Source organism: Opisthocomus hoazin, chromosome 5, assembly GCF_030867145.1.
Source record: "Opisthocomus hoazin isolate bOpiHoa1 chromosome 5, bOpiHoa1.hap1, whole genome shotgun sequence".
Lineage (NCBI taxonomy): Eukaryota > Metazoa > Chordata > Aves > Opisthocomiformes > Opisthocomidae > Opisthocomus > Opisthocomus hoazin.
Window position 1 is genome coordinate 18,519,130 of NC_134418.1, and position 288,358 is coordinate 18,807,487.

Genomic DNA, 288,358 nt, shown 5'->3' on the forward strand with positions numbered 1-288,358 from the left:
CTAGACTGGTTTGACAGGACATAAAAATTCCCCCCTACACCTCTGCAACCAGTAAAACAAAAAGAGAAAAGGGACAGTCATGCCAAAAGGCAATCATGCAGCCATATGACCATGTTAAAATCCACGTGGGCACATGCAAGCTTTTCCTAGTGGGAAGAAGGGAAAGGTTGCCTGACACTATCTTGAAGTTTAAAAAAAAGTGCATAGAGAAAACATATATACAGCTTTGCATATTCAACTGTTTTCAAGATGTTCCAAAAAAGCTGACAGTACCGGTTCTGTGTAAGTCTATGCTCAGAAGAGGCAATACTTTCAAACTGTATCTCCACGTAATACAGCCGGACTAAAGAAAACCTTTGCTCCAGCTGCAGGCCTGCCTCTAGGCATGGCTAGTAGCTCTTTAGCACCTATCCCACAGAAACGTACCTTGCGCACCATGATCAGAAGGAAATAAGTACAAAATGACGTCCTTTGCCATAACTGAAATGCAGGTTCAGTTAAACTGATTAAAATGTCATCCAGATATTTGGATTACAGTGATGGAGACAGCCCAGTACATAAAACAACATACATTTATTTACCACAAAAAGGTCCGTATTCAAATAGAAGTGTTTGTCTGCTTTTTCTAGTACTTCCTTACAGCACTTTGCTTCTTGAAAAAGTAAAGAACCATCATGACTAACACAACGACATACTAATCATTTTGCAAAATGATTGTTTTATCCTATAATTGTAGGCCTGATAGCAGCTTATAAACTGTAAGGCAAATCACGAACTTCTTCTCAAGTGAGTAATCTCTATACAGTTCCATTAACACAAGTGGAACATTCACAAGAGAAATGTTACAAGACTAGGACATTATATACGACTGCAGTGTTTACTATAATTACATCCAACATAATACGCAGGGCCAGGGTTATATTCTCAGACAGAAAGAGACAGACAGACCACCGAAAGACTAAGCTGCCAGAAACACTTATTGACTGAGGAAAGAAATCCAACCATTTTGCATGTGACTGCATGACATAATTAAGCACAAGACCCATTTCAGAGAAAACAGTAAGCTGACATACAATGCTCAGAATTAGGACATTATGGACTTCAAAGCCTGCCACTTTCTTTTAGAGACAAATACTCGATACTTGTTGGTAAACAAATGCTGATCGCTCACAACTGACAGCACAGAAATTTTACTTGAAACCTGGTTCCATTAATGACATAGCCACAATCACGGGATACAGAAGACCATCCAAATCATACTGCAGATAGACTTTCCATAGCTTCTCCTTTGCTGAAGTTCCACTGCCTTAAGTGACTGACATCAAAGATGCGCTGCAACTAGTTCAGTCTTCCCTCCTGTAGTTATCACCTGGATTAGACTCCCCGAGTTTGGCCGATTCATTCCTGTTATCCAGTTGTAAAAGGTTCTGTTTTAAAGTAAATGGATAAAACAGAGTGAAGAGGAGGAAAGAAAATAAATGCCACTATCAGGTATATTGACAGGAGGCACAAAATAAAAGCTTATTACTTTTCTTTCTTTTCCTGTTGCCCCCTCTAGTGATCTCTGTGCACGCTGTAAACGGGCAATGCGATCGCTGGATTCAGACCCTCAGAGCTGGACTGAGGCCCAGAGAAATCAGTAGGGCTTCAGTGCACACACAAGATTTTCAGAACATCTCAAAGGAAAAGGCCAGGAGCTGAAAATGTGCCAAAGCAGCAAGTTTTTTCCAAGTTAAAAAAAAAAAATTTGAAAACAGGAAGGAGAGGCTACTTAGGTTGCCTTTACAGTATGTATCAGAAACACGAACTTCTGGCTAAAATAGAGTTGCTAAACCCATTACTCTGCCAAGAAGCCATTATAACAATTGCGATAGTTAACTGTCAAAGTGATCTCCACGGAAGCACAGAAAGCCTTAAGACATCCAAAACAGCCCTGAGTAAGATGCGCTCATTTTAGGCAACACACCAGGACACTCCTTATCCAAAATGTAATACTAACTCCTTACTCAAAACACATTACAGAAAGCGCAGTATATTTTTCAGGTCCATCAACCTTTCCAATACTGCAGATATAGCAACTGCCATGTGGGAACATCCTGCTATCCAACACAATGGCTTCCAGGGCACAAAATTCAAGTGCCATACGGGGTAAGATTTCCCGAACCCTTCCCAAGATGCAGATGTTACCAACACTTAACAACATCGGATGCTTTTCTTCCACAGTCAGTGAGATTTCCAGTTTTCAAAGCTGGATTTAAAGTTTAGGGAATTAGAACCCAAGAACCAAAACAAACCAATCAACCTAATTCTCCCATAAAGAAAAAATACTTAAAATTTCAAGAATGAATTTGTAAACCCACAACGTCTGGCTAACCAGTCTCTGGAGTACAATAAATTAAAGATTTTTTTTGAACATTTTTAGGCTAACTAAGTTCAATTGACTGGGTCCTTTTAAAGAGCCACATCAAACAGCTACATAGGCTTCTTGCAACAAAATCCATTTCTCACTCTGATGTCCAACTTAAAAGAAGGAAAAAAAAAAAAATCACAAAAAAGGAAATCTAAGATCAGTACTAAACTACTCTCTGAACAAACACCAATAGGTAAATGCAATTCCAGTGTCAGTTCTAAAAGACTCTAAAAACGTGTACGGGCAATGCCCTTTACAATGTATGAACGTAGATTCGTCTTTGTTTTCTCCTCAGAGAGGCAATACAGTTGCGTCCTTATTTTCTTCCTTTTGACAGCTCACCCTCAGCAGAACCTTTGCTACTCTCCTGCCTCCGCAATGTAACATGACCACAAGCTTTATGAGATTCTCTGGCTTCCAACCGCTTAAGGCTATCTCCCTTGTTGGAATAACTGGTGTAGAGATGCTGGAGTTGGGGTAATTTTTTCCAGTTAAGAAGCCTGTGCAATAAATCCAACATGATTTAGAAACATACACAATGAGAGGGCGACACAGGAAAAAAACAACTCAAATTCAAGACAGCAGTAAGATGCAGCAGCAAGAGGGACAGTGAGGAACTGCTTAGTTATCACATGGATACTCACTCAGCAATGAATTCTAAGGGTGTCCAGGAGCTGAAATCTGCATCAGGCATTGATTTCCTGTTTGCTGGTGTATCTAAGGTAACCCTGTGATTAAAAAAGATAAGTCTGTTATTTATACATCATATTTCTGATGAGCGCCACCTGCTTCTATTCATTGCTGTAACATATGCTTACTTTTGTACCACATGGTATGGATTCCTCTTGCATCCTCTACATGTGTTAACAGCACATAGCCAGCAGTTTCAGTGCATATCAAAGGCTCCAACCTGTAAGCCCTCACCTTCCTTGCTCACTGATGAAATGCAGCCCATCAGGGCAACCACTTAGCCCACAGCTGCCTTCCAGTCTCTCTTGTGCAGACAGGGAATGGCAGCAATATGCTGGTTCACATGCACTGCACAGCACAGACGCACTACGTCCACGCTTTCAGATAGCCGCATGCCAGCTGCAAATGCAGAGATTAAGTGCACAAGCACAGGAAGTTTTGCCTTTGACAATACATATTTTCGCTACACACAATGACATTAAGGGATGAATTTATCTCCCTCACTGAGATGCTGTTGTCAGTCCAAGGTATAATTTCTCAAAAACTCACTCATGAACAGAGCTTTGCATGAGACCTACACCAAGTGCAGAATGCCCAGAAGTCCAGCAATCTTGGTGTCTGCCTGTCTGTAAAGCTCTGTAGAAGGTGGTGTCAATTACCCAAACACTTCTAAGGCCGCTGAAGAAGTGTGCAAAAGAAAGTGTATGTGAGGAAAACAAAGCAGGGAGAACTCAGGTAGTGTTCCAAATCCCTATACAGAACTCTTTAGTCTGATGTTTGGGGTCCTAAACTAGATAAGGACCTGGCAAGAAAGATACTTCTAATTTTTGCAGCAGAATTTATAGATTTAGACATAGTGAAGACCTACTAGGCCATCCACTTTTTATCAACTTTCCTCATCAAACAGAAAGCTGTGGCAGGCAAATACAAGCTAAACTTTTTCTTTCACAGATCCTCAAAGTGACCTAATTTTACTGATCAAGCATAGATATCCAGCCCCTTATGAAGGAACACCTTTAACCAAGTCAAAACTTGTCAAGTAATACTTTGCTTTACTATTATCACACAGCTAAGTAAAACTGTGCTGAATAGCTCATCTCATTTTCAGAGTTCTGTCTACACTGAAAAAAAAAAATTCACACTTTAATGCATGGCTACGGTTAAACAGGAATCAAATTTTAATCCTAACATCCACTATTTTTTGCAAAAGCAAGCAAAAGAATTTAATAATTTTTAGGGTGATTGCATATCATTATGTTCATATGTTCAAGATACCCCCTTTCTCTGTAAAACTAAGTAGGTCTGAGAAACTGTTTGTGTACTGTGAACAGGACATTGCAAACACATCCACGTGACTCTAGGTTACAGCAGTAATTAAATAAAACAACGCAGGCAGAGGCAACTATGCAACCACTTACGGTAGAATGGCAACAGCAGCAGAACCAGATGGCAAGCCACTATTGGCACCAGCTAGACTCTGACAAAGCTGGTGCACCGCTCCTTTGGCCATGCCATAGCCAATCATCCCTAACAATTGAGAACAGGCAGATTAGAGCACATTCAAAACAGCTCTCAGTATCATCAGCAGTGAGAGAGAAATTCAGATTGTTTGATGAATATTAAGACCACTTACCCCAGCCAGAACAGAATCAGACTTTTAAAACATATCAAAACATAAACATTAAAAGAAAAAAGAAAAAACAGAAAGCTCTTACTAGACATCCAGGAACTATCATAAAATTCAGTTTACTCAGCATTGCAGAAATAAGCAGCTTACTAAGTATGCTTAGTTAATGTATCCAAATGTACCCTGAAGGATGGGACCTACAGGGCTAACCTTACAAATCTAACAAAGTAAGTGTGAAGATGCTCACAGACTTTAACAAGGCAATCATCCATTCATCTTAGTCATATGACTAAGGTATTTGCAGGTTTGGACCCAAACAGACACAGCTCACTTCCCTCCAGAACTGTAATTCACTGGGTCAGCATCCCAAGTCTGACAGGCCCTTTGGAGAAACTACAAAAAAACCCCTCATAGTAGACAATCACTCAGTAACCTGCAGGTAAAGCAAACATCTTCCTAAACACTGTTGCTTTCCAGGCAGACAGTAATTAGCAGCCCAAGAGCAACAGGAGTGAGAGCGTAAGGCACGCTGGTCAGGTACAAGATGCGGACAATCAGGGTGCTATAGGTCTGAGATGTCTCACGGTATGTATCTGCCAAGCAGCCTAGACACATATTAAGCACATAAGAAAAAAATTAATGTATTTTGTCTACTACAACTAGACGCCTTTTTACCCATCTGTGTCACTACACAACCCCTTTTCCATGTTCCTGAGGAAGTATTTTGTATCAAAGTTACAAAGGTAATTTTGCATTATAGAAGTGTTTCCATTATACTAAATTAGATATATTGTATAACATCCATTTTTATTAGGAGGAAAAGTAGCTAACTTATTCTACTGTTGCGATAAAAATATTTGCATCCCTATCACATTCCCCTTGTCTCATCTAAATCAAAAATTCCAAGTCCTCTTAAACCTTTTCATGCTTCTACATTTCTTAGTCATCACTGTCAGACTGCTTCTATAACTGTTTATATTCAGAATTCTTCCATTTGCATTATGCGAGCCAACATTTTCACTCAAAAAAGGAAAAAACACACTAACAGCAGACAAGAAAAAGATGATTCCTTCCATAACGGCTGGTAGTAACAAGCCTAACAAGTCAAATTTGCCAAAGTTGAGTAACAACTCTTTCCCAATTCTTCCTGATGTTAATAAGTTGCATGTGTTTGCCCAAAGCACTGCTGTGTTCTTTAGAAAAATCCCGACTCAAACCAGCTAGTTCAAAACATGAAAGCAAATCACTGATTCCTGTGTTGTGGTCCCTACCTCCCAAAACTACCCAAACAAAAACCAGGAAAATGTGCCAGCATTCACATTTTTCCATTCGTATATGGTCAGTCAGCAATATCCAGTCAATCATTCATCTGCTTGTTCTCATAAAACAAGCCTTTTATCTTCGGACTGTGCCAAATGCAGCTGTAAACGCAGAAGACAAATCATTACCTAGAAAAATCTTCCTGAACAGTTTTCGACACAGCTATCAGCAATATTCATGAATTTTATGTTTTAAAACTTTAGTATCTATGTCACATCAAAATATTCTTGAAGTCACACTAATAAAAGACTGAGAAATAAGAGTATTTGTCTCAAAAACTTCCCTCTCCCTGCCTGTAGGCTTGTGTCTCAGTGTTTTGTTTGTTTGTTTTTTTTAATTTTAAATTGCTCCCAGATTTCATCCCCCATGCAGATCAACATGGCAAAAAGCGAGATGAAAAAACTCAATAAAATTCATATTAAATAGCTAGTGGAGGGCAAAGCCGAAAGTCAATAAGCTTATCTATGTCTGTAGCAAAGGTAGGCTGGAATCAGAACATCAACAGTACAAGCACAGTAGACAGAATCAGATGAGTCATCACCAATGGAAAAATTGAGCAATTAAGGACTCTGCCTTTCAGAACACAAATAGGAGATTTAACATTATTTAAGCACTGTACTTTCAGCTTGCTGTGTGCTTCTATTCTTCATTATTTTCCAGACTTTTTTTACAGTATCATATATTAGCCAAGTACATTTCACCAATGCACGTCAAATATTATGTAAATACTGATTCCATCTGTTTGCACTCCAGCTTCAAGAGATTCAGTATTGCTACATGTAAAATTACACTTTCCTTAAGTGTTTCAGCAGCAATGTTCCATTTGTACTAGACGCCAAGAAACTGGGCAGTGAAACTGTTGCTCTGACGAACAGACAGCTGTACCTGCTGACAACCCAGCAGTTACACACTGCATTTTACCTGGGGTTCCAGACAAAGCAGCTTGAGCTCCTGTCAAAGTCAAAAGGCCACCTTCTTTCAGATGTTTTGTGGCTAGGTGGCTGGAAATAGTGGATGTCCAAACGCTCTGCTTCCACATCAGATCACAGTTTTTGTATAATGCTGATTAGGAAGAGAATTAGTGAAATTAACTAAAAGACAGAAGACTTCTCGTTTCCTCACTGTCACATAGAGTGCAATAGCACTATGCAACAGGACAACAAAAACATGCTTTCTACCGTTTTCTGCTTCAACATGGAGTAAAATACCAATTTATGCGTTTAGTATCTCACTTCTCTTTGGGGTCCAGGTCCCAGCTCTACAGCCTATATTTAAGGCAAATATCTGTTTTCTCACTACCAGAAATAAAAAAAAAATAAACCAAACAAGACAGTCCCATCAGCTGTCCATTAACAATTCAAAGATATCCAAGTTCTTGTAACTCCTGAAGGGGTTGCTTCAATCAATGTCAAAACTCTCACGTGAGTCTCACCCCACCTTGCAGTAGCATGATCTGTCTCTTTCCGTAACTTCCTCACTGGCTGCAAATGAGCTACACTTGAGTAGCATGTAGATAGAAGACTCCAAGAGACAAAGGAGCTGAACACAGAAACGTCTCCTATCACCAGATTACTTCATAAACCAAGAAGCCATCTGTCTGTCTCCCTGACAGCAGCACACTAGTATGGAATACCGACGAGGCATGCATCTGCACTGTGCTAAGCGTCTATTCCAGTGCTCCCACATACTGAAGTGCCACCTATGGTAAGGCAGCCTACCAGGGGAGGTACACTAGTAACTTCAAATGAAAGCAGAATTTGTACTGTCGTCACTAAGATATTTAGATATTACTTTATTACTAATATCTGCATAGGAAAAGAAGAAAAACAATAACTAGCCATGTCAAAGATTTTATTATTCAGAAAGAACTATTTCCATAAGAGAATACGGAATAATCATAACTCACTCTGTGACGTAAGCCGAGCACCTATCCCAAGATATCCTGCTATCCTACTAATAACATTACTATAAATTACGGTTATGATAAATTACCTTCTTTAAAATACAGTGCACACTAATAACAATCTAACATAATGTAACTCTACAAATGTATTCACTGTGGTCTAAGTGTATATGCCTCTCCATATTGTCTCTCTTGAAATCTTTGCCTGTAATGTCCAAACTGGAAGCGGGGAAGAGAAGGACACATTTTACCAGATTTACTGCAGACAGAAAACAAGGCTATTTTTTTTTCTTGCACCTCTACACTAGTGGGTAAAGTATAAAATTCCATTCTGAATATTACTTTTTTTAAACTGGAGGCTTTTTTTCTGTAGCATAATCTCAGGTCATTAGACAGCTCCTTCCCATACTGTATTGCACAGAAATAGCTCAGAGAGCTGCAGGAGGCAACTGAGGTTTTATGCATAAAGCAGTGACTTGGGAAACAACATCAATGTTTCTACCCAGCCACTGGCTTACGTAGCTTGCCCAACACACGTAACCTCAGCAAAAGTTAGTACATAGGTAATAATACTGAACTCCTTCATAAAGTGCATCGAGATTTTTCCGATAAAAACTAGTGCATCAAAAAGTATTACTGAGAATAGTAAGCACTGTGCAAATTTAACAGAGAGCAAAAATTCAGAGAAGCACTAAGAAGCACTGTGACTGAGCTATTTTGTACTTTTAGGCTCACGTCCTCTTCCGGACTCTGGAAGAAAGATGATCTCAAATACCTGTATTACCATAATCTTGAAAGACTCCTCCCAGATTTCATTCACGTGTTCACTGACATGCATGTACCAAAAGCTTACACTTAGCTTTGGCGCTGCCTCCAGCCCATCCTCCTGCTACACACAGGATCGCATCCACCTTTTCTTCACCAAGAAGTTTTCCAACCTCTGTTGTCACCTTCAATACACAGAACAAAAACATACTGAAAACACTGGACTGATAAAGGAGCAAGTATCAAGACTGCCTTAAAGTTACTTTTTTCAAGTTATATAGCTGAGTACCACAAAACACAGCAATTTAAACAGCTGCAGAAAATCAACATTTATAATTTATGTATTCAAAATAACTGTGTTGAAAGATAAGCATAGATGAAAGTCAGACCATATAGCGTGCGGTGTCATTGGGAATAACCGATTGAGCAGGACTGGAAGATCTGACCCTTATCTATATCTTTAACAAAAATTTTTATTTGTGACTTACTTTTCGACAGGTTTTTCTCTGGGCATGGTGCTGTTTAATATGGGAAATGAAACTCCAGGTGTGACCAGGACTACTGGTGTCGCTTTTGGTGACAGTGCAAGAAACGAACAACTGAAAATTAGCCTTCTTACTGCTTCTAGCTAGACCACAACCATCAGTTTGAGCCCAGCCCCTAAATTTGAGTATCTTTTTCTCTTTCAAATACAAGACTTCACAGTTGGTAATGAATTTGTTGCCTACAAATTTTCTCTGTCAAAGTGAAAAACAAACAATCCATCCCTCAGAAAAATCAACTGGTTTTCGCAAAGGCTCAGCACTGAGAAATACATTGCAAACATTTTATATTACTGTTTAAAAGCCTTAAGAGCTGTGTAGATATAAAGAAAACATATCGGCTAGTGATTCAGTTTATTAACAAGAGAAATCGGTGCAAAAGTTTAAGTTCAAAAAACCAAATCCTATCTCTTGAGAATAAAGCACAACAGTTTTTAGGCTAGCTTAGATTCTGCCGTGTCCATCTTTGTAGAAACCAGTGCATTCTCTGGGGATCCCACTGGGCTCAGGGTTTGCATGCTTTCACCTACCTACGCACAACACATTTAGGAGTTACGACATTAGAAGCGCTGCATTTTAAGACGTCCTAATCCATCTTCACTGTACTCACACAATTCAGCCTGCGACTTTTAAGTCGCCGAGAGAGAAATAATGCAAAAACTGCCTTAGTGTGGAACCTCCACAACCCCAGATGAAGCTCCTTCTGCGCGCTGACGCCCGCATGCCGTTAACAGGATATCCCAGGGAAACGAGCAGCAGCAGCGAGCAGCAGCAGCTGGGGTGCTCGGCTTCGCGGCGCGGCGGCAGGACGGCCACCGGCCGGGCTCCTCCGCCCCGCAGCCAGCCCGAGCCCAGGCCCCTCCCCGCGACGGCGGCGGGCGAACGGGGGGAAACCCGGGGGGAGAGGCCCGGCGCATCCCTTCCGCGGCCTCGGCCGGAGAGGCGCCCCGCGCCCCGCCGCGGACCCACCTGCTCGGCCTGCTCGGGGAAGGAGCCGGCCGCCGCCACCACCACGCTGGCACTGGCGTCCTCGTTCTCCGCCAGGTCGATGCTGGCCACCCACTGCCGCGGCGAGAGGAACAGCGCGTTAGCGGCCCGCTCGCCCGGCGCAGCCCCGCCGTCCCCCGGCTCCCCGCCCCCGTCCCGGCGCTTACCCAGTTCCGGGACCTGAAGTACCGCACGCACTGGGACCCGAGGGCCCCTCTGCCCCCATACACGAGCACCCTGCCCGCTGCCGCCATGCCCGCTGTCCCGCTCCGCTCCGCTCCGGCCGGCCCCCCGCCAGGGGCGGGCTCGGGGCGGCACCGCCCGCCCGCGGATGGCGGCGGGAGGAGCAGAGGTCCCGGTGCTGCCGCCGAGCCCCCGCCGGGCCCCGGGGGTGGAGGCCGTGCCGCCGCCAGGCTTTTACCTCAGGAAATCGCCGCCCGCGGCTCCGCCGGGCCCACGGGCCTGGCTCGGGGCGGAAGCCGGCGGCGTTAGCCGGGCGCCCGCCCGCCCGGGGCACTGCCAGCATTAATTAATTAATTAGTGGTTATCAAGGTCCCTGTGGGTCTCGCGTGGCGGTAACCGTAGAGGCGCGGGCAGCTGCCGCCCGTTCTCCGTAGCGCTGCTGGATTGCCCCTGCAGCTGGCGTGAGGCCGCCGATGCCGTCCCCGCCCTCCCCCCGGGCTGCAGGGAGCCGCGGCCGCCCCGCCGCACCTCGGGGGTCCCCACGGGACCCCGCGGCGCCTCCGGCCCGGCTGGCGGGCCCGGAGCGGAGGGCAGGGCTGCGGGGCCGGGAGCAGGCGGCGGAGCGGTGAGGGTCCTGGTGCCGGTGGCGCGGGTTGGGCGCTCTGTCCCTTGCGCACGGCTGCGTAGCCGTGGTGTCAGTCATCTAAAAAACTGGATCCTGCTCCTGATTTTCTTCCCGTGGTCACGGTAAGGAACTTGATCTCACCCGAGCAGGGCAATTAAACCTCCGCTGAAACATCAGCCGGGCAACAGATATAGGATTACTCGCTGCAGAAACAAGCACCGCCACGTTGCAGCTCAATGAAGCTGTTACTTGCAACCCTTTCAGGACCTTGTCGCAGCAAAATATATTTTTTGGACTTGATTTCTAACCGTACACATTAACTTCTGGAGCTTCAAAATACAATGAGATGTGCTTTGAAATGCCTGCTATTCACTTGTGGATCTCGGAGCATGAGGGAAAATGGGAAACGTGCCTGACTGCTGCAGAGAGGCCTTGGAGACCATTCCCTGAAACCACGAGGATGCCTGGCTGCTTTAAACAGACTTTATTTGCCTTGGCTTCTCTCGTCAGTTTTGTGTCTTTCATCCTGATTGCTGTTGCAATGGGCACCCCGAGGTGGATGACTGGCAAGACCCTTTGCAAAACGGGAGCCGATTTGGTCAATGCCACAGATCCAGAGCTGGTCAAGTTCATTGGAGAAATTCACTATGGGCTCTTCCGGGGCGGCAAAATCCGCCAGTGTGGGTTGGGCGGGCGCCGCTCCACGTTCACGGGTAAGTGCAGTTGTGGTTGAATCTTTTAGCTTAGTTCAACTTTAAAAGCACTCTATGCTTTTTGTTTACGGAACTTAGAGAATGCATATCATTATCATTAAATTAGTATTTGTGGCTGACGTGTGGTCTTTATGGTTTGGGATCTGAGCGTGAATGTAAAATCTCTGTCACTTCAGGCTAGCTTTTTTCTTCCAGTTATGTTCCATAATCCTGGAATCACGACAGGAAAAAAGTCCCTAGGGCTAGATTGAGGGTTTCCCTTTAGTGTTGAGAAGGGGGTAAAAGTAATTTGGAGATGACCCTGTAAGTCGTACTTTCCCCTTGACTGACTCTGTCCTATGCCAAGTGTTGCTCTGCAATCTCTCTGGGCCTGTGTCCTTGCCTGCTTTGTCAAACTTTTCCATTTTTTTTCTCCTTTAAGAAGTAGAGATTTATTCAGCTGGCCACATTTCTGTAATTCTCTAGATGTCCTAACACAGATGTCTGCCATAGCAGATACTCTTAACTTTCTTAACACGTCGAAGAATTTTTTACCGTCTTTTCTGGTAACTTTGGAGAGAAAAAATTGCTGAACTCTTAAAAAATGCAGAAACTCTTATAAATGTATTCCTTTCAACTTAAGCGATTTTCTTGAGGTCTCAAAAGCACTCAGATGCTGATCTGTCCTTTGGATTTCCAGTTTTCACACATGCTGTGCTGCAGTGAAAATGATATTTTGCACTGAAGATTTCCAGTTCAGTGTCCAGATCCACTGCAACTTAACCAATATGAGTTGAAGCTGCCATGGTCTCACCCTCCCCCTGGCCCGCAGCAACGCTGTCCTGCCCCATCCTTCGCAACAGCTCTGGTAGTTGTTGTGATGAGGTAGTTAAGGAAGTTAAGGTGGCCAGAAAATTAACCTACAAAAAAATATAAACGAGTTTCCCACAGGATCGTGGCTGACTACACAACTGCACAAGCACCGCTAGAAAAACTCAAAGGAAGGCAGCACTGTGGGACTTCCAAGGGAATAGAGAAGAGAACCAGAGCAACCTCAGCTTATATCAGCGCGACCAGTTGTTAAACTGTGATGAATTTGGACTTGTTGCTTTTACAACAACCAGGTCTTGCTCAAGCTCTGACTGCAGCTGCAACTTCACGGACACAGCAGTCATGCTCAAGTGCTTTGTCTAGTGGCTGGCAGACAGGCCATCAGGTCAAAGCTCTTCCAGCTCTGCTCTGCTCCTCTTCAGGGCATTCAGAAATACTGTCCCAGTTCTTTCACACTATCCCGTCAGAGAGAATGAGGAAGAAAGGAGCCAATCTCCTTTAAATCTCCGTACAACTTTCTGGACTCTTTTATAAACTTCCTAATGACTGTAACCTGAGAGGAAGGCCTAATGTTCCACCATCACTCTGGACTGCATCGATGCCTATTTGGGGGACCTGATCCTATGCTCCTTGGACAAACAAAGCTCTCACTGAAGCTGGTAGGAGTTCTCCCTGTTAGAACAGTAAAATTGGGTCATTAAGTGCAGTGGGCACAACCATGCGTTTAGGTAAACAAGTGTCCCAGAGATTTTCCCCTTTACATATTTTAATAGCTCTGTTGGGTTTAATACTTTCACAATATTGGTTTCAGAAAGGTACCACGATAGTATACAAAACTATTAAATACTTTTGCACAATGGTCAGAAGCACTTCTGGCGATTCTGGGTCCGACTTGACTTTTTTTGCTTTGAATGTCCCCCTTAATCTCCAAGCATTCTGAACTGACTGGGGAGCAAGACATGGGAGACTTTTCTTGGGGAATGTGTTAGCATAAACAGACTGCACAGGCAGCACAGAGCAAGAGAGAACGCTGGCACCTCACACTCCGCAGTACTGCAGTAGCTCTGACACTTTGGAGTTGCCAGTCGCAGTAATACGTGGTTATTAGAACACCGCCTTTCACTGTGCTAACATCCACTGGAGCAGGCTTACAGCTGGCACCCTCCCGTTCGCTGGGACAGCAACGGCGCGATTCCATTGCCGTAACAGGCGTGCGGTGCTAGTTTAGACTCCTCAAGGTGCATCGTGTGGCCTCCAGCTGCCGCTTCTGGAGGTGCCCCATACGTAGTGTGGCATGTATGTTCGACCCACACGGTTGTCAGGGTAGTCCTAAGGCATCTAAAGTGGTGCAAGATGGTTATGTTCCGACAACCACGTCAAGCCCCAAGAACGAGCTGGGGAAGCCAGGCATTTTCCCTGCACATAGCAAACACAGCTGGAACGTGTCAGGAGCCTCCATGGCAACATCCTTCCTGAGGATTCTTATTTCTGCGCACTAAGCCAGGCTCACTGGTCGTGTCTTTGGGACTTGGCTGAGAGTCTTGGAAAAAAGGCAAGAGAATCCTTACAACCATTCTAAAAACTCTGCTGGTTTGTAAGAGGGCTAAATTCCATGTGCCTTGTTGTTACACTGCCAGTTATTTTCCAGTAAGAAAGCAAGCCAGTTTCCAGCTTCCCATTTCTTACGCATACTTCTGATTCTCATTTACTTCCCTCCTTTCTTCTTGTTGTCAGAGTCTCTTCTGTAGCTCCCATGTACACCAGGCCCAACTATAATGCCAGAATGAGCTACTGAAAAGGTAGAACTGCGAATCATGAATTTTTTGTATGGAATTTGTATGGTATGAGGTTTTCTACATAATCTACTAGAATCCTGTCATGTCACGATGACCGAATTGTACGCTTCGTATTCTCTCTGACATCTACCAATTATTGCTGCCTACTTTTTATGTGGCTTGTTTGGATTTTTTTCCAGTTACGCAGCATAGGAAGCAATCTATTTATTTGTTTATAATATAATGTACCTTCTTTTTAGTAACTTTTTAGTAATTAGGCAGTTAGTTCTTCAAAACATGTACGAGTGCGCAGTGCTATGCTACCTGAAGGGCTTTCCTTGATCAGCTTGTATTTTAGGGTTCTTCTGGATCAGCTTCTCTCTTCCCTGTCACTCAGCATGTCACCTACAATTCCCTACTCACATTTCTGCTGATTCTGTTACTGAAGAGCTGCAGGATAAACCGAGTACTCGGGTGCTCCACACTTCCCTGCTGCTGGCCCATCTGGCCCTCCAATGAAGTAACTCCATCTGTGAAGACAAAACCAAGAAAGTTACCGGTCTTTATACAGGCAAGCAGCTGGCTGCTGAGGAAGAGCTCGTGCCTGTAGCAAGAGCTATGAGCGCTTCACCGAAAGCCACCCACCTGCAATGGTGCACAAGCTTCCTACAGCTGTAACTAAACCACTGCCAGATACCCAGAAGAGTATAAAGGGGCCATAACCGCTAGAAGAGAAACCAAGAAGGGAATCTGAAAGGGGAAGCCTGTGGGATGGGGAAGTATGAAATCAGAGCAGATCTCACTGGAGATGGCATTAAAGAGAGAAGGAAGACTAACGTGAGAAAATACAGAAAGGAGCGATACTGTCTTACGCAGCAAGGGGCTGCACAAGGAAACTGGGACTATCAGACTTCAAAGGGATGAGACTAAAAGAATGGGACAGGAATGGGAAGCTCAAAAAAAGGAGTTTGGGAATGGAGAGCAGAGGTGAGAGAGACAGAAAAGAATGCAGCAGGTGATACAGCAGCATAGGTGAAGACATTAACACAACTACATAAGTAAAACAGGACTTAAGCCTGAGTCTTTATTCACAGACCTTGCCTAACTAGGATTATTCCTGTAGTAGAATATCCCAGGTTTGTCTGACGTAGCACCATGAACTAAGGTGCGTGTAACTACCTGAATTGATCACCTCTGTGAAAAAAATAGTGTTGTTGAAGTGTAATGTAAGTTTGTAGCACCAGCACAGTGTGATGTTTACTGTTGTCAAGAAAAGATACACACTGACTAGATGACTTTTTTCTTGACAGTTTTCCCACACATGGTGAAAAAGCTGAATACAGGCCTGCACGTAATGATTATCATGTTCCTCTGTGTGGCCATTTCCTTTTCTCTGGTCAGTTTTGGATTCTGCATTCTTAACGCAATAAAAGTTCCTTACCGGGCTATTAAAGGTCCAGCAGGAGTATGCCTTTGGAACTTCCTTGCAGGTAACATCATTTACCAGTATTTTTCACCAGTCATATTCATACCAAATGTTAAAAGTTCCTTCTCGTGCCTTTTTAAGTATCTCCTCGACTGAAATACCCGTGAATAAAATGAAGTTAGCAAGCAGTGAATTCTCGTCCACCAAACCCGAACTGTCAGGTGGCGTCTCGGCTTACTGTGTCTTGTCAGCTTTGTACAGGAGCTATGAATGCCAGCCTTTAGGCTCTGTATCACTGATAAAAGGGCTTTATTACAAACACTGGTATGATGTTTGGCCATACCATAGAGACTAAGCATTTTGAAGGTGTTTAAGCCGTGCCTAAGCCTATCCCTACTCTGTGTAATGCTCACTGTTGTGTTCAATAAGCCTTCTTTCTGAAGCACAGCCAAAACGTCTGTCTTGTTTTGACAACAACGGTGAATGCTTCTTTCATTTTGTTGCAGGTGGATTTATAGTACTTGCAGTCACCAGCTTTATGGCTGCTGTGAAACTTCATCACCTCACAGAAAGAATTGCCAATTTTCGGGAAAATGTCTTTCAATTCGTTATCTTAGAAGAACGGTTTGAAGACTGTTTTTGGCTTTGTGTGGCAAGTGCCACAGCACATGCAGTAAATTTGCTTCTAATAGCTATTAGTGTGATTCATTTCCCTAAAATTAAGACTAAAACAGAAGAAGTAAATGTTACAGCAGATGATATCATGTACTAGTAAATCTACACAAAATTACTTCGGTGAAGTGAACTGTCATGATAGAAACAGCTCCTTGGCTCTTCGGCTTTTGATTTGGATGGATGATGTCAGTATAAACATAAGTAAATGTGTGAGTCTACAAAACCAGCAATTAACACGTGTGGGAAAGTGGGAAAACCAAATGCTACAAATATCATTATTCTCAAAACGGACCAGTAACTGCAGTGAATATATGCTGTGCACAGTTTTTAGAAAATTAGCATTTTGAGAAATTTTAGAAAACTAAGGCGAAGTATGATCTCATCAAAACCAAGTGTCTTCTTTGTTCAGAAAGAAAATATGTCTATCACAAATCTTTGATACTATAAGGTTATCTCAGAACAGAAAGAATGGATGTTTGCCAATTACCTTCACAGAATTACCTGGAAAATGTTGGGAGGGCCACATAAGATATGTTTGATGAGGTTACACTGTGCCGAAAACTTCATCATCTCTGAGGCTAAAGCTAAGGGGAAGCACAGGCTATGTGTGACATGCTTTTAAAACAGAAAGTATCAAACCCCACAAAGTAAAGAACTGAGAAAAGTCAAGTTTATAGGATGCTAGTAGACTATGAAAAAAAAATATTATCTGTAAGATGAAGGCAGAGGGGGGACCTTATTGCTCTCTACAACTAGCTGAAAGGAGGTTGTAGTGAGACAGGTGTTGGACTCTTCTCCCAAGTAACTAGCAACAAGACAAGAGACAATGGCCTCAAGTTGCATCAGGGAAGGTTTAGATCAGATATTAGGAAAAGTTTCTTTACTGAAAGAGTGGTCAGACATTGGAATAGACTGCCCAGGGAGGTGGTGGAGTCGTCATCCCTGAGGTGTTTAAAAAACATGTAGATGTGGCACTTCAGGACATGGCTTAGTAGGGATGGTGGTGTTGGGTGGATGGTTGGACTTGATGATCTTAGAGGTCTTTTCCAACCTATGATTCTGTGATTCTAAGGTTTCATTACAGCTTTTGGAGGTAAACAGAATTTAAGTAATAGTGCTTTTAGATAACCTGGAAAAATAATAATCTGACAGATTGTCTTCAGAACCCTGTCAATTCTTATGTCTATCTGAAATCAGGTAAAAATGATGTATGATGAAACAGTATTAAAATGAATAAAAACAGTTAAATGGATGGAAAAGTTACTTTGTTAGGAAGTACCATAATTTTGACAGGCATTCAGCCAGTCCTTGGGTCAGGAGCAATGAATATTTCAGAGAAAAGAATATGCCATTAAGCATATAATTTTTAGAATTTGACTACTGTAGTGAACACATACTAACCTTTTAGGAGTAGAACCTACAAAGAACTGAAGAATGACTTTGAATGAATGAAGGAAGTTATCATTTAAATTAAAGAAATTATTTTGCCGTCAGTTACTCTTCATCAGACCACTAGGTTGTGCAACTCCTCTTTGTGAAAAGCTCTTTGAAAAAATAGTAACTTTTTTTCAGGAAAGGAATTGAAAGTGTTTTAAGAACATGTCAGGATATATAAAAATTCCTTATTTTTTATTTGAAAATACTTCTTCACAAAAATATTATTGTAAGGGTCAAGTATTTTCAGAAGTGCTTAAAACCATATTTTATGTACACAGATTACTATTTTTAACACTGAAGTGTGCAGAACGCTCCTAGAATAAGCTGGTATTCCACATGTTTGCTGATTAGGCCACTTATTTAGTTATTTAAATAAGGAATTATAACTCAGCTTAAGCCTATGAGTTTAATATCTTTGGCCCAAATACTTATTTTCCATGCTGTCTTTACTTTGTTTTCATCTAGAGACCAATGAAAACAGATGTTTTACAGAGTAAATTCTACTTTGAATTGGAATTCTTATAAAATCAGTTTTGATGTTGTGAAACTTTATTCAAAGTACTTTTAATTTACACAGCAGACTCAAATCACTGTGTTCACTAAATGCTTCAGCAGTGGATGTGCAAGCTCTGTGTGAGGTAAGAAATTAAAATTACTTATGTCCTTTTCAGCACATAAGCAGTAAGACCAGCAGATATTTGGCAGGCAGTGGCCTAGTTTCAGAGGAAATGTTTTTCGCCAAACTCAACTACAGACGTGAGGAGCAGTGTTTTGTCACTGTGGCCTGTACCATCGCTGGTTTGGGCCCTCCAAGTTTAGCAGGATTATGAATGAAGCAGAAATTTGTGAGGGTGCTTCTGCAACAGGCCCTAATAGTCTGTCTTCTTCAAGACAGTGTTAGCCACTTTTTTTTTAGGAGCGCTGAAATTTTTTTTTAAAGTCCCATAAAAACTTCTGAGACAGCTGGAAAGTTTTGGTGAGTCTAGAGCACTGTTACAATTTTAGCGTAAAGGAGACTCGACAAGGCAGAAAAGGTGATACCTAGCCACTTGCCACACACTTAACTTCACTGTTCTTCGAATTTTCCTGGTGCTTTCACTCAGTCTCCACCCTGGGCCACAACTCCAGGAAGCCGGTGCGATACCCAGTATGTGGACAGGCAGCAAACCAACCCAGTCTACGAAGGTGCACAGTACTGTCCAGAAAACTGTCCACAGAGCCCTCTGTGGTACCACCACCTTCGCCTCCTGGAAAATTCTCAGTGGCTCTGAAATAGAAGACTTGAAACTGCAGTATAATTACACAAGTAGAAAATGAAATATTTGTCATTTGTAATTGTTCTATGAACATATAATTTAGAAGTAGTTGCTGTACAGAAAGAATTATGTTGTAACACCTAACTTAGCCTTTACTAAATATAATTCTCTTTAGAAAGTGAAAAGGAAGCAGATTTTAAAATCCTCCATGTAGAACAATTGCTTCAGAACTGCTTTTCAGTAGTACTAGTATGCATGTGTTACAACACATTTTTCATACTGCTAACGAACTGCTTAATGCCCCCCAAACTTCCCCCCAAACAAGTTACTGAGTAAGAGCCGTGGGACTACTTAGGTAAGGACAAGATTAAGGATTTGTTGGACTGGATTCCTAGGCAGGTCACAGTAACTCTGAAAGAACCGTTAGAGTACAATGTACAAATAAAGTTAAAGAGGGATAGCTGGGCTGATTAGCTTTTTAATTTCTTGATTTGAATCTATTCCACAATGACGCATACTGTGCAGTAACAGTCCAAAAGCCGATTTCTCACAGCAGATGTATGCAGTATTATTGTGGGATCTTGCAGCTGCGTGAGTTAAATGACTGAATAATATTATCACCCAATGACTGTTTTGTGACTTGTGAGAAATCAGTGTTTTCAGTTCGCTTTGGAGTGAACAGAAGTATTACCATGCATGAATTAAACAGAACAAAATGGATGTAAGGCTCAACTAACCTTTCAGCTGCCCAGGTTGTCTCAGTTTGAGTACTGCTAAGACGCACCAATGGGATAATGCATTGAATATTTGCCCTGGGAAATTTTGTCTGGGGAAAAAAAAGGCTAAATGCAATCACACATAGTGAAGCTGTACAATTACAAAGCACACCTTAAGGTTAACAATATTTAAGTCTATCCCTTAGACCTTTTCAGCTTTCCCTCGTACATCGTAAAATACTTCAGAAAATATGGAACTTGGTATAAGTGTGATCTACTTTATTTAGACATTTTCATTTTAGTTATACCTCATATAGTGTATCCGATCATATGCATGCTCAACATGTGGAAATGAAGACTTCTTTGGGGGTACTTTTAACTTTGGAAGATTTGCAATCCCCAGTGAGAAAATTTATGAGCAGTATCTGCCCAGAACTTTGACAAGATAATGGGTCAAATCCTATCTTTCCATAAAATTAAAGACAGCTTCATATACCCTGAATATACCCACTTAATTTGTACATGCAGAACTTGTAGAAGCTCCACACAGGACGCAGAGAAGCTATGGAGCCTTTCTTCAAAGAACGAAGAAGCCATTCATTGTATCTAAGAGCCTCTCCAAAATAAATGAAGCTAAAACCTAATTACCACTTTGATTCTTTAAATCATGTTATGATTTGATCTTAAGAAGCGGATGCGATTTCCCTCAGTCATTGTCTCCGAGCGCTGCTGTCCTTACTAAGACGTGTGATTTCTCTCCGTACCACTGCACGGAAGAAGCGGTTTGGTGGGCACTGCCATGCGCTGTTAGAGGAGAACAGGCCCAGCTGCCCTGCTGCATCGTGCTCTGCTGACGTCACCGCGCGAGTTCAGCTACAGGTGTATGGGAGAGCAACTCGTTGGTACACAGAGGGTCGTCAGGTGTCAGATCCTCACGTGTAAACGTGAATTACTGATCTATGTTTCATGTTCGGGGGGTGGGGGGGGGGAAGAAAGCAAAAAAAACCCGGGATCACTTGACACTACAACCCAGTGCGTGCCCAGTGCCGCTGGAACTCCAGCTCTTCACGCCAACGGTACAACAAACGTCAGCCAACACCAAACAGCTCCTCTCCACGCGGTGCTTTTGCAAGAGGAGCACAAACCTGCGTCTGACAGTTCACTGCTGAGCAGGTATTCTGGTGTTCTCACGGGTCTTTTATTTTCACTTACCGCAGTGGGTTGTTTAATCTCACTCTGGGACTGTTGCTGCTTCCTTTTAGGACCTCGCCGACTCTTCCTGGACAGACATGCTGATGTTACACAAGTCAACCGCCAGCCTACGGGGAAAACAATGTGAATTTGTTGTCTTTGCGTTGGCAATAAAGCTTGGACTATTTTTTCATAAACCACTTGCATTTTAATCTCCAATATGCAACTTAAACATTCCGTACCCGTACCGAGACGCCCCTAGCGAGCCCCCGGCAGCGGCGCTCCCAGCCCCAGCGCGCCCTGGGAAGCCCCGCCCCCCGCGATGGCCCCGCCCCCCGCGGCGCGTGCTGATGAGGGCAGCGGCGCGGCGGGCGGGGCCGGCCATGCTGCTGCCCTGCGTGCGGCGGGTGGCCGCGCGCTGCCCCGGGCGCCACCTGCCCCTGGCCGGCAGCGGCTGGGCGCGGGGGCCCTGGGCGCGGGGCTGCGGCCGCGGGGCGGGCGGGAAGGTGAGGCGGCGGCGTGAGGGGCGTCCCTGCCTCCCGCGGGGTTCCGCGGTCCCCGTGTGCCCGCCGGGCCCAGCCCTGGCTTCAGCTGGCGGGCCGGAGGCAGCTCCGCGGCGGCGGGGCAGGGCAGGGCAGGGCAGGGCAGAGCCGCCTGCGTGCCCCGGCCCCTCGCTGCCCGGCCGGTGGGCTGAGGGCGGCTCTCCGCGCCGCTCCCGGGTGCGCCTGGCTGGAGGGCTGCCTTCCCCGGGGCGGGAGGGGGGGGGAACAAAGCTTTTCTGTACTTAAAATTTTAAAATTACAGTTCGAAAGAGTTTTTGTCTCAGCGTGCTAGGCAAAGTGATCATAACTGCAGTTATAGTGCACCCGGTTGCTTCTTGGCGCTTAGGAGTAGCTGTGGCGGTTTGTCCCGGTTGACCGGAGCGTGGCTATGCGTGTGGTGCTGGGTGGGTGCAGACACCGAGGTGCGTGGGTGCAGCAGGAGCTCCAGCTGGAGTGGCTGCGCGTCGTTCTGGCGGGTCTCCGAATTCCGTGCGGTTCACACTACGCGCGCCCTGTTCTAGGGCCTTGTTCTGGGTGTCTACTCCAGTGAAAAGGACGAAGCTGCTGCCCAGTTCACCAGTGCAGGAGACGCTTTCGACAGACTCGTGGCTGGAAAACTGAGAGAGCTACTCTCCGTGTAAGTGTGTGGTAAGCTTCTGAAACGGATTAAAGTACCTACAAACACCAGTAAGAATGATCTTCTCCATTATTTTTAGCGTTTGTATCCATACGCCTTCTTTGGCCGGTATTTGCTTCTACCGGGCCAAGCAGTCTGGGGGCAGCTCCTGGGGAAGAACCAAGCGCTGAGGAAGCAGATGGAAAATGTTGGTGGGAACTGTCCTTTTCTGTGCGCCGGCACCGAGCCCGCTGTCCCAGCACAGTGCTGAGGAGCACTGTGGGGTGAATGTAGTACCATAAGGTTTATCACCGATAAAGGCTTATTTATTGAAATAATTTTTTTGTGTCCTAGATGTGGGCCACCTTTGAAGAAAGGCAAAACACGCATATTCCATGGTTTGCATCAGGTATGAACTTTGCATTTTTTTGTGCACATTGATTAATGTGTGAGGTTTGCCCTTACATCTTCTTTTAAGCCAGGTTCGCTGCTGCGCGTGTATAAATGCTCTGCTCTTCTTTCCCCCCTCCCCCTTCTCGACGAAAGATGTGGTTCTCACTGCACTCCCGTCCCGCACTCCCCATGTTTGCACGGCCTTTTGCTCAGTCCTGTACTCCCTCTGCTGTGCTGCAGATTGAGATGTAAACAAGTCTGCGCCAAAGGTGCTGTGCTCCGAGTAACTGCTTACTGCGTGAGCTGAAGCACAGCGCTTTTGGATCGGACTTCTGCTGCATCTCCTGTGTTCAGGAGGAGTGAGTGTGCGAGTGGGCACCGATATGTGCAAAGGCCTTCCGACGTGACAGTTCTAACACAAGGTAGTCCTATCAAGGCTTTCATCAGAGGTGTTGAAGTCATGTGTTTGAGACCTCCGAGAACAAGACGTGGGACTGTTCTTCAAGCAGGACTTTTCTCTGCACAGACATGATATATCGCGAGGATGTGAGATGGGGATTCATCTGCTTAAAGTTAGGCTTTTGGTGCCATTTGAGAAGCCCTCATACATCTGATACACCCACATGGAGCTGGCAAATATGGTACGATCTGTGCCTTTTTGGAGTGGTAGCTGGAGGCTAGGCAGACATGTAATACGACACTAGGTGTCCCTGTATACCGGACTGGATCTTGCATTACGGCGATTTAAGTGATTTTAAACAAGTCTGTTTGTAGTGAATATTGCCTACCATATATAAATCCCTGTGCAGAGACCCCAGACAGGTGACACTGCACTCAGTAGAAAGGCTTTCAGAAATTTTATGGAAGTTGAATCCACTGAAGGTCCCAGTGTCCCAGTTCTGCATACAGGATGGCCTCTAAAGTGAGCAGCAAATCTCTGCAAGAGAATGCAGTAGAATTCAGCCTTATGTGCTCTTCTAAGTGTGTAAAATAATAACTGAAAAAATGTTCAATTGAATTACTGATCTTCTGGAAAGCTAATACTAGTTTCAGCATCTTGTGGACTAAATGACTTCACTACGGTGTAGCAGTTTGAAAGCTGGTTGTTAGAATCTGACAGAGCAGCTGTTTGTGATGGAAGGGAAGGCCCAACATTAACTTCATTTTTCTTCAGGGTGAGAAGTCTGTTCACATATGTGACCTTGAGTTTTATACAAATTTGACGTAATTCTTAAAAGGCTCCTTTAATTTTTGTCATTTCTTCCTTTTTGCCTTCCACTTGCAGCTTATAAGGGAAGCATTTCATCTGCTGTGCTACACTGCTTTGCGCAGTTCTGGAGCTGTGTACCTCTGTGCAGCTTTGGTTTGTTACCGGGCAAATCACACCAGCTCAGCTCCTGAGTCGAGCTTACAGGCTCAGCCTTTGAAGTGATTTTATTTCCTTGAACATAGTACTGTGCCAAAAAAGTTTACACATCTCCAGCTCAGTTCTAGCCTTTGCTGCAGCTGGATCTCCTTTTAAAGGACTCTTGGACTTACCCTTAGAAGTGCCAAGTTTGCTAAGTGTTGAGCATAAAGCCCTGCCTGCTTCAGTGCACACAATTAACTATTAGCTGGACAACAGAACAACTGGTTGCGTGCTTGTGGCAAGCGATTGGGAGTGCAAGACAGTGGCACCATCCTGGCACTCTTCACATAGAAATGTGCATAACGTAGAGAAATTGCTGAACGTATTCTAGTGCTGTGCTTGGTTTGATTTGGAAAGTAAGGTCTTGTTAACAACTCTGCTGTGGCTGTAACAATGAGGAGAGTGAATCCATCTGTGTGTTGGCTTCATCTAGGACTTTCCAAGTGTGGTTGTAGTTGGCTTGGGTAAGAAGAATGCTGGAATAAATGACCAAGAAAACTGGAATGAAGACAAAGAAAATATTCGTGCAGCTGTTGCAGGTTAACTGTTTTTAAATTTTCTTAAACATTTTGTCTATAAAACTACAGTGGTGCAGCATGTTCCACTTTTGAAGAGTAAGTCTAAGTATGATTTTGTTTTGATATGCAAAACCTACTGCACAGTTTGGTAACTGCATTTACTTGTCACTATGTTAATGAAGTTTTTCCTTGGCAAGGAAGGAGTTATAGAGCATGTAAATCAATCTGAAGACGGGTAACTCCAGTTATTTATACCAAATATCTTTCCTAAACAGTGTGATATTGAAAAGGCACTTATTTCATTACTGCTATTTTGAAGCTTGAGAGCATCACTTGTGAACTTTGTAGTCACGCTGTACTTAAGTATGCACATGTATTTACTTTTGCCACTTAGTTTGTAACGGAGATGTTTGTGTTTATAAACTGGTATCTTTCACAACATCAGTAGTGTGATTCAGAATGTTACCTGTCATAGGCAGGGAGGGCCCTTCTGTCTTAATCAAGGATGACTGCTTCATCTAAGTGTGTATAAAACAAGAATAAAAAGAGTTCTCACCACAGTTTATAATCTGAGACTGGAGGTCAGTCACACATGTATGACTGACCTCCGGCGCAAGCCTATGTTGTCTCACCAGCTGCCAAAACATTGTTAAATCATTTGGGTACAAAACAGAATTTATGGAATATCTAAATTTTGTTTGTGTATAAATAAAAGTGTGTATAAACTGATTTGGAAGAAAAGAGTTGTCATATGTTTGTAGCAAAAAACTAAATTACAGCAAATATCTGATACCTGTGGATAGTCATAACCCGTAGCACTCCAGAATGATCAGTAGTGGAGTGAGAAGTAGCGGAGGCCGCATCCCTGGAAACATTCGATGATTCTGTGATAGTGCTTTTCTTTGATATAGAGCGCGCTTAAAGGAATTGGAACAACTGTGGATTGTCCTTTTTATTCTTTTGAAATGTCTTAATCTTTACAATTCATCAAGTGATTTTTTTTTTTAGTCAAAATTTGTCAGTATATGGTCATTAAGCATTTTTAATTACTGCATGATCTTTTTAATTTATTTACTTATAAACTCGGATATCTTGAGTTAAAATTATTTTTTCCTTGAAATGTCAGATTGATCACCTCAGATACCTGTGTTGCTGTTCTGTGCAATGCTCAGCCTGCCAGTTCTGTACTGTATTTTTCAGTTGGTTGTAGGCAGATCCAAGATCTGGAGATCCCTTGTGTTGAGGTAGACCCCTGTGGAGATGCTCAGGCGGCTGCAGAAGGCGCTGTCCTTGGATTGCATGAATATAATGAGCTGAAGAAAAAAAAGAAACCTGTAGTTACTCCTCAGCTTCATGGAAGGTGATGGCAAAAGGAAAGCTTACCTATTTACTTATCTGTTTGTTTGTTTATAAAACTGTGTGCATGCTTGTGCATGAGAAAAACATAAAACTGAAAGAATAGAGCTAGCAGCAATATCCCTCTTAACTCCTCCTCCTCCTTTGAATTTCCTAAAGTATTTTACATCTCAAGCATATTTATAGTGTTCACTTCGTGTTGTTAGTATACCATGTTCTGAAGGTCAGGGGTAAATGTGCTTCATAGAAAAGAAGGCCCAGGGTAAAAATAAAAGTAAAAAATTACTTGAAGCATAGTTCTGACATGAAAGGACTTTTGTTGGTATTGTGTGCCAAAATTGTGGAGCAGAGGCATTTCAGACTCCATAAATGCATAAATCTTTTTGAGAGTCAGGAAATGCTCATTGACACCAGACCATGCCACGATTGATACATTTTATATAGTTCATTTGTTATATTTTCATTCACAGAATGTAATGCAAGAAGAGAAGCTTGGGTTCTTTTTGCCTCTGAGTAGACATCACTGTTACTTGAGAGCAGAAAGTAATATCAAAGCTTTTGGTTCCAGAAAAAAGTTTTATTAATCCCCTTTTACTCTATCAGAGTGGGCTTTGGACCTTCCATGTAGGATATTCTGTCACGCGAAGGAGAAGTATTTCCCATATGCACTTTATACAGGAACAAGTCCTTCCTCCTGAGGAAGTTAGTGAAACAAAATAAAAACCTCTCAATTTAAGCATGTCTTGATAAGCTACATGCAACACTTCCCATTTGTAATACAGCTGATAGTTTGGGAGCCGATTATATTTGGATTAAATAAACATTCCTTGAAAACATACATGGTCCTATGACCACTTATGATGCTGGAAGTAATTTTTATATATATCATTTAGGTTGGAAGGGACCTCTGGAGGTCACCTAGTCCAGCTCTGACTTGGATTAAGGATAACTTGGAAGTTACATACAACTTTAAAGCTTGATCAGGTTGATTGGGACTTTGGCTAGTCCAGTTTTGAGTATCTCCTGAGGTGGAAATTCCGTCACCTCATTGGGCCATCTGTTCTAGTGCTTGACTATGCTCATGGTGAATGTGTTTGGTTTTTTTTTTTCCTTTGTGTCCTATTGAAGTTTCCTTTGCTGATCTTGACCCCATTGTCTCTTACACTCTTACTGTGCAGCTCTCAGATGTGTCTGTCTTCATCTTCTCTATAAACCCTATTTAAGGGTAGAGGAAAGACTGCAATTAGATCTTTCTGAAATTTTTCTTCTCTAGGTGAAACAAACCCAATTCTCTTAGCTTCTTCTCGTACGCCATGTGCTCCAGCTCCCTACCCCTCTTAGGGGCCCTCCTTTGGACTTTCTCCAGTTTATCAGTATTTGTTTTGTATCCAGGAACTCAAAAGTGGATGTAGTTAGATGTAGCCAGATGCAGTCTCACAAATGCTGAGGAGGTAGATAATTAACACACTGGGTGTACTGTAACCCAGCCCAGTACATGGGCGGCCTTTGTTACTGCACTGATGCGCTGCTTACTTCTGTTCAGCTGGTCCACCAGGATCCTCAGGTTCTCTCTGCCTAGTCTGTGTCCAGCCTGACTGTTGCCTAGAGCTGTTCTGCCTCAGGTACAGGACTTAATGCCAGTCTTTGTTAAAATTCACCTTGTTCCCTCTGGTGCATTCCTCCAGCTTGTCAAGGCCCCTATGAATGGTGGCCCTGCTCTCCCCATTTTAGCTGCTCCCTGCAATGTGATGCTGTCCATGAGCTTCAGAGATCAAATTGCATAGTCCAAGTTGTTGAACTTGTAAACACCTGTGCAAATACTATGAAGGTATCAACCTTTGAGGAACACCATGCATAACCAACTGCCAGCTAGACTGTTTAACTGTTGTCTGCTATCTTTGGAACCCAACATTTCTTCTAGTTTTTCACCCATTTTGTAGTGTACTCTACCTCTAGTTCATGTTTTCTCAACTTGTCTGCAAGGGTTCTATGTGAAAACCTTGCTAAAGCCAAGATAAATGACACTGTGGGCCTCTGTGCAAGCCCCCTCATCATAAAAGTAAGGCATGATTTGCCCCAAATAGATCTATAATGATGGTTCCCATTGACCATCTTGTTTTTCGTGTACCTGGAAATGGCTTCCAAGATGACTTTCTCCATAAACTTTTAGGGGATTACTTTAGGATATCTGGTTTGTAGTTCCCTATATCATTCTTGCCATTCTTAAAGATGGGGACTTTGCTTTTCCAATCATCAGGAACCACATTCAGTTACCATGACCTTTCAAACCGAAGGAGACCAGGCTTACCATGATGCCAGCCAGCTCCCTCAGCACCCTCAGATATATCCTGCCTGCTAGCAAGGACTTGGGTATGTCTGGCTTCCTTAAGCAGTCCTAACTCCATCTCCCTCTGCCTTGGGTAGCACCTTTCTTCCCCAAACTCCGTTACTAAGCACAAACAACTGGGGAATCTGGAAGCAGACCTTAATAATTATTAAGACTGATGCAAAGCAGGCATTGAGAACTTCAGTATTCTCAGTGTTCACTAGATTGCCTGCCCCCTTTAGCAGTGGGACAGCATTGCTCCTGTCCTTCCTTTTGCTGATGATGTACCTGTTGAGGTCCTCTTGTTCCCTTTCCCACTTGTTGCTAGTTTGTGTCAGCTGAAATTTGGTTTCTTAATTCCATCCCTCCATATCCAGGCAGTTTCTATATTCCTCCTGGATTCCTTCCTTACTGTATTGCTCTTTTGAGAGGTGGAATCCAGTTTAATGCCTTCCTTTGTGTTATCTTTTAAAGCAAATAAGTTTTGCTGTTCTGCCTCAGTAAAATGAAAGGTTTTGTACTGGTAGTGTTGCAAAGTGACCAGAGAGACATCCCCATTTCCTATACAGGTAGGTCTTCCAGCGTTTGCTCTGTCATTCATTACTGAAATGCCTTGAGTGCACTGTGAAATAAGATCTAAATTCCACTCTTATCACATCATCATATTTCAGTAAAGTGAAAAATGGAGTTGGAGGCTTTGTATGGTAAATAAAAACTTTCAGGGCTGTTATAATTAATGTGATTACAAATTTTGGAAGGGATATTAAACCTTGTGCTTGAGGATTTAAGCTAATCTCTGACTAGTAAAGATTAGGACAAGACCTAATGTATTAGACAGATAATTTTACATCTGTCTGCCGTAGGATTCTTGTAGCTTTCTGTGAAGCATTTAGCACCAACTAGAACCACAGATGAGCTACTAAACTAGACGCACCTTGGATATCACCCTAAATTCCTTGTAGTAGGATTACTGTGACACTCAATTGCCCCAAATTAATGATACTGGATTTTCAAACAGAAGACAACAGATGAATGTTGACTATTGTAAATGTGTATTTGCTGATTATTTTATGGTGATATTTAGTGCTGAAAGTGAAGCCTGGCAAAAAGGTGTTATCTACGCAGAGGGTCAGAACCTTGCTCGGTACCTTATGGAGGCTCCAGCTAATTATATAACTCCAATCAAATTTGCTGAACATATTGAACAGAAGCTCAGAAGTTTCAGCAATGTGAAGGTCCATATAAGGTAAATTCCACTGAAATTATTCCTCCACAGGGTAAGATGCCTTCCAGGCTATTCAAATACGCAGTGTGCTCTCATTTTCACTCTGCCACTTCAAACGACAGAAGCAGGGGAAGTGTTTGTCAGAAAGGTCTGAGAGGTGCTCGGACTTCAAGCTGCTCTCAGTATTAGAAGGGGAGCTTCTAGTTAGCAGAGTATGCAAGATACTGTGACACAGTAAAATGATTAACTGTCAATTACTCATGCAGTCAATTACTGCTTAATTGACACATGTACTGTGGAAGAGAAAGCCTGGTGAAGACTCCTGAATAGAGGGCAAATGCTAGGTACCTTTTTTCTAATAGCTTTTGTTTTTTTCCCAAGTGGATTTTATACATACCCTTGATTTTTTGTTTGGATGTGGTAATTAAACATCCTCTATTTATTGCTGTTATTGTTGGGGCTGCTTTTTAACTTTTAAAAATGTTGAGATGCAGTCGTAAAAGCGCTTGCAGGTGAATTCGCACAGCTAATGCTTCTTGCCTTGGCATTTCTAGTTACTGCACTTTGGTGGAAATGGGCTAACTGGTTGTGCAAATGTTGGAGGCTGTTTTGTTGAAAAGCAAAAGACTGAGGAAAATCAACTTTGCCTGTAGTTAACCATCTTGGTAGCAGAAAGCTAAACTGTAACCTGCTGCAATATTGTTACTCCATGTGCGTTCAGAGAATACAGCCTGATGGGCAAGTGGAAGTTTAATGTTTCTGATGCAGATTGTGGTTGGGGGGGTGGTGGTTGTTTTGGTGGTGGTGGTTGTTTTTGTTTTTTTTTAAATAAGGCAAAACAAAAACCAAACAGCAACTTTTAGGCACTATTTTTCTGTTTCACAAAAAAAGTAATAACGGATGGATTTAAATGACAGTTTCCAAAATAAGTAACTAAAATGGGCTTAATAGTTTGTATGCAAACCTTCAAGAATTGTGATCTCTTAAACAAGATCACCTTAGTCAGTGTTCGATTTTTATATATAGATATATATGTATATATTTCTATTCCAGACCAGAGTCTTGGATAGCAACACAACAGATGGGAGCGTTCCTGAGTGTAGCTAAGGGTTCGGCTGAACCTCCCATCTTTCTGGAGATTCACTATTTAGGTGGTGCTAATACAGATGACTCCCCACTGGTACTTGTAGGAAAAGGAGTTACATTTGACAGGTATGTATGCTGATATTTTAATGACTAAGGGGGGAAAGTGCTTTCCTGCTCTTCATGTTCAACAGGGAGATGTTTTTTCTTTGCTCAGCTTATCTTTCAATGCCATTCCAGTGAACTTGCCTTATATAGTAGACTGTGCTGCCTTTTCTGGGGAGAAGACAAGCTTGAGTGGTTGGACAAAGCACGAATTCATATGCCCTTGTTTTCTAAGGGGAAAATGGAAATTCAGGAGGGGAAAAAAAACGAAAGTACTTGCTATTTTGTTTTTTTTTGGCCTGAGCAAACCTCTGGATGAAGAATTCATGTGTTTGGAATTGCAGTCTGTCAGTGGACATCTAGATCATGCTTGAAGAATGAGAAAATAGTTCATTCTTTGCAGCAGTTCCTTACAATTACTTTTCATGTCATGTAACTACTGAAGAATTTATGTCTGTTCCCCTTCCATACGATGATTTTACCAAGTGTACTCTTTTGGTTTGGTTTTGTGCTCTTTTGTTATTGTGAAGACCATTGAGTTAGTCTGCTGCAGATTACCTAGATTTTTGTGGCATCCTAATTATGAGGAAATAATTCAGGGATATATTTTATGTGAATGAAAACCAGATACCTTGCTTTCAGAATGCTTGTTAGGGTGCTACAGGAATATTTGAAAACACGTTTATTGATACTTGGTGCTAAAACATACTGATGGATAGAATATTATCAATGTATGCAACTTCGCACTCCTGCATGTTGGATGATGCGTGTTCTGTTTATTCCAGTGGAGGCATTTCACTGAAGCCGTCATCGGGTATGGATGCAATGAGAGCAGATATGGGGGGGGCAGCAACTGTCTGTTCAGCCATTGTGACAGCAGCAGCTTTAAATCTACCTCTTAACATAATTGGTAAGTGTGTTTGTGTGAGAAAAAAAAATTAAAAGATCTTAATTTTACAAGATTTCTTTTTGACAAAGTCACTTTCTAGTATCAGCACTGGTAACGGTCTTACAGAAATGCCATGGACTCTTGCAGATGTATTTGTTTCAGATTCTCTTCCATTTTTACTTATCAAAAATTACTAGTTTTGCTTCAATAAGATACTTCAACATTGAATAAGAATTTTGAAGGCATGACTTTTAGATCTCGGGTGAGAAATGATTGTCAATTAACTTATTTTCAAGAATTTTTTCAGAAGTTCTGATCCTTCATTACAAGAAAGAATGCAGGTATCTGTAAAAGCAATGAAAAATAAAAAGGAGTTAGCTGAGCTACCTCTGTGAGTGTTTGCCACAGCTGAACAGGAAGAGGGATCAGCTTTTGTGTCTGTACGTGAATATCTCTGCAGAAATCTAAAACAAACAAAAGTCTGCCAATACTATTTTTAAGTATGAGAAGTGCTTATATTTTTCTGCAAAAACATCACACAGCTAAAATTAAATGAGCTGATTCAGGAACGGCGGAAAAACGAGTTGCTGATGACATGTAATCCATTCCAGGGTAAGTTCTATGTTTGAGAACCTTCACTTTCAGGAAAACCAACCCTTCAATCGCTTTTCTGGGTGAACCGGCAGAAGGCAGCACACCGTGCACCCTGACGGCATTTCCCCTGCCTCAGTGTGCCGTGGGGAAAAAGTCCCTGCACGAAATTCCGCTGAAAAGTGGTTGTCCACAAGTCGCCTATTCCTTGTGCCAGGAGTGGCTTTTCCCTAGGAATGGCGGAGTGCCTTTCATTCCCTTATCCCATTTATAGTTGGAGTTTTGGCGCTGACCCTCCTTTTGCTCATCTCTGTTTGCTCTTCTTACGGTTTGAGTTCTGTGGTGAGTCCTTGGACCCCTCTTGACATTAAACAATGTTTGTTTACAATGAGCAGAGCTGGAATGGCTCAGAGTGTTAACTTGAGAAGTTTTTAATTTCAGAAAGAAATCCCTTCACATGTGACTGACTATTCGTATATGCAAGACATAAGATGGTATTTGTTGCTCCTTTGGGCATAAAGTAGAAGTAAACCCTGGTGGTGAAATGGTGTAGGTGAGAGAATGTGGTGGTGCAACGTGCAGAGAAATTTCCCTGATTGAAAACTGGATCATGTGTCTTACAATAACTAGGAAAATTTGGATTTTGAGCATACATTCAAGATGAGAATTGTACTGTTTTCTTAAGGAGGTGCTTGGGGTTTTTTTAAGTGTTTTTTCTACATCTTTTCTGAGAAAGAAGCTAGTAATGCACTTTTCTTTTTCTCTCTGAGGTTTGGCACCCCTCTGTGAAAACATGCCCAGTGGTAAGGCAAACAAGCCTGGGGATGTAGTTAGAGCCAAGAATGGAAAGACAATACAGGTATGCATGTGAAATTTGGATTTTTTGAATACTTTTAGTGAATTGGTTTAATCAATCTTAAGTTATATGACTGCAGTCAGAGTATGTGTTTGAAAAGACCCTTTAGAAAGACAAGCAGTGCAAATGTACTGTTCTTAAAAATGCAAGAAGCATGTTATTAATTAGAAATCTCTATCATAGGATTCTTTCAAATATCTCTTCAGTTGATATTTATATGTTTTATAAATTACTAGGAAAAGCTGAAAAGTATGGTCATTTACTGAACAGGCTGGAAGTCTTGTTTTAGCACAAGAGATTGTTACAACGCTCATAAATACAGGTTCTCAGTTAGAATGAATAACATATTAATTGCTTCCAGCAGACCCTTTGGTACACTTCCCTGCTCTGTGGAGTGAGACAGAAGAGTATTAATTTCCTGCTGATGTAACCAAGGTCTTTACACTGCCAAGCTGCTCTGTACAATCAGAACTCTGAGTCATAGGGGCTGTTGGTTCAAAGGAGCTTGCCAAATCTGTACCCAAAATACATATTTCATATTTAATCCAAACTCTTCCATACTCATCTAATAGATTAAATGGTACTGAAAGTCGTTGTGCTGTAGACCGCTGATTTTGTGCCAAAGTAGATGGCTCAATCAGTATTTCTCTCTGTTTGGATTTCTGTGATGCTGCCACCTTTGACTTGCTGAACCTTCCAGTTCCTTGAGGTTCTTCTCCCAGAACTGAGTTCAGTCACCCTCTGCTTTGAAGGAAAAGACTGGGCACATATTCCCCCACCAAGAAGGTATTTGCAAGAAAGTGCTAGTAGCTCAGAGCACATCATGCAATTAATCTTGCAGAATTCATCATGAATTCTCCCTGAAAGAGGAAAGGAGCAAAGGGGCTATTGATTATTTTTTTGAGGGAAACGTTTCAAGATCCAAAGGGAAAGCAGTATAACAAGGAACTGTTTCCAGACACGCATCTGTGCTGCTTTGTGGTATCCTCTGTGTGCAGTTTCCATTGGCCGGGTCTCTGTGCTTGCCCAGAAGCAGCCCCTGGGATTGCTGGGGCTTTGCTGGGAACGCTAACCAGCCCCCTGCACTCCTCTGGGGCTCCTCTCCAGCCTCCCGGCTCCCCTGAGGAGCCAGCAGCACAGCAGCCCAGCACGCAGAGGAGGTTGCAGTGCTCAAAGATGACTTGACCTCAGCTACAGATACGCTTCTATTTTATAAACGTAACTGTATATCAATGTTATCTTTTTTCTTTCTTTTTTTTTGAGTAAATTTTGATTACCTGAAGTTCCTAGGGCCTGCGACAGTGCATTCACAATCTGACAGCTATTTAAGATAATACATAAGAAATAAGTCAGTGAAAGGGAAGTTTTCAGGAGTTAATCTCTTTTTACTAATTTTGCACCTGAAGGTAGACAACACAGACGCGGAAGGAAGACTGCTATTAGCTGATGCTCTCTGTTATGCCCACAATTTTAATGCAAGGGCTATTGTGAATGCTGCAACATTGACAGGTAAGCAATCTCCCTGCCCTGCTCAGTTTGCAAGTCAGTTCTTTGTTAACTCTCATCAGCTGGGCTGTGGATTAGTTGCACTACGTCTATAAAGCCAGCCTTCATTCAGAAGCAACTGATATGATTTTACATGTTGTAGGACAAGAGCTAGCACCGTTTATGCTGTAACAACTTGTACAGTTGCACCATGTCTCTGGTACTGGGGCGGGTATTGGCATGCAGGGTACATGCTCAGTGATGTAGATGAAGTTGTGCTGGCCCAGCTGAGCTGGAATTAAGCAGGAAAACCTACCCAGACTTCGATGTTTCTACACAGTGTTTCCCAGTGCTTCCAGTTCTGAGCTAAGCCCTCCCAGCTCCCAGAGCTGTGTGATCAGAGACACTGGTGTGGTTGTGGAAGAATCCCGCCAGGTTTATATGGCACTGGCCATGCCGGAGCCAAAACAGCTTCTTTGTGAACAGCTTCCCGAGAGCCTGAGCTCTGACCTGGCCAGCACCAGTTCTTCCATTGTGGGAGCTAGCTCAGGTCTCCGTGATTCTGGATAATAGAGTAGGAGAGTCGTTATCATCTTCCCAAGAATTGATTTAGTTGAAGCATCTCTTATTTTATGTGCAGTTTGCATACTTTCAGGCATAATAAAATGTTCTTTAATTGTTTTGTCTCTACGGTTTTATATGAATGAGGTTTGAATTTTACATTTAAAACCAGCATTGTGTATGCGTCTCATGAACTGCAGTAACAAGCTGTCATGGGTGAAGTGACTGTAGCTGAAATGAAGAGCATGGAAGAGCAGTTCAGACAGGAGTCCGCTGTGTTGCTTAATGAATATGCTAAGCAAAATAATTATCTTTCTATACATTCTCTGCTAGTGCCTTAAATTAAGTTCCATTAGTTTTACCAGTTCAAATGCTGTGGAAAATTTCAGTAGACAGAAGGGAAGCCGATTTTAAGATCATTGGCTTGTATAAAAGTATTCCCATATAAAGGGCATAACAGAAGGAGTTTACTCCCACTATAGATTATTCTGTGTTTGGGATCCTTGGGCATCAAGCAGGAAGAAGGAGAGCTCTTGTAGAAACTTTTGACATACGATTTTGTTAAACTGCTTTTTTTCCTTGCTTTTTTTTTGTTTGTTTGTTTAATCTTACTGAGGATTGAGTGTTGGTATTAGAGGAGCAGTTTTGTGGCATCGAATAAATAATATGAATGTAATCCCTCTGGTTTAGGCATGGTTTAGTATTTTGATAAGGATTATTTTCATTTAAAGTAAATTCACATATGCTGTGCAAAAATCTGTGCAAGTGAAATTCACAGAAGGGAAAGTATCAGCTTGAAAATTGTAGAGGTCTATACATTTGAAAAAGTCCAGTCATTTATATTTTCTATATGGAAACAATAAAATTCAGAATTTTTTTTGAGAAGACACTGTTGTTGCCAAATATATTATATTAGAAGTATTGGTAAGAAACATAAAACAAAATCTAGTTTCATGAGATACAGAATATGTTTTACAAATTCTTGCCCTGTTAGATTATATAAATGTTTTAACAGCATTTAAACTTCTAAAAACTCAAGTGTACTAGTATCTTTAGTTTTTGCAGACTTCAGAAATTACTTATAATGGGAATTAAAAATGGAAAGCTCTATGAGGTGACAGGATGCAGAGGAATAGCTCAGGTCCTCCTTTGCCCTTGTTGTATAACCTTGAAGGTGTGTTTCTGTAGGTGCCATGGATGTTGCGTTGGGGTCTGCTGCGACTGGAGTGTTCACAAACTCATCTTGGCTTTGGACTCACCTTTATGAGGTAGGTCATCTGCATTATTATTAGATCATAATAATAATTCAGTAATAGCTGTTAATGGAAAGTTAGTGCATTACTTGAAAGTCTTTATGCAAATCTAAAAGGTATGTTACTACAATTTGAAATCTCATAGGAATAGTTAGTACTATTTAATTGAAAATAATTAATTTGTAATATTAATTACTAGCTCTTTAATTGTACAGCAAACAGTATGCACATTATCTCAAGGATCTGCATCTTCTGGTAACTTACTGTATATGCATACACTCTGGACTACTGACAGTAATTAGTTTATGTTGAAAAGATAATTGATCGTGCTTAACAACACAGACAAATTCAGAGAGGCCTCATGGGTGGCTGAAGCGTGATAGCTAAAGGAGGGGTCTCTGAAGGGAAGGATTTGTGCTGTCAGGAAAAAAACGGGGGGGAACAGTCTTTAGATTTTGCCTTTTGACTAACACTAAAGTACCTAAAAAGCAGCATTCACCGTTTTGTTTTGCAGTGTATTTCCAAGTACCTAATATTATATTGGGCTGAAGATTTTTAGACTGATCAAAGCTAAACAAAAATAAGCATGCACGATACCAGGGCTTCTAAATGCAGTTTAAAAAAAATTGCCAAAACTATCACTCTTTGTTTCAGGCCAGCATTTTGACAGGAGACAGAGTTTGGAGAATGCCTCTCTTTGAACATTACACAAAACAAGTAACAGACTGTCCTCTCGCAGATTTGAGTAACATTGGAAAGTACAGCAGGTAAGATCTGCCAATATCCTTCACCCGCCCCTTTCCTTCAGTGTATTCGTTTAATGTTTGTGCTGTTGGTGTTGCTTTAGAAACAGTACAATTTTTCTGCTTCCTGCAGAGCTGGAGGAGCGTGCACAGCTGCCGCATTCCTGAAGGAATTTGTGACTGCCTCTCACTGGGCTCATTTAGATATAGCTGGTGTGATGTCCAACAAAGATGAGGTGCCCTATCTTCGAAAAGGCATGGCAGGACGCCCTACAAGAACGCTGGTAGAGTTTGCGGCTCGATTAAGTCGAGACAGTCACAGTACTAAATAAAATACTCTAAAATCATCCACTCTGCCTTAAGAAAAAAAAAGTCTTAAAGAGTATTATTCATAAATGCCCCAAGCATATTTTCCCTATGCCAATGAACTACACGTGCATTTTGGAAATCATTACCTGGGTACAACTTTCCACCTTTGTGATTTGCCATCCCATATTATGCAGTTTAAAATAAAAAATACTGTTTGAACTGTTGTGATATTTAGTACAAAAACCCAATGACAGAAAACATCTGAACTCCTATTTTATACGTAAGTAAGCATAATTATTCCAAACAATAAATCTCTTATTTGGGTGTGTGTTTTGAGTGAGAATTAACAATAGCTGGAGGTCATAGCTGTGCCTCGATGTTGGGAGAAGCGTAGGTGGTGTGAGAGGTGTAACTCTGCAAAGTTGTTTATAAAGATGCCCTTCTAACATTTTTTCTTCGAAAAACTAGAACTGCTGTTTTGATGTGCACTCAGGTAGAAATGATGCACTGTCAGTCTCTTTAGGCTGTTGCAATTAGTGCTGTTAGCATGGCTTTAGCACTAAATTATGTACCGAGCCTTAACGGAGCGCCAACAAGAGCATATCTTTTGGCTGTGTTATGAAAACCCATGACCGCAGCTAAGCGTTTGGTGGGCTTCTGGGGGGGGAACCCGCCGCCGTCTCGCACCATTTCTGTCATCCTGCTGCTTCCCCCCTGTCCCGGTGTCAGGGGGACGCTGCTCCCAGGCTCCGCTCAGACGTCGCACAGCGTGGGGCGGGGGCTCTCCGGAGAGGGCGGGGGTCTGGTTCGGTTTTAGGGTGAGGGTTTTTGTTAAACGCTTACCCGGTGCTTACCCCGGCGGCAGCCTGGGGGCGCGGGAGGTCCCGCTGGGAAGGACGGCTTCGCTGTCTCTGCTGCTCGTCTCCTCCGCTGCAGGCGGGGCCGTACCCGCGCCGAGGTACCGGCCCGCCGGCTGAGGCGCCTGCGCCCGCCCTCGCCTCCCGCCCCTCGGCGCATGCGCGGCCGCCGCTTCGCCCGCCGCGGCGCGCCATGGCGGGCGCGCTGAGCGGAATGTTCGGCAGCCAGCCGCCGGGGCCGCCGCCGCCGCCGGGGCCTCCCGGCGGGCCCGGCCCGGCCGGCCTTATCCCGCCTCCGCCGGGGCCGCGCAATCCCAACAACACGCTGGTGGACGAGCTGGAAGCGTCCTTTGAGGTTTGCGGGCCGGGGAGGCGGAGGGCCGCGGGTGGGCGCTGCCCTGGCGGCGCCGCCTCCCCGCGTCGCTCTCAGCTGCGGGCTCCCCTCTCTCGCAGGCCTGCTTCGCCTCGCTGGTGAGCCAGGACTACGTGAACGGCACCGACCAGGAGGAGATCCGCACCGGTGAGGCCCGGCGGGGGCAGGGGGGCCGGCGCGGCGGTGCTCAGCGCCTCACGCCCGCCGGGCCGGGCCGATCCCCGGGCGGTGCCGGGGCGCTGCGGCTCGGCGGGGCTGCGCGCCCCTCGCCAGCTTCCCCTCGGGCTTCCCGTAGAGTGCTGCGGGCGCCTTCGGGCCGCGCCGCGGGCGCCGGCTGCGAGGCCAGAGGAGGTTTAAAGACGGTTTCAGGGCCTTCGGAGGATGGCCCTGGGGTACGCCGGGGTTGATCGCCCTTCGCCGCAGGTGGAACGCTGCTCGCAGCAGCGGGAGGCTGGCACGGAGAGAAACCCGCCCGGGAGCGGTGGGGTCTGGTGGGCTGCGCGGGGCGGCCTGATGAGGCGCTGCGGGTGCGAGGCCTGGAACACGGTGGGGAAGGGAGACCGAGACTGCTCGGCGGCAGCGGTGTAAGCCTTGGGCGGGAGGCTTACCGACACCGAACCGATACGAGCAGCACGGTGAAAAACGGCTCTTGACTCCTTTTTACAAGTGTCGTTTTCCTGAAAATTTTCCGAAGCCAGACTCTCAAGCTCCCTTTGGAAAACAGCATAAATGCTTTTGAAGACTGCTTGCTGGATATTGGGTCGCGTTCATACGCTGGAATGGGACGGCTTTCCTTACCAAGACAGTAGTGCCCAGTATGGGGGGGCAGAATGTTCTAAACATGCCCGTATTTTAGAACCTTACATTGAGCTTGTTGCTTGGGCAGGCGGTGAAATATTTTCTTTATTCAGCCAAGTTCCACAAATTCTTTTATTGCTCTTTCTCATTGTCAAAAACACCATAAAACTTGGGAAAAGGAGTTGTTGCCTTGCACCTTTAAAAGAAATTCAGAAAGTTTGCAAAGCATTGTTTTATACAGAGACTTAATGCACATCCTGGTTATATATATATATATGTGTATGTCATTTTGGTAAGCCTGAAGATTCTCTTTCTAGAAAGTACTGTGAAAAGCGTTGTTAACAGTGTGCAGTCAACTACCAGTATCAGCCTGATAACTTCTTTTCTGGCATCTGTTCTTTCCATTTTGTTATTTATGTTTAGGTGTTGATCAGTGCATCCAGAAGTTTCTGGATGTCGCGAGACAAACTGAATGCTTTTTTCTGCAAAAACGACTGCAGCTATCAGTCCAGAAACCAGAGCAAGTCATTAAAGAGGTACATTTAAATTAATTGACCTGTGTTGTGCTAGAGCAGCTAAGCTGTGTACCAGTACAGTTAATCACCTTGTTCACAGTAATTGGGGGTTTCTCAGCATGGTGCTGTATCCTAAGTTGGTAGAACTCGACTGTAAACATCGCTCTCTCACCGTGAGCCTGGAGAGGCTGGATGCCCGCTGCTCTGCAGAGTACTGGAACACAGATGAGAGTGTCATCGGAAGAAACAAGCTAGGCAGTCAAATTTTGCTGGAAGTAATGACCTCTGAAACACGTGACTCCAGGGAACGGAACTAGTGCATTCCCAGTGCTTTCCATCTTGTTTCATTAGACACTTTTCCATTATTAGAATCCCTGTAAAATCAGCTTCAAAACTCAGCTAAAAAAATTACGTGCTCCTTATGCGAGGTGGTTGTTCTTATGAATACTGTCTGTTTACTAATACATATTTTTTCATCCGTAGGATGTTTCAGAATTAAGAAATGAATTGCAGAGAAAAGAAGCATTAATTCAGAAGCATTTGGGTAAACTGCGGCACTGGCAACAGGTCCTGGAAGATATCAGTGTACAGCACAAAAAGCCTGCAGAAATGCCTCAAGGTCCATTAGCTTACCTAGAGCAAGCATCTGCTAATATTCCTGCTCCAATGAAGCAAACGTGATCCATGGTTTTACATATCTGAACGCTTTCAACCATGCAAAGCAGTGGTGGTCTCTTCACTTTGTATGCTTTTTGTATAATGTAATTTGTAATACAAATATAAATAGTGAAGACAATTAAGTGAAATAAATTCCTTTTTTTTTCCCAACAATATGGATTGGTTTTATATTTCAATGGAAACTATGCAGAGTTGCTAGTCAAGATGCTTTCTGTTAGAAGTGTGTTAGAAGCAGCCTGTTCCTTCTAGAAAGGGTGGCCCTAGCTTTCCCCTAACTGTATCTTTGCAGGTATGATTAAAATACTTGCAAAGATTACTGTTTGGTTTTACTGGAAGATTTAAATGTTTTGTGATCCAGTAATTATCCATAAGTCCCACTGCAGAAACACCCTTAGAATTGTCCGTATATAGCTCACATCAAGAGTGTACTTTTTTGGAAGTGAATTGTCCCTCTCCACTGGACTTTTGCTCACCTCATGAAGGGGTCTTGAGATGTGCAAATGCTTACAGGATGAAATGAAACTGCAAAATGCATGCCCCTGGCGGGTGTGTAGTGGAGGCCCAGTGTTACTGGTGGTCTGGCTGTCAGGCTAGTGTAGAGATCGTCCAAAATACCCCCAAAATAAAGACCACTCATTGTGGATGTCATGTGGGTCATCAGCACTGCCCAGTCTACAGAATTAGCTGCTGCTGTGGTGTGCTATTTGGTAATCTTAAATGTAGCCAGAAAAAACAGGAGGTAGAAATAGCAAAGGAGTCCTGTCTCTGTATTACTGGGCGGCAAGCTTAATTCATCCGCATAGCCAGGAAAGCCACTTTCTAGGGACACCATTTTGAGGACAAAGTTAATTAAAATAACATAACCCTGGAAATTAGTAATTGTGTAGTGAGCTTCCTGGCATGCTTTAAAAATTTTTGGGGCAGAGCGGATGAAAACTAACGAAAAACTTGGCCCTGTGCTTTTCTGATCTTCTCACAGGTGCCAAGGCACTCCTCAGTGTTACTTACTGTACACCATTTTATCCCCTTGATTGCGTGTATAAAAAGTGTCTTTTTGCCAAATCTGATCCTAAAGTCTTCTTCCAAACCAAGCAGTTCATCATGGAAAAAATACTAAACAGCTGGGATGAAACTATTGGCCTGTAGAAGCTTTCTGCCCCTTCTGCCACCTTTTTACTATGAGTGAGGTGCAGTGGCTGCTTTGTGGTAAGTGCTTGCATCTGTTGGTACAGTTCTTGCTGGCTGTTTGATGGAAGAAGAGGTTAGGCTGGAGGTACGCCTCTTCGCACACATAAAATTTGTTACATAGGTGGGCCCTGCTGGCTGAAATTAAATGGGGATTCAAATCATACAGCAGTTGAACATCATATCTTAAACGCTAGGCTGCTGGTTGCAAAATTCCCTGCTTTTCACATTTGTTGATGAATTACCTGAGGGTTAATTTCTTCCTGGGTGTCTTTCCTCCCAGTAATGAGTTACCTAGCATGATCTGATAAATATTGTCACTGGCCCACTTCGCATTTAGCTGGGCATAAGGGCAATACTGAGATAAAATGTACAAGTACGCAGTTCCCTTAAACCTGGAACTTGGAGTGTATCAGTGTGACTCACGCTTCAGCATAACATAGCGCTATTTTGCAAAACATGGAAATGGGTGATTTACAAGCAAGTTTTAATGTTCATACTTACATATTATCCTAATTTATCAGGCTGATTGTTACATGTATTGAAGTGCAACAGGAATATATTGCAATGCTGTCTAGACAAAACAGTTTATTAAGCAAACCAGAAAGTATTTCTAAACCAGCCTGCTATAAACATGCTGTTCTTGGAGGTATACTGCATGCTGTACAGCTTAAAATAAGTTTAACAAAAACCTATTAAAAACTTTAAAAATTACATTATATGCAGAAATTATTTTAAACAGATGATGAAGTAGATGTATAAACCTACAGAAGTCACCTACAAAAGTAAGATCTTTTCAGCTGAAGCCAGACTGACGGGATGTATCAGAGACCAAACTGCATATTTAATATCATTGTGGAGTGGTACAGTCTCTTGATTAAAAAGTCTCTTCACATAACAGTATCTGGAATTTTGGTTTTTATTCATTTTTGAAGAAGTTGTTCAAAAAAATGCATTTTTCTGAAATTCATGCCTATAACTCCATAGTAATTAGACGTAAGAGATTGCAGTTGCTCCTAATTATTTACTTGGAAATTACACCTCTTTTTTTTTTTTTCTCAATCCCATATTAGATTATCATTCCCTAAAAGAAAACAGGAACAGCTTTTCTAGTATTTCTGAGAAGTATGCACATAGTTTACTTTAAAATGAAAAATATTTAGTAAACCATTCTTGATGCTTAGTGTCTTGTTTTTGGTCATCTTTGGTTTGTGGCGGTTCATTGTCATGTGTCCTGTGCAAACAAATAAGCATTAGCATCACTTACTTACAATCTTACCAATATTTAATACTTTTTTCCTGGGAAGACACGTGATCCTGTGAATGGGTCTGTGCACACAGGAACTGGATAAGGCCAGAAGGTGCCACCTACAATTTCTAGTGGGATCCGTGCTAACAGCACTGGTAGTAACACAAAGGGAAGCCTGAAGGAGAGCTGAACAGCGATGGAGAAATGTTTGAATGTAATTCTTGGCTTGACATCTCAAAAAATAAAGATGCTTCAAGAATAGGAAGTCTTGAAAAGCAGAAAATAGCAGCTGCAATTAACTGTTAAAAATACGAAATAATACAATTATGCATTAAAAATGTTGGGTAAAAGATTTATTTGGAACTGAAAGATTTAGCTGTATTTAGCTTTTATAATCCTATTACACAGTCCCTGATTTTTCAGCATTCAGGATGATTTTTAACATTTATATTAATTTTGGCTAGCTTATAGTAGCAAACACGACTTCACTTTTGATTGATTTAAAAGACTAAGTAGCAGCCAAACTACCCTCAGTCTCCCTGTCCCTTTAAAATAAAAGCTGATTTGCCTTGCCAGCCGTGTGGCATGACACAGAATGCTTTTATCTTTAAGATGTAGGAATTGCCAAACTGGATCCAAGCCCGTGTCCTGGGTTATTGTCTTTGGCAGCAGTCAACACCATCTGCTTTCAAGAAAGAACTCTGTAGCACACAATTTACAGGATAACTAATCTCCTCTAGGAGATAGGTGAGAAAGCTGGCTTTTGTCCTGAAGTATAGTGAGAGAGTTTTATTTTAGATATCTATCATTATAACTCTGTATAATATTAGCTACATACACTTTTAACTGTTTCTAGAAGAGAGAGTTCAGTCATGTTTATAGAACACTAAACATAGTTTAAATAATAACTAATAAATGTGAAGAAATATTCAAGGTTTTCAGAGAAAAAACATCAGACTAAGAATTTTCTAGTTAAATATTTGTTAATCAACTTTTAAGTCTATAAACTCTTGCCAAATGATTAGCCTAGATTAATTCAAGTATCTCCTCAAATAAAAATATGCCATCTACATCTACCAAGTGCAAAGTGAGGAAACAAAAATAAGAAGGGAAACACATCCTTAAGAGAACCACTGATACGTGCCCGTGTTCACTATTCACTACATCCTTAGCTAAATACTTCCAGTGCTCCTCTTTTTTGTATCAGGATGGGTTGCAAGCATAAGCTCTGCTGGGCAGTGATTATAGCCTACTCCTGCAGTCAAGTTCTGGGTCTGTCCACAGAGAACTGAACACATGGAGTGCACTGCAAGACGGGAACCTTACGTCATCGTTTATTTCTGAATTTCTAATGTCTTTGACTTGCATACAGGATTCTGAGTATCAATTCATTTAACATCGTACAAGTAATTGCAAAATGGACACATACCTTGTTGCAGCACTGATGTCTGAGGACTGTGCTGCTGGAGAGCCCACCCTGAGGCAGCCAGGACTCCGGTCTAAGCTTGTAGATTTTGTTATCTGAGGAGCACTTCTTTTTGATCTCAAGTCACAGCTCAGAAAGCTCTTTGCGTAGGAAGCTAGATTCGGAACACTAACAACACGACTGGGCACCTCAACCATTTTCTTCTGCTGCTTTTCATCGTAACAGAAAACTTCATTACACACACTTTTTTATTTTACACATTATACTATAAAGATCTCAGTAATACCTCATTCCTAGTATCTTGTGAGGAGCACTCAAAAATTAAGATTCTCATCTTTTTCTGTAGGTATTTAAAATAAATTCTCAGGGTATACTGTGAGGATCCATGGATTAGGCAATCCAGCTAAAACAACTTGTGTATTTGACCTTGAGGTTTCAGGTACATCAAAGCCGATAACTTTGCAGGGATACTCAAAGCTCAGTTAGGTGCTTTCCACCAACTCAAGCTCCCTTCTTTCTATGACTATTTGTAGACAGTATCATATGGAGGGGCTGGAATGACAAAGGGCAAATCCTGAGCAGCCTAAAGGCAATTCATAATTTTGCTTGATGCATGCAATATCCCTAATAGCAACTCCCAAATCTGCAAGCAACGGCTGTGTTTATCCCAGTGAAAGACTTGAGTTCTTTGGGGCTCTAGCTTTATATTTGCTTAAACAGCTGTATTTATGTGCATTTCTGCTGAATATATGTTACACTCAGCACCTAGCTGGCTTACTGGAAAGAATTCTATGAATAACATTGTCATAAAAAATTAATAGGACCTTTATTGTCCTGATCATCTGTATGATTCAAGTAGCAATAAAATACGATGATTTGCTATTTTAATTGCTTTGTCCACCATCTTACCTTCATGGAAGGAGTCAAGCATCCTGTATTAGGGTTGAAAGAAAATGATCGATTCCTATAAGATTCAGTGTTAGCTAAAACTGAATGCTGAAATTTTCTTCCTTCCTAAGGGGAAAGAAAGTTATGTGTATGAAAACATTTGTTTGTTGGAAGTTGGTATGGAAACATGTATTTGTCAAAGTATTCCAGAACAGAAAAAAAATATCAGTCTGAAGCAATGTATGAAACACTCAACAGAGCCTTCCAACAGATTCCAAAATATGTATGTACATATAAAAGGAAATCTTACCACCAGCTGCTTTATAATCTCTTCTCTCTCACTTAATTTGTCTTGCAGGCAGCTTATAAGGTGTGTATCTTCTGATCTGGACTCCCACTTTCTTGACTTTTCTTCTAATTCTTTAAGTCTGTGTCAAAGAAAGAATGCAGATCAGAAAAAAATTTCCTCAGACCAGGTTCAAGAGATACCTGGGCTGTACTCTGCCCTAAATTCAAAGCCTGAAAGACAGGGACGTAGTCAGGCCTCTCTGATAAAACAGCATTTTTTAAAAATGGCCATATGTACATAGATTACATGTAAGTATAGCATGCTGTGGAGTTCCAAAATAAATCGCCACTGGGGTTAACCCACAACATCTGTCCAGTGTAAAATACTAACAAGCTAGCACATCACATTGCTAGTCTCATTTCCTAAATAAAAAAGTCTGCTTCACAGTATCTACGCGTGTCTATATTAATCTATTTGTTCTCTTTTCTGACCCTGTAACTTCAGAATCCACAGGCTAATTCCAACCATACTTGATAGAAGCCTCAGAAATACTCAATTCCTACAACTTTCATGAAAAGAAAGGCTTGGATATACATGCTGCTTTAGTGAACCCTCTAAGTCCAAACCTGTAGTGTAAGTTCAGCTCCTCAAATGCCTTAATCAAGGGAAAAGATTCACATGAGAACTTACACCTTCTTAGAGACGGGGTGGAAACATACATTTGATTGATCCATAAGAAAACAAGTCATTATTTCATCAATCAAATTCATTAATTTTGCTGCTTGAGAAACTGAGCGATATGAAGTTCACCTGCCATACTGAGAAACGTGTTACAGAATACAAACCACCACTTTGTGGGTTTTTTTTGGTGAGGGTAAATATTTTTGAGAGGATTTCACCTCCCATCTCAATACTCTCAATTTAGTGTATCTCAGAGCTTTGATAGAATGGTTTGAGACCTGCTTATGTGCAAGCAGGTCTCTCTTTTGGACCTATGCTGCACAGCTGAGTAAGAGAAAAGGATCAGGGATATATATAATCACAGGGATTATTTCTGAGGGGCCTCTCTGTACAGTTTGAAGCACCACAGAACTACTTAACTCCACAGGAGGCTGCAAAGTTCATTTATTTATTTATGTGAGTTAGTGGGGTTTGTCCTGGGAAATTTGCAAGGAAGTAAGAACGAGCAAGACCTTAGCCTCAAACACGCTGCTCTGCCGAACACAAGATCATGGATCAAGGCCTCTGGTATCAGCTGTGATAAAGACGATTTTGCACTCCATAGAATTAGCATAGGATAGCAAGATGCTAAGTACAGGTTTTAATTTAGCATTGTAAAACTATGTATAGTGCCTTATATTAAACAATATTCAGAGTTTATTACAAAATATCTGGGTCTTTTTGTGTTTGCAAAGGAAATACCTATACAATTCTAATTCGCTGCTTATAATAGTCTACCTGTGAGTAACAAAAAAAATATACATACTAAGAATAAGAATTTCAAACAGAACTCATTGCCAGTATGAGCCAGTTTCTTTAAACGACTTACTCAGTTTCTAAGGAGAAAATCTTTGCTTGGAGATGTACCCGAGTACTGCTGAAATCAGATAGTATGTTTTCAATTTCCTTCCCGTGATCTTGTTTCAGTATGTCCAGTCCTTTTCTATGCTTGATATTAAGGTCTTCTACCAGCAGCCTTTCACTGGTATTAAAATATGTCTGAATTCTCATGTTTCAATACTAGTTTGTTATCATTGATCAAAGCATGCAGTTTTGAGGTCTTTTGTGGACTACAAAAGCAGTTAACTGCATGCAGCTCTGGGCTTCTGCTTACTGATTAGACTTTGACACTTCAATTGCAATCTGAAGCAGAACCACACTAACACTGAGGAAGAGGAAAATTATTTGGAGACCTTCAGCCTTCAGGAAATGGAGGGTCTGTTCTATATAATGATGCTATTGATATTCTGTCTATGGTTAGTTTGTACATCAATCTGAATGGTCAAATATGACAATAAAGTACCATAGGAATTCACTTGTATCAAGCAAAATTATTTTGAAATCGCTGAGATTTTAACATAAGGCTCCGATGCTTTATTTCATCACATCATGGCACCAGAAACATTTAATGCTGCCTACCACCATCCTAAAAATATATTTTTTTAAAAAAATGAAGGTAAGAAATGTTATAACAATGCCTTTAACTTCTGCATTTGTCTTTAACAAACATTGCATTTTGAAAGATACTGCTATTTGATTAAGACTGTCAACTGAAAACTAAAAGATGCCTAACATTTTTTCAAGCCTAGCCATAACATTGCTTTCTGATACAAACCCCAAAACCAACAGACATCTACTGAGGAACCATTGTTAGCTTGTTGCCTTTTGTTTGCTAATGTTTTTTTAAACCTTGGAGAAACTTTTTCATTAAGTCAACGCAGAGCCCGTGTTCTGTAGTTTACTGATTAAAATAGGACTCTAAACTCAGGAGAGTCACACTCAGGAGATTAACAATTGTAAGTTTCACAAAAGGTATTCAGTTCATCTTTTTTTTTCTTTCTTTCTTTTTAATGTATTTCTAAGCCCCTTTCACTTGTTTCTGAAATGCTTCTGGAAAGGCCAGAAGGCCCACAAAAGGTTTCTGCCCTTGAAGTTCGAGCACAGCCATGGGAGTGATTGATATGGCACAAAATAAGAAGCAGAAGAGTAAGACTAAAAATGGGAGCAGAATCTCTGAAATAGATCTTCAGGAGCAGAATAAAAGCCTTCCTTCAGAATAGGCATTTTGAGACTTGTTCTCTCTTCCCATAAAAAAACCTTTAGTCTAATCTCATTCTAGTCCTTGCAAAAGGTTCCTGTACCGGAGGTGGAATTCACACAATTCAAGAGAATGGAACTGGGAAGGCATCTCTGCCCATGGCAGGGGAGTTGGAACTGGACGATCTCTAAGGTCCCTTCCAACCCAAACCATTCCATGATTCTCTGATTCTGTGATTACTTCAAGCAGATTACTGGTTTCACTTACCTAGCAACAGAAGGAATAGTAATTTTAAATAATTTGTTATAAAAATTTGGCACATGCAAATAACAAGCCACTATCAGCTTTCCAATCAGAAACAACTACATAGCATAAGAGAAGGTCACTGTTGTTAACGTAACAGTAAAAAAGCTGTATGTATGCACTCACCAATTTAACCATAGCCCTACCCAAATTATTGGTCCTGCAAAAGCAAAACAAGAGCTGCAAGTTAATGTTCCAGATCTTCCATGGGTTAATATCAGCATAGCCTGCATCAGGTGCCCGGGACCATTTGAGCTTTTTGGTTCTATCTCCTGCTATTTGAAGGATTTCTCCTTACATAATTTCCATTAGTGCTTCCTTCTCAAATGCTTACTGTTGTAGAGCTACAGCTACACCATCTATCCCCTGTAAAGATTATCCTCCAGCCCAGCAGCTTTAGCATTTGAGGCCATTTAGACCTCATCGCTGACATATGAATAATTCTTCTCTTCATGAACAGAGGCTTTAAAATCCTTCAAGGCAGCTTGAGGGCACTGATGAAACTCTCTGGTTTGCAATTCTTTCTGTTGATCTTGCTTCAAAAGCTTGAAATGAAAGACACTTTCAAGTAACCCTCGCAAGAGTGCAAAGGAAAAAGAAAAAAGTTTCTTTCTCATTCTTTAAATATCTACTGACTAGTATATGCAACAAAATTACTGTGGCCACTCTGACAGTCTGCCAAGAAACAGTGTATCCCTTGAGTGCTTTTCTCCAGACTACAAAGGACACAATTTTACAGATTCCTTTAAGGGTGTACCCTTCAGAAATACTTTTATAGATACAGCTTGAGCAGTTAGGAGCATACATTCTACATCACTGCAGAAATTAATTGAAAGGTACCCATGCACCAGATCCCTCAATCTCTCTGCAAAGAGAATGTGTTAAGTACAATCATCCAGAAATTTTGAAGGATTCAGCAGCCATACAAATGCACTGGACAGTGAACCCCAGTCTTTTCTCCCACGTAAAAGGCAAGTAAGTCCTGCACTTTGTACACAAATATGAAGACTGCCATTACTGCAGTGCAACACATGCTCCAAACCTGTGGCTAACTAAGAGGATGTAGTTCACCTTCTACAAAGACAACCAAGACTGCAAGTCACCTTGCCCTTCCTGTGCCCTGACAGCATATTACAGCTCCAGGCTTCCATCAGCCCAGAGGCGCTGTCAGTGTCTGCTGTCACTGCCCCTACTCCCCCAGCGCAAAGTTGGCTGTTGCAGCCAAAGCAGAGTCTCACGCAGTACATACGGCCTTCTCAGGTGTCCCCTTTAGGGTTAACAACCCATTGGTTTCAGCTACACAGAGTACGTATAAAAAACCTGGTATTTATTCTCAGAGACTTCTACATTTTTTCAATAGCTCTGGGTGAGTTTGGGATTTGTTTATGTCTTCTAGTGCCTTTCAAAGGCTGATGTTACACAGATTTTCTCAGGTCACTCCTGTAGAGCTACACTGGACATATTTCTCTGTGACACATAATGCAACAGTTAGTTCAAATGCTTTTATTATGGCTGGAAAGAAATGTGAAATTAACTACTGCTTTTCCAAAACTTCATAACCTCTAAAATTAGTACTTTAGAAAGGAGAGATTAGGACACTCTTGACATTTAGAACACCTCTGATTCTGGCATTATTATTGACTCTGAAGACTGAAATGTGAAGCGTGAATTTAAGGCAAACCTTCTGTGCAGTTTCTCCCTATCCTGAAGCTGTGCAGCTTCTTGCTTCTGTGACTCCAACTCGGCGCTGAGTAGCTCCATTGTGTCCTTCAAAAGTAAATTCTCTTTCCTGAGTTCAGAAATTTCACTCTGACATTTTTCCAATTCATCATGAAGAGATCTGATCTGGCTCTGGCTACTTCCTTCCTAAGAAAAAGGTCAAATTTAGTTATTCACAGCCTCTAATTGTTTAACATGAAGAGCTCATCGGAAATGTGTGCATTGAATTTTTTGTGAACTGATTTTTCAATTCTATGTACATTTCAATGTGCAAGACAAAATCTGTGTTCAAAAATTTTTCCTGAACATATTTTATTGTCCCCATAAAAATTATTTTATTGTAACATTCATTCATTTACTTGTGGTTTCTAATCTTTAAATGGAAAAAAAAGCCTGCTCATAGGGAAAAGATAATGACCAATACTAGCATTTTAAAGTGTGACATAAGAAAATGAAATTCAGTCCATTTCTGTAAGAGATTCTGTACACTTTTATTATCTCCGGAGAGAGAAATTTGATACTATTGCTTTTGCAAAACACAACATGGCAACAAAGTAGGAACTGGATTCTTGCCTGTTGCTTCTTCAGTGTCCTCACACTCCTCAGCTCCATTTGGAGTTCTTCTATCTGTTTCTTGAGATTAGTGCACGATGTCTGTTGCTCAGAGAGTTCCATCCTTAGAGATCCTAGTAACAATCAGACAGACAATCATTAACGCAATCAGAGGCCAGCTGGATGGGGAAGGTGGATATAGACAGTGTAGATGAAAACATTAATACATTACATTTTGCTTTGTTCCTCAACTCCTTCACCATTAAGTATAATAAACACTCTGGTAAAAGACAGGCCTCCTGTTACTAGAGAAGTAACTCAGCTGAGCAATAGTAAGAAGATACAGAGCTACAACAGCAGTGATTCAACATCGGAATCAGAGAGCTAATTCTGTGGCAGTTGTTTTGCAGACTAAATCACTACAATTGTTTCTTCTAACCTTGAACTTTACTGGAGGACCCCTGAGCTTCCCTGTTAAGTCCACTGGTGTTTATAGAGAGCTATAAGGCAGACTGAGGGCGGCTCTGGTTGTGTTAGAGAAGTATAACACCAATGTAAGGTGATCTGTCATACACTGCAACTTCTGTGTATACTGGGTACAAGTTTTGGGATGGATCAAGTATAAGGAGAAAGAAATTTTTTCTCTCTTTCTACTGTCTCTCTACAACTTTTCTTGAAAAGGACAGAATTTACCTATTGAATATATAAACTTTGGAGTGCAACAAATCTTTCTAGCAAATTTGAATTACTGAAAAAAGCCCCAAGCAAAGAATCCAGTTTATACTCAAAATACTTTCAAATTATTCTTTCTTGAATTTGTAGATGAGCTCTAATAACCTGAGTTCAAACCCGGAGATATTACAGGTCCTCCTAATGCAGTGTTCTGTTTAGTTCTGAACAGTTTAGGGAACTTTCTAAACTGACTAAACAATACACATGGAGCAACTGATCTCCACTGCTGAACTCAATACAACAGACTTGAACCACATACAATAATTCTTTATATCACAGAAAAAAAGAGGAAAATCATAAACACTAACTACCATATTCCAATTTAATATACCTGATAACGCATACTTGAATGTTGTACACCAGACTACTCTCCCTGCAACATTCTGCTGCTGACAGTCGAGAGTTAGGTTAACAAAGAACATTAAGTCTATATTGCTGAAATTGCAGGGTATGGAAGAGGAGATTCACAAAGACCTGAGTTCCCAGAGATGGGAAAGAAAATGACTGAGAGAAAAGTCAGTGCTTCTCAGCATATAATCAAGCAGTAGGAACTGTGCATGACATGAGACATTATACCTAGCAACAGGGTTTGCTGCTTCTGTATCTGCTCAAGTTCATCATGTAATTCTTTCTTTGCTTTCTCTTCCAAGGTTTGTATTTCCAGCCTATGAGACTGATGTTGCATCTTGAAAGTCTCATCAAATTCCTTTTTCAAACGTTCTTCTGTCTCCTGTAAGCAAAAGCCCCCCCCAAAAAATACCAAAGTAGTTGGAGCCTATTTATCACCTTGTTTTACCTGTAACGCCAGGATGAATCTGGTCTTTCAATGTAGAACTTTTATGTTCATCATCACTTTACATGACACTTCATCAACACAGGAATAAAAATGAACTGAAGTTAAAAAAAAAAACTTAATAGGCACAAGAGAAATTATCAAGATATCATGTTAGATTTGTTGTACATCTTGAAATAATAACACTGACATCTTTGCAGTATTTGGCATTAGAAAGATGTTTTATTATTCAACATACAAAGCCCCCCAGATTTGACCTGTACATCATTACTTATGCATCGTTGTTAGAAGTGCTGCTGGTACACTGGAAGCAACAGAGGAGTTGCTCTGCAATGGCTCTGAAAGCAAACTCCTATCCTCAGTTTCATTTTTACCAGCTTACTGCCTTCAGCTTGGTTTTATTAAAGCTGTGATTTTATTCTGAATATCTAAACAAGATATTAAATTCCACTTAGGGTGGTTTTACTACGTATGTTTTATCAGGAGGTTTTCCCTAAAGTGCATGATATCAACAGGGACATCTGAACGCCGTGGCACAATCACATGTAGATTTTTTTAAGTTAATTTTTTTTCTCAGCTCAAACAGCAGTATTCTTTAGAACCTCAATATACTGCATTAACATTTTGTTACTGACATGAATCCACTCGACCCTTTAAAAGCTTTGGTTATCCACTTACAGAATTGATTTCTTGAAGGTATCTAAGGCAACACACATCATTATACATTTCTATTATATTTCTTTTAATGTATTTATGTATAAATTAATAATAGATGAAAAAGAATAAAACTGTGTCCTGTTAACAATACACTTAGGAATTCCCTTGCATTTCTTAAGCAAGAGCACAGCTAGAGGAGCTTGTATTCATCGCAGTCTAACTGTAGAAGGTAGGCTATATTATTTTACGAAACTATTTCATTCACACTGTGGTCTAAGTTCAAATGTTAAAATGAAAAAAAAACCAAGGTGAAGGTGAGGAGATTTCAAAAATCACAGAATAATTCATTACGTGCAACAACAGCAACCCATCATTAAGATAACTTCAGATAAGCTAGTTTTGATAATTGGCTCTAGCTAATATGGTTTATACCACAAATAAGATTTTTTTTTTTTTAAACTAGTTCATTGTAAACTGACCTTGAGTTCCTGAATTTTGCTTTTCTCCAACATTTTTAAGACTTTTTGATGTGATGCCTCCAGCTGTAGTTTAACATTCTGGTTTTCTTTAATAGTGTTTTGAAGATCCTGCAAAAGCTTCTCTTTTTCTTTGCTGGACTGTAGATTATGTTTCTTCAGTGACTCCTTGAAATTATTTGCTTGTTGGTCTAATATTTGCTTCAGCTGAGCCACCTTCCAGAAAAATAAGTCAGCAGGATAGGATTAATGGCTGCATTCACAATGGAGAGGAATTATATAAATTTGAGTACATTTTATGAACTTGTGTTGCTTTATGAAAAATACGAAGATGTGTTTCATGCAAGGAACCCCTTCTTCAGTGAAGAATTACATCTCTTTTGCATATACTGACTGTTGTCCATCAAGTACTTTTCTTAAACTATTTCTTTTCAAATCACCTCCATCTCATAGGTACAATCCATAGTTCAACTTGCACAATAATTATGGCACAAACTAGGAGGCAGGCCTAAGTCTGTGCTTATTGTTATCCTGAAGGTGTACCACTACAAAGTCCATTTATATAAAGCAGTAGATTAAAACCAATGGAAACCAGAATTTGGCACATCACGCTTCAGATTTGATTTTCTCCCCTCTCAATTGAATTATTAGAGTAGACATGTCTATAATGGCTGACACACAAGCAACAAACAATACCTGTTTGTAAGGATAAATTTGTGGGGATTTTTTTGGTGGGAAAGGAAGAAGGAGTCTTTTCTATTTGGTAGGTTTTCTGAACTTTCAGCAAAAACTTGTATTTGCCCTTCTCAAATTTGCTATTGGAAGCATCATAGCTGTGAAATTCTGAAAAACTGCCTTCTGCACAGAAGGAGCATACATAATTAGTAAGGTAAATTAGTATTTTTGCTGCTGTATCTGACTTCCAAGTGTGCTTTATTGCTGAGCCATGCCTCCTGAAAAACGTTTATGTCTCTTGCCTTTTCTTTTTGGGAGCATGTGAAAAAGGATGGTCTGTTTTCCATTTTTTATATACTTCTACTTTCCAGCCTTACAGAAACCAAATTCAAACTATGAAAGGAAGAAGCTGGCTTCCTTAGAATTTCATGTGACTTGAAATGATTCAAATGATGTTATATGCCCCTGCAAATTGGATATGATACAGATTATAACCTGTGACTGCATCCTATTCTTTCCTCTACACTAATCTATGTTCTTTTTCTCTTCTTCAGTGTTGCTTTCATTTTTTTTCCATGCATACTGCAGGCAATTTGTTAGTTGAGGAAGCACTGTAGCTTTAGCTAGCTAAAGAGTTGCTTGTAACTTCAGCTGCACACTGGTGGTTCTTTCTGATGCAGCACCACAAAAGCTGGATGAAGATTTACTAAGCGGGCTAAGGTGTCTATATCCTTCCACAATTCATTCTCATAGCATTTCTGGTATATTTTGTGTTACATAAGAGAAAAGGAGACACGCTGTGCAAAGCCCTTATTTCTCACTAACTTCATGGCCACAGTCAGGATTGCACTGTCCAAAGGGAGACACTAATGAGCTATCCCAGATCTCTCCAAATTGTAGGAATCCTTTTTCATGATGGCTAAACGTACTCCTGTGAGCTCATGGTTCTGTTCTTTCTCACGTTGGTTGAGCATGCAGGCTTCTCTCCTTCAAAGGATGCCTTTTCTCCTTTCCCTTTCCTGAGGCCCTTCTCCATTCCCAGATGGATCATAGCTCTTATTCAAGTACTCTCTAAGCCTCTACAGAACTGTGCTCTGAAGGCTTAAAATGATGCAAACCACAGAGCCTCTATCAATTCCCAGAATTTCAACTCCTTTCAGAGAAAGGACATGCTGTACCCCTACTTTATGACCACTACCTTCAACTACATTGTACCTTGACTTGTCTTCACTTCAAGTCCAAATTTCTGCTTTTACCATTTCTTGTGCTGCCTTCTCTCTAGAATTTATACAAGTCTTTATGTCCCAGAAATGAATCCTGATACTAAAGAAGAAAAATGAATGCGAACCTTTTGTTTGGAGACACTCGCAGCTTAGAAAGAATTATTTCTACTTGACCAATTTGTCCTATTTTAATTTTTTTTTCTACAGAGCAACTAAGTAAGGGCCTGAAAACATTGTAAAAACTTTCTCTGTTCGGTCTGTTGGTAGCTTATTATTTTGAGTAAAAAGTTTCTGTTCACAGCATATCAGATGAAGACGATTTATTGCTGTGTAAGCACTATTCATGTGAAACACAGATGTTCATAGACTTCATGTGCTCTGGAGACAACTCAAAACCTGTAACTTGAACAGACACATGTATTATGAGAACTACATAGCTTCCTTTACTAAATCTGGTTTCTGTACCTCTGTAAGCAGCTACAAGAAAGAATTACTGTTCCATTTTTGAGTAGGTTTATGGATGGAGAACTGCTGCTCCTATACACAAGACAGTATACTGTCTTCCTTCTATTCAAACAGAGTTTGCTCTTCACTTCAAATCCACAAATCAGGTTCCTTTTCTCCAATTAATTGGTGATGATCGTTACTGATCATCACTGATCTTATACTTCAGCTTCCCTCTGAACCCCTTCCAACAGCTTGCTGACAAAAGGCCATACTACTATTATAATTAACGTGAATTTCCTTTGCCAGATGGGTTAGTGTGCTGTATTCGAACTTCAAAGTTTCTCAGCTTTGTTAGTGATGTTTCACATGTTCTGAGATCTACAACAGTATCTGTAATTTAGACGTGACAGAAATTTGCAAGCTAAGATGAACCTTTTTTAAAAACTCCTTAACGAAGCTATCAGCTTGGGCAGTTGTCTTCCTTCTATTTGGTGGCCAAACCAGGCAATCAGTAAAACTTCTAGTCAAATAATCCAAAGAAAACATTTTTGGATGTATGCATCAAAATGAAATATTATAATATCTCCTCCAGACTGAATTCAATTTTTTAAAACTTAAATTATTTCATCATTTGCAAGGAGACAAATGGCTTCATTCCTAGAACACAGGGGAAGCAGAGACGGCAGCAGTTGTTCTGCTTTGTGAGTGAGAGGGAGAAAGGAAGCATGGAGGCACAGAAAAACCGGCAGAACAAGACAGTACGGGCATGTGCATATGAAGGTAACTGAGACACTCACTCAGGTGATGAAGGCCTAGGTTGTTCGATGATAACTTAATACAGAAGTGAAGAAGTGGTAACAGGTGACACACTGTAGCTCACCCTGATTTATCCTATAACCCTGTGACAACAGGACTCTTTAAATGGTAAGAAAGCTGACAGAAGCGGGGGGGGGGGGGGGAAAAGCCCAGGTCTCCCACACATTATGGGAATGCTAGGTTCGTAGATAAGAAGAATAAAAACATTCCTTCACCCAGTATTTTGTGATTGAAGTTTTTTATTTTGTTCTCTTTTAAGTGCCAGAAAATGAAAGATTAGTTTTACCGCTTCTTAAGCAATTTCAAACCAACATGGTACATTTGAATTTCACTGAAGCTATCCAACCAAATTGATCTGAGTTAGCAAATTCGAAAGAACACCTAGCTTCAGCTGCCCCAAACTGAGTTTGTTAACTAATCATCCAGTCTTCTCTTGGCTTCTTCCCGTTGTGTAATCTGATTAAACACATAGAAAACTATCTGTCTGAACAAACTAGTGAAGAACAATTGCTAAACATTTTTCTTAATGAAAAACATTAATTTTCTTTAATGTGTCTGTGTGATGGGAGCTATCTGTGGCCTGGATACACTCCAAGAACAGGCAGATGCCAGAGCCACTTGCTAACCATACCTTTATTTACAGAGCTGCTGGGATTTTTTGGTTTTTTGGGGTTTTTTTTTAAAAATTAGTGGTAAATCATAAGATTTAACCAAAGGGGCACTTTGGCTTCTGGTTACAGGTAAAACATTTACTTTGTCTTAATACCTATTTGACTCAAGCCAATGTTTTTCTATATAAAGAAAGGAAAAACTGAAGTTTTTAGGTACTGTAGTTCCTTAGAAAACTGACTTCTGATGTGAAACACTTAATGCTGTACGGTCCCCTGTACCAGCTGATGTAATATTCATTAGCATTACTACACTCAAGCATGCATTTTTATTCTGGGCTTCCTGAAAGTAAGCCAGTGAGTAAAAAGGATGTGCCAGAAGAGTAGGCTGCATATTTTCTAATAGAAAAATTGTAAACAAGAAAAACATCACTTGGAATATTTCTTTTGTAAATTAAATATTCATCCAGGAGGGGAAGATGAAGAGGCAAATATAAACTTCAGATGTAGTCACAACATTATTAACCTTCCAGACTCTATTCATAGGCAATTATTGGTTCAAAGCACTACTAACATGAAACATAAGATCATACTAACTAGAAATAGGCTATGCAGTAAATTGGTAGCAACAGAGAACATAATGTAGTAAGAAATCAGATGGAAAAGTATTTCTAAAATCACTATTTTTCAGTGATCTACAGAAAAAGACCTACATATATATCAGGCAAACAAATACACTCTTTCTCACGAATCCTCCTACTTCTAACATACTAGAGGTTAAGAACAAACATTTCCATCCCATCAGGTTTCTTCCTCCTGTCTTTTAATCAAAAGGGCTTTCAGATCATAGAATCATAGGTTGGAAAAGACCTCTAAGATCATCAAGTCTAACCATCCGCACAACACCACCATCCCTATTAAACCATGTCCTGAAGTGCCACATCTACATGTTTTTTAAACACCTCCAGGGATGGTGACTCCACCACCTCCCTGGGCAGCCTATTCCAATGTCTGACCACTCTTTCAGCAAAGAAATTTTTCCTAATATCTAATCTAAACCTCCCCTGACAGAACTTGAGGCCATTGCCTCTCATCTTATCGCTAGTTACCTGGGAGACCAACACCTGCCTCACTCCAACCTCCTTTCAGGTAGTTGTAGAGAGCAATAAGGTCCCCCCTCAGACTCGTCTTCTCCAGACTAAACAGCCCCAGCTCTCTCAACCGCTCCTCGCAAGACTTGTTCTCTAGACCCCTCACCAGCTTCATTGCCCTTCTCTGGACACACTCCAGCAACTCAATGTCTTTCTTGTAGTGAGGGGCCCAAAACTGAACACAGCACTCCAGGTGCGGCTTCACCAGTGCCGAGTACAGGGGCACGATCACCTCCCTACTCCTGCTGGCCACACTATTCCTGACACAAGCCAGGATGCTGTTAGCCTTCTTGGCCACCTGGGCACACTGCTGGCTCATGTTCAGCTGGCTGTCAACCAACACCCCATCCACCATTGCAAATCCTTCTCTGGAACATTTTGCAGTGTCCAGGCATTTTACTGTGTTTCATTACTTCAAAACAGATAGCCAGACCCTCAATTTGTTTAAATTGGTAAAGCAACATTTAAGCCAATGAAACTATGCCAACTTACATCAGTCCAGAATCTGTCTGGCTCCTTTTACTGTTAACAAACCAGGAAAATTGTGTGAATTTGTGTTTTATAATGTCTTTCTGCTGCAAAACTAAACCTCTTGAAAAAACTGTACCCCTAATATCCTTATTCATTCACTTTTATCCATCAGAATTGCATAAAGTGGTCTTCAAGATGCAACTGATACCTATCCATAGCATAAAGTCTAGGCAACAGTATTTTTCTAGGCTCTGCTGAATTCTTTTCACATTTCAGGCTTATGTTTGCACTTGCCCTTTCTTATGACAGCTGGTTTTGCCTCCCACTGTATTCCAAGTAAAGAAAAAAAGAACAACTATTACTAAAAGATGACAGATCAGTTCTGAAATATTTCAAAAGTCTTTGAAGTTTCATTCTTTTCTAACCATAATTATTGTCCTTCACCTAAGAAGGATGGCTTGATTCTCCTGAAGATGTACCTCTCAGACTTTGATAACCCATGGGTAAAAATACTGGGCAAGTATAAAGCTGTGCATGCCATCACAGTCAGCTCCCCTGTTTAACTTCTGCTTTGATTATTTTAATTCGCTGTGCTTGCAAGAACTATGAATACTTGAAGTCTATCTTATGTCTGCTCTCCCCTTCTTTTATTTATTGTACGTAAGAAGTGTGAAATCGCAAAGGCACGATCTAAAGTTGGAATCAGAGAGAATATTTTGACTTCCCATATCTTTTAAGTAGAAAGATCAGAGTTTCTCAATGCATTGCTAGCGGATGAATTTATATAAAAGACTTAAAACTGCCTTTTGATGTATTATAGAAGAGTCACCACAATTGAGTATTTGTTCAGAGACAAAATAAAGCACTCAAATGCTACAGGGTTTTACTTGTACTGTGATGCTACTACATCAAAATGGGAACATTGTGTAAGAAGTAACAACGAAATAATTACATTATATTTTAGTGTTGTCTTTAGGCTTATTTCAGAGTTACTTCAGTTAAATTCACAGTTAACTGCCTTTCTAAACTTATGGCAAATCGTGACCGGAGGGACAGGTGTGAACACACTAGGCACACCTCTACTGCTGATATATCGTGGTACCTACAAGGTCTCTGTCAAGGCTCTGGGCATTGCTATACTAGCATTGTTCAAAGATGTATCACGACTAGGTGCTGCCTGCATTTCCATTTTACATACCTTATAATTCCAGAATAGCCCCTCTAACACATGTTGAAGAGATCCTGTAGTGCAAAAGCAAAGAACTGGAGGACATCAATGAATTAGCACTCAACTCACACAGAATCTCACACAGGTCCTTCCAGTGGACCAAACAGGTGCGAATCTGATTTCTTTACCCAGAAAAATCTCAGTAATACAGAATACTGTTACTCTGAAGTGCATCCCCAGAGAGGTGAAATGATCATGATTCTGCCTACTCTGCATAGTGCTCTAGCTATGTCAGCCCAACCAAAAACCAAACCTTATGCAGCCAAGGAAGCTATTTTTAGATCCAAAATTGTATCCAGGTTAGAACTGGATTAGTAACAGCACATTGGCTAACTTCTGAGGCGGAAGCTCTGGGCTGAGCCATTGCAAAGGTTCCCAGCTGGGAATCATGCCCTTAGTGAAACATAATGTTGTATAATAAATGGTGGTTTCTTGGTTGTGAATATTCACATATTTATAGAAGGAAATATATAACCTGAAATTACTTCACCTCCCTGGCAACACTACCAAGTAATTTGTTCAGAAAGTAACTTATAGACTGCCGAGAAAAATGCAAATTTTCTCTTTAGAGGGAGCATTTCCTCCCTTTTGGGAGCGTTGTTAGAGTCTAAGATACGCTAAAATGTTTCTCAGTGTATCTGTTCATACTTACTATGGTGTTGTGCACATAACATATAACATGATATATACTATTTTATATTATTTATTTATGTTTATGCTTATAGTGGCAATAATTTCCCACTGCCCCTTGCATTTACGATGATCTCACGATATGAGCGGACTAGCAGTTAGGAAACACAGGTTTCTTTCTTATGTTTCTGTCCCACGCGCGTGACTTCAAGAAAAGTAATCTGGTGACTCATTGCCTCACTTTTTCCATCTGCAAAACCTGAAGAATAATTGCTTCATGTCATAAGCCTTTTGATTTCTTTGAGACCTTTCAGTGGAATACACCACCAGCATGCACATACACAATACTACGAGATCAGATACTGTGCCACTGTTCCTCCCTTCCATCTCTTCTCCTCACACCTCAAACCACAATAACTTTCAGACATTACCCAGGGATGCCAGAATATCATGGTAAGTTTTCAGCTTTGAATGGACTAAGATATTTTGGTAGAAAAATGTACATTTAGGGGAATTTGGAAAAGAGTAAAGACAATTTCTGAGAACCGAAGTTTTGCATTAGGTGCAAAGAAGTCACTCTGGAAACGTCAGCACAGGTTGGATTGACCTTACACTGTCTCAGAGAAGAACCTGTAGAAAACTATAGCATGCACAAATACTTAATGAAACCTAAAAATGGGATTTAGCCAGAACTTTAACAGCAACACTTAAATTCTGTATTTCGAAGACTGGGAAATGGGGATAGAATGTCAGAATGCAACTGTTTGATACCAGAATGCACAAATCTGTTTCAAAGGAGAAATGAAAGTGAAAAGACCACGCCGCACTCAAAACTAGTACAGCTAGTACAGCATGAATGGGAGAAAAAGCAGGTGTTACACAGTAAATGACCACAACATGTGCCCCAATTGCTGGAACATGCCGCACCAAGCAGTAGCAATGGCATGTGGGAAAGTGGAAGCAGGTACGGGAGGGAGGCCAACATCTTGCTTACCCCCCTGATGAGCCTATCCGTCTTTTTTCTGTGTTTGAACAGTCAAAAGGAGCTTATTCTGGCCACTCAGAGTCTACAAATGCCAGTTGAGAAAGATCTAGGTCTTCAATTTTTGCAGAGCTGTTGCCATGCAAGCTCCCACCGAACTTGCTGGAAGTGAAACTTCTTAGAATCAGTGAAGATGCAAATCAATGGAAATTGCAGGCAGCCACTTAGAACAGTGGCTATCTGTAATTTAATAGTTTCATAGTGTGAGCTACCTAATTCCTGTTGTTCATTACATTTGCTTGAACTAGACTGAAGAATTTTTTTATATTTGGGAATATACTCATTTTGCTTAATAAAATCTTGGAGCCTCAAAACCTAGATTGGTAGGAAAAAACTGAAAAAATGGATGACAGATCCTCATGGTGAAAACATGTGTATTCACTCATCATCACCCTGAATACACAATCTCAAATCATTTCATTGTTCTTTGGAAAAACGTACCAACTGTAATGATATACTTTAGGTAGAAAAATAAATGCATCAGAACTTTTCACTAGAGCACTGATATCAGTTCTCCTAAAGCAGTTGTTTTATACCTTATCCAGGAGGTAAAAGTTTCAAAACGTTCATAGGCAAAAACTTCACATAATCACACTGAAGAGAAGGAAATATCCCATACATAGAATTTTAAAGCAGATAGATTGCATTTGCCAAAAAGAACTGAACAACACAAAAGGGGAACTCCTGAGAGGGAGAAAATGTGTATTCACAGTTGTCAGAAACTTTAAAGGTGCACTATTTACCTGGGTAAATAATTGCCTTGTAGGGGTTCTGCTTTTATTTTGGCAGAAAATTATTTATCCAACCTGTTAGGCTTTTCAAATGACACTTTCCTGTATAAATATTTTGGTAGATGTACTAATGTGGAAAATTTTGTGGATAATCTAATACCAATGCATCTCAGGTGTTTATTTCCAGATTAATCCATGTCCACAGATTTGCATCATGACTGAGTGGGGAACAGTACATAAGCTATGACATCCTCAAAGCTACTTCGGGGTCACACTGCTATCTCCATTTGTTTTCTGATATTGAGAGCACAGAGGGAGGCATACCTAACTACTCGTACTCACTAAATGATTGCACATGCCAATCTGCTTCAGTTACGACCCTTACAATTAAGCAGGCAGAACAGAAACAATAATCTATTCAACCTTTTTTCCATTCAATTCTCTTGCTCAAGGGAGCAAGCAAGCAAGCAAGCAGGCCCTTTTACATGTCCACACACACAAACACACACACTAAAAAATCAGAAAGTCAAGAAGAGCTGCAAGGAAGATTCTAATCTCACTTAGCCCTGCATACAGATGAACAGAGTCACCATCCAACCGTGATACAGTCAAACTCCTCACCAAAAAGCCTTAGTATACATCCAAAGAGTGATATATGAAATTTATCAAAATAAATTCGCTTGTTAAAAACTTCATAGATGTTCAGGATCAGTAATTTCTGTTATTTCTATCTAGAGTCCTTGTACATTTCTTGAATGATAGTCACAGCAAATATGACTAAAATTTAATCAAGAATCTTGCAGATGAGAGGAAAAATGAAGAGCCCTTTTATTACTGGGTCACATTTATGCCCAGTTTACCTCAAGTGAAGAGTTTTGAAGTTTCCCTGTTAGGACTTCTTTCTCTTTCTCTAGTTGCTTTAGTTCACACTCAGACTTTCTTTTAAATTCCTCTAGCTGTGTCTGGAGCTCCTGAAGGAAAAAAAAAAAAAAAGAAAAAAACATGCAATAGCTACAACAACACATGCAGCATGAAAGACATTTCTTCTACATTAACCTAGACAATAGAGAAGTTTACACAGTAATACATGCTACTGTCTATTAATGCCACTCATGTATTATTCAATCAAAGAAGTGTTAATAGTTTGGTTTGGGTCTTTCTAACACTAGTGTTAGACAATACAGCTCACATAATCCTAATCTTCTACTGAAAGCTCCCCTGAGGTGGAAAACTGTACAGCATGAAGAGTCAGACTATATTGCCTTGAGTGGTGTTCGTGTTCAGAAACAATTTAGTATGCAAGAGTCACCCACAAGATCTGAAAAACCATAAATATACATTGACCATACAAATAACCAGATGATTAACCAACAGGCAGTTAGTGGAAAAGGGAATCAAAGGATGTTTATATGCTCTTCTAGCATCCATAAAGAAAATCCCAGTGAGGAAGTAAAAACAATATAAAATTAAAAATTCAAGACTATATTATCACCTTATTGCTGGAAATAGTTTCTGAAAAATCAATGATAATACTGCTTGCAAGACAGTGATCAAGAGCTTCTAGATATTGTTTGTAGCAAATGTGAGAAATCGTTTATTGTAGAAAGACTGAATGTGAAACTTCTAGAAATGTTCTGAAGTGATATATATTACAAGCTGCTTGTTCTTCCTATTTGTGACAATTTGCTGACTCAAAAAAAAATTCTACCTTATTTTCAGACACCACAAACAGAGGAAACAGTGAAAAAACCCCAATTTAACACCTCCTCCATCCTGTACAGCCTCTTCTTACAACCCTCCTGCCCCCATTTTTATAGCAGAATGACTTAAGAATTGAAAATAACAGAAAAAGTACCTAAAAACTAAGAAAGCATTAATCACTGGGAGGATGGCATGATATTAGGAAACAGAAGCACAGTCAATAGCGATGTATTCCTTGCAACTCATAATTAAATACAGGAGAACACATTAGCATTTCACAGTCTAAAAACAGGATAACAGTTAGGTAGCAGTTAAAGGATGGAATCAAACACAGAGACATATTGCAAGGGAGAAATTAGCTTTAGTTCTATTTGTAAGAAAAGGACAGGACATAATGGTCTTTTTGATCAAAACGTGTAGATCAGGTGTTTGCAGCATTCCCACTGCAACTCTGCCAATTGACTTCCTTCTCTGGATCTGAATTTTTCTACCTGGAAAGTTGATATAATACTCTCAAACAGCTGTTACAGGCCTTAATTGCCTCAGAGGATACCAACAGCACTAGCAATGAAAAACACTGTAATTTGTAGTTTTAGTAACTCAATATTTTTCTGATTTAATTAATTAATCTATAAGAACAGATGGTTATAAGCAATAATATGTCTTGCCTATAAGAAATAAATGCCTACTATTATGCCTTTTTTACCAAAGTATAACGTGTTTGATATTTAAATTTAATCTGACTCACATGAAGAGCTTCAGCCTGGTGTCATTTTAAGTATACCTGTACAAATTTATTCACATAAAAGAACATACAATATAAAAGGTAAATTCCTCTTGATAAAGTTATACCTGATAGTGTAACTGTGTACCCTGAAGTGCTGCATCTTCACGTACTGATCAAACGTGAGCACTTAAACAATCAGATAAAATAATTTACTCACACAGGTTCCTTTTTGAGAAATGAGATTGCACAAATGTATAAACTTCGGGAGTTTCATACGCAGAAAAGAATTCTTCTGACGAGCACTTAAACCAACTCCTAGTCTCCAAAATGTAGCATGTACTATGAAGCTCAACATTTAGTGATAGGAGCTGCGTGCTTTTTATGACTTCACAACTTGCCAGCAAGCGACTTGATTATTCTCAAGTCAATGTTGAACTTGGAAAGGTATAGCAGCATAAACACTAGGAAAAATGGGCAGGAGTACATTCTTAGCACCAAGAAGGGTCTAAAGAACACTTCACCAGTAGTCTGGTTGTCCAATTGTACAAACTGCTCTAATAATCTTTTTTTTTTTTGTCTAGAAGGTGTCTGACAAACTCATAAGTATATTAGGAGATAGAAACTAAATTCCTCCTTAGTTTATGCTCAAATCTGGCAAACCACTTGAGCATGCACTGAGTTGTAAGCTTCACTAAGCATTAAAGCATGTGCTTAAAACTAAACATGTGTTTCAAGATTTTCCTCCATTTTAATAGATTTTGGCTCACATTCAGGTTCCTATCACACAGTAACGTTACAGATTGCAGATTTCCTGAAGCCAAAGGATTCAGCCACAGACAGCAGTTCTCGTGAAAGCGAAATTCTGTGAAGAATCTCTTCAGCCAATGCTTACGCTGCTAATACAGACCAAGAACAAAAATCACAGCTCAGCCTGTCTGGATCCACAAGAAGATGGCATTCCTTCTGACTAAAGTTAAATAAGGACATATATATGCATGTATTTGTTTGTGACCAGTTGTCATTTCATTGGTAACACCTGCACTCTGAATCCATTTACCAGCACTTTGCAGAACTAGATTCTCTGACTAAACAATGCAAAATTTTTATTAAATCAATGTATTTGGGTATTTCAAAGCAGCAATCCACGGAAATTGAAGTCAGAAATTGGAACACACCTATAATACATTTTTCTTCAGGAGGGACCTTGTATTAATCACACCCAACTGTCACATGCAAAGCATGCAAGGGTAAGTGTTGCTAAGGAGGCAGTTTATCACATCAAGGATAAATTCACCTTCCTGACTGTGGAGCTTTTCACAGAAATACATCAGTTTTACTTGTTTTTTCCTTTTTTTTTTTTTTTCCAGTAAGACTGTAGCGAGAAAATCCTTGCGTTTTATGTTAATTCAAAGTGCCTCCAGTGAGGATAATTTAAATGATGTCACTGTGACCAATAAGATTAAAACCGGATGAATTAGAGCATCTATAAATAGAAGAACATTCTTACCTTCTGCATTTTCTTCTTTCAGCTTCCATAAAGTTTTAGACTGGCTTGATTTCCTCTGTATGCTTCATTACAAGATCTTCCAGCCCTTTTAAAAGCTGTTCCTTCAGACAAATCTTTTCCTTATGGGACTGAAGCTTGCCTTTACAAAGCAAGTTCTCTGTGTCTTTTATTCATGCTCTCTTTTTAAATAGCTAGTTTCCATAGTCTGTAAAACACTAGCTATATAATATGACAAAACCAGGGTAGAATTCTGGGGTGGCAGTAGTCTGTTTTGTAGTGAATATGATATTTAGGTGGATATAGTCCACTGAAAAACACTGGCTTTATTTTAGCTAACAGTGTAGAACCGTAGTGACTCAGGGCTGTCTGCCTCTTCTGCAGTCTAGGGATGGGGTTTTTTTGCTGTTGTGGTTTGGGTTTGGGTGTCTGACTCACTTTAAACCACGCAAGTCTTCCTCAAGGACAACCTTAGTTCTGTGAAAAAGTACAAAGGACAATTTGTCTTTTGTTACGTCTCTGATACGAGGTCTAATATTCCAGAATGCTAGTATAACAATATTCTAGGAGAACTAAAAAATATAGAAAAGATTTGGGGCTGGATAATTGTTTAAGGGGAGACATTGTACACAGGAAACTCTCGGCAGACATACATCCCTCATTGTACCGAGTTTATTCCTGGTACTATTTCTGCATAGCTTTTCATACAAACTGTTTTCTGTTTTTAAAAAAATAAATCAGTATGCCATCTTGACCTCAACAGAGAAAGTCTACCTGGGACCTTGCTCTCTTTGAAGTTCTGGTTACAGCAGAAGTTGAACACTTTGTCCTGGTCTAGCTCAAGGATGTCAGTAGTTTCTTTGCTGTCATTGCAGCAACTCACGTACTTCAGGTTATGAACATGAGTCAGAGTTGCACTGGATGAGGTCAGAGATCTGGGAATCTTACAGGATGGACTGCCGTAGAATAACCCAAAAGCCGTTAATCTTCAAAGAAAAACAACGCTGTACTTTTGGTGTGCCATGCCTTTGCATATTTGAAAGTAAACCACCTGTTTAAGCTCTTGGACATCTTCAGAGCCACTCTTGTGCTAGCTCTGGTAGAAGTTATTTGCTGCAGCTGTGTTATTTGATGTTTCAGTTCATCTACTTCATTAATAGCTTTGGTTTGGGAATTCAATATAGTTTCCATATGTTCTGTGGTATCAAAATTTACATTTAAAATAGCATAAATAACTTGTGGAATTCCCAATGTGAGTGACTACTAACAAGGGAAATACTTCAGAATGACATTAGTGAGCATCTTACCTGCTTTTTCCAGGATCTCCTTCTCTTGAAGTATATTTCTCTGCTTGACTACACTTAGATCTTCCTCCACATTTTTCATTGTAACTTTTAAACCCAGGATTTCTTGTTGTGTTCCCGTAAGCTACACTTACAAATCCTAAAATATCTATGACATTACTTCTATGTTTACCACATATGTTCTTTTTTTGTCACCTGAAATAAATGCTCATTTTCTCTTTTGTCACAGTTCCATGATAAATCTTTCAACTGCAGAGCTGATTTAAATGCATTTTTTGCTGTTCCACATCTTTAAACTGTTTCTGCTGCCAGCATATTTGTAATGTGGAGCTATTCCCTCAGATGTAGGCATCATTGTAAAGTGAATACTCATCAAGAGTTACCATCTAAAAGATGTCTGAGATTATGCTCAACTTGAAACAGGACATACTTCCATTAATTTCATGACAACTTGTGCTAAAAATTAATGAATATCAGCTCAGTTTTTTTTCCAGTTGCTGAAGTATAAGAGTTTGTAACATAACCCATAATACAGATGCTTAAAAGCAGAAAAATGAGCTCCTACAGACTTTGCTGGGAATTGTCTGTCCATAACTAAAGGTAAAAATTTGAATCGTATTTAATGTTCTGTTTTTGGAGTTTCTAGTCTCAGTTTCCAACACAATACTGCAGTATTCACTCAAGACAAAATTGCTTGTTCCTACATGAACGTTGAGTAAAACCTCACGGGTTAAAACTAATATGTATGTAACACTCTGTAGTTGAAAACTTCAAAGTAAGCTTGTTCCTTTTAGCTCTGACATATGCCGAGATTCCTCCAAAACTAGACCGAGCAGATCAGGCTTAATGACTAGTCATCCTTTGTATTCTCTCTTTCACAGTAATAATAATAAACGTGAAATTGTAATGTAAAGTAAGTAAATATGATACCTTTCATCTAAAGGTCTCTCACCTCTTGGCATACACTAAGGAGAAAACAGAAAATTTACCTTGCTTAAGCACAAGTTATTTTATCTTTCAAGCCTTATAATAGCTTTTCTTGTTAGTATTTACTAATGAACAGAGGTATTACTGATCAAAGAAATGTTCCTGTTTCCCAGTCTGCCATTGTCCACAGGATTCTGAAGAAAAGGTAGCATTTAATGGTGGCATCAGAAATAGCCAATTTAGACAGGAGAAACCTCTACGTTTTATTTAAACTGGAAAGAAACAGAAAACGACGTTGTATCTAACAGTTTTCCTTCTTCCAGATTTATCCTAATCTGAGGCTATCTCTTTAAAGATTCACAGCAATGTTCTCTGGTGGTATGTAAATTGGCCTCATTCCACAGACTTAGAGGATTTGAAATGTACAAGTTGACCATATGCCCCTCAGAAAATATTTGACGTTTATCCAGCTGATACTGAATTTAGAAATTAAATTGCTAATGACGCCACCTTCTTATTTCTAGTTCCTATCATGTTTTACATTATTTATTACCAAAGGACTGCATTTTTCATACAATAAATCACAGCAGTAAACCATGTGCATAAATTTTCATGTCTTCATTCTTCATTTCTCCAGAATGTTTCTTCAAGTACCCACAAGAAATCCGGATCTTACTTTCCCTCTTCTCCTCTATCCCTTCAAACTTCTACAGAGTACAGAGACAGGACACTCTTCCTTATTGAAATAGATATTACGGATTTCCCTGACTCAATGTTAAAAAAATGAATGCTTAACTGCATCTCTGCCATTCATTATATTCTCTCCACTCTTCTGCAGAAGATAGAGGCTGCTCTGCTGTAGATCGACACACAGAGAATGGAGTCTGAATAATGTTGGGGAAGGCATATTCAATTCACCCTTTGATCCTGTGAAACAAAAACAGAGCAACTGTATTGAAGGCTGAACTCCCTCAAAGAACATCCTCCAAGAAGAGGCCCAGAACTCTGCACAATCAGCAAAATGATGCTGACAGGCAAGATGCGAGGGCAGATGGTGAAAAGGGTCAGAACTGTCTTGGAACACAGCTGACTGGGGTGACCCTGCTCTCTACAGGATTCTGGGGTTCTCTGACTCTAAAGGAGATAAATCTGATTTCCCATCAAGAAACAATTCTGAAATTCTCCAAGTCTAGACCTTCAAGGTGTTTTCTTATCTAGTATGCGAGATTGCTGTCATAGGCCTGGGGACAGGTCTGGTAGGTGAGTTTACGTGATGGGAAAGACCAATAGTATTAGAAGGAAGTGGAACTGTGGGGCACAGAGCATGGCTGGGTGCTTTGGCTTCAGCATAGTTCATGTGTCTCTCTCTCACACCCTGACCTTATGTACCAAATGCAGCTGACTGGCAGATTGCCCACGATGTGCCAACCACTGAAACAGCATCTGACACAATGCAACTAAGCAGAAAGAGCCTGCAGAGCTGTGCTGCAAATGTATGAGATATACACCAGCTAGGGTAGACAGGCAAAGTGAGAGGTGAGAACTAATGGCAAAAGTCTCATGGCTAAGCACATAAAACTTCACAGGTGTAACAGACACTTCATTAAATGCCACTTGGTACAAGCCACTGTTGCAAGAGTCATACAATATAAAGTAATTGATTCCTAACCTGCCAGCTCAGGTATCTTATCTAACCCTGTTCATATCCATGCAATGAGCTGTTGGCAACCACATGGGAAAAGGAGAATGTACTCTGTAAACACTCATTGCTAGCATTAGTGCCTGCTTGCTGTTCTCTCCACATTTCTGGGCAGGAAAGGTAAAGCTCTGTTCAGTCAACAGACAAATTTTACTTCAACCCTCCCTCAGAGAATACAAAGTCTAGTGCTCAAAGAGTTCTCCTAATGAGTTAGTAATCATCTTAACTCTTTCTTTAAAAGTCTCTCTCATATCCCTCCTACTTCTCTTCTAAGCCTCTAAAACTGCTTTAGCCCTTATAAAGCATTTGACTCAATATGATATTCAAAAGACCCCTCCTCTCCTGAAATTCAAAGAATTTATAATTTGCACTTTTCTAGGCAGAGATAGGGATCACAGTCTCATACTCTACCTGTATTCTCTCCTTCAGCTTCTGGGAATGCTTCTTCCTCTCATTTATCTTCTGTCTTTTCTCCTCCAGGTCTGCCTCCAGCTTCTTTACCTGCTGCAGTAAAAGACCGTCCTCAGCCTCTGAGCTCTTTCTCTGCTCCACTTCTCTTTGCTCACAACTGTTCGTTTCAGCTATCATGGGTTGCTGCATAGCCTTTTTCAAATTCTCTTTTTCTCTCTCATAAGAGGCTTGAAGTTTGCTTGTTTTCTGAGCATATTCTTCAGTTGCTCTCTGGTTCTCACTCTTCAGGCTTTCCATCTCATTTGTTAGATCTTGTCCTTTCACACTGTATTTTTCATCTAAAATTACTTTTTTATCTACATTTTCTCTCCTAGATGCTTTGTATTCATTCAGCAGTCCATCAGACTCCTGATTTAAATGTAGAAGCTTGTTTTGAAAGTCTGCATTGGCATCTACTGTGTCCATAGAAAGGACCTTCAGTGCCTTTTTCGCTTCTGTTGTCGGCTCCCTCTCTTCCGCCTGCTGCTTGCACAATGCTAACTCTGCCAAGGCTTCTTCCTTTAGTCTCTTGTGTTGTTCTACTGCAATTTCAAGGGCCTGAATACGTTTTCTCAGCAATTGTTCTTCTTCAACCTTGCTTTTGCATTGGAAAATTGTTTCCCTTGTCTCAGCAAGAATATGCTGAATTTCTTCTACATGAGCCTCTCTCAGAGCCTGTATACTAGCCTCATGTTCATCATTCTTAATGTTCAGGGCATATATCACCTACAGAACAAGAAAAATAATAGGAAATTGAAATATATGGTAAATGGTAGTCACGAATTCAGTTACTATATTTATCAAGGTGTTAAATGCTAAAAGAGAATTACCGCTGCAGTTTAATTTTTTTGTTGTTTCTTTGTGGTGTTGTTTTTTTCACTAGAACAGAAGGGACAGTTATAAACTGCAAAACCTTATAGGAATGAAAGACAATACTGTGGGAAGCAATTTTTTTTTTTTTCACTTTTCGTCAGCAATTACCTTCTTTACTCTTGGCAAGTTGTCACTTCATGCCCCTAGTTTGATCTCTGATACAAGGAATGAAATAGGGCCCCTTCTCTAACTAACTCACTCCGTATTTGTAGTCCAGTTCACCTGGCCTCCAGGGCAGAAGGACTACCTGCCATGTTGCCTTTAGCATCAGCAAATGCTGGGGACCCGCAGTAGCAGATCTGAGAGTGAAAACTGGAGTCCTGACATCCAGTTGATGTGGACCAAAATCACTCTGGGATGTAAATGAAAGTTTGTAAGGAGGACTAAATTTCACACTCCTGACTCAAACCAAAACATCACTGAAAATGTGCTTCAGGAAGCCATATGCCTGGCAAGTTAGCTTGGTCAGCATTTCAAGATGGGTATTACTCGACTGCAAGCACCTTTTGCCTTGATTCTGAGAAGTGTTCAGGCAATGGTTTTTTTTCCTCACTTCAGTAACAGCTATAAACCTCAGAAAATAGGTTTTAGCAGATTTGAGTGACCCTCTGATGACAGTAAGCATTTTTTTCAACAAAATTGATTTAAACCTTTTGATGTTTTATCTCCTTCTACAAAATGCAGAATAACAATTCTCATAACCCTAAGACGAATTATTACCCCAAGCAGGCTTCGCCCATTACCCATGATAAAGACCTCTCACAGAAGCTGTTGTACAAGCACACTACTGTTGTTTTGAAAAGAAAATGTTATTAGAAGCCCACATTTCAGCAGACTGAAATGAAGAGTTCAGAGTCAAAACTGGTAAATGTGCATGTTAAGCTTACAAGACAGTTACACATAACTGCAAAACATAGTAACTGCCTTGAAAAGACATCTGCTTGTCTTTTCAGGCCCCTGTTAGGATACATGAAGCCTAATCCAGTTTCTACTGGGCATAGGTATCTAACTCAAGGGGAACAACACAACGTGTATTAACTTGTTTGGCTGGCTGGGGTTTTTTTCAGAGAGAAGTTACTGCTCTACAAAACTAGACTTGGAATTTCTGCACAACGTATGACAGATACTTTCAGTCTGGCCTGAGCCCACAGAGGTTAATCAAAAGATTCCTAGGCAATGTTTGAGAAAATAATAGTCTTCAGTACACACATAAATACAGAAGGAAGGTCACAACTAATTCTGTGAATATACTAGAATTTTGGCCCTGTAATCATCAATATTTCTTCAGGGAAAGCCTCAACTGAGAGACCGGCAGGCATCTTGACAACAATAAGTGTCACAAGTCTGTAGTCTGTGTTGTATAAGCCCTGAGGATGTCTCCAGAATTACTGAATTTGCTTAGCTACATCTAACCATTCTTTGTGCTATCTGTACATGAACAACATACTCAATTTCAGAATTTAAATTTTCACACATACACCTTGTGTGTATTCAGCTTTCTCCCCGTCAGTAATGAATTAAGTACAGAAATCTTAAAAAGTCACAAATGCTAAACATCGTCTGAACACATTTCTGGATAAATATGTGACAAAAGACAGTAACAGCATCATATTTCAGAAGACAAGCAGACATGAACTCATTGTCTACATTTAGATATGTATATTTTTGGGCCTTAGGTTACATGCTGCTAATTCTTCTCTGTTATTTTTAAAACATTTTTCCTTTGAAACAGAAATAATTGCAGGATACCAAGCAGATTCCTTCTCCCCACTAACTAAAATCATTCTATGAACCTTTCTTAACTGTTCAGGAGACAGACATACAAACTGCAAGGAGAAGATCAATTTTGTCCACAAGTTTAGAATGACCAGTAATTAGTCTGGGCAACTCTTCAGTTAACTAGGTCAGCTGTTGATGATCACATTTCTATGTTTCATTCCCCCAGAGATGAACATCCAGCCTTCGTGACTCAAAGACTTCCACTCCTAATGATTAATCTGTCTAGTAAATCAGCGCTGCCTGTCTCATATTATGTTGTGTTCAGGCTGATGGTGGAATATGGGTTCCTCTAAAGTCTGACTCTATCACAGAAATTTCCCGGATTCCACTGAGCATTAGATGATCATCAACTTCTTAAGGGAGTTATCTAAAAGAATGGAAGAAACTGGCCTCCCTGCTCTATTATTCCTACAATTCTGTTCTATAGTGGCTGGCGCCACAATGAGTAATTTTGACTTGAAAATGCATGCCCTTAAATTTAATCTTCGAGTACTGAAACTGATTCCTCAGTATCTCTAAACTTCTTAACAGATTTAATTTTTAGAGGGCTGCTGCTCTGTACTTTATGAAATTTAATCCCCTCACACATGCCTTTCACTCCTTACTGAATATAGCTAATATATTCCTATTCCAGATACCTCATTTAAAAGACTGGAGTTATGTGAGATGAATCTGGGACTTTATGTGCTGGAAGGAAAAATACTGAAAAATTATTTCAGCATCTGTACTTTGTGAGTGTACATACTGCTGGCTAATGTGGTATGAACCTCTTAACAGTTGGGTTGATAAACAGATTTTTAAAAGCAGCTCTAAAATTGATCAGTTTGACAATACAGACAGAACTGCTTTCAAATGAAGAGCGTGCTACTTTACTGAGTTACTAGTACAATACCAATGGTTGCTGCCTCCTTACAGTTCTCCAAAATTGAATGTATTGGGAAACATTGTACTAATTTTACAGCAACTGCAAGTAATACCACAGGTTGGTGAAAACACCATTACACAAATACACTTGAACATTAACATTGCAGTGAATATGAACACATTGTATTAGTCCTATTTTATCCTCCAAATACTTTAAATCTAGATGGCATTCCCCTTCTCATTTTCCTTATAGTGACATAAAATAACAAAAAAGAAAACATTCAACTGCACCTCATCAGTGAAGACAAAGCTAAAGCATTCAAACCAAAAAAATACTGTTCTATCTTCCTACAGTAGTGTTAAACTCTTGTGGGAACCTATCATAACGAAAAAATGGTTCTAGTAGGTTGCTTTACTAGCTGAATAAGAAGTGAGACAGTTTGGTATGGAAGGTGAGGAGTGAGGATGATAAGAAGAATCAAAGAAAGGCAAAAGATCATAAGTGTTCTTCCTTCAAGTCCAAGCTAGTGGGCACAAATCTTTCCTGACGGAGAAAGGGCTAAAAGAAAAAAAAAAAAACAAAACACAAGAATGAGAAAAGGCCCTGGAGGGGGGGGCCAAACGGGGTACTCCTGGCAGCACCCTAAACAAAGCAGAGAACGAGACAAGTTTCGATTGCTATTTAGCTTTCTAGAGGCTCACTGAGGCCAGGTGACCACATGGTCTCCTTTTCACTAGTAGCAGTAGTATCTTCTCTTCACTAGCAGGTGAATTTGTTTCTATGAATTCTGTCTTGTTTACTTCCTAAGCAGACCAGAGCAGAGTGAGGTATCTAAACATGTCAGCCTTATAAGCACCTCTTTTAAAGCAAAGGACAGAGAATTTATTAAAAGTAAGTTTAGTTACTGAAAGAAATGGCTCTATATCCCTTAGCCTCCTCTGTCACTGTAACTACACAGATTAGAAAATAAAACCAACTCCCACAATTTATTAATTAATGATTTAATAAGTATCTTTTGTTCTTTCTAACACTGAATATGGAAGAATGTCTTTCAATTAAAGTACAGGCCTAGGCTATGATTAGCTACAGTGCTGATCCAATATTACACCTATGCTGATTTCAACTACATGATACCCTTGTAACATACGATCAGGGACCTCATGAACTAAGTCTCATATCTCTCCTTGTGTCCTCTGTGGCTTTGTGAAGGCACAAGAGTAATTTTATTCATCCAAATAGTTGCAGCAACTGCTGATAACATTACCCATTTATGTGTTTATATAAGAAGCCTGAAAAAACTGGCACTCCAAACATCCAGAAGTGTTTCAGAACCTAAAATTACAAAAATATCTTTAAAATCACAAGGAATTTTTTTTATATTTTTAAGCTTTTTGTTTTAAATTTGCCTTCTGTTTTTTTAGTCTTCCAGGTGTGCCTTCAGCACCTTGCAAAAACACATGCTAAAGTAATTTATTTTCCTCTGAAATGAAAGCTCAGCTCCAGCTGAAAATAGCTGTTTTCAAAACATGAAGTTGTGGGAAGAAATACCAGAAGTTTCTTTTGTGAGCTTTCAGATTACATAGCCTATTACCATTCCATTCATTAGAAAAAAATGCTATAAAGTACAAGAAGTATGTACAGTTCATGGATCATTTATCGAGTCACTCTGACAGTATATTAAAATTACCTTGAATCAGCACAGACCAACACAGTATTGACTGTCATGTATAAAAAAATAAAAATAGATTATTTCAAGACTTTCACTGTCAGCAAGTTACTAAAAATATTTTTCCAAAATTTCTCAGCCCTCATACTTCTATCTGTCCCTGTGTAGTGGGCATAGATAACAAATTAACAAAATCAGAAATGCAAATAGTTCAGGTCCAACTTATGTTCAATGGCATTCATGCACTCAAAGTCAGAGCTGAGAACCCAGCTACAGCTCAGGGCCAGCTTCTTGCTGAAAACAGTACATCTGCTTTTAGCTCTGGAAACTATAACCAGAAACTAATAAGCTTTGAGGACGCAAGTTCTACAAAAAGGCAGATCAGAAGTCCCAGGATCATGCTGTAAACACATGCAACTGGCTTGACATAGCCTTAGCTCAAGTTCAGGAACCTCCATCAGCTCTCACTTGTGTTGGCCACAACAACGCAAGCTGGTTTCCATAGCTCCTCAGGCTTCAGAAAAGCTGCATCCCTTGTGTCCTGCACTAGAATGAATACCAATTACTGTACCTAAAAATGATTTTGCTTCAGGAGATTCTCATTTAGTGCAGGGTCAATCTAAATCCTTTCATCCATTGCTCCAACCACTTTAATAAAGCCTTTCAGATCCTGGAGGGGTGGGAGGGGAGCGCAGCACAGAGCTTGCTGATGACTCTGCATGAAATCAACTTGTGTTTAGATGATCTCCTGTTTCTTGGGCAGAAGTTCACCATGCAGTGTGTCACCCTCCTGAAAGTCCCACAGATCCATAGTATTCATGGTTTTCCTTATCTAGAGATTCAGATTACAAGAGGGAAAGCTGTTCTTACATTCTTAAAATTTAACATATTGCCCTTTTCACTACCAGTACCATGTATTACAGTCAGTCCAAAAATACACTGAGATACTAAAACGTGTCAAGAAACTATAAGCATAAAATGTCTACAGGTTTCTAATCCCTTTTGGCATTTTTTTTGCCTCTTTCTGCCTCTCCCTTTGTTTTTTTCCTCTTTTAGTTTCAGTTTTATAAAAGGAAATTCCACAGGCACATTTCTTCATTCCCATTTTTTACTTTTTTTTTTTCTGCCTAGTGCGGTGCAATATGGAACACAGAAAACCTTAGTTTAGTGGCATGTGTATTGCACTCGATCTCTCAAGTGCAGTCAAACATAAAATTAGCCCTGGCCTAAATTTTACTGAAGAGACATCCAGCTGTCCCTCATTTGTATTTTATAGTTTCTAATAAACTAAGCAGAATAACTGCCAGGCAACTTAAGAATCAGGAAAGTAAAACTATATTGCAATAATGTTTCCACAAGCAGAGCAGGTGCTAAAAAAGGCACCAATACTGCATCCCAAAAATTTCAGCAAAGCAAATATATACTGTAGAATCACAAATGTTAATTCTAGACAGAGACTCATCTGCTGGGAAACTCATACGCAGTTTATTACTGAAATTTCTTCTGAAACTGTTCTGTAAAATCTACTCAGCTTTGATCCCTTCTCTCTACACTGGTCACAAATCCACCTGCTATGACTCTGGTTTAAGCAGTGTCTCCTCAGCATCTCAAGAAATAGCTCTTCCTAGACAGTCATGGAAATATTAAAGATTCCTCCAGTCCTGACACGGAAATTTTGAGAGAAACTGGTTGTTCTGAAACACAGCTATCATAGAAGGAGGTCAGAGGAGGCCACTAGTAATTGTTGCAAGGAAAGGATGAGAAAAACCCTACACGTTTAATTTTCAGAAGGATGTTTCCTGCATATAAGAGACAGGATTGATCTCACCTAACATCATCCATTTCATCATCACACATCTGATCTCGGTTAGTTAATGGAGAAAGACAGGTGCCTCCAAAGGACAATGTTTCCCTTTCCAATACAGGTGTCTAAATCACATAATGGAAGCAAATTGCTTCAGATGTTTGGTTGTTTTGTTATTGTTTCTTCTGCATACCCAACTTCCTAGCTCCTCCCTCTTCTGTAGAGCTGAGACAGAGTCCCATACAGAGGGAAGAGACAAGTTTTAAATCTCAGAGGCTGAAACTGAATCATTTTCCTGTTCCTCTGTTCTCTGAGGTTTCTCTCTATCCTGCACTAATGTCTCACTTCATATTGTCTTTCTTTCTGTATGTCCACTTCATGTTGTTTTCCCAGCGCTTTACAAACTAAAACAGATATTGGGCATTCAGACACTATGCACATCTGCTTTTACACAGGATTTTGGGACAACAAACGTTTTTCCAAAGAGAATGCAGTTCATTATGTCTTCCATCTACATTCCTTTTTTCTTTCCTTCTTGTTTAGGTGTTTATGATTCCCTTTGAATTAGTATAATCTGTTAATTTTAATATGTTATTTATTTTTACTTCTGGATCATTAATTAATATGTGAAATATTGCAAGCTTTAAACCAGATCTTTGTAGCATCTGCCTCCCTACAACATGTAATAAACCTTTTGTTTACAGTTTCTAAGTCATGTTCTATCTTCTCTGTCAAAACCCTTTTCTACATAACTTTGAAATAATTCTGCAAAAGTTATGTCTCAAAAAGCACTATTATTTTTTGTAGATTTTGTATGCAACTAAAAACTAGAATAAATAAAATCAGTCAGCATGACATTTACATTAAATATATTTCTGTCTCTTTGTTCTCCCTGAGATGAATCAAATTCATCCTAAGCATCTTTATCAAGTTAACCCGTACTCAAATGCTGTCAGAGAAGACCACATCATTTTTCAGTATAAGTTAAATTAGGCAAAATTTCTGTCTATTTAAAACAACAGAACTAGATGAAAACACTAAAAGATTATGCTAAATCACTGACAAAGTAAATCAACGCACACACACATATGCAGACAAGCAGAAGGGCCAAACTGTTTCATATGAGAGCCCTTCCTGTTTACCTTTTGTAATCTGTGTCTCGGTGCAACTCTTGCATAACTCCTTAAGATCTCAAAAACCAATAAATTTTTGGCTTTTACAATCTTGGATGAGTTCAAATCCATCTTACGAAGCTCTTTCAGACAGACAACATGCAAGAAAGAGAAGATTAGTTTGATGCTAGCCGCATTTATATCTATGCTCTCTGTCTGTCCATTTTAAGGTCACTGTAGTCCAGGTGAATTTTTAGTGCAGAAATGAAGTCAACAATTCTGTGTAAATAGAAGGAATAAAAAGGCCTTATTTCCATGCAATTCACTGATAATTTAGCTGTCTGTTTTTCGTTACATATCTAGAACTTATAGCAGAGATTGATAGGTTTATATCCCAGAAGTTTGATCTCTACTGTGCTTCAAAAATATGTAATGCATCTCATTAACCAGATCTAAATACAGTGGTGACAGAATTCAATTGCCAAATTAACACACAATTTTGTGAAAATGTTTCATTAAATCCCAGGTTTCTGAAGATCTTTAATGAGTCTAAAATTGCAGACATACTTTCAGTGCTTTCAAATGGTTGGGGTTTTTTTTGAGGAGTCCAGATACTTATTTGAAACTTTATCCTTATAAAATATCTTTTAAATTCTTGTTACAGATTATGATAAGGCAGTATTGTCCAATTTTACAATACATGCAGTAAACAAATTCATCAAGTAAGTTCTCACTTGATTCCTGTTTTTCAAAGTATTTCCTTACTTTAAATACAGTAGAATTTGGAAATCTTGCAAATATAAACTGTAGAATCATTGATTTAATTACAGCCAAGGGTGAAACAGATTTTCCCAATCAAATACACCTTTTTGTGGAGATAAATATTATAATTTACTTAAAACACACTGTTTATTGAAGGTTTTGCCTTTGATGTAGATCTGTGACAAGCACAGATAAAATAAGGCCTGTTTCTTCCTAATTCAGAATAAAGCATTACACAGATTCAAACCAAATTCTTACTCTAGTGTAGTCTGCAGGTGAAATTCTGATAGAGCAATTTTTAAAATTTAAAAAGATTTCTTTATATGTTCTACATACTTTGCTAATTAAGAAAAGAAACCATCAAAACCCTCGGGTATCCATGAATTAATAATACCAGTTTCTGCTACTGCAGGCACCAAAATTTGAGTTCTTTGCTCCTGTAAGCAAATTCAACCATGGGAACACATGTAAAAGTGTGTTAAAGGGTTGACGCTTTTTTCTTCCCAGTTTATTATGCATACACTTTTAAAACAGAAAAGCACAGTATTTCAGGGGCTGTGGAGATTTCAATTGCCTTGCAGTTTTCTCATCCTAATAATGTGCAGTCCGTACTCTTATTTTGTTATGGCTAAATATATTCTCTACTCAGAGAGAATAGTCAGTTTCAGAATACAGATCATGAGTAGAGTCTCTAGAGCGCTGTACAAGCAGCTATCCTACTGAATACATTCATTAAAATTTTGAAAATAAATTACTATCAAAAGTGATAGTTGACTACAGGAGTTGCAGAAGGACCTCACAAACACAGTAGTAAAAAGACAGATAAAGTTCTACACAGATAAATGTGATATAATGTACTTTAAAGGAGAAAATCTAAATTTTTCATACACACTGACAGAATCTGAAATTGCTTACGAAAGAAATGTTGGAACTATAAAATATGCAATGAATACAGCAGTCAGCCAGTTGGATAACGGGACTCCTAAGCAACAAATGCAGAACAAATGAAAAAAACTTTCTATATCACAATCAGAAGTCTATGATTCACCCACATCTTGCATACAGTATGCAGTTACGCCCCCCTCGCCTTAAGCAGAGTCTAATTGAACTGAACAAAAGGTATATTAAAAAGCAACAAAAAAAAAAAATTAATCATGATAAAAGCTTCCACTCAAGAAGTAACACAATAAAGCATGCCTCCAACTCTGAAAGAGACACGGCTAAGGAGCAAACACAAGATAACTTTGTTAGAGATTAAAATACTGGAATTTAGGTGTTCACTGGTATGACGTTTGTGTAAACTCCCATTATAGTCTATCACCAGAGATCCAGTCAGTGAAGATAACAGAGACCTGAGAGCAATTCAGCCCACCGAGGCGGACACCAATGTCCCGACTCGCTTGCCTAATCTCAGAGATCTGGTGCCATTTAAGATGCCACAGGCAACAGAAACATCCACACAGGAGTTGACAAATATGTCACAGGCTTTGCAGGATAACTATGGTTTTCTGGAACTAGGCAGATTATGCTCAAATCTCAAATGACATTAGTTTTAGACAGTTCATGAAATTTAGTTCAGTCCCTAATGGTTGGTCTACTGAATTACTCTCTAGGTTTCACTGATTTCATTGGCAGCTTGGATGTACAGTACAGATGAAGAATGCTAAATTAAAGTATCCTAATCTCAAACAGAACCTCATCCTTGCCATCTCTACAGTCAAAAGTATAATGGAGAAGGTAAATGCCAAATGATTGCTCATCATCTTTTTTAATATACAAACTACAAAACAGCTAGAAGGTGGCAGGTTAAAATAAATCGAAGATAGTATATCATGTTATATTCAACTAAGTCCAGACGTCCTGTCACAGTAGTCTGTAACAATAAAAGGTCATATGGATTCAAAAAATGATTGGACAAATTTATTGAAGAAAAATCCAGTCAGGGCTATTAAGTACAAAGATACTTTGGCAGTCTCTGGAAACTCGCAGGAGGCAGGGAGAATACTTTACGCAAGTGCACTAGAAGAATGCCATATTCCTATAACTCTCTGGGCACCATCAGAGACAAGCTACTGGCTCAGATGGACCTCAGCATACAGTGTTTTTTAAAAGATATTTTTCTTTCAGTTTCTCTCCTCCCTTTCAAAGTAGTATCATACAAGTCAGAATCAACATATTATTGTGCAGTTAAAGGGCTACATAATAATGCACAACATAATACTACACTATTACTCATGCACCCATGTAATTTTTACCCAAATACTCGTAATAGTAAAATGGAGCTACACTGAATACAGCCACCATTCACATTCTCATTTCAGGAAGACATTATTATTAAGCATATGCATACTAAGCATATGCTGGACACCTCCTGGGATTGCATTGATGATCACAAACCCAAGAAAAATGTAACCACCACTTCTCATCAGAAAAAGTGGAAACTGGGAAATTTAAATTGGTTTGAATAAACAGAACAGGTCTCTGAGTGACCTGATCTAGTTGAAGATGTCTCCGCTCATTGCAGGAAGGTTGGACTAGATTAGATGATCTTTAAGGGTCCCTTCCAACCCAAACCATTCTGTGATTTTATGATTATATGATAATAGGCTAGCCCAAATATTAATGCTTACACTAACTTTTAATTATGCTTTAATTTTTAATTTTTAAGCATTAAAATTTAAAGCCTTAAGCCCCACAAGTCTCTGACAGCATCATGTTTCTATTGTGAACAATGACTGCACTGGACAACCAAGAGGCACTTGTCACTACTCCCACTTGACTATACTCCCCAGCCACACCCTGACTGCACTGACACATCTGGGTGCACAAGTGGGCAGGGCGCTGTACCGCTCTACAATACACACTCCTCATCTCAAAAATCAGGGGACAAGGACTGTAAGGTGACTTGCCAAGAGTGTAGTGGCAATGCGCTGTAGTTGCATTGCAATGTCCTGTAGTTTTGAGACAATTCATTATGTTTATGAAATACTAAGGTATATCAGCATCTTAGTAAAAACATTTAAACACTGTGAAAAAATTTTAAAGTACTAGCTATAGTTCTTAACAGTCTGGTTATCAAATTCCAGTAGTTCTCTGCTCCTGAATGAAACCAGCAAAATATTTAACTGTAATCTCACATTTACATCTAGAGTTAGCTCTTACATAACCCTCTAAATGTCAGTGCATAGTCACAACCAAATGCAGTGCTTCCAAAGATGATTAAAACAGAAGACTTCTCAGGTAGTAACCCGTTTTAAGTTAAAACAGTGTTTAAGTGCCTAAAGGTCAAGTCATGCAAAGTTCTGAATGACAACTACGTTAAAAAGGTACAGTCTTACTTCAGATGAATTTCACCAAGGTCATTAACTAAAGAAAAAAATCCCTCTTTGAAAACAGTCAGTTCATAGTTTTTTTATGAAATAAAGGCAGTATTTCCTCAGTAAAGGGTTATTTGTGTTCTGCTGTCTCCAAGTCCTTTGGAAGACAAGTGAATATACATTAAGTAAAATCCCAAGTCTTAACTGGCACACCCAAGCCCGAGTTACTGTGCCCCACTGGGAGGCAGGATAAATTAACCCAGTCTTTATACTGGACTAATTACATTCACACACTCCCCGATGGCTTTAAGCACAAGCAAGAAAACCTCACATGCCTATCTGTTCCTGCTAAAAGCACAGCTTAAGTGGTGTTCAGCACCACATAGAGACAGTCCAGTTGTGTATGGGCAGGAAAAACAAGTGAACTGTTACAGTGAGATAGCTAATGTGTTTAAGATCTGTCTGTGGAGGTGGCAACAAAGGTAGTTCTACCTCAGTGTAACAGCTGTTTTAATAAAACATAAATACTATTTTACCTAATGAAGACGTGACATTGGGGAAAAACAAACAAGATACTTTATGGAAAAAAGTATTTTACATACCATACACAAAGCTGAAGTGCTCAAAAGCCTAAATACACAGCTTGAGATACTTAAGTGAGAATGTCTTAAGCTAAATTGGCATTGACTTCTAACTTGGGTGTAATTTTCTCAGTTGTAAAATACTGGCATCTACATACTGGTTAAAGAAAATGATAAGGGTACAGTTATAATGTCACTGAAAAGGGTACTTTTATACACTACCCATGAAGAAAAGACAGAACATGAAAAAAATTATAAGCTTGAAATTTTATTTTGTGCAATTAATGAATCACTAGATATCTTATTACCTATTGCCTGTAATGCGCATATTAATAAAATGCACATTTTGTATACAAATATTAACTACAGTTCCTTGAAAAAGTGATTTGAATTTAGTATGTAGTTTCCATTATAAAGTAGCTTTGAATTGTCTATTAGCAAGGCTGTCAGATTTTCTGCAAATTTGGTATAATCAGTGACAAATTTGTATGGTAAGCAGGTAATTCCAATATCTACATGTCATTCTTATACCTTGAATTAATTTAAATGACAATTTCTAGATTGTGGGTTTCTTCCTAATAGAAATAGTGGCTTTAATACTGCTTTTGACTAGGCAATCAACATATTTATATGAGATTGCACATGGATTTTATGATCCAGGATTTCCCTTTTAGTTCTGTAAGAAAGAAAGTTAAGAAATCTTAGTCTGCATATTTTTGTCAGATGGTAGGCAAAAACAATGCTAGCTTTGAAATCCTGATAGAAAATTGTACATAAAAATAATGAAAACAAATGGGGATATTGCCAGCTGGCTTTGTTAGTCTTGTTAGTACATAATTTAAGCAGCTTTATAAAAAGATTCTCTCTTTTTGCCTACATGGAAACCAGTTTTCAAATTCCTTGCCTAAAGGAAAAATATTGTCGCTCCAAAAGCGTGATCCTAGTTTTTATGCTGTTCCATTTTGCTTCATTTCTGTAGAATACTGAATACCTCTCTAGAGAACTGAGATCAAAAAGCCTCAAGCACTCAGGAGAGCTCTGGTAGCATAACAACTAACTGCACATCAGCTGAGCCACTGTAAGCAGTGGTTATTGAGTACTGTCAACACATCACAGTAAATAAGGTCAATAAACTTAGCTTAAACTATGTGAAAAAGGCAACATATTTCAACTAGAAACATGAGTAGACAACAGGAGTGCCATTACAGTTGCTCAGCTGATAGGTGCTTCCAGAGTAAGCCATTAGAATTTAATTGTATTACATTCCTAAACCTATTAGCCATTTTTTAAAATATCAAATAAAACAGGAAAGGTTAAAAGATCTAACATACAGCCATGCTGCAAAACACTGGCTCACATACATACCAGGGCACTTGCTAATCCTTCAGTAAATTTGCACCCACAGAGAGAAACTAACAGAACTGAATAGGAGCATATCTCTCATACGATTCAGTGCAGAAGTCAGACATCCGTCCTTAAATAAGTCATGAAAGAGGGTTTTGCTTATCTGGTTGATTTTCCACTTAAGCTTATTAAATAATGTTCATATTTTCTATCCTGCTGACTGAGCCGAGGGGCAATAAACCTCCTGGTGACTGGTGGTGATAAGCAGTCGGAGTGTGTAACATTTTCAGCTGCTTCACATAAGAGTCATTAAGGAACATCTGCCTATGCTGCTGCTTCTAGAATAGGAACACACTTGCTCCCTTTTGACATTTCTTTCCCCTGAAGGGAAAAAAAAGGTTCTTGATTGTGTTTTACCAGTAATTAACTTCTGCCTGCACTGGCACTCTCTTACTCTAAGACTCACAGTATCCAACATACATACACAAAATTCTTTGCAGACTGATTTTTTGACTAACAATCTACTTGACCAGAAATACTGCAATTTAAAACATGCTTCTTACAACAAGGTTCCCAAATTCCCAATATTGAGTCAGATGAACCCCTAAGGAAAATGAGTTTGAGGGTAACTATCTACTCTAATTAAAACCATTCCTCCACTGATATCCAGGATTTTGTCTCTAAGAAGGACATAGAACTGTTTCATGGCCTAGGTAGCTCTCTGATCACCAGGTAACATCACTAATCTAGTTATTTGCATGAGGTTTGGTTCCAGAACTGCAGGTTTGGTTTGAGCCCCACTGGCAGAGGTCTGAAAAGAAGCCTAAATAACATGGATATTTGCAGTGTATCTAGTTATTGACAGCCCTGCCAGAACTGCCTTTTCAGTGAAAGCTGATCCACTCTCCTCAGCACTCCTGTTCAAGAGTTCATTTGCATTTCTCATCCTATCTCAAGTAAAAAGGATTGTCCTGGGAATCCATAAGCACATGAAAATCCTGTAATAGCCAACGGATGTTAGAAATCCGTTGCTTGAGGCAGCAGGGAGTGACATCCGAAATGTCATAAGTGTCACCGTGCATTTTAAAGCCCATGATACTGCTAAACAGAAATACAAAGAACTGGCAAGCACAAACCAGCATGTCAAGGGTCTGACATCTGATAGGGAAGTCTAAACTTAATTACTGCTACAAAGCCGTGCATTCTACTATGCACTAACTTCAAGTCCCTATTAATCTGAATGCACTAGTGTTGCAGAAAGGTACCTACCGACTAAATGTGTGATTTGTATATGTCAATGACAACTACAGATGGACATTCCCATTTGCAAGCAGAATGTTTCTGTTTTAATTCCTTTAAGTTCATAAATCAAAGCACAGCTCATCTGGAAATAGCTGCAATGTTACCTGATTTTAAGGTCAAAATTCAGGAGGGCTAGACAGCTCATTGAAACTCACTAAACTTACCAGGGCTTTTGAAACTTCTGTCTTCATCCACGGGAACAAAAAATTTCAGCTTGCACTTTTTAATACACCCTTTTACTTTTTATTTTTCCCCACACAAAACCTGGTTGTCTCACATATTCATTTAGCAGTGTGAGCTGAGGCTGTAAAAGCAAAGCCTAAACTGTACAATTAATAATAAAACCCTGCCATGTTTTCATTAGTGTACTTCACATGTGAGCAGACAGATGTCCAGTGGTAAACAAGGATCTATAGCCACTTCTGCCTTGAAACACAAAGGCCACCTTACTTTGGGGGGAGAGGGAGGGCAGAGCAGAACAGGGAGCCTGATTTGGCTTACAAATATGCTCATCGCTTTCGCTCATTGTGATAGCTCAGTGTGGAAAAACAATCTATGTTCTACATGTCAACAGTGGAAAAAGCCAATCTGCATGAGAAGGGCCAGTCACCTAAAAATACTGATAAATGAGCTACAAAAAGCAGCAGTTTGCTGCCCAAAGCAAACTAAACGTTTCTAAAGGTTTGCATTTTTGCTGCTACATCCAAAAAGGTGCAGAACAGAAAAATGCATGACTGAACGAAAGAAAACTTATTATATTCCACCTCTCCAAAAGCAGAAATAGCAGGGCAGTAGAATGGGACCTGTTTTCAGGATCTCTGTGTCCCAGTTACCTACGGGGATTCTCTGTACCAGCCCATGTCTTATAATGTCATCAACACTTCATGCAACCATAGAAACTCGATCACCTCACCCAGTTTGGTTTTGCTGTTGATGCCTTTGCACACTCCTCCTTTGCCGTTGAGAGTAGGAAGTGGCCACTACTGACATGTAACAAAGAAACAGAATGTAAGTCAAGCTCTGTATCCTACACCTAATTTAAACATTTTGTATTCATTTTTCTTGGCACCATGTGGAGTGGATCACGAATTAGATCATTATCTCCCCAGCAATGAAAATCTAACATCACTGGGACAGAAGTTGCAGCTGTATAACAGACAGCAGTATTGCATACGAGGTTAGCAAGAGGAAAAGAAAGCACTACAGACAACCTAAAGCCAGGAGGGATTTTCTTATAATTATCCCGACCGTAATGTAGCCAAGCAAACAGTGATTCGAAAGGGAGCTCTCAAAGTTCCTGGGCCAAAAATGATTATAACAGATTTTCCATATAGCCACTTTTCAGCTAATCTGGTCTCAGATTTTGCTTCTCAGATGTTTGCTGTTTGTACAGCATTAGTCTACCCAGAATTCAGAAGGGAAAGCGTATGATTAAAATTCCAATTCTGCCATGAGTTCTCTACAAGTGTAGTGCTATTGCAGAGAAAATTGGTTCTTAAAGGCCACATTCCATACCAGAATTACTTGCTTTTCAGAAGTACTTTTTTGAATTTCAGGTATAAATCATCTTTATTTCAGATGATGGAAAAGTATCCAGAGGGGACATTCTACTAAAAGTAATCACCTCACCCACATTTTAATAGTAGAAATTTAGAAAAAGCATCTGAAAAAAACACTGTAATAAAATTTTGCCATGATCCTTTGCACTGGGGTGACTTTTTTCCCCCTTTTGCTGCTAACATAGCAGAACTTCCTTCCCCAACCCAAAGACAAGCTTTATAATGTAATTTAAGAGTTTTCAGAAATTAAGATATTTTTTCCTCAAAATTTAGTTGACATTAAGAGAGACTGTGAAAAGAATCACTTCATATAAAAGGGCACAGAAATCTCTACAGAAAATGAGTTTAACTTGAGAGTTGAAAATTTTGAACAAGTGTTTCTTTGCACAGATCTTATCAATATGCTCTAAGTCTGCTGCTGAGAAATGGATCACCCAGAAAGAGGGAGCTGGTGATTCCTCAACTGTTGTTACTGTGAAGTATAAGCTATCAATTAAGAGACCCAGCTATCGCTTTTCTATTACACAAGGTAATACTGTGATTTTGTTGAGTGATACTTATGGACAAATTTTACTTAGTGTGCAAAATCAAACAAAGATGGCAAGCGAGTACCAGACAGAAAACAAGGGAACAACTCAGGTCATCTTAATCTAATTTACAGTCACCTTTCATGTACATTTCACTGTGGTTGAGGAATCAGGAATGTTACCAATAAACAGAAACTGTTTAGCAATTTTTACAGACTTCATTGCTCAAACCTATCTGTGTTCAAAAAAAAAGATTTATTTCAATTACAACAGAATTAAAATGTACCTTGAAGAGTAACGTGTGCATTCATGGGCAACAAGTAAGGATTGTGTACAAATCCTATTATACAAACATACAATCAAAGCACTGGTAAACTAAGTATTGGTATCTCACAGTAAGTATAACACAGCAAGTATATATGTAAATACAGGCAGCACTTGTGTATGTATTCAAACACAAGATATGTATTATCACGTACAGTCATCATTAGATGGGAATAATAGCACTGTAACTAATAAGCCATTCTAACTTGAACATCTTCTTCATTTCTTATTGTTTGACCTGTATTTGTAGTCAGTGTTTTTTTATTGCTAAAATGTCTTTACCAACTGCAGTGAGGTTACAGAACACGTAAAATCTGGATTAGCAAATCACGGTAGGAAATAGCTTTTTTCTCATTAACCTGGGTGGCAGCATAAAAATAGCTTAAAAGATAACCGCCACCTCCTACTGATTTTCTCTTATTTCTTAATATGGTGTGGAAAATGTTCAAAATATTTAGTAGTATAGCTTGGTATTGACTAAAAGTTCTACTACAATATACTACGTAATTTAGTCCTGCCTCTCTTCCAAGTCCTGTCTTTTAGGAAGGTCATTTAAGTATTTCTGTTTACGTACATCAGGAACAATTATGTACAAAACAACAAGTAATATTGTACTTTAGTACCACAGTTCGGCTGCAACTTTGCAACAATATTACTCGAGAACCTATAACACGCAAATGAATTGCTGTCTTTGTAATTCAGGAAAAAAAGCAAACACCACCAATCCCTTCGAGCAGCACGCAGACAAACCCTGTGCCTTCGCAGAGCTTGAGCTCTTGTCGCTATTGTTGCCCGCTAATTAGAGCTGTTAAGTGCGAGACGTCGATCGGCAGCCACGAAGGCAACTCGCCCAGGTCGGTCTGCAGCACCCGCGGGGGAACTGTTTGAAAGGAAGTTTGTGCACACCGATGTTCTCAGGAGTAGCCTCGTAAGAGAGGGCCGGTTTCCCTTCCCTCCTCTCAGACAGGGGCCATCCCCCGGCCAGGGCAGCCTCAACCTCCCTGGGAAGGCTGCAACGGCGAGACTTACCTTAGTCAGCTGGGCAATCTTCTTGCACATTTTCATGTGCATTTCCTGGCTGCATTCCTTCGCTGAGCTGTTGCCAGCGGCTTTAGATCCATTGCAAGTCCCGGACTGATGAATCTTGTTTATGCCAGAGGCCATTAGGCTTGAAATATTTTAATCGAGTCTGCCTGCGTACGCTCCGGGTAGCGCAATCCCGTCCCTGCCGCTGGCCTCCCCTGCGCGCTTTCACCCCCCCCCAGCGCTGACGGAACTTCAGCCCCAGGCAGAGCAAGCTCTCCCTGCCACCCAGATGTCCCAGTCCTTCAGCAGAACACCTAGGCGAGGAGCCAGAGAACAGCATGCACAAACACCCTGACTGGGATTTTTTTTTCCCCTCCCCTCCTCTTCAAATGGTTGAGCTTCCGCCAGAAGATGCCAGCGGCTGGATGCTACAAATTCCCCACAGGAGACGCCGAGCCAGACACACAGGCAGCAGCACAGGCGTTGTTGAGGTTCTGTCATAGAGATCGTCCGCAGATTAAATCATGTTACCCTCTTGGGCTGGCAAAGGATTGCAGGGGTCATCAGAAAGGACGGTGTTGGCACCTTTCATAAACTCCGTTATTTTGTCAATCCTCTCTAAATCCAGACGGACCAATAAAGCGAGGAAGAAAGCGTTGTTCAATTTTTGCTGTTGTGCTGAGAGCAGAACGGAGCAGTGCTTCCAGCTGAGGGGCACACGACCACAGCTGAGCCCGGGAGCGGTGCCCAGGATCCGGTCCACCCACCTCACCCACACTAGTCAGCTCCCCTCAGTTACACTTAAAGGCATTGCAAAGGGGCCAGAAGAAAACTCACAAGATTACAGGTCATTTTTTTTCATCTGCAAGCTGTTCCCTCTCTTCAAAAGAGACCAGGCTTCTGCATGTAAAATTAAATAAAAGGACAGAAAAGGCAGAAAAAAGGGCACAAAAAAGGCAAGCTACTAAGATAATGGGATTTTTAAAGAAGAATGGTTCAGTAAAGTGTTACGCAAGAAGAAAATGGCTAGCGGACAGGTTTAAACAAATCCGGAAGGGGAAGGAGCAGAAGGCAAAGTAGGGTGAAGTCAGAGAGGTGTAGAAGAGGAAAAGGGAGGAAGAACAGGTAAGAGGAGCTGCGAGCTGCTCAACACCCCTTTGATGTGTCACTGCAGCCAGTAGAAGAGACCCCACGGAGCAGGCTGAGGGTCCATCTCAGGTCGCACGGCTGGCAGCCTGCCAGAGGGGACAAGAGGCTGCCTCCTTCCCACTGCAGGTACAGTAGCTTTCCCATCTCATCTCCTGGCAGTACTTTTCGTGCTTCTCATGCAAGAAGCTTCCACTTCACTAGTGGTGCGTTTGAAAAAGGGTTCCCACGGGACTATCGGAATTGGGAACCAGGATTATCTGGTGTCAGCTAAGGGCAGAGCAAAAGGAAAAAAGGAAAATCTTGAGGGTAAAAGGGAAATCCTCGGCGAGGGACAAAAAGAAATAAAACACTGTTAAGAATAAACACTCCAAGAGAAAAACCATAAGGGCAGAAGAAGAAGGCCTGCAGGCAGTCTGGAGAAGGAGGAGTGAGAATATGTAAGAAGAGAAGACCTTGGGACAGAGAACCCAAACCCTTTAATTGCTGGAAGAAAAGAAGAGACTCTAAATCTCTGGAGGCAGAAAAAAATCTTCACTCCAGGAGTGAGAGGAAATGAAAACTGACCAAGAAACCCAGCGTAGAAGGAAAAGGCCAGGAAGGAAAAGGAAGATGGTCACAGTTGCTGGGAGATGCTAAGCAGGGAAGAGAAGTTTACCCCAGGGAGAACATTAATAAGAAAAGGTAACAAACAGAGCCTTGTACACAGGAATGACTAAGTATTATTTCTTCATTCACTGTCATTAGTGTCCAAGATGCTGCTGCTTGTGACCGAAACTTTCTGTGACTAGGGCGTAAGGACGTGCCTTTGTCAATTGTCTGGTATCTGATAAGACATGTACTCACACTTAAGTTTAACTCAGTTAATATGGTTATAGTGTCTCCTCTACATGGTGATCAACTTGAGAAAAAAGTGTAGGAACTTAATTACATGTAAAATTTTGATAAAATTGACAAGCTTATTAGGATAACCAAGAGAACACAAAGGGCTAGAGCAATTTCCTAGCACTTTGTTTCCTCAGAAAAAGAAGAAAACTGACTGAAAATAGAAATCAAATTAAGAAAAATGCAAAAGGTTTTAAAAGTACTTACAATACATTATCTGTCTTATCGCTCTACTATACAGATAGTATAGTATAATTGTATAGTTGTATAAAATATACAAGAATACTATACAGATAGTATACTCAAAAAAGTAATTTTTGAGCTCTTCTCCATCTTCTGTGGTACCAAAGCATTTTGTCATTGCTTGGTTAACATAAAAGCACTTTGTCCTGTCACATCTGTAATTTATAACAGTGACTCAGATGTCAAAAACATTCTTTGATAGCTGATCAGTCAATGTCAGTAAATCTTTAAAAGTGCCTCTAAGTCAACATCATCAGAACTGTTAAATGGGAAAAGGTGCAGTTCTGGATATGGTTATTACCAAATCTTTGCCACCATTTAAGGCAAATTAGCTTTAAATGGCTGAAACAAATTTCAGGTAGGCTTTCATAACACATATAAAATTCTTAACACCCTGCATGATTTAAACACGAGTATAATTTAAGTAAGGTGTGACCCATATGGATCAAACTCACTCCATTTATCTCATGATCTCAACTGAAACCTAAGTCCGTCTATCCACCATTATCTATACCTACACATAAAAATCTTTGGGTCATATACAAAGTAAGATTAGCGATTATTAGAAGATCCACACATCCCAGATTCCAAGATATAAAGAAGATGTTTCTGTCGCACATGTTTAATACTAGGTTTGCACCTGTTTAACATATTACAAATAGCTTTCCCAAATCACAGTTAAAAGAGAGCCCAGTTCAACTATTTTTCTGGTCAGTGGGATTTTTTTTTAAAATACATGAGGGCACAGTTAAACTGATCATCCAGATTACATTCTTCTGCTGCTCTGCAGTCAAATATAATTTATATTTGAAAATGGTAGAACAATACGATTAGTAATTAACTGTCATGTTATGTTTCATATGACAAAGATGTATCAATAAAACGATTTAAAACTTTTCAAGTTAGCACCTCAACATAGGAAGATGCATCCCTAAGTGAGATTCTAATTTAATTCATAAATCACTATCCTCATTATTGATCTCCATTTAAATTCATTTTGGTCCCGGAATAGCTTTTTGACCCCAGAATACAAAATGCTGTTTTTTACTTCTTCCAGGAAAACAAAAACCGGAAATAGGTATAAAAAGTAGTCAGAAGACTCGTACGAGCAGCTATGCTGCTCACCTAATTCACTATCCTGCTTCCAAGAAGGCCTGTTTTGGGTTGAATGTATGAAAAAGGAAACTAAAAAGTGGTTCTGCCACCGGTACATCTTGGGTAATTACATATATTATGTATAATTTTATATATATATATAAAATTTCATAACTACTTTATAATTTTCATTTCTTCACACCTCACAAAGCAAACATGATTTGAGAGTCCAATTCAAAAACCACCAGAAGCACTCCTGATTTTCTCACTGACTGACAACAGTAACTATTCAAAAACTTATATACAATTTTATAGCTGACTTACATACACACAAGGTTTGGAGGAATGTGGTGAACAGAAACTCTGATTACTCCTGCATAGTGATGGCTCGATTATGGATTAAATACTACTGTGCTTCTGTTTTTAATACAGAAACTGGAACCAACCAGATGCATCAGTTATAAAAGCCCTGGAACACCTACTAAATAGGATAGCAACAACTTTCCTTTTCTAACCCATTTTTTGCCCAGTGACTGACATCCAAAATTACCACAAAGTAACTGGCATGCAGCAAGTTTGGCTTACTGTGGGACTGTGTATTTGGTCACACAACAGGCCTGACAAAGGAAAGAGAAAGGACCTAGAACAGTGAGTCAGAAGTAGAGAGGGACAACCATAGCATAGCAGATAAGGTCACTATTTGAAGGACAAGGAAAAAGTTTTGAATTATTAGAGCACACTTCCCTCCAGAGCCTGGAGCACCATCCATGGTTCTCAGGTTCTTCCTTCCTTTCCTCTTCAGAAAGTGAAACTCTCTGGGCCTCTGCTGCTTATAAGGCCCTTGCCCTCACAGTCAGTCACAGTACCCTTCCCTCAGAAAATAGCTGGCCCTCACCAAGCCCTGAGAGGGAGCTCAGAAAACAACTGAAGGCCCAGGGCTGAGCTGAAATGGGGTTCCCGGGGCCGTAGGCAAGGCGTGTGGCTGGAGGCCCCAGGTGAGGCTGGTCAGGGGCCATTAAGGCTCATTAGTGCAGTTAAGGCTTTGAAGCATACCCTGTAAAGACTGACAGCAAATACCTCTATCAGTTGAACAAAGTATCCAGTATCACAGGGAGACTGTTATACCCCATGTGGAGCAAAGTCTAAATGGCCAACATTTGTGATCTTACTTTAGCATGTTATATACTTACACATGAAATACCAGTTATGATTCTGGGAATCTGAATTCCTGTGGCATATTTACCCTGAAAGCAAATACGTCTAACTGGGTTAAACTTCAATTTGTAATAACAGAAGCCTGACTTTTATTTCTATGTAGAAATACAAAGCCTAGCACTATTTAAAGTGGAGCGGAAGAAATAAATCTCACATCCTGGATGAAATCCATCCTAAGGGACTGCAAGATATTCACCGGGAAAAATCCTCATCCGTAGATCTGAGATGCAGGTAGGCACAAATGGGCAGCCAAACATATGTGAATCAAAAATAATTCAGTTTGCATTATTAGTTTCACTTAAAATGAAAGTCTTGGGTTTTTAAAGCCACAAGAAACACAAGGTTTTACCTGCTCTTCTCTTCCTGTTTCCATCTTCTTCTTCACATCTCCTTTTCTGCTTGTTTCCATAGTCTTCTTTTCCTATAGCTGAAAAAAAAGCTATATTAAGTTAATTTTCTAGTAAAAATATCTTAAATAGAAAGACGGTTACACACTGTAATTCCCTAGAAAATATAACCTTCCAAAAAAACCCCAACTCATTGAGGATTTGCTGTTGATTACAGTGTTTTTGTAGACTGACTATTTCTCCAACATAAAAACTTTTAGAAAAAAGTTAATATATATGATTCTATGTTACTATTACTTGTGCATATAGAATCCATTTCCTACCCTCTAGGAGCAGAAGGGGATTAACCCGGATCCATACGTTTTAAAAAAGTTAATACAAAATACAAATGACTCACAGATACACAGATATGTGTTTTAAACATACACAAATGTATGATAACACAGTATGTCAGGGAAAAAAACATCTGATAAATGTATAAATTATTTTAAAACTTATTTTTATCTATAAAATAGAAGGCTTTTTTCCTTGCTTCTGCCCTCCATTCTCCACGTACAGCTCATATACCCCACGATCGTTGACACAATTGTAAAGAGAAAATAATTCCAGTATTTTGTCAATAAAAATCCGCTAGTTAAAGAAAACACTGGGAAGATTCAGATCTGGAACAAGACTGACCCCTAGTGCTTCTCTGTGTTAGGTGTGGGTTTTTTTTCAGAAAGCCAAAAATGACCCTTCTTCAGGATGGGTTCTGCCGGTTTGGCCGACTGTCATTTGGTGGCGTGTCATCTGTTCTTACTAGGTAACTGTGATCACTTGAGGTAATTAGACCCTTTGTTTTTTAAAGCCCAAACACACATATACGTCAAATACCTTAAGCTCCTAGTGGTCACAGTTTACTGTGCTATCTATAACTCTGTAATTGATATATGCTCGTAAGTTTCCCCTCTGCTAATCATCCCCTGCCTCGCAAGTACCAGTCCCTGCCTCACAGTATGTTCTGTAACCTACAACATGTCTCTGGAATTTGAGTGTAGTTATCTTTCCTGATTTTAATGAGATACAGGATTTATTACTATTCCCAAGTTAAAGGTTTCCTGGGAAAACATTAGGCTTACAACAAATGCTTGAAAATGTGGGGAAAATTTCCACTAGTAAAAGATTCAGTCTGGAAGGAACACAAATATGCATTCCAACAAGTCAGTTATCCATACAATCCATCTTTTCAACCCTCCTTATAGCTGACAGGATGTTTCAATAAGAAACACAGTCTGCAAGTTGGATGAGCTTAGGTAGTTCACCGAGGGAACTAAGTAACTAGTTACTTAACTGGTTACCTAGTGAACTTCATCTCCTTTGTTACCTGTATCCTTAAAATAGGCAAAAATGAACTTTAAAATAGGCAAATATATAGTACAGTAGCTGCTACATACAGCAGCTGAGCACTTTTTTGTCTCATTGGATGACCATTCTCCGAAGGGCTTTTATTACTTTTAGACACAGGCTGGGCTTTCTCAGCTTGCCACCCCCATTCATTCGGTGTAAGGCTCCCGTCTACAAAATGCAACTATACTCATTTCTCCAGACGACAACGTCCAGAAAGGACTTTGGGAGAGTGGCTGAGGGCAGTACCAGAGTTTGTCGGGCTTATTCCACTGTTCTGCACCAATACACGTTCTGGAAACCCTGTTGCCCGACGCCTCTCCTCAGCCGCAGCAGGGGTGACACCCGGCCTCCTCTGAAACAGCCGCTCCTGCCGTCAGCGCACCTCGGGAGGCACACAAGAAGACGAAAGAGACCGCGCAACCGGAAAACCGCAGCGCAGCGCTCCCCGCGCGCTCCCAGCTAACGGCCGGGCGCCCGCCCCGCCTCCAGCGCGCGGAGACGAGCACACGCACCCGCACCCCCTCCCCCCCATCCCCGAGCTTCTCGCGAGACTGGGAGCGGTGCTCGCGCCGAGTTTGAAGCTGAGGGCGCGGGCGCTGCGGCCGTTGGCGGGGGACGATCGCTCGCTGGTAGCAGCCCCGCGGCCAGAGCGGGAGCCTCTGTCCGCTGTTACGAGCGGCCCTGCTGCTGCAGGGCCCTGTGCCTGAGCGGCGGCTCTGCGCGAGGGGAACCGTGAGGTGACCGTCCCGCTTGCTCTGCGGCCATGGGGGCGAAAAAGAAGCTTCTGCAGGTCAAAGAGGCCTTTCGGCTGGCCCAGAAGCCTCACCAGAACCACGCGAAACTTGTGGTGGCTTTGAAGAGCACCTACGATCAGGTACGGCTGGCGGCTGGAGGAGCGGTGACCCGCCGGGCTGAGGGGAGAGCCAGGGCGCTGGGGACCGGCTCCGTTCCCTGCAGTGTTACGCTGCTGGCTAGCGTTGGGGCGTATTTCAGTAAGGCGAACTAACGCTTAAGAATTAGGTATTAATTTAAGGGTAGTTGCTAACTCATGAAAAACTATCTAAGTAGCAGCCAGTGTTCCAGATAAGGAACGCCTGGTGGTTACAGACTTCTTCAAGCGAGGAGATTTCTGGCGAGTGGAGGACATCAAATCATCTCTGATCCGAAGAGCAAACACTTGGTAGCTTTAACCGAGGACATGCTGGATCAACTGGACCTGGAGAAGGACAGTTAATCATAGTGTTTCCTGTGTGCTGCAAACTTGGCAGCAGAACTGAGAATTCATGTATCCTTAGTTGAACTATCCCTATTTTAATACTAAAAAACACACCTCCTGAGCTAGACACCCCAACCTGGGCAAAGACCCTTACCCGCTGAGCATGCCTAGAGAATTTTAGGAGTATTATATCTTTAAACCAAGGCGAGAAGGGAACTAATCAATACCTAGTTAGGAGGGTATGGCTAACAGGTGGTACTAACAGTTTTTTAACACTTTTACTGTATAAATATGCGATGTGATTGTAAGTGTGTGTGCTTGATTTGGGGGAATCCCGCACCCTGCGGAGAATAAAAATGATGTCTTCTCTCTAAACATACTTCGTGTGTTTCAGGAGTTATTTTCGATTTTGGGTAACAAGAGGGCAGGGGGCCTCCTCGGCCTTCTTTCCCCTAAAACAACTGTTGAGGTTAGTATGACTAAGATGGCCCCTGTGATGTAAGAAAAAAACAAACGCAAAACAAAAAAAATGACAAACAAAAAAACTCCAAGCCACATGCTGAACTACTGTACACGGTTCTCCCCTGCGCACATGGGTGTAAGAACAGCCCACACACGGCCGGTATTAATGATGTTGATGGAAGGTGTTTGGGTATCAGCAAAGTAGGTGTGACACAGGGTAATAGTAGAGGCATGAGGGTGTCGGTTGCGGTTCTGAAACCTGTTAGCTGGTAAATGTAAACTCCAGTGTGGAGCCCAGCAGCCAAGGCATATGTCTGCTGTGGAGTTAAAGCAAAATATTCAGTGGAGGGTGCGCAACAGCGGGTGTGCCCTAACTGCTGGCTTTAACGCTTTAAAAATGTAAATAGAAACTGTCAATTGTAAGACCATTTATTTTATTTTGTTGTGGTACTGTTTTTGAAAGATGAACCTGGTAGTTATCTTTTGTTGTGATGTAATTTTTAATTTTTTTCAGCTGGAAGATAAGGAAGGTTTTCATGAAAAATTCATTCATTTCCTTAAGTATGCTATGATAATCTACAGACGGGAACCAGCAGTGGAACAAGTGATCAATTTTGTGGCTAAATTTGTTACTTCGTTTTATCAAATGGAGAAAGAGGATGTTAGTGAGGGAGGAGAAGATGATAATTTGTTTCTGAATTATGTGTTTAACTTTCTACTTGAGGTACAGTTAACTATTATTATTAAATCTTTTACATAACAAATGCAAGCTTTATGCAGCGGGGAAAACTTGCTGGTGCTTGAGATGATACCTATGAATTGGAACTTAAAGTGAAAGCAAGGCAAAGCTAGTGCTTTATGAGTAACACCACCTGACACCCCCCCCTCCAATCCTACCACACCCTCCCAATAACCCAACAGCTGGATTTCAGAAGTTAGACGAGAATATGAACTGTTTTCTTATTTGGCTGTCGTATGTGTCACTACAGGCTTTACTATAAGTGCATTTATAATTCTAAAATTATGTAATTGTTGTGGAAATGAATTTATACTGTTTCTTTGATAAGTGAAAATATTAAAAGATCTTTCATACAAGGATGGTTGGCATATGTATTATTCCTTTCTGCTTATTGCAAGCGTTAGATACTAAGAAGATCAACAGTTTCAATAGTATGAAAATACAAGTAGAATTACATTTTCTTAAACTAGTGTGCTGATGTAGAAAAGTTATTGATCAGGCCCAGAACAGTAGTCATCACTGCTAATATTTTTTTTTTTCTTCTAATGTTTTATGAGCACAGAGGGGTAAGTTAGCTAATATAGTTAGCTAATGTAGTCTGCATTGAGTGATAAGCATGTTTCTTCCTTTGTGAAGGCATTGCTAATTATGTAAAGTGCCACTGATGTAAGTGTTGGGCCATAATTGTTTCCCCGTTCTGTGACTATTTAAACTTATTAAAAATAAACCTGAATAGGAAAAGCTTTTGAAATACACATGCATATTTCAGTTACTGTATAGAATATTAACTACTTACATGTGCATATTAATAGCCTTATGTTGGAAATGAGAAAAGTGTGATTATAAGAATACTTTTTTTTTCTTTCCTTAAGTCTCACAATGCGAATAGCCATGCAGTTAGGTTTCGAACATGCCAGCTTGTTAATAAGATTTTGGGAGATATGCCAGAGAATGCCCAAATTGATGATGATTTATTTGATAAAATTAATGAAGCTATGCTGATTAGACTTCAAGATAAATTTTCAAGTGTGAGAATTCAAGCTGTCTTGGCTCTGTCAAGACTTCAAGATCCTAAGGATGAAAACTGTCCTGTTGTTAATAGTAAGTAATATTGAGCTTTTTATTTTGTTTAAGAACAACAGTTGTTGATTTACATTACTTTAAAACATTTTTATACATTCTTTTTTTAAGCATTGAGTAAACAAATCTCAGAGGGTATTCTTGTAATAATTCATGCGGAGCTTTTTGCTGGAGGAGGTTGTAGGTGCAAGAGTTGTGGATGTTCAAGGGGAAAAGAGAACTGTTTGAAGGGAGAGATCTGCTGGGGATTAAATGACAGAAACCATATTGGGCTGAGGCTTTTCTATGAACTGAATGTAGCTGAAGGATGGTGAAAATAATTGTGTTGTGAATTGGGGTGGAGGTATGATGTATGCTTGCTCAGTTCTTGCCCTCGAAGGACCCTTTTGTACTATTAAATGAATTTGTACAAAAACACTTAGAGGAGTAGAGAGAATAACAGAAAAAACTAATTTTGTCTCAAAATTTGGCTGGCTGCTCAATGAGAGGCAAACTGGTTACTGACATTGTTGACCTATGCTTTTTTGGCCCTTTTTTTTTTTTTTTTTTATGAATCTCCTCTTGTTCATGGATTGCTTCCTTTTAAGAGATCAGCGCCTCAGGAACCCGGGTTTCTTCATGCTTTTTTTGTGCCTGTTTGTGGGTTTCTTTGTGTATGGTACAATACTTGACTAAGTCTCTACTGCCATTGCCTCAAGGTAGATGGACTGCAGGTTTGTACCGGCATGGCTTTTGTTATGTAAATTGTGCCCTGATTAAACTTTGCACACTAGGTTGTGGTTTTTTGTTGTTAAGGTACCTTGTACGTTGCTCATTTACGGCACGTCAATTTCAGTCGTCTCATAGAGCAGTAAGGTGAATTCAAGTATTCTTCAATTCTTTTTGTTATGGCTTTTAATATTGAAGAATGGTCAAGAATATAATAAAAAGCGTTATGTGAGACATTTACTATTTGAGTTTTGGTAGGCTTAATGGAGATTGCAGTTTTGCATTTATAGGAAAATTGGAGGATCCACCTCAAAGGTACTGAGGGTGTGTAACCAATATATAGGGGTCATAAGGAGCCAATACTTGGAAGCTTCCCCCCCCCCCCGAAAATGACAAAGTGGTTATTTATAGGTGGGATCTAAAGTAGCAATTTTCAGAGTTATTAACGGAAGATCCTACTTACGATTGCAAATATTATTTTTGTAGTTGAATTCCTTTTGAGATCATAGTTCAACTTGTAATTGCCATAAAAATCTTGGGGTTGTGACCCTAACTGTTACCTACATTTTTGAGCTATGCAGGGGGAGGGTTTTTAATAACACCTGCTGATTTAAAAAAATTTTTTTTTTTAGTATTTTCTGTTTTTCTACAAAGTTTCAAACTCTTATATAAAACATTATTATGGCTATTTTACTTTCAGTTTACAACACATTGCTTGAAAATGATTCCAATTCAGAAGTGAGGCGTGCAGTGCTGTCATGTATTGCTCCATCAGGAAGGACTTTGCCAAAAATTGTAGGCCGCACTATGGACGTAAAGGAAGCTGTCAGGAAGCTGGCATATGAGGTAAATCGGATCACTTAATATTAATTTCAAAGACTGACTTAGGAAAAAGGCCTTAAATCTTTTGTTATTTTCACTGGGTGAACACCAAGAACGGTTAAATAATTTATTTTCACTTACCAGAATTTCTGAGGGGAGTGATTTAACACAAGTTTTCAAGTTAAAAACCCCTGAACTAGACTACAGAACATGCTTGATAGAAATTACTTTTGTGATAGAACTCAGCTATTCAGGATCAAAAAGCAGAAGTACAAATTATATATAAAATCCGTTGTTGTCTATGTATGCATTTTGTGATGTTTGTGAAGCAATTTTTCTTCTCGGTTATTACATAAAAGATAATTAAGTAAAGTTAGGATCACAGCAATACTATTGTAAAAAATGTTGTGTATTTTTGGTATTCCAATTTTGAAAAGTACCAATCATTACTTCTGTTTACTTGTAGAGGTAAGGGCAACAAGGTATGCTACTGTGTAGATTTCTTGTGTAGGCATCTTAGGCAAGATCTTAAAAAAAAAAAAAAGTTCATTTTTTCACACAGAACCATCTGCTGTTCTTTCTTAAATTAAATCCTGTTTTTTAGCTGAATGTCTGTGTGAGCAGGCTTTAAGAAAAGTACATACTCCAGTCATTTCATTGGAGGTATTCATTGCTCTTGGAGCTTTAAAGAGAGAATAGTTTTCATATCCAAGCGTTGCATTCAAGTGGAGCTGCCGAGCTTTGAACCTATTTGTTACCTTCATTCTTACTTTATTATATTTTACATTTTCTTCTATGCACAAGAATCTGCTTGCTAATATATTGGTACAATGCTGATAGTACAGGTATTACAGGGTTTTATTGACTTATGGATGGATAAAACCGAGAGGTTAAACCCACAGGTAGTTAATGAATTCAGTTGTTATCATTTGTAGAAGTGTATTTTGATGTCTTATTTTTTTTTAAGGTTTTGGCAGAAAAAGTTCACATGAGGGCTCTGTCAATAGCACAGAGAGTAAAATTGTTGCAGCAAGGACTTAATGACAGATCTGGTAAGAGATCGTCTTTGACAACATCTTAATGCAAATGTTTAAGAGAATACTTTCTAATGTTTTGGGGATGATTTATGTGGAAGCTGTGATGGCGATAATAAGGAGCTCAAAGGAAGTCATGAGGTACCAGGAAATGTTTAAGCACAAGGAATTCTGCTTGCTGCTTTGTTTTTCCAGTCCTCTGGCAGTGGACAAACCAGAAAAGGATTGCACTTTTGAAAAACTCGAAAGCCACTGAGCTCTAAAATAGGACCCAGTGCTATTAAAATTAAAAAACAACAATGACATTAAACATAGAAGTGGAAAAATGTAGTTATCAATTCAGTATACTTTGAAACATGTTTTGTTACAGATATTTTTGTAACTAATAAATATATTAAGGAATTGAAATGTAAACAGCAATACCAGTTGGATAATTGTTTGAAAATATTTCCTATATGTGTTCGGAGAGAAATCTTCTCAGCTAGTTTTTTCATTTAACTGGCTTGAATTTTTTTAATGAATTTTTGATTGACCTTCATTAATTTCATCATGAAACAGCTTTATTCTTTTGGATGTCTTCTGTACTGTATAATTTTTCTGTAAAGAACCATTCAGAATGAAACCACAATTATATGAGGTGTTGTTTCCAAAAGAGCAAAAGGTTGCATGCATCGGAGTGAGACAATTTTGGCCTGCCTACATAGAATGTTACTTTTTTATTTTTTCAACAATAGCTATTATATACATGAATTCACAATAAAAGCTGCTAGTTTTACTAAGTGCTACTGTGTTATCCACATGCTTTGTTTGGAAAGTCTGTACTAAGCCCTATTGAATTTTACTATGGGTTTTTTCCTTGCTCGGTAATGTGTTGCTTGTGAACTGTGAGAAATGTGATCTATGTAGATATTCACTTAAAGAACAAGACAAAAGTACGGTGTTCATTGGTAAATGGAGCTCTTAAAGGTGTGTCACGTATGCATGTGTGGTTTTTCGTGTGTTTTTTTTTAATCTACCCTTCTTTTAGGCTAATTGCGGATTGTCTAAGTATGTTCTTGACAGCAAAGGAAGAAAGGATCAGCTGAGTGATTTATTATGCTGTATAGAGCTAAAGTTAAAAGGAAGTGCTCCTTCTGTAAAATAAGTTTTAATTAGGATTTTTCCCCACCTACTCTGAATTGTTCTAGAGTAGTCTAATGAAGTTTGTCAGGTTTTGTTTTTGAAGTTGAGCACTGAAAAACCCGTGTTCTGGATTACTGTTTCTTGTCAGTATACTAGTTTGCTGTTTGATCTAACTAGACACTTGTCTGCTGGCTGCCACCCCCTTCTCCCCCCTACCCCTCTGCAATGACACTTGGTCTTGACAGATCATTCTTTTGTCTTAGAGTGAATGTGTTTCTGTTTTAGTTATCTTGCAAACCTGGGGGGGAAGCTACCTTCACTATTTTTTCCTGTGATCCTTCATTTATCAGGATTTGTTGTATTCCGTTAGGGAGAAGGTATGGCATTTCTATGTGGCCTGTATTTCAGTGACATTGAGGTGTTCAACACAAAGAATTGCATTATTTTACAGTCCAATACTTTCTCTGTTGATGTCTGTATCTTCATAAGGATGATTCTTCATCCCAGCTGTTGAGGACTTGCTCTTTTTTTTGACACCTAGAAGCACAAGGGAAAAATATCTGACAAGGGTATATAGTCTCATTGATGTCATTGCTATTGTGTGCTCTTTGCTGGGCAGAAGAGGTTTACGTTCTAAATTGGCTGCATTTATATACACATCCACTAGTATTCCCTCATTTTCATCTGTTCTGTGAATTCTGTAACCCTGAATATGTATAACTTTATTGAATTTGCTTATCTGAGTAACTCCCAAGTTAATAAGGGAGGAACCTGCTTGTTCAAGGTTGCTAGGTTGAGAATTTGGCTGTTTTTCCATATCTGCTTCAGAACTAGGGTTTATAATTAAACAAGACCTAGAAGACATAATCCAGATTCTGCTTAGTTCTACTTTTCAGGGTGTGTTCAGCTGTCAATTCTCCACTCTCATTTTCTTTCATTCTACTCCATTTTGCTGTTTTATGGTTTTTACATTCTTGGAGAGGTTTCTTGTCCTTAGGACCGCAGTTTATTTCTTTCAAGGCCTTTTTACAGCTCTTTTTGAACTCTTGACTACATTTAAGTGCTGTCTTTATTATCATGTTACATACAAGGGGAAAGATGAATGTTGTCAGTGTCCAGTGTGTGTGGACTTTATAATTTCCCTTATATTGGATATTGTTTTCTAAAGGTCCTAAGAGCATATTTGTACTGCTCCTTAGTCGTTACGCTTTTACTTCCACCAGACTATTAGCCTTTCTACCTCCCTGCTTAAATCTGTGTGTATGTGTTAATGATGTATGTATTCTCGATGTTTCCATAAATACTTTTTTCCTTGATTAAATAGTACTTCACTGATCCAGAAACTATTTGTTCATTGTGACAATGAGGAGGAGGGACTTAAAGTATCTTAATATAAATTCCATAATCCAGTTGAATAATTGAATTAACGCGAAAATTCTGTGTGGTAGATCAGACTAAATGTCTGTACTGTAGTATCCTGCCTCCAGAAGTGGCCAATTCCTAAATGGCTGAAACAGAGCAAGTATATAACAATGCTTCCCCAGAATGTTTCCTTGCCCTGCAAGAGTTCATGGTTTGTAGATTTTCTGGGTTGAGGTGCTGTCTTTAGACATAATAGTTTTTGGATAGGATTTTTTTTTTTTCTTATGTAAGAAAAAAGTATGTTGCCTCAAAAATGTAGTTGTGCTTTATAGGTAGTTCTTGTTTACACAGTTGTTTGTTTTTTAAGGTAATGTTAAGTTCAATTATATAACAACCTCTTTTCAAAAAAATCTTTCTATACAAAAAGAATTTGTGAAAGTATGTTGAAAACTTCATATTCTTTGACCTTTAGTGTTTTAAACCATTTAAATACCTCTATTGTTAGATGCTGTTAAGGAGGTGATGAAGAAGCTGCTTCAAGCCTGGTTACGATTGACTGAAGGGGATGTTTTAGAGTTGCTTCATCGACTGGATGTCGAAAACTGCCCAGAAGTGGCCACCCCAGTACTAAATGCCGTGTTTTCGTTATCTCCAATTCATGACTTTGTTCAGAACTGTAAAAACCTTGACAGCAGGTATGCAGATCAGTTTTAGTTTCCAAAAGATGAATATTAAAGGTTATATCTAAATGGGAAGCAGAGTAACTGTTACCTGCAATAAAAGACTGGTATTGTGGTGTAAGCCATGGTCTCTCCCTGGTGTTTGTGTCCTTAACTGTTTTGGGTATGCTTTTTTCTTTTTTAAAAGAGCTGTGTTCACTAGCTGAAAATGATTGTGCCAGATAAACAAGAGGAAAAAATGTCTTTGGCTTCTTGTTTCCTGAACACCCTAAAAATCACAGTCTTAGAGTTTAAGAGCAGGCAGTAAATTAATCAGCTAAACAAGCTTTTCTATAAGGAACAACTTAGTCTGATTTGTTTTATTTCCGGTACTGTCTGTACAGCTTACAATAAAGGCAATGCTGTAGCTTACCCCCACAAATGTAATTTGCTCTCTTTTAACCTGTGGTACTGAAAAGCTCCTTTTCTCCCCTTCCTCCTCCCTTCTCAGTAATGCTTCTGGTCTTTCTCACCTGTTTCCCAGCCCTCTTTGGCTTCCCTCTATCCTTTCTGCTGAGCTAGAGGCAGCACAATTTGGGGCTGATTCTGTTATCCGTGAACTGTTTGGAGAATTAATTGGAATGGAATGTTTGGCTTGTGTTTCAGCCTTATTTTGAGGGTATTTTACTCGTATGGATGGAGCTTGACAGAAGCTGATATCTTAGAGGCTTCTTTTCCTTTGTTAATGTTTGCTAGTTTGACTAAGTGAGTTGCTAAGCTATGAAGACAATGACGTGATGAATATTAAGATCCATAAGGCAAAAATGAAGGGGAGAAAAAAAACAATGAAATTAGAAGTTGTATGAATGCTAAGAGAGGCAAAAAGGTGTGAGAAGAAACAGCTCAAATTAAGGTGACCAGAATGGAATGATTATTAGCAGTGGTAGGATTCTAATCTCAGATTATAAACTTAAATGACAAATTATCACTGATTAAAAAGTGATAACAAAATCTTATTCCGTGTTTTTGGGGAAAATGCATAACGTCTGCATGTGAAATGTCTTGCTTTCCAGTAGTGGCTTATGACAGATGTTTTGAAACAAGTAGATGCTACATGCATTGCACTCCAGAGCCACAGATGTGGGCCTCTCTGGGTTTAAAAAGCATCAATAATGGTGAAGTAACTTTCTTACAGCCTCTGGAAATGTGCCATTATCTTAAGAGGTTCAAAGGAAAAATTTATAGTTATGGACTTGTCAGTCTGACTTTGATCCTGCTTTGATCCAGGCTTCTGTTTTGAAAGACTGGGCTAACAGAATTTTTTGAAGAAGCAGGTCTGTTAAACTAAGGACATTTTGAGAAGTGAGTGAAATTATTCATCTTGTGAAGAGGTAATTTGATTTATGGAATATTAGGCTTGTTCTTGTATGATGTTTCTGAGTATAGTTTAAGCGATGCAGTATCAGTATGATTAATGCTTAGATTTTTGAAGTCTGTGATTTCTGTTTGCTAAATTTACTTCTAAGTAAAGACTTGTCAGGTTGTTGGGAAGCCATCAGAAGGATCAGTTTTGATCTACATGTTGCTGAGGGTTTTTAGTTTTCTTTGTGTGCATATGTGACCTAAAAGAAAAAATCACTCCTATTAGTTTGCAAGTAAAAGTGGATTCAAGGGAGTGAAAAGTACCACTGACAGTGGTACTCTGTCTTTTCTGTTTTGAGGTGGAATTAATACACAATTCAATGTTCTGCTTCCGAAAGCAAAGATTATATGCCATGCTTAGCATGTAAAAAAACCTGATTATAAAAAGGAGTGGGGGTCCTATGACTGGTAAACTGACAGTGAGCTTACAGAGATGCTGAGAAGCAGTTCTACTACTTTTTGCATTTGACATACTATGATCGCTACTCGAATATTGTGTGAAGGTCTTGTATTAAGAATGGAAGAAGCAATTCATAAACAGAAGCTGAAAAATAATTTAATGCAGTTGTTGCACTTCTGCAGAATAGTGGAGTTTGGTTTTCCAGACTTGTACAGTGCCAACAATGTTTCATAGATTTAAAGCACTTGGGTGGTTGCTTTAGGAGGTCTGAAGGGCTGAGCAAAATCTTTCTTCAAACTGATATGAGCAGTCTTAATTTAAAATACCAAAAAGTGCAATGTAGTGAGAGGCTCAAGGAGCCTCATATCCTCACTTGTGAAAGAGGAAGTTATTTTTGTCAGTCTTTAGGTACTTCTGTGGGGAATACCTTTGACAGGATTTTATTTCCATCTTGGAAATAATCTATTTCTGTGCATTTATTGATTTTGACTGTATTTTATTTATCTCTCTGTATTTATTTATTTTTGTTCAGAAAACTGATTCCACTGGAAGACTTAACAGCTGAGAATGTGTTATATTGGAGATGTCTCTGTGAATATCTCAAATCAAAAGGTGAAGAAGGTGAAAATTTGCTAGAACAGATGTTGCCAGAACCAGCTATATATGCAGATTATTTATTAAGGTAAATTTCATTTAAAATAAATCTCTTGCCACTAAAATAGATTTTATGATTTTTAAAGTAGAGAACACTTATTCAACTATTCAGATTTCCTCCAAAGCCAAAGCTGTGCTTGAACAGTGATTTTTTTTTTTTAACTTTTTTAAAGAATTTTTGAGAGGATTTACTTCTTTTAAACAGAAACTGTAAAAAGCAAATTTATAACTTGAAAACATGAATTATCAGCAAGATGGACTGCTAGATCAATAGCATGTAATTCTTTGCTATTGAAGATAATAGGTTAATTGTTCTGTGTTATGCAGCTATCTTTTGTCCATCTGTTAGTATGTAGGTTGCTGTGTGTTTGCAAAGGGCTTGCAGAAACAGATACTTTTTTCATTGTTGTAACTTGTGAAAATTAAGTAAAATTTGGCTGCTGTCCCCACGAGAAGTATTTTTGAAACTGAAAGTTCATTCCCTTCTCTTTCCCCTGCTCAGGCAGGCAGGCATGCTTCCTAAAAACTTATGTTTGAAGGCAGTGACATTACAGAACATTTAATCAGAAAAAAACAATCTTTTGTTAAGTCAATCCTTTTGCCAAAGTGAAGAAAGGTAGATTTTTTTTTGCTTTTGTCTCTGTGGGATACTTCAGTCTTAACATAAAATTTGAACAGAATTTATCTTTATGAGCATGGAGAATGCTGAGGAATCTTAACTGAGATATTGCACTTGCAAAATCTAGAGTGAAGCTTCCTGAAATGATTAAAAATCAGATCTGCTGCAAAATGAAGTGTTTTGATAGATGTTTCAAATCAAAAATACACATTTTCTTTTTTACACTTCAGTGAGTGTAGTATACTAGTAGTACTCATACAAATCATTGCTACTTTTCAGTGTGGAATGTGCTGACATGTTTCATAAACATTTAATAAATGAAGCATCTGTGCTTCCTTAATTTTGAAAAGTGGATCCAGTCTGGTGGGTGTAAATTTATTCATTCATAATTAATTTAAGAGTCCATAAACCATTTGTTCTCCAAAAAAAAGATTTTCTTTTTTTCCATCCGATCTTACTCAAAATGCCTTCAGTTATCTTCCCCTTCGGGTGGAGGCTGAATAAGGTTAGTTAGGTTTGCTGGTACTTGTTTGTAGTATCAACTGTTAAATTGTTCATTGGTGAAATGTGCCATCGGTTGTTTCAGTTGCAATTGTATAAAGTCTTTACTTGCACTGTGAGAATATCAGTTAGGAGGAGCAAGAAACTGTAAGTCATTGATACTTAGGAAAAAATGCAGGATTGTAAGCTTTGCTTAGATATTTCACTATTATCTGGTGCAGGTAACATCATTACTAAATGATCAGAAACTGCTGCTTACGTTGCCATTTCAAACGTTTTTAAATAGTAGCTGCATGCAAAGTTTTTGTCCAAACTTTTAAGAAATTTTAAAAATTTGCTAAATCTAATGAGCTGTTGCTGAAAAGTATCTGCAAAGCTATAGTAAAAATAAGCATACTTTCCCAGCTCTTATCAGTATTTGAATTCTGTGAATTGCATTGTATTCAGTATTGAATTTTGTACACGATAAGTTTCACTCCAGACTTTCTGAACACGCATGCTCTCATTGATGGATAAAATTTCAATAAAAAACAATGACTCTAGGAAAAAAAAAGGAACAAACTGATTATAGTTTCTGTGCTATGTTGCCGAGTCTGTCTGACCACAGATTGTTATTCTTTTGTGATGGCATACTTGATCAGATAAAGAGTTTAAAATGCACTGGACACTTTAATGATTTCCTTGTATTTTATCTTGTAGGCAACATAACGTTTCTGAACATGTAGAAGAATACATAGTACCTAAATATGCAAAAAAATACTAGTTACATATACGAAAAATGGTACCTGTATACATTTATTCCTAAGATGATGCCTTTATGCAGGGGTACAGAACTGAAATCACATGTACAAGCATAACTTGTCATCTGCTGTTTCTTACTGTTTTGTATTCTTAATTATGGGATTTTTTTTTTAATGAAGTGCATTGTTTTTAAACTGTACATTATTTGGTATAAATAATTTTCTGGAATTATTTGTCTATGAAAAAGAGAACACAGACATAAGTTTTTAAGGTTTGTAACTAAGCTAACCACTTCTTTATGCAAGACAGGAAAGTACCAGGGTTTTGGATTTGGGCTTTTTTTGGGGGGTGGGGTTTTTTGAGTGTTTTTTTGGGGGGTGGGTGGTGGTGGGGTTTTTTTTGTTTGTTTGTTTTCCAACAGTTATTCTGAATGTAATTATATCTGTTCTATTTGGATTCAGTTACCTTCAAAATATGCCAGTTCTTAGTGAAGAACAAAGAGAAGACTTTACTTGTTTTGAAAACCTGATGACCAAAGAATTTATAGGCCAGCAACTGATTCTTATCATAGGCTGCATGGATACTACAGAAGAGGGAGGAAGGTAAACTTAAATATAAAATCTGTGTTATTAAGCTTATGACACTCATGCCTGTGGACAGGCACAGAGTTTCTGTTGGCAAAATAACCCGATCAGACAGACAAAATACAACTCTATTGCTAGCTGGAAAAAAAGGCACGGTCTCTCTAATGGAATTGTTCCCAGAAGTGTGGCAAATAGCATCTGCTTACTTTTATGGAAAAATGACTTTTAATGCAGATAAAATGTTGTTTGGGGGGAACAAATTCAGTTGTTTACATAATGTGTTCTTGACATCATGAAGCTACAAGACTGCTCATTTGGAAAAAATAATTAAAAGAGATAAATGGATTCCTTTTTAGCAGATGACTTGTAGTAAGTAGCCTGTGTGTGTGTTATGTTTTTAAGCCCAGCCTGCCGAGGCCTAAAAGGTTACAGATGTTCTAGAAGCAAAGCTGAATTGGACTGTGTTAACTGAGTGGTTCCTGTAATTTGAACAGTGTTTTCATGTGAAGTAGTAAGAGGGAATAACTTGGACGTTCATACCATCACAAGCATTTTATGAAACATTTCAGTTACGATAGTACAAACACAGCAATAATTTCAAACCCTTAGTGGAATGCATTGTATGTAATACTAGACTGGCAGGATAGTTTAACTTGTAAATTTTGTTTTAGTTTCCAACCAGATAATTTCTATGAAAGCATTCTACAGTATTGATACTCTGTTTTCTGCTGGTGTGACCTTTCATTGGACAGTAGTGACACCTGATTAAAAAATTCAGCATTTTCTAATCCAGAGAAGTGAGGTAAAATCAGGAAAAGACAAACACTGCTAAGTAAGAAAATGTGTTCAGCAGTTAATATAGCTATAGAGAAGTTTCTCTTATAATGTACTATAAAGTCTTCATCGCACTAACTCAAAGTGGGTAAGACATTAGCTCTTATGTCTTCTATTTTCTTGAATAAGCAAATGGATTGTTTGTTTTTTTTGTCTTTAATGCAGAAAGCATCTGTTAGTTACTTTACAAAAGATTCTCATTCTGCCTACAACTTCAACAGCCCTTATATCTCTGCTTGCAGAAAGATTACTCAGTATCATTAAGGATGATGACAGAAGGATTCAAATTGTAAGTAATTCTAAAGGCTCATTGTTGTCTAGGCTCTGGTTCCCGGTATATCGAACAGCCTTTATGAAGCTTTGTAACAGAAATATCAAGATTTAAAATATTTTTAGTTTGGGAAAGCATTTATGTTCCCTCCCCCACCCACCCCTTTTTTATTTATTTATTTATTTTTTTTTTTTTTTAGTATAGTTGCTGTGGTTTTCTAAAGATCTTTAGAGTGTTTAGCTGGAGTTGTACATGTAATCCTCCAACTAGGAAAGTATCACACTTTGAGAGCCTGTTTCAAAATCCTGTGTCATATTAGATCCAAACAGTTTTGACTAGAACATTCAAAGTGAGGATAATGTACATTTCTAGGTTTCAGATTTCTCTTCCCTCGTTTTAACTGAGATGGGTACTAAAAGCCCTTATAAGAAAAGTATTTTATATAGTACAGTCTTTATATACAGCATAATTGTTTAAACTTGATTCCTGAAAAATGGACCTTTGGTTTTCCTCAAATGTTTTAAATGAACCCTGGACTTAAGGACAGAGACCACTTTTGGAAAACCTCAATCCTGTGGGTAAAGCTAGGATATAGGTTTGTTACATGATCACGATGGAAGAACTGTGGTAATCTTAGGCTTATAGTACAACAGTAATAGTAAATGTATGCATTTCTATTATTGTAGTGAAATAAACTGATTCAATACGTTCTGTTGATTTCTGGGTACAGCTTGAGAGGAAGGTAAAGTTAAGCTCAGATGATCTGACACAAGATAAACCAAATTAAGGCCATCATATCTCATTCAGTCTTTAGTTTTCCTTGTGTTTCATCTCATTTTTTTACTAATGTATTGGGTCTGTCTTTAAAGAAAACCCCTAATCAACAGAAAAACTCTCAGCATAGTTCTGCCTCTAGTTCTATTCATGTATTTGACTTGAAATTATATTACTTACGTGGCTTCTTATACTACATATGGTGGTTTATAGACCTTTAAATGATAGTGTTCTTAGTTGTATTTTCATTGAAGTAGTAACAGATGAAAAACCTTGCTCCTATTACTGGTAATTCTTTTTAAAGCATGTGTTCAGCCCTAGAGGAGATGGCACCTGTGAACTCTTGGTGTAGAAACTGCTTAACTTTGTTGTGGATATAGAGTCTTCTGTTTTCTTGCTTACCTAGCAAATGGTAGAAAATGCTAGACTGTCATGGTCACAGAATGGTAGGGGTTGGAAGGGACCTCTGTGGTCATCTAGTCCAACCGCCCTGCTGAAGCAAGGTCACCTAGAGCAGACTGCACAGGACCTTGTCCAGGCAGGTCTTGAATATCTCCACAGAAGGAGACTCCACAGCCTCCCTGGGCAGCCTGTTCCAGTGCTCCGTCACCCTCAGAGGGAAGAAGTTCTTCCTCATGTTCAGACGGAACTTCCTGTGCTTCAGTTTGTACCCATTGCCCCTTGTCCTGTCGCTGGGCACCACTGAAAAGAGTCTGGCCCCATCCTCCTGACACCCACCCTTCAGATATTTGTAAGCATTTATTAGGTCCCCTCGCAGCCTTCTCTTCTTCAGGCTGAACAAGCCCAGCTCCCTCAGCCTCTCCTCGTGGGAGAGATGTTCCAGTCCCTTCACCATCCTTGTAGCCCTATGCTGGACTCTCTCCAGTAGCTCCTCATCTTTCTTGAATTGGGGAGCCCAGAACTGGACACAGTACTCCAGATGAGGCCTCACTAGGGCAGTGTAGAGGGGAAGGAGAACCTCCCTCGACCTGCTGGCCACAGTCCTCTTGATGCATCCCAGAATGCCATTGGCCTTCTTGGCAGCCAGGGCACACTGCTGGCTCATGGTTAACCTGTCGTCCACCAGGACACCCAGGTCCCTCTCCTCAGAGCTGCTCTCCAGCAGGTCCGCCCCAAGCCTGTAGTGATGCATGGGGTTGTTCCTCCCTAGGTGCAGGGCCCTGCACTTGCCCTTGTTGAACCTCATCAGGTTCCTCTCTGCCCAAATTTCCAGCCTGTCCAGGTCTTGCTGAATGTCAGTGCAGCCTTCTGGTGTATCTACCACTCTTCCCAGTTTTGTGTCGTCAGCAAACTTGCTGAGGGTACACTCTAACTCTTCATCCAGGTCATTGATGAAGAAGTTAAACAAGACTGGGCCGAGTACTGACCCCTGGGGGACACCACTAGTTACCGGCCTCCAACTAGACTCAGCGCCACTGACGACAACCCTCTAGTTCTGCCATTCAGCCAGTTCTCAATCTACCTCACTGACCACTCATCCAGCCCACACTTCCTGAGCTTCCCTAGGAGGGTATTATGGGAGACTGTGTTGAAAGCCTTGCTGAAGTCGAGGTAGACAACATCCACGGCTCTCCCCTCATCTACTCAGCCAGTCATGCCATCGTAGAAAGCTATTAGATTGGTCAGGCATGATTTCCCCTTAGTGAATCCATGCTGACTACTCCTGATAACCTTCTTTTCCTCCACTTGCTTGGTGATGACCTCCAGGATAAGCTTCTCCGTCACCTTTCCTGGGATGGAGGTGAGGCTGACTGGCCTGTAGTTCCCTGGGTCCTCCTTCTTGCCCTTTTTGAAGACTGGAGTGAGACTGGCCTTTCTCCAGTCCTCGGGCACCTCTCCTGTCCTCCAGGACCTCTCAAAGATGATGGAGAGTGGCTCAGCAATGACATCCGCCAGCTCCCTCAGCACTCGTGGGTGCATTCCATCGGGGCCCATGGATTTGTGGGCATTTAGATTGCTTAAGCGATCCCTCACACAGTCCTTCTCGACCAAGGGAAAGTCTTCCTCTCTGTGGGCTGCTTCTCTTACCTCTGGGGCCTGGGATTCCTGAGGGCCTGCCTTGGCACTGAAGACTGAAGCAAAGAAGGCATTCAGTAGCTCTGCCTTCTCCGCATCCTCCGTCACCAGGATGCCCACCTCATTCAGCAGCAGCCCCATGTTGTCCCTAGCCTTCCTTTTGCTGCTGATGTAGTTGAAGAAGCCCTGCTTGTTGTTTTTGATATCCCTTGCCAGCTTCAATTCCAGGTGGGCCTTGGCCTTCCTCGTCGCATCCCTGCATACTCTGACCACATTCCTGTATTCTTCCTAAGTGGCCTCTCCCTCTTTCCACATTCCATGGACCTTTCTCTTCCACCTGAGCTCTTCTAGAAGCTCCTTGTTCAACTATGCAGGTCTCCTGCCTCCTTTGCTCGATTTCTTTCTCAGGGGGATGCACCGCTCCTGAGCATGAAGTGATGTTTAAACAGCAAGCAGCACTCTTGGACCCCCCAAGACTGTGTATTGTCAAAATGAGGATTTATTTGCTGTGAATTAGGTGTTAAGGAAAATGGCAAAAAGTTCAATACTTTTTCAGAAAGTATTTTAAATTTGGAAAAGTTAAATGCTTAGTATCTGACAGCTGAAATTAGTGGCACTAATACACTGCTTGTAACAACAGATTGCAGAAATTATATCAGAAGTTCGTGAGCCAGTTGTTACAGTTGACCAGTCTGTTGATGTTGCTGAAATAAGAAGGCGGGAGCTTAAGGTAAGCAGATTCTGGTTAACAAGAAAAAAAATTTTTTTCAGCATATCCATCTAATAAGAGTCTCATATAGTAGTGTACTATTGGCTAGTGTATTGTTGGCTAATGCCACGAAAGTTATGGTATTATATTAATTTTCTTTTTACTTTATATTTCAGTTGGCTGAAATAAAAGTGAAACTTTTTGAAGCAAAAGCAGCTTTGGAAGAGTGCATTACTCTGCAGGATTTTAATAAAGCATCAGTATTAAAAGAGAAAATAACTGAGTTGGAACACACAAAAAATGATCTGATGAAAGAAGCAGAGCAACCTGAAATTAAAGAAATGCGTGTGGAGAAGGTCTCTTTTCCCTTCCTGTTTTCCTAAGTGCTGGTTATGTTTTGACATTTATTTGTTGTTTTAAAAGAAAGTGTAGTTTGTCCTTGTATCATCTGAATTTTTAAAACTGAAAATGAACATTTATGGTGTTAGTATTCTCCTGCATGTGTAGAAGCTGATAGTATGTTCTAGCAAAAAATGGATTGCAGTTAAACTGCTCTTTTGTCTTTGAGTAACTAAAGAATTCTAAAAGGGTATTGTTTTTAATGCTTTTACTCTTAACTAACTGAAAACAAGAACTTGAATCTCTTTTCGTCATAGTTTATAGACAGATTTTGATTAATATTCTTGCACAACAAATGTATGGTGGGCAGGAAATGTTTAACTGGATAGGGAAAAATTATGATTAATGTCCCCATTCTTCTTTTCATAGCCACCATTTGTATTAATAACCTTTTTCTCTTTTCCCTGATCCCTTTGAAGAATGATCCTGAAACACTGTTGAAGTGTCTGATGATGTGTTATGAGCTTCTGAAGGTCATGTCCCTTTCCCAAGGAATTGGTCCAACCATTAATGAAATCATTGAATCTCTGGTATGTAGGAATACTATAATGTAAACAGTATTTAAAAAAGGATACATTGCAGCTGGCCCTTAGGTGCTGGCACGATGGTTTGTGATTATTTCACAATCACTTTGCTGAATCTGTAGTGCTGGTCTGGTGCTTCTAAGCCTCCCCAGAATCTAATGCATCGTGGAGGTGCAGTCCAGATACGCTGTTCTGAGCTCCTGTGCCAGAACTGGTTGTGGCAGACAGATGCTAAAGTAAAACAGGAATATGGTAAATATTTGACTAACATATGACAGTGTTGAACAATGCTGAGTTGTACCATGCCAAGTGTGGTACTTAGGCATCTGCTTGCCACCCTTGCTGGTACTTTAATTATTGGATTTTCTGTCAGCTGATGTTATATGAGATCTCTAATAGAGAACTTTAGTTGTGTTTTTTTTTAAGCTAGTCAAAAGTTTTTCATCTAGGAAAGTCTGAAACTCATATAGACCTTTATTTCATTCCTTCTGTGTACAAGGAAAGATGTTTGGGGGGATTCCCCCCACATGCATCTGTTTTCTTAGCACCTTTGAAGAGCGAAATATTTCTGTATTGAAAAATAAGGCAGTGGCATTATAGGCCTCTTACAGTCTACAAGATACACTTCCTAATTTTCATTGTGAAGAGTCTGGATTTTAAGATGGGCATTTCTAAGTATCACAGACTTTTAACTGTTACTGAGTGTGCAGACAAAATAGAAGAAAAGTAATATGCTATTGTATGAATACATGGTGCACCCACATCTGAATACTCCATGCAATTTGTATCTCATCTGTGTAGAAGGCTTATATTTCAACTGGAAGTGGTCGAGAGAAGGGCAGCAAGGAAAAGTGTGGAATGGCTTCTATCTAAAGAATGACTAAATAGGTTACTTCTTCGTAACCTGGAGAGAAGAGGACTTGGGTAGGGTATGAGGGCAGAAGTCATGAGACCTGAGTGTTATGGAGAAAGTGAAAAAGGATTGTTTGATCACTCCATAAAGATAGCAACAAGCAAGCTCAAAACAAATGAGTTGATTCTTCATACAATATGTTATCTGTGGAATTCCTTGCCATGGGATGTGTGCATAGTGAACACTTGCATAAATTTCAAGGAAGATTGAGCAAGTTCAAGAAAAAGAAGTATTATGGAATGATTAGGTAGATAGGAACAGCCTCCTGGCTCTGTTGTGTCTCAGCTGTAAATTGTTGGGACGTTGACAAGATTTCTTGGGAAGTATCTACTTAGTCTGTTCATGTAATACTTTATAGGAATTTGGTTTTGATCTTTTTTGATACTGAGATAATGGGCCAGATGACTTGACTCAACATAGGCATTCTTAGAATTGAAACGGCAAAGAAAATTGCAACACCAGTTTAGATTAGCTTAAATGTAGTGGAACCACACCTGGTTTCTTTCAGGTGTATTCTTAGAAATCCTAACTGGTGTTGGTCTGTCCCCCAGAAACCTTTTCTTTTTCATTAGGTCTTTCTTTAATTTTCACATTTGTTGTTTATTCCACTTTTCTTTCTCCAAGAAGCTGCTTTCGTATTTGTTCCTGATGGATTTTCGTATGTGACATCATTTGAGATATCTTACTTGTTGTTGTTTAAAAGTGAACTCTATAGTAAATGCAAAAATATAAAATGATTCTATTGTAGAATTCACCCTGTATGTAGTCTGCCTTTTGTTTTGTGTGGGTTTTGACCATTGTCTTCTCAAGACTATTCCAAGTACATGCAAGTGGCACCTGTATTTTGCAACTTGGAACTGGGTACTGCTGATGTCTTTAATGAAGAAACCTGTAGGTTTGTTGTTTTTTGTGTGTGTTTGGGTTTTTTTTGTTTGTTTCACAATGAGTGGTCAGCTCAGTTTTGTTTGAAAACAAGCGTTTATTAAAAACAAACACAAAGCAAAATCCTCATGTGATTTTTGCTGTTGTTTGATTGCTGATTTCAAACAGCACATTGAATCTGCTTCTGTTTATATGTAGTCAGACTATATAGTAGTTGCCACTTTCCAATCCTGTATCAAACTAAATTATTGTTAGTTTCAGGGTAAGCACATTTTATTAATTAGGTTTTTATTTTCAGTTTATGTGTTTCAACTATAAAGTCTGATATTATTGTTTCCAGATACTTCCTGGCATAACTAATGTCCATCCAGCTGTGAGAAACATGGCAGTTCTGTGTTTGGGTTGCTGTGCCCTTCAGAACAAAGAATTTGCCCGACAACAGCTTGCATTGCTGTTACAGGTAAAACATCTGATGGGAAGTGGAATGATGATCTGTGTGACTGAGTAAATTAATCTTGTATCTATAACAAGCTATTCTACATAGTTATGTTATTTGAAAACCGTGATTACTGATTTCCTAAAGATCTGGGTCTGGAGAGTGTGGTTTCACGCAGATTTTTCTGATGTCTAATCATATTCAAGCTTATATTGTATCTTGGTGGTAGCATGCGTTTCTTTTACAAGGTCACCTGTTGTCTTGAAAGTTTGTAGGAGTTCTTTATCTGTAATGTCTCGCTTTCTTTTCCAAATCTGGATTAAATCTGTCATGTATTCATGTTATTAATGTAGAAAAGAGAAGGTGTAGGATTCTGTAAGCCTTCCTTCCTGGGGAAACCAGACTGAAAATGTGACTGATTGTTTTTATATTTCTGTTGCCTACTTACCTGTGGTCTTGGGTGTCTGATTTAATTTCTGAATTATTAATTTTGTGTGGATTAAATAAGAGTTTTTAATTAGAGCATGAAGCAATATTCAAACCAACAAACAATAGCATAGCCAAACATCTATGATTATGGAACTTGTTGGATGCCATAATACCCATATCTCCCACCTTTGTGGTAAATGTTCTGATGCTGAGTGAATTGTATAAAAGATGACACTTGTTAGCTTTTCAGACCCTGGCTTTCAGAGAAGTATAGGTGGCTATCAGACTTTATTAAGAGTGTGGTTATGTATACGCTCAGAGAACTGACAGCAGGCGTTGAGATGATGTGCTTGGCTCAGACAAGATTATAGAGCTGTCATTCGCCATAGTGGGAGAACTTCACAGTCTTAAAAAAAGTTAGCAAATCCTATTGTTTTTAAACTGCCTTTGAGTTTGTCTCATTAAGAATCAGTTTGTTTAGGGAGGGTTTAATTTGGTTTAGCAACTTAGAGTTTAGACTTAAGCAATTAATATCTGTAGGTACTAAACCCCATATTCTTTGTGTAGGCTGCCATCAAAAGCAGGATGTTGGGCTAAACACATCTAGGGTCTCTAGGCGAACACACTATATATGTTTTAATATTAATTTGAACTATAATACATATAGTAACCTGTGCAACTTTGACTTCTATTACTAGCTTGCTCCCTGCTGTCTTTTTACATACTGTTTATTTTAATTAAGGTATACAGTATTTCAGAGCAGGGATTGTCTTGTGCATTTTTTCTGTAGTGCCTAGCACTATGGAGCTACTGTAAGCAAATAGACTGTTTGTCCAATGTCTGTTTAGAAGTTGAACAGTAAAATTACATCTCACACATGCATGCTCACTCTGTGAGTGAAATTCAATTATTTCTCAGACTGTATTATAAATTCAAGTTTAAGCTCATATGACACCTTCCCAAAGTGTGAAATTCATCCCAAGTATTATAAAAAATTTTCCCAAATTAAACAACCTCATTAAAGTAAAAAATCTTGTTAAGCTTAATGTTAACATCAGTGGTCTACTGTAAGATGATGTATGTATTTTCCTTATTAAACCTAGGTTTTACAAATAGATAATATAAAGGTAAAGCTCAGTGCTTTAAAGGCAATCTTTGATCAACTGATGCTGTTTGGGATTGAGCCATTTAAAGCCAGAAGAGGCAATGACTCTCAAAGTGAAGATGCACAAATTAGAACTGGAAATTGTGAGGAAGAAAGCGAAACAACAGAAGAGGAAGAAGAAACTGCTACAGTTCACAGCCTCCTGCAGCTTCTTTCTGGTTTCTTAGACAGTGAGGTAAGAGATACTACAAAACTTGCCTTAGTTTTATTTTAAAATGATTTTTGCAGAAGGTTTACCATCTCATTAGGTTGCATGTGAACATTACATTATGTGTGATTGAAGTTAATGGTCTAATGTTAAAATAGCTGTCCTAGAAAGTGACCACAACTTTGTCACTGATAGAGAACTGCTGTTACTCATGAGCTAGCTTTGCATTCTGTGCAGGTGCAAATATGTGACTGTAGAGAATTGACTGGCAAAATGTGATGTAGACTTATATATTAGAAAGTATTAGTGAAACTGCTGTGGTTGGTGTGTTGTGTGTATAACCAGTTCTTTCTTCAGTTTTCAGAACTTAGGGCAGAAGCTGCCGAAGGCATAGCCAAACTGATGTTCTCTGGGAGGCTGGTTAGTGCCAAGCTTCTTTCTCGTCTTGTTCTGTTGTGGTATAATCCTGTGACTGAAGAGGATACTCGGCTTAGACACTGTCTGGGAGTTTTCTTCCCTTTATTTGCTTATGCAAATAGGTAAGGCCTTTGTAAGGTATTATGTGAAAATATATATTGGTCTAGAAGCTTTAGAAACCTTTTTTGATCTTGCACAAATGCAAGTTAAGACTTAAAGGTCTAGTTTAGACTCCTATGCATATTACTTTTGGATGTACATAACCTCAGCCTATGACTATTCTGAAGACTTTGCATTAATTCCCTCTTACCCCTGTGGTCTTCCACTTTTTTCCTTTCCTAGGCCTATAATTGAAACTGTTCTTCAAGATAGTGAGTAAAAGATTAATTTAAAAAGATGTACTTATTTATGCTGTTGAGCACTACAGGTAGACTTTGAAGTGTCACTAAAAAGTAGCTAGCAGGAATGCTTCAAAAGAAAAGAATCAGTGCTTAGCAGATATCAAAGCAGTAGGCTGGTTGATTGTGGTTTGGGTTTTGGTTTTGTTTTGTTTTTTGACCAAAGAATACTCCAATCTAAATTCACAGCAGATTCAAAATCTCCTGTTTACTTTGGTAGTGGACGAAGGAGGTAGAGAGCTTATGTAAGGGGATCGGAGCTTAAATAGTAATTCTCATCTTCTTTCACTTGCTCAAAGAAAAAAATGTTAAACTTGCATTTCAGTTGTTGCTAGTGGTTTTAGCCAGTCTGAACTAGCTGAGTGTTTTTTCTGCTTTTTTATGATTAAGTTTTAATTTAGGTATAATATATATTACCTTAACTATTTTTCCAAAACAAATTGAATTTTTTTTTTTTTTGTGGCCTATAAATGGCCACATTGAGAGGAGTAGTTCAAAGGGGAGTTGGTTTGGAGAGGAAAAATCCCAAACAAATTTATTTTTGCTGTTGTCAGGAAAAAAAGAAAACAAAGAGAAAAATACCCAGTCTCCTCCAGAATGGGGTTTTCCCTACTTAAATTCTTTTGAATATAAGTGACAGAAGAACTAATTTCATATGCTTCCAGTATCTCTGATATTGAGTAATCAATTTAAGCTTTTAACACTGATAATCTTTTACCTGTGAATGTGATCTTCTGACCCTGTGAATCTCTCCTGGTTTGTTTGTTTGCTTGTTTGTTTTTTACTAGTATTATGAGTCCTAATGATTGCCCAACTGAGTAATTCTGTGTATTTCAAAGTCCTTCACAAATGAGGCAACTTGTTCTCGCACCTCATTAGATGATCTTTTTCTTGAAAAGAGAAACATCGTGTATGATTTAATCAAAAATCTGAAAAATGAGTGGAGAAAAAAATCCTAAATCTTAGTCTGGCTCATTGATTTGGAATCTCTGTTTAGTTAGGAAACTTTATTAATTTTCTGTCTCAAAACATTATCTGCATTCTGGATCACAAACAGTTCATTTTAAGATGAATCATGGAGTTTCTTCAGTTACCAATACTGTATTTTCAGAAGAGAATTATTAATTACCGTGTGTAGTTCAGAAGTGTCTGCAAAGTTTGCCATTCAGAAAAGGAAAACTCAGGTAATGAATGAGATTTGGCTGAGGCTTGTATCTAATGTTGGTACTGATCTCTGACCAGATTTTAAAATTCCATTTGTTTTCTGGGTGTTGCTTTGTTAACCTCTATCTGGTCACAGGTATAATCAAGAGGCTTACTTTTTGAAATTAAATATTTGAACTCTGTGTGGTTGGGGAAAAAAAAAACAAACGGTTGATGCCAACCTCTATAAATATTCTGTCGTGTTAACAGAGTGGTGTGGGACGCTAAGAACAGCAACATGATCCTGTAGCCAGTGAACAATTCTTATTCACGGAATGTTTTCTGAAGAGTAATGAACTCTCTGGCAGCCTAAGAGGAGAAAGTTCTGCCTTGTGCCCATATGCTGCTAGAGTTTTTACTTACTTAAATTTACAGGAAATAATCTGAATGATACTTCAGTTATGTTTGAGCCAATCTCAAGCCTGAAAGCTGCTGAAAGGGAGAGTCCTTGCTTCCATTCTTTCTTGACCCAGTTTCAGTGCTCAAAAGGTCTTTTGGTCAGCTGATTTGGCTCAATAATCCAGCAGCAAAGAACCTGCTTTTTTGAAATTATTTACTTTCTGAGGTTTCTCCTGTAGTTATTTGGGTTCAAATAGGAGGTTAACAAGTATCAGAAACAAGGGCTTCACTTCATCAATTAGTACCTTGTACTTTTTCACACCTTACCTTTTAAATTGTTTTGACCTGTCTTGTGGAACTGCGCTTTTGGACAACTTGCTGCAGAACCAAGTGCAACGTGATTTTTAGGCTTGCTTGGCAGGAGTCCTTAAACCTTCTGAGAAAAGAAAGCACAAGTATTTAATCCAAAAATCTTGTTAACCACTGTTTTTTTTGGCCAGGCTTCCTTGCTTTCTTACACGATGAGAAGTATCCCCATAGAAAAATGCTGGCAGGAAGGAGGAATGAGCAGAAGACTGATTAATCTAAATAAAAGATTTAGAGAAATGTATTTCTGTCCCTTAAGAAAGAATATGTCTGTATATATCGGTTTTCAGTAGTAAAGATGAACTTTCAAACTCTTCAAAGGCAGGAACTGTTACTTAAAACTTACCTGAAATACTATGTGCTAAAACTTAAAAGAAATAGGTTCGGTGAAGGAGTTTTGATGTCTTAATCATGCTGGCTTGTTGACCAAGGTGACTGCTCCCACTTTGCTCTAATTGATGTATTGTAATGGATCTGTGAATTTTCATCATAGAAGAGATAATTTAGGGGTGAATTAAGGTTTCATTTTCTCTCATTATGCTACTAATGTTTGACTCAATTGAAACAGGTCTCACCAGGAATGCTTTGAAGAAGCTTATCTTCCAACTCTGCAGACGCTGTTAAATGCCCCTGCAACTTCACCTTTGGCTGAAGTAGATATCAGTAATGTTTCTGAGTTGTTGGTGGACCTGACTAGACCAAGTGCACTGAAACCTCAGTATAAAAAGTCTCAGGACTATCAGGTACAGTGTGTTAAACTGAAGGAAAGCAATATTTGTGTCTAGATATTAAGAACTGACCCTCTTCACTTACTGCTATCTGTCTGGGCATCTCAGAGATTCCTAGTGTCAGAAGCTGGATTAAATGAGTGACTGTTCAGGTAATGACATCCCCTCCAGCACTCCAACTCTTACAATTAAAAAATGCTAGTAGGAACGTGCACTATGCCTCAGTCTATGTTGGGAAAAGTACTTATAAAAATCGGTGTATGTACTTAAAATACTGCATTTTAAGGAAATGTTTACTATGTAAAATTAGCTGCTTAAATCAGAATGATCTCATTACTGCCTTTTGTAAACAATTCCCAGTGAAATTTCTGATACCTGATTTCTTTCCTTTACAGGACTTAACAGTGCATGACAGTTTAGCAATGAAAATTTGCAATGAAATCTTGATGGACCCAACTGTACCAGATGTTCGTATTTACGCAAAAGCTTTAAATTCACTAGAACTCAGTAGTTCTTCCACAGAGAACCTTCTGGTTCTGCTCAATGAGATTCTAGAGGTAATACATAAATAACATGGTTCTTACTTTTTAAATCACTAGTAATCCAGTATTCTGATACGCTTAAAAATGAAGTGCCTTGTTTGTTTTTTTTTTACCATGACAACATGACTGGAATTTCTCTTTTAACCAGCCTTTGAAAATTAATTTTTGATGAGTCATTTACAAAAACCTGAGCTGATATCACTATATAATTTACATATTTCAGCTACCATAGATAGTAAAACCAGCGTGAAACAGTGTGCCCAACGTAAATTTCAATACAGTGAGTTCTTTTGATAACTGTGGTGTAGCCAATTCTTTTTGCATTAAAATAAAATTCAATATTAAGTTTTTACAGTTTGGGTGGCTTATCTTCAGTTAATTATTAACACTGAAATTTTATGCCTAAACTTATGATGTAACTGTAAGAGCACTAGGCAACATGAAAAGGGTGCTTGATTGAAGATGAAGTTTGAAGGGATTACAAGAGTGATGTGAAAGTTTTTACATTGATGCTTTTATTACTATGGTAAAAATACAGTAAAATTTTTGAACATGTCAGAGGAAGACAATGGTATATTGAGGTATACAGAAGTGTTGAAAAGAATGCTGATCTGCTATGGGGATGTCATCCACAGGTAGCCGTGCTCCAGGACTCAGCTGGAAAAGTCCAGCTGCTTTAATGTTTTGTTTTGCTTTTTTTTAAGGTTCTGTTTTTGTTTTTTTTTTTATTAAAAAAAGGTATTTTGGTGTTTCAGTGCCTGGTGTTGATCGAGAAAGTGTTTCTACTTTCAACTTGAATAACTGTCTTCGTGTCACATATTGTGTCCTTTCTACAGTAAATTATTTAACTAATCCTATTAGTGGGTAAATTTAATAGATAAAAGAACTGGTTTGTAAAATTAAGTAGCCTTTAACATTAAATGTCTCTTCTCCAGAAAGTGAAAGATAAAACGTGTCAAAAAGCTATTGAGAAGATCAAGATGAACTTGACCAGGGATCCTAATATGGGCAGAGACCACTCTGAAAGGACGGAGGAAATGGGGCTCTCTGAAAGGACGCAGGAAACTGACATCACATTATCTGCAGATACTATTCAAAATGAAGAAGGTAATTCAGGAGAGGTGTAGTTCAGTAGTAGGTATGCAACCTTACTAAATCCAGAAGAACTACATCCACCACCTTCCCTTCATCCATAAGGCGGGTGATGTTATCATAGAAGAATATCAAATTAGTTAAACAGGACTTTCCCTTTGTGAACCTGTGTTGACTGTGCCTGATAATTGCATTATTCTTTGAATGCCTTTCAGTAGTACCCAGTATTATCTTCTCTGTAATTTTTCCAGGAACTGAGGTTAGACTAACAGGTCTGTAGTTTTGTGGGTCTTCCCTGGAAATTGGAATAACACTGGCTAGCTTCCAGTCAGCAAGGACCTCTCCAGACTCCTAAGACCTTTGGTAGATAATCAAGAAGGGTCCTGCCATAACATCTGCTGGCTCCTTCTGTACTCTGGGATGAATCCTCTCAGGCCCCATGGACTTAGAATCAAATAATCATTTAGTTTGGAAAAGACCCTTAAGATCATCGAGTCCAACTATAAACATGACACGGCCAAGTCTACTACTAAGCCATGTCCCTAAACCTAAGTGCCACGTCTACGCATCTTTTAAATATCTCCAGGGATGGTGACTCCACCACTTCCCTGGGCAGCCTGTTCCAGTGCTTGATAACCCTTTCAGTGAAGACATTTTTCCTAATATCCCATCTAAGCTTCCCCTGGCTCAGCTTGAGGCAGTTTCCTCTGGTCCTATCACTTGCTACTTGGGAAAAGAGATGGACATCACTACAACCTCCTTTCAGTTAGTTCTAGACAGCGATAAGGTCTCCCCTCAGCCTCCATTTCTCCAGACTAAACAACTCCAGTTCCCTCAGCTGCGCCTCATAAGACTTGTTCTCTAGACTCTTCACCAGCTTTGCCCTTCTCTGGACATGCTCCAGCAACTCAATGTCTTTCTTGTAGTGAGGGGCCCAAAACTGAACACAGCACTCCAGGTGCGGCCTTACGAGTGCTGAGTACAGGGGCACGATCACCTCCCTACTCCTGCTGGCCACACCATTCCTGACACAAGCCAGGATGCCGCTGGCCTTCTTGGCCACCTGGGCACACTGCTGGCTCATGTTCAGCTTATAGACATTCAGCTGATACAACTGGTCCCTTACAATTTCAGTGTCCTCACATGGAAAGTCACTGTTCCCACACTTGTGGTTCTCCGACTCAGAGGACCAGGCAGCCTGAGGTCCCTCAATTAAAGACGGAGGCAAAACAGCATTGAATGCCTCTGCTTTTTCTTCATCCCTATAAAGTAGGTGACCATCTTCAACAAGTATCAGTCCAGTGTTTTCTTTAGACCTTCTCTTACTATTGACGTACTTTTAAAAGCCCATCTTGGTATCTGACACAACACTGGCCAGTTTCAAGTCTGACTGAGCTTTGGCCTTTCATGTCTTCTCCCTGCATATATGAACCACAGCTCTGTGCTCTTCCTGTGAAGCCTGACTGTGCTTCCAGAGATCATACGATTTCTTTTGCCTCCTGAGCTCCACGAGGAGTTCCCTGTTCAGCCAGGCTGGTCTTCTGCCCTGCTTGCCTGACTTACAGCACTATGGCAGGGGCTAAACAATTGCCAGGAGTAGTTTACATCTGATTGACCTGTTTTGGGGCAGGGTTAATGCTGAGTGACATTTTGAGCTTCCTTCTAGCTTTATTATCTAATTTCTAGCGTAAGAAAAAAGTGGGGTTAAAATTGTGTGGCTTTTTTATAGAACAGCCAAAATGCACAATACTGGTACTTAAGGTAAATTAAAAATTGATTATCTATGACTTCTACATCTGCTGTTCTGTTTAACAGAAAATGATAAAGGTGCTCCTCATACTCCAGTTAATGAAGTTAAAGAAACTGCAAAACTGAAATCCACAAGAAACAAAACGGGCAAAGGTATGCACTAGCTTTTTTTCTGGCTACAATGCTAGTTGTTTTTAATAAAATAATTTAATACTAACTTTTTGTGAACATATAGATGTAAAAACGATTCAGTCTTCATACTCTTACAGTTTTTTAAATTCTATTTGTTACAAGATTAAAATAGTATCTTTTGTGGAAATTTTTGTGCTGTTAGCCTCTCCCAACAATGCAGATTTAAAAAAAAGAAAAAAAAGTGTGACTGCAGGATTTCAAGATAATTTTGGCCACAGTCATCTACAGTGCCGTACAGGTGTTGATGGGGGAAGTGATCCATTGCAGGACTGTTACTGTTGCCTTTGTTTTGTCGCTGCATTCTGTCCGTGGTGACTGCACATTTACATGTTTCAATGCAATATCAAACATTATAACTGAAGAAAGTTACGGAGCTAGTTTAAGAAAAGAAATGGTATTGTGATCTGAAAAAGAGACTTTTGCTTCTGCTTAGGACAACGGAGAGCAGCAGCAGTGAGGTCTGTGAGGAGAAGAAAAACTGGCACAACTGTAAAATGCGATAGTGAAAGGTAAATCTGTTTCTCTCCACCATCAAAACCACGATGTCTGCTCTAGCAAAGAAATCTAATTCAAACGCTTTTCTTTCCCCAAACCTATATATTCTAACCTATATTCTCTATTCCTAATACACAGATAAATATTTAAGAACCAGTATTTGTTTGAACTGGTACTTTTGAAACAACAGCAGGTTTGACGACTTCACATTTTATCATCATTGCCAAAGCCTGTAGTAATTATTTTTTTTTTTAACATAGCTTTTGTGCATAGAGTTAACATACGTTCTAGCCAACAGAAGTTAAGATTTTTGGCTTATGTTATTACTCTTCTTCCCATCCCCTTTTCTGCTTTTTTAATAATTGTTCTGTGGAGGAATCAAATTTTTTAATTTTTTATTTAAATTCTTCACCTTACACATTTTTGTTGCTTCTTTGTAAACACATAGTTGATAAGCTTCCAGAAATGACTGGTGAGTGAATGTACACCATGCATTTCTTCCTTCGTGATCTTGTAGGATATAAGCATTAAACCAAAAGTATTCTTGTACTTTTCAGCTGTGCTTATTCTTTTTCAAGCAAGTAATCCGTGGAGTCTGGGTGACAGGGGTTGATTGTTCCCCTTTGCCTCTTCAGTGTGTTTACTTTGATACCACCTTATCTTTCGGGGGTTTTGCTTATTTTACAACTGCTAATGCTTGGTTATCTTTACTGAGACTGCTCTGTCACTTAGAAAACATTAATATAGTCTTCTCAAAAAATAAAAAGTTTATAATTAGTAAGAAGTAATTTTGCTCTTTATGTGTCAAGTTTGTTAATATAAAGACTCTTTGGTTTACTTAGTCTTTTTGGCCTTACTTTTAAAATATTTTACATTTCAGTGGTGATGAAATTCCAGAATCAGTCCCAGTGTCAAGTTCAAGGCCTTCGAGACGAGCAAAAACACTGGCACTTGAAAAAACAAGGATGAATCTTTCAAGACTTTTGAGTAGGGAAGAGGCTCAATGAAGAGAAAAGCAGAAAATGTGTCCTTTGCCAATGCTGGTAGTTAACAGCAGACCTGAAAAATAAGATTTGTTTTGTTGTTACATCTTACTGAATTCTTTTTATATTATGATCATTTATACTTCTAGATTTTTCTAGGAACTTTTATTTTTTTTAAAATAGATGCTTTTGATGATTTTTCCCCGATATGAAGTCCATCATTCATGTAATGAAAACATATTAAAATATTACCTGACCAAAACTTGAGATTTTTTTTTTTACTTTATAGAGAAGAATGCTTTTTATCTGCAAATAAAAATTTGCTGTTGATGGTAAGTACTTAATAGCTGTTAAAATAATAGCTATATAATAGTTTTTATACCTATAGTTTCTATAAAGCTCTTTTGATAATTAACATTATTCACAGAGAATGTTTGACCTGGAGTGGTTGCTTGCGATGGCAGCGATTTTGAACGTACCTGTCTTTAATGCACCTACTTTCTTCATTTATTGGTCTGTGCATCTGCTGCTCAGGTTTTATTGTTCATGCTAACGTAAAATAGAATTAATAGTGAATTCTGCTTCCTGCAGATATATGTGTCCGCTTTATTTTAAATAATGTCAAAATGGTAAAACTGAGTTATGATTTTACAAACCTAAGCCTGGAAGTCTGCTGCTGATCTTGACCTTGTTATAGAATATCAGTAACGTGCTTTCAGAAAAGCATAAAAACATTTGTGGTACAAAATAACATCCGATAAGGAAAGGAATACTTAAGTACAGAAAGGGTGAAAAATGAAATACTTTATATGATCTGTGTACTGTCTTTCTAAAGTGGCGTACAATTGTGATTTCTTTGTGGCTTTGAGGTTCATAAACCTTTTTCTTACGACCTGTCTAGGAATAGTCACGAGTTTTACAGAGGCAATAGAAGATTAACTTTAAACTGCACGTGGGAGTCACTGGTAGCTGAGCAGATTCACTCTGGAAATGCTGGCTTTTTGGTTTGGAAATGCTCTGTCAATCGTGTGTCTGTGTTACAACATAGATATTGTAATATCTATAAATATATATATATATTTATATCTAGAAATATAGATAATTTCCAAGGCAGTTGGAGAAAACTCATGTCGATTGCTTGATGTATGTATCTCAACTACTGCTGCTGAATGTAGCTTTCTAAGGAACTTGCATTTAAAATAGGTAAATATACTGTAACTTCGGTAATTCTCAGAAATTGCTTAGGGAAACAAGTGAAAAGTTGTGTTCCCAAAGTGTAATGCCCAAACTGTTAAGTTATTTTCAGGGTTGCATACAGGAAACAGACAGAATTGTGTTGCTTTTCATCCCTTTCAGTTTTTGTTGGAAACTTTTCAAACCACAGAATGCCATGACACACTTTTCTGCTGATATTTGCTATTCAGAAGCTTATATAAGTGTGATGAATTATTTTTATTCATCATTTTAAACAAATTTTGAAGTCCTGAGCTCCCTCTTTTAATAATTTTTTTTCTTCAAATCCCCAACTTGTGTTTTAGTGTGGGTTTACATACATGCAACCACTTTGAGGTCAGAGACAGTGTCCCCTGAATGCTGCCTGAACATTCTTGAGAAGGGTGAAGTATATGTTCCAGTTTCTCAGCTGATTGTCAGTCAGAGTTTCCCTTGAGTTTTAAAGTTTATTCTTTTTATTATTTCAGTTAGAAGTTCTCTCTCACCTGCACTCTTGTGAATGGTTTGCTCTTCTGCCACTAATACACTTTCAACTGCTGTTTCTAGGAGTTTCTAGGAAAAGCAGGAGAAATAAAAAAAATATAAAGGCTTCTTTGGGAACGCCTTCCTGAATCAGCTGAAGACCTTCAGTTTTGCCTTCTTGCTGTTCTGCCGTGCCTTGCCACACGTGCGGGCTCTGTCTCTGGCATCTCTTCAGAATGCTGTGCTGAAAAGACCAGGTTCCCCCGAAGTCGCCTCTCGGTCAGGGATGTCTCTGCTGTGGATGTGGCTTCGCTGGTGTGTATCGACGGAGGGCAGACTCTGACAAATTGGAGTGGGCTCAGTGGGGGCCCCCAGGCTGGTCAGGGGGCTGGAGCACCTGCCCTGTGGGGAGAGGATGATCAGCCCGTGGGCCTTGGGAGGAGCCCTAGTTACCGACAAGGAGTCTGCTGAGGAGATGGAACTGAGCTCTTTGTTGCGTATGATGGGAGGACAAAACCCAATGGGCGCAAGTTGAAACTCAGACCAGGATATAAGGAGAGAAAGGCAGTGGAACAGGTTGCTGGAGGCCCTGTCCTAGGATAGTTTTTAAGTCCTCAAGAACCTGCTGTGACCTCACAACTGGCCTGCCTTTGAGCAGGACATAGAACCGCAGACCTCTCCAGGTCCTTCTGTGTCTGGATTTACCCTCTGATCCTCTTTCAGGCTAGAAACTTGACCAGCAGGTGGCACGCAATTTGCATCCCCTCTGGGCTCTTCCTCTGCCCTGCTTCCTGTCAAGGGAAGGGTTTCTGTGCAACAGAAAATTTGGTGTGCTCTTGCAACATTACTGTATCTTTTGAGAACGGATGGCTGCTTAATTGCAGGGTTGGATGATCAGATGCGTGTTGTATTTTTCAAAGCTGGTTATTAGCAATAATTGAGGTTTAAATGTATGCAGCTGACTTTCTGAGAAAGTCACATACAGAAGCAAGAGTAGATCCAGAGGTGATGGGAAGCCAAATCTGGAAGCATCTGACTACCTGCAGTGAAAAAATCTTGACTTGGCATGCATTACTCTTTCTAGCTAAAATAATATTGCCGATTTTTATTTACTTTATGGGTTGAAAGCACCTAAATTCCTGGCTGCTTGATTAAGGAATAAAATTTTAATCCCTAAATTATACTAATTGACTTAAAAGCAGCCTCTTTGTTGCTCTGAACCATTACTGTGCATCCTCTCTTTTGCTGGCTAAACACAAGAGGGTGTCAAACATGAGCTGCGCTAGACCTTGACTTGGTTCCATGTTAAATAATGATAAAATAGCAGCAGTCATTTGTTGTCAGATAAATCCCATGTTTATTCCTACACTAGTTGTTGTTTCTTAAAATCAGCTGATTGTTTTTGCTCGTTTGGCTAATCAGTCTCTTCAGACTACAAACGAAAAGACTTCTCTTGGTAAGTCTCCTCTGGCTGGTCACTATCTCAAGACAAAGGGCGAGTGCCACACTAAGAACATTTTCTAGTTTTGTTTGTTGTCTGACTTAAGGAAGTGGTTAGTGAGCTTGGGATATGCCTGTATCTCACTCCCATCTGAAAACTTGCGAACTCACCACCCAGTTGAAACTCAGTATGGCACAAGGGAAGGGATCATAATTGTTAAAAGTTAAGGAAAACAGACGGCTGCTTGGAGGTGAGTCAGACATATCTGTAACAGAAAGGTTCTGGTATCTACTCGGTCTTTGAAATGAGAAAATCCACATGGCCTCTCCTCCGTCAGCCACATGAATGAGGTACTGGCTGCATTAGTTCTGCTGCTTGTGAGACTGTTTTCATGTCCCTCTGTGGGTAGCCCCGACTACCTACTGCTCCTTGGGCTTTTGTGGGGCTCCTCAGAAGTCAGCTTCACTGCCTCTCCCCCAGGAAGTTTAATTCTCTTTTTGGCTCTCTTGCCCCATAGAATCCAAGTGCATTAAACAGTTGAGATACATAAAGATCCTCTCGACACTGGCATGATGATGAGTGTTCATTCTTTTAATCATGTTCTGCACTCTCTTGACACTTCAGTGACTTGATATGCATGTAGGATCTTGTGAGACTTACCAAAAGTCACAACAATATTTCAGTTACTGGATTGCACGTGCAAACCAACAAACTTCTGTACAGAAGAACTGCATCTTCACTTTGTTAAGATGGCATTTTAAAGTGAATCCTTAAAACCTTTTTTTTATAAAATGCAGTGTCTTCCACGGAAATTGCCTTCTGGAAAATTAGTTATTGGCAAGTAAAGGACAGACAATTTACTAAGAAGTTGAATTAAGAAACCTCTACTCTAGCTATTGAATGTATGACTCCAGAAAAGAGAAATGGATCATATGGTTTTATTCTAACACTTTTGTTATAGCTCTATTAATAATAAATTTTGATGAATGAAGTACATGAACCTTGCTAAAGCTGATCTAAGCATGGAAAGTCTACAATGTAGTCAGCTACAACCATTTACTACTTTGAGTAGAGTTTAAAATTTTGATGTTTACATTGAATTTCCGAAGTACGCGGGGGGGAAAAAATGAAATAGGAAGAGCATTTACATCCATTTTAATTGGTGGCAGGCATAAATTCATAAAAACAAAAGGGGAAGAAAGACCATTTAGCAGAAACCTCAAAAGGTGCAGATACAGATTTGTTGAATGACAGTCTTTCAAGAGATTCTCCCGCAGGCTTGGCCTTTCTTTTAGACATTACGGTCATTTAACACTGTCACACAGAAGTTCTCTAGATAAATGAAGATGAAAGCATACTGCAGAAACAAACTGGTTGTTCGATACATTTCAATCTGTTTGCGAAGGAGATCTCCTCTGACAATTTATCTTTTCTTTTTACTGCTTTGCTTGGAGGTAGTCGGTCTCCACCTGTTACAGATTTGTTTGAATTTTTATTACCATAAATCTTTACATGGTGACCTATGCCACAATTTACATAATATATTAACTTTCGTGCACAAAAATAAAATTGGGAAATAATAATTAAACATAAAGAACATAGAAAAATCACAATACTATTAAAGGGGAACATCAGATTCTGATATAAATTTGTACTGCAAGAATTTCATGATGGTCAGATGTGAACCTTTATATTTATAAAAAGAAAAAGTACATCAAAATGAATAATGCTAGTAGTAATATAAAGCCAAATCACACAAGATCATTTCAAGATCAATGTAATAAATGCTTATTATTCAGCAGAAAAAAAAATCAGGAACAATGTACAAAATAATAGTGCAAGAACAACTGCAATCTATTTGTTCTCATCAGTTTTGAGATTTTGGTTAAAAACTTTACAGCTGGCAAGAGATGCTGCTGAAAAACTCAGATTCCACTCAGTGGGCTGATTAAGGCACATCTTTATGGACTTCAAATGTTCATTTTCTGTGTTCATGTCTATTGAATTCTGCGGCTCCGAGACTTTCACTTGTAGCGTGCTGTGAGAAAAGAAGTGGGGGTGGGAGAGGGAAAAAAAATGAGAAAGTTTAGTATGCTTTCCTCTTGCCCTGCAAAGAAGCAAACTGATTAGAGGCAAGATGAGGTGGTGGCAGATTGCGTATACTGTTGGGGTTTTTTGTTGTTTTACTGCACCATGTTCCAGAAACGCCAAGTTCAGACCCTGACTGCGCTGCGCTCTCCGTGTCGTAAGAACAGCTCAGGGTTGTCTGTGCTGAAATAGCTGAGGTCATATTTGTTTGCAGAGACCGTCCCAGGCCCGGCGTTGCACAGGACGAGGCGTGTTCTGCACGCTGGCCCATCCTCGGCTGCCTGCTGTGAAACCATAGAGCAGGACCTGGGCAAGGCTTTGGGGCTGGGTGTTTTTGCGGACGTTGTTAATTTAGTACAGCCATCAGAGGACTAATACACAGTTTTTGTTTCAGGTGGAGGAAAGTAAGTAGTACAAGAAGGGAGAGAAACTCAGCCCTTGTGCGGCTCATGAAGCAGACTAGGACGTAAGTGTGGATCGAACCATACTCTCATTGTTGCTACAGAGTCACAGAATGGTTTGGGTTGGAAGGGTCCTTTAGAGGCCATCTAGCCCAACCCCCTGCAGTGAGCAGGGACATCTCCAACCAGATCGGGTTGCTCAGAGCCCTGTCCAACCTGGCCTTGAATGTTTCCAGGGAGTGTCATCTACCACCTCTCTGGGCACCCTGTTCCAGTGTTTCATATCCTCATTGTAAAAATTTTCTTAATATATAAAGCAGTGTAACTGTGCACACTCAGAAGACAAGAAGGTAGAGTTTAGAAATCCTAATTTCAAACCTGTCCATTGTACTGTTTTTCTTACGGCCCACCTCCTGCAGTGATCTGTGTCCTCTGTGCAGTTTATTGTTTCTCACTATCCTTTTCAAAGATTTCAAGAACTGCAAGAATGATACAAAGCTGGAAATATTTCTAATCACTGAGATACTAAAAATGAAGTTCTCTGTATTGTAATTAAGGGTAGGACCTAATGAACTACCTGTACACAGTTTCTCCAATCCAAGGGATGCATAAGTGCCAAGAATATCTCTTCATAGCTCTTACTTGCTGCCTTTCAAGATACCAGGTCTATCCCAGGACTTAGGTGCAAATTATCAAGGATTCAGTCTGCTGCAGTATCATGTTCACTCATGTGAGCTAACAGGCTAGCTGAAGACATTCAGTAACTGCAGGACTGTAACCTGAAACATTCGCTTGTGTTACTGAAATACTGTTGACTGACTTCGATTCAACTTTTTCCTATGTCATGGCAAGAGGGAAAGACAGCTTGTGTAACACTAAAGTGACAATTCATTGTTATTTTTCACAGATCATCTGAAACACAGTTTTTGTTCTTTTACATTTTTATGCAAATCCTCTAGAAGGCTGTGTGCGTTTCTGATATGGTAGTGAGGCATTTCTAATTTCCTAACCCTGGTTCCTAACCCTCTGCAACTGGGGTACTGCTCTCATGACCTGCATTTCCTCGTGTCCTTATTCTTCTGCCTCTATCTCTTGTCTTGGTTTTGCCTTGTACCCTTTGGCCTTCATTGTTTTCTGGTTTGCACGCGCTCTTGTTGCTCTGATCTTTTCCTCCCTGTAGGAAACACAGAGTGCAAGTGTAGGTGACAGAAGACTTTAGTCAGCTAGGTTACTTTCTTGAATTTACAAACTCTTCAGACCAGCCTCTCTGCCCTCGCTTGCTGTGAGGAAAGTCAAAGCCTCTTATGACCATGGGATTACGTGTGTCTATGAGACGGTGCTAGGGCTGACTTCGGCAGCCTGGCAGCTTTCCTCACCCCTGCCCATTGTGTGCTTCCAGGCGTGGCCAGGTAGCAAAACTGAAACTCTCATCAATGAACAGAAATGATCAACGGCTAAATGAAGAGACAGGGCTGGAATGTTGTTTTGTCTTGGGGTCTGTTGTTTATTTGGATTGTTGTTGTTGTTGTCATTATCTGAAAGGAACATAAACACCTTGGGAATCAAAAAATTGCAAACTATGAAGTAGTATATACCTGCAAAGGGCTTTAAAGAACAGTACTTCTACTGTCTTTAAAGCAGTAGATACATAAACCTTCTTTAATGCTGGGCAAGTGCCGGACAGAAAAAACTAAAGGATCAGGCTTCTTAAATTATTTGGCATGTTACTTCTGTGTATAAACTAGGAATTGTACTAAGTCGTTATGGCCTGTTTCCCAAACAGCACTGCTAGCAGTAACACAGCGTGTGCTAGGATTTGGTGTAACTGTAACCGTAACTCCTCTCCATTTGCTTGGACTGCAAATCAAAATGCAGAGTGCTGTAATGCCACCAAACAGCTCTGTCTGAGCAGTTGACTGTGCTTCCCTCTCTGAAGGGCTGTCCTACTCTGTTTTTGTACAGGTTTCTGTACAAGGTGTAAAAGGCAGGGCTGAATTTGCAAAACGAACTGCAGCATACACTGGTCATCGTTATGCATTAATTTACCTCTTACAGAAGAACTCTAGGAAACTTGAGAGTTTGGCATTTTAAGAGAATGCATTAAAAAAAGGAATAGAAAAATTTTAACTTAATGTGTTTTTTGGTTCTCCAGTATGGGTAACATCAACATAAAAAGCTCAAGTATTTTAGGAAATTTTGCCTTGATAAAAATCAGTGGAAAGTAATGTGGTTAGAGAGCTGCATTAACATATGCATTAACCAAGAAGCAACTAGTTTTTCATCTTGCTTTTCATTCTTTTACCTGTAGTGATGTACTTTGTAGCTGTTGATGTAACAAGGTACAAAACCAGTGTATTTAAATAGTATTTTAAAAGCAGAGAATGTAATTCAGGTATAAAATTAAATAGAAGCAGTGGAGTTTCTCCAGCCAGGTCCATCAATAGATTCTACTCTAAGTTTTATTCCATGCTGCTTACAAAAGGTGCACTGTGCATTAAGGTTTCCTAGCCAAAGTGAGCGACGCTCTGTACAGCAGCCCTCCTGGCAGGAAGACCTGCAGGTTCCAGCCCGATGCTACCAGAAGGCACAAAGCCTGCTCTGGTGGAGCTTGGAAGCCGGCTGTAGCATAGCTCTACGCTATGTCCCCCTGGAGTTCTCCACCTCCAACACTTGCACCAGTAATCGAATGGAGGTCCCGTTAACTTCCTAGACAGCAGGCATGTGCTGATCTTACCTCACGGTTTCTAAAAAGGTTAGAATTTCCAATTCTGAAGCCATCTGTTTAGTATTCCAGCAATTATAATCTGTTTTGTTTTTATTCACTTGGGATTGACTCAGTTAATCGGCTTCCAAGCAGGTGATCTGTGGAAGTCAGCTACAGGTGCTTCTGTAACATGGAACATAAATTCCAGCCATGGCATATTCAGCAGTTCTGCTTTAGCTAGTGGATTCGAAGACAGGCCAACAGTGCTACAGGCCCAGTGAAAAAGAAGAAAACAGTCTTTTTTTTTTTTTTTTTTTTTTTAATTCTTTGTAGGACAAACTAGTGGTATTTCTTGAAATTTCAGATGCTCTATTACATTACCAGCCCTCGTCCTCTAACTACTCTTAAAGTGCTGGTAATGTATTTACTGCTTAATTTAAAAGATTTCATATTTCAGAGCGTACAATAACTGGTCCTGATCCTTCTTGTCTCTCTCAGAAAGTAAAAACTTTTAAAAACACAGTACATGGAAATGAGACTATACCTTTTTGATCGAAAACAATAACAATTAAAAAAAAAAAAATCTATGTCGGGGAGCTAAGTTGTGTGTTTCTGCAGCCCTGGAGCACGCGCTGTATCACTGCTCCGTATAAGGAGCACATTCACCGAGTTCTGACGCGTCGCTGTACATGAGGTATGAGAGCTCGTGGAGAGGGAGGCGGCGCTGGGTGCCGCAGCAGGGACGCGGACGGCACAGGCAGCTTTGTCAGTGCAAGCTGAGGAAGCCCTCCTGTGCTCTTGGCTTGCTTTGGATGCTGCTGCACACAAAACCCTAGGAAGCTATCAGCGATGACTCCAGGATTTTTTTTTTTTTTCACGTGTTGCTACTCTGGGTTTGCACATCACCGTTACTGCATCATCTCTAATTTACTATCTTGCAAGGGCGTTGGAAAACGAGGCAAATGCTGACGTTGTTCAAACAAGTCATAGCAGCCAGATCGGAATAATGCCGATAGACTCTGAAGTCCTGTCTAGTCTCCCCTGGCTAAGCAGACAACCCTATGTATGGTAAAGTCTCCAGGCCTGCTAGGACCTAAAAGGATCATCCCTCTCCACAAAAATTTCCTCCTATCACTAAAGCAAAAGGAATTAAACAGAAAGGTCTTTGAATTCAACCTTCTACTAAAAGGGCAAGCAACAAGGGGCCTTCCCCTAAGAGCTAAAGAAAACTCTGCTCTTTTCCACATTTCCAGTTAAAACTGCCTGAATACAGGTATGTTTGGTTTTGTGAAATTTTGCATTCCTTTCTTTAGTTTTACCCAAATCTTTGTTATTATAACAGAAATACTGATTTGCAATAGGAGGATGTGACAGCAATACTGTATAAGTTGATAGGCTGCTAAGCAGAAAAAGAAAATAATATTCTTTCAGCTTCTTATTTTCTGTGCAGTTTGGAACTGCGTTCTTCAGGAAAAACAGGAATTTGACACCTGTTGTGTGAAAATCACAAAGTTAAAAAAATCTGACTACCTCAAGTCCACACATTTGCTGAGTTAATCTGTGCCATGACATGTCAAGGCCATGCAGAAGAAGCAGGAAGAGGGATAAATGCCGCCTCTCTGTTAGAGCACGACTCTGCACTTCCTATCAAAGAGATTACCATCAACTGCTGTGTGTTTGTATGCTGTGAAATGACTACGGAAGTATTGTTGCAGGGTTATGTTTCTCTAAATCTTTCACAACTCTTATTTCATAGATAAAAACGTCTCCTTCCCAACTAGCTGAGAGCTAGGTCAAACTGGTTTCTACCCTCCTGTCCGACAAAAATTCTGCAAACTGCACTTGTTCACCACCACCACCACCAATGGTGTGCAAGCTGATAGCTTGGCAAGCGTAAGAGCATTCGCGATACACAGCACTGATTTGACGCTTTTACAGAAAGGTTTCAGAAATACTGACTAGAAATAGTAAAACTTCAGTAGCATAAAAAAACCCTTTCTCTGTACAAAAATAGTACAGGAAAAGAAAAGGAAATAATGGAATATATTAGGTTAAAATCTACAATGTCTAGAGTAGCCTCAGCATCCTTTCCAACAGAGATTGATTGGATAATGCAATACACATTGAAATTAAAGTAACCAAGCACACATATTTATTGTCTCTAAAATTTAAACCCATCTTTCCATAATGCCAAAAATCTACAAATTTTTTGATGTCTCATTTCGATTTATCAAATGGATCCTCTTTGTAATAAGAAATAATAGTTTTCAGCTGAGTGGATGGAATCCCATTTGGGAATCTGGGAGAGAGAAAGAAATGCCCTGGAAATAGACGGCATACTCAACCAGATCAAAGCAAGCTGGGGGGAGAAGCAATATCCAGGGGGTCTCTTAAAAATTAGACCCAAGAGCTGGGTTTAACAGGGCTGGAGTACTAAGACAAATCAAGCAGTACACAAGACAGAACCAAGACAGGAGGTGAACTGAATGCAGGGAAAAAGAGGGCGAGAAGTCAGAACCAGCCCTAGTCCCAGACTGAAATCATGGTGGAAAAGTTTCTTTTGTTCTTCACACTAACTCAGAAATGTTTTCTTGGTTGAGACAAAAGAAAAGGGTGGGAAGAAGAAAGGAAATAGGAATGAAAACACATGAAATATATGAAAAAGATAACTAAAAGGCTAGGAGGAATTTGCAGAGCCCTTGAGGCACATGAGTGCAAGGGGATCACTTATTGGCAGCTATTTCCTGAAGCTATATATTGAAATATCCACACACTGTTCAAGCTTTAATTTTAACTTGCACAGAGACAAAATTATATAGCAGTGGATTGTTTGTTGCACCTTTTACATCACTAATTCATCTTCAAAGAACACAGCCCAACAGTGAAACCAAACAGCATGCTGTACACCTTTTCAGGTGAAAGTCTGGCAAGCGGCATCAATGACAGCGCTTCCAGAGTGCAGCCACAGAAACAACACGACTCTCCCCAAACTCAGCTATAGGAAGTGTTGTCACTCCCTTAAACATAACAGGGTAACATAAAAGGTTTAAATTGCAACTTCCTTGCAGGAATTTGGAACTGAAACAAGTTAAAAAAAAGAAGAAATTAATCAGGGTTGCATAGCCATGGAAGTACAGAGCTCAGTCCTGATGGCTCCCCAAAACACAGGGCAGATCTGAACATATGTCGACAAGTTTAAGCATAGACAGAATTTCTGCCCCCTTTTTAAATTAGTTAAAGCAGCCTGACTTAGAAAGTTATTTAGAACTGTGATCTTTTTGACAAGAATTGCAGGTTTTGTGGTAATACAGACTATTCAGCAGTCCACAGAAGGCATAGGGTTCTTAAAGAACAAGGAAGCAAAACATGAATGTAAGCTGTCACTGAAAGGGGCGTGAAGAAGTGATAAAATTTTAGGGTATAATGTACTAGTGATGATAGTACTAAACCTGTTAAAGGAAAAAAAATAGTCCCATGATCTCAAATCGTTCCTAGCATACTGTCTTCAAAGACCTTGGGAACAAAAACCAGCTAAGAATCTAACAGTTCAAAGGAACCACCATTAATTTTATGATGAACATAACTAATTCATAGCATCTAGGCACCGCCGTGCAACAAGTCTGCCTCTGATCACCAGTTCCATGAAAGAAAACGACCTAATTTCTACGCATTGTTAGAAGTTAGTAGCATGCAAATAAATTTAAAAAGCCCCTAAGCACCTGCTGTGCAGATAAGTACTGTTGCATTTACCTTAGAAACATACTATAACAGAAAAAAGTATTTGCTATTTTTATTCTCCTTAATCATAATTAAAAATGGTTTTGAATGAGATACAATAAGGCTAAGGCTTGGAGGGTCAGGACTAAGTATGCTGGTTTGGGCAGTTCTTGAAAGAAACAGAATGCCACCATCTTGACACTGTGATGAATACAGCTGTGTAAATCTTGCCATATGAGCTGGATTAATCTCAAATCTTTATTTCCTAATAGTTTTTTGACATTGCAAATGCAATTATGTTATGGAGAGAGATAATCTCAGAAATATGATGAGACAGTCCCTGGGCAGTTTATAACCCACCAGACTTCTGAATTAAGGAAGGTCAAACAATAATTTGCAAATAAGTAATTTCCTTTTCTGAGATTTCTACTACTTAAATATAATTTAAAACCAGCTGTGAGTAGTAAACTGATAAATATGAAATGTCTCAGCAACTAATACGATATACAAAAGAATTTCTTCAAACACACGTCTAGAACTTTGAGCTAGAAAGACAGGTCACAACCACTATGATTTTAAGAATGGATACCCTAAATATAGCTCTTAAATCTTTACTTGCGTTGTAAACAAGTATCTTAAATTTTAAAAATAAATTATTGTTACTGCATGTTTTGAAATTTATGCTAAGTGCCCCAATCAAAACACTGAAACCGAACTTCCAAGTACTTAAAAAAAAAAAACAAAAAAAAAAACTTAGCCTCCATTCCAGATGAGAAACATGAGACCGATGAAGAGCACCATCTAAGTGAAAATGAGAAATTTTTTTGGATTAAGAAAACTATCATGTGGTATTCTTACAGCTTCTAGACACGAATTTTTCAGCTAGGCTTCCACTTCATGTACAGGAAAATAATCCATTATTTGAAGCAAATAATCAAGATTTGAATAGTTTGAAATAGACAACTCCGAGAGCAAGCCCGGGTCAGTAAAACATCAAATATAATTTCTGCACGTTGGCGAGCTTTGCACCTTAGCTAAGGGGAACCTGTGACAAGATCCACCTGAAAAGACTGATTTCCCTCAGCATCTTTAATTTTTACGTATGCATGTGTTTTAATATGAAATGTGAAAGTCTTCTAATTTCTAGCGGGACAATTTAGAAATACTCTACTCTGAGCTGCAAAGTGAAAACTAAGAATAAGAATACCTACAAAAGACCTGCCTGGAAAAACATGAATGCAGTCACATTACTCACTAATGGCTTGACAAGTGATAGAAAACATTCCAAACGAAGTAGAAATGCATAGCCTTACGCTTTTAAAAGGATTTTAAGTCCTAAGCTAATGTTAAATTAAGGCCATTTCTACTGGTAGACATGCAGTAAGAAAAGCAGGTCTGAAGTCGATCATCGCTGAAGAAAGAGCTGCAGCCAAGTTAAGGTACCTGCCCCACCTACAGATAAACTGTGCTTAGCGACAGGAGCACAGGTTCCTTCTACGTACACCTAGAAGGGGAAGCGGAAAGGGAGCATGTGGCAGTAAGCAGAGCTTGGAGAGTAGGTGAGCTGGCACAGACACTGAAAGAAAAGTTTGTGAAACTACTGTCTACATTTAATTTGAGGTAAGGAACAAATAAAGCTGAATGCAGACATAAATCAGGTGAGTTTCTGCCGTTGAAAGAACAGACCAGACAGTAAAACCTGTCAGACTGACAAAACCAAACAAAAGAATACAGAAAAAAAGCCTAGGTCTCCATAAAGCATGAAGTTTCTCACTGAAGATTTACATCCTCTTAATAAAGCAACAGATACCGTTATTTGTACTCCAAAGAACACTGAAGAATGATCTAGGCAGCCTTTACTGATATGTAGAACATGAGAGCAATCAGCATCAGAAAAAGGTCCCCTCCTTCAGTTATGAAAAAATGGAAAGAAATAGAAACTGCTAGACCTGCTCCAAAAGTACAGAATGTGCAATCTGCCATGAGAACGGGAGCAGGAACAGTAGCTTTTCTAGAATTATAGTGTCCAGAGCTGTTGGCCCAAAAGCATGGAGCTAGGAAGACAAAGTCTATTTATACGTCCTGATTTTGGAAAAGACATGTAGCTTTACACTGCAGGAAAAAAATTAAGTTACCTGGTCTTCAATAAGAAAAAGTGGATTAAACAGTAGGCATGGGTATTTAGAAAAGATTTTCCATACCTGGATCTGAAGAAATCTATGACAAAGGCTGACTGACATCTTGCTCGTATGATATTCTAAATCTCTTACCAGGTGTAAGAGATAGTACGGGCTAGCAGAAGTACACAGTGACAAATACACAGCAAAAACCAAAACAGGGCATGAAAGCAGGCTGCAGTCACTCTGCAGGGCTCCCGAGAGCTCGCTTTGGCACTCACAGCCATACAGCCTGGGGAAAAAGGCAAGGTGATGCGTGGTCTCAGAATCAAAGCATGGTATTGAAGGAGAGTAAAGTATGGAGAGAGGATGCAAGAAGAGTGTTGAACAACCAGAGTGGAATGGTCTGAATGGTCTGAACAGGGGTTCAGACATGGGTCTGAGTAAAATAAATGACTAAAAGCAATGGCATGAACAACAGTTCAGCAGGGACCGCTGGCAAAGTCCCAATGGGGGCTAGGCAGTTCAGTAACAAAGGTGCAGGCGGGCATCACATATGAAGCACAAGTCAACGCTACATTACTGTAAAAACACAAGTAAGCACCATGACGTATAAAAAGCAAAGGGACAGCTAACACTGGAAGAGATAGCCAAGGACAATGGCATAATTTTCATTATGGGAGCTAAGTCGTCATGAGGAGTGGTTAGACACACCCTGTTTAGGCTCATCAGCCCCCCTGAAAAAGCCTGCACACTTTCTGTGCTTCTGTGAGAGAGGGAAAAGGTAGAAAGCTGCCAGGAAAACACAGGTAGTCTGACTTCTTAAAGCAAGAAATACAAAAAATAATGTTGACAAAAATCACACAAAAATAAAGAAAGCAGTTAGATGAGAAAACAAGTCAGTCAGCTGAAAGCTGCCAATCCAGTAAGGAGAAAAAAAGAAATAACAGATTGAGGAGATACAAAAACTGAAGTAATTCCAGATGATACCTTATGCATTGAAAGGAGATGACGGAAAGACGTGTGTCTCAAAAACAGCATTACAAGGTACACTGCAACCAATCAAAGCATTATTTTGAGTCGCCTGGTTAGGAACCTGATAAAAATGTGTGGAGTACATTTTAATCATTGCTCAGTTACAATAACTTCAATATTTTATTTGACTAGCAGCAAAACCATCTTCTTTTCCAGATTTTTGATAAGGCACTATTAAAAAAATCCTTGCGAACAACAAAGTAATTAAAAAATGCCAACTAACTTCTAAACTGGGACCTCAATCTAGTTCCTGTTTGCAGTATTTCAAACAAGTGATTTTCTCTTACAATAGTACATTAGAAATGTTCTCAGTTCATAGGAAGCACATATCCCTGTATAAATATATATAGGTACAGTCTATAAATCATACATTTCTATATACTTGTATTTGTTAAAAAACGTAACTTGGGTTTCCATTTTCTTCTGATTTATTTTGAAGTATCTAATAATACCTTTTAAATAACTAGGAAGTAAACTTTGGTAATGAGGGGACCATAAACTTTCTTTGCTAGACTGCCTACCCAAGAACACCACCACGTTTCATATTGCCCTGAGACCACCAAGCGTGACGCCACCATTACCGCCACAGGCAAACTTGCCAAGCTGTGATGTCCTAGCGGTGCGTGCGTGTGAAGCAAGGTGCTGCTCTTCAAATCCTGGGCTTCCCATAGAAAACAATTTCCATTCAGATGCATCCATCTAATTAGTTGTTGATCATTGTAAAAATATCTGGCTTCATTAGAACCTGAAAGCTGTCAACAGGTTTCAGCAACACTGCTAGGGAACACTGCAGATTCAAGACTATTTTAAAGGGCAAAGTCTTTCTTTTTCACATTGACCATAGGAAACACCAGGGGAAAAAAAAGGCCTTATGATAAGAAAATGCTGTCCTTAAAATATGCCAAAAAACTTATTTGCATTATGTTAATATCCAGATACAAATGAATACAAGCAAGAAGGAATATAAAAAATGAAATATAATTTCTAACAGCTACCCAATGTTTACCGACAGTTAAACCAAAATTTTGTATAAGTTCATAAGATTTAGCACCACTCTGTATAGCCCTGCAAACAAATGTTTAGACTTTCTCCTGAAATACTTTAGAATAACGAAAACATTTCTATTAGTCTCAAATCTTGTTTAAACAATGTCTTTAAGGTACAATTGTGTAATTATAGCAAAACAAAAGGACACTGCTACCAAAAGGATAAACTGCATAAATGTGGCATTATATTTGGCTTGAAAATCTGAAGAGGGTGTCAAAATCAAAGGACAGACTGTACCTTTGATTGAGTGAAAGAGGAATTAGGGAAGGAAAATCTACCCGAGAACACACGCAAACAACAGTCCAGTCATCTCACACCATTTTAAATCTGCCCCTCAGTTCTGGAACCAGAATCTGCCCTTTTTGAACGTAACTATCTGAAGACTCTAGTGTGAGGCACTTCACACAAAGGTGGTGAAAGGAGAAAACCACCACTAGCTCTAGCAAATAATCAACAGGGGAATGCAAATTAAGGCACCGCACACAAGCCTCTGAATTAAAGCATCTTTCTTGAGCAGGAATGTTTTCCCCGAGCTCAACACCAAGATGTGGAATTGTCTCAGTATAATTAACCTCCTTTGTGATGGTCAGACCACACACACACTTTATTTACAAGTTACGTCATCACAGGCTGTGTTGATTGACCTCTATCCTCTTCTATCTAACATCAACCAAAGCTTCGCTTTAAGGCAGTGAACTCTTCACAGAAGAGAGGATTTTCAAAAGGATATGTGCCTGTCATCTTTTCAAGAGCGCTAGGCAGACCTGGGAAAACTGCTGTTTTCTCTTCTCAAGAAGGGCTTAAGCAGAAAGACAGAAGCCTGCCTGTATTTATACAGTATTATGAGCTCCCTAAGGAAAGCTAAAAAATTTAACCATTACCTCAGGACTGAGAACATATAGGAGAGCATTAGTATGAGTTTGTCAGTTTTTGAGGAAATCAAATTAAAAAGAGAGAACAAAACAATACTGAATAAGATTGATGAACACCACCACCCACACTTACGTATAAAGCCAGGTATATAAATCCTACACCAAGGCTTAATGATCATGACAGTAAACTACAGAAATTTCCTTGCAGGTGAAGGAAATGAAAGACTACACGGTTGAGGTCTTTGAAAGAAGTCTACTACTCAAAAAAGCAAAAGTGAAAATCCTTAGCTCAGAACCCTCAAAAGAACACGAGGAACAGCATACCCCAAGGCAATATGTAAATGACCACAGTTTGAAAAAAAGCAGCACCCAAAGTTTACACACCTCGTACTAGATCACATGATGGCAGAGAAAGACAAGTGAAGGAAAAGACTGTATCATTGCACTTGGCAAGTGGAATTCCAGAGTATGAGACTGTAGTATTAGAGCTGCTGTTGTTGCATTAAGGGGAATGAAGCAGAGACCATTAGGGTCATTAAATGATTCAGGATTTATTATACATCTATAGTCAACTATATATCAAGTCTACCTTTCTGCTTTTATACTTCTGCATTAAAAATGGCCCACTTATTGAGAATAGTCATTCATCTAAGTACTGTTCCTACATTTTTTATTAAATTTCCTACTTTGTTTTATGTCTGTTTGTGAAAAAGCAATTAAAGTCACGAAAATTTCATCTGCTTACTCTGCCTCACAGGTGAAACTTCTTCTGAAACCAAGTAACCTTCTGGTGCAAAGCCTCTGTGAAAAGAGCTAAGACATGGCTGTTGAGAAGGATTTCTTCAACAGATACAATGACTGTTACACTATGTCTTCTCTTGCATTTTACCTAACCCAATGTTTTAAATTTGTTCCACATTAGAAGCATAGAATGTGCTCCTTCATGAAAGAGAAAGCTGAAGAGACTTGCTAAAAACAATCTTCTTTTTGTCATTAGATCGTTGGTGTGAGACTAATGTCCTCCCCAGTGGCAGGAAAGCCATTCCCATCGTGTAGCCTTATTGCTACTGGATTGCACTACCGCAAGACAAATAAGCAACCATACTGGAATATTAATACCATACTAATATAGATGTGCCAAAAGAGTTCACAGAATTTTCCCTCCCACTTCAAAGAAAATGTATGGTAACAGAAGTCAAGCTTCAGAAAAGTTTTCCCTGTTGTCATTTTAATATCGATGTTATTTCACGTGCACAATCAAGAGACCAGTTAGACTCATAAAATTACCAAGTTTTCACAGTTAGATTCCTAAGTCTTGTAGTCAACTTCGAAATAATCACAAAGATTAGCAAATCAAGTACTGCACTAACTTGATCTCATTAAGATAGCATTTAAAAACAGCATTCAAATATAATGAAAAATAAAAAATTGAAATTTTATATTCTCTGCCAAGAGATACAATAGATTTGCTTCTAAAACTCTAGACTACTTGAAGAAAAGCCAAAATGTAAGGGAGAAAATGAAAATGTTCATTTTAGGTGAAGAAAATATCCTAGCTTCAAGTGATGGGAATTGATCTTTAAAAGGTTTTCTATGTGCTGGCACCCTGACACACAGGGTGAGTAGACAGGTATGCCACGTCATCACGGCATGCGCTACTGCCTGCTGCTGAGGAGCTCCACAGCCTCCATCGCGTCTGCGATAAATCCGCACACTCTGAGCAGATTTTTAAAATATTCAGTACATTGTAAACTCCTAAAATGGAGTCTTCTATTGTGTACCATTTTATTGTTGGAAAATAGTTTCTCTTATTTTAGCTTGGGTTTCTGAAGCCTTTTTGGACCTAGTTTGGCCAAGTCCAAAGCCCGTGAACGTGTTTTCCAGTGTTATAAAGAAACACACTGAGCCACTCTCAGGGAAATGAAAACATAAATGCTTTCCTAAAAACATGGTTACATAATTTTCTTTGCCACCACAGACAGTAATAATGTTTCAGTGTTGCTAAAGAAATGAAAACTGACAGAACATAGATTTACAGTAAAAGGGAAGTGCCCCTCAACACATCAAATGCATTGTTGAAGCAACAGTTCAGAAGTCAAGCAGTACCAAGCAGCATATGGACCAACGTATCTACCACCCACCTTATCTTGAATAAAACAGGCAACATGAAAAGTGATTAACCCTCTTCTGTTGCTACAATGAGCACACGGATAGTTGTAGTTGCTTGAAACTACCTTGAGCTGTAAAAACTCCACTGCTTTATTCCCACTTGTGCATTCTAACACAAACTGAGTATACGTGAAAATTCAGTAACAGCGTTCTGCCTACCTGCCACAACGCTTCACAATAAAACAGCATCATAACACCTCTCTTTCAAGAGCATTCGGTAAGACCCCAAGATCAGTAAAACTTGAAGAAAAACTTTAAATATTGACCATAAATACGTATATAAGTACATTACAAGCATGACAACAGAACAATGATATAATTTATGATACCACATCAACAAAAATACAGTCCAAAGAACACAAGAATGAATAATGACATTTTCATGTGCCTTAAACTTCCAGATGCAGGAATTATGTTTGAAAACACATGCATGCACAGCTAGAAATCACATTCCTTCTTTTTAGCCAGCAGCTATACTCTAGACTAAAAATGTTTATATGATTTCTTTGGCTAGTGCAGACAGTACACAATGTTGAATCAACATGCCAAAACAAGACATCCTTTTCTCTGTCAGACAAACCCCTGATACTGCAACAGTACCCCTAAAAACATTTGGGGTTACAAGCATGGAAAAAATTCCAGAACTGTAATTCTTTGTCTTTTAACATTTCCTTTATCAATGAAGTTTCTGTCGTATTCTTTCTAAAGATGATTGATATGAGAAACTATGAGTAAAAGCGAAAATAACAAAAATTGTAAATGAGATAATGTAAAATATCAAAATAGTTATCAGATTTCCTAAAGATCCAAAACTAAAAGAGGAAAGTTGAGTCCCAATTAAAACTAACATGAGACTGTATCACAGCAATAGGTCTTACATTGCCATAGCAAGAAAAAGTTTGAAGATAAATATAATTCAAATGCAATATTTTCTCAACTACAATCAAAATTATGAAATAAAAGTATGAGAGAGCTCTTTCTTCATTTGCAAAAAAAAACCCCAAAACCAGACAGATGTTACCCTTCCCTTTACTAGTTCTGGCTTTTTTACAGCAATCTTGTGTCAATATCTGAACTTCTTAAAAACAAGTTTATGCTGAGTTTGGCCCCACATCAGTGAATTAAAGTACAAAATAATAGCCTAAAGACAAAATATGCTATACTTGGAAAAACAGGGTTACACCGAATGAGCTTAATATAAAAAATTTTATATATCATATAAAGCACAGAAGAAATAAAAGTATACAAGAGCCATAATATTGTTTATATTACAACTTAAATTAACTTTTCAGTTTATTATCAGGGATAGTTTTCTACAATATAGAATACAAAGGGGGACATAAGATTTTGCCCTGATATTTTGAATAGTTGTTTTTAGTCTTCAGGCAATATAATCAGATTAGCTAATACAATACTGTTTCCACAAATGAATACTTCTGCAGTAATTTAATTCCTATAGCAGAACTTTTTCTTTTACTTGGTCAGTATTTCACAACTTAGTTATTTTATGGAAATAAGTTGAGACTTCTGTTTAAGGAGATCTCTTTACCCAACAGAAGAAATACTTTCACAAGGGCACTCTCTTTGTAAGCAATAGGGCCTTTCTGAGATCACAGTTGTATTACAATGTATTACAACTATCTAGCTTCAAAAACGGATTTAATTTCACACTAGCCTAAGAAGATTCCAAGCCAATGCATTTAGCATAGTAACTGTAGATTGTACTTGCCTAGAATAATTTTGCATTTTAAATTGTTCTGTAAGGATTCAATGTGCAAACCCTTTAGAGTCAGCAGACTTAATTTGGCACTGAATGGATACTAAAACGGATCTCTGAATGAATACTTCTCAGAAGTACATAGTACTATTTTTTACTGCATAATTATAAAACCATTACAGATTTATAGTAGGAATCATTGAATGACAATTTTTTTTAAACAACTATATGTTAATACACTGAATTTCTACTTCATTTTATAATTTACTCTTCCTCACAATATGAGAAACTACACAGTGGAATGAAATCCTGTTCCTTTTGAAATCAAGAACCATCTGAGACTGACCTCAGACATGTCAGAATTTCATTTGTTGTCTGTCTGAACTATATTAGTTAGCTCTCTCTATCTTGGTGTGTTATAGCTGTAATAGAATGTAACACACCTACTGTAGCCAAAATATTATACAAATTTTAAAATTGCATTTTCTGAATTATTCTGATGCTATATAATGTTTAATTTCATGACTTCTCTGAAATAAAAATGAATACCATGCAACCAAAAAAAAAAAATTCCGAAGTGCTTAGTTGTTTGACTTCTCCAATTTGTTAAGATTGGAATTTTAGGATGAAGGGGGGAACAGGAACTTACCTACTTGGTACTTTGGGTAATAAGTTGCCATTTGTCCACTACTGCATGATTGTCTCTTATGCCTTTTTCTTACATTTGTATCAGTGGTCTCCCATTGTGGACTTTTTCTTTTGTTTATTCTGATAAGAACTTCAGAACTACCAGCAGGACTATCATCATGGTTTACACCACTACTTAATTTTCTGCTGTGAAACTGGTCATCCAGCCTTTCAGTCACTTTAGAAGAATTAGATCCTTTAGATGTTTCCGTTTCATTTTCTTGTCTCTGTAATGCGTTTTGCTTAGTAGAATGGGACCTCAAAAGAGGATGTCTTTTTTCTTCCATATAGGCCTGACTGCTTTCAGTTTCAACAGCTTCAGGAGAATAAAGGACATTATTTAACTTAAATGAATTGTGCTGCTCAATATGGTTGATTTTTCTCAGAAATATCCTACAATCTTTAAAGGTTTTGGCTTTCCAAGTGTTTTGAAACAGTTTATCTTGGCTTTGTTTTTCTCTAACATTTTGTTGGCAGCAAATTTTTCCATTTGTCTCTGCATGCGACTTAAATATATTTGCTAAACCAGGATGTGGGTTAAAGTCAGAAGATCCCATCATCTGTTGAACAAATGCATCTCTGGCTTCATTTTCAGTTGGCAAGAGGCTACTCTGAGATTCTACCAAAGCCTGCACGGGCTGGATTTCTACTGTTTTTATTTCCTGGAGCTTGGGCATTTCATCACTGGTTTCCCCACTTGTACTTTTAAACAACTGGCTTTGGCAAAAGAACTGCAAATTTTTCTTTTTTGATTTCCAGCCTCCAGGAGCCTGATTATAGAGCTTTTTCGCCTGCCCCCACCTATCACGCTGTAACTTCTTAAATTCATTTCTTTTTAATCTGGCTAACGCCAAATTACTTCTCATGCTCAAGACTGGAGACCTCACCATGTTATGTAATATTTGCAATTTCCCTGCTGGTTTTGAAGGAGAAGATAGTGCAAACTTTTTAAAGTGCTTTCTGAAAGGGCAAGTACTAAGATCAGATTGTTTAGTTTCCATCTTTATCTCTCTAGTACTAACTACTTCTAAAGGATTGCGAGCATTTGCTTTTCTCACTAGAGAGAGAGACTGGGTTTCTGTAGTTTGCATAAACCAGGTGCAGAGTTCATTCATGTTACACTTCTTCTGAAAAAGCATTTTTATAGGTGATGTTTCAAGCTCTACAAGGCAGGAGTCTAAAGGGTCTGACATTTCAGCATTACAGTCTTGTTCAACGGGATCCCTGTTTTCACATACACATTTATCAAACTCATGTCCCCCCACTCGCAACCAGGTATTAGTCATCTGTTCAAATCTATTATTTAGTTCTTCCAACAAAGTGTCACTTGAGGTGGAAGTAGCCCACCACCTGAGAGACGGACTCGTTGAAAAAATGGGATCTGACGATACTTCATTAATGGGCCCGAATTCACCATCCTTAAGATCTTTTTTCGCATTTCCTGAATTTCTCAGTTCTGAGGTATCTTTGGATGTCGTGCTCTGAACTGATTGCCTACGTTTTTCCTTTCGATCCTTAGCTTTTTTCAAATGGTGTTTGTAAGATTTATGTAGTAAGGCACTTCTACATGTAAATGCACTAGAAGATGCTAATGAATGTAAAAAATGCAGTGAGGGCTTTCTGTCTCTAGCAGAATGTCTCAATGGAATTTCACGTTTTCTTGACACTGTTGCAATAACATTGTGTGGTCCATCCTCTCTAGAATCTTTCTGCATGCTCTTTACTTGACCCATATTACTGCACAGTTGAGCTTTTCTCTCCTGTGATGTGTTTTTTTCTAACATGTTCTGCTGTTGTAAAGGAAGCAAACAGTTGCTAATACTCACTTTTCTTTCCTGAGGTGAAACTCTATTAACAGTCACTGATATCCCGGAGATTTTTACTTTTGCTGGCCTACCAGGTTTTCGAATGGTGGTTATCGGTTTCTTAACTGGCTGTATAATATTGCTGCAAGGATGCGGTGATGCTAGGTTACTCTTGATAGGTCTGACATAGTCATAACCAGAGACCTCGTTTTCAGTAGAAGAATGCTGTAAGGCTTTTACTATTTCAGTGAAAGCATTTTCAGTTTCTGCATTGTGGCTCGCTTTGCTGTGGTCATTGGCAAAATTAGAATCAATGCGTTGTGTGGGCAGAATGCTGATTAGATTCAGGTTACCTTCAGAAACATGTCTCTTAGTTCTTCTTGACCTTCCAAAAACAACCGTCACAATAATGTTTTTGTTGCTGTTAACTTCTTGCATTACTGCTGCATCAGACTTGGTACTTTCACCATCACTGCTAAGTTCAGGTCTATGTTCTGAGCTTTCAGCCATGTCCATTTTTGGTTTTGGAGGTCGTCCAATAGGTCTTTTAACCTGTTTAACAACTTGAGGACCTATTTTCTTTGGTCTACCAGGTTTTCTTTTTAAAACTGATTCACTGCTACTGCTTGATTTCTCCACAACTCCTTCATTTTGTTTCAAGTCATTTAAGTTAGTTTGACCAACTGGACAAGAGCTCGCAATTGCTTCCGCATAAACACAACTTGACTCCTCCTTGGTATATTTTTCATTGTAATCACGATCCTTGACACAGATTGCATGAGAAAGATCTCCTGTGGACTGTTCGTCTAACAAAGCGTTTGCATGCCCCTGAAAGAAACAAATGTCTGTGCTTCCTTTAGCAGATGCAACTGCAGATGTCAAAGTATATTTGACTCCTTCACTACTATTAACCTCCGAGACAAACATAAGCTTAACAGGACTAGAGTAGCTTAACGGAGATGAGATCTCCCCAACTTCAGAAGCTGTATGCAAGTCCCCATTACTGGAATTTGAACTGAATGAATCAAAGGTCAGAGATTTCAAAAGGCCGTCATTAATTTCTTGATCTATAACCATTTCTTGTTGGGTTGTTGTCACACACACAGTTTTGGTTTTACTGCTGCTTGGCACGCGTGAATGTGGAAAGAAGCTTTGTCCTATGCATCCCGTTTCACTCAGAGTGAAAGGTAAGCCTCTTCCAGCAGCTGGGTTCATAACCTGTTCATAAGCATTATCTTTTAATTTTTGGCTTATTTTGTAACTATCCAGCAATGAGTTGTTAGTCTTTCTGGCTAAGTTTATTGTATCTTCTAAACGCTCTACAACAACTTGCAGATTTGTGTCTCTCACAATTTTGCTTATATTTATGTCACTGCATCTTTCAGCATGAAAATCTTGATTTATTTTCATTTTCTCCGAGCTTTCTAAAGCCTTTTTTGCATTGGATGACTTTCTGAACACAATATTGTTTGTTACATACACAGAGTACCATCGAGGAGGCACAACATTACGTTTAGTTCTGCCTAAGATTTCATTACTCTCACCTTTTAGTGGAATCTGATCAGTCTCTCCTAAGGCTACACAACCTCCTCGTGTTTTTGTGAGTTTCGCCTGGCTGGCTGCAATAGCACTGTTTTCTGAAAGAACTAGAAAGCTGGAGCTGCTCTGAAAATTTGGAAGAGGTAGTTTGAAAGACTCTGTTTGGTGTACAGGAAAGCACATTGGTTTGGTTTGGCAATTCATGCACGGATTCCTCTCAAGATGTTGCAAAGCCTCATCTTCTATCACAGTAAAACTGTGTCTTTTATTTGGATACATTTTATCAATTTTTTTTGTAGCTTTCTTTGCATTTCTCTCAGAAATTGACTTTTTTCTTACAAGAGTTTCATCGAGGCTTGCAAGCTCCCTCTTGATTTGCAAAGACTGTCGTCGAATGAATGGTGAATCAGGAGAATTATACATTGCAAATAAAGTTTCCTGACGCTTGCGAAATCTTGTTTGGATAATTTTATTTTCCATTTGCTTATCATGTTGATGTAGTAATTCCATAAAGCTGTAATCACTTGGTTTAGCACTATGCAAAAGAGAGGTTATGAAGTCTCCTAATTTGACATCATTTTCTGGTGCCCTGTCACTGCTAGAAAGCTTTACAAGATTTGTTGCCATATCTGTAGTGTCTATTGATTTTAACTTTTCATTAATACGGTCCATTAAGTCTTGAAAAATGGCAGAATGTTCACCTTTCTCAGCCTTCTCAGAATTTGTATAATTGTTGCTTTCTTGGTTGGTTGATAGCAACGTTCCATCTGAATATTTGATCTCTTTTCCTCTGCATGTTTTACCCTCATATTCAATTTCTCCTCTGCTTCCTTCAGCTGGCAAGAGGGATGGAGGCTGGTTGATGGATATTTCAAGCTTGTTATTGTCTAACGCCGGAAAATCTATAACTGATGCTTCTGATGATTCAAATTCTTTACTCTGTACAGGTGATAGTGGAGGCGGTGATGGGCTGCGAGATCTATTTGAATTTTTAATGCTGCTCAGGAGATCACAGTCCTTAGTTGAGTATGTACATGTTGCTGCTTTCACAGAATGCCTGTTAGAATTTTGCAATTGTTCAGCACAATACTTATGAGAACTACATGCTTGGTTCACCACTGTCTTAATACATCCAATCGCTACAGCTTGGCATGACAAAGAATGGAAATCTTTAATACAAACAGACAGAGGTGGTAAACAACTGTTTGGTCTTTGATTTTGTAAACAGCACCTTTTTGTCAGCATATGTCCACTGCAATTGCAGAATGAAACGTAAACATCCTCTTCAGTAAGGGAACTGGCAGTGTCAGAGTGGACCAAATGTGTTTGCTTGCAACTGCAAACTATAGGAACATTTTCGTCTTGTATTAAAAATTTTAACATAGCCAAAGTCTGTCGCCAGTGATATGAACAAAAAGACTCCAAGACTTTGTTTAATGTTGATTTTCCTTTTTCCAAATTAGCTGTTTCCTCTGAATATGCATCAGCTGTTGAGCTTGAACTGAAAACAAAAACAAATCAAAACAAAATATAAATTACAGTAAGACACCATATCTAATGTTTGTCATAATGGTTAAACTCAAGCCTAAAAACCTGAAACTTGTAACAGTTCTATTTGCACTATTCAATCATACTTGAAAGTGTCACCTGCAATGACGTGCATCTTAACTATAACAATGATAGTCCTACCATAAGAAAAATAACCAGGAAGAATTAAGTTTGAAACACAGCTTCTCATATCTAAATGTAATTACAATAATGTTAACTTTCTGATATTTCAAACTACCTTAGTCATTAATGAAGGAAAACCTCACCAAGAACCTGGGGAGCTTAGCATTACTCCCATTTCACACCTGAGGCATAGAGAGGGTAAATGACTTGCCTAAGGTCACAATTCCAGGTTGAGGTAAGAATGGATCCATCTCTCCTGAATCCCACCTTAAGATATTCATGTACCAAAGTGTATTGAATGCTCTTCAGGTTACTCTTAAAGATCCTTCTAAACACATTTTTATTTAGATATGTGTTTTCAAAGAACACTTAACAGGCTAATGGAAAATGGAAAAATAGCCACTTGCTACTGTTACTGTTCTTTACAGATAAAAGTTTCCTTTCTAGTTTTTAAATAAAATGCAGTGGTGCATCACAGGCTCTTCACTGCCATGTATTACACACACATACACACACACGCGTGCACACACACACAGATTCCTTCACTAAACAGAAACAGAGATAATCACCACTGGAATAAATAACTTCTGTGATAGAAGTTAATATCCTTTATCTCAAATATAGGGTAGGCCTATACCTAAATAAGACTTCTAAGCAGTTGTTCTCAAACATAGTAACTGAATCACTTATAAAATACTACCTTAACTATTTAATTAATTTCTTACAAATTATTAAAACTAATGTTGCTACTTACCTAATCAATCATTTATACTGAAAAGCTGAAAATTTTCCATGGTAGAAATTAATACAGATATTTCTTCAATTAAATACAAGATCCTTATGCTGGATAGCAACTATCAACAGATAGTTAACACCTAATTCAAATATTTTACTGAAACCAATTCCATGAGCAGAAAATGTTAGAAGAATTCTGTTTTAGAAAAGTATGTATTGTTTAAACATATCACCAAACTCTGAACATGACACTAACTTTTTGTCCTACTATTATCTCTTGCAATTTTTTGCATTTAAGCCTGTACTTTGGAAAAATTTAATTATGATTGGGTTTACAACTGTATTGATCAAGGAACAAATGTATTTTAAGTGTAATGTGTTGTATTTATATAAAAATATCTATTCATTAATTAGCTCATATGCAGTGTTCTTAGCAGCAATAATAACTTTGAGCTTCAGGTTTCTTACTGGAAGTTATATACGAAATTTATTTTTTTTATTGTCCTACACAGTATTTAAAGTTTAGAGATTAAAACCAGTCCACTATGTTTAATAATTCCTCATGTTTTTTTCCTTCTCCTGTAATATTTAGTATGAAACAGTATATATTCAAAGTCAAACATCTAGATGATACTAACTCATAAAAGCATAAGGTAATTGTGATGGTACTTGGTGGAAACTGAGATTATGTTTAAACTGAAATAACTGAAGTCTTAAAAAGAAAAAAAACCCTTTTTGCACTTGCAGCCTAAACAGCATAATTCAAGGGCATGTCATTGTCAGGATTTAACTGTTTCTGAAATGCCACTGAGCGTTACTCAGTCCAACAAACTCAGGAGTCACAAGGTGTTGAAATGTATCCCTACACTAGCGACAACAAAGCTTATTCTAGTATTACACTTATGGATAAAAACTAATTGCCCTCCCCACCACTACAACTTTAAATAATGTTTTGAAAGGCTAGATAGAAAAAAAATGAACACAGCACTCAGTCTTCAATATTTTGTTTGTAAATAATAGTAAATTCATTAAGTACTAATTTGCTAAGAAGATGGCTACAGTACAGTCTTTTTAGACTGAATCTCTAGTCAGATACCTTTCTGACTCTCTAAACTGCAAGGTGTCTACTGGAGTTTCACTGGAGAGCTTTAATTGTAGAGGACCTGTACCCATAACTGCTATGTAAAATATGCTCACTGGTGGAAGAAACTTCCAGAGCCCTAAAGCCTTCTCAAAGTCAGTTACCAAAATTTCCAAAGGCCTCAAAACTGTTTCTAATTTGCTATGTGGAGCTCAACCTGGTGTATAAAGTAATATCCTGGTTATCACAGACATACTGGACATTTTTCTAACAGTTTCTTTCCTGGCTATCTACCTTTGTGTAACGTCTATAATCTACTTTCCCTTAGCATGTGTCGGTTTCCAAAGCTGACAGGACAACTCGACTTCATCTATTCTACTGTAATAGTAGCACACTCCAAACGATCTTCCAAGTTTCTGAAAATACATCAACCCCTCGCTCAGTCACCCTCTGGGAACAGAGCTTACTACGCAATCAAATTAACGCATTAAAGCAACATAATTTTCTTTAAAGTGTCTCTCTGTAGAGATGTCCATATATTTAAACAAACTATTTTGAGTAGCTTTTCAATTCAAATATGGAATTGTATTTCAGTTTCCTATAATTCCTTCCTATAAGCCTTTTACATTTGGGTTGTCACATAGTAGTTTAGACTACCCTCAAGATAAAAGGCTTAAACAATAATTTCATAGAAGGAAGAGCTATCACTTTCACAACTGAGTACTTCCTTCACAGAACAGTCTTATACTGCCTACCAGTCCCCCCCAAAAGATGGCTAAAGAGCGTGAGTAGGAAATGGCGGGGTTGAGAAGCGAGAGGCTCAATACGTGCTGCTCCCCCAGTACCTTTTGTGCACAGTACCTCTGAAGACAGAAGCATGGAACGACATTATTTCCCCACCGTAGGGCAGGGGCAGTTAATACCATGGGCTGGGGATTGACTGGAGTCCAAACTTGGCACAAAGGCAGAGATGTGATAAGGTTACGTACTAGCCTTTCAGCGTATTATTTTATGTACAAAAAAGTAAACCTTTAGCCTCCTCCACAAATCCCAAAAACTATCATGGAAGAGCTCTGTCAGAGGACTCCCAAAAGACGCCCTTGCCTAGCATTCTGTCCTCTGTCGTCTCAGCCACAGGCAAGACCGATCAACCTAGCAACTTCTCTGCAGACCGGGAACAGGAACAAAACTGGGAACAGAACATACTCTCAGGTACTCATATGAACAGCCTAGAACGATTACAGAAATATAAATTTGTCTAATAGAAATGTTTGTTTTCTGACTTTACCAAGTAAATAAATCCCTCAAAAGAGCTCTGCATTATCTGTAATGTATCATAGATAATTTTTAGCTTCACACTAAAGGATGTAACAGCTATAAAATTAGTTTTCTGAATTTCTCCTCATTTATGAGTAACGCATCAGTTCTGAGAAATCATCCTTCTTTAAAGCTACTGTTTCTGATATATAAAATTCTCACAGTAAATTAGTCATTATGTGCTTAATTTGTAGTTGTTGGTCTTATGCCCCTGCTAATAAATTTGTGCCTCAGGAGTAAGTCAAATGAGTCAGTGTACAGGTTTTTGTTTCTTTCTTTTTTTTTTACTGAATGAGCAAATCAATCACACATCAGTGTTGTAAATTTATGTGCAAAAGCATTGAAGTGCTTTACTACAAATTACAACGTAGAAACACGTTAACTAAACAATTAAATTCATACAATCAGATTTAGGAATATAACAACACAAAGAAGAAACAGAATTACAGTACATTTACAACACAAGACATACATGGAATTCATTAGAAAATATTGTAATAAATAATTCATGAATTATAGTGCAATTGATTTATGCATAAATATAACTAATTGCCTAAAAATCAGTCGTTAACAAAAATCTGTCAAAAATCAAGGCAGCCACAGAGTTTTACTAAATTACTGCGACAATGGAAATACTGCAATTAAAAAACAAATACAAGTATTTGTACTGTAAACAACTAAAAAAATCAGTCTCACTAAAGTTAATATACAATTTAATATAAAATTGTCATTAGCTACCAGAAATGGTTTAAACAGCTTTACTGAGCAGTAGTTCTAAAAACAGAGGCACTGTTTTTTAATATAAAATACTTGAGAAACATTCAAATAAGTAGAAAGCATGTAGGGCTTGCTTTCGCCTTCATTTAAAATCTGCTGAACCAGGAATTTTCAGAAATTGTCAATTACTAAGTAGTGACTGGTAACTGAATTTATAAAACAGTTCAAAATCTGTAATTTAAATGACATTTAATGGAATACATAGGGGTTGGGGAAGGAGAATCTACACATTTCCCTGCTTTTCCTTAGTTGTGTAATCAAAGGTTAGCCTAATAATTAGAAACAAATAATTCTGTTCCTTTAAACACTTACAGGTTGAGTATCATCTATAAGCTATCAAAAAATATTTTAATATACTATTTCTGACCAAAAAATAAATACAAGTACTAAAATGTTGAAAATGAATTATAATATTACATACAAAACTACTGAGTACTGTAAGTCAATAGTAAAATGATCCCTGATTTTATGAATCCTGTTAATTTTTTGGTCAGGTCATCTTTTCAATTATATAAAAAGAGTACTGTAACTTGCCCTCAATATAAACTTCTCACTCAAATTTATAATGCTGTCTGAGGAGTAGAAAACACCAGTGTGGTACAAAAATCAGGCAATGTATTGAAGCCCAAAATTTTTGCAATTAAAACTGTATAAAGACAGATCTTGAAACATTTAAGGTTTTTCAACTTGATTTTTCAGTGGGGAAATATTCACAAATTAATCCTTCTGGTCCTCACAAAATATGGCTTAATTCTTTAAAAATGAAAGATGACCCTGACATCTGCTGTTTTATGACCTCCTTGTTATCAGGTACAGTTCTGCTTAAAAAAAGGATTCATTCTGTAATACGCAAGTAAACCTTAATCACTGAAAAAGATTCAGTGTAGATCTGAGAGACCAAAGAACTGAGACACTGGTTGTGCAGTTTCAAAAGATTATTCTGTTTTAAAATGGAAGTTTTTTAGAAGCGTTAAAAAAACATGGGATAGATTTTGCCATCAATATTGCAGTGCGCTCTCCACTGAATTTGATGGCAAGTTTTTACATAAATCAAATTACAGGATGTGGCCCATATGTATCTAATGTCCCATTTCATTTATGTAATTAATCTATGCACAGGCAAATTTAAGTGGTGAAAAAAAATGTATGCATGTGCACCAAATGTATAGAAGTTGGAGAAAAGTCTTTTTTTTATGCTAAACTAGATGCATACAAAAAAATTACATTTTGAGAGGAAAAGGGCATTGATGTTCAGTACTGAGTGTATGAAGCAAGCCCCCATTCTTCATATGTAGACATATGCTTTGTGATATTACACAAAAAATTAAGTACGATATAAAGTCCAATGTGAATACTTTGAAATTCATGTAAAAACTGCAATATGAAGGTAATTGGTCTCCCTTAAGTTCTATTAAAAGTTACATATTTAAAGTGAACTGCCTAACTTCTAACTACCAAATTTATAAAGAATTTATATTATTGAAAGTTCAAAACAGCTTCACTGTTTAATATTTGTATTTCTATCAAGACCCTGAACTGCAAATTTGGTTATTAGCAAAATGATAATGTAACTTGGTATTCATTCTGATAAACTGAAAATGTTTTGAAATGTCACAGCAGCAAATACATTACAGTTACAGTGAGGTTTTTCAATAGGAGTGTGACACAACCTTTAAATTTTAAGTAGTCATAACATCAACCAGCACGTTGAAACAAAAAAAACCAAACCAACCCAAACCATTCTCAAGCTCAGTCTGTGCACATTTTGAACATGCTCTAAGTTGCATTCCAACTTTCTTTTTAAACCTTACAAGTTACCTTATTTGTCAAACTAAAAAGGAAAATTATGTTAAAGTTTAAATTATTTTATGCTCTTAGTATTCCATCTTATTCATATTTAATAATTCTATAACTACAGTAATTTATCAGGTTTCATAAGTGTACACTTTGTAAACACCAATTTCTTTCTAAACCAACAACAAAATTTCCTTAAAATGGTAAAAAATGCAGTTTATGCCTGCTAAACACACATTTTTAGTAATGAAATGTTTTTCTTACTTGTATTGGATATTTAAGTAACGATGAACGTTTTTTCTTTCACAGAATGTACTATATCCTACTAATACTTCACAAATCCACTTCCTCGTAAGGAACTAGCTTTTTTAAAAAATCCCTTGATTTGTATAATCTGAGTTACTTACAATTTATTGCAAGTATTCTGTGAAGTATAAAAGTCTGGTAACCCTCGGTCATGTATTTCCATAATAAGACGGATTATTGAACGGGTAGAGTGGTTCTTCACCAATTAAAAATAATGCTTCACATGACAAATACTTGTTTTCCCAAAACATCTTTATGCTACTGACTACCAAATAAAACCTGAATCTTTTCACCTATTTATACAAGGATTATATTAAATACACACTATCAGAATTAAGTGAGCAACTCTATAATTCTGTCCACAGTGAAAACCCTGAATAAAACTATTTTTCAAAAGGCATGTATGTGGTTTTTGAACTGTATAATTTCACGTCTTCTGTCAGAGTGAGCATATGTATTTCTCACACAGTGTGTGTATACAGACATACATACACACACACAAAACAATTCACTAACAGTTATTCTACACAGGCTTGCTACTGTTTTTGCAGCTGCCAGTCCCTGAATCTGTCATATTAAATAAGCCAGTATCTGGTAAGCGGAGTTTCTTCTTCGGCGGAGTCTTCAGTGTTCCAGATCTTTCCTTTACTTTATATTCTAAAGTGCTGTGAGGTACCCCATAAATTCCTTGTGCTTTGGAAACACTCATTTTCCCACTCATTACCATTGCAATTGCTTCTTCCATTATTTCATGATCATACTGCCGATAACGGCCGCGTTTTTTTCTTGGTTGCTTATTATCTTTACGATCCAAACTATCTTCTGTATTTTCTGAGGTTCCATCTACTGTCCCATTCTTAGCATTAAGACACAAAGGAGAGAGGTCCCCATGCAGAAAGTAGGAGTCAACACTTGAGTGAGTTACAGGTCCAGAACATTCAATTTTGTTCTGTTTAGGGAGTATATTTTTCAATTTTTGAAGAGCTGATCCTTCTAAGACTGAGGAGGTTTTAGAAACGTGGTACATAACATCCAGAAGACCAGCAGTATCAGACTGTGGTTTGGACACAGAACTTATCCTTAGCTGAGGAATTTTTAATTGTACAGTAGGACTTGAAGTTTCATATTGTAGATTTTCACTTTTTTCTTTAAATTGAGTGACCATTCTCTGTAGAGTTAACTGGTGGAGGTAACTGGAAGCTGTTGGGAATTTTAATTCTGAGGTTTCAAGTAGACTGAGTTTACTTTTTTCTGTGCGCTCTGCTTGAGCTCTTGCCCACAAGGCTACTTTTTGTAGGACTGCACAAGTTTCTTTACTGTCTTTAAATGAATAACTATCATTGAAATCTCGAGTTTTGTTTTTAAAAGGTGCAGGCTTTCCTGCTGGTAAGGCTTCTAAGTGGAGAAGTAAAGTTTTTTGAGGTATGCCATAAAGTATGCCTGCTTTATTTATGTCCAGTGCTCCAGACTGAATGTCTTTCAAAGCTTTTGAGAGCAAACCATCTGCAAACTCAGCACTTCTTTCCACATAGTCCTCTCTGTGTCTGTGTAGTCTCCTGGATGGATGGAATGAAACGATGGTAAACTGATGTATGAGAGACTCTCACACAGCTATGGAAGGGAAGGGTCCACTCCTTTATTACACTCCTTGCTTCGGTAACATCACTGCTTCTGATACTTTTAAGCCTTTGAGATGTGGTAGTTAAATGATTATCCTAGCAAAATGTTACAGTTCTGGTAGGACAGTACGTCAAAAATCATACGGTGGCTTCTACAGCAGCCCTTCCAAGAACTTTATATCCTAGCTCAGTATTTGATAATACTCTCATGTGCTTGCTATATTCCCTGGTTCGCATGCTTGCAGAGCAACATTGTTATAATTTCATTTATACAATTAACGTTCTGTTAAGCACCCAAATCCTGAAGGACTTTTTGTTAGTAGAAACGTGACGTTACCGCTAAACAAGTAATAAAAGAGTCAACCCCCTCATAGAAAATTTGCAGCAATAAGTACATAACTACACACAAACATCCCAGACTTACACAAAACTAGGCTTTCTACAAGATAAAGTGCTACACAGTCAAGTCCATTTTGGCAAAATAAAACACAGTTTTAAAAACTTCTAGTCACTACTTACAGCTCTCTAATTACAAAGTCATATTCATTTTAAAACTTCTTCATATCAGCAAATTAATAAAATGCAATTTTACATCCTTGAACAAATACTGCTATTGTAGTCCTATTTGTAATAAGTTATTTGGTAAGACATACAGGTGACAAAAAGGGTCCTGCTATGGCTAGTGGATGGGAGGATGCCAAGATCGTAACAAAACCAAAAAAACAATGCATTTCACTAGTTTTGTGGTAGCTTTCAGCACATGCAATAACGTTTTTCTTGCTGAATAAATAAATTTAACCATTTGCCACCACACACCATAGTCAGAACCATGATGTATGCATAAGTACAATGATTAAGAGCTCTCTCTCGCGCGCACTTGCTCTCTCATGTTAAAGAATATTATAGGTAGTAGTCATTTAACTTGTTCATGTTAGTTGAAGAATATTTTAAATCTAAATATTAACATGGTCATTTTTGTCCAAAATTGAAGTTTCCTAAATCAACTCTGAAATAATATATTTACACTTTCTTCTACTATCCTATTACTTTTAATGTGTTATGTAATCAATTTTCAGTTCATTTTTAGTAACATGAACTAAAGTTTGGTGATTGTTCTGATAACTTTTCTTTAAACAGAAAAAAAGAAAAAAGACAAATGAAACATATGATATATACATAGACACACACTTATGAGTGACAAAAATTCTTTTCAAAGCAAAATAGGAACCACGTGTGTGTGTGTCAGTATATACAAATATGTTATGAACATAAAACCTGACTTCAGAGAAGAGAAGCCTGGATTGTCTTTTACACAAGCCGAAGAGAGTCCTAAACGTTGCTTACCCAGACACTGAGTTTTCAGAACACAATGGATCATATTTTGGTTCTTCCAACCTTGCGCTTTTCTTTGTAGAGAGATCTAGCACTCCATCCCCTGCAAAGAACGAGCAGTGATGACAGCAGTTGTTTATGGGTGAGCTCAGAAATTTGGTCAGCAAACGTCTGTACCTATGGCACAGTTTTTAAGCAGTTACTTTATCTTGTAAAATTTCTGACATCTTATTTCCTTAACAATGTCAGCCGTCAGCAAATGGTTTTATGTATTTGTTTTGTAACAAAACTTTTTAAAATGAAGAAAAAAAATAAAATAAACCCATTCAGAAATATTGACATGTAAAAGAAGAATCTGTCTTAAACAGAAACTTGTGACTGCTTTCTTAAAAATGATGTATGCACATATATTGCACTGTTTACTGTCAAAGCAACCAAGCAATGCACTTCATATTATTATATTCATATTTACATACCGTAAACAAACAAGCCTGATACTGAAGTTAAAATTGACACAACTAAATCATAGGCTTACAGGATAATTCAGGCTACTGGGGATCTCAGCACGTCTCTAGACCAACCTCCTGCTCAGAGCAGGGTCAGCTATGAGACCAGACCAGGTTACGGGATGAAAGAGTAGTACCCCAGTAATTGGGAAGAGAGTTCGAGCCCAACACAGGGTTTTAAGCTTATGAGACTTACGTCATTAAAGGCTCTAACGGTTTGTTTATATATACTCACCCTTGTGCCCCACCCCCCATGTGTAACAATGAAATTAAAGAATTGGAAAGATCTAAACTGGGGTGGGAGTCTGCTCTGTTAAGTCACTGGCAAATGTTAAATTCAAGATTTATAATTGGCCGCTGAAGACTGAAATAGAAAACCATATTTTTTAAAAATCAGTAGTTAAGAACATCGAAAATTAAAGAAACTAATTAGCACCTGAAACACTCCTAGTTTAAGGTTTTGGTTTTTAACAAAATCACATTGAAATTACAGATAAATCCCCTAAATATATTTAATGTCATACCTTTCTTCCTTGGTTCTCTGTTTCAAACTTGGGCTGTTTTGTTTGTCTGAGCTCTGCAAATCCAATTTTGAGTTTCAACATGTGGCTCAACATTCAACTTTACAAGCAACTTTATGCTAGCCCTTTCTACATTACTGTCATTTTCATGTTACTGCGTGTTATTTCTACAACATCAGTAAAACGTATGTATTTTCCTACAGCCTCAGATGTAGACATGAAGCATTGGCTGAATAGTCCAAATGCCAACACTTCAATAAGAAGTCATAAATATTGTTAGTGTAACTTTTCTCTGTACCAATACTGCAAAGAAATAGTTTTGTGTAATAATAAAATCCAGTTATTTGGTTTGGACTGTTTTTAACAATTTTTGACTGTTTTTTCCCCAGCTACTTTGTATTGTTTGAAAAAGGGTAGAGAGAAAAAGTAGCATCGTAAGTCAGCATAAGAGGAGAAAAATATTTATAAACGTGCAACTTGTCAAAGACGCGCCTTTTCTCCTGAATACGTTCCTTTCAAAGTCTTCCTTAACTCTAAGGAAGTTAAAGGAAGGACTAGTTAATCTAAGCAACTTTTCTGATGCACTGATATTCCAGAAGGAAAAAACAATTAAAACCACTACAGAAATATCTACAGGGACTATTCAGTCTACTCAGCTGTAAAGTATCCCAAATACCTAAGCTTGCAATGTCCTCAAGTCCTGTGCAACAGATAGATTTAATCTGTTGTGTTCTGTCAGTCATGCAAAGTACATCTCTCTTTCTTAAGTATCTGTGTGTTCTCTTTCACAAGTTTCTGCATCTTCAGTTGATATTCATAGGCACTATGACAACAAGAGTTTAGAAGAGATCACTGGGCAAAGTCACTGGAGAATAAAACCACTTCGAAGTTCATAACTCATCAAGTGATGAAGAGCTAACCTTCTCTCTATCCAATCTACAAAAATATTCAAGCTAACTGGATTTTTAGAGTAAAACAAACAAACAAACAAACAAAACTCAAAGACTGTCACAAGATTCAGTAATAAAATCTAACCCAAAGCATTTTCATTTCCAATCTTTCAGGATTAGCTATGACAACACAAGGCCACCAATAAGGTGAAAAATGACTAAAAAGAACACAGTACTGAAAAAGCAGGGTCCTGAAATAAAAAACTAGGTACATTTTGGGCCTCTAAAGGGTAAGCAGAACTGAAGAGCCATTTCAGGTTCAAGACAGTTGGTTCCTCCAACTCACCAAATGTATTCATTAAGTATATGACTCTTCCTCAAAGACAATGCTTTGTGGGAAGATGATCCTCAGTAGAAAGAGTGAGAGCCATGCAAGAAATTTGATATCTATACAAAATACCAGATAAAGTCACCACACACCAGGTTTTTATTCAGCGATTTCACTCAAATAAAAAAACCAACCAAACAAAAAACAACAAACCAAAAAACACAAAATCCCCCAAAATTGATGCAGAAAGGGCTAAGTCATAAAAAATCATTAAAAATACATAGTAGCTCCTAATTTTGGTAGATCTTCCCGCTTTATAGTAGTATCAACTACTATAACGAAGGAACACCTATAATGGGTAGGAAAGTGACAGCACTTACCATAAAGCTTTAAGATATAATGAAATGCTACCTAATGAAATGAATGTACATATACACACACAGTAGAGACATTCACTTTGGTTCATTAGGTAAAAGATCAAAAAGTTTGCAAAGAGGCATCCTACAGGTGGACCAGGAACCTTGAAAACCTGTAACTTGCACAGTAGAAATAATTTTTGTTAAACTGAGCCAGAACTTTCTATTGTTTCTATCAAATAACTCAAAACAGGTATTTAGGCAAGAATTTTGGACAGGAATCAAATGACATCAGGAACACAAAATCATGCTGTAAGGTGGTGTTAATAAAAGATATAGAATTACTTCCACTCTTTAGCCAAAGTCCTGACTACTAAGATGACAGTCTTCATAAATAATACTGCATAACACTGAATAATATAGAAAAAATTATTAGAAAGTTATTCAGGTCTGCTGCTATTGGTCTCCTAATGAACTTATTTCTGTGCAAATTAAATAATTTGATCTTCAAAGAAATGGCTCAACCTCTGGCCTTTACCTCTCAGCATCAGGTCATCAGGTGCAGCAATACTAAAATGTGTATAATTAAGTGTAATCAAAGGTCATCTTCAAAACAATCAGGACCACAATCACTTGAAACTGCTCCAGACTAGTGATGTTAGAGAAACACGGGGGAAGAAGTAACAGAAACTGTACAGGTCACCCTTGAGTTCCTACAGTTGGTACTTCTGTATTGATTCTAGCAAACTTCTGGGTTTTCTTTCCTGGGTTTCAGGAAACCTCTCACTAGCTATTACAAACTGCCTTACTAGGTCAGAGAACCTATTCCACCCAGTCCTCTGTCTCCAGGTGCGGGAAAAACTCCATCCCTAGTGTGGGAGAGCATATGAGCCTGGCCATTACCTGCAGCTCATTCCTCTCCTACTCTCCCAGTAGCTGTTATCATTGGATTAGAGATCTCAGAGATAAATCCCTGCGTACTCTAGCTTTAGTTCCTGGCCTTGGTTGTGTTAGCTGGGAAGCTGTCTAAGGCCTTTTCTGAATCCAGTGACACTGTCCATTTCCACAACATCCCATCACAGCAGTTTCTGGTGTTCACAAACTGCTGTGCGAAAGCTGCCCCTTACCTGCTTTTCCCTTCTTAGAAGTTTCAGTGAGCCCTGGCTAGTTCTAATATTGTGAGATTTAGTAAATAACAAATCTTCCTTTACCTTATCCATCATAGCTCGGTAATGCTTTTCATGGCAACAAAATAACAATCTTCAGGACCTTTCCTAATGATGCCTTGCCATTTGCTGGCTATTTTCTGTGCTGCTGCACAAGTAAACAATGTTTTCAGAGAACTGTCAGTAAGGATGCTACAGCCTTTTATTAATTCTTAACTACTGCTTTGATTAGCCCCTTTTTTGCTGTCCTGATGTGCTATTTTGTAAAATGAAAAACTGGCAGATGAAAGGCATACGGCTAGACGTTGGATGTCCATGGCAAGGTGTTGGCAACATCTGTGAGAAGAGGCCAGGGCAGCCCTGTGCCAGACACAGACGGTTCCAGCCAGTTCCAACAGACCCACTGCAGGGCACAGCTGAGCCCAGCAGCCATTTGCCCAGAATATTTAAGAAAGTGAAAAAAGTGCCAGGTAGAGAGAGAAAAAGGGAACAGAAAGAATGAGAAAACGGCAGGAGGAAGCCCCACAGCAGAGAGTAACCACTGACTACCCCTGTGGACATCCCACACCCACTCCCCCTGCACCCCAAGGCAGGTGCTGGTTACAAGGGAATTTGCAGTGAAGCTGAGCCTAGGAAAGGGGGAGGAAAGGTGGTGTTGTAATGTGTCTTTTTGTTTCCAATACCTGAATTAATAATTAAATACGCATTTTAATGGCAATAGTTTAAGCTAATTTTCCCCAGTCAGAGTCTGTTTTGCCCACAATAGCAAGTAATGATGTCCTTATCTCAACTTGAGCTCTTTTTTCCTGTTCTTCCCATTTTCTCCCCTGCATCATTGAGAGGGAAGCAAGTGAGCGCCTGACAAGGAGCTTGGCTGTTAGCCACCATGGCAGCCAAGGGAGAAATAGACACCCATTCCTCTCAAAGACATACCTTTTTAGGGTGACCCTTTCATGCACAAGTATTAAACAAACTGTTTCTTGAATGTATTTACAGCTGATACCATTTATCTTTGGGAACACAGCATGTGTACCTTCAAAAAGCACAGTATTTTCCCCAATACATATGGCAAGAACAATGTATTAAGAAAATAAAAGGTTATTTTCAGAAATATTTGGAATTCTTTCACATGCTGTGATCCCAGTTACCGTATTCACTTCAGCGTGGATTTTCAAGAGACATGAAAGCACTTCTCAAAAATTAAGAACTGCTTCCAAATTCTGGTCCATTGTTCGGAAATCTTTATTTTGCTACAAATTTTGGTGAAATCATAGAAACATTGTTAAACTGGATAATAAAATGCTATTTTAAATAATTTAAACAGAATTTCTGACTTCGATTATCCTTATTTTTACTACTTCTTCAATAATAGCCAACAACAATGACAAATCTACAGGATAGCTGTAAAAAGTTCACGCAGCAAAATGTCACACTGCCAGCTACCTTCTGATGTCTTCCAATCTATAATGCATCAATGAAACAAGGAAATCTATGCAAATTCTCTTGTGCTTTTCTGCTATGTTTACACACTATCATTGTTCCTAGAAGATACAGCACCAAGAATAAGCTTGTGTAGCTAAACTAACACATTATTTATTTGTACAGCTTATACTTCTGCCTCTTCTAAGTCAGTTTGCTTAGCAGCTTGAGTGTGATCAACTCTCCAAGATCTATCAAGGGAAACAAGCCTTTGTATCAAAGTCAGCTGCTGCTGGGAAAACTCCCCAAAGAGCTCAGCGTGATGACTGCACAAGAAAATCGTAAGTTGCTGCAGAATATTCCAAGACTGTTCCTCACTCCATGTTTTATTCTGCAAGGATGCTGCATTTTCATTGGCTTAGTTTGGAGGACAAGTAGTACTGCAAAAATACACACCACAACCCTTGTTTTTTTTAGATGCCATGCATGCAAAACAAATTTTCTTTCACCATACAGAGTATTCTTTTCAAGGCCTGGACAGTCTTAGAGTTACATGGATTAGGAAAATAGAGCAAGATACAGGTATTTCTGGAGACAGTTGGTTCTAGTTGACTGACACTGAAGTAATTGCCCAATTAGTTACCAGCCAGGTGCACAGGAATTACAAATGCCCTGCTAAGTTACCACACTTCCACATGCAGAAGAAAGCAGAGCAGAATCTGGGACGCTGACAACAATCATATGCCAGCTGGACATACCTGGATGCCAGTGCTTAAATACTCAGTACTGAATGATTCAGTGCCAGGGGTGCAATGGGTTGACCTTGGGCAGTAGCTAGACACCCACCCAGCCCCTCTCTCACTCCCCCCTCCCCAACAAGGCGGGGGGGGGAAGGATAAGATGAAAAAGCTCATCAAGATAAATACAGGGAGATCACTTACTAGTTATCATCACAGGCAAAACAGACTTGGGAAAAATTAATTTATTGCAAATTAAAATAGGTTTGGATAATGGGAAAGACAAAAATAAAAATACCCCACCCCATCTTTTCTTAGGCTCAGCTTCACTCCTGCTGACTCTGCCTCTCTCTCCCATCCCCAGGTGGCACAGGCAGGATTGGGAACAGAGGTTACAGCCAGTACAATTCCTCTCTACAGCTCCTTCCTCCTCACACTTTTCCCCTGCTCCATTGTGGGCTGTCCACAGACCGCAGTCCCTTCAGGAAATACCCAGCTGCTCCAATGTGGGGTCTTCCAAGGGCTGCAGTGTGAATATCGGCTTGTGGTGCTCTTCCATGAGCTGCAGCAGAATACCAGCTCCGCTGTGGTCCTCTTCATGAGCCGCAGGGAAATACTTGCTCTGGTGTCTGGAGTGCCTCCTCCCCCTCTTTCTCCGACCTTGGTGTCCACTCTGCTGTTTCTCACTTCTCTGCCTGTCAAGCATTTTTGCTCTTTCTTAAATACGTTTTCACAGAGGCACCACAAGCCTCACTGATGTACTTCACTTTGGCCTGCTGTGGGTCTGCCACAGAGCTGGCTGTGCCTAACACAGGACAGCCCCAGACCTATTCTCATAGATGCGACCCTTGCAGCCCTCCCCAGCTGCAACCTGAATACTTCGGGAGCACTTTAGAGAATGCCCACAGATACTGGAGGAAAGTAAGCAGCTTTCTTAAATGAAGATAAGATCATCCAGACATCTCCAGTGGCAGAATCTTTTATTCAGTATTGAGCTAGCACATAGCTTGATCTGCTCAGTGAAGGAAAAAAAAAAAAAAAAATCTTCCAGTGACCTGGTAAATAAAGCTTACTCTTTCCTCTCAAGTCCAAGAATTCTTGCCACAGTAAAGAAATTAGACTGTCTCCTTCATTACGTAAATCATTCATTTTAAGATGACTACTGTAAATACAAAGCACCTGCCCAAACAGAAAATGAACCTGAAGTATTTATATTTAAGTCATTATGTGCTTCACAGGACTTTAATTAAAAATATTTCAACTTTGAGGATCCAGAGCAATGTACAAATTTGAACTTCCTACACTGTTACTGCCACTTCACTGAGAAATTCTAACAGGAATTACAAATGGCAAATAATAAAGAGTTGCACAACAATTACAAGACACTACTAAGGGAACCATGGTATAGCTTTTACGAGTCTCCAGACTGAAGCAGCATACTATGCCAGACACAGAATAATATATTTTTTAAAATAATCCAATTAAAAAATTTCACAATTCCCTACTGTAAGCATGTAACACTTCAATATATCCAAACTTTCTTCAGGAAAAGGACAGAAGTGAAGGGTAATCATACATAATCCCTGACAACAGCTAATTGAAAGAACTTTCATGAATCATAGCACCTAGAACACAAAGCAAGTGAAAAAAGCAAGCTGACTTTTTCCATCTTGATCTTAATTGCTTGTGTTGCTACCACTACAGTGGAAAGCTAAGATAGTTCAAAATTGCTATGTTCGTGGGAAAGGGGAAGCACAATACAACTTCCCTGGTACATAAGATACGATGGCTTGAAACCTTTATCCAGCTACAGTCTTGTTTCAATATTTCTGTTTCAGTAGCTCTAACTTCACAGCAAGACTAGCATCTTTAACAGCTGCAAAGCACTCCAGCAAACATGGAAGTGTAAATTCTGAGAATCTACAGTATCTTACACGATATACAAGTTGTATATATTAAACTATGTATGCTGAACAACTATTTTAGCCTCAGATGTTTTGCTGAAGCAGCACAATTCTAAATTTGTCCGTTTAGCCTCATTAAAAGAAAAATTCAAATGATATAGAAAGAGATTTAAATACCTCAATCTCTCTATACTTAAAGTTTTGTTTGGACAAAAAATCAATGGATTTTCAAATAGCTGAGGATGACAGCATAACTTTTTTTCCCATCCCTGCCCTGTTCACCCTCTGCCTTCCCTTTCACTCCTTAAAGATTCATTTGGGCTCAATGAGGACCAGAACCTGTCTTTGGGGACTTTGCTCCCTCATGGACATTTTAAACTTGTTATTCTTTATAATCAGCTGTTGAAGTAAGCAACAGGCTATAGTGCCGATGTCGGGAAAGTACTTATTTATTGCCCTTGCAAAAGAAACGTGCTTCAACCTGTCCAATTATAAATCTCCAAAATCTGCAATTCATCCATAGCAGAGGTATGTCAAAGCACAAGAGGTATTTTCTCACTATTTAATCTGCATAAGGTATTCACTAAACCCAGGTATGAACTGGTTTCTGCTGACCACACAGAATAAAAGCAGGAATTCCACAATTTCTGAATGCTTCTGCTGTCAAAGAGAAAGTATGCTTAAAATTTAACCTAAAATAGGTATGTTTAGCAAGGTAAATCCACATCAGCGTTCCATTCCCCCTCCCCCCCCCAAAGGACGTGTCAACTAATTAGAGACTGCATCATTAAGCACAGACATACAAAATCTGCTTTCACTCTGACCAATGTATATTTTTTAAAAAAGCTTAATTCTGCAGTTCTACCTTCTTTTAACTTTTTTAGTATGGTGCATGACATACAGGTAAACTTTTCCCTTTGGTCTGCAGTATTATTGGATTAACATGGACTCTCATATCTGTAAAAGACTAAAGCTACTTTTGCCACTGCTTTCAGTTGCACATGACAGTCACCACTTCTGAAAATTGCTGCTAATCCAAATCAAGTTTAAAGTCCAAAACGCTCTTGTGATTATGTTATCAGTTTTGGAGAGCAAAATTCCTTGAGGCAAAGAAGTTACTTCCTTTTTGTAAATCATAGAATCATCACAGAATGGTTTGGGTTGGAAAGGACCTTTAGTGGTCATCTAGCCCAACTCCCCTGCAGTGAGCAGGGACATCTTCAACCCGACCAGGCTGCTCAGAGCCCCGTCCAACCTGACCTTGAATGTTTCCAGGGATGGGGCCTCCACTACCATCTCTGGGCAACCTGTGCCAGTGTTTCACCACCCTCGTTGTAAAAAATTTCTTCCTTATATCCAGTCTAAATCTACCCTCCCTTAAAGCCATTACTACTTGTCCTATCACAACAAAAAAAGATGGCTAAAAAGATTTTCGCCATCTTTCCTATAGGCCCCTTTTAAGTACTGAAAGGTCGCAATCAGGTCTCCATGCAGCCTTCTCTTCTCCAGGCTGAACAGCTCCAACTCTCTCAGCCTCTCCTCACAGGAGAGGTGTTCCAGCCCTCGGATCATTTTTGTGGCCCTCCTCTGGACCTGCTCCAACAGGTCCACGTCTTTCCTGTGCTGAAGGCTCCAGAGCTGGATGCAGGACTCCAGGTGGGGGCTCACCAGAGCAGAGCAGAGGGACAGAATCCCCTCCCTCGCCCTGCTGGCCACGCTGCTTTTGATGCAGCCCAGGGTACGGTTGGCCTTCTGGGTTGTGTGTGCACATGGTCGGCTCATGTCCGTCTTTTCATCCCCCAGTACCCCCAAGTTCTTCTCAGCAGGGCTGCTCTCAATCCCTTCATCCCCCAGCCTGTACTGATACCGGGGGCTGCCCCCACACAGGTAAAAGACTTCATTTTTATTTTTCTAGCTTTACGCTCGATTACGAAAGTTGCACTGATGTATTACAATTAAGGTATGAAGTATGGAAATTTCCTCCCAAATTAATCTTCTCTTTCCATCATTCTAACCAGTCTGTATTTAAAGAATCGAAGTGCCCAAGGGCTGATACAGACAGAATGACCTTTGCTCTCTGAAATTCCAGTATCTTTCTCTCTTCTCAGAAGGTTTCTTAACAGCCATTTCTTCAACAAAATCTTGAACCCGACAGCCACATGTAAGCTGACTTAGATTCAGTATTCTAAAACCAAGAAATCCCAATGCCACTTAACACAGGCACCCAGGAATGAGAATATTTACCTGCTAACACACAATATGAAAAATGTTTCTAGAAAGAATGTTTTCGGTTTTTTATTTGTTTGGTTGTGGTTTGGGTTTTCTTTACGGTTCTCATACATTTTTCATGGTGTTTAAAGCAAAATGGATGAGTTTTCTTTCAGTGTTTAGTTGATGCAATGCCGATTTTCCTTCCAGCTTATTTTAATCACACAGGATAATTTTTTTCCTATATCCTGATTACTACTTTGGAAAGACAAAACACATCTGCATTTGACACAGACACATGTTTATAATAAGGTAATAAATGACAGGAAAACATAGATAAGCAGATATAGAAGTTTACCTTGCTGAGTATTCTGTTCTTGAGTTCGATTCACAGTGAGGTCTAGAGGGCTATCCTGTTCTTCCTGAAGGGAGTTTTCCGTTTGGTTCATTTGGATACTTTTACATATGAGACTTGGTTCAAACGACGAACCATTTCTGTTCTCTTGAATTTTGCTACTTTTTGAAATGTACTCAATCGCAAACTGACGGATCATTTTTTTCATTAATTCCTGAGCAACTAGGGGAATGTTAGGATCACAGTTCTGAGGAAGATCTAGAAGTAAAAAAACCAAAGGTAACAGATACATTAAAAAAACAAACTTAATTATTTTGTTTAAATAAATGCTTTCTATAAGCATAATAAACATGTGTAATAAGTACATGTGTAATAAACACATTAATTCAGATGTCTAGTAAGTTTTTTATTAGCATTCCTAACTGGAGGTCATTTGGAAGAACATGTTTAGCACACATCAGTAATTTTTACCTTATTCCTGTCACAGCATACGAGTAAAACTATGTGGGTAGATAAATCATGCAAGCATGGGAGTCAGAATCTGTATTTATTGTTGGTAAATATGTTGAATTTTCATTTGCAGGTTGTTTGTTTTCAATATTGAAAACAAAAAATTTTGAATAAAAGTGAAAGTTAAATACAGCTATGAACTAATACATAAAGAAGTTACTGTCAAAGAACAACTATAACAAAAAGAATTAATTTTAAAGTGCAGTTCCACAGATTAGTCCTTCTCATAACATAAAGAAGTTGGACTTTTGAGTAGGTGATCTTAAGAGAAAAAAAATTGTTTCACCTACATATTAGATTGTAATCCCCACTGTTGGATTCAGGATTGCCATGTCAAAACTGCTTTGATGCTACTCGAAAAGTCCCATACAAATGGTAGTAATACAAGCAATTGAATTTTACAATAAAGTTCCAAGTTTTTATTGTAAAATCTTACAGGATATTCAGGACATTTCCAGGACATTTTTAAAGTGCTACCAACGAACACGTTTGGGAGAAAAGCTTTAAGTCCTGTTCTAAACTGTATGTACCCTACTTTTTGTTTGGGTATGTAAGAGTCCCATGGAAAGAAGCGTTTCATTTTAAAAACACAAAAATAACAGAAGAGTCAAACATGAGATACCTATGATTTCAAAATAAAGTTCTCTACAAAAAAGTTAAACCTCTTATTAACAAGCATAGCTGAAACTACATTTGTGCATCACTGAAAAAAGAACCCTAATGTAAATATAAGTACCAGAAAGGTCAACAAAATAAGTATATGTATCTTAACATAAATAACAATGTAATTAAGAAACTCAAAGTAAGCTGCATTATTCATCAATGCAATTCTGCACTGACAACTGCAACACTTCATTTCACAAAACAAGCCCAATTGTCCATACTCAAAGATCTATGTTCTTCCCCGAAGTGGCAGCAGTAGTACTCATTTCACTGTCCCACTCTTCCCTTTTTCCTTCAATTCTACACGCACACAAACAAAAAATATCCTTTTCAATGTTTTATCCTGCAGTTTATAGGTAACGAGTGAAACAGATTTCATCAAGAAGGCACAGGGATTTAAAGATTTAAAGTAAGTGTGAATGTGATACAGAAGAATTAGCATTTGATTGCCTACAAGAAATGCCAAAGGACACAGTGGCAGTTACTGGGATACTTAGTCTGAAACAGATAAGATGGATGACAAATTGAGTTTTGTTTTCACAGAAGTAGAGAAACTGAAAGGACTGGATCAGGTAGATGCTTGCATGCAAAGTGTAAATTTCCTAATAGGTACTTTGGAGGATCACACAGCATATTTGCTCAAGCATTTTACCCCAGTGAAGCTTTACCCATTTACCAGCAAGAGAGTGACCACTGAGACAGATCAAAGAATGCTGCTGAAGTTCAGGATGAATGCATAGAACATTTTTTTGGTTTGTTTCATGTTTATTCAAAACATATTCCATTTTGAGAATTCATTTTCACAAATAGAGCATTGCAAGTAATTACAAACATGCACATATGCGATCTGCTGTCAAAAGCATAGGAGAGGACAGCTGACTGTTCAAATGCTTCTTGCAAATACCTTCCAGTTGGCCTTCCAATAATGCTTCATGAGGTAAGATGAAGCTCTAACATTTTCAAAGACTGAATACATGCTAGACATCTTGGCTTCAAAAGGCCTTATCCATGGCATGACAAAACAAGTCTGCTTACCGTTGAAGCTCTGTCTTGTGACAGTCAGTCAACCAGATCTCTACCAAAATTTCTAAAACTGATAGGAGTTCCTAGAGGAGAGGTATGAACTGAAATTCTAAATGATTGAGGATATCTACACAGAAAGAGATCTCTCCCCCTCATTTAACACCCAGGCACTGATATTCTTTGTTTACTGGTACTTTCCAATTCTTAAATAATGAATTCAATGATAATGTTCAACTGCATGATTTTACCATCCTAGAGACACACTTACAAGGATGCAAAAAATTCAACAAAAGACAGTGAAGCAGTAAGGCAACAGGTGTAAAAATTTTAATGTATATGCAAAAAATAATAAAAGAATAAGGAAAGATACGAGACAGAACAGAATTGAAAAACTGAATTATCTAGGAACAAAAGTAAGTGCCTGCATGACAGGGGAATCATAGCTCTAGCCAATGAAAACTACGGATCAGTAGGTTAGCTTAAAAACAAAATTAACCACGCCCAAACACTAGCAATCAAAAATCTGACACCCAGTAATCAAGTAATTCATATAAAATGAAATATACACATCATCATCAACACTGAATAGTCTACCAGAGATCTGGTCTGGAACAATGCTTCTTAGAGATATTAGTTTGCTGCATGCACCCAAGAAAATCTTCTCCGAAGATTTTTGAAGGACAGGTGACAATCGGTGCAAATGGGAGAGATGGCTATTCTACATCCTGGTATGATCTATGCCTTTAAAAAGCAAAAGATCACAGAGCATTGAGGATGTCTACCATTAGCTGGAAAACAGCAGCCTAGAAAAAATTCGTACCGATTAATCACCATCCCCAGCATCAATTATTATAAAACTGCAAGACAAAACTCCTTTAGAACTGCCAAGTTTCCATTGCCTTTCTATTCCATTTTAGACTCTTCACACTGGCAGTATACAAGCATGAATTGCTTTTAGACACTTGCAGGAGAAGCCCGCTTTTCCATTAGGAGCAAAGTAATTTTTTGACCTACTTGGAGTAACAACAAAGAATTTCTATTTTTGTTCTGATAATATTTTCTTTGGTATTAGTTTTATTTTTTTTTTCCTAGAAATTTCCAGATACTCCCTAGGGAAGAATAAATGCAGCAAAATTTCTCATATATTCAACTCCTACAGCTACTGGCAGTCTACAGATTTTTAAGTTAATTTACTCTAAAAAGGTAATATGGGGGTCAGGAGTGGGTCTGCATGTATGTGTATCTCAGGGCATATATTCTGAAAGATGTGTTCCAGTGGTGCATCTGAAGTGCTCTTGCTGCTAATACATATTCACTGTACTGAGGTAGACCACAGTTAGTCTAAGCATTGCTGCCATAAATGCTAATAGTGTCACTATCACATGTTCAGTGTCAACTGTTCTATGGCGTAAATCATTAAATCTAATTCACGTCAGAAGGACCTTGGGAAGTCTCTAGTAAAACTGCCTGCTCAAAGCAGGGTCGACTGAGATGAAATAAGGTTTTTCTCGATTTTACCTGGTTAAGTTTTGAGTACTTCCATGGATGTAGACTGTACAATCTCTCTGTTCCACTGCTTGCCTGTCCTCATTTTTCCTCACGTAAAACAGAACCTCTCATTTCGTCTGTAATCTTCCGTTGCCCTGCTATGCACCACTGTGAAGAGTTTGCCCCTGTTCTCCTCAGAGGTATCAAAAAGCTGCTCTTGATCCATTCCTGTTAATGCTGCTTTGCTTCCTAATGGAGCATGAAGCTGTGGATGCACAACTTGTATTATGAGGAGCAAGTAATTTAAAGTATTTGAAGTTAGAAGTAATTTCCCATAGCTCTCCAAATGAGATCGAGCAGAATTGAGTGAGAAGATATTCAAAGGAAGAAGAAAAATTTATATGTTTTCCTTTAATATTTTCTTCTTACACGTTGCAGATTTTTGAAATAAAATAGACTTTTTAAGGGTAAATGCAACTTCTTATATAATGTTTTGTCAATAGGAGACACCTCAGTGATCAGAATAGGGTACATGCACTTGAAGTGTTATATGAAGTCTAACTACTTACATTCAATCGCTGTAAGTCTGGATTATTATACAAGTACGCAATGAAAACATGTAGAGAACTATAATTTTAAGTCTACAGTGGTAAAGTTTCACTACACATAGGAAATATGTAATTAGTCCTATAAAATTTTAAAATGCAATTTATTTTTGGGGTAAGAAAAGTATTAGGTCTCTGAGCTTAGTATCACTAGCAGATATTTCTCAATTATTATCAGCAGATGGCACCAGATATACTTTGTATGACCTAAAAAGATTTTATTCTAAGATGTTTTATTAGAAGTCATGATTATGGCTGCTTACAAAGTTTTGTATCTATGTGCCTAAATCTGCTTAAACTTCTATTTTTCACTATTGCTTTAAAACTCCATGGATCATGTACATACATACATACTACTTCAATTCCAGCAGAAGAGTCTCTAAAGATTCAGAGTAAGAGGTAGCTCTGTTGTTTTTCTAGTTTCTTTCAGATCACTGTAGACCTGATATTATTAGGAAAAGCAAAGGGTAAATGAGACATCTGTATCATATAATCTGATATTTTCTGCTTGTGATTGTCAAGATTACAGTCAAAATGCAAGAGAAGGCAGTAATAAAAATGATGTGTGATTATGACCAGTTGCAATAATTTATTTTAATTCAAAACTCACATGTAGGATTAAGACTTCCTCAGTTTATGTACTGCACCACCTTGTATTATTCAAATCCATATTCTTAATCATTCTGTACATTAAAGCTACGTGTGATCATTAGACTGCAATGCACCAAGAAGCGACCAATTTAACTGATAGTTCAGACTTACACATGTATGTGGCAGGACAACAGACGATGAGTTAAAAGCTCCCAAAATAGTGCTCCACAGTAGTATTCTATGTTTTGAAAAACAGTATTTTTTCATTAAAAAGTCAAAATAGGGACTTAATTTCTCTCCTGATACAATACCAAAAGGCAGTGGAAATCAACAGGGAATCAGAGCTCCCTTGTACTTTATAATCCTGTTGTGCGAGTAGCAGAACTAAGAGCACCTGGTTGCTTATCAGCATGTTTCCTGTATTCACTCCAGCTCTCCCCTTTTCACAAGCAGGCCATGCTTTGTAGAGCGATCCCACCTCAACAGCCACCAAAGTGTCCCAGTAATATTCTTAGCTCTACCCATAAACTTGTCCAGCTCACTGCCAGATCACCAGCAAGTTAAAAACACAATACAGCAATTTATTCTGAGCAATCTATAATGACTAGTTTAGTTAACTTGACTGACCAATAAACATAAGGAATACGGGCCAAGTTCACTTTCAGTTTTCTGCTCTTGCAAACTTTCAATGTTTTTCCTTCCTCTACTCAGATGGTAATTTTCATTACTCTCTATACAGTCATATCTAAGGATTTTCTTAAATGTAGCTGAAAATGACCAAGAAATTCAGAAGTCAGTGAAGATAGTAACACTGACAGGCAGGCAGTCACCACAAAAAGTATGATTTACTTAAGAAAGCAGCTGAAATCCTGCTAAACATTCTTCCCTGATGAACTTGAGGAAGAGGGATAGCAAGGTTGTCATACAAGTTTACTGCACAAGCTATGACAGAGTTGTCAGTTCTTACAGAAAACCTTTCAGATTTTGAACAGACAAATTAGATTTCTTACAATTATTAATAAAAAGGAATTACAGGTATTGGATCACGTAGTGCGTACGTCTCAAAATCACACCTTCAGAAAGTAACACTTTTTGTAGTCTGAGATTATAAGTGCAAGATTACATTGTCACAAGTTTGCCAAATTGCATATACACTGTCCAATAAGCATAACCAGCTTGCGACATCTAGGTATCTCGGAGATACAACTAAGCAAAGAACAGGAGAACTCAGAGTTAAATGCAGGTATATGGTATGGTGTAAGAAAGCCATAGTTATGAAAGGAAATATTTTAGAATGAGACAGATACCTAGAAACAAAAAAGAACTTCAAAAAGCTTACAAGAAAATTATTCTGGTATGGAAAACATGGCACTGAAGATTATTAACAAAGCTACCCAGAGTATCTGCAAAGATTCAAGGCATCCTGATCCTTTTTTCCCTCTAACATTGTGCCTCAATTTCTTAATTTCTGCAAAAGCTTTTCAGGTTTCTATCTTCTCCTGGTGAATCCTGTCCTGATGATAGAATCCAATGCACAATGGCGAATATATTTAAAAGACCTTTTCTTTTTTGTTGTTTTTGTTTAAAGAGGTCACATTAATATTGCATGGAAAAAAAGCTTCCAAGAACATACAACGTGGATGACTAGAAACCCAGCAAATTAATAATCCATGATCAAAATGTCTGATCAAGCTCTTAACTCTGGTTCTGCCACATAATGATGATCACATATGCCACACCCTGTAATATTCATAGTAAAAAAAAGACTAACGTGTTTTTTAAAAATACATCACAGTTTTTACTCGTAACTCCTTCTGACAAAAGAAAATTGATTGAATTTTAAGGTTATGTAAGTGGAAAAGCATCAGAGTCTACTCTGCTTACAACACCAAATGGGTAAAGGAAGAAAGCATCTGGATTTCAGATACATTGTTTAATGGTAACAATCAAAGTTTGATAACAAAAATTACTTTGGCTTTTTACTGAGGTGTCTGCCAAGGGTAGGACTTTCCTACAGACAACTACCTACCAAACTGTTTTTTCAGGAACACATAGTGAAGATAGGTTCCTAACAGAAGACTTTGTTACTTACAGCCTCTCAAGAGTTTACCCATCTTGGAAGTAATTCTATCATCCTCTTAAAGGAAACAGGAATCATCTCTGACAGACTCCACAGACAAATGCTCATCTATGAATGCCTTGAAGGTTGTATACTGTAGACAATGATATAACATGGCTGCATGTTTTGAGATCTTCCGAACTACTTTCCTGATGTCAAAAAAACCAAACCCAAAACCAAAAACCAGTCTGCAAATTAAAAACTTGAGCCATATACTAACTTGTTCTAAAATAAAAGGATAATGAGACCAATAAACACAACTCTCAAATCTGCTTGCTAGTCTTAGAAGTTGTTCAGAGGCCCTAAATGAAACTGTGCTAGTTATGATAGTAACAGACAGCTATGATCTTGTGGAATTTGCAATCAAAACAAGTGAAACAAGTGTTACTTCCATTGTAAAGACAGGCAACCAAGAATTCTACTTTTTTTTTTTTCTGACAATGAAAGTGCATCTATTTTAGTACCAGGTATAAGAATTGTTCCTTAGCTAACAGTTACTTGATACTTTTTGATTTCTTTTTTCCTAAGTTGATAACTGATCTCAAAAACCTATAAAAATTCAGAAAGCAACTTGGGATTTTCCTAGCAAAACTCTTCATCTTCCTCCTATAAAGTCATGACAATTACCTAAATACCTCATAAATTGGTTTCACATGCCCTTTACAGATACAAAATTTTTTGCCTTTTCATTTCCCATAATGTGAATAACTTCAGAGACTTTGCTGGAACCTGAACTGAAGCAATATTCTTAGAAAACTCTTCAGCAAAGAGTACCTCTTACCCAAGACTACAAGTGTCCTTCAGAGAATCACAAAAACAACTGGAAAATACTTTGGTTTTGTTTTTCAATAGACAAAGCCTTTTTAACCTAGCATTACTGATTCAGCAGATGAAAAAACCTAAGGAAGATGCTAAAAAAGCCAAATGGTCTTTGCGAAAAACTTCACAGAAGTCAGTCACTCTGGTAAGGTGAGATCATGCCAAGTTTCACTTCTCCCATGATAAAAGTTTTTCTCAAGGAGTATCAAAGGACAGCATCTCCAGCAGAAGCATAGAGCAGGCAAACGTTGAAAAACACTGTACATCACGACCAAGAAAAGATCTGAGAAAGTAGAAATTTGAAGGAATTAAAATACCTGCCTAGGGACATGCCATGCAACTGGCTTGTGATGAAAACACAGTAAGAATTTCAGAAGCAATGAGGTGGCAACATCACTGGACATTCTATTTCGAATGGAAAATAGTTGGTTTTAAAGAAAGCCAAGGAACGAAGATGAACTCAAAATGCTGTTGCACTCCATTTAAAGTCCTAAGCAAAACGTAGGCTGAACAGACAGATGCCCCGTGCAGAAAAAATTCCACCCACCCCAGGTTCAAGGGTTTAGTAATCCCTTCCTGCTACAACAAGGTAAAGGGGACAAAATTAGCTTTGTTTTTTTCTCCCACCTACGTAAAGGAAGACAATGCGTCTGAGTCTCTCTAATACTTTGTTAGAGCAAAGTTTGTCACCGTCGTCATACTCAGCTATTCTGACATCCAAGTACACCTACTAAACACAAGCAAAACCTGTAAAAGCTGTAGTTACCGAGTAAAGCTGTGTTCACATTCCTTACACAGAAATTTAAGGAAAAAAATTAGTATTTTTTGCTGCTATTGACAGTGACTAGCTAAGTAACTAACTTGAACCAAGCTGACTTGTCAGCCACTCATGTACTGCTATAACTTGCTCAGTGCCAAAGAATTGAGTTGCTAAATACTATATTTTGACAAGAGGTTTCAATCTCTGACTTGGATGTATTTTAAGTAGAAGCTTTTGTGTGTGAAGATCCCAAATCCCATTGTGTAATCTGTAAGGTACATTCTCTCACCTAAAACGGTCCTCCTGAAGAAAACTAGAAGTGAAAGTTGAGGAACAGAAAATGTTTAAATGCTTAAAATTCCAGAGACTGGCACCTGAAGCTGGCATGAAAACAAACCAGTAGCTTATGGTAAAAAAAGCAATAAAATATAATGAACAGGGATTCAAGAAAACACACAATTTAATAGAATCAACAGCAAGTAGGAAGAGTCATGCTTCATTTGGTGATTCCAGCAATGAAAAAGATTAAGGAAAAGCAAAGGAATAAAGAAGAGAAACAGCATTCAGTAGACAAAACTACTTAAAAATAAAAATCAACCCTAAATCATTTGGTTCTTCTAGATTTGTGTCGTATCTCTTAATATAAAAGACGTGCTTATATTACCTTTCTTTCGAAAGAGTGCATTTAGATAGTTTTCTGCTTGGCATTCAATCTTATCAGTGTTGGACTGGCCCTGAGATGACAGTTCCTCTGTAGGCGTCGACTGTGAAGAACCGATAATTGATGTACGATCCTAGAAGACATATGAAGATTATAACATCCTTCAGAAGTCAGTCTACTGGTACTACAATGCACAATTAAATTATTGAGCTATTAAGTGAATAAGAACCACTAAAAAGATATTTACTATAAAGACAAACCACCTCACTCCCTTCTCATAGCCAAACTATCTTGAGTCAAAATGCAGTATTAACCTATATGCAAAATTCAGTTCTCCAATTCTTACTTTCATAGCAAAGATTGGGTGTTGGGAAGTCATGCTTGATACCATGTTCATACTTACACTGACTGTTTCTTTGTGTAAATTACAAAAGGAACATTTCTCATCCATAGACCAGTCAGTTAGCTCTTCTGGCTCACAGTCTTAAAAGAAGAAAAAAAGCTAGATGTTTTAAACAAGTAAAAATGGACTTTGAGAACAAGATATACATCCTACAATTCTCTTGAATAAATTCCACCATTTTTGCATTTTTGGTACATTGTAGTCAGTAGTATTCAAATCTTCAGGTATTTCCAAAGTCTTGTCTGGCTCACACGGCTCAACTTTCAAATAGCAGAGGGCACCTGTCTTAAAATGTAAGGTAAACTCATACATTTCAACTCATTACCTATCACAGTTACTGGAGGCATCTGAATACTGTAAATACAGCTCTGAATTCCAGTCATCATTCCTTTTAACAAAAGCATGAAAACCTGTAGTAAATTAAGCTAGGAATTAGGATATGGACTCCTCACCATTTGAGCTACGTGTGCTGTACTGAAAATATTTTAATCCATTTGATACCATCATTATAGGAAAAACAAAACCCTACACTCACTCGCAGCACTTGATTTATTTAGAGAACTTTGAAGTAACTTCATATGTTTTAATCAGAAGACATTTTTATCAGAGGATGTACTTTGGTCTTGAGGGAATATAGGACTTAAACAGATCACCTATATCAAGTCCAGTATTCAGTAGAATGGAGACACGTCATCTATTTTCTTTAAATAAGTTATTAAGCTCCATTTCAAAAGTTAAGAGTTTTCCACCACAAGCTCTTCTCTTCCCGAATCATTAATTGCTTTAAAGCTTTTCCCAAACCAACTATGCTAATAGTTGAAACTAACCTTCTAATTTCTTGTTTAGATTTACTCATGGCAAGTTATTCCAGTCTGCTTTTGTGGCTACATTGTTCTTATACCCATGAACAATAACTGTTTAGGTATTTAGCACCTTGATGTATTTACAGGAAATATTATTATCCTCCCATTACCCTTCAGTTTTCTAGGCTAATGTAGTCCACCCAGTCTTCTCTCAAGATTCAACCCCATCTTTCTGCACCATTCTCACTGGAACACCTGTTTCCTGAACACAGGTGACGAAAATCTCAAGATGATGCCTTTCTTTTACATTTACACCAGACTTCCTTAAACTGTACACAGTACTTACAGTATCCTAGTTGTGCATGACTATCACAGCTGCAGCATTTTGGCAGGTGAACACAAACCTGATTAACTACAACACCAAGGTCCTTCTCCAGCCCATTCATTTACTTACAACCTAAACAGCCTCCCTCCTTCCCCCCCCTTATTACCTCCTTTTCTCTGTACCACTGAATTACAGTCACAATTGTGCTAGGGAGGTTCTTGAGATTATCTGCTTTCAGTAACACACTGTTGTGAGTTGACCTTGTCCAGCTGCCAACCCCAACCCAGTCACTCTGCCACTCCACATCCTCCACAGGGCAGGGAGAGAAAGTAAGATGGAAAAACTTGTGGGTCAAGATAAAGGCAAGGAGATTACTTATCAATTACTGTCACAGGCAAGCCAGACTCAACTTGGGGAAAATTAATTTCATTTATTGCTAATAAAATTAGATCTGCATAATGAAAGAGGCAGAACTAAAACCACCTTACCACTCCTTCCTCCCAGGCTTCAACTTCATTCCCGATTCTTCTGCCTCCTCCCTTGTCCCAAATGGCGCAAGGAGGATGGGGAACAGGGGCTGTCCCCAGTTCATAACAGTTCCTCTCGGCTGCTCCTTCCTCCTCATGTTTTTGCCCTGCTCCAGCATAAGGTCCTTCCCACAGCCTACAGCCCTCAATGCACTGCTCCAGCGCAGGTCCTTCCCACAACTGCTGCTCTTCACAAACTATTCTAGCACGTGCCTCTTCCACAGGACACAGTCCTTTAGGAAGAGACTGCTCCACAGGCCCACAGTTCCTGCCAGAAAACCTGCTCCTGCATGGGCTCTCCATGGGCTGTCGCTCCCTTCAGGGCATCTCCACCTGCTCCAGTGTGGGGTTTCTCCATGGGCTGTAGTGTGGATATCTGTTCTGATGTGGTCCTCTACCAGAAGGTTCTACCTGCTTCACCAAGGTCCTCTCTGTGGGCTGCAGGGAAATCTCTGGTCCACTGCCTGGAGCACCCCATCTCCCCTTTTCCTCCTTTGACCTTGCTGTCTGTAAGGTTGTTTCCCACTCCTCCCCTCTTCGCTGCTAAGCTTTTACTCTTTCTTAAATACATTATCACAGAGCCACCACCAGAAATAAAATGAATCTGAACAAATGAGGTTCTTAAGTTAGAGTGTGAACATAACCCAAGTAAGTCTGTATTATTATTTAAATCTAGTTTACTCAGCTCTGAAATACTAACTTGGAACAGAATTCTCTATTAACAACATGTTATATATTTCCAGGGATGCAAACCAGCAGCTTTGACAGGTTGGACAGCTGATGATCAAAAACAGACACAGGATTTTTCTTGACTGGACAGTAGGAAAAGATAATGAGTTATTTTTGCTGAATTAATCTAGCTGTCCCAGCCTGTTAGAACTACTCATTTAAGATGTCCAGAGATGAAAAAACGCACACTATTCTTTCATAACAAGTTCATGTTTTCGTAGTCTTCCTTGCAACCACAGTAAATCAACTTATGAACATTCGGATTCTTTGTGTAACGCCAAGACAGCTTTTATATTTTCAGAGAAATTCTTCTGCCTTGGAATCCTGAAGTTCCACTGTTAAATGTGTAATTAGAGAGCAATCCTTGTGTGTCGCCAAAAAAGCAAACCTTGAGAAACATCAGCTCTACATAACACTAAATTTATTCAAAGAAGTACAAACCATGCACGACATAACACATTAAGTATGCCAGTGAGCTAAACAAAACTGCCATCAGATAGCAGATGTATCAAATGCCAAGCATCCAGCAGTCTCAGGTCACCACCACAGGAAACACACCGAGACCAATATTAGTTTTTAACTACAGATAGACAACCATACTCTCAGAAAGATCAGAGTCTCAGGTAGCACTTTAAGCAGAATAAACTTTCTCTTAGCTGCATTCAATTTAGGATCACAGTCATCTCCTCTCCCCATTTTATCTTGCTTGGGGTCAGCTGATGAAAGATTTGCTGCCAACCCACAACACTAGCCAGTCCATGAGAAAAAGTTAAGACTGTGCAAAGAGCATTTTAATACAAAGCATGGTACAGATTATTACCTGAAACCAAAGCGTCATTTAACACAAAGCTGTTAAACTTATTTCCATTTTTTAAGAATGAAGTGGTGAACTTTGACAAAAGCGACTACCTTTTTTCATTTCTTAATCAATTCAAACCTTTGTTTCCACAAACCCCTTTTCCCAAGGAGTCATGCTGAATGACCAAATTAATAAACATGGGATCTGTTCAGTACTACAGATGTCCATCTCAAAATTTGAAATAATTGTCTAGTATATGTAAATATGAGTTAGCTTAAAAAAATTAAACCCTTACTTCTCAGTATTTTCTGAATTACTATAATAATGTCCCAAAAAATTTTCCAGCTACTGGTCATAATTCTGAACAAATTATCCCCTTCTATTCTACATGGCACTACTGCTTCCTAGTAAGTACATTAGAATATTTGAGGGGTTTATTGTGTTGCTTCATTGTTTTAACTTCATAAAAACTTGAATGATATTACAGATTTGTGTTTCTAATATAATTTTTTTACTTCATTACTTTATATATGAATAAATATTCTAGCACAACCTAAGGAAAAAATAGAACACACCCTTAAATAAACCTTCCATCCTGTATAAAAAAAATTTCATTCCTGGCAGAGAAAGAATGAGAGCCGCTTTTCTCCCACAAGACACTGTTTTTGCTCTGTCCGTAAGAGACTAGAACCCCAGAACCTAATCCGTCAAAGAAAATACACACATACCAGATGATGAGAGGAAAAGCTTTCTAACACTTTAGCTAAATATCCATAAGCAGAATGTAAAGAACAACAATTTACGTGTGAGTCTACTTAAGTGAAAATGTTTATAAGCAAAGGATTAGAAAGCCCTAAGGATTCAATGGCACAAGAAGCCTCTAGCTCATTCGGAGCATGACCAAGGTCAGGTACCAAGATGTAGAACTTGACAACTTCGCAGCAGAAGCTGAACTATCAAAGCAGTCAGGAAAAAAAACTGGTGCCCAATAACAGACTTGACAAAAACCACTTAAGCAAACCCAAGTTAAGTCCTACATATATATCACATAAGAATTTCAGGAAAACATCTTCAAGTAACTATCTGCTGTTATGGGTGCCTATTTCAGTCTAATTTGGCTTCTCAGCAAGACCATTTTTTAGGTTTACAAGATATTTTCTCTGAAAAGTAAAAAACCTGGTAAAACGGAAGTGTACCTTTTATCATTTAAATTTGTCACTACAATTTCTTATTCTCTCAAGCAACTTTGAGACAATACAAAACAATGATTTAACCTGTAGATCAAATATTATTTCAAGACAGAACTAAGGAGGAAACACATCAAAATCAACACACTCATGTTACACTTTATACACATTATTCATTTTTATTATGTTACAAATAATAGCTAAAACCAACAATGTAAGAGAAAAAAATTCTATTGCAGCTAAGCAGAATGTATTTCAGCAGTCTCTCACACATTTCTAGATAAGAAAGCCATAAAATTTCTTGAGGTTTGTTCAAGGAAACATACACTCTTACTAACGAGGCATAATGCTGCATGGTTCGGTGGTTATGATGAGAAAAACTGACACCTTACAAGATGCAGTGATATAGGCATATTGCTATGAGTAAATACTTGGGTTCTGATTCTACCAACCATATATTTTGTTAACTAAGGCAAATTCTTTACTTTGTATCTTAGTTTCATTATCTGTAAAGTGAAAAGTGACACTTAAATTACGACAGCAGAAATATTTATAACAATTTTTACTCAAGAGTTCTGTATTAATATTCATAATGCAATTCAGATGTCAAATTGAAATAGCCTTGCATCCTATACTATAAGGTCTACATCTACTGCGTCTGTACAAAATACGGCAACTTCAAATGGGATTACTGAAGTTACAGATACTCTATCTATAAAAATGAACCAAAAATAGTAAGGTAAGGTGGGCATCCCAGCCTAACACTCCTTCATCTCTTCTGCAGTTGCTCCAGAACTAAAGTCAGTTTTACAAATGTGTCAAACGGAAACAAGTTTTAACTGTTGAAAAATTCAGGCACATTGCTGACATTCACTCTCGCAAATTAGGAAAAAAAAAAATTTTCACACTTTACATTTTAGTTAAACATGAACGGACAAAGGACAAAGTCACTGGGGCAACAAATATTAAAGGGTCTTTACAAGCAATAGAAATAGGAGATCTGAAATAGGTTACAAAAAATTTTCAGCAGCATGAGGCAAATAAGCTAAAATATTTCCCATAAGATAGCTCACATCTATGCGTGCAGGAACTCTAAAGTAGCAATGTAACACCTCACGTACTAGCAGTATATAAATTACATGCTTTATGAATTACACTATCAGATTATATTGTAAAGAAATTAAATGGAACATTTTGAAGGTTCAATAACAGAAAGAACATTTTTTATTTAAAGACATGAAAATGAACTTGACAGAACAATTCTTCAAACACTTCAAAGCAATTTTATGCTGGATTTTCCTCCTCTGCCTTTGTTAAAGACGGCTAAATCAGTTTGTACTTAACTAACTGAAGATTCAGGTGTTATTGACAGCTATTCCAGCAAAACCAAACCCATTTTGAATAAGATCAGGTCTAAGGGTAATGGAAACAACATACCTATTTTTCATACATATACACACACATTTAAATATAGATATACTTTTTACATACAAAGACATATAAAAATAAAAAGCTTACTTTTTATATATACTAAGATGTAAAAATAAAATTCTATAAAAAGGTTAAACTTTCTTGACTATTACAAGAAAACCAAACTAGCATTCATTACCTTCCTTTTCCCAATTAACGTCAATAGGAAGCTAAGTAGCTTGTCTTCCCTTTCTAAAAGCTGTCCAAAAAAATGAAGCAGGACATGCAGTATTCCAGAAAAGTAAATCTTTCTCATGAGAGCCTCTCAGGAAAGCTTAGCTAATCCAAAATTTCCCTGTATAGGAACAAAACCTAGGTACCATTTTACCTAGCATTTTGCCTATGCACAGTTTTGACAAGAACATGATGAATAAACACTAGAAAGAGAAAACAATTGAAGATTTCCTTTTTAGAATTCAATATATAATTTAAACTACATTTAACTAAAAGAAAAACTAATAAATAAAGGTCATTGCACTAAAAGCTGGCTCATTTACCTTCAAATAAACTGAGGTCTCTTCGTAGCCTTGGTCCATAAAGCCCTTCTAAAATACTTTCAAAACCTGGAGGCAAAAGAAACATTTAAAGCAGTAAGTTAAAAGTTTCTTAAAAGAAAGTAAATTTGAGAACACTAGCAATAAGTATTCTCAAATTCTGAGAGCAATTCTAAAAATTGTTACATTTATCACACAAATGTTTACTCTTTCCACTATAGTACTATTCAACAGAATTAGGAGATAAAAATAAGACAAGGCAACTGCCATCTGCACACAATCAGCCTATTAAGCCATGCCCCAACAACCTCATTAGACTTAAAATAACTAGCACGGAATCTTAAAGGTGGGAGATTAGCCTTGTAGCTCTACACAAGTGAAGTAGTCTGTCTCTCTCACACTGAGAATTAGAATCACATGGGGGGGGGAACCTTCAAAATCAATATCTTCTCATTTATGATCATCTGAAATCTGAGTAGGCTAATATTTCTACAAATATAAAAAAAGAAATCTTATTTTGCTTCTGATACCATATCAGTTCTCTCTAGTCCTCTGTACAAAAACGTTCTAAAATTGAGGATTAGATAAATCCAATTATTTTCCAGATTTAGTAGCTACTCTATTTAGGTATTTGCTAAAATCACCTACTGTAACTAGGGAGAACACAGCAAATCAAATGATTACCCCCCCAGAACAACAAATAAAACTCTGAAGAGGAGATGTATGAACAACTGATGAAGTATGGTAAGAATTTACATCAATGTAACAGAAGTTTTGTTCAATATAGAAAGATTCCAAGTGCCCCCTCTTTTCTCCTTCTAAATAACAAGCTTATTTTCATCTAAGAGGATAATTCAAAGCAGCACTTGAAGGTTCTCGTTCTTCAGACTCAAGACCTGTCTATATTAAAGATGCAGCTATTTTACAATGCTTTGCAAGACTATTTTGTCATCACACCACATAAAAGAAACCAATATCTTTAGGAAACAACTAACTACCATCAAAGAACATTCAGAATCATGAAATTTGCTCATCAGCTGTGATGCCCTCTAAGACAACACAACATACTGCTCTCATCAAAAGTGGCACTTTTTGGTTTAGATTGTATGTACACTAGTATAAGGAAAAATAAATATATACCATATCTCAAGTAGCATGACATAATAATTATTAAAAATAGTTATTATATTTAATATATTATTTGATATGATATATTCAAATAACATTAAAATCCTAACATAGACAAGAGAAGCTGTCTTAACACACAGGAGCTGTTCAGCTTGACAGATCACATTTTGTTAAAATTTACCTTTCATTTTTGTGTTCTCATAATTTTATGTATTATGTTTATTAATAAATTCAATAGATTATAATTATACTTGCAATAAATCTACGATTTGAGCTATAAATTTATTTCTATTTTAACTTTCCACTTATCTCTGTAATATAGTCCTATGCGAGAACACAAATTCAGTGACAAAACCACTGTCCTCTCACAAGTATATATACACACTTTTTAAACACAGTCTACAAAAATTAGAAAGAAAAACCCAAGGCCCAAGCGCACACTAACAATTACCCTAAAATATTATCCACCAACTCTTAGAGTCAACGTAATATAAATTCACATCATATTAGTACTGCACAAATTCCCAGTTCTTCTGGCTTCAAAGGGTTACAGACAAAAAAAAAAAAAACCACACAAGAGAGATGAAGAAGTTTGAAGACAGCAATTCCCCAAACACAGCAGTCTGGAAATATAAAACACACTAGGTGTATTTTTACGATCATTAAGGTTACAAACTGCAAGCCGTTTCAGCAGCTAGCCAACACTCGGGTTCCTGCAAGTTGTTGTCACTGGGTAAAGGCATTAATGGAGTGAAGTATCTCTGGGAGACAGTTGTAACTACTCCAGAAGAACAAACACTAACTCACATTTCTTTGCACTTTGTAGATCAAACAATAGAAACCTTGTTTACCATGCCAGCCAGCATTCAAAACCTCCTTCTTTTTTGGACACCTACCTTCTCCTCTCCCCGCACCCACCTCACACCGGGTGTGGAGGCTGTTGCTTGTTTCTGCCTTTACTTTTGTACTTGCACATACCTGCTTGCCCTATTGCCTGCTCCTACCTATGCACAAAAATGAGCGCAGAAAACCCAGCTTTCTGAAACAGTTTGCTACGGAAGAATGCAATTTCCAAACAGACTTCCATACAGTCTGTACTAAAGATAGCAATTAGCACACTTTTTCTTTTTCCTGAGCCAAGGACACACAACTTCCCCATGGAGCCATGTGATATTTGCTTCATCACCTTTGGATACTGGATCCTTTCTTTTAAAAGAAAGTTTACTTGTACAACCTGAGACACTCTTTTTACAGCCCTTATTCTGAAGTTTTTCCAGAAAAGATGTGTAGTACTTCCACTCTGTGAAGTCTTCTACAAAGTTCTGCTGCTGCTGCTTTTCAGCAGGATTCATATAATTTTAATTTAGCCTAAACAGGAAGATACATGTTAGTTTCTAGTACAGCTACTGATGAATGTGTGCTGGCATTGTTTCACAAAATGTAACGATCTGAATGCAGGCATTTCAATAAACCTTTGTTTTACTTCATGAGACAGCAGGCATAGTAAATTGTAGTAGTAGTTTTTGAACTCTTCAGAACCTGAAGAGTCTGCAGATACCAGCCAGAAATATACGTTGCTTATACCTCTTGTGATTTACCAATAAAGCAAAATCTGCTCTAAATTAGTTTTAGAGAATTTTTTGTGTCTCCTGGTGGCTGACTGCTTCCTTTCAAAATTGCTGTTACTCGAGCCCTGACACTTTCCAGCACCAAACTGAAGAGAAACACTGTTGGCTCTTTTAACTTTCAATGCCCCAATCTGTCAAACTCCCTTTACCTCTAATAAGTCTATTCTGTTACTTGTCTTACTTCTCGTACCTTCACAGAAAAAGAATATCAGCTTTCTTCATTACCTGACACCCTTTACAATCCAAGTCAGATACCTCCAACAGCCTTCACAAGCAGAAATTTATGATACAAACTGGTTTCTTAACCCAGTTAGCTTCCACAGTTTGCTTTCCCGAACAAATTTGCAAATAGTTCTTTTCCCCACATTAATTCTCCTCCCGCACCACGACCACCCTCTACCAAATCTATTGCTTTCCTCGCTCAGGGCTAGGGTGAGGACTCCCACGACCAGGGAGGCTGGAAGTTGGGACCTCCCGCAACAGGAACAGTACACACTGTTTCCATGGGTACCTACTTTGGTGCTGAGAAGTCATACAGCTGCAGCCAAAGAAAGAGGCGAGGAGGAACAAGTTCTGTCAGGGTTAGCATCTGGGCCTGATCCACGGGGCACAGCCAGTGTCACTAAAAGGAAGCAATGGGTGACAGTAACTGCAGACTCCCAGGGCGATGAAGGTTTCTGCACAGCAGCCAGACTGGCCGTCTTAAAAGGTCTGCTGCTTGCCCATGGTCCAAGCCTGGAATGTTGCAGAGGAACTCTTACGGCTCATGTGGCCATTGCAATATTATCATTTGTTGTCCATCTACATGGCCACCATGACAGTCCCAAAGGAGATCTTCAGCTGACCAAAGCTAATTATAGGAGTCCCGGGACAACGGTGAATGACACCAGAGCCCCTCTTGATCCAGGGGAAAGGCTTTGACAGAAGCAAACACAGTCCGTGGATCAACACCTGACTACACAGCTGCAGGCAGCTCTTAAGACATTAAGAGCCTCTGAGAAACAAACAATGCTTGAGAGAGACAGGATCCATTTGATAATGCAAATCATCATTGCCAACAGGCTTGCCTCATAAAGAGAGCCTCAAACTAGGTTTGCCAGAGAAGCAGAGATCTAAGCCTAGAAAGTAGAAGAATGGCAGAGAGAGAAAACACACAGGACACCACAACAGTGAGGATCTTACAGTCCCCCTGAAAAAGTGGCATAAGCAGGGACGCATTCTTAGTAGCTGTATACAAATGCACTAAGCACAGGAAGCAAGCACAAGGGGTTATATGCCAGAGTGTGTAACAGCCTTGCTGGGAGTATGCGGTATGGTGAGACAGTTCACACAAACTGAGAACTGTAGAGATGGATAATGGCTTTTAAGAAAGGAGAAGTGAGAAAAATCAAGGACGGTGTTTACACCTTATGCAAAAAACTTAAACAAATGGCGCTTTCGTGTGGAACTGGCTACAGGGCAGTTGAAAAATCCATGGGTCAGGATTCAACCAGGGGAACATCACGGTGAACATCTGTTACTGACTGCTCAATCAAGGGTAAGTAGATGAAGCCTTCAAAAATCAACGATAAAAACACTGCACAGCCACAGGCCTTAGCTCTCACAAAAAATATCAATCACCCTGACATCTGCTGGAAATGGATCATGCTAGTGCACAAGCAACCCAGGAGATTTCTATGGTGCTTGGAGGAAAACATTGATTGAGGTGGTGGACAAGCTCAATAGCGGAGGCACTCTGCTAGAACTGCTACTCATTATTAAGGAAGAACTGATCAGTGATGTGACAGTGAACAGTGGTGCTGGCCACAGCAGCCATGAGAAGGAATTCAAGATCCCAAGGGAAGCAAGGAAACTGAGTAGCTGAATAATGGTTCCGACCCTAGCAGTCACCCATTTACACCCATTCCCCAGGAGGGGAGGGGGAAATGCAACAGAGCTAGAAATAGGTCTTCTCTACTGTCTTGTCTACACCAGAGTCTGATTTCTTAAATGGGCCAAGGGTCTATGTTTTTAGTGAGTTATCCTACAAACTCTTTTATAAAGTCAAAGAAATTGCAAAGGTAAGAGTAATTACCACTACTAAGCAATTCAGAAACCATTACAATGTGAATGATTTCCAGTATGTTAGTCGTCTCTACAAGTTTACTCAGATTTAAGAGAGTATTAAAATAGGATTATTAAATCCAAAATAAGTCTTTACACTTCCTTCAAAACTTTTAAATAAAGTCATCTTAAAGAGAAACTACCCTTTAAGTGCTCATAGAAGTTCATGACTTCTGTAACATTTTATCACTGTAAACTACTTAATGTCTGTCACATCTTAAAAGCCTATCTACAATAGAAAGTGTACGTTGCCACATATGAACAGTATAGGCTGTAAAGTTCTTTGTCATGCATAAAACAGAATAATGACAAAAAGGATGCATTCCATGGAAGCTTCCCAGGTGTGCACCTTATACAGACTTCCAGAGGTATTCAAGGTATACACAAGGGCTTTTCCTCCACTGCATGACCAAATAGAGACATTTTTCATCTACTCTTTAGCCGTAGTGTGGCTATGTATTACGAAGGCCTCTTTCATCCAGATACTAGTCAATAGCTAAGGTGTGCCCGCCACTGCGGAAGCTATCTATATGCTATGCTGCACAGAGCCTAGAGGAAATCACAAGGTGCAGACTTAGAATTTTAAAACAAGGTTGGCCTAGGTTAACTTCAGACAGACACTGTAATTGAACAATTTTACAATACAAATTGAGGTCAAACAGGTTTGTTTACACATTGACTATTATTTTTCCAAAAGCTGTATCTCCATAATGTTTCCAAGAGGAAATTTTAGCCTCATAACCCATCCCAACTCAATACCTTCTCAAACCACCCCTCTCCTCCTTCCCTCCCCACATCCTCTAGGCGATCACAAGTGAAACTGCAAATTGGTTTTCAACAAATTTGTTTTAATGACTTGGACCATGTGTTCGGAGAACAGCCAAAAAAAGAATAAATATCTTGTAATAAATGGAAGCTAACATTTGAGTACTGCTCTCAAATGCATCACTTGGTGGACCTGAAGACAGGAGAGGTAATTACTACACAGTTGGGAAAGAGAACAGTAGTATATATGCAGGTTATATTAAAATGTTTTTGATAGGTTTAGTACACTCTACGTCACACTGATTTCTTGATTCCTCTAGTCTTGTTTATGGCCATATTATATCCCGTATTTGTATCTTCTTTTCAAAAGAAAGTCCATTTCATAAAAGCAGATACATTTCCATTCACCTTTGACTCTTCATTCCTTCAAAAGTATTTTTTTTTTCATTTACATGTTTCTGTTGCAGAACTAATCCAATTCTAGGGCTTTAGCTACATTTTTTTTGTTAACGTCACCATATTTGAGGCATTTTACTAAAATTTAATCCCTTTTAGTAGAAAAAAGCCTTTTTCTTTGTTCTTCTACTCGGTGCTTGAACACAGTAATACTAAATGTCAAGGAGGGCCCTCACAAGACTTAGGCAAACTATGATGACCACAACTGATGCAGGGGCATATTGAGGTACTTGCCTAGTTGCTTACAACAGGATAACTAGGGATTCATGTACCTAGCTACCACGCTGTAGCCACCCAGTTAAAAAAAAGTGAAGGAAAACCCTATAATTCAAATTCTCATTACATCAGTGACCTCACAATAAGCTACCTAGAAAACCCTTCATTTATACTTGCTCCCCCCTCCCCTGATCTGCTGCAGCTTTTTCCAGTTTAGGAAGGTATGATGAGATGAACCGATAAAAAGCTTTCAGCAAAAATACTTCTAAATAAATTCACTTTTTGGTTTGGTATTTTTCCAAGCCATAAAAAAACCTGTTTAATTCATATCTCTGGATGCATACCAGAAATGGTAGACGAACGTTCCTTATACAGATAAACAAAATTTAAATGGAACAGGGAGATGCTTAACAGTACTGCTCATCTGATTCATATTTACTGCTATATTTTTCATCTTAATGCTGAAAGGTTACCCAGTAGAAGAAATCATATTGTTCTCCCTAACTACATGTTAAGGAATTTGGAAAACATCAGGAGCATGCAAATTAAGTTCTGCTTTTTCCCTTCTTCTCCAGCATATCCTCATTTAGGCACAGGGCAAGACTGCTGCACACCGCTTTGAAGGACAGGGCCTGCACGGGTATTTTTACTACAATGAAATGAGACTTTTAGCTTAAAGCACTATAGCTTCTGGGGGCACCAGAAAAAAAGGATCTTGAGGGTCTGTAAAACACACCTTTGTTAACCTACCTAACAAAGTTGCAGAATCATATGTCAGAATCCTCACAACTTCCACATGCCTAAAAATTATCACAGGAACTTCCACCAGACTCCGCTTTGCGGCTTACTATACCAAGAATCACACCTGAATTATGGTAGTTCAAGTTGTTTCACTGAAGTCCAAATCATTTGTTATGTGCCTTCTTAAGTAAAATCAGGCCTCACACCCCCCCTATTTAAGAAAAAGATGCTGTTAATTAACACACATCAGCAAGGAAGATTCATGTCTCCTCCTTGTATTTTGGGTTTATTCAATATTCTAGGCAGAATAAATGGAATGAAAAGTTGAAGGAGAAAAAAAAATAAATCACACATTCTAAACAATGTAGAATTTAGCCCATTAATGCTGCTTTTAAAATCAAAACTAATGTGAAAGTAGGTTCAGAATTGTTGATTTCAGTTCTTAGAGGATTGCAACATCTAACAAATAAGTCTTTAGAAACGTAATTAGGAAAGTCCAAAGAACAGGATTGCATTTAACGAGATTGGGCACAGTACTGCCAGACACAGCATTAAAATGAAACTTCCTTCTTTTATTTTTCAGTGTTCTGTAATAGTACTTAGCATTCCTTTACCTCATTGTTAAAAAGACTTAATTACAACCAAGAGTTCAACTCCTGCTCCTGCATTTTCCTTTGGCCACAGGAACACTTATTTAGTTTTCACATAAATTCAGTTCCCATTCTGAAGTCATACAACTCACATTGTCAGGTGGTATTTCTTAACCTATGAGGAGTCTCAGAAACTGCAATCACACTGGAAAGAAATTATGGACAAGGACCAAAAGAGAGAGCCTGCACACCCCAGTTTACTGCCCTAACCAATAGGCCAACCTCCTTAACTGCTGGCCTCCTTTGCCCCATACACTTTTATTTAAGTAGCAGCAACTTCATGGCATGGTACAACACACAAACACACACACAGTTTTGAGCTAAAACTCACTGACTTAACCGACGCTACCACGAGAAATGAAAATTTCCCTTCATATGTGAAAATATACGGGCAGTTAAAAACTTCAAGCTTTGTTCTTCCACATCAGAGTAATGACTTAAAGGATTGGGTTTTCCCCCCCTTGGCACTTTGCCCCCTTTCACTCAACTAAAGAGATCCCTTCTGAAACCTACATGTAATTTGAAAAAGTATCATCTACAAATGACAAACTTCAGTTCTGTGTCTTCCCATTCTATACAGTTGCATGACTACATTATTTAGTTTGGCTCAGCACAGCAGTATATCTGAAGGAAGCTTTATGGTTTGCATTAGTAAGTCAGCTATCTTGGATGTCCCTTTGATGTGTCAGACCACTCCCAACTGATTAAGAAAACGTTTTTATGAGTTTTCTGTGGCATTAATTTGAAATTTTGAAAAGCATTAAACAGTTATCTCAATCTTTTCCTTTATTACACCTAGTTACCTTTATCCCACCATTACGATACAAGCAGCAACTCCCTTCCACCTTGTTAAAGGAGAATATTCTGCAGCGAAGACAGTTATTTTCAAATTTTATAACATTAGAACAGAGTGTTTAACAGAGTAACTTAAATTACATGTTAACATCTCCATCTGTTTTTTCCGCCTCTCCCTTGTTTCCACAGATCAGCAACTGTCCTCTGCCCCTGCCTCCTCCCAGCCATAGGCAGATTCATAATCTTAGTCTTGTTTATGTACTGACATAATTCTCAAAGTCACAGGGTTTTATTGTCAGTTGTGGTGGTTTTTTTTTTTTTTTAAGTCTACTATAACAGTTTGGAAAGGATTGATCAGGTTATGAAACCACTGAAGCATTGAGTTTAAAAAATAAACAAACAAAAAACACCCCACAAAAAAAACAAGCAGCGAACACTCAGTCACCTTTTTGCCATTCTTACTAACTGTAAGAGAAAAACTAGCTTGCCGGGCAGAATGCTCCCGATACAGAGCATGGGAACAGAAGCAAAAAGTAATAAGTCTTTATTAGAATGTTGTCTTTTTCCTGTTTGTAACATCACTACAGAGTATCTATTCAGTAAAATTCACTATTTGATAAAATGCTGGCCAGATTCTCAGGTAAAAAACAGTCCATTTTTCTTGCAGAAAAATTCCTGGGACATAATTTAGGACAGACTTTGCATAGGGGTGAGCTAGGGAGGAGGCTTCTGTTAAAAATCTTGTCCAGCTTGAATCTAATTTTTGCACATAGCACTAACAAAAGTATTCTTACAACAGAAAGTTCTAAACATTAAACTTAATACACTCATTTTCTTTACCATATTGATTCAGATCCCTGAGCAAGCAGGAACCAACATACCAGAGATTCCAATGTGAAAGGGAGGAAATCCTCTATTTAGACTCCAATACAAATTCCAAACCATAGCGAAAAAAGATACTTGTCTTTCTCCACAAATCTTGACTCCAAGCATTAGTGTAGTTGAGGACACTGCTGCTGCCACCAAGCAGAGACAGGGTGACTAAAAACTGAAATGAGACTACAGAACAGCTTCAGTTCTAACTAGCTACTTTTCACTTACGATAAAAATCCTTGCTTTCAACTCTCTGCACTGTGCTTTATTGAGAGGATGCAGACAGTGATGAAATGTAGTTTCCAAAAAGAATTTGCACACAAAAAGAATTAGCTATAACATTAAGCAGTTACAAGCATTAAGCAGAATACAAAGAGAGAGTGGTATTACAGTGCTAGGGAGACCTATGTTGGCCATACCTCAGAGGCAAAACAAAGAGAGGAAGTGTCCTGCCTGCCTCCCCTCGAATGTTCAACAACTTTAAAGAAAAGGGTGGCAGCCAACAGGAAAAAAACAAAACAAAAAAAAGATTTGTAGGTTATGTAAAGATTGAGGTTAGCATAAATTCTGAGTTAAGGTGTATTTTTCAGGTACTTATAAGTCACAGTAAGAAAGATAAAGTTCAATAAAAAAAGGAAGCACCTCCACACTCCAAAGTTATCTTCCATGCCAGGAAGAATGTGTCCTTGTAGACTTGCAAATAGGAAAGCCCACATGACCCCTTTTACTGCAGCTTCCAGACACTGTCAAAATTAAAATTAAATTTAATTTCTACTGTAGTAGCAAGATATTTTGAGACATTTGTGTTATTTATAATTTAAACGGCATTAGGAAAACACTTTAGAAAGTGACTGCTGCTCTGTGGACAGTGGTAGAGAAAAATGCTTCTAAGCGACGGTTACTAGAACTTCATTTCTGTTCTTTCCAAACACTCGCCTTTCTTTGAACGGTGATTTAATCCCAGCTGTCACACAGGGACATTTAGATATGGAATTGGTGTGAATAGCGGTGTTCTTCAGACATTGAAGCTTATCCTACTGCCTTTCTTTTTTCAAGACGCTACATCAAAAAGTTATCTAGATACCAACTGTTACTATGAATGGTGCTGGCAAGAATTTGGGCCAGTTTATAGTTTGCATCCTTCGAGGAGAAAATTCAGAGAGAGTAAGTCCCTGTAAAATAAAATAACATTCTGCTTGGAAAAAGCCTCCTGACTTCCTCGCTTGGTATTAATTTAACTATTTTACAACATGAGGAGAATAACACCCAAGACTAAAACACAGAAACAACTGTCACTTTCAGAAGACCATGTGCCTGCAGCATGTTCTTGTTTCTTAACCATAATTTTAAGATGTACAAGAGGACGGAAAAGTTTTGCTGTTTTACCTAAAAAAGTTTAGGATTGCCAGAGAAAGGCTTCTTTTCTACTTGAAGTCAGATGCTCACCGAATCATCACAGAAAAGTGAAGTCCACAGTAAATTTGTGAAAATTAACAGGTTGCAACTTCGCTTTACTATTATGCAGTATCACACACCTAACCAGGATCTGGGAGAAAGTCTAGCAGTCAACTAATGAATAAATAAATAGGTCTGGCACACTTTCTGGATTATCAGAATCAAAGAACATGAAGCTTTGTGCTAAGACGGGAGAGCTAGTTGGAAGTTGTTAGAGAAAAATACAGTTATCGGAAAACACCAGTTCAGAGCCAAAAAAAAAAAAATTATTTTAAAACATTCCTAATCTGATAGCCTTTTGAGAAACTGAAGCTTAGGATTCTGCACTACACTGTAGTTGTACTGCAAGCCTTCAGAAGTGTTCTGTGAAACTCACGTCTGACAGCAAGTTTAACAAGTCAGTAGAATTTCCTAAGAGATACAGTTTCACAGGAATTTTCAGGTTTCTTTTCACTTATTTCTGCATCATTCAGACAACCTGCGTATTCTGCCCCACAAACTGTAAACAGTTTTGAAACAATGAACAAAAGTAATTCTTATCTCCCAGTAAAGTCAACTCCCTTATACTCAGAAACTACTCGTTGATTTCTATTATTTTTTTTAAGTTAGAAATTGATTGAAATCCTGCAACTAGACTGCACTAATACAGTGATTCCCTGAAATGAATTGACACTTATCTCTTACCTACTAAAGCTGCAGAATGAAATGCATCTTGTATCTAGTTCCCAACACAGTAAGGAAACTATCAACCCTACATATATCAGTGCTGCATTCTCCAAAGTACTTATTCCCAAACATGTTAACACAAACGTCGAAACCAGTTTCTTAAAAAAAAAAATTTAATCCTAGACATACCACAATTTTACCAAGAAATCAGTGTAACATAAGAAATAAACTGCTATTTTAAAGGCAAGTTTGTCATAAGTTTACTTTTCCACATTTTATAATACCTATGCCATGTATTTTGACCTTTAACTTACAGCTTATTTTTACAAATACCTTTTTTTTTTTTTTTTTTTTAAATAAACCGACAAAACAAAAAACAACAACCCCAGACAGCCATCGTTTTGTATCCAGCCAAAATCTGGCTTGGCAAATTACACAAAATTTAGAGCTGGCAACATGTCAGCTAAATCAACAAGAATTGGACACACCTATCTATGTAAAAATTTCACTTGAAATAAAAAGTATTAACCATGCCTCCTTTCTCTAAGAGATTTTCTGGAATTCAGTGTTAAAATGGCAAGTGCCTCAGATACTCTAGTTAAATTGGATGAACTCCAAATTCAGCCAAACTGTGATTTCAAATCAGTTCTTAAACATGCTCAGTGCATAGAAGAAAAAATGGCATTGTTCAAAGTAGCTCAGTAGTGTATCTCAACTTACATGTCATGGACAACAAACTTGTGATCTACATCTTCCAAGTGTACTTCTGTTGAACTTGTATAACTGAAAAGAATATACACAAGTTTCTAATCATTTAACATTTGATTAAGAGGGCTGAATTCCCTCATTTCCCACTGGACATTGAAAAAGCAGAAATACAGAAACAGGGACTTCAAATACAGATTTTAGCTTCACATTAGGCACTCTCATCAGACAAAAGATGTCTGATAAGAAGAGAATGGGAAATAGTTCTTTAGTCTCACAGTTTTGCTTTTAGCACTTTACATAATTCAAAGATTAAGCAGGTGTGTTTAGGTAGGGTTTTTTGTTTTTAAAGCAATTAGCACACATCTGCACAAACTTTTGATAAACTTCCTCCCAACCACTACATGGCACAAGACAAAGCATGAAATTGTAAGATTCAAAGTGTGGGACTTGGAATAATCTGCTGTGGAACAGAATTCATACAGTACTCAAATGAAACCATATACCAGCGCTTAGAATTTATTGGGAGGTAATAATTTTTGTAACAATTCTGCAATTAATTTCCAATTACCTTCTATAAAACTCACATTACTAATAACTGTCCAACCCCACTTGGGGAGCAAGAAGTTTAACACCACAAAGAAAAAATAGATACGTATTTCAAGTACCTAGTGGCAAGACTCTGAATACTTTAATTATGTGGAGAATAGACAAGAGTTTCTTACACAAGGCGGACAGGCTTAAGCAGCGGGCTATCCTGCCTTAGAAACACTCTGTTCCCTCTGTATTCCAGCACTGGCTCTTCCTTAGCAGAAGCAAACATTCATTTTTTCCGGACAGACATTGATTCTCAGGTCTAAATTTGTTAGTCTGCTCTAAAAATAATGAAGAGATACATCTTCATTTTATACTGTGCAAAAAAAGTCCCTATTTTGCTCCTTAAAACAAACAAAAACTCAGCACAAATTCTATACTAAGTTTAAGCAGCTAACAAAACCTAAAGACATTTGAACTGGAAGTTTTAAGCAAAACAGCTACTAGTTTTTTTTTGTTGGTTTGTTGGTTTTCCCAGGACCACAAATTTTAAGATAAATACAAAAGGTAGAATCTTTACCGGATTTCACTATTCTATTCACAGTCCAGTGAGTTTCTTTGACTCAAGACAACCATATCCTACTGCTTCCCAAAAGTCTCAAGCAAGGCAAAACAGGAAACTTCAGTACTTTGAACTGATCTGTAAGTACTCTTCCTTCTTAATGAAACAATTTAGAATTACAACAGCCACCACTCAGGGAAGCCAACCAAACTTCAAGGTCAAGAATACAGGAACAGGATTTCTTAAAAGAAAGGTGTGATCACAGTGTGCTTTTCCAGCAAGAGGGAAACTCCTGCAGGAACCTGATAAATTTCAGTTTCAGCACTCTGGAAAACTTCACATGAAGTTACTTATCTGGTACCAAACTTCTTTATCAGTCTTCTAGGTCAAGGTCACTCATATCCCACACAATGAGCAAAACAGCCTTTATTCCTAATCTGCAAGGTTGAGAATGAAGGAGGAGAAAATGCCAGAGTACCACTAGAGATGTACAACCGACAAAGCTGTCGAGTATCCAGTTTGTAATTGTTCTGTATGCCACGTAATAATGTCAGTTGGTTTTTAAAAGGCAGCCGGGTAAGTACAGCACCACACAGAACGAAGGACAGTTAACAACTCTTCAAATACACCATCCAAATCACTACCAAGTAGCTACTGTTGCAGACAACAGCACAAGAGGCTGCTCTGGCTCTTCTGAGTTTGTAATTGTGATGCTGGTGGTTGAATGAGGCAGACTAGGTGAGCAGAAGGGGTGCAATCCATTGCTCCTACCTCGGAAACTAATAAAACGGCCTCTAGAAAACAAGCAGTCACTCTACTGCCTTTAAGATGCCCTGTTAATATCAGCTTTCTCAAAGTGTTCTGATGCCTCAGAAGAGAGATTCTGAAAAGATGCCAAGATCTCACCACACAGTATGGGAGAGCCAGAAATGACTTCAAGTCACATCAAGTACCAGCCCTCAAAATGCTACTGCATGTGACAACCTGAAGTGAAGACCTTACAATGTTGGGCTTGGGACAGCAAAACCCCTTCCTGAACCACTGGACAAGCATTATAGAAGTCACCAATTAAGAGGCATATTCAGCAAGTAAGACCACAAATTTCAACAACCAAAATCATCACACTAAACTACAGCAAGTTTCTTCAAGACACACTACAGTAGGTTTCACAGCTTTTTCTCCTGCCGTGTCACGGCAAAAAGCATTGACCAGTTAAATAAGAAATCCATGATCGCTCAAATTTTCAGTTCACTCCCTAAAGGTTTGAGGGACAGAGTGCTTGCCAGAGATGGCAACATTAATTCACGCATGACTGACTGATAGACAAATGCTTCCTCAAAAACGCTGATATTTGTAGGATTTACTAAACGGTTTCTCTCTAATGTAAGTTCTCCAGAGAAACCCTCATGTTTTGTTGAGAAGCCCTAGTCTTAAGAAAACACCCTGCTCCGCACAAGTGAAGTAGTGAGGTACTAAATGCACAAGTATCCAGGACTCAAGCAACCTACCATTGTTTCTGAGGACTGCGCGCAGAAGTTGATCGAGGGTCAGTGCTGAAGTACAGTTTTTCACATTAGCATTAAGCTCCAAGCACTCCAGACACTTCCAACATTTCAGGATAAGAACTCCTGATGTTGCAAGGTATAAATGGAGCATTTCTTATTAAATCCCATTTTCCTGGGGCAGAGCACATTTACGTAGGAGTCAGTAGACTTAGAGAAGGGTGCAGATCGGAAATAAAACTACTTTCCAATATATTCTAACCAGTCTGATAGTCTTGCTGAAGCAATTATCTCCGAGAAGTTATAACATTTGGCATTCCAACAGAGAAGGCCAGTATCAGTTTGCAGTGAGTTTGCTGCTGCTGTTCAAAAAGCAGTAAGGGATTAAAATAAACTACAGTAAGGCGTCTAAGGAAAAAAGGAAAGGCAAAAAATCAAGAGCCGCATCATAATTCTCAGCTCCACATTAGACAGCTAAGAGGACCTGATGACATGGAAGAGGAGTGCATGTTTTTGGACACCACTATAGCAGACTGGTATCAAGTGCCTCCGGCATATACATCAGCTAGAGTTAGGGTGGATACATGAATTAGCATCTCAAGAAAAAACTTTGTCAAGCCTGAGGGAAACTTGCACAATGAATGTAAAACACGCATGGAACTGACAAAAAAAGGAGGAAGACAACAACAAGTAATGCTGAAGGAGACAGTCCAGCCTGGAGAAGGGTTATTGGATTATTTCCTTTGGAGTAAGTTCCACCTTGCTAAATATATTTTACCAACAACCAAAAGCGTACAAGTATACCTGAAGTTGTGACTGATTGTATCAGCATAGAATATGATGTAGACATCAAAGATAAACACATCATGTTTCATTTCACATCTGATTATACAAAGTGCAGGAACATACATCTGAAAATCAGTAAAGAACCCACTAAGAGTTACACAGTTGAAGTTACGTTGACCAAAGGATCTCATTTCCTAAGAGATCACAGGAAAACTGTGAGCCATTAATTGAACAATTTCTCAGATTTTGGCATCAACAGAAAAAGGTGTGCCAAGACTTCAATCAGTAAAGCTTTGACACAAAGCCTCCTGAACCTCTTCCTTACGGCAAAATCCTCCAAACATCACCACATCTCTGACCTCAAATGTCAGGTACCACAACAGAGAACACACAACTTAACAGGTGGCAGAATTACAGAGTAAATAGGTAAGACGGTAAAAGTGAGTTTATAAACCATATTTCCCCAACAGCCATTGCACTATATCACTTCCAACCTTGTCTTTAAGTCAGCTAAATATTACCCTGTGAGTTCTGTACAGCCTGATCTACAGAAGTCTTCATTTTCAACTCTCTCTTTTCCCCCTCCTCATTTAACTCACCTTCCAGCTTAAGCTGCAAGCTCCTAGCTTGTTGCCATGATGGTCAGCTACGTCCTATAGTCTCTAGGACCTTCCCTCTGCCAAGCAAATTCAGCTGATGCCAGGGAACGAGCGGCCTCTGCTGCTCCTCAGGGGGCCTACCTAATCCAATCATACTATGACCAGTTTGCCTAAGCAGTAAATAAAACCCACTTCTTGCAATAACAGCCTCTTGTTGACAGGAACAAAAAAAAAAAATAAAGTAACAACAAGAAAAACTGTGAGGAGCTAGAGGATGATACACCTGAACTAGTACTTCTTACGAAAAAATCAGCAAGCTAACACGGCCTCAAGTTGCACCAGGGGAGGTTTAGATTGGATTTTAGGAGAAATTTCTTTCAGGAAAGAGTGGTCGGGCATTGGAATAATCTGCCCAGAGAAGTGGTGGAGTCACCATCCCTGGAGGTGTTCAAAAAACATGTAGATATGGCACTTCAGGACATGATTTAGCAGGCATGGTGGTGTTGGGTTGACGGCTGGACTTGATGATTTTAGAAGTCTTTTCCAACCTTAATGATTCTATGATTCTAATTAGCACAACACAGGAAAGGGGCAGGAAAGCGGCAAAACTTAACACCGATCAACAAAAAAAACAAACAGCAACCATGTACTCCTATCTTGTACTGGCCTGTATACAGCTACCAGACAGACACCTGCTTAAAACATATGCCAGCACAGCCATACGTAGAATCACAGAATCATTTAGGTTGGAAGACACCCACAGAGATCGAGTCCAAGTGTAAATCTGACACTGCCAAGTCCACCACTAACCTGGGTCCCTACACACCACGTCTATGCGTCTTTTAAGTACCTCCAGGGATGGCCGCTCAACCACTTCCTTGGCAGCCTGTTCCAGTACTTGATAACCCATTTGGTGAAGAAATTTCTCCTAATATCCAATCTAACCCCCCCCAATGCAACTTGAGGCCATTTCATAAACCAGCAAGTCAAATGTTCATAACTAGGCAAACAAAATCCAAAGAACAGAATTACCAGACATATAAAGAATTATAATGTATCACTGAAGACCCAGTACAACTTCTGTGGAGGGAACTCATACTTCAAACACGACCGAGTTATTTGGAGATGTCAGCAGGCATGTAGACATGGGACACAGAGTAAATCAGAACTTCAAAAAGATACCTACTGATACCTGTCTCCAAAAGCTTTAAAAATTTTCCAAGCAACAGAGGTGAAGTCCTTGCATAGATAAGTAACTGGTTAAAAGACAGAAGTAAATGGTTAGTTTTCACAGCAGAAAGTCAAACAAGGGTGTCACTTTATTAGGTCATCTCTTTGAATGGCAGAGCATAGGCAACCCCAGGACAATCTACTTCCTGGTACAGTCTAGTATTAGCAGCAAAGAAAACCAGGAGAACATCAGGGGAACTTCAAAATACTGAGGTATCAAGGTGGTAAAATTGAAGATGATCAACAGAAGCAAGAATATACTGTATTAAGGTCAACAGTGGAAAAACCAAATCTTCATATTGCCTAGACAGTAAAGGGCTAGGAACTGACTTATCGCTTCAGTTTTATCTTGGGGTTCAAACAGTTAGTTCTGTGAAAAGATGAGCTCCGTAAAGGGTATGTCAAATGCTCTGACTTCTTAAAGAAAGACCTTCTGCATTATTCCCTGGTTTGTCACCACATGAATTCACACTGATGTGATCTTGAATACATGTAGTTCTAGTTTCCCCACCCCAACAAGAGAGGAGAACTAAGAACACACAAGAAAGGAGGGAAGAACAATCAAATTTAATAAACAGCTTCTCTACAAAGAACATGCAAGAACTCTTCAGCTTGGTGGATGGAAGAGATGGCCAAAGGAAGACAGGTCAGGTCTTCAGAAAAAAACAAAACTGGAAAAACCCCAAACCCATTTGAATAGGAAACACCTTTGCCATCCCTTGCCTTTTTAACTAATGGTTTTGCACGCTGCTTCCACTTGTTTTAGGACAAACAGAAGAGCTGTGTAATACAATATAATCAGGGGACACCACAGAGCCGCTGAAGTTTTATGTTGCTTCAAAATCACATCCCCACACAAAATCAACAACAACTTATGGTAATGTAGTAAACCAGTAATAAACACCAGGAAAACTGTTTTTTTCCCCAAGGATCAATACAAGTGTCATTGAAGGCTGCAAGATATTTCTGAAATATTATTATATGTTAATAATTTTTCCCAGCAGTCCACCACTGGCTGCAGACAATAGATCCTAGACTACACAGACTTGCTCTGATCTAGTAGAGCTGTTCGCATCTAATAATGCAGAGACAGATTATTATGACCCACATGCAACATGGTCTAGACCATACTTTGTTTCAAATACTGTTTAGCATGACTCTGTAGAATCCATTCTAACTAGAACAGGAGGAAAGGAAAACACTCAAACAGATCACAAGACCAGAGAGCTTATTATAGCTTCTACACTGCAACTGGGATTGTACTATGGTGCAGACAGTAAACTTTGGACAATATCGGCTACTATTGCAGATAGTGCTAGCTTGTACATTTGTAGCTACATTTTTTTCACTTGTCTGTGAACTACTTATTTAATATTCAAATCCACTACAGTGACTTTTGAGTCATTAGAGTAGAAACTGGATGATAGTACTATAAAAAAAATGACAAGATTGTCAAAGACTATAATTTCATGAATAAGGTGGTAGGAAGAACAACACACCCCTTTTCCTCAAGCACCGTGAGATGGGATATACAGAAACAGATGGGATTAGATACTTGGAGGAAGACATCACATAAGTCTCCTGGACTGAGAGATGGAATGTATAATTTGCCTTGGTGAGCATGCTTGTGGTGTAACACAAGTCAATTGCAAAGACACTCCATACAGAAACATACAAACATTAAAAGCTGAGAGAAAACTATTTGTGGAGACAAAGTTGTCAAAATTACTTTCAGGTCACTAATAATAAATAAAAGTAAATGTTTGGAAGCAAAGACAAATAGGTGGTTTTAATGAGAAGACAAATATAGGAAATGACAGCTTATGAAAGTTGAAGGATGGAGAGATAAGGCGGTCAAGGAAGAACCAGAAAATTGAAGGGGTACAAACCAGAATCACAGGTAAATCCACAGTTACTGCATTATTCAGCTGGTAGCACAGCAAACTTTTGAGACAGAGTTTGGCACAGTTAGCACTAGAGCCATTATACAGAGCAGTCGATCTGATTTTTCTTCCCCCTCATCAGATGGCTAACACCAGAATGACCTGCAGCTGAACTACAGGTCACAAAGCAGTAGCCATTTGGTAATCCTCCCCATATTCAGATTAGGAGGTTTAATAGCTATACCTAGGTAAAGTCAAATATTCACATTTAACGGGGGCCTTGCTGCAGCACACTTTCTGTTCTGTGAGCCAAACTGACAGCTGCAATCACAAACTACAGTCCTTTAAACCAGTCTTCTACATCATATATGGCAGCAATATTAGTTCACTGTTAATCCAAAGATGTCCAGCAGTTTTGCACCAGCAGTATTTTAACGTGGCATTACAAATTAGTGTAGCGCTTTTAGAATGGAAAACAAAACTTTTAAATAGGATGTGCAAAGCTTTTTGTCAGTAGTTACAAAGAGCAGCAGCATATTCAATCCTAGATTAATTACACTGCTTTTTGACCTATTAGTGGCTCAGTAGACTAGAAATGCACTAAAGCTAGTTTATAAAGCAGTGGAATTATGATGGTGAGAACTATTATTCCTAAGTAAGATTTTAACTAGCCTTTAATTAAAACAATTTGAGGAAGCTGGGAACTGTGGAATGAGGAAGATAAATATTTGCAAACTGAAAAGCAGGCATTTTTAAAATCAATCAGTAACATCTTAGAATAAAACACAGTGCAAACCAACAATTTTTTTCTACTGAACAGCTCTTTAAACGTGAGTAATGAATCCCCCGGTGCCACAAAAGCTCGGACTTCTCATAATTGGAAAGCAGGACCCTACCAAGTTATACAGAAACTGAAAGCTGAGCGTCATAAATTCAGTGAGCTTTCATTTACCAACAGACTTTAAAAAGAGAATTCACATCCAGTGACATTTACCCAACTCTCACTCCTACAATACAACACATGCTGCCATGGAGATACAAGCCTGGATAGATGTTGAAAACCAAACACAATTTAAAGCAGCAGCTGAGACTCCAGAAGAATTTTGCAAAGAATGAAACATTTCTAAGCAGGAGTTAATCCATCTTCTCAAGATACTACACAGGGACCTGGTCTGTGCCAGAAGTGGAAACAAAAAGAAAGGCGACAACCTGACACATGGGTCTTTGATCTGCAGAGTCTCACACTGCTGACCACACCCCATAAAAAGGTATTTCTGCAGATTCAGAGTGCCCTACTCTTTGTAATACCTCTATGTCCTTGCAGGCTCAAACAGATGAGCCACTATCATCCACCTTTCCCTTCCCTACTCCATTCTTCCTGGCTTCTTCATGCCTTTAGTGGATGGAAGGATAAAGTGGTACATTAGCAGTGGAAAAAAAAGTTATCACAATAACTTTACACCCTCAAATAAGGTTGTTATGTTTGGGTTGATTTTTTTTTTTATGTATAGTAGCTAAATTTACAATGCCATCCTATTTTTCATAAGTTATTACTAGACATGTGAATCACACAAATTCAGTTTTGTTCTAACCTCTATCAGTGTTCCAACCTATCTTATCAAAGTTCCCCCCAAGTACATGGAAGAAAGCAAGGTTCAAAAATAACATAAAAGACAGTGGTCCTAACTGGGACGAGGAATTTTAAGTTAGTGAAGTCTATAAAACTCTGGTTGACCTCTACACTTTACATAAACACACTGAACTCTAAAGGTTAGAGTAACAACCTTGTTTGAAGCCCTGATACTTGAGTCATACTCAAGAAGAAGGGATCCATTGTAACTGTCTATTCAAAACACCCATATAATACAGCTGAAAAATAAAAAAATGTGACGGTGGATAAGGGGAAGGGGTACTAATTTTTCCCATTTTAGCTGTAGGCAGTACAAGCCCTGGCTACTTGCTGGAATACAACTCCTCAACAGCTTACACTGATCTGATAAATTGATCATCATGATACATTCCTATTATTGTTTCCCTTGCAGTAAAATTATCTTCTGCATCAACAAAAAGAAAGTTACCAACCTCAAGCATTAGTACACAGTTACCAAATACCAGTTCAAGGAAAGAACTGAGACTGAGTTGCAGTGACAATATCTGCACTCCATGTTTTTGGTTTACACAGGTTCCATCTTAAGAAATTCTTAGTGCCTACAATGTGGAAAGACTAGGAGAGTTTAAATTTCTCAACTCACTATCAGCCACATAAAAAGTAAACAGCTACCATATAAGAATATACAATAAGGAAGTTCAAGTTATGCCTAAAAACATTGACAAAGATTACAGTAGTTCCTGGAACACCTAAAAATTTAACTGCTTCCACATAGCAGCATCTAGATACAAGGAGCACCAAAAACATAACTCCAGGTTTTATCAGCACTACCGAAGATAATCTACTTGCATGCTCTGCAACACCTTTCTGTTCTGAGTGCAAAGAATTCAGAGCACTGCTTGCATCCCACACAGTCCATCGATTAGTCTGTGTAGCAGGTACAGTTTTGTCTTTCATAAAAATATGCTCCATACACCCTTAACATAGCAAGGTCACAAGAGATCAGTGAACTAGTGCTACATCCACTGCTAGACCTAACCCTCCCCCTGCTTTTTAAACTAAGCTTCTTGGTGTTATTATTTTAACTTTTCTTGTACTGTTCCCAAATAAAAATTTCTCTCAAGTGTTCAACATAAGATATGCCTTCAAAAACACATAATGACAGCAGCAGGCACTTACTTCTTTCTGGGAGAAAAGCTGATGAGTTGAAACAGATTATGAGAGGACACGGAAAAGAAGCTGATTTAACACTACATATTTAAAACAAAGATAGTCCAACACAAGCAAAACAAACCCCATGTGTTTTCTCTTGTTTCAAACGAGACATTTAATGTGATACATACACCGCAGCAACTGCCAATGACATATATACACACTGACTACTTTTTCCTCTTTTCTGAGCCTCCTTAGTCCAGGGGAAATCAGGATGGTATGATGAGGGCCGTGCTCCATTCCTGGCAGCTGACAGTACCAGAGGCAGCTAAACCAATCCAATGGCTGACTTCTACTACAACTAGACGCACTACTGGCGTCTGTTGCACAAGCCCACCCCCATCCTTGTTCTAGCACCAGCATCCATCAGGTTTCTTTTTGGCAAGCCCCTAACTCCTCTCAACAAACAACTGGCCAGCTACTGAGTTAAAGCAGATCAGACAGGGGCTGATGAGTGCTGATGTAAGCATACAAGCAGCAGGAACATGCAGTCAGGATTGTGACTTCTCCATTCTGGTAATAGTTCCGTGAGACTTGATGATGCAAGATGGCACTTTACTATATTCTTAGATTGCAGTTTCATAATAAGTGTTCAACACTAATGCTGACTTGAACACCTGCCTCTTTAATACTAGTTTGAGCTGTTCTCTTACATGGTACTATCTCCTCCATTACACCAAAAATTGCCTGTGCTGTGATTCTGATCTAGATTTAATTCCTGTTCTTCTTCCAACATTCGCAGTAACACTGAGATTACTTCCCTCATCTGCTCTACACTGGAATCACACCAAGAGTTTCAAATCACAGCTCAAAGCATGACAGATCCACAAAAACACCTTACACCAGTGTGGAATGATGGCACTACAGCCATCACGAGCTTGTTTGCTGTTTAAAGAAGCTGGAGTGCCAAGGAAGCAAGGGAGTTCAAAGCAGGTATCATTTTGAAATCATTCTTTCATACAGTCTGTTAGTGGCTTGACAGGTAAGAGAGCATAAAGCCATCAAAACAATCACTAGCAGATAGACAAGAACATTACAAATGTATAGCAAAATAACTAGTTCTGCCACTACTACTGTGGCAACTACAGAAAACCACCTAGAACCGCAGCATTATTACAAAAAAAAGTGACACTAACCGGCTGCAAAGTGCTTACAACCACAGTGAAAGTGAGAATACTTCTGTGTATTGCGATAATAAAGATAGGAAGTAGTTAATGCAGGAGTGTTGCAAGCGTGAGTAATACCAAACACAGTAGCTACAAATCTTTTGCTGGGGGGGAGGAGGAGGGAGAAGGAATTCCTCTTCCTGGAAAATGCACCTGAGAGACAGCTTGTTCAAAAAAAAGTAAGCTGGAGCAGAAGTTCAAATATTTATTTTTTTTTTTTTAAACTGAAAGTCCAGATCCATCATAACAGAATTAGATGCATCACTGTATCCTAGTTTAGTGGGGAAAAAAAGTCTGAAAAAATGTAACAACAGTAAAGGAGTATTTGTATGCTAGATTTCACAGGCATATAAAAATGGATTTGCACTTTGATCAAATTTCAGTTTTCATAAAAAGCAATACAAAGGCTATTTCCCACCAAATGCATGCCCTTGAGCTGCTGCAGAGGAACAGTAAAACTTCCACCCTTCCCCTCCCCCCAAATCGCAACATATTTGTTTTTTTTAGAAGTAGTTGAGATAGTATTTCAAACTTTCATTTCCACAATGAAAGATTATTCAGAGTCTTTTCTATTTTCAGAATGCAATGTAAGGCCCTAGCAAGAAGATTTCAACATCTGTGACTGGATTTACCTGGCACTTTCCATTAAAAAGCCTCAAGTTGCTGCTCCAGACTTCACCCACAGGATACGGTGATAACATAGTGAAAAGCACCACCTCCTGCTGAAGCTTTTTCTTGCACCCCAGCGATTACCAGGTCTCTCCTCTGCGCCTATTCATGAAAGTCACGGGGACTCAATGTACTTGTCAACACTCTACCTGTGAGGTTCAAATGAACTCAGTCAGTGGGATCTATGACTGGAAAAACTGCATAAATCCTGTTTCTTAAGGCTGACCACAGTATGAATTTAGACTTTTACAGCTCTTTACTACCAAAGCCTCTCGATCCAATGGAATGCATTTAACCAATTCATATTACAAAGTTTTAATCAAAGGGCACCAAAGAGCAATTTTTAACCTTTCTGATATTCACCTCTATAAAATATCTTGCAATTTAAACCACCACAGAACTCAAGTTCCTGGTTAGCTCAGGTACTTTTCCATAAACACAGCATTTAGAATTAGGGTGTTTTGTTTGTTAGTTATGTCACAAAGACTGTACCTAGGATGAAACACACTAGTGAGTGTTGCTGTAAACAGTACTTGTTAGCATGTATTATGCATGCTGTAAGAACACTGACAGAATCAAGATCTCCAGGTGCCTTCTAAGAGCATCTAGTTTTGAACTCTGATCAAGTCATGCAGGCGTTAGGTACATCCATAAGCACAAGTCTAAGCATCTTAGTAATGTTCGTGCTCAACGTAACACACACAAACATTACCATCTGAACAGCCATTTTGTGCTGAACAGCTATTTAGAATTTCTGTCAATATATTCCATTCATTTACAATATGAAGTCTTTTGTACTTTCAAGTATGTTTAGATACCAAATAAAAGAATTCTCAGTAATGCCAGCGAAATTTTATCAGTTTTTCTTCTCAAATTCTTTAAATGCTTGAACACTTTGACCTGAGACTTCAAATAATATTCCACAGGTCATGCATTAACATAGTAAGCTGGCAAAATCCAAGCTTTTCATTGTAAAGCCCATGCAGATACTCAGGTGTGCAACCAGGTTTTGACAAACAAGCAATTCAGCAATTGAGCCCTTTGAGCAGAGGTCCCTAACCATCACTGACACTCAAGCAAACAGTATGCTGCAAGCAACCGAGTATTATTTCTGTCTCACTGTTGCAGATACAAACAATCCATTGACTATGAGCCTCAAGCTGGGCAATCACTGTCTTGGAGGTATTATCTCTGTCTCAGTTCACCATTTCAATAAACTAAGTGGATGAGGAATCCTTTACAGATAAAGGATTTCAAAAGGCTCAACTGATTACACTACAGAAATGCAAATATCAAATCTAGTATCAATATAGTAAGTGATACAAGTCATAAAAAAGTTCATTTGAAGGGTTTAGCAGAAACAATATGACATGTTCTGTACTTTCTTGCTTCACTCTCTGAATACAATGCTTGACAAACGATAGTCCACAGAACCACATCACCTTTCAACTTTGTATTTTCATAAAAAAAACACTAAATACATATGATCTGAGTATTTTGGTGGTGGGGGATTTTTTGTTTGTTTTAGGACTGACTAGTTCAAGAATTTGGGGGGGAGGGAGGTAAGCTACTACTTTACTACATTGTTTTCCTCACTTTGCTACAAAGGTGTGATTCTTGAGAAGGGTGGAGAAACAAAAAACAAGTTATGCCAAATCCATCGTATTCACCACTCCTCCCCTCCCCCCCCATTGCCATTTCAGCAATCAGTTTGACAATTGTTCAGACTTTCCAGTTAATACTAACTTTGTTAGACTCTTCAAATCCTTCGGAATACTTTCCCAAGTAAGAACAATTAACCATTTTTTCTTTGGGAGTTCATTTGAGTTAAGGTAGGAGGTTATTTTACAGAAGTTAATGCTACAGAATTTCAAAGGAGCCAAGGGAAAAAAACAAAAAAACAAAAAAAAACCAACACAAACCTGCTAAGTGTACTCTACCTCCATTATCCTGACTACTCACTTTCTTGCACTTTGTTTACACTTTCTCTCAGATAAGGGCTGCTCAACAGGCATGCCAAGTAACAGCTCTCAAACGAGACAGCTCTTGACTAACTATTAAACCATAACCAATGTTCTTCTTCCTTAGCAGCTGCTAAGCATGTAATTCGGGGCTCCTTTCTATTAACTGAATTATTTAACATGAATGTACAAAGAAATTGTATCCTAAATAACTTTTATTCCAAGGAAAACTCAGCATGAAGCGACACCACAACGCTATCAGTGTAACGTGTCAGTAATTATGTTACAGTTTTACACTCTGCAATTCTCAGTGACAGAGCAACCCAAAAAAACCAACTTTGAAGAAGTTCCCTAAACACAAGGGATCTGCCCAGCAGAGGACTCAACGTATTGTGAAATTTTCTCTTACAGAACATTCACCACATTCCGTTGCAGCCCTTGTCTGTGTTGGTTGTGCTGTGCAGCTGTGCTCCCTGAATACATCCAACAGCATACCATTACCACCTGTAAGTCCCTTCAGGCATCGACTGTCAAGCAGACTTCTAGGACTTGTTTTCAATTTAAAACTGAAATGTCATTAAATAACAAGTAACCAGCGCAACCGCCACCTTTATGCGAGAGATTTCAGTCCAGATTCAGATTTAACAGTTTATCACAGCATCTATGCCAACGAAGTAGTTCTCCCTGCATATCCTAACCTATATATTCTAATTAACCTGCATTCTTTCCACAAGAAGCATTATATAATGTATTAGTATACAGAAATACATAAACATTGCTTTCCTAAACAATATTGTAACTCAAAGGATAAAAGGAGACAGTGCAAGAGTACACAGGTATCACGGTATGCATGCAGGTGCTGGAGCAGGTGTTTAGAAGCGTTACTGGGGCAACACAGCAAGAACAACACGCGTGTGCATGCAGAGGCTACCAGGTTACTGAAAACACGCAGAGAAACCCCCACGACCCGGACAGAGCCAGCCGCCTGTAACTGCGGGCGTACCTCCTCGCTGGGTATCTACTTCTCACTTCGACCTCGTCTCCAGCAGAGGCAGAGCCACCGACCGAGGGCCCGCATCCCCCCGTCCCACCCAGCCGCGCTGCCCCCGCTCCGCCGTCAGCTGCTGGCGGACCGGGGGGCTGACCTGTCTCCCCGGGAAGGGAAACGCCTGCTGACACGGCGCAGCGGGCCCCGGCACCCCACCGCCGCCGGCCGGGCCCGAACGAACGCCAGCGCCCGAGGCGGGAAAGGGGCGGGGAGGCGCGAGCCGTTACCCCCCGCCAGGCGGCCGCCGCGCGGCTCCCCGGCCCGCGCCGAGCGGCCCCGTCCGAGCGGCAGAGGCACGCGCAGGCGGGGCAGTGACGTGACGCGACCCGGGGGGAACCTCACGGCACGAGAGCCACGGGGCAGCCCCGGGGGGGGGGGGGGGCGCGAGGGGAGAACTGCCGTCACCATGACAACTTCCAAGGGGGGAGGGAAAACTTCAAATCCCAACCGTCAGCGCAGGAGCGGCTCCCTCTTAAAGGCGCAGGCACACACAGAGAGAGGCGGGCTCCCTCCCCCCTCCGCCCCCCAGGCGCTGGCGGAGGAGGGGGAGAGGAGGGGAGCAGCCACCGGCACTCGCCGCGCCGACGGCAAGAAGCCGAGACAAAAGGACCCGAGCCGAGAACGGGCCTCGGTCGGCGGCGAAGGGAGGGACCGAGCGGCCCCGACCGAAGCCGTAACGCCCACCCCCCGCTGCCCGGAGGCGGCTCAGGACCTCCACTCTCCCCCGCAGACCCCCTCTCAGCTTCCGCTCTCCAAGAAAGCCGCCGGAGCTGCTCCTCCATCCCCGCTCCCCGCCGAGGGACGCGGGCTGAGGGCGCCGCGCCCGCCCCTCCGCCTCCCCCCCCGCCCCGAAATCCTGCTCTCCTCAGGGACCCCGCGGCCGGGGTACCCCCTCGCCCCCCTCCCCTTCTCTTACCCACACAGTGCATGAGCCGGTGCCGCCAGGAGTCGAGTTCTCGGCGGACTCCCCTGCGCTCCGCCGTGCAGCGGGGGCTCCGGCACTGGGAGGCGGCAGGAGGAGCGGGAGCCGCGGCGGCCATTCTGTCTGTTCCCTTTTCCATCTGCCTCTGACCTCACGCCCGCTCATTTACATACGAGCGCGCGCGCCACCCAGAAGAGCCGCGCGCTCCCCCGGCTCCTCTCCCCCCCCATTCCCCCCCCCCCGCCCCGCTCAGCATCCGGGGCGGGCAGCGCGCGCCGCCTGGCGGGTGAGGGACACGTGTCCCCGGTCCCAGCCTTCCCCCGCGGGCAGCGGGCCGGGTCGGTAGCGGGGCCGGCAGCGGACACCCCGCTCCCTCCCCCCCCACCGCCGCCCCGTTTCCCATCGATGTGTCTGTGTGTCCGCCCCCGGCCTACAACTCCCGCAGGGCAGCGCGCCACCGGCCTCAGCCCAGCCAGGGCGGGCAGCCGCAATGCACGCCGGGAGTTGTAGTTCGTTGAGGGAACGCGCAATGGCAGCCGTGCTCCGAAGCTTTCCCCATCGGGAAGACAGCCCGGGCGGTCCTTCTCAACGGCTGCCCGCTGCCCGCGCCCCAGCACCACAGGGCGACCCTCGGTCCGCACCTTCCAGCACCGCAGCTCGGTCGAAGACGGCCCCGGGTTAAGAGGATTTCACCAGCCGGCGCAGGTCTCGCCCTCAGCCCCTGGTCTGACCCGGGTGCTGCGTGGAGCGGGGCTCCCTCACGGCCCAGGAGGCCCCGCAGCCTCCTCCACCTTCTCGCCCGCACCTGAACCCCCACCCCCCCCGGGGGGTTGCTGCTGCCCATCACGGCAGCCCGTTCCCCCTTCCATCCGTTGTTCCGCCGCCGACATGGACGTGGCTGTCGCAAGAGGGAAGGCACAATGCTGTGCCTCGACGAGCAGCTCGCCAAATCCACTCCCTGCCGGGAGATTTTCAAAGTTCTCTAAACTACTGCTCCGTTCACCAGGCTGTTTTTAACGGCGCTGCCTTCAGCCCGCTGTTTATCAGGATGTTGGCCACGCCGAGTGAGGGAGGCGAGCTGGGGACCGGCTTCATGCAAAACACAGCGTCACCTCCCATCCCCTCTTCGGGAAAGACTCGCGTGGAAACCAGAAGTAGATGAGTTTAGTTCGGTATCAGAGAGCACACCTGAGAAAGTTTGCTGTCAGCCTCCGAGTGACTTAAGAACTAAAGTCAGATTAAGATAACTGCAAGAAAGTTAACACACAAACGTCAGGTTGGGTTACCCGGAGTGTTTGACGACCGCTTGGACAGTCGGTTTCGCTGCTCTGCACACATAGTCACCCTCATGCTGTAGCTCTGGACTGCGGCGCAAGACAGACACCCCTCAGCACCAGTCTAACGTGACAATTGCTACCCATGCCTTGCAAGAGAGCAATTAGCAGTCCTGAATTCCCCAAACAAAAAAAAAAAATCAAGATCTTGCTGTTTTCTCAGATGCTGGTGTGTCTTTGACTGACTCCCTTTGAGTGACTCCTCCTCCACACTCCCCTGCTCAGAACAGTCTTTGTACGCAGCATTATTTCAGCGAGAAATGGAATTTTCTCTGCCTATTTGCAGATCGTGATAGAAAATGGGATTTAATAAGGCCACAGAAAAGATAAGACCCTTGCTTCTTCCCTCCCTCTGCCATAAGGGTTGAAAGAGCAATGCTGGAAAGAATCATGTCACCTCTGTCTACACGTAATTTTTTCCTTGTGCTAGAGGACGAGGAGAGTTAACAACAGCGATACCGTGTCAGAGCTGCAGAGGGGCTTCAAATTTGAACAAAGAATGGGAAGCCATTCCCCACTCATTCATCCCTCTACATATCAGTAGAGCATCAGTGTAATCAGAAGCAGGGCTATTTGGGAATGAAGCCCTTACCACCTTTCAGTGCAGCATTTCGGGAGAGTGGCAAGACTGGAAGTGCAGGTGAAAAGGCAGTCTGTTGCTTCCTCTAGCTTTTCATCATGGCAGCCAGCAATAAATAGCAAGAAGTCTCCTGGCTACCTCCTTCTTCACCTCAGATCTGTTGCGAGTACCTTGGCTCTTTTATTTGCCCTGGACTTCCAAACAGCAACAGAAATCATTAGACTTGCCTCAGAGAAACAGCAAAACCCAAGGCAACAAATGGAAGGCATTGTCAAAACCCCCACAATAATAGAATCATAGAATGGTTTGGATTGGAAGGGACATTAAAGATCACCTAGTTCCAACCCCCCTGCCATGGGCAGGGACACCTTCCACTGGACCAGGTTGCTCAAAGCCCCATCCAACCCAGCCCTCAACACTGCCAGGGAGGGGCCATCCACAACTTCTCTGGGCAACCTGTTCCCAGCACCTTACCGCACTCATGGGGAAGATCACCCTCCTTATATTGGATCTAAATCTACCCTCTTTCAGCTTGAAGCCATTACCCATATGCCCTTGTAATAAGTTCCTCTCCAGCTTTCTTGTAGGCTTCAAGTACTGGAAGCCTGCTACAAGATCTCCCCAGAGCCTTCTCTTCTCCAGGCTGAACAACCCCAACTCTCTCAGCCTTTCCTCATAGGACAGGTGTTCCAGCCCTTGGATCATTTTTGTGGCCCTCCTCTGGACCTGCTCCAACAGGTCCATGTCTTTCCTGTGCCAAGGGCTCCAGAGCTGGATGCAGGACTCCAGGTGGGGTCTCACCAGAGCAGAGCAGAGGGACAGAATCTCCTCCCTCGACCTGCTGGCCATGCTGCTTTTCATGCAGCTGAGGATATACAACGCACACTGCCAGGTCATGTTGAGCTTTTCATCAACCAGCATCCCCAAGTTCTTCTCCTCAGAGCTGCTCTCAATCCATTCTCCACTCAGCCTGTCTTTGTGCCTGGGATTGCCCTGACCCATGTGCAGGACCTTGCACTTGGCCTTGCTGAACTTTGTGAGGTTTGCACAGGCCCACCTCTCCAGCCTGTCCAGGTCCCTCTGGATGGCATCCCTTCCCTCCAGTGTGTCGACCGCACCACACAGCTTGGAGTCGCCAGCAAACTTGCTGAGGGTGCACTCAATCCCACTGTCCATGCCGCTGACAAAGATGTTAGTGCCAGTCTCAATACCAACCCCTGAGGAACACCACTCGTCACTGGTCTCCACTTGGACATCAAGCCATTCACTGCAACTCTTTGAGTGCAACCATCCAGCCAATTCCTCATCCACCAAGTGGTCCATCTGTCAAATCCATGTCTCTCCAATTTAGAGACAAGGATGTCATAGGACAGCGTCAAATGCTTTGCTCAAGTCCAGGTAGATGACATCAGTTGCTCTTCCCTTACCCACTAAAGCTGTAACCCCATTGTAGAAGGCCACCAAACTTTTCAGGCACGATTTGCCCTTAGTGAAGCCATGTTGGCTGTCATCAATTGCCTGCTTAGTTTCCATGTGCCTTAGCATAGTTTCCAGGAGGATCTGCTCCATGATCTTGCCGGGCATAGAGGTGAGACTGTCTGGCCTGTAGTTCCCTGGGTCTTCCTTTTTACCCTTTTTAATAATGGGAGTTATGTTTCCCCTTTTCCAGTCAGTGGGAGCTTCACCATACTGCCACGACTTCTCAAATATGATGGATAGTGGCTTAGCAACTGCATCCACCAGTTCTCTTAGGACCTCGTCAGGTCCCATGGACTTGTGCATCTTCAGGTTCCTTAGATGGTCTTGAATCTGATCTTCTCCTACAGTGGGCAGTTCTTCATTCTCCCAGTCCCTGCCTTTGCTGTCTGCGACTTGGGCAGTGTGGCTGGAGCACTTGCCGGTGATGACTGAGGCAAAAAAGTGGTTGGCTACCTCAGTCTTCTCCGTATCCTGGGTAATGAGGTCTCCTGTTTCCTTACAGAGAGGGCTCACATTTTCCCCAGTCTTCCTTTTATCACTGATGTACCTATAGAAGCTCCTCTTGTTGACCTTGATGTTCCTGGCCAGATTTAATTCTACCAGGACTTTAGGTTTCCTAACCTGACTGCTTAGACAATTTCTCTGTAAACTAAAATGTAACTTTATTTGGATAGAATGCATCAGTTTCAAGCTAATAATATCCTTCAGTTAAAAATAATCTTTTTGCCATAAGATGGGCTTAAAAAAAAATAAATCTGTCATGTATTTGCTGCTCCTGCCAGCCTTCCGTGGTGGGCATTTCCTTCTCAGCTTCTTGAAGATGTTCTTTTTTTGCAGGCGAAGGACAAATTCAAGGATTGCTTGTAGAGCGCAGCCCTGAAGATCAGTTCTGCTTCCACTGGAATGAACAAAGCTTCGGTAAAAGATGGCTCGCATCTTTTTTTTGCACAGAAATTTCATAAAAATAAACTTTTCCACTTCTGTAAAACAGCTAACTGATCTTAATGAATTCAACACAAGAATTTTAAACACTGTTCATTTAACTGAATCCCTGAGGTTATCTGACACGAATCAGTTTTGTAGGGACACAAGTGCCCCGTACCTGAAGAATTTTATTTTGAGGTGTCTAGGATTAAATAAAGAGTAGAGAAGAAACTACACAGCCCCCCATTTTGTTCATTTAACACACTTTTTGTTGTAGTTTCAAGGTTCCTCCTGTTTGCGAGACTTCCATGCACGAAAGTAAGAAGAAGTAAACCTGGCTAACACAGTTGGTGGGCAGATTTCAGGGAGCAGGAGGAAGAAAGAGGTAAAAAAGAATTTCAAGCAGAATTTTTGTAGTTGCCTAGATTTTGAAGTCCTAGGCCTTCTGAAAATACTGCCAAGACATCAGATATGCTGTAAAGACTAGGTTTTTGAACCACTCCCTCACTTTGAGATTTTTTATTCTTCCAAACTTCAAACTGGACCAGGTAACCCAAGGATCCTGCTTCAACAAACCATCAGAGTTGTTATTTTTACATTAGCGGTACTGGATTTTCGTCTCTATGAAAATGACTTTCCAGTCAAGAGGTTGCTTCTTACATGGATTTGTACTTGATTTTACAGAAGAGATTCCACTTTTCTGAACAAGGGTTGGACCAAAACTCCAAGGATGATTGAGGGCAGAAGCTGGAGCAGTGAGGGATAATTTTGATTTAGTTGGTTGTAGCTGCCTATCCTAGCCAATTTTTATGGGATCAAAGTCAGTTACTTAGAAATGGCTCTGGAGGCAAAGTCCAGTACAATTTTGTTTGAAGCTACAGGAATTATTACTGCTGTTCTTTCTATATGTTTCATCTCACATTCATTTTGGGGGTAAAGAGAAATTAAAATAGTCACAGATGCATATGGTATGATACTACAACCCCATCAAAATCTGACATTTTGAATTAATTTCTCTGAACACACATTGGGGAGATTTAACCACCTTATTGAAACATTGCAAAATTTTTCATCACCAAAACCTCTTTATAATTAATCCCCAAAGGTGATATTCACTTCCGTACAGACAGCTTTGCATGGCTCTTTGTCACGTAAGTACTGCTTCGCAGAAACTGGGGGTAGAGATGAAGTGTAATTAAAACAGTCTAACCTGAACAGTCAAAACCCTGTAGTAAGCCTTTTGCAGATGCTATCTTGAAGTGAATACATCCTGAAGCAGTGAGCTCCTTCTCTCACATGACTGCAATTTGTAAACCTGGAAACTGTCGGTGTTCTTGGTAAAACAGGAAGATTTAAATGATGAATTGTGTGGTAGTTTGTGAATGAATATTGCAGAGAATAATTCATATTTGAAAGATATATCACAGCAGAAAACAGAAGGGTAAAAAAAAATGTCACTAGAGGAGATTTCACCACAAACACTAACACGATCATTTAGATGCAGGATTCAGTCAAACTGAATAAGGGTTATTTAGTAATCAGTGTGAATACTAGATTGCCAATACATACCTACTTAAACCTATTTTCAATATCCATTTTCTAACAATTTAGCACATTATAAAGAATTCAAAGATGCTCATAAGATACACCACTTTGTTTTGCAGTGTCTGATGTAGGAAAAATGTCATTTAAAGTGATGAATTTTACATGCCACTTTTCCTTTTTTTTTTCTAATTATCATTTTTTCCCCACTGATCATTGAGGACTCAATCTTAAAAAGTGCTAGGGGAGCTGGGACATAACTTCTGTGGAAAAAGCTCTGAGAAGCAAACCCTCCGGTTTTTATTCATGCTTTGAAGGCAGAATCGCTGTGGTCATTCCCAAAGGCACATTCATACAAAGTATTTAAGTTGCTCCAGAGTTGCCTGCGCAAAGCAGAGTTCGAATTCAGGAGCTGGAAAAGTACACCTATTCAAAAGCAACAGGATTCTTCAGGCTCAGCCGCATCCTTAGATTCAGACCGTGAGGAGTGGACAGCCCACACGGATAGCAGTTTTGTGAGAGTCTGGCAAGATGTGAGAGAGCGCAATCTTATCAGCTAGAATACTATGCATTTCAGAGATTGAAACCAACACGCTCTACAGCAAAATGCGGTGGCTGAATAGGTTGGCAGACTCCAAAAGAGAGGTAAGCACAGACAGCTAGGGAACGATAATTATTTTGCCACTGCAGCTGGATTTGTATGGTTTGACACATTACTGCTCCACCCACTATTTCACCTACTGCCAGCAGACACCTCCACCATTCCAAATTTGAAATACAGCCTACTCTTTCCCCTCCAGTAGAGAAGGAAGGTAATCTCCAGCAGAAGAAGTTGGACCAGCCACTGTAGTGCAGTACAGCAAGAATGCAGTGAGAGAGGGGCCATCCTGTTATCTGCTGCTTCGGTGCCTGTGGCAGCAAGTAGCACAGCCCAGGTGAAAAGATTATGCATAGTGTTTAGTCAGTTTAGACTTTGAATTTTTGTAACAACCTCAATCAGTGTGAACTTACACAAAAAAATTGTTAAAAAACAGAATTATTTTTAGAATAGCTAAATTCCTTCATGGTTAGCTGCAGACATCTGGGTTAGGGGCTCTGTGAGCCTTGAAAGTTAAACCCAAAACATTTCCTTGCATTATCAGTTCTAGTAGGGAAAATGAAGGCTCAAACTCAAATAACAACAGTTTGAGAAGTTTCCATTTCACATGCAGGTGAAAGAAGGATCTTTTTAACAGGGCAGAAAAGTCAGGCAACTTCAGGTCTATGCACTGGCTTTTGAATCACCAGGAAGAAGTAAGATCGGCAAGTGTTCCAGGCTCCTGAGCTTTTAGGCTTTTTATCTCCCCGTGCTCCTATAAAATTCAAAGTAGTTTACAAATGGTGATGTGTAAAGAGGCTATTATTTAATACCAAATATCTGACAGCTGAAGAAAGAAATGGCACTTGTTTACATCTGAAACCTCAAGGAATAGTATTTGTTGTTCAGCAACTGCATATTTCAGCAATATATGCAATGAAAAGTACTGCTGTCTCCTAATTACAGGGTCTGCTTTTGTGAATCTCATCAGTATTAGATGATATCACTATCTTTCAATGTATGTGCATAACTGTATCTATGCACAGGTTAGTAGAAAGCTAGCCAAAGTGAATTTCCAAGTGCACAATAATGTTTTTAAGCCAAAATCTGACCCTTGAATCTCAGCCTGGAGAACAGTACCAGGAAATTCATGAAGAGAAGACGCTTTTCTCAAGTAGAGAGGCAGCACTAAGGCAATCTAGTCAGCGCTATATTTGTGCCCCTGTTATTGACCTAATTCTAAGTACATGAAACATGATTATTGCGGGCAGATGACCATTTTCCATAGACATCTTTATCCCTTGCATAGGAAGGTGAAAAGATGGGAAAATGCTTCTTATTGTATATTCTAGCAGTAGTGGTCTTAAAGCTGTGAGGATCTAAATAGGTAAAACAAAGTTTGTACCTGAGTGGATGTTTTCATATCAGACCATCTAATTAGCTTAGTAAGAATCAGCCAAGCTTTCAAGAACACCAATATTCTTTGTGTCCTGTCTACTTTAACTACACTAGCTGATTTAATAGAGATGTCATTTCCATGTATCAAACTAGCCTTATTTGTAGCAAGAAAGCATTATAATAAAACTCTACAGATAATATTTACAAAATAGATGCTCTGGGTTTTACATGGGTAACTAAAACACGAATATAGCTCTCAGTTGATACCATTTTAGAAAAGATTGTGAAATTTTCATAGGTTATTTTCAGATCTTTGTTTATCGCTACTCCTTAGAGGCTTTGGGCCATGATCTCATCATGCACATGCTCTACTACACAAGAACACACATGTACGAAGGCTGCATGACGTTTAGACAAACGCCTAGAGCTAGAAAAAAAAGAAATCACGCAACTTTTATGGTGAGCCAAGCACGTATGTTCAGAGTGGAATCCAAAACGTTACTTTACAGAATGACTTCTCAAAGCAGAGCTACGTTTCAGTTCACAGTAAGGTAGGAAATATAGGGCTTTAAACAATACAGGCTTGTGAGAAGAAATCAAATGCTATTACGCAAACTACATGGAAGACACTATGGTTTTAGCTTGTAAAAACAACTAGAAATATAACAACTTATGTTCAGTGGATATGATGAGGATAATATATCCTATGTTTCGGTACTAGCCTAGCAGAAAAAGGTGTGTAAGTGAAAGGAGCCAGCTTGAAATGCCAAAAAATAACAAATTAGTCTTCTATAGATTAGACTGCTGTTTTAACATGTCATTATTAGAATATTAAAATTAAATTTAGAGGGAAGGTAAAATCCCATATATACACTTAAGTGATGTCTCCATAGCACTATATATCAAATACAGCTGTTTTTTCCTTCCATTTAAACTGTTACTGTGTTCCACACAGCTGAGTAATGTCACTCACTCTCTCTAAAGTTTCCCAAGTGGCCAAGTAATTTAAGTATGCCATCACCAGAGCAACTCTGCAGCTGAAAATATACTGCTATTAAACCCAGAGAGAATAGATCACTAATTGCAGCTTAATATTAGAGATAGACATGAAATACTGAGCCAGCCATCAGAGCACGCGCTGGTAATCCAAACTCACGCTATTATTGAAAAGACAAAGAACAGTTTACTGTCTTCATGAATGACTTCTACAATTACACTACTAAATACTCTCTGAAGCTAAGCAATACAAGGGCTGCTAATTCTGCTGCAGACCACAGATAATCATTTAATTTAAGGAGGAAGTTTTTCCCCCCAGTACTACTCATCCTTGCGTGAAATGTCCCACTGGGTGAGTTTCCCTGTATGAGTGAAGCACCAACAGAGCATGTGACCACATACAATGTGCTTAGAGCATCAAACAGAGGATGTGGTTCCTTCTCCCTTGCAATCTAAACGGAGAGGGAGAGTATCACATAAGCAACATCCAATTCACAAGCTGGCTGCTACAACAGAGTCAATGTCCAGGAAGCAGAGTGTAGGGTAACACCTCCTAGGTCTCTAGCATCTCCACAGGAGTGGATGCGTGTGTGATTCTGGGAGGAGGAAAGTGTATGCCTGTAACAAGTTTTTGTTCTTACTGCAGAAATTCATGTTTTGGAGACCTTTGAACCTGTTTCCAGCTGCAGTTTCCAGCATAGGCTGGAATTTTATAGCCAACCTAACCAGCATCCACCATGGGAGGTGGTAGGTAATGAGGCTGAATGGCTCATTGGTCACTTGAGTAAAGTAGTCTAGTTCCTGTAACATCACTTGCAGAGTTATTGCCTGTTGAAGTAGAGCTCCTCACGGTTTGATTTAGAACAACTATTTTTATTACATCTGTAAGGTTCATCATATCAATTTTATGTATAACCTTACTTTTAGCTGAATTGTCTGTGGTTTTTGTTATGTTATTTTGAAATCTCCTCCTCAATTCCCTTCTCCTTCCTTTCCCACCAATTCCATCTCTTCCATTTTCAAGTGAAACATCTCAAATTGGAAATAAGTAGAAGAAAAAGAAAGGAAGAACATTGTGGGTGAAATTCACCACCCTTTTAGCCAAATAAATGGAGAGCAATGTGATTTCTCAGACCCTAAATAATTTGAAAATAAGGACCTGCTTATTCTTGAAATGCAGCTATTTCACTAGCTAGATCAGTGCTGTGGGGTTTAGTTTGCTATGGCCTTTATATTGCTTCACATAACTGCATTCTTGAAGCGTTTGCGTTTCTTTCTGCTGATTCACAATAGGTATATTTTCACGTGGTTTTAATCAGTCTCAGTAGTGCTGCAAAAGGACTGAAAATAGCATTTCTGTTTTGCAAAGGTAATTAATTCAACATAACCAAGATATTTTCCTTACTGTGCCTTTTTTCATAATTAGATTTTAAAATAAAACACATGGAATGATTTTTTTTGCTCATTATTTCTGAAGTAGCTTTTCTTAATCTTGATTTTATAATTTTCTTACATTGACCATTTTCACATTAATTTTTAAATACTATTTTTGCATTAAGTTTATTTAAACAAATTAACAGAACAATTATAAATTCGTATGAAATATTCCTTTTTTGACACTGCATGAAGTAATAACCTCAGCTAATGAAAAATATGAAGTCACCGTAGGCTGAATATGACAGACTGAACAGTTCCTCCTTGGATTCCTGCTGAGAAAGGCAGACGGCACAGTAGATCTACTGCAGATCGTCATAAGAAAAAGCGTAACGTTGCTGTTGCCCTTTCCCATAATTTGATCATGCCTGGAAAGGCCTTTATCATTCCAAGTATTTATGGGTTCAGAGTTAATATTTTCCTGCTTTATCTTAAGCAAGCCCACTTCCTCTAAAAACCCAAACATTTGTTTCTTCCCTTTCCTGCTCTTGTTTAAAAATTTAAGTGTTTCAGTTCCTACCATTTACCTTGAAGGATGTTTTCATAGCTACATATCTATATTCCCTGGCAATAGCTCCCCACAATGCAGAGCAAGATGTCCAACAAACTGGTGTGGATCTGGAAGTGCTATAACCACTTCAGAGCAATGCCGAGATCCTGCTCCGTTGTGTTTGGGTACAGTGCCACAGTGATTCAGATGTGTTCCTTCTCTATCCACTCTCTCTATTGTATTGCTTTCCATTGTGCAATTTTTCTTGCCTTTCTGCTTAGGGTTGAATCAAGGTATATTTTCAACCTTTTTTGCACTATTATGCAAGTAGTTTCTTTCAAACGGAAGCCAAGAGGCTCCTGTCGTCACTGATTCTACAGTCTTGGGCTTAAAGACTTTGTAATGGGAGTGTAAGAGCTGGCAAAGTTTCGTTCTTTCAGGTAAAGATGCTATATTACTCGTAGTGTTTTACTATTAAAAATACAAAAAAATAACCATAGAGTTGTTACACAAATATTGTTACAAGCCTAGGCTGTGTCATCATTTCATCAGATTTGGTTGACAAGGTTTCACACTGAGTTCTTTTCATACCTTGGTAACAAGCCCTCTGTGTTTACATTATTTCTCATATTCTTAGACTTTTAGGTATTCTCAAATCAGCTTTTCTCGACATTTATCAACCAGATGTTACCACCACAAAATAGATTCCAGTGTGATTTAACTAGTTATTCACACTGGAGAGTCAAAGGAGGTGCTAGGAATGTCTTCAACCAATAGCATTGGTTGCTGATGATTAAAGTGGGCTCTAATCTTTTGTGATTGTATCTATAGGACTATGAAACTGGACTAGATTTAGCTACAAATTCATTGTAGAAAGTACATAAGCTTTTAAAATACAAAGCAATTTTGATCTTGATTTTGATTTTTTAAAATTGTATCTATTTTGAAGATAGCATCCCTAGAGATTTGCTATCTCCAGTCCTCAGATTCAAAAAAGCTATAACAGGTCATACACTTTCACCAGTAATTCAGCTTTTCTGTCTGGAATTCTTTTAGAACTCAAGCGAATACTCGAAGCCTGGTGAATTATTTTTAGTGTTTATTTTAGCAACTTGCTCCATAGCTCTTGCACAGCCACTTTGATTTTCGACAACTCCTCTGCCAAGTTCCCACCTCCCAGAAATAAAGGGTTCAGCATAAGGATCTGCCTAGCTCCTCCCACCTCCAACACTGATGCAAAGAACTCATTAAGCTCCTCAGCAGTGGCCTTGTCCCCTGTGAATGCTGCTTTTATACATGGAGTGCTGCTTTTAAAATAAATCTCATCTCCATTTCCACATTGACCTTGTACAACTGTTTTGCATGATTACTGGCAACAGATCATTGGAAATAACATCTTTTCACTACTAGGATCAATATATCTTGTCAGTGAAAATATTGCATTATAAAACATTGTGCGTATCCTTTGTAGAAAAGGAAATGATAGGAAGAGCACGCTAGCCAGAATGTAAATAGAGTCTAAGTGACAGAATTTTCATTGTGTTTCAGGGATATTAGGACTTTTAGTAGAGGTGCTTTTCTGTTTGGTGTAGGCTTACCAGGCCTGGCCTGCAAGACAGGAGATTGATCTGCTGCTGGGGAGTTCCTGTGTAGCTCTGTATAGATCTGTATGTTGCTAGACAGGAGCTTGTGCCTATGTGGAATACGATCTTCCCAAAACTACCTGATGAGCTAAGACAGAACTTGGCCTGTCAGGTAGAAACCAGTCAAGGTCAGCACTAGTAGCTTCTTGTGTAGAGTGCTATGTAAGTGTACAAATTCACCCACGCAAAATCCCCACCCTCTGGTGTTCCAGTGCTTATCAGATTCCCCTTGCCCCAGGTATCATGTTTTCACCCTGGTTATCACCATCCTCCTCGCAAAGGGTCCGTGACTGGATGTGGCAGAGCTTCAACAAGGTTTGCACACTGCAGCACTGGACAGGTTGTGCAAGTTGCAACTAAAACTTCTCTCCTCTTATTTTCATATGTAGGCAATCAGCTGGTTAAGTGTAAGGGAAACTGATGAAACATGTTACTCCCAAACATTTAAGATAATTCCGTGCCCAGTGAGGGGATAACAGTAACAAGTTTCCTACTTCTGTGCAATTACAAAACATTTCTCAAGTTTAACCAAACATGCCAATTCTAGTCTTGCTGTTTCTTGTCTCTGCAGAGCTAAATGCAGTCACGGCATCTTTTTTTTTTCCTATGACACACACTCTCCTGTTCTTCTCAGCTGCTCGAAGTGTTTGTTTAAAACAGCCATACTTTCTCTTGTTAAAGACAACTAAAAGCACTGTGCTTAATGCTTAAACAGCTCCACGCGTATTCTGTTATGAAAGCAACTAATTTAGTCAGAGACTAGATTAACTGCCATCTGTGGCCTGATTGTTTTTTAAATTTGAATACTTCTGATCAAAATTCTCATAAACAAAGTCTTATACAGCATGTGACCCTGTGACAAATAAGTGTTGCCAAGGACATCGATGTGAAAAGAGTTCAACATTATGTGTCAAATATTATTATACCACTTCTACCACTGATTTGTACAGTGTATATTATGTGGGATGCATTTTATTTGTTTTGCAGAAGTGAAACCTTGGAGTTGGTTAATAAAATAATGCTGCTGTTAGTGATGCAATTGATGATACAAGAACCATGTCTAGGACAAGATGATAAACAGTAGAGGACAAAAAGCCGAGGGAAAGGTATGAAACAAAACCAAGATGGAGAAACAAATGAAGCACAAGCTTGAACTAAGATCAGCCCTCAGGATAGGGCCTTACATGGATATGCAGCTAGTCACCAAATTGGCAATGCAGCTATTTAGCTAATCCATACAAAGTGGGCAGCTGTAAAAGAAAGAGCACGCGAAGCAGCAGGCAGGAAAGCCTTGCCCTAAGCCCTGAGTGGTATGCTAGCTATCAGGCTCTTCTCAGTACTCAGAGATGTGTGTTCTAACATGTGATGTTTGTGAGATTTTTTAAATAGTCCTCAAAATTATATTTTTTAAACAAATAAACAATAACAACATTTTTTTTTTTAGAAATACACTTCATCATGAAATAGACTGATTTGTATTTTGGAGTCACATTTATTAAGTGAATGAGAGAAAAAAAATCAGGTTTGATATGGTGCCTCAGAAATATTTCGAGTATAATACTAAGCCTCTCATAAATGAGAAAGGAAGCAAAAGGTGTCTTTACACTGCAGTCACAAAGTAAGCCATATTCTAGTGTTCAGGGGGTTTTTTGTTTTTGGTTTTTTTTTTTTTTTTTATGATCCCTACAGGCCTGTTTTTCTAGATTCTCAGTGCACTTAAAAAGGAGGAATAAGAACAGGCAGCAGAATTTTAAGAAAATCTAAAAAGTGAGAGACTGGAAGTAAAATACTTCAGGTAAAGGATGCTCATTACTTCCCTGCTAGAAGGTAGCTGTCTGAATGACATTAGCCTTTCCAGAGGAACTCATTGGGTCTGTGCTATTGTCCCTGAGGTTTTTTTGACCATTGCTACCTGGAATACGGTTCTCCATTTTTGTAGGAAATGCCTATGTTTCTTTTTTCCTATAAAAATTTAGTCTTCCACTTGGCTATACTGAGACCCACACTTTATTTAACAAGCTGGGTGCAATGCAATAAGCTCATTCTCACCATCCTTAACAAATGCAGTAATTTTTTGCATCAGATGCAAGTTTTCATCTTTGGGATTTTCTGTTTACTTTCAGATTATTAAAGAAAACTTCAAAATAGCAATCCATATTCTAAAGTATCAAATAGCTTTGGAGCCTTCTGACAAACTTTACTGAGGCTTGGCCTGCTAAACAAAATTATTCAGTAAGGATTCCCTATTAGCCACTACAGTGTCAGATGCTTCACATCTTCAAATGAGGGTTAAAAATATTGTGCTAAATTTCTAATAAAACAATGTCACTCAAGATAAATTCAAATACAAAAGTATAGAATGTCACAATTTATAAATTGTTCCCTCATTTTTTCAACAGTCAGTAACTTTGTATGTGGTTTAATGTAGAAAGAATAGTAATTAAGAAGGGCATTAAATAATTTCCAAACTGGAAAAGACAGGTCAAAAATGTTTTAGTGTAAAACACGTGAAATTTCACTCACCACTGAAAGTTGTGGCTTCTGGACTGAATAATGCTGCGAGACAAATAAATTCAATACCATTAAGGCCTTCTACTTCTCTCTAAAATTCTGTAAAGTTTCTTCTCCCCTTTGTTTCATCTCTCACTTGTCAAAAACCTTTGACAGACTTGAGATGTTTAAGGCATCACATTTAATATGAATTTATTTTTCTCTTGTACACTTCATGGTGACCCTCATACAGCATCCAATGCAACTGTTGTAGTCAACACGGGAACAGGCTATACCATCTACAGCTAGAATTTACTCTTGGAAGCACAGCTGGACTCTTGCTAGAAGCAGAAAAGATGTTGTAGTAGGTCTATCTAAAGATACAAACTTAAGTGACGGTGGTGATTCTAGACAAGGAAAGACAGTCGCCCTTTTGGTCATCTGGAAAGACATTTCCTCTTAGTTACAGAGGTATTCAGTCAAGCTATAACGTGCCTTGGAGCAGGGAAATGCATTTGAAACAAGTCGTCCGGACCCAATACAATTCCTTAAAATGCCAGTTTGTAACATTAAAAACAAACAAACAAACCTTAAAGGTGAAGAAACAGTTCAACTCCATGCAGAGTACGGATGACCTGCAATAGATTTTCTCTCTCAGAAATAAAGCCATGTATATATACACACACATATCCCTATGTAAACACCCTGAAGCTAGTAGCAATCCCTCGTCATGCAAGCAAAGCTCAATATGAAAATGAAAGTCAAAAGAAAGGAATATGGAAACATATTATTAAACATTTTTTCCTCCCTCACATTGCTGCTTATAAATATGACAGACTTAGAGAGACAAGTGAGTATGGTTTTATCAATTCAACAAAAGCATATAAAGAATGGGTCATTATGACAAGTTTTTTTCTACTGTACATTGAGAACAAATTTTGCTTTTTTGTAGAAGTGATAGGCAAGAGTAGCTAGAGGAAGAGGCTGTAAGGAAGTCCTCTTGGTACAAGCTATACAAACCTCCAAGCTACCTAAGCTTCTTGAGGTTTCATTTTAGTGAGCTTTCATTTCATTTTGATATAGCTTGCTTGAGAAACAATGGCTTAGAAGTCACCTTTCCTCAAATATTGAGCAATCTGACAGTCATCTTCTCTCTCTGAGGAGGAGTAAGGATCCTGGAGTTCATGGAAAAGGTTGCTTCAGGATCTGCTAACTTGCCCCCAATATAACCAACACTCTGATCTCCAGCACATACTGTGGGCTTTGTAGGCAGTATCAGCAGATTTATTTTTTATTTTTAAAAAGAACAAACCCAACAAAACAGAATCAAAAAAACTTTCACATGCCGTCTTCAAAAGAATCAGAGTAAATGAAAAAATATTCAAATACTCACCCAGTACAGGCACTGAATAATGCAAAACACAAGGTAAACACTCCCCATACAGGGGCTATAAATCAGCACGGTTTTTTTTCCTTCCAAAAGCGACACATTTCAGGTTAGAAAATAGGACATTAAAGTCATTTTTATCTAACCTGATCACTTAAGCTTAGAGTTATAACCAGTCCTATTACAATAGCTGAAGCTTTTGTATGTGGTTTACTCTGTATTCTGTTTTGCTAATAAATCTGTGAGTGGGCAAAAGGAGAACAACTGCCTATCAGTACTGCTCTGACTGCTGCACTCTGGTCAGTTGAAGTCTGTAGGGGAGAGGGAGATAGTTTCCCTGGGAGTACTTCACTGTGTTCACCTGGGAGAAAGTTTAGGTGTGAAAGAATAGTTTCATTACAATGAGTGATTTCCTGAGAAACCTCATCTCTTGAGATGAGAAAAAATCTTGCCTTTTTGGGAGGATGAGAAAGAGAACATAGTGAATTTACAACTGGAAAAAAATTTGTGAAAGCGTTAGGGTTAGGTGCAGTAATGTAAGTACTCAAACAGCTAAGTGTCAAAGAGAATGGAAAGAAGTTGGCTTTCGTGAGGAGGTTATTGCAGACAGTGTTCAATGTGCGAAACTTCTGGGTAAGAAAAATGGGCTGCAAGGAAGGTCACAGCCTCTAGGGGCTCAGCAGGTAGGGGACAGATTTGTTCTCAAATCATTTTTTAAACATATGCCTCAATGTTTCTGAATTTGCTCTAGTTACAGGATTAGGTTGTTGTACTTCATCTTGATTTTTCCAACATAACCTCTTTTTAGGGATTATAAATCTATAGCATCTTTGGGTGAACTTATCTTTAAAAAAGATTAAACTGAGCTAAAGTCAAGCTTCTGGCTGAATTTGGGTTCATTTTTGAATAAGTTTAGGCCTTGATCCTGCAAGACAATTTACGTGGACAAGGGGTTGCTCTTATAGCAATCTTCCAAAAATTCCGTCCTACCTTACCTAACTGTAAGTGAATGGATATAGATGGGTATATGCTTGCTTCATTACTCAGATCTATATCTGCAAAATAACTATTTGTCATCCTGTAGCCATTTTTTTTACTTTTTCACAGGTGAATATTTAGTAACGCTTGGTTTAAAATATGCAAGACTAAGGCTATATATGGTATCTTTTGTTCTGGAGAAAAGAATATCACAAAATCTGAAATATAATCTGCATAGGGATGTTTTTCCTACCCCAGAAATGAAATGCAGTGAATATTTAACAACCTGAACAACAGTTTCAGAGAGTGAGGATCAAACTTTGGACTAATAGGTGCCCTTGCTGATGTTATAACTGCATCTGGCTCCATTCTGGTGTGAGCAGAATACATTGCATTTACTGAAACCTGGGAGTGTTTCAGAATAGCTGGCAATATTGTTTCCCCTTTTAATGAGATATGTTGGAGAATGTTTAGTAAACACAAAGGCATGGAAGTGTTTTTCTATGAATTCAATGGACATAAAATACTCTGTGCTGAACAATCATTTTCAAGAATAAATGTTCTGTTGTTTACAATGATGAACAGGATTATACTGACTCTAGCTCATGTTTTCATATTTGTTTTGATTTTTTCATTTGATTTAATCCTAACAACGTTATGTATTTCTCATTCTTTAAAAATTAACATTTTAATTAAACTGTACTGAAATTATTTCTTTGTAAATATTTACTCAGAAAGCTGCTTCACCAGGGTGAGGGACAGGAAACAGCTCTCTGCCATGTACACTGAACAGTTATGGTTGGAATTACTGCAAACCTAACGACCGTATCTAGCAGTAGAAGTAAGAAATAGTACAAATTGTTATAATATGAGGAAAAACAAAAAGCAAAGGGGAAAAGAAGAAATGCTTTTCCTTCCAGAAATAGCCTATTGCTTAGAAACATATCAATCTCAAATGACAAAAATCAGATTTCTAAATAAAGGTCAATCTGGTATGACAGCATTAACAAAGCCAACAAAACCAGCATGAATAGCATTTACTCAGCTTCATTCCCCTTCCTTTAATCTGAATACTTTCCTTCTCTGCTTCTGTATAGAATTATAAAATGGAGTCTACATAAAGGTATAGTTATCGGTTATACCAGTGTATGGCTGTAATTCAGGAAAGCACTTAAGTAGGTGATTAACTTCAAGCATCCACTTACCCACTTTCCTAATTAGAAATGAACTTAAGCGCATACCAAAAGTTCTTTCCTGGATTGGTTTTGTGCTACGCCTGTTGACTGCAGCAGAGCACAGAGCTATCGGAGCTGGTTTGAGAGCAGCTTGCTCAGGGGCTGGAAGCCGTCTGTAACCGCAGCTGCCTGGCACTCGGGGTGATTTCACTGACTTGCTTCCAGTGCTCAAGCTGCCTTGGTAAAGCCTCTTAAGTTATGCAGCTTGCAGTATACACCTCCTTCTGTTAGTCTGCTCTAGTTTCTGCAGAACAGTTGCCTCTCTTTATTTTTTCCAAGGTCCTGCTATTTCTTTTATACGGAAAGTACTAATAGGCCTCAAAATCAGGGGAATCATCGTAGCTCAAATAAAGGGTTTATGATCGTGAACCCTGAAAGATGATCCAAAAAGACCTTGCTCAGTAGCAATTTCATTCTAGATGCACTTGAATGTCATTGTTTCTTTGCCTTTAAAGGTGTAAGTGTGTCTAGACTTTTGTTTTTGTGTATGTCCAAGGCTGCTGTGGGCTTGCCTATGTTCTACCTCAGTCTGGCAGCGATCTGGGAAGTGTTTCTCTACCAAATCCTCTAAGCAGCTTGATCTGGGAGGCATTCTCAGAGCATACCTAATACTTACGACAGGATTAGGCCCCTGGTGAAATGCAGTTGTTCTGTTTTTTCAAAACCAACGTTAGGGATCCCTTTCTGTAATGGCAGCTGCAGCTACCTGCAGACTGTCACGGAGCATTCCTGTCTTTCACAGAATTGTCCTATTCAATAAGTTAGGATTGAGCTCTCTCTTTCTTATCCAATTTATCACAAATTCCTTTCTGCATGATGTCATAGTGTCAGCAGGATAGATAGAGAGCACCTTCTTCCCCACATTACCCACAGGTTCGTGTTTATTCATATTGCTTGAGAGGGAGAGGTTTGAATCCCTGTGTATGGAGGCAGGAGTGGAGTTTGGATCACCTTGTTGGATTTGTTATTTAAGAGGTGAAGATGCATTGACAAGGATTTGTCAGAGATAACCTGGAAGCTTAAGTTGCAGGGATAGCTTATCAGTGGATATTTTGGGAAACCTGTAGAGTTAGAAGCTGAACCATTGACAAGGGAGGACATGATACTGCACTGAAGTATTAAATACCTCATGAGAAAAACTTGCTGCCATCCATTTCAGTCACCATCGCACTTCTGATTTCTCTTAAAGATCTTATGTTTCAGTGATTTGTACATTTTAACATCAAACCTCCCATGGCACTTTTCTGGACAGACTGGCCACGTTCACATCAGCAAGTAGCTTTTCCCATTGAACCTGTGGAGTTAAGCACTGGTGATCAAGTCTTATGTCCCCATTATTGGTATTTTTTGAGGTTTGCTTTGGACTTCCAGTAGTCTGGCCCCATGGACTTAGTTGTCTGGCCAGGAGCGGACACTATTAGGCGTGCTTCTGGAGCATACCTTCTAGCTTAGCATCTGAAAATAATGGAGCTTTTGGATGCTAAAACAGCTCTGTAATGTGAAGTGGAGCATAGTGTGTGGCAATGAGTGGGAGATGTGCTTGAAAACACCAAGATTTGGTTGAACCAAAATTCTGATGCAGGTGGTCGCAATAAAGTATTCCTTCAGCAAAAATAATGACCCAATTCCAATTTATTAATAGTGAAATACCTTGTCTGACAGTGTTGAAACATGAGCATGATTTTGCTCATGATTTTTGATATATCTGAAAGAACGGTGTAAGTAAACATAGGATGGTAACTCCGTACTCCCTCGGAGCAAGTAATGAATGAAATGGCTACAGAATTAAGTTTTTTTGTTAGATGGGTGCTCATTTTCTAACAAAGTGAAGAGATGGTCTTTTGACATCTTTCAAGACACAAACAGAAAAATATTTTTTTCTAGTAGACATTCCTGCAGAAACAATCTCCTAAAACTTTTGAAAAGCCTTTTTAAAGGCTTGTTTCTGGCACTTAACTGTTCTTTGGTTTGTTCTTTGTTTTTTAGTACTACACCACAATGGAGTACAATGCCAGCTGATTATATTTCACATCAAAAAACTCTGTCACCTCAGATTTTGTGCCTGAAAGTGAACAGTTGAATATGCCGTTCTGGATAATCTTTTCCCAGTTCCAGAGATCTGTCACCATCTTCATGCTTGGCAATACTTTCAAGAAGAAGGGAAAGCAATTTCAGGGCTTGATATTACCATACTCATTGAGGGTGGGTGCTTAAGTCTACATTGGCTTGAGCTGCACAAAGCATGTACTTAAATACTCTGTCGAATGGGGACGTACTCAGCATGATTGGATTGGATGCATAGCCAAACATTAGCTAAATTGAAGTAGCAGGACTTTTGACTTCAACAGGGACAGCAGCGTTGAGGACACTTCCACCGATCTCATAACATATTAAGAAATGTTTCAGAACTGTAATGAAATAAGGCCAGTGCTGATCTGCTTCTGGCTATAAATGCAGACAAAGTTCATGTGAGCTTAATTTGAACCATGTTATTTGTAATCTTGTTTCTTGGTTCCATATTTGTGCGGTTCTACAAGAGAGCTAGTTTCACTTAAGTTAACGGGTTATTTGCTCAAATATCCTGTTGCTGCAAACCCTATGGCTGTTAAAACCCCCATCTGCTGTTTGGAATTATAATTAAAGTGTTTAAAAGACATATAAAAAGTGGAGACATGATTTCAACAACAAAAAAAAGACTCTCAAGTCTGCATAGAAGTTTGGTGTGAGGATGGAGTGTCAGCATTAAATGTCAGCTGGGTTATTGAAGATTTTGATCATATAATTGGGACAGTTTCAGTACATTTTGTTGTAGTAGATATGCTAGGGCATGCTGAAGTCAATATGAATCATCAGTCTACTATCAGAAAGATATAAAGTAAATAAGTACTCATATAAGTAAAGCTATAACTCATAGAAGAGACAGGTAGTCGTATACATAAAAGTAACATACTTGCTGCAGGTTTGTCCCTTCGTTGTAACTCCATTATCTCTCTCTCCAGGTTCTCACTAAAGTTATGATGGACATTAATTTTGCACACACTGCGCGGAGTAATACTGTTGTCGTCTTCTCTTGTGTCAGATTATTGATATGATTTAGAAGATTTTTGCTGTATTCTGCCTAAGAAATAGAAAGTACTTCACTTTCTATATTCCTGCTGTCAAACTGATGCCAACGTAGTACAGGGCTGTTTACTGTTGCTTCCTTGCTTCTAGGGTCAGTTCTGGTAACTAGCAACTACTGTCTTTCCACACAAGCTATAAAGCCTTGATTCTGTCACTCATCTTGCACAGGCCCTGTCTTCATCAGTCAGTAGCCCAGTACATTTCTGTATAAACATACAGGGTTACATTTGAGCTTTGTGGAATATTACCTCAGTGCTACATTTATATCTAAATCTTATTATAGGAAAATTCAGACAATCTTTTGAAATTTAATGGATTAATATTATAGACATACTAAAGTTAAGATGAAAAAATCATTATTTAGACCTTGAAATGTGGAATATGAATTAAGGATTTTGTTTGAGTTTTTGGGGTGTCAATGCTAAGTACAAATGAAACATTAAGTAGATATTAAAACATTGACTCACTCTTTAGAAGTATATTTAATAAGCAGTCACAATTTGTGTGTTGGAGCCACACTCTCACATGGGGAAGTAAAGTAGCAGGTTATGTCTGTCCAATTTTCTAGCTTGACTGTAGTGCAACTTAATATAGTGCTGTGCACAAGCCAGCATACGAGTCTTTAGGGACCAGGTATTAACAGGAGAGTGCCAGTGTGCAATATCACTCTCCATCAGTCTCCTGACTTCTTTTTCTGCTTCTGACAAGACCTACATATTTCTGCGCCAGTTGTAGTACAGACAGAAGGGGCTGGACTGGAGGCCTGAACGCAGCTGACCTTATTGGCTCTGTGGTTCCCAAAACCTCTTACACACTCTCCTAGCACGTACTGGGAAACTTCCAATCCATATGCAAAACAGTGCTGAAAAGACCAAGACAGGGAGATGGTTGTTTATTAAGTAAATTTATCTTATTCCTAGGTATTCTTGCAACTTGTTAGGAGCTAAATCATAGGATTTTATTCAATGTATGTCGTTCTCATTGTTTAATCCATTAAAAAATGAATGTTTGCAGAAATGAAGTCTAATCTGGAAGTCAAAGCATTTTATGTTGTCTCATAAACTATTTTTATGGCAAGTAAAATATTTTTTAAAGATATGCAGTATTTCACAACCATTGTTGTGAAACAATAAATTACTCATTTTTTAAAAGAAGTGTAGCATATTTCACTGTGAGAATTCACCAAAAATCAAGCTTTGTGGATAGAATTTCATAGGTAGTATTCCTTGATAGCTACTTTTAAAAAATACAAAAAGATAAACAAATACAATATTTAGATCTCCATAGTTACTCATTATATTCTAATAATATTTTACAATTTTAAAGATGAAAACTGACATAAGATATAAGTTGTTAAATACTTTAATTCTATCTGCATTTTTTGGTCAGGAATAATTTTAATATTAAAGGACAACTGTAGACTCCTAATGACTTGAATACATTTTGACTGTTTTCATGAAGTGCTCTGTGGGATGTCAGAATATTTAATTCAGGATGTTAAAAACATCCCAAAATGTCACAATAATTATATCACAGCAGGCAATTAAAACACTGGAAAATGCCAACTGACTAAGTGTGTTCTCTGTTATTTAGGAAACTAATAAGAGAGTGACACATAAAGCAGAAAATACAAATTACAACCACAGAATCCAATATACATTATAATTAATTTTAATTTAAAATGTATATTAAAATAAAGCAACCTGTCTTAACAAAAGCAAAGAAATACTTATTTAAAGCTGCCATTTGAGCCTTAGGCTCTATAGTTCCCTAGGCAGAAGAAACTGTTTTTGTGTTTCCCCTTCATTATTTAGTTAATTAGTTATATGTTTATATTATGACACTGTAATATGGGCTTGCTCATGAAGCCTGTGCTAACTACAGTGGTTCCATTCACTGCACTGTAACAGTCTCTGCCAAATTCTCCACATGTCCTTAAATTAGTCTAAGGGCAGCTAGGGAAGGTCTGTGTGCTTGCGGGGTGGAAAATACAAGTCCCTCCACAGTGGGTCAGAGGCACTGTAAATTCTGCTTTGACTTGGAGAAGTTACAGTGCAAGAAAGGATGCCGATTCCTAGACAGAAAACAGTAGAGGCTTGGAGTCCTTCTAGCAGAATCCTTGCGTTTGAGTGGCAATGGGTTAATCGAAGCAGCAATGCAATAAGATGGAGAGATGGTTTTGATTTAATTTGGACAGGGGTTTAATCCATAATTACTAAGCCAACATCCTATTCTAGCAGACTCAGTGGAAATCAACTCATCCTATTCAATTTAAGGGAAAGAAGTGCAGTAAGAAGCATGACTGTTTAAAAAAAAAAAAAAAAAAGAAAAGGAGGGATTTAATAGAGATGACAATAGGCAATTATTCTTATTAGTTAATGAGGCTGGAATAACTATTATTACTGCAACTGAATAGCTTAAGTAACAGAAAAATACATGAAGTGTCAGGCAGAAAAAGAAACTGCAAGCGGTGGCTGAGGAATCACTGTCAGTGATCCTATGCAAAGCTGCAGTAGGCAACAGTATGTTTGCTCCATTTTAAGGTTTTTTGTGGCAACCATTTCCCAGGGATACAACAGCAGTTTAACTGGCATAAATCATCGTTGCTGCTGAAGGGCACAGCCTTAGATGTTTATTCTTGCCGTTTTCCTTGAGCAGACATGAACATTCATGCAGCTGCAAGGTGAACTGGCACTGATCTGGTTAGAAACTAACCCCCCAAATGCAATTTTCTTAGAGATGAGGTCTCTGTCTGGTGCACCACATGTCTTCCCAAGTGTTAGATCTAGCACAACAGAGGGGACAGGAATTGGGAAGGGGGGAAGGAGACCGGCTCAACACCCTCAGCAGTAGCGTGGATCTACACTGAATTAAACTAATTGGGGAATCATGACATAGAGTGTCATGTTGCTTTCCCGATTGCAACAGTTCGGACAGAATGAATTATTGCTACATTGACCCGAACACTGCAAACGTCTGTATTTAGCACTCTTTTAAAATTAGTAACCTTCTACAGTTCCTTGACGAGAAATAATCCTCAGATTTCTGTAACAGAGCTGCAGGCACTGAATGCCTCAAAGCTATCTCCAAAAAGACCAACAGTTACTCTGTTTTTTTTTGTTTGTCGCCCCCATTGCTTGCACTTAATATCTTAAGCAGTATTTTGTGTTTCCTCGGTTGTTTTTCACATGTCTGGAGTTTCAGCTCTGGTTGGGGATGATCCAAAGGAATTTCCTTTTTTTGTTTGGCATAATGTGGTGGTCATTGATCACTCAGCCTTTACAGCAATTGCATTGTGTGTTATTCCGAGGTATGCTATTTTGCTTCTGGCCCTATATTCATGCCATTCCTTGGGCAGGTTGTTGAGAGCTGGTACCTGGCTCATTACACAGCCTTGGAGCACAACTTGTGGGTGGCAGGACTTTAAAAGCAAGATTTTGGGGCCAACTGATTACCTGTTCTACTACTTCTGGAAAAAGCACCCCTACTTTTCTGTCTGGCTTTGAGTCAGACTGAAGGGAAGAGATTGAAATCTTGTCTTTTCTCATTTGGCTGCTGTTAGATAAGTGTACATATCACACCTACCTGAAGGATGAATCCTATCTCGTTGAAGTCCGACCCAGTGCCCTGAAAGAGACCCCGGTACCCTGGGGGTCTAAAGGCTAAGTAGCTGAGGCATAAAAAATTATGTTCTTCCATGTCTTCACATAGAGACTAAATGAACTGTTTTCAGTGTGTCAGCTCAGATAAAACTGAGGCTCCTAATTCTGTCACTTTTATCTGTATAGATCCTTTTTTTTTTTTTGTTATAAATACCTTCAGGAATGTTCTTTCTGAGTCATCAAAAAAGGTCTAGGAGTAGTTTGTCTTCTGCTGATAATTATCTTAAGTAAGAGCATGGTATATCTATATATGTTTATCTGAGATATATAGAAAAGGCTTAGAGATATTTATACGTCTATATCTCAAAGAATTTTTGCCTCGCAGGAAAGCCAATGTAGAGTGAGATAGCCAGTAAGACTACTAGCTAGTTCCATCCCAGTACACCTTTTTGTTCCACAAAGGTCGATATATTTCTCTCTATACTAGTTGTCATGGAATAACATTTTTACACTCCAGATTAAGAAAGGGATGATAATTAAAAGGCACCAAACAACTCCAAACCCTAGATGCTGGGAATTCCTTGTATTTAGCACGGACCTTACTCTGGTTTACTCAGCTCCAGTGTCTTTTTTGGTTTATTGCATTAAGCAGAGCACTAAGTAAACAAAGAAAGACAGTCTCCACAAGATCTCTTAAAACAGCAGACGATGGACTTGCATGAGAACTCTGCAATGTCTTGAACTTCACTACCTGTTCGTGTTCTTTTAGGTTTCATGTAAAAGCCGCTGAAGACTGTAGCTTTGAAAGGTACATCAGTAGCTTCTTTCACCCTTCAGGACTGACTTATACCTCTGTTCTGGTGCTGGGAACAACTATGGGTGAGGCCTATCTAAGGGAACAATGAAAACAGTAATCCTACCTGTTAATCTGATTTTCCTGTGTTTCGCTCTGTTCACCAAGAAACGCTTCACTTTGTTTCTTACACTGAAGCAGAACTGATTCTCCCGCCCCTAAGTCTGTTCTCCTGAAGTCTCTTTTTTTTTTTTTGACCCTGAGGATAGTCTTTCAGTCTACCTTGCAATGATGCCAGCTACTACTTTTAAATGTTATTTTTTTCTCTTTTGGTATGAAAGGATGAATCTTACAGAACACCTGTAAAGAAGAGAGTTAAAGAAACCAATTTTACAGGTAGAAATTAACAATTTGTGATTTCCTTGAGAAAGAAAATCTGGACAGACAAAGACTATATCCATTATTATGAAGCTCTTTTCAGTCACAAAGGCATTAGAAAAAGTATTTATAGCTGACCTTTGAAGATTCATAATTCCTTTCAGTGGAGAGCTGTAGAATTTTGTACTAAATGTTTTATTACACTCTTATAGTTAAAAATGACACATACTTTTTATAAAAGAAGTTGTAAAACAATTTTTAGAAGACCATTGAAGCTGTATCAACATACATGAACAATTTCTATTGTTTAAAAGGGTGAAAGAACTCTGAGGATACTTTTAGTCCATATGTGGTAGAAGGTAAAATGTTATAAATAAATAAATATCTATCATATGTTTCTGAGCTTGAACTTTGTACTTTTGGTACACAACAGAAATTTCTTCCGGTTGTCCTGAGGGAAGAAAAATGTTTTCTTTTCTTACAAAGGCACAATTTCAAAGTTTGGTGTTTTGTGTTTTTTTTTTTTAAAAAAAAGAATATGGAAGCAGAAAACTATAAAATGATTATTGTTTCTGAATAGCAGTAAAAAATTATAACCTCTTTGATATAAGAAGCACTTAAGAAAGACTTTGGGTTTTCAAAAGTGAACTTTCTTTGCTTTATATTTGTTTCATATTTTTCCCTGATTGAACCTGCCTTTCTAAAAACACATTTGAAGTAGAACATCATGCTGCAAACTGGTATTCTGGAAATGCGTATGAATGACAGTACTCACAGTAACTAAACCCCTTTTAGTATCAACTGGGTTACTCAATATAGGTAAAATTATAACCATTAAGCTATAATGATATTTTATTAATATCCCGCATACTTTTACATCTCAGCTGAGGTGGCTATAAAGTTAAAAAAATAAAAAAAGCAAAAGCCCACAAACATTAAATTAGACTTACTACATGCTTTAGGGAGTTTCATTACCTAAATAATCGGTACTTTACTATCTTTTTAGATGTATTAATTTTCTGTTATATAAAGAAATAATATTTTTTAAAATATTAACACATTCCCAAAAGTTTTTATAATAAAATATTCACTTCCTGTTAATTATTCTTAATATAAATTCCCAAAATTATTTGCAGTTATTTTTACTTTATTTTCTGCCAGAATATCTATTAAAATCTATAGCAGTGTTTGACAATACAAACAATGGCTCCAGTTCTTGAATTCAAAGAAATACATCTTATTAGCAGTCTTAAAACTGAAAGTTGCAGTGAAGTTATCTCCCCCTTTTCCTTCTCTCTGTGTGGCCAGCACACTCCAGAATATGGCATCTGTATTTTAAAATTATAGATTAAATTTAAAAATTTATATCTAGTTCTGGTATCTTCTGAGAAATTATTTCTTTTCATATTTGTGATCATCAAATTGTGAAACCAAGTGTGTTTAATCTAAGTGAAGGTCTATCAGTCCGTACAACCTTAACCATGGAGCTGAACAACACCTTGGTATTTCTACTTTCTCTTTTGTCAGCGTGCTGGCTGAAAATTCATTATTATAGTATTGTCCAATTAAAAATCTTTCATTGAAGTTAGTCATTTTTGTTCCACAGATTTATTGAAAAAAAGAGAACTTACTAGGTTTTTGGGGTGATTGAGTTTTTTGTTGTTGTTTCTTTTTTGCTAAGGGATTGTAAAATGAATATAGCAAATGAGAGAACAGCATTTTGGGAATATTTGTTATTTCCAATATGGACAGCTTTCTGAAAGGGAAATTTGCAGGCAAGAACAAACAAATAAAAACTAATTTCTGCAAAACTATAAAGAACAACAGTACAGGTACTGTTATGTCATGCTGGTGGTGAGCACACAGCTCCCCTAGGAATCGCAATGTGAGAGGGCAGAGCTTAGGACAGTTGGTTGAAACGTGCCCTGTAGGTTCCCATGGTCATAACTGAAATGCACAAAATCCAGTTAGCTCTTTTAAGGCTGAAAAAATCAATACATTCCTTAAAACAGATTTACATAGGTGTATACAAAACATGGGACTGGGGAGAAATCTGCATGTTCTTTGACAGACTTGACACTCCTACCAGTTTTATGTCTGTCTCAGTCCCAATATAATTTTCAATGAGGAATAAACTGTTCATCTCAAAAAGGCAATTAATCCCCATAAGCAATGTGTTTTGTGCTTATTAGAAGCAAAGATGAAAAGACATGATAGTTGCCTTTAGGAACCGCAGATGCGGATCAGTGCAGTTGGTGGCTTGTTTTACACTTGGGCCAAGGTCAGAGGACGCAGATCCTCGGAATCAAGGCAGCGTAATTAGGTGTCTCGTAGCTCTCTTCAAACTCTCCTAAGCATTTGAAGTTTAGATTCTTGATCTCTTTCATGTAGCTTTTAACTGAGAGTTTATTAATAATTAATCTGGAGTGTGCAAATAATGACTACTTCATTTTGAGGGCTAAATTGAAAAATTTGAGGGGAAAAAAAGTCATGTGAATCGTAAAACTAGTGGAGACTAACTTTCAATTATCTGTGTCTTAAATCTGTCTCATCTTGCAGAACATCCTGATGTGCTTATGCCTCTATTCTCTCCTTCTCACTTTCGTGTCTCCTGAATCACCTCCATGTTTGGCTGGGCATGTAGCAGCTCATGGAGACTGGCTTAGTCCCTCTATGTGCTGCCTGGCTAACAGGAAACTGTGGCAGTTACGGTGTCTTGCTTCAAACAGGGACAGGAATTTGGGTCTGTCTTCTTCAAACAGCTGTCAATGCTCAGACACACTTAGAGAAATTTGTATCTTCATATAAGCTATTTGAAAGTGGTCAATGGGATCAAAAGCTATTGGAAGATATGGGGTACAGATGACAATTGACGGTGTTGTTACGTAAACCTCATTTGCTTAGGAAATTGAAGTAAAATTGATGTAGGAGGGCTCAGGATAGAAATTAGGACATATGAAAAGTTTCTTTGGGGAAAAAAGCAAAATGATATTAGCTTGAAAAGCATTCTTTTATGTTGTTCAGGTCAGGTAAAATAGCTGAATTGAAATGTATGATTTCTGTGTTATTCCACATCTTATAAATTGCTTCTTTTTCAAAACAAATACATAATTCTTAAACAAAAATGACAATAATTCTTTTAGAAAATGTCTGAGGTACTGAATTTTCCCCCCTGTTTCTGATGTTTCATTTTCACCAGATCTACTATTTATTCAATTGCCTTGATTAACATTTTGTGGAATTTACATTTAATCCAGTAAGTGGTATAATAATTTTTTTTAACATTGTATTATCCATGCACAGATCATTTAATTGGACACTTTTTGGTGATTTATGAGACATAATATATTTGTGATAATAATGCCCTTTGACCTCAACCTGATAAGAGTAATTGTCTGCTTATTTAGGGAGTAGGTCTCTGAAAACTTCCAATCTCTTGTTTGCTATGATTTGTCTTGATCTGGCCTCTTAACCCAACCTGCTTCTTCTGTTCTTCCACTGCTCTTCTGTCTGTTGACAGAGACAGAGAGATATGAAAGGCAAGAAGATTGAATTAGCCATGACCATGGAAAGTAGGTCAGAAAGCAGTGATGGATTTCTAGTGGTTTTTTGGTCTGAAAGCTATTCATCTGTAAAATCTTTTGCGTATTAGTTTTTGGGCTAATTTATTTTTTAGTCAAAAATCAACCCCCTAATTTAATTACAGATTCTTTCGCATTCTGACTGTCATTTATTTCCTGTAACTCTGAAAAATCATCATTGCATCTGTACAGAAACAACAGGGGAAAATACATATAGCTGGGATTTCCCCTGCTGTGCACTGATGACATTTTTCCTGAGAGACTGTTGTGAGGTTTTTACCTATTAAACCAAATCCCTTTCTGTCTTTTCTCTTTATGTGATTTTAAATATAGAAAAGTCATAATTTTTCTGTCTATGAACTCCTGTTACAACTGATGATAATACAAATTTGAAAAGCACTTGTTTAATGTGGAACGGTGAGGATATTAATCTAGCCTTGAGAGGTTTTAACAACCCTTTTCTTCCTTAATGTCCTCTCCTTGTGAACTGAAAGACTTCAGCCGGTTTCAGTAACCCTATTCTTATGCATGATCTTTCAGTAGGGAATTAGCAGGGTTGCTTAGGAAAACAGCACAAATAAATAACTCTCACAGTTGGAAGACTAATGGCATAGGGTGAACAATCATTAGAGAAGAATCTAGTGTCAAGTTAATAGCTGGAAGAAGCAAAGACAGTTTAATCTATAACTTCTGGCTATTTACAAAGACTGCTGTCCCAAGCTTTCCAGCAAATCTACTTACAATGGGGTATCCAAAGCCTTAATTAAACACTGAAATAAATTCCATGATTTTGAGTGTTGGAAGAACAAGCTCTGATTTTACTGTGCTGAATAACCACTTTAGGCTTGATTTGTTTCCACTGTCACAAACGATATTTCCTTGGCACTGCAAACTGTAAAACTGGTAAATTGCTGTCATTAAGTAATTGTGCTCTCTGCGTGACGGTTTCTAACCTGCTCCAGTCCTGTGCCCCTTCCCAGGTCTCGGTGAGTTACTGACACGTATTGTGCCAGGTTCAGTGATGGGAGCGTTGTCTGCTAGAATTTGGAGAAAAACCACCACTTGCTTCACTCAGGATAAATAATCATTGATCTGCCCTGGGGTCAAGAGGAGAATGCATACAACGCAATTTCTGCCTGTTTCAAGCTACATTTTGAGACCGTGAACGCTTGTGAGGCATTTTAAAATGAAAGAGCAGCAAAAAAGTGGAATGGCTCCTGCGTTGCTCCTGGCAGGTTTGTGCTCCATTCCTGTCTGTGTCCTCGTTACCCAGGGAACTGAGGCAGAAGGCATCTCTGCCGGGCTCCCCCTTGGGTTGTCAGGTTGTTAGCAGAATTTAGGGTGATGTCTTTTATAGTGATTGAAAAGTTGCATAATTTATTTATTTTTTTCAATCTGTAAAAGAGGTTAAATGCAGCTGCTTTCGTATAGTTTATGGTTGAAGAGTACATTTTGGAGTGCAGTTAGAGGGGACTGGCTGGGGGATGGATGTAGTTTGGGTTGGGTCAGTCACTGCGAGTGCTCAAAAAGCATGTCGAAACTTTCCTGACTGATGTGAAAAATATTTAAATTCTACATCCAGAATGCAAGTAGCAGTGAAGGAGTAACTGTGGTCTTTAACCCACATGTTGTTGTGATATATATAGAAAAATTCCTTTCCATTTGCAGTCTTACAGGAAGCTTTGAGAGCCAGTGATACAGAGTTGATGTAGTGGTGAGGGTTTTGGTGTGAGGGCTCTGTGTGGCTGAGTGCCCTTTGCTTATGAGACTTACTCTGGTGCCATTATTAATATTTGCAGAAGGCGACACCTACAACTTTCAGATTTTATAGGAGGCAAAGTCTTTGTCTCAAATTTATGAGCCACTTCAAAGGAATTCACCTGTACTGCACATAATGTAATAGTGTAACGAAGAAATACTGTTCAAGCTTTTTCAGCTGTGTCAATTTGTTCAGGTAGCAATTTTGTCTTTTCAGTCTGAGAAGCTATAGTACTTTATCAATGTAATGAACAACAGAATACATAACTGGAATTGACACAGTGGATCAAACCCACAGCCAGACTTTTCCAATATCCAGTGACCACTAGTATAGACTGAAGAAGACAGTACCAAAAACTCCAATATGCAGCTACAGTAAAAAACTTTCCCATACATTAAATGCTATCCTAACTTCTAATACTCAGTGACTGGTTTAAACCACGAGGTTAGGTTTTTTCCTAGGTCTTTCAGTTAAAAGTTTTAGAGTATCTTTAATTATTATATATTGGAAACTATCACCAAATATTTAATCCTTTCTTGGATTTTGTTAAGTTGTACCTGCTGCTGTAATAAGCTCCACGCAAGTGTCTGACTTTATTCTGTCAGTTTTGGTTTTGTCATTGTTCTGATCAAGAAACCCCCTTTTATTTTGTGAATTTCATTTCCTTTTTGAGGAGGGAAGAAAGAAAAAAGCGCTTATGCTGTAAATGTGAAGTGCTCTGTGAAAGAGAGAAACCATGATTCATTACTTCAGAAGAAGACACAATCTGTGGCAGTTCGAAATCTACTTGCCTGCTCTGACCCAAGAAATACCTAGCAAAATCTGAAGTACAGTTGGGCTGTTTATGTTCTGCCTTACTAGATCATCCTGTGCTCTCTGTTGTGAAATGCAAAACTTCAAAATGGATTTAAAAGGATTATCTCTAAAAATGTGTGTTTTGATTATATGACTGATGACTCTCTAATGAGGAGGTTTATTGCAAATGCTTTAAAAGTTTTGGGCGAGACTGGAATCCCAGCAGTCCAATGTAATAATTTACAAGTTTGCAGTTATGCTGTTTAAGAAGACCGTATGTTCAGAACAGCATAATATAACAGTGAATGTTTCCAGACCTGACCTAAAATATTTTAAAATCCTTTTTCTGATACCTAATGAAGGGATGGGATAAAGAAGGACTTTAGATATATATGTATGGTATGCATATAAAGCTGTTGAAAATCTCACACAGATACATAATAGTAAATAAAGGAGGTGAATGAAAAACAGGCTCAAACTCTGAAAAGGTAATAAAATACATTTTTCCAAATTATAGCATAAAAATTTGTGCTAGTGTGTGTGTATGAGAAAGGGTGGGAAGGAGAGGAATAAAGATTCTATTGGCACTTTTAAGAATGAGTTGTGTAACTTCTTTGTGAGGAATGTACTCTTCCCAGAATCACGGCCATAAAACCTTTTATCATTATGTGTCCTGGACCTATTTGATGGTCTTTTCATGTCACTCTCTTTAATTGCATAAACCGAAAAAGGCAGATGCAAAATAGGATGATGTAGCTGTTCCAGAAGTTACACAAGTTAATAGTTACACATTAGTTATACAAGCTCTGGATTAACATTTTTATGCAGTTCATTCCTGGAGCCTGATGTGAGTTTCAAGAAGAGTCAATCTCAAATCATCCTATAATGTATCTCTTCAGAGGAGCAACTGGAAACTTGGCAGCTTACTTTAAGAGCTAAGAAAACTCAAACCAGCTTTGGCTGATACTTTTCACAGGAGTTTGAATGGACAAGGAATTCCCAATATACCTCGTCCTACAGGATCTGGTCTTCAGAAAGCGACTTTGACGCTTCCTGAAAATTGAAAGCACTTGAATATTTGAAGTCAGGCACTTGAAGATAAACTTGTTTTGTTGGTGTGTTCCCCCCTCCCCCCGAGTTTTCTTTTAGTTTTCTAAGCTTTTTGCATTTCTCCTGTTTTCTCTGCCCATTGCCTTTTAGGCGGGACAGAAAATGTGTGGGTTTTGCAAGGTGTCGTAGCTGCTGTTTTGCGCTAGTGAATTCCACATCACTGAAGAAAATGATTAATCAGTATTTTGAAATATCAAGCAACATTTTGACTTTGAATTGCCATATGTTTCAGGAGTTTCTCATCAGTTTATAAAGAATATGGATTATAAGCTCTCAGACGGTCATACTGGTTTTCCAAATCCTCTTACCTGATCTGAACACTGTTTTGGAGAAAGCCCTGTTCTCCAGAAGAGTATGAGGATGCTTGAACTGCGTATAAAAGTTTTCCTGATTCAAGGTCTACATAGTAACAAAAATATAATTATCTGAGAGGTCATCAAGTATTAAAGGTATTGTAAAGACTTAGTAGAGACAACTGGAAGCAAAAAAAAATGAGGTATTTGTTATGAGATGTAGTAGTGACAACTTTTCTTCTACCCTCTTTTTCTGTGAACAAAATAACAGCCAGGATTTTCCACCTTGCCTAAGCTTTCTAGGAAAAAAGGACAGAACTGATGCTGAGGAAGGTCTGGGAGGTGTTGCAGGCCAGAACTGAAAATCTGTGATTAGGCAATGTCTGGATGAGGTGAGAGCTTCAGTGAAAACACTTCACCCAGGGAACAGCAGATCTGAATCAGAATGAATATAAGTGGACCGGACCACTGAACTAGGGATTCAACATTTTCATGAGTTTGTAACATTCCTGGAGCAGGACTAAGGATATGAAAGGGCTGATTCTCTTCCTGCAGGGAACAGTGAGATGGAATGCCCTTAAACATTGTGTTAGTGCTTTGTTGTTGGCATTTGGCATATTTAATTCTCCACAGATGCTCTCCTCTGTTGCTAACACTCTGTGGGACTCATTGGAGGCTTGTTCTGGTGAACTTATTAATAAAGTTCAGTTTCCAGTTATGCTGGAAAAAGTTATCACTTTCTGTGCAGAGTGCTAGTTGCTTACACATACAGGTTATGAGCAAGAGTCTTGTCCCAAACACTGGGAGGTATGCTTCCCTTAACCCACTTCCAGAACATCCCATTCAGCTCATGGAAGTGTGTAATAACAAGGCCATAATTCTAACTACATTTGAGAAGATGTAGTCTGTAAGGACTGACGTGGAGGCTATGAGTTTAAGCAATGACTTACGTGTTTTCATCATGTGCTGATTAACATGAACTAACATTTTCTGTGAATAGTTGGCTATACTTTATTTTTCTCAAGAATCTTTCACAGGTGTACAGGATGAATACCATATAAAATTTAGACAAGTGCAATCTGATGTCTGAATATACCTTAAGTAACTACAAGTAGAAATTAAACATCTACATAAAGCAGTGAGCCCCTTTTGAGCATAAAAATGAGTGCCATTAGCAGCTGGAATTTGCATAGAACCTTTTAAATCTAAAACCTCTTTAGCTGCACTCAGAAACTGGCAACATATGGTGACAGAGCACAGAATCAGGCTATGTTTAGTACTGTATGACAGGTGTAAAATCAAATGTGTAGATGAAAGGATATGGACTTTTTGTTGATACCACATCGTGAAAAGCGTGTTTTTCCAGAAGTGAAACGCATGTGAATTTGTTTTTTGGCTAGTGAATACTTTCTTCCTTATAAGCAGACAAATTCTGTGATGATACAGAGCTCAGTTTTTGCGTACAGGGTCTAACCATGTCTAACTTTTACTGAAGATAGTTCAAAACTTCAACATTATGAAATACATTAGATGGCTCTTGTATAATGGAAGAAAGAAAGCAAATTGAAAAAATGTAACTTTAAAAAATCTGTGATGTCATGGCTTAAATGTATAATTGTGTAGGCAAATACTGTGGAAAATCCCTTACATAAAAAAGAGGGAGTAGGCATGGGATCATTTCTGTGCTTTGCCTGAGGTTAAAGACTTCCTCGTGGCACACTTGAGTGTGCTGGTCCCTGCTAGACACTGGGCTCGGTGGGTTTAGTCTGACCAGTGTGCAATTCCTTATTTTAGTGATGGACCAAGGCACTCTGAAGAATTCAGACCACAGCTTTACCTAGTAACCGAGAGAAAAAGGCATTCAGGTATACGACATTGGCACTAGGGTAGGTAGTTCTAAGCACTCTGCAGCTGTGGAGCAGATCTATAAATAAGTGGTCTACATTTTGGTTTCTAAGGCCACAAGGTGCACCTGAGTCATGCATTCAAGAATGTGCTTGCAACTGTGACAGCCTGAAATCATTACTTCAACTACATGAAAGCTGCAAGTCTCATTTCATGACATCAGCTTGAGAACTAAGGCCTTAAAAAGCCCTTTTGTACTGAAAGTTTGTGACTTGTGGCAAAAGTAGCTGTGAAATTGTCAGCAATCAAGCTCCTGTGCAAGCAGTGTATTGTGATTTACAGTTTATATTAGCAGTAGGGTGCAGTCTTGAATCTGGCGTTTGTTTTTTGTGTGTTTTTCGGATAGTCTTGAATAGGGTTCTTCAACTGAATGGGAAAACTCAGCTGGTCTGAAAAGTAGTGTCTCTTAATTTCAGTGGGAGCTAGGAGCCATTTTCAGTGTATAGGCTTGGGCACTCTATTGAGTGTGGAAGCTGAAAGAAAAAAAAGCCTCCAAAACAAAAAACGTGCAATATAGAATATGAAGATGTTTCTTATAAAAATTCCTTGTGTTTGGTGATGGGTGGAAAAGAGAGGCTGAATATATCCGCTGAATATATGCCACTAAAAAACCCACCACAGCTGGTTACCCTGAGCTACAGGTGCTCCAGGGCTCACGGGCTTTTCCAGAGTCTACTACTCACTGCCCTAGGGTCTACCTCGAATCCCAACTCTCATAGGGACCAGATATGCTCAACCTTGCCAAAGGCTGACTGAAGTGGCTCAAACCTGATCTGATTCACCTCTTAGGTTTCTTTATTAAGGCTGTATGGCAAATGAAAAGCATGGAGAGTGTTTTGCTTCTTAATCATCACCAGCACCCTACCGTCAATTGTCCAGCAACTTGAATCACTTGAGCATTCATCTGGTCAAAGGGAATATTTTTACGTCTGGGATGTAAGCTGGCTGAGATAGGGACCTTCCGTTACGCGTGTGTACAGTGCTTAGCACAGTCCTCAATCTGGAGCCACCAGAGCTCTACTCCTGAAGTGTTTCAAAGCATCTGAAACTGGCAGCAGAATTTAACACTTCCAGTTTGTATCCAGTTGGCATTATCAATCTGTTTCGGTATGTGCCTAAGTGCTGTTTAAAGATCTGTAATAATCAACAAATTTCTATCATTAGAGAGCTGAGACTAGGGCATTCAATTTCAAAATAGCAGCATGGGCTCACAATTTGAACAGGAATCACTTAGAAATAAGAATATTCTTTCTGATTCCTTTACTAGAATATGCCCATCTATTGTGATTTGCATTAAAAGTAAGTTATTTGTAAATAACTTGTTCTTATTTAGAACCTTCTATAAATATATATATAATACCTTATTATATATAATACCTTATATATAATATCTTATTTAGGTATTATAACGTAAAGAATCTTTACGTTATAATACCTGTTAGTGTCATGTATTCACTGTGTGCAACTACAAGTTTAGAGTGACATACTGTCACCGGAAATAAATACTAGAAATAAAGAAAACGTCCAGTTTTGCACAAAAAAGGACCCAGTCTTGCTCTGCAAGCCACACAACACCTCACTGTTGTGAACTGGCCACTTCTGTATTTGCACATCACAGTGAAAATCAGAGTCCTAATGACAACTGATTATTATTGTATGTCCTATAATTAAATTATAGACAGCTTCCATTTTCTACTTGTCTCTCACTGCATGTGGGAATAGAGTTGTATTTAATAATTCAAGCACCAATTTTTGCAAAATGCGTGCCCTGATCCCAGTATTTTTCCATTATCAAAAAGAGTTCAGGTCACAAAATGATCTGCAGTTAAAAGAACAAAAGTCATAGTAGCAAAAAGTCAAAGATGATGCACATGAGCGAATAAGGATGGCTATAATAAGATATCTGGAATTACAGTAGTTTATGACATACATATGGGAGGAAAAAGGAGAGGGAAATGGACCAAACACACTATAGCAATGAATTACAGCACTGAATGACAATCTTGATTACTTAAGCATCTTACAAACCTGATGGTATTCAGGACATAGGAATGGACTCTGTGGTGATTTTAAAAGGCAATGTTTTTAAGGAAAGATACCTTTACTAGATCAACCATAATACGATAAACAGAGGAGAGCCTTCAAGTGCCTGTCTTCATTTTCCACACAGACTTTCCACATCATCCTCTGTGTCAAAGCATTATTTCCCAAAAGAGTTGTATCTTTTCCAGCAGTTTGTCAGCATATTCCAGAAAACAAATGATCTACCTCTTTGAACAGCTATATATTTGTGAGGAAACCAAGTGCTACTACTGACTTTTAATGTACAATTGGATTTAATTTCGATCAGCTTATATCACAAGCATATAAAAAAATATCCTACAAGTGTTCAGGAGCGTTTTGTTATGACCTTCAAAGGCGATATGAGAAGCTTTCCTTACCAAGAGCCTTGCATAATATATTTGTGTTCCCCCACATTTAAGTTTAATCAAACTCTGTGGTGGGTTTCCCTGGTGCAGCGCTGGCCGCAGGGCAGGGGCCTGCAGGGCAGCCTCCGTGAGGAGAGGCTGGGCTGCCCCCGTGCCCCATGCAGCTGGCTCCTGCGGACCCACTGCCGGGCGCAGCTGAGCCCCTCAGCCAAGTGTGGGGAGCCTCTCGGTAGACGGATTTAGGAAATTAAGGAAAACACTGGACAGGCTGCGGGGTGTTGTGGGCAGACGCATGTGAGGGACAGCCCTGCGAACACCAAGGCCATGGAAAGAGGGGAAGAGCCCCTGCAGGTGCTGGAGCAGATATTCCCTGTAGCCCGTGGAGGACCCCACACCAGAGTGGGTGGATATTCCCTGGAGGAACTGTGGCCTGGGGAGGACCCACGCTGGAGAAGGGGAAAGTGTGAGGAGGAAGGAGCGGCAGGAAGGAATCATTACAGACTGACCACAGCCCCCCGTTCCCTTCCCTGCTCCGCACCATGCAGGGCTGGGGAAAGGTAGGAAGAGTGAAGGAGGGAAGTTGAGCCTGTGAAAAAGGGAGGGAAGGTGTTGTTTCAATTTTTGTCTTAGTTTCTTACTACCCATATCTGTTTGAATTGGTACTAAATAAAATTACTTTTTCCCAAGTTGAGTCTGTTTTGCCCGTGACGATATCTGGTAAGCATCCCCCTGTCTTTATCCCAGCCCACGAGTATTTCCAGCTTATTTTCTTCCCGTCCTGCTGAAGAAAGGGAGTGACAGAGTGGCTGGGTGGGAGTTTGGTCCTTGACCAAGGGTAAACTGCTACAAACACATTTATTTTCCTGAAGACAAGTGCACTGTAATTAACTTTTCCATGAACTAGAATCCAAATGTACATATAATTCCTAATTTTCTATATTTCTGTTTTTTTGCCTTTTAGTAAGAGAAATCCATCATAAAGTACTTTGTTACTGTAATTTTTTCTTCTAGAGTGGAAGCTCAGAAAGAACTGAGCAAACATGCCTTCACATTCAGTGATCCAGTTCTTAAAAATGTTTTCATCCTAGTCCTATTTTTCCTGTTTCCCACACTGCAGAGTTCAGCTCCTGTGTGTAAATGGAATATTTGATCTACTTTTAAATTTATGATTTATCGTTCTTTTATTAACATTCTGCTATTCAAATAACCAAACTGGGGACAGAACAAAAGAGGCAAAAATGCGTTCTGAGCATTGCAAACACCTGCAAGAGGGCACAGCTATTTCCTGAAGAGCATTAAACCCTTATCAGTGTGCCCTCTGTACACCCTTATGGTCACTGGAAGTAGATACCTTCCTTGCTTCTTAACCACTGAAAGCCCTTTAAAAGGCTTTCCCTTTACCCCTTTTTCATTATTATTACTGCTAATGATGTGATTACTTAAAACAAACACATGGTTCCTCAGCACCATCTTTGAATAGGAGCGTAGCCCGACCTGCTGCCCTGTGAAGGCAACGTCCACTGCCTGCCGTGGGCTGTGGGCAGGCGCATTGTGCATCGCCTTCTGAAACCCCGCTTGGCCGCTCTCCCAGATCACCCTCCATTCAGATCCGAGTTCCGAATGGTTTTCAGTTAATGTAACAAGGCTAATTAACTGTATAAGAGTAGGAATTTTCTTGGCATTACTGACAATGCATCTATCTAATACTACCTTCAAAATTCAGTGCTTCTCATTCTAAGAGAAAAGTACACAAAGCAAGTTGGTTACTGAGGGTGAAAATAAGGAACACGAATTTCTTTCTTTGCCTCTGAACCTGAACAAATTACAGTGTTACTAGAAACAAGTAGTCTAATGAGAATGAGACACCTTTCTGACTGTTTTTTTGACAACTTTACCAGACAGCCTCTGCTGAAATTAGTACTATACAGCATTGCTGTTTTGATTTCATAGCTGAAGATTTTCCCTACTCAGACCTAGCACTCAGGAGCAAGAACTGTTAAAAATAGCCATCATCATGTACAAAAAAAGACTGTCCCCCTAGGCTCTTTTTCATGATAATGTCATATTTCTGTGATGAAGTTTCAATACCAACAATGTTAATGAAAAAAACCTGGTTTAGAGTACCACCTCAAATGTTGAGAGATTATTTAAGCCTCTGTTATTCAAGCTCCTTACCCTGAGGTTGTCATGAAATGTGCCAATTGGTATCTCTTTTTGTTGTGGGGGGAACATCACTTGCTGCAAGAAAGTGGAGTGTGATCGGGATTATATGAGCTATTGAACAGCATCAGATGGTAACAAGTTCTGATAAGCACAACCTTTTGACACTTGAATCATGTACCTGAAACTGAAAGTATAGGCATTGATTTGCTAATCCTCAGAGACATCTGATTACAGGTTTTATGGAAATGTATTTTAAGAATGGTGTTTGAAGCATAACCTTAGCTGTATAAGAAAGACATTTTAGTAACATACTGTACTGGATGCTTCATATATGATTCTCTGGCTGTGTACAATATATGGTATTGTAATAAGTATGCTATCCAATTTCTGATTCCTTACTATCGTATTAAAGCATGTTTCTGCATTAGAAAAGAATTATTTTTATTATAAGAGCTAGTTGCTTATTAGCGACTAGAACTTCAGTGGGGTTTTTTTGTCTGTTAAAGAATGTTTGTTATTTTTTTTCATATGAAATCTCAAAGTCAGTAGTAAAAGAAGGAATGAAAATGTGAAAGAAAATAGTAACACTTGTTTGTTTCATCTTCTTGAATAGTAAACATCAAGATCTGGAAGGAACCTACTTTACTAAAAACTATTAATATTCAATAATATGTATTTTTTATAAAATATTAGCCTTAGTTATTGCACTGTGTTATACTAGTATCTTATGTTAAAAGCATTCTGCTTCATACATGAGCATTTTCCATCTGCAGACCAAGAATGATGCCCAAATTATAAATAGTCCCTACAGTCCAGAGTGTTTAAGCACGAGGAGGGAAATTGTCCCAGGAGTCTGGACACATACAAACTACAGTTCTCGCTGTAGCGTTTTTTGGTTTTTTTTTTCAATTGAGCTGAATCTTGAGTTTTGTGGTCAGCAACTAAGACGTAAACTGTGGTAATGGAGTTTTCAATTATTTCTTTGTTATTCTGGAGTCTCATCTTTATGGTTTTCTACTTTTCAAAAGCATTAGAAGTCACTAGGTAGTCACGTCTGCCTCTTAGATGAAACAGATTTCCTTGACTATAATATGAGCCAAGGATACTCAGGATTTGATCTGAAGCTTATTCAATTAAATAAAGATTCCCACTGATTTCACTGAGATGTGAGTCAGACTTTCAAGTGGTGCACTGTGATCCTGTGTGTTTTTAGCAGCATTTATCTGAAAGAAAAGGTCCTGTTTTTTGATGCAGACAATATGTAGCTACTTTTGTCTCAGCAAAACAGATGCAAAACATTACTGTTCCAATTCTACTCTTTGTGCTGAAGTAAATATTCTACAAGATTCAAGGCAATGAAACATCAGACAAAGGTAGGACCAGAAAACAGTTTAAGGACTGGCCAATGGATACATATCAACTGAAGGGCTGAGCTCCTACTGATAATTAACAGAAACCCAATCAGTAGATCACCTCTAAAATGTAGGAAGTAGCTCATTAGGAGCCACCTACTGAAACTACTTGCCTGATTAAAGATGTATATGTAATATGTTGTATGTCGAATGAGGCCATTACTAATGCTCCATTCATGTACAGTATATGAGAACTTCAATTTCTTTTCAAACCACTTTTGAAGAGAAACTCACAGAAATGAACTAAACCATACATTGCTGACCTTTGTCATTCTTTTTCAGCTTCATTTTAGAAAATCAATTAGACAAAATTCAACAAATGTATTTTGCAATCTGTTACTATAAGTTAAAAAACATTGGCACAGGAGCCAAAAATTAGAAAAGTGGTGTCAACAGCTTTGCCATTACTGCCTTCAGAAGTACAGCAAGCCATCAACAGTACAGGGGAATGACAGCTTAGGGACAAGAATGGGAAATATGAACAGAAAACCCGATAAATGTTTATGTTGCTGTCTTTCTAACAGCGTTTCATCCTTCATATTGCTCTCAACTTGTCTATGCGCTTGTTTCCCATCTTTCACCCATTTGTACGTGACAAGAGCTGTACCTTTTGTCACTTAAAAATGAAACTTTTCTGACTGTAACTTTTAATTCTTCTAGCTTCCCCAAATTCCTGTAGTTGAAAATTCTATAGTCTTGCAAATTGTTTTAGGACATTAGACATATTTAATACCAGTGCCATAGGTACTGTTCTTTTTTTTTTATACAGAAATATCCTCAAAAGCACTTTAAACTCTCAAATGCCGTGAATTAGCTTAGGAAAGTATTATATTTGCAAAACAGCAATTTTACATGTGCTGGTGCCTCCTTACAGAAATCATAGACTTTTTGTAGTTCTCTCAGTAGTCTGCATTGAGGCAGTTTCCCAACCATTACACACTTCACAGAATCCCAGAGTCACAGAACTGCAGAAACTTGAAGGGACCTCTAGAGATCTAGTGCAATCCCTTTGCTTAGAGCTGGTTGCCCAGCACTGTGTCCAGTTGGGTTTTGACTATATCCAAGCAGGGAAACTGCAGCCTCTCCAGGCAACCTGTTCCAGTGTTCAACCACCCTTGCAGGTTTTTTTTTTATATTAATTTTTTATGGTCTTTAGCTAAGACCTGCTTCAGTTAAGTGTCTGCATAGCTTCCAGAAACATAAGGGGTCTTCCATAACAAGGGCAAAAGAACAAATCCACTGAAATGTTTCTTTCTAGGGCAGGACAGATGCACAACAATAAGGGCCAATGAGGTTTAGCAGTAAAAAATGGTCTTCTTTAAAAATAAATAAATTTCTGAATTTAAAAATAAATTTAAATTCTCAAGTAGTTAAGGAGCATATCCATTACTTCATATTAAACAAAAGCAAGATCAAGCCATTAACTCATAAAACATGTTATTTTGGTGTTTAGTGCCAACTGGGTGATGGAAAGAGGAAGTACTGTACGAAATATTACTAGGTGTGTTATTATGACAGCAATTCCATTATACTTACACAAAACTACTAGAAAACACATAACTCTTACAGGCCTTGTTTTTGTTTGTTAGTATTACACCTCAAGTGGGTAACCACTTTTTTTGTAACTACCATGCAACAAAACTCTAGAAAGGAAACGTTCTTGCAAGTCAGAGTTCATAACTCCAAATTCCCATCCTGAGGATAAGAAGCGTGCTTTTCTTCTGTTCAGCTTCCAGGTTTACTCTGGAGACCCTAAATGGTTCTGACTTGCGAAGAAACTTGTCCTTTCATCACATCCTGATTTAAATTATACGCAGTCGTAATTATTTCAGTTGATTTCCAGTGAGACTTTGATTGTTTTAAGTTTCATTTTGTTTTGTTGATTGAGGAGAAAATTTGGGATTTTTTCACTCCTAGTTTGAAAGGTTTGTGTTACATTTTAGACCCCCTCACACCCTTTCCTACTGACAAACACATGAATGCTCTCAAAGGAGTTACTAAGGAAACTGGAAACTATGGTAACCTGGACTAGAAGCACTCTTATTTGTCCAAGTAGAGGGAAAAGAAAATTCAGGCAATGCACAATGCAGTCACACTGAAGGTCCTGATCTTTCCTTTTCCCTTCAGCTGCAGCAGTTTCACATATTCTCCTTCCAGCAAAGCTATCAGACTGGAATTTTGACTTAGGTAAAAGGAGAGAACCATCACTGCAATAATAAAGATGAATGTAAATAAGGTTAAATATATTTCAGCCCTATTACTACACCATACTGGTAAATGTATTTAGTTTTTCCTCTCACCATTAGGTTGAAACCTGCTCTAACTTAAATTATTCTTCAAATATTAGCATAACAGCTTGCTCAGCAATGTGCCATATTGTCCGTCTTTGCTCTGAAGAGTAAGGTGTTGTGTTAGCAATTCTTTTCGCAGAACCTCTTGTCAAAGTCATCACCCTGCACATGCTCATACTCACTTTTAGTTCTGCTGTCGTAAATAGTTTCACTGAACAAAAGCTATCGAGAGCTAGTAAATGTTGTATCATTGCTAAGTACTGGTACTGCGTCAGAAGTGAAGGGAACTCAGAAGATCATGAAACTGGTCAGGAGATATTTTAGTTGTGCCTTGTAGAAACAATTCTTTTACCACTGAACTCCGCAACAAAACATTCTCTGATTGCAGGGCACCCAACAAAATTTAGTAATGGATAATGAAAAAATAATGGACATCATAATAAAGGAAGAGTTTAATCTTGGCCGGGTTCATTCCTTTAAAGCTTTGTGGAAAATAAGAGTTGTTTATGCTCCAGGATAAGCCCATTAATTGGAAACAGGGAAATACAAGTTGCCTATGGCTGAATACATTTGTATATCTTTGCTAACGATCTGATTCAGCAAGCCAGAGTAGAATAGCACCAATGCAAATAAGTTTACTGAAATTAGTGAGATTATTCCCACGAGGTCATTTGAATCATGGTTACAGGACTGGAGCATATGTAAGTTGTGTCAGAAAAAATCGACTACGATGTTCAACATAATGCTTGGTGTATTGGTGCAAGAGGTTGCTAGCATCAGCTGTTTTTCTAAGTGAAGCATCCAGAGAAGAATGTGGCTTTCTTATTTAAGCAAGAATAGCAAGCAGATTTGTAAAAGTTAAGTTCGTGCTCTTCGGGCATGGCTTCTGGAAAATTAAAAAACTGGGAAAAGAATGTCTGTATATACCATACATTACTGAATTAGGACAGAACATGAAACAGACTAGTTATACTATTGATATATTTTTATTACTGAGTAGATGTGGTCATCAACAGCAAACTGATTAACATCACACACAAAGTGGTTGTTGCTGAAATATACATTCTGAGCAGAACTGTGGCATTTTGTGCATGTAAGCTGGAGAGACAAGGGATGGTATGAAATCCCTCCCATTTAGCGTATCCACTTCAGAGGGAGCCAGGATTTTTTTGCTATGAGAGAGGGAGGAAGCTGACCTGTGCTCAATAGTACACAGAGCTTTTTAGTCACACATGCAAAAACACAGCAGCTAGGAAAAAAAATGTCTGATACTAACAGATTATAGGAGTTAATTAAATGGGGAGGTCACATTATAAAATGGCAGAAAGTCTTCTTTGCTATCTGCATGAATTATGACCTGAGGCTGGCAGTACATTTTTTGTTAGATTAACAAATATTTACAAAGTAAACTGTGGTTCAGAGTAGATGAAATGTCTGAATTAGGTATTAAAAACATACCTGAAATTTACTCCATCATTTGCTAATTAATATTTTAGTGGGAGGGATGACTTTATCATATGGAGAACTACTTTCTAGTTGTCCATAATGACAACTTAGATGAATGTTAATCTTGATTTGAAAAATATTTTGACTGAAGGAAAAAAAAAAAAGCAAGCTTTTTTATGATCTCACTGAAGACCAGAATTTTTATTTTATTATTTTTTTTAATAAAAGTCAATATTGTCCACAGTTTTCTTCTTACTTGTTTACTAAAAACTGAATGCCCTGATAAAAGGCATGCTGAAGGCCCCACATGTACTTGTTTTCACCTGCCTGATTTCAGCTATTAATTTGATCTCAATGAAACAGCATTTCTTTGGCAAATACAACACATAATTAAACTCTATGATCTGGTTCTAATGCTTCTCTGCTCTTGTATACTCACATTTTCTTTCAATTAGTTATTTAGATTTCTAAATAAATGGCATGTCTTCTCTCACCCCAGGCAATCAGGTAAACAAAATCTAAGCTTACTTGTGCTATGCTTTCCTCCCTCTGCAAACTCTTTTAATCATTCCGATTCCAAACTCTAGTGTTATAAGAACCTGAGTAATATGAAAAATTGGGTTTGCTGTAGTATTTTCTCGACTTTTCATGAGCTTTTGATTACAGATCCCTGTAAGCATGTTAAAGGTTGCAGCTGATTGAAAAAAAAGGCTGACTTTGTACTGAAAATAAAAGGCTTTGTACTGAACAGGATCCAAAAATATAAACTTCTGTACTTCATATTTCAAATGTGATTATACAAGCTCTACTTATGCTATTTGATGTCAAAGAAGGGTGGGATCATGCTGTTGTTTAGTATAACATAGTTTGAAAGTCAATTACCTACAAGACACAAACTTGTAACAATCCAGACTTCATTAGTTCTACTGTTCATGGAACTACTTGTTTAAACACACGGTCAAATGACCTTTACAGAGATTGTGAATTATTATTGCTGTGGATGCAGAACTTCCTGGGTCTGAGAGAGCTTGCTGGCTTAACTTTAGAAACAACAAAACAGATTTACATTAAACCCAGCACAACTCTTGCCCAGAAACAGTTTAACTTCTTTCATGTGATACAAAGGCTGAGGCTGTAAACTCAGCAGCCCTGATTTTGCTCCTGGACATTCATCTCAGTGCCTCAGGACTGCACTTCTCAGCACCCAGGAGAGCTTCTTAAATGGGCATAGCAGAATGTGAACGTCAGAATGTGAGCAGGCTTAAGCCCAGCACTCTAGTTACCCATGGATATGATCAAAAGAGACTCGATGCTCAAAGCCAGCAAGTATCTGGAAATGCTAGTGTTGAGCCTTGGAGATAAATAATCTTTACTGAGCCCAAAGTAAGTTCCAAGTAACTACAAAAACATTTTGCTTTTCAACCAGGTTCGTAGTATTCACAAAATTCAGATTTTTCCACTAGCCTAAAGACTAGAACCTTTCTCCAGCATAACCCAGCACTGACTATGGCCAAAACACCAAAAAAACCCAAAGTCCATTGCTATGTTTGTTGCTAGATGCAGACATTAAAGTCACAACTAGTGATGTATATTTGACAGAAGTATCCGCTATTTATTTCTATTCTGTATGTCTAACGAAGCAGAAGGAGACGTTATATCACATATGATGTTAAGGACGCAATAAATGTTTACCATCTGTTGACAAAGAAAGATGTGAAGGAGCATTTGCTAAAATTAATTATTTCAGTTAAAGCTGAGTGTCTTATATCGAAGATCCCCACAGTAACTAGCTGGAGAGCTCACTGGAACAATCTAGGGCTATTTTGAAGGACTGGGGGCCTCTTGGTGTAGTTCCAACGCCAGACATGAGGGACTCCAGGCCAGCACTCACCCCCTGCAGCACACAAGGGCTCCCGTGCCCAGCTGTACAAGGGTTCACAGTGCCAGCAATGTGTAAGTCGGGGTCTGCGGGTACGGACTGTCCCTGGGAGTGGTGCAGATGCCTCTGTTGGGGTGCTGTGCTCCAGCTTCTCACGTGCTTCAGGAGCTCTTGCCAGCAAGGGAGCAGCAGCAGGTATATTCCTCCACAAAGTCGGTGTCCCAGGAGATGGAAAAAAGCCAGATGCATGGATTTTTCGTGGGAATGATTGGGAGGGAGAGTGATCTAAATGAGGGCCTGGGACCACTTCAGCCCCTGGTAAATCACCACCTACCAATTTTAAAAAGAACTAGAGAACAGTAATTCTGTTCTGGCATTCACGAAGTATTTTATTTATCAAAACTCATCCTTCAGGGATTCACTCAGTCCCTGAATTATATTACAAAGACTTGCCTTCCTTTCCTATATAACACAACTGAGAGATGCATGCAGAGGGAGAGACATTTAAGACTTCTGATATTGGTTAACAACAGAGAAGGTCAATCTGCTTTCCTTCTTGCAGTCCACTTTCTTCACGTGTCTGACTGAAGTATTCAGCTCACATGATCATATCTCCGTCACTAGATTTGGAAAGTGTGAACTTCTGCTGCTGCTTGCAACAGATCATCCAGGACAACGAATATGCCACTATTTAGTCTCCTGACATTTGGAATGTTTTTCACTAACCGAAATCTTTGGATTACAGGGGGAGATCAGTATGGAATGTAACAGCCTTTGACATACAGAAAGTCACACTAGGTGATTAAATGGTATTCTTTGGCAAGCAGATCTGCTGAAAAATTTGACTTGCATATTCCCTACTTAAAGAAACAGCCAAAAACTTGAACACAGACAGAAAATAAGAAAGAAACACAGACTCAGCTGTGATGGAGTCCTGGCTCAGAGACAGAATGAGTGCTCCATAGAAATTTCATGGACCACTGGACCACTAACAGGAGATATGCAATAGAAAAATTAATTTAACAGGTAAACTTTATTCTGCATAGTAGGCAGATTGAGAAGGATTTAGGTGCCTAAACATAGGTGAAAATTTCAGATGCTGGAGTTTTCCACACTTCACTGGCTTGTAGACTCATTACCTTCTGTAGTTGTAGCCAGAAACAATAGGAAATCTAAAACGAAAAATATGTGTGGAAATATGAATACCAATAGGTAGCAAAAGTCCATTTAACAGTCATAAACTGTTTGGGCTCTTCAATCTTCCTGTTATTCCCCAGGAAAGATAACAGATTTTCTGTATGCTAGAAATAAAACAGGTGTACACTTCCTCGACATCAGTTTTTATTTCCCTCCCCCTTCCCCATTTATTTGTTGAGAGTTTCCTATTGAAAATCAAATGGCTAAATTTAGAAGATGAAATCTGCGTATTGAAAAACTGCAATGGACCACCTAAATTATGGCAATGAATTAAAGAATGAGCCTGGTTTAAAATATTGAGATAAATCAATCAGGCATCAAAGGGAATGGAATTAAAACAGACTGATATAGCCAAAGCAAGGAATCAAACAACGGTTTTACTTTTTGGCATGGACTTGTATCTGCTTACAGAGTCAAATTTGTTATGAAAATGTGGTGATGTCATAATAACAGGCTGGATTAAAGCAAAAGACAGCATTGCCTTTCTTTTCAAGGATATAGTATGTCCCTACAATCAATCGCTCTTCACTGCTCCTGAAAGTTTAAAGTACTGCGCTTTGCTTTTGTTGTCATATGGCAACAAAAACAATCCTCCAGCAGTAAGTTATGCTCCCTCTTTTTTCAGATGGCCAAAAGGTGAAGAAAGAATAAAAGCTCTACTCTCCTGTAAGTGATGAACAAACTCTTACCTGAGTATGAGCTCTCAAAGATTTCTCAAAAATACAAACTAGAAATTAAAGTGTAATGGTATATTCTATTTTTGTACAAGATCTGTTAATAGGGTATCTGATTCTCCTTATACCTGTTTTACATCAGTTTTACAGTCAGTGAAATGACACACAATTCTTTTTTTCTTGCTTTTCTTAGTCTAAGAATGAACACAGTTCTTGTGAGTTGCTATTGTGTACAAGATTTGTAACTTGTTATATTTAAGATTAATAACAAATAACCATTGGATAGATCTAATTTGTGATAAAGCTTTCTCAACTGCACGAGAATGTATTTAAAAATATGGAGCCACTGCATCCACCCCCCAGATGTGAGGAAGGGGCATAGTCCAATTAAAAACATATTTACCCCTTTTGTGAGTACAGGTATTTTTCCCTTAAAATTTCCTTGAGTACTCAACAGAAGTAAGTTCTCCCTCCATTAAGAAACCTTTATTCTCCTTTAAGAATAACTAGAGATGAGGTCAAAACCTGACAAAGGCAATGCTTTTGGGAAGGGTATGGGACAATATGTGAGATGCTGTGAGATTTCCAGTCCGTTGGCATTGTGAGTTTTCGTTTTCCCTTAGGAAACAACATACAGTATTTACAAGCCCTTGTCAAATTTCAGTCTTGAAGTGAACAGTTTAATAATGATTGCTTACAATTTTCAATCTAATATTCTAAAAAATAAGTATTGAAAACTACAATTAGGCACCTGGTAAAATAAAAACCCTTTCTTACTGGTCAGTGTCTCCAAGAAAACCATATCACTTGTGGTTAGCTCATTTTACATCCTTTATTTTGGTGTCTAACTTTAGGTATTCATGTCTGAAAACTGTGGTATGGTAACAGCTTTCAGTAACAGACACTTTTGAGAGTGTCTACTGAGTTCTGCACACAATCCCTTTCCCTCTGCTTTCCACTTGAATTACTGTTTGAATTCAAATAGACACACTTCGGTGTGTCTCTAGCAAAGTACTGAGAACTCCATGTAAAGGCTAACAAATACAGCTACAAAAAGGAATCTGTTAAAGACCATTCAATAAAAATAGAAAACATCTGACTGTGAAGTGTGGAGAGGAAAAAGTACATTACTTTCAAAAGCAAGTGTCAGAGAATTTATGGAGCAAGAACCTCTAATCACGGTTAGAAGTTTTAAAAGTAAATGCAGTAATTTTGTAATACATGAATTCACCACGAAGCAACAATATTTTGAACCTCATTATAATGATTAAATTTGACTGAACTGGAAGTTTAATAAATTTGGCTCCTTTAGAAAGAGTTATTAGAAAGTAGTCATTCTGATTAGATGTAGAGAATTATCAGAAAATCTTCAAAGTCATGATTCCATATCAGGAAAGAGACTAATTTGCTTAAAAGCTCACCCTAATTCAGCGATGCAATGAAGATAACAGAAATAGAAAAACAGTCTATGAAACTGAAGAAATGTAAAAGAGAGAGAAATGAGCTTCAACCTAGAGGATAAAAAATTGGCAATAAAATAGAAATTGCAAAAAAGTCATGGCTGCTAGAAAAAGTGTAATAGAAACTTTTTTTCATTTACGTTGGGAACAAAGGAGATTCTAATAATGGGATAGGCCATTATGAAACCGGTCATGACTGAAGTGAAGAAAATTACTCAGGAAATGCTCAACAACTGTTCCCATTCCCCATTTGGAAAGGTTGATGTACGGAAGTTACATAAGAACAAGGAAGAACTTTCTAGCCTGCTCACCGAAGTAGAGCTGATACCACTGCTGACGTCAGTAACTGGAGTCCAGAGTTTGAAAAGAGCTGGCTAAGATATCCAGTCTGCTAGTGTTAAATTTAATAAGCATTTGAATACTGTTGAAGTTCCATATAGTTGAAAACCAACTCCATTTGTATCAGTAATTCCAAAGGGCAAAAAAGATAGCTATGTAAATGCATTATAGTTATCCTGAAATCAAAACCAAGTGAAATAATGTGAAAAGTGTTATCTGATAAATACATTGAAGAATAAATATACAATATCTCATAGTTAATGTGGCTTTAAGGAAATAACTCATTTCAAACAAGCCTGATTTTTTTATTGCATTGAATATCAAGTTTGGTGCATAGAGTTTCCTGCAGACATAGAGTATACGGAGCTTTTTTGTAATAAGTATGGTGAATAACATTCTGGTGAAAAATTAGATTTATAGCACACCAGAAAAACACTTGATAAATGGGTTAAGGATTAGATATATTACAGATTTCAAGTGCGTGCCAATGGTGAATTATCATCAAATGGTGTATTTCCTAGTGAGGTACTACTCAGATTGGTATTAGGCTCAATATTTTTTCAACATTTCAACAATGATATGAGGAAGCAAATATGAAATCAGTGATGATAAAATGTGGAGTTGGAGATGTAAATAACGCTGAAGATTTGGCAGTCATTTAGAGAAATTGGATTGCTTGATTACCTGGACCTATTCAAGGAATACTCCTATTCAGGAGTGCTGTGTGTAAAACTGTTCATCAAAGAATAGACTTCAGGTGAGACTTAGGAGACTTCAGCCTAGAAAATGATGTATATTGGTAATAGTTTCAGTCTTACCTGTGTTTTTTGCTATGTGAGTTTTTTCCCTAATAGAGTCTACATTTCTGTAAAAATTTAGCCCAAGAATTCTGGTCCTTTTCATACATTTTCAGAACTTTTGGCCATGCTTTTCTGCCACTTATCATGCATGAAAATATTTCTTGTGAGGATCTTGGTATTGTCTGTATGATAAAGTTAGCACACAAACACACGCACACGTCTCTTGAACTTTCAGCATGTTGATTATAGTACATAATGGGAATAGCAGTGCAAGAGCCACCTAAAAGATAAATTGAGCATACATAGATGTACAGAGTATTTTTGGAAGCGTAGCTACCAGCACATATGCAATGTACTTCTTACATTAAAAAAAAATTAGCCTTCTCTCAAAAAATCCCTCTGAAGTACTGGAAAATATACCTAATTTTTGTGTTTTACTATTTAGCTTGAACAATGCGTTGTCTTTTTTTGTATTTTTTTTGCTTTTTCTCTAACAGTGGTCAGCACATGCAATTGTTCTACTGGTTCTTTGTTTGCTCTTTGATTTCCAGAATGACGAGTCACTTCTGATACTTGTTCTTTCCGTCAGGACAAAGTGAAAGTTCGGGCTCCATTGCCTCTATTCTATACTCTGAGGAGATAAATCCACCTGGAAAGTCATCTTAAACTCTCCCTCAGTTGCTTTAACCCCATTTTCCTTCAGTAGATATACTCATTCATCTAAAAATATACTAATAGATACTTTTCCCTGAAATACTGCTGCAAATTCCATCTTTTCCAGTTTATTTACTCTCAGATTAAGTTCCTATTTTTTGTTAACCTGGACAGTATTTTTTATGGCCCTGAGTGCTATCAATATAAGTTTTAAAACATGAGCCTTTTTTGAAAGTAATGTAACTTTTTTTGGCGCCATACCGCCAATGCACTAACAAAAAACTAACATCTTTTGCAGCAATTCTCTTAGTATTATCATCTGCTGCTGCAGTTCTGTACCTCATGCGTATTAAGTGGTCTTTGAGCTAAGGGTCTTTCTTCTCATTGCCTTTACTGCTTTACATCTTTCAAATATTGGGTCATAATTTGGTTTGTATTGTTTGAGCAAGAGGCTTTAGTGCAGCTCTTGAAGACTTATTTGAAGTATGTCTGCTTATCTGCTTCCAGGTTCATTTCTTGTAGCATTTTGTGTTCGCCATAATATCAGAATATCATCTGGCTTGCATAAACCTTACTTTCATTTGGGCAACTGTTCTTGGCAAGTTCTAATTACTACTTTAGGATAAATCTCATTCCACAGATTTTGTATTCCAGATCCCAATTGTGATTTTTTCCTTTAGCAGAAGCTCAATCTCCCGAAATTGTGGTATTAGATTTTCAGTTTTATACCAGTCAAAAAATAGTTTCCTCATTCGTTGAACTGTTCATAACATATGTTCATGAACATATCAATTGTATTTTATTTTTCATGTGACAATGCAGAACTTCTCACATTTCAAAATCACAACTTCATAACTATACTCCTCTGCCTGAATTAACTGAAATCTGTTGAAAACAAGTACATTAGAATAATTGCTTATGAAATTACAGCTTCTCCTTATTCTTCCTTTTAGCTGGATGTCTAATATTATGAGAATTTTTAGGAAAAACACAATGCTAGTTTAAAACATACTCAGAAAGTGTTGAGGTTATTGGCTTAGAAATCTGTGGAAGAAAATGAGCTACACCAAGCTAACTGGGGCTTTTGTATTTATAAGAATCATGCAAGTGCAAGTGCAGGCAAATAAAAAAAAAAACAAAGGACAGTTAAAATGTTGAAAAGTGAATGACTCAGTTTTTCAAAATTTTGAATGTTAGGAGCAAATTAGTATTGTATCCATCCTCATAAAGACAAACCCTTTATCAATTTACAGTAAACAAAGTTTGTGTGTATTTATAGCAAACACAGAATCTCAGTTTTAATTGCAAGGCAATCTGTGTGCTTGAAAGCTTTTTTTTTTTTCTGACTGTATCAGTAGATATAATAGCAGATATATCCTTGCTTCATTTTAATTGACTGCATCCTCCATATTGGCTTTCTATAACATTTCCAGGTTTGAAATTACTTTGGCAGGTGCTGGAGGTGAGACATTTTGCAGGTATTGAGAGACAAATGGACACTACAGGGTAGGATAGGGTAGGGTAGTGTTGGGCTCCTGATGGTTTCCCTTCTTGCTGCAAGGAATGCTCACCTGCTGGAGGGATGGTCAGTAAGGGTATGGACCTCTGAGGGATTCTCCACAGGGGCCTAAGACCTTGATAATTTTCAGCGAGGGAGAGCAACCATGAAAAAAAATGAGAGACACAGTGGGGTGGCTCTTAACTTCTGTGATTTTTAAGATGATTGAAAAATAAGACATTACTCTGCTATGGCCTATATAGAGCCACTATCATTAATTGTTCAGAGTCTCTGGAGGTTCAGTGCAGACAAACTTGCACGTTCCACTTTGAAATACTGCTAGGTTTGGCTCCGAGTTCACAGCAATCGAAATATTGCCTATGGCTCATATGGGAATGTAAACTATATGTCAGACTATTTAATTAGTGGTCTTATCGCTTCAGTAAACCCTTACGTGGATGGTGTTCCACATACTAGGAGGTGGAGGTAAAAAATGGAAAGAATCTGTGAAGATCTGTAGAAAGACCTGACCTTCAGAAAACTGATGAAGGTCCTGCAGCCCGGCATAGAAACTGTGGAGAAAATTTGAAGACTTTATATTGAGGACATTGATCAGTAGATTTTAAAAAACAGTAGCTGCAGAATTCTGTGAATGAAGAAGGATATTACCTCATGTTTCTATATGATCAGGGGACAAAAAAGTTAGAAAGCATTCATTTACTCTCTAAGATTTATGAAAGAAATGTTTTCTGACAATTTCAGATTCATACAAAGGAGATAAAGAAGTTTTTCAGCTCCAAACACTAAGTCTTGCATTGCAATTACAATTGCAAACATGTGCCTGCAATCCCTTTACCAACATGGATCTCAAACAATGCGGAAAATCATTGCTCAAAGAATTATTCCGAGCTGCTCCTCCTTTGTGTCCAAACTTACCTGAATTATTTTTCTAAAGGGAGAGAAGGTGGAGATAAACAATTCTTTAACATATTTGTGTTAACAGGAGTCTTAAATCTGCTGAACATAAGTTTACTTAAGGACTTTATAAATACAGTGGAAAAATCTAAAAAGAATCAGGTGAAATGAATGGTAAAGCTGGTGACTTCTTTGAGTTTGTAATATAATACTTAATGACTAATTTTATTAAAACCGTGTTTGTGGTAAAAATGAGTAGGCAGAGGTGTGAAGAGATCTGTCATTTCTGTAAAAGACAAGTAGGAGGAAAATGAGAAAAATTATATAAAGCTTAACAGAGACGCTGAGAGAATATCATTACAGACAGTGGTGTTTTCTGAGGTTAGTAAGTTTGTTCAAAGCTTTTACACTTGTTAAAAAAATCTTAGGAAGTGGTTTTTCCACCTGAAACAGGACAGTCGGTTCTTGTTTTTCTTTATTATTATGTAGTCATGTCTGCAGAAATATTTGCCTTTATGTACACTGGATTAAGAATGTGACTGTTTCAGGATTCTTTGGGAATTGGGTCCATAAACTTTTTAAGGCTTTATGTGAAGGACTTGTAAGATACTACCTTCAGTACTTTTGAAGGATTTGCTTATGATTTAAAAATGAATAAGTAAGTGTATGACATTAGATAGTTTTACAGTTGCATTTTATGGAACATTTAATACCAAATAATTGAGTGTCTCTATTATAAGACATCTTTTCTTCTTCAAAAATCATTCACAAATGGAAATTTCTGGAGCTGTACAGTTATTGCTGTCATTTTACTTAGAAAGGGTGGATTGCTTTATTCTCAAGGGGTACATAAATTCATGCAGAGGACTTTCCCCTTTAAAAGCATTTTAAATTTTATGACATATGCTTACACTTATTTTTCCCTTAGATGTTTTATGTTATAATTGAGCTGAACTTGAAACTTGCAGTTACAAATTCCACATATTTCTGTCAAAGTAGTTCTCTTGAGGATGACATGAATTATTTGCAATTTCCACCTTTTAGGAAGCTAATAATACAGTTTAGACTAGAAACTTAATATGGTGATACAAATCTGTGGAAACACACCAAACAAAATATCCTGCCTGACATTGATAGCATTTACTCTAACCACACATATGCATATTTTACTAGTTTCTGATCATCACTCTAACATATTTCCTGCACTTTCAAAGAGACGGTGAAGAATGAAGTTCACACAAATTTGGGTTAAAGGGTCAAAAAAGATAAAGCCTCTCTGGCAGAGCTTTCTTTCTAGGATGCAGAGGAAGCTTTCTTTGTATATAGCTAGCACATAGTTTTTAATCTGATGGATGGAAGATATTATGTGTGCCCTGGGAGAAGTGCTACATCACCAAAGGCTTCCCTGGAATGTCAGCATATTTTTCCTTATAAGTGCTATACAAAAGCCTTACCAAGTTATAGTGTACTGGACAGCATACTATTAATTCACATCTGTACTTGGGGAAGACACGTTACAAAATGAAATGCTTCTCAGAGTAAAACTAATAAATGAATTGTTAAAATAGGTTTTGACCAGTAGTTTTCTGTTTTGCTAAGAGTTAGGTGAAACAGCTACAGATGTAGCAGGTAAATATGGCTCACAAATTGTCATGTTACATTTCTTTTATATACATGCTATTTTAAATTGAATGTTTTTTTTCATTTCCAGAAGACAGAAAATCTGAAAAATACAGAGTATGTAATTTAATAGAGCTCCGGATATGGGAAACCCATTAGATCTTGAACTCCAAGGCTGAGATTCACTGGTTTAAGTAAGTGATTTTTTGCTTTTTCCATTAAACCACCAGATTAGTGATCGGCTTGGTATGATCACTAAAAGATTTATAGATCTCTAGTTAAAGAAGTGCTACAGGCTTTTATTGTGCTACAAAAGTATTCTGACTAGCCTACGCAGCTCTTGCTAAAATAAATTATTGCCATAGTTTATATTAATGTGCAAGGTAAAGCTTTCTTTGAAGTCTGTGATTGTTAACATGTTTGAGGCTAAATAGGTATTTATATAAATTGCTGCATAAAGGTTAGTCCGTTCAGCATTTTGGAGAATCAAATTCAAATGTCATGAATCAGCTGCTACTCATTTAGTTTCCATGGCTGTGAGATCTGTCCCTGTGGACTGTGGGGAAAAAAAAAAAAGCAGCAGCACTAACAATTGTCATGAAGACCTACTTCACTGATGAGTGCTTTAGCCCTAAAATTGAGCAAAGTGCTGTATGAGGAGCCATCTCTTCCACAAAAGTAAGATATGTGAAAATATACAGATCAAACACAAAAAGAGAAGTACACAGAAATGTAGGGCTGGAAACGGACACCTGCATCATCAGATCTAATTCACTGTAATCCTCAGCAATCGTACCAAGTTTGAAGGGTCCACAGTATCACCTGTGGTACACACTATCTGTAAATCTCATGGGCCGTAAAGCAATTCTGCATCCCATTGAACACACAAGCTCTGTAACAAAAGATGAAAGACTTAGCTAAAAAGTTCCACAGAAGAGATCAAGAAAGACTGTGATCATTGTCAGTGCACTAGCAGAATGCTTGTTAAATAAACTTTCCAGATGATCCCAGAAAAAAACACTCCACATGCACAAAAATCCCAGTGCCTCTTGTCTTTCTCATACAAGAAAACTCCTTCTCAGCCCCAGTTCTAGTGGTCTTTTTGAGACTAATAGTTACAGTAAATTGTGTATTTATTATTTTGGATTAACTTCACAATGTGACTCCAAGACAACTTCCAGTTTTATATATACTTTGATGGATGTGGAAAATAGTTGAATACAGAACTGTTACAGTGTCTACCTGTAAACGAGACTGCTTTAATTTGTTAAATATAGAAATTATATGGCAGCCAGCACAAAACATCAGTAAAAAAATCACCTCCCTTCTTTTTCTGTAAAAAAAGAGGCTCATCTCTACATTGAATTTGTCAAATTCAAACTAAATAAAGAAGATATTAAATTATCTGTGTAGTATCAGCCATGCTGTCTTATGCTGAATGAAGCAAACACACAAGTGTACTTTGTAGGTGTATCATCCAAGCCTTACAGTCAATTTAGTCCGATTTCTCTTGTTGCAAGTGCTGCCCTGGCCTGCAACTCTTGGTGTTCCTTTATATAGAGCAGCCAGGCAATCACACACCAAATACTATGATGTCAAATACTGTGATGCTCTAGGAGCATGCTGTGCTTGTGAACCTTTTCAAATAATTTAGCTTAACCCAACATGCCACAGAGCTCTCTGTTAGAAAGCAGCTTGTAGAGGAGTGAGACGATGCTGGGAACTCCCATGTGGAATTTGTGGGATCAAGGTAGCACTTGGGCATGGATCTTGGGCAAATTGCTTAGACCTGTTTTAGTGTCTACTGAAAACCTGCTGCTCAGCATAGTCTACCCAATCTTTAATTCCCCTTGAAAGGTGTGAGAGAAAGGTATTTAAATAATAAACTTTTGTGGATCTAGCTTTAATAGATAATAAATTTTAGACACCTAATTCCCTTTGAAGTCAACTGGATTAGGAATCTCCCCTTCCTAGAGGCCTTCTTAAATGTCCATCTGCATTTTTACCTCTGTCAGTCTGTCATTTAGCATTTTGCAATTCTGTTTCTTATCCTTACTTAGCCATCTTTGTTAGCATGTTCACAAGATAAATATGTTAAGCATCACCAGGCTGGGGACCACTGAAATACTCACATAGTTAGCGTACATACAGGTTGATTGTACCTCTAAGCCACGTGATATTGCATTCACTTCAGCCAGCTTTATCCTTTCAGAAAGAACTAGCAGATCAATTGTTTCCAGAGCTGTGAAGAAGCAAGGTTAGGCCTTTTGCTCAGCATCCGTGTTAAAAGGAAAATATTATTTTAACCTTCATTGACTGAAGAATACTTGAAGCACAGAAATAGTATTCTTTATAATTGCTTTTGTAAAGCAGTCTTAAACAAAGAAACAAGAGATTTATGTGATGAAGACAGAACAACGAGTGTCAGGGAAAACTGGACTTTTCAGAACACTGCAGTACAATGGAGCTTCACAGAGCATTTTGGTAGTCCTTCACCAGGCCAAGGAGACACAGCTTTAAGGTTTTTCCCTGAAGTATGAATTTTCATTTAGGATAGGAAGAATTTTTTCTTTGTTTGCTTATTTCCTGTGCAATTTTTGGACCCTGAAATGTGTTGTATTCAAGAGAGGAATGCAATATCAAAATCTAAACAAGTCTTCACAACTAAAAATGAGGAAAACAGTCAGCTCAATTCAGATGTAATGCTTTATTTAATAGCTTCAAATATTTATTCTTTATTTGACTCTGTGTTTTTTTTTAACTTTTTTGTTGTATTATAATTATATCCTAAACATATTTTTAGTTCAGGAAAAATTATTTTAAAATTTCAAAGCACCAGAATGAAATGTTTTGATATTTTCTGAACTTTTTGTAAGTCGTTTTCCAGATTTTCCAAGGTTAGTCCATTCTTGAGTCAAATGTATAGCCATTTTCTGATTAAATATATATAGCTGAAACATTCCCACTGCTGTTTTTAAAGGCTGTTTTTACAACAAGGATGAAGCTATTGCTATCTGACATATTACTATTGATATATTACTATTTGATATTACATGGAGAATATTTTCATTATCAGCTGGATTTTGGGACTTCCTAATGAATATATTTTGGTTCTTGGAAAGCTTCATTTTGTTATCGTATTTCCAGTAGGATTTAATTGATTGTCAGTGTCCTCTGCAGGCCACTAATACAACCACTGGCCGTGGCAACCTTACTCTCTATAGTGTTTCCAATATAGAATATGAGAAGCGCATAAGAAAGTCCTTAAAAATATTTAGACAGTGGTCTGTTATTAAAGTGTTTGGGAGCCACTGCTCCAGATACCTGCTCTATTCTTTTGTCCTTAGGTAGAAGCCACAGCTTAATTTCAGACAGACCAAAGGTAAATTATTCAGTTGTTTAAGTGTTTTAGGCATTACAGCAGCTAAATGGATCCCACTGCTGTTCTGGCATACTGAAGTAGTTCTGCTATGACTCACAGGGGTACTAATGAAGTTATCAGGGTGCATTGCTGATGAGCAACTGTCCCTGCGAGTCGTTGCTAGTTTCTGCCCTGCAGGTCCGCAGCGTCTGTCTGCTGTGAGGGTGATGCCCAGCTGAGACAGGGTAGCTGCGGACAGCAAGAGTGTGAGCCAGTGCACAGAGCACAGTGGCTTCAGGTTTACCCTCCTGTCTCTAAGAACAGATTTTGGCTCAGACTCCCCAGGATCCTATATTAGGGCAATGGCTGAAGACAGAGCAAATGCTAAAGGCCATGAGGACTTCTAGAGCAGTAAGCTTTAGACCCAGGAGCCTCACTGCTCATTCAGCTACATCAGTGGGAACATGTGGTCAGAGGAGAGTGAAGAACTGGCAATGAAATACAACAGGAACTGTGAGGTAGCTCTATTTTTCTGATTGTCAATTAATTCAGAGAACTAATGTAGCTAGGTGAAAGAATTAATCTTAAGTGAAAATAACACAAGTTCACATCTCACAGAGCTGTGATAGTATCTTGCTGTACCTGAAATTTCTTCATAAAAGATGAGAAAATGCTTAATTTTTGAAACCCAGGAGTCATCGTTATGGAGGAAGTCCTATTTGAGTAAAAGAAATGTAGCTTGAGAGAGTGCAAATATTATCATCCTTAAATGTAATTTTTAATACTTAAGTTAGCTGACTGAGCTTGGCGTGATTTTTCAGACAGCGTAGAAAAGGACAAGTTCTGGTGGTAATCATATCATACACTCAAACTGAAGCTGTATTCTCAATGAGTTTAAGTACATCTAGCGGACATGATGCTGAACATGACTTGTCCTTTGCTATATCAGCTGCAAAATCAGCATTATATTTGCAACTGTTAAAAGTGGAATAGGATGAAAATGTCTTATGTAAGCAGGACTGTTGAGCTACTGTGTAAATAAAGAGCTTTTATCACTATTTTATTGTACTCTCACACATAATGGAAAAAGCTGTTACAATATCCAACATCTAGCTCACATTTCTAAAGTAATTTTGAAAAATGGTGTGATAGATGTTAGCAAATCTTCTTTTGGCTTTGCTGCTTTATGAAGGAGTATGTCGTAAAATGACCAAAATATACAACACTTTGGTTGACTTCTTAAGCAATACTCTGTCAGAAGGTTTTCCTGACCCTCCTATAAAGACTCATACAACAAACACATTCATAAGGCTGAGTCTTTCATATTCACACTTTACCAACCGCTACATTAAAAAAGTATCTTCTCCCTTCTTCGTGAATATTTAATAACAAACACTATGCTGCACTCAAAGCTTATTTTGTGAAGAATTCACTGTATATAGAAAATATTTTAGAGGACATCTACTGAAAGAATATTAAGGAAATAACCATGAAATTAAATAAATTTATGTTTATGTATTGTGGGTTGTTTTCTCTAAACTCTAATTAAATGTTTGGGGAAATATCTATGTAAATTTTGAGGTATGATAGACTATTTTAAGTTGGTTCCAGCACACTGAGCAACCAAATTTCATTTATAGCTGTGAGAACTCCTCCAAATCAAATCAAACAATTCTAATTTTCATTCTCATCTGTGAAAAAGTGTCATAAAATTCACACAAATGGATGTGGCTATTTGGATTTAAAAATTACTTGGTAGGTTTTAGTGATCCAATTTCTATTGACTTCGGAAAACCCCATTAGGAAGTTGTTGCTTTGCAAAATCAATATCAACATTTCAGCCCACTAAAATCTGTTCAAGGCCATAGGAAACACAACATTAACATGCTAATCAGAAATCTGGATCAGGAATCTTTGCCTCTCCTTTTTGTCACTCTTCAGGCTCCAGTTGTCTTTACTTTTCAGCTTCTTCTCCTCCTCCCAAAGAGGAGAACCCTATCTGCTCATTCCTTCTTAAATTTGAAGACCCTCATACTACTCCATCATATCTCAGCAGCCTTTCTCTCTTCCTTCTTCTCCCAGTCTCAGAACAAGAGGACTGGTCTAGCTGTTCGAGCACGGCTCTCAGTACTGAGAGAGGTCCACATATTGCTTTTTTGCCTGTTAGCCCAAGATTTTCCGTCTGAACATGAGGAGGAACTTCTTCTCTCTGAGGGTGACGGAGCACTGGAACAGGCTGCCCAGGGAGGTTGTGGAGTCTCCTTCTCTGGAGATATTCAAGACCTGCCTGGACAAGGTCCTGTGCAGCCTGCTGTAGGTGACCCTGCTTCGGCGGGGGGGTTGGACTAGATGACCCACAGAGGTCCCTTCCAACCCCTACTATTCTGTGATTCTGTGATTCTGTGATTCTGTGATTCTGTGATTTACCCTAATTTTTTGACCATTGTTTGATCTTTCAGTTATGTATTTGTTGTCCTTGTTCTTAGTGCCCTTTGAATAAATGCAAATAGCTGGTTGTCATTCCTTATGCTTCAAAAGTAGAACAGCAGCAGATAAGCAGCAGATTTGCCTGTATACATTGACACGGCCCTATCAGTCGCACTTAAGATGTAGAGAAGTGGCATCTTAATGTATTCTATGACTTTCTGCTCTTCAAGCAGCTATTCATGTTCCCTCCGTAAAGTTATTACTTTTAGGGAGAAGTTAGGCTCTTTTACATGTGTGTTGGGGTTAGCTATGCCTCTGCATATGTCCCGATCTGACAGGTGCTCTGCTATGGTTCCCTAACAGTGGGGGAGAAACATCTATCAGAGGTCATACGTGCTGGGCTTCCTCCTTGGCAAGGGAGCAGAGCAGGAATTACCCCTGTGGAGCCTTCCAGACTGCAAAAACAAAGAAATGAGTTAGTGTAGCACTCAATTTTTTGATGTTAAAGAAATCACTCTTCGCCAGGACTTCAGCACTGCATTCCTCTTCCTGGGGCCAGCCTCCTCTGTAGTTCTCACATCAGACGCTGATGACCTAGGCACTGCCTGATCCCTCTCATTACTACTCTTCACATTTGCCAAATCAACCACACTGTCCATGGTCTTACTGGGAGTCATACCCAGCCATTTGGCAGCCCTTAGGCAGTTTGCTCTCCCCAAATGCTCTGTGGTGACCCTTTTTTCTCCGTCAGCATAGCTGTTCTGTGTCTCCCCGGCCTTAATCCATGTGCTGCTCCTTCCCTTTTTCAGCCTCCCTCATTTTTGACAAAGCATCCTGAATATGGCCTGCAGGCAGTGAGATCTCCAAATCAGAGTAGGTGGCCAGTGCTCTGAATTTGAACTGTCTGTGTCACATTTTTAAACAGAACAGCAGGTAAACTAGCAAATATTAGGAGGAAAATTCAGAAGGAAGTCACTGGCAGCTTAGTCAGGCTGTTTGCCATCCTTAACATGCAAAAACGACTTTTAAAGTAAAAGGTCCAAGAGTTGCTACATTTCCAGCTCAAGGAAGTTGTCCTTGTTCAAAAAAAGTCCCAAGATGTGATTTTAATCTGTTTTTACAGGAGTCCCTATTCCAGGTAACTCCAAGTGCTCTGGAAATCTGCTCCTCTGCTCTTAAGGCTTTGTGTGTAAACGCAAAGGAGCTTGTGTGTCTTCATTCCTCTACATCACACCAGGACCTTTGAGGCTCTGTGGTTCCTCCATTACACTCAGTGTTATGGCTGAAGTCTTCCCAACTTCAACCTTGTAACTCATACGGCTTTTAGAGTTTCCATTGCCTCTTTGGGATCATCTGCAAATAAGAGTGGATCTAGTGAAGCTTAGCGAAGTAATAAAGTTGATCTAGGCCACAGTCAAAGGAGACAGTGGCAGCTTCCCCTTCTAGCTGTAGCAGCCCCTTGTCATCACTAAGACAGTGCCAAGAAAGGCAAGAGAGGAATTCAGAAGTGTTCCTGTGGCTCTAACTGTTGTGAGATTGTGTATTGGGTTTTCATGTCAAGGTTTTGGTAGCCGGGGGGTCTACAGGGGTGGCTTCTGTGAGAAGGTGCTAGAAGCTTTCCCTGTGTCTGATGGAGCCAACGCCAGCCGTCTCCAAGACGGACCCGCCACTAGCCAGGGCCAAGCCCATCAGTGCCGGTGGTAGAGCTTCTGTGACAATGAATTTACAAAGGGGGAAAGAACCCCTTGTGCAACAGCAATTACAGCCAGAGAGAGGAGTGAGAATACGTGAGAGAAACACCTCTGCAGAGACCAAAGTCAGTGAGGAAGGAGGGGGAGAAGGTGCTCCAGGCACCAGAGATGAGATTGCCCTGAAGCCCATGGAGAAGACCGTGGTGAGGCAGGTTGTGCCCCTGAAGCCCGTGGAGGTCCAGGGTGGAGCAGATATCCACCTGTATCCCGTGGGAAGGACCCCACGCGGGAACAGGAGAAGAGTGTGAGGAGTCCTCCCCCTGAGGAGGAAGGAGCGGCAGAGACAACGTGTGATGAACTGACCGCAACCCTCATTCCCCGTTCCCCTGTGCTACTCAGGGGGAGGAGGCAGAGAAAAATTGGGAGTGAAGCCAGGCTCGGGAAGAAGGGAGGGGTGGGGGGAAGATGTTTTAAGATTTGGTTTTAATTCTTATTATTCTACTCTGATTTGATTGATGATATATTATTTTTCCCCAAGTCGAGTCTGTTTTACCCATGATGGTAATTGCTGAGCGATCTCTGCTTGTGCTTACCTCAACCCACGAGCCTTTTGATCTATTTCCTCTCCCCTGTCCAGCTGAGGAGGGGGAGTGACAGAGTGGCTTTTGGTGGGCACCTGGCATCCAGCCAAGGTCAATCCACCACAGACTGATCCACTGATTTGAGAGCGATCAACAGATACACGCTGGGAGATGAGTGTGAAAGGTCAACAGGATTCAGGACTTCACAGTAGGAGGTGAGGCACTGTAAGTAAGGCTGGCTTTTGGTCAGAGGAACATCTCCTCTCCTAGGTCTCCTACAACAGTGAGTTGTGAATGGGTTAGAGCTGTCAGTCATGTGAAAATTTCCTAGTTGATGGTGTTTTTCTTGACCTTGAGACACATCAAAGGCCTGTCATCTGGTAGTATGTATGTGTGTGTATGTCTGATGCCAGGTTTGCCTCTCCAAAGTATGGGCAGAACGAAACTGGTATCCCAAGTAAATTTTCTCCTTCAGCCTAGTATGACCGAAAAAAGTGATGGGAAACCACTCCACTTCTTGGAAGAGGGGAAGGAAAGGTACGGCAGCTCTCTCCTCCTGTGCCTAATGTGGCCCAGCATGGCCTTGGAGTTCAAGTCAAGCTTGATTGTCTGAAGAATAAGTTGTTTTGGGGTCGAGAAGAAGAAGGAGGACAAAGAGGGACAAGAAAAACATATGACTAGTCTGATTCCGTCATTTAGCTCATATCCTCTTCTGTTCCCAGTCCTCTGGCTGCACAGGTGTGATTGGTTGTGAGAACTTGGTCAGACCATGGCTTTAAGGCTCTGCAAGTGGGTGTTTAGCTGGCCTGGCTTTAAGTCTATCAATAAATCAAAAATATTTAATCCATCTTACTATATATTTCAGAAGTATTCCAGGTTTGAAGTGTCAGACCTTAATTCTTAACCATATACCTTAATCACAAACTGTATCCTTCTTAAGGATTACCCTAAAATTTCTGTTTCAATTCTCCATTTCACATGTGTGTTTTCAGAATTGGAAGTTAGGAATAATTCAAGTTTTTATGCATAAATCTAATTGTGCATAAGTATATTTTCAAATAATTTTATAAACTCCCTTTGAATTTCATTTTTCCTCCCTTTTAAAATATTTGTCTTGAAAGAACATTGTAGCATTCTATTTAGCTTTCTGTTTTCTGTCTTGTGTGCTGGTGATTGACAGATCCAACATTAGAAGCAGCTTAGCAGCTACTTGGCCTGGGATCCCTGTCAGTGTAGGCTACTATATTGAGCTTTTCACCTCAGCTTGAACATTAATAACTTGTGCTTTCTGGAATTAAAAATCATATTCAAAGTTCCTTTGATTCTTTTCTTACCATTTTTGTTTGAACAAAAGGAACTGTTGTAATGGTCCAAGCTCAGAGTGATAGAGACCAGAGGACTTTTTTTTCCACTTTGGATTATTTTCTGACAACCTTTCTATTTTTGTCAGATTGTTCAATGTATCATTTTCTTCACATGAAAGAAAGCAGTTATTATGCTTTACCTGCCAATAATGCAGAAAATGGCACAGTTTTGCTTACTGAGCATTCTTAAAGTTCTTCCTGAGCATTAGGCATCTACAAAAATAGGGTATTACTTTTGATTAGCACCAAGAGATTTTTTTTCTGCCCTTAAGATGCATCTATTTTGGGTGCAAATGATTTAGAATAGTGTCTTTGGTAAAACAGATGAGATACTATTGATCAGAGACACACATGTATTAAGTATTCTGGTGTCAATATGAACATAAGCTTGTTACAGAGACCTCTTGTTGGCAAGCTCATTTTAAAAAACTCATTATTATAAATTGCTTGAACTAGTCAGATCATATAAAATATGCTTGTACTGTAATATTCCAGATGCTTGATTACTGTTCTTCAGTGTAGCGAGTTGCCAATTTCTCCCTCCCGAGAATGTGTGACAGATTGTAATACAATCTGTTGATGTTCTCGATTGTAAGTAAAGTACATCATTGTCACCCATGCTAAAAAACTGGGACCTATATTGGAAATGTATAATTTTGTGAAATGTATGCTAGTGTTTTTTGTTCCAGCAATTTCAAATGGTACATGACAATATGCTTGATCTGGTGAGGAGGAGAATCAGAGACAGAGGAAAACAAAGCAGATAATTCGAGCAGCAAAATGTAGTAGATACACTAATTTAATGAACAATACAGGTTAAATTGCCTTTGTGTGCATGCTGGTGTTTGGGGAAAGGGAGAGAAAAAGAATAGAGGAAATAATACTTGTGTTGGTGCCTACCCTGCATTTTGTGTTCTAAAAGGTCCAGGCAAAACAGCCATCCCAGCACAAAGTTGCAAATGGCTTGAAAGTCAATGGCAGAAAGGAAGGAAGGCAGGAAAGTCACACACTTGTGCTACACCAGCTTTCCCAGAGGTGAGGAGGCATGGCATGGTGTGTACTCTCCCTTTGTGAGCTCTGGTCAATGAAGTGAGGATGAAGAGACTTTTGCTGGCTGATGGTATGCTTGTGCCGTGGAGTCAAAAAAAGAATTTGTGGCAGATTAAAATAGTGATAAACATTACAACCAAGAAAATGACTGGCAATAAATCAGGAAATGTGGGTTGTTTATTCCCTTGCTTCCCCTGTGGAGGAAGATCAGGGGTAGAAAGGCTTTTTTTGGTTCTTCCTACACCATAATATCTTTCTGCGTCTGTTCTCTTCAACTTCTTTTCACATCATAACCTTCCTTCATAGAAGTTCATTAAGGTTGCAGCTCAGGGAAACATTTAAACATAAAGCACACCCCGACTCAGCAAATTACCTAGCTACCTAAAATATAGCTGACTTGGTCTGGTCCTCTCACCCCCTCACAACTATACATATTATAGTTTCTTCTCCAAGCGCTTTGGTCATGAGGCTGGAGACCCAGACCTGCACCAGCTTTGGGTACTGCCACTATGTCATACTTTGGTAGCTCATATCTCAGCATGGGCTTCACGTGTAGCTTCATCTAACGTTGACTGCCTCTGAAAGAAGCAGTCCTGCTCCCCCTGTTTGTCTTTGGCCCATTTCTCTTGATTGGAAATTGCAGCTGTGCAGCCACAGGGTCAGCTGGCTTCAGCCGGCTTCTGCAGCAGAAACACCACCCTGCAAAATCATACCTTAATTTTGTTGGCTCCATCACAGACTCGAGATCAGACTCAAGACAATTTTAGGATCCTACCTCTGCAGGTAAGGCAGGAGTTTTGGGAGTGGAGTTGCCTGCTCCAGGAGTGTCAATTCAGATGGGCTCCACAGAGCTGTAATACCAAATTCTGCCCTCAGATTTCCCAGTGGAGAATGTGGTACTCCCTTCTTCCCTGCACATAGTGCTTCTGTGTTCATGGATGGATTGTGCTCCACAGTCATGAGATATTGACATTTGCTTATACTGTGTTACAACAGCATTTTAAATGCATAAATACAGGTGTATGGCAGGGATGCATCTGTGGTCTCTGTAGACTACACCTATACCTGAGGATTAGTCTTGAGGTAAGAGAGAAAAGAATAAAAGAAGGCATGGTGATTTTAAACCTTTTTCCTTTTAACCACAGTTTCTCCTCGTCTGCTTTAGCTGACTGTTTTCCACTGCTTTAGGGTTTTTAATCCCCACCCCCCCATGTTAATTTTGGAATACCTGGATTCACTGAACAAAGAGAAAAGCCGAGGTGGTAGCTTTACTGCTAGTCTTCTACTCAATGTCTTGGAGAGATTCCATAAACTGACAGAAACTGTGTCTCTTGGAATTTAAGATGGGGCTCTGACATAGTGAAGGGCATGAGACATGGCTGCTCTAATAAAATCCTAAATACTGTATGCACATTTGTAAATGTACTTTATGGAATTCACTGGAAAAAGCATATAGTTATCTCAGGCTATATTTTGATCTGAGGAGGAAAAAAGCAATGTTAATTCACAGCTTTATTAATTACACTGAAAATGTTATGTTTTAAACATGTAACTTTGAAAACAGATTTTGTTCTTAATTGTATTTGATTGCAGTGGAGAAGCTCTGTAACTTCCATGGTGTGTGAGATAGCTGTGATACACACTGGGACAAAAATCTGACTTGTGAAAAGTGGGTATATCTGAAAGGATTTAATAGGTTCCGCCTGCATCTTTGAAAGGAGCACATAAAGTCAAATAGGTAGTCCTGCTTCCCTGGCAGTTTGCAAAGCCATTCAGTGGAAACAAGATCAACTTTTAGGTAAACGTTGCTCAGATCATGTTCTCCTCTCTTTGCTTGTGCTGAATAATACCTCCCACTGGGAAGTCAATCATTTCCATGTTGTGAAACCAGTAATTGTAAAGGCAGCAAAACTGGTAGGTTACTGTACAGGCAAATATTATTTATGTGATATATTTATTCTTAGGAGTATTAGGAGTGGTTTCAGTCTTAGAAGGATGGATATACTTTCCTGGCTAGTGTTCTAGCATAGTGTATAGTTAAATCAGTTATTTTAAATTTTGTATAAAACTCAGTGAGTAGCTGTTTATTTACTACCAGCCAGTATTCAAATACATTATATGAAGTTTACTCGGCTATAGGTTTTCTCCTTTCTGAACATGACCAGTCCTACCTGTGGACTACGTTACTGTACCAAGGGAAAGTATTAACTGCACATGAAGATTTGAAAAGGTATACATGTATGTACATCTCAAAGGGTTCATTACAGGATAATGTGGAGATCAAGAAACCAAATTTATGTCTTAAGATAAATGATATTCAGTAACATAGACTCTTGTTTTAAGGTGATAGATTGCTGGTAGTTTTAACACTAAACAAAAATTTTCTGTGGTGCCCAATACTTAGGCATGCAAGTAGGCCTGTTCATGTCAACAGTTTCCAGGTTAATGCCCTTTGTCTGTTATTTTTATAATAGCTGTTTCCTTAAAAATGCTCACACGATGAGCTAGTGACATTGTAATTTAAACTGAACATAACAAAAAGAGAAAACCAAGGCACAATCAACCATTTTCTGCAGAGAGATCTGTAAGAGGTTATCTCTAAAACCCCAATAAAATAGTGTTATAAACTTTGTCTTGGATTCTTTTCAAAGCTTTGTCTGTTCTGACACCAAGCCCAGCAGATCCATCTGGCTTCTAAGCATTCATTTCTGCTCAGACGCTGATGAGTTTGGAGGCCTTGGCTGCTTTTTTGGGGGAGCAGCCCCTCCTTCATCTAGGTCTGCTCAAGGGTTTTCCTGTAAGATAGCTCCTATAACTCATGAATATATTTGTATATAAATATAAGATAATCTCAGCATGCAAAAATTTAAAGTGATTGAACTACCATGGGAAAATTTTTAGGAATTCAACTAGCTGAATGCTGCTGAGCTGGGCTGACCAATTTCCCAATTTCTCTCCCTGCAGGTTGCCAGCCTGTGATGAGGGGATCACTGTAGCACTCTGGAACTGGGCCATGGAGATGGCTGCTTAGAATTGGGATGAACCCAAAATATTACAGTGAAAGGCAGAACTCCCATAATGATGATAAAATGTAATGCTGAATGAAGGGTGTCTGAAGTCGCCCTTTATGTGGTCACGTAGTATGACTTACAAAATTGGAAAGATTTCTTCTCTTGTGTGAAACA

General features: G+C 39.0%; 7 protein-coding genes and 1 long non-coding RNA gene across 19 annotated transcripts; 4 read left to right on the forward strand and 4 right to left on the reverse strand.

Moving 5' to 3' along the window:
* Positions 1 to 554: 554 nt before the first annotated feature.
* Positions 555 to 10,568, reverse strand: QDPR (quinoid dihydropteridine reductase). The gene is made up of 7 exons (XM_075420600.1): positions 10,412 to 10,568; positions 10,227 to 10,319; positions 8,804 to 8,900; positions 6,969 to 7,109; positions 4,519 to 4,627; positions 3,055 to 3,138; positions 555 to 1,427 (listed from the first exon to the last, which is right to left on the reverse strand). The coding sequence occupies exons 1-7, from the start codon at positions 10,496 to 10,498 to the stop codon at positions 1,322 to 1,324; spliced, it is 717 nt and encodes a 238-aa protein (XP_075276715.1). The 5' UTR covers positions 10,499 to 10,568; the 3' UTR covers positions 555 to 1,321.
* Positions 10,569 to 11,398: 830 nt separating this feature from the next.
* On the forward strand, positions 11,399 to 20,828 carry CLRN2 (clarin 2). The gene is made up of 3 exons (XM_009934323.2): positions 11,399 to 11,765; positions 15,661 to 15,840; positions 16,283 to 20,828. The coding sequence occupies exons 1-3, from the start codon at positions 11,399 to 11,401 to the stop codon at positions 16,546 to 16,548; spliced, it is 813 nt and encodes a 270-aa protein (XP_009932625.2). The 3' UTR covers positions 16,549 to 20,828.
* LOC142361396 (uncharacterized) lies at positions 11,764 to 21,363 on the reverse strand. Its single transcript, XR_012763972.1, has 3 exons — positions 21,294 to 21,363; positions 21,073 to 21,179; positions 11,764 to 14,880 (listed from the first exon to the last, which is right to left on the reverse strand). It is a non-coding gene; the product is annotated as an uncharacterized LOC142361396 (long non-coding RNA).
* A 71-nt stretch (positions 21,364 to 21,434) lies between these two features.
* Positions 21,435 to 37,529, forward strand: LAP3 (leucine aminopeptidase 3). Its single transcript, XM_075420601.1, has 13 exons — positions 21,435 to 21,557; positions 22,115 to 22,230; positions 22,564 to 22,618; positions 24,444 to 24,549; positions 25,729 to 25,888; positions 29,295 to 29,456; positions 30,489 to 30,647; positions 31,409 to 31,533; positions 32,874 to 32,962; positions 34,366 to 34,468; positions 36,194 to 36,273; positions 36,913 to 37,025; positions 37,135 to 37,529. Exons 1-13 carry the CDS (start codon positions 21,435 to 21,437, stop codon positions 37,331 to 37,333), a joined length of 1,590 nt encoding a protein of 529 aa, XP_075276716.1. The 3' UTR covers positions 37,334 to 37,529.
* Positions 37,530 to 38,350: 821 nt separating this feature from the next.
* MED28 (mediator complex subunit 28) lies at positions 38,351 to 40,684 on the forward strand. The gene is made up of 4 exons (XM_075420604.1): positions 38,351 to 38,522; positions 38,621 to 38,687; positions 39,762 to 39,874; positions 40,337 to 40,684. Exons 1-4 carry the CDS (start codon positions 38,361 to 38,363, stop codon positions 40,532 to 40,534), a joined length of 540 nt encoding a protein of 179 aa, XP_075276719.1. The 5' UTR covers positions 38,351 to 38,360; the 3' UTR covers positions 40,535 to 40,684.
* Positions 40,685 to 42,073: 1,389 nt separating this feature from the next.
* Positions 42,074 to 89,960, reverse strand: FAM184B (family with sequence similarity 184 member B). Of its 2 annotated transcripts, none has more exons than XM_075420603.1 (11): positions 89,737 to 89,960; positions 70,854 to 71,618; positions 63,441 to 63,551; positions 53,562 to 53,774; positions 52,209 to 52,362; positions 50,922 to 51,034; positions 50,311 to 50,495; positions 45,590 to 45,707; positions 45,301 to 45,405; positions 44,395 to 44,597; positions 42,074 to 42,950 (listed from the first exon to the last, which is right to left on the reverse strand). In XM_075420603.1, exons 1-11 carry the CDS (start codon positions 89,869 to 89,871, stop codon positions 42,860 to 42,862), a joined length of 2,193 nt encoding a protein of 730 aa, XP_075276718.1. In that variant the 5' UTR covers positions 89,872 to 89,960; the 3' UTR covers positions 42,074 to 42,859. The 2 variants fall into 2 exon arrangements, with proteins under 2 accessions (XP_075276718.1, XP_009932654.2); XM_009934352.2 differs by having other exon boundaries at positions 44,395 to 44,600.
* Positions 89,961 to 96,652: 6,692 nt separating this feature from the next.
* Positions 96,653 to 128,274, forward strand: NCAPG (non-SMC condensin I complex subunit G). Its single transcript, XM_075422160.1, has 21 exons — positions 96,653 to 96,924; positions 98,243 to 98,452; positions 99,340 to 99,568; positions 100,956 to 101,101; positions 102,045 to 102,129; positions 105,101 to 105,290; positions 107,609 to 107,758; positions 110,053 to 110,193; positions 111,175 to 111,298; positions 114,732 to 114,821; positions 114,977 to 115,156; positions 115,619 to 115,729; positions 117,859 to 117,978; positions 119,487 to 119,723; positions 120,054 to 120,235; positions 122,988 to 123,162; positions 123,543 to 123,704; positions 124,625 to 124,796; positions 126,597 to 126,683; positions 127,156 to 127,231; positions 128,098 to 128,274. The coding sequence occupies exons 1-21, from the start codon at positions 96,814 to 96,816 to the stop codon at positions 128,222 to 128,224; spliced, it is 3,105 nt and encodes a 1,034-aa protein (XP_075278275.1). The 5' UTR covers positions 96,653 to 96,813; the 3' UTR covers positions 128,225 to 128,274.
* A 3,979-nt stretch (positions 128,275 to 132,253) lies between these two features.
* On the reverse strand, positions 132,254 to 218,252 carry LCORL (ligand dependent nuclear receptor corepressor like). 11 transcript variants are annotated; one of them, XM_075420607.1, is made up of 9 exons: positions 217,130 to 217,209; positions 214,129 to 214,314; positions 190,236 to 190,301; positions 183,899 to 183,978; positions 183,499 to 183,628; positions 174,260 to 174,514; positions 163,879 to 163,969; positions 149,853 to 154,735; positions 133,274 to 133,374 (listed from the first exon to the last, which is right to left on the reverse strand). In XM_075420607.1, exons 4-9 carry the CDS (start codon positions 183,944 to 183,946, stop codon positions 133,361 to 133,363), a joined length of 5,421 nt encoding a protein of 1,806 aa, XP_075276722.1. In that variant the 5' UTR covers positions 183,947 to 183,978; positions 190,236 to 190,301; positions 214,129 to 214,314; positions 217,130 to 217,209; the 3' UTR covers positions 133,274 to 133,360. The 11 variants fall into 11 exon arrangements, 9 of the variants coding, with proteins under 9 accessions (XP_075276727.1, XP_075276724.1, XP_075276722.1 ...); XM_075420609.1 differs by lacking the exons at positions 214,129 to 214,314; positions 217,130 to 217,209 and adding an exon at positions 218,091 to 218,252 and having other exon boundaries at positions 133,220 to 133,374; positions 151,717 to 154,735; XM_075420605.1 differs by lacking the exons at positions 214,129 to 214,314; positions 217,130 to 217,209 and adding an exon at positions 218,091 to 218,252.
* Positions 218,253 to 288,358: the final 70,106 nt, after the last annotated feature.

Bases quoted from the DNA above. Each gene is read 5' to 3' on its own strand.
- QDPR (XM_075420600.1), bottom strand. From the start codon at position 10,498: ATGGCGGCAGCGGGCAGGGTGCTCGTGTATGGGGGCAGAGGGGCCCTC. The intron at 7,110-8,803 runs GTAAGCTTTTGG...CTTCCTAATCAG, and splicing joins AGGCAGCGCCAAAGCTAAGT to CATTATACAAAAACTGTGAT. The intron at 3,139-4,518 runs GTAAGTGGTTGC...TTTTAATCACAG, and splicing joins GCTGCTGTTGCCATTCTACC to GGTTACCTTAGATACACCAG.
- CLRN2 (XM_009934323.2), top strand. From the start codon at position 11,399: ATGTGCTTTGAAATGCCTGCTATTCACTTGTGGATCTCGGAGCATGAG. The intron at 11,766-15,660 runs GTAAGTGCAGTT...TTTTCTTGACAG, and splicing joins GCGCCGCTCCACGTTCACGG to TTTTCCCACACATGGTGAAA. The intron at 15,841-16,282 runs GTAACATCATTT...ATTTTGTTGCAG, and splicing joins CCTTTGGAACTTCCTTGCAG to GTGGATTTATAGTACTTGCA.
- LAP3 (XM_075420601.1), top strand. From the start codon at position 21,435: ATGCTGCTGCCCTGCGTGCGGCGGGTGGCCGCGCGCTGCCCCGGGCGC. The intron at 21,558-22,114 runs GTGAGGCGGCGG...GCCCTGTTCTAG, and splicing joins GCCGCGGGGCGGGCGGGAAG to GGCCTTGTTCTGGGTGTCTA. The intron at 36,274-36,912 runs GTAGGTCATCTG...TCTTTGTTTCAG, and splicing joins TTTGGACTCACCTTTATGAG to GCCAGCATTTTGACAGGAGA.
- MED28 (XM_075420604.1), top strand. From the start codon at position 38,361: ATGGCGGGCGCGCTGAGCGGAATGTTCGGCAGCCAGCCGCCGGGGCCG. The intron at 38,688-39,761 runs GTGAGGCCCGGC...ATTTATGTTTAG, and splicing joins CCAGGAGGAGATCCGCACCG to GTGTTGATCAGTGCATCCAG. The intron at 39,875-40,336 runs GTACATTTAAAT...TTTCATCCGTAG, and splicing joins CAGAGCAAGTCATTAAAGAG to GATGTTTCAGAATTAAGAAA.
- FAM184B (XM_009934352.2), bottom strand. From the start codon at position 89,871: ATGGCCTCTGGCATAAACAAGATTCATCAGTCCGGGACTTGCAATGGA. The intron at 52,363-53,561 runs GTCAGTTTACAA...TTTTGCTTACAG, and splicing joins GCAAAATTCAGGAACTCAAG to GAGACAGAAGAACGTTTGAA. The intron at 50,496-50,921 runs GCAAGAATCCAG...CCTTTTTCTTAG, and splicing joins GGACACTGAAGAAGCAACAG to GAAGGAAGTAGCCAGAGCCA.
- NCAPG (XM_075422160.1), top strand. From the start codon at position 96,814: ATGGGGGCGAAAAAGAAGCTTCTGCAGGTCAAAGAGGCCTTTCGGCTG. The intron at 101,102-102,044 runs GTAAATCGGATC...TTTTTTTTTAAG, and splicing joins TCAGGAAGCTGGCATATGAG to GTTTTGGCAGAAAAAGTTCA. The intron at 111,299-114,731 runs GTAAGTAATTCT...TTGTAACAACAG, and splicing joins ATGACAGAAGGATTCAAATT to ATTGCAGAAATTATATCAGA.
- LCORL (XM_075420605.1), bottom strand. From the start codon at position 218,235: ATGGAAAAGGGAACAGACAGAATGGCCGCCGCGGCTCCCGCTCCTCCT. The intron at 174,515-183,498 runs GTAATATAAGCA...TTTTACTTCTAG, and splicing joins TGCACTCTTTCGAAAGAAAG to ATCTTCCTCAGAACTGTGAT. The intron at 154,736-163,878 runs GTAAGCAACGTT...TTTTGTTTTCAG, and splicing joins TCTGAAAACTCAGTGTCTGG to TTCAAGCTCAACAGCTGATG.